The sequence below is a fragment of the Mobula birostris genome, chromosome 12 (genome assembly GCF_030028105.1).
Source record: "Mobula birostris isolate sMobBir1 chromosome 12, sMobBir1.hap1, whole genome shotgun sequence".
In the NCBI taxonomy this organism is placed as follows: Eukaryota; Metazoa; Chordata; class Chondrichthyes; order Myliobatiformes; family Myliobatidae; genus Mobula; species Mobula birostris.
Window position 1 is genome coordinate 104,421,213 of NC_092381.1, and position 288,358 is coordinate 104,709,570.

The 288,358-nt window shown below is 45.0% G+C and overlaps 1 protein-coding gene and 1 long non-coding RNA gene across 2 annotated transcripts; one reads left to right on the top strand and one right to left on the bottom strand.

The window, feature by feature from the left end:
• The first annotated feature begins 21,012 nt into the window (after positions 1-21,012).
• On the top strand, positions 21,013-140,443 carry LOC140206402 (leucine-rich repeat and fibronectin type III domain-containing protein 1-like protein). The gene is made up of 2 exons (XM_072274768.1): positions 21,013-22,403; positions 139,801-140,443. The coding sequence occupies exons 1-2, from the start codon at positions 21,016-21,018 to the stop codon at positions 140,441-140,443; spliced, it is 2,031 nt and encodes a 676-aa protein (XP_072130869.1). The 5' UTR covers positions 21,013-21,015.
• On the bottom strand, positions 35,842-147,165 carry LOC140206403 (uncharacterized). The gene is made up of 3 exons (XR_011888136.1): positions 147,095-147,165; positions 144,071-144,199; positions 35,842-35,913 (listed from the first exon to the last, which is right to left on the bottom strand). It is a non-coding gene; the product is annotated as an uncharacterized lncRNA (long non-coding RNA).
• Between the last annotated feature and the right edge of the window lie 141,193 nt (positions 147,166-288,358).

The following is a 288,358-nucleotide window of genomic DNA, read 5'->3' on the forward strand; positions in this document are numbered from 1 at the left end:
TGCCACTTTCTTGTCTATTCTCCTAATCTGGCTAAGCCCCTTTGCAGCCTACCCATTTCCTCAACAATACCTTTCCCTCTGTCAGTCTTCATATCATTTGAAAACTTGGCAACAAAGCCATCAATTCCAGCATTAAAATCATTTATATGCAGCATAAAAAGAAGCAGTCCCAACACCAAACCTTGTGGAAAACCACTAGTCACAGGCAACCAACCAGAAAAGGATCCTTTCATTCCCACTCACTGCCTCCTACCAATCAGCCAAAGTTCTAACCATGTCAGTAACTTTCCTATAATACTATGGGCTCCTACCTTAGTAAGCAGCCTCAAAGACCTTTTGAAAATCCAAATATACAATATCCACTGCATCCCTTTTTTTCATCCTACTTGTAATCTCCTAAAAGAATACCAGCAGGTTAGTCAGGCAAAATTTCCTTTAATAAAACCATGCTGACTTTGTCCTATCTTGTCCTGTGTCACCAAGTACTCCATAATCTCATCCTTAACAATTGACTCCATCGTCTTCCCAACCACTGAAGTCAGGCTAACTGGCCTATACTTTTCTTTCTGCTGCCTTCCTCCTTTCTTAAAGAGTGGAGTGACATTTGCACCATGCCAGAGTCCAATGATTTTTCAAAGATCGTTACTAGTGCTTCCACAATCTTTACTGCTCCCTCTTTCTGAACCCTAGGCTGCAGTTCATCTGGTCCAGGCCTTATGTACCCTTAGGTCTTCCAACTTTCTGGGCAAATTCTCCTTCCTTATTGTAACTGCACCCACTTCTCTTCCCTCACACCAGTCAACATCTGGCACACTGCTAGTTTCTTCCACAGTGAAGACTGAAGCAAAATATTCATTTAGATCATCTGCCATCTTCTTGTTGGCCATTATTATTTCTACCACCTCATTTTCTGCAGATCGATAATAACTCTCATCTCTCTTATTTTTTACATACTTGAGAAAGCTTTTACCATCCACTTTGATATTGTTTGCTAGCTTGCTTTCATATTTCATCTCTTCCCTTCTATTGATTTGTTGGTTGCTCACTGTCAGTTTTTAAAAGCTTCAATTCTTCTATTTTCCTGTTAATTTTTGCTTTGTTGTATGCCATCTCTTTTGATTTTCCATCAGCTTTGACTTCCCTTGTCAGCCACAGTTGTATTATTTTGCTATTTCAGTATTTCTTAATTTTTGGAATACATCTGTTCTGCATCTTCCTCATTTTTCCTAGGAATTCACAACATTGTTGCTCTGTTGTCATCCCTGTCAGCATCTCTTTCCAATTTACTTTGCCCAAATCCTCTCTCATACCACTGCAATTTCCTTTACTCTACTGAAATACTGGTACATCTGACTTTACTTTCTCCTAATTTCAAGTTGAACTCAATCATATTGTGATCACTGTCTCATTAAGGTTCTTTTACCTTAAGCTCCCTAATCGTCTCCAATGCATTACATAACACCCAATCCGGTTTGTGTGATCCCCTAGTTGGCTCAACAACAAACTGCTCTAAAAGGCCATCTCATAGCCATTCAACAAATTTACTCTCTTGAGAACCATTACCAACTGATTTTCCCAATGCAGGTCAGCGTGTTAAAGTCTCCTCTGACTATGATAAGATTGCCCTTTTGACACACCTTTCCTATTTCCCATGTAATCTGTGGTCCACATCCCAGCTACTATTGGCAGGCATGTATTTAACTGCCATCAGGGTCCTTTTACCTTAGCAGTTTCTTAACTCAACCATAAGAGCTCAGCATCTTCCAACCGCATATCACATCTTTCTCTGATTTGATGCAATTCTTTACCAGCAGAGCCACACCACCCTCTCTGCCTACCTTTCTATCCTTCCAATACAACGTATAACCTTGGATATTCAGTTCCCAACTATAACCACAGCATCATACCTGACAATCTGTAATAGTGCAACAAGATCATCCACCTCATTTCTTGTACACTCGTGCATATAGATATTACACTTCGAGTACTGCATTTGCTACTCGTTTTGATTCTGCATCCCCAGTGCACTGATACTCACCCTGCTGGTTGCAATTTTGACCTGACATCTGTCTTCAGTTCCTGACAATCTGACTGCATGCTATTTGCTTTTTTACCATCCTGAGTCTCTTCTCTCTGGTTCCAACCCCCTGACCAATTAGTTTAAGCCCTCCCCAAGAGCTCTAACAATCCTGCCCGTGAGAATATTGGTGTCTCTCCTTGGGATCTCTCCTCCTCCGGAAGAGATCCCAATGAACCAAGAATCTGAAGCCCTGCCCCCTGCACCAGCTTCTCAACCATGCATTAATCTGCCAAATCATCTTGTTTCTACCCTCACTGGCGTGCGGCACAGGTAGCAATCCAGAAGTTATAACACCTCACACTTGTCTGCATTAAATTCCACCTGACTTCTCATCTTTTTCCCCAGTCCTGTTGAAGGGTCTCGGCCCTAAACGTCGACTGTACTGTTTTCCATCGATGCTACCTGGCCTGCTGCATTCCTTCAGAATTTTGTGTGTTGGTTGGATTTTCAGAATCTGCAGATTTTCTCCTGTTTTTTTAAATTACATCTACCATTTTCCAGCCCATTTTCCCAGATGGTCCAGATGACTTTGCAAGCTTTGATAGCATTCCTCGCTGTCCACTACATACCCAGTCTTAGCATCATCTCCAAATCTGCCGATCCAATTTACTACATCATCATCAAAATCATTGACATAGATGCCAAACAATAGTAGACCTAGCACCGATCCCTGCAGTACACCACCGGTCACAGGCCTCTAGTCAGAGAGGCAACCATCTACTCCCACTCTCTGATAAGTCTCAGAGCTGTATACTGCATACATTTTGATAATAAATGCATCTTGAACCTTGAACATTCCTGTTCCCGTGAAGCCAATGTCTAATCCAAAGTACTTCTTCGTCCTGAATGCTAAGAGATGGAACCTTCTGGACCAGCTTCCCATGTGAGATTTTGTCTAAAGCCTCACTAAAGTCCATGTAGACAATGTTCACTATCTTTATCAATTTTCCTGGTCACCTCTTCAGATCCTTGGCCCAAAGTTGAGAAGAGAATGTAGGATGGTGAGGAAACCCTTGGGAGAGCTACAGCGTAAACACCTCACAAATTATCCAGCTGCCTCTCTGTGTAGCACCTGCCTGATTGTGAAGAGGCCAAAGTCCCACAACAGCCTCACCTTCTTCTCCGACTGTTCTTTGGAACTGAAGACAACCAGTTTCTGCACCAGTTCCATATGTTTGGATGTGGCTGATGAGACCAATGTGTGGACCACAGATTGTGGAGCACAGAACAGGACAGGAGGTGTTTGATTGAGAATGCAAGCAGAGAGTGTGAGCTGATGTGTTCACCATTTACCCCAGGGGTCCGTGAGCTCCTAACACTTGGAACATCCTAAATGCTCCTCCTCCTTAGTCGAGATGTTGGATTCCTTCACTGAAGCTTTGAACACAGTCATGACAGAACCCACAAAGGTAGAGTGGAGGAAGCAATCACGATCCCTTGGGACTGCCTGAAGAAGAGAGAAATCCACAGTACATCTCATCGTCCTGCACTTCAGCCAGTGGGTCAGTGGAGCTGGGAATTAATTCTATTTCTGACTCCTCCTGTAGACTTCAAACAAAAAAATGTGCAGAGCAGTGATGAAGAAAGAAATAGAGAGAGAGAAAGAGAAATAGCAAGAGGGGGAGAGAGGGGAGAGAGAGAGGGAGGAAGAGAAAGGAAGAGGGAGAGAAAGAGGGAGCAAGGGGAGAGAGTGAGGGGGGTGAGAGACGGGGAAGGGAAGGAGGGAGGAAGTCAGGGTGAACTCTGTTCATCAGCAGAAGAGGTAGGGAGAGAGAGAAAGTCATGCAACCAGGTACCCAGCTCCGGAACATTCCTGACATTCACCTATTTCACTCACACTTGCCAATTCACGGATGTAGCTTCGTTATCAGATTAATGAGAAATAAAATTGATTGTATTTTTGAGGGAAAACCATAAAGCAGCAAGAAGTTATGAATTAATTATCTACCTCAAACTGAAATGTGACAGAGGTCTGTTTTGCTGATTGTAATTAGATAGAGCAGCTTATCCCTGTTGCTAGGAAACCAGGATGTCAAGACGTGTCTTTGCCCAGCAAGATCTAATGAGGCATCTACGCCACTTGGCAAACACTTAAATATGTTTACTGGCATCTACACCTCAGCTTGATGATGATCTCCTCTCTCGCTCCACAAGATGTTCCTTCAGTGAATTTGACACGTGAGGCTGAAGATTTAACAGGCATCAAGCAGTCAAAGCACTTAGAGTTCCCAAGCCACACCACTACCACAGCCCACGCGAAGGCACAGCAGACTACTATTAATGTGTTCATTAAGATCACATTGAAAAAAATACAACAGCACAGCGTTCATTATCAATTCTACTAGAAACGTAGTACTTAAAATGCACTGTTTCCCCATTAGAGAAAGCATCAGAGAACCTAAGATTAGAGAATATTATCGTTCTTGGGTGCTTGATCTGGGATGCAAGGGTCTGATTGATTATAAATTGGTGGAAGTAGAGACAAATTTAGAGAGAGTGTGTGATCAAGAGTCAATTGAGTGGAAAACCAATCATTATCTCTCCGTTTGTGCTCTTTCAGTAATTTATATGTTCAGATTCAGATTAATTTATTTATCACGTACACAGAGAAATATGTTGTTTATTTATTTATTTATTGTGATACAGTGTGGAACAGTCCATTCCGACCCTTTGAGCCACGCTGTCCAGCAATCTCCTGATTTAACCTTAGACTAATCACTGGACAACTGACAATGAATGATTAACCTAACACCCAGCACATCTTTGGACTGTGGGAGGAAACCAGAGCACCTGGAGGAAACCTATGTGGTCACGGGGAGAGCGTACAAACTCCTTACAGGCAGCAGTGTGCATTGAACCAGGGTCACCTGCACTGTAAAGTGTTGTGCTGCCCCAGTTACTTACATTAGCAACCAACACATTCTAAGTACGTGCTGGCGAGAGCCTGCATGTCAGAATTAGGTTTAATATCACCAGCATATAGAAACATAGAAAACAGGTGCAGGAGTAGGCCATTCAGCCCTTCGAGCCTGCACCGCCATTTATTATGATCATGGCTGATCATCCAACTCAGAACCCCGCCCCAGCCTTCCCTCCATACCCCCGATCCCCGTAGCCACAAGGGCCATATCTAACTCCCTCTAAAATATAGCCAATGAACTGGCCTCAACTGCTTCCTGTGGCAGAGAATTCCACAGATTCACCACTCTCTGTGTGAAGAAGTTTCTCCTAATCTCGGTCCTAAAAGGCTTCCCCTTTATCCTCAAACTGTGACCCCTTGTTCTGGACTTCCCCAACATCGGGAACAATCTTCCTGCATCTAGCCTGTCCAATTCCTTTAGGATTTTATACGTTTCAATCAGATCCCCCCTCAATCTTTTAAATTCCAATGAGTACAAGCCCAGTTCATCCAGTCTTTCTTCATATGAAAGTCCTGCCATCCCAGGAATCAATCTGGTGAACCTTCTTTGTACTCCCTCTATGGCAAGGATGTCTTTCCTCAGATTAGGGGACCAAAACTGCACACAATACTCCAGGTGTGGTCTCACCAAGACCTTGTACAACTGCAGTAGTACCTCCCTGCTCCTGTACTCGAATCCTCTCGCTATAAATGCCAGCATACCATTCGCCTTTTTCACCGCCTGCTGTACCTGCATGCCCACTTTCAATGACTGGTGTATAATGACACCCAGGTCTCGTTGCACCTCCCCTTTTCCTAATCGGCCACCATTCAGATAATAATCTGTTTTCCTATCTTTGCCACCAAAGTGGATAACTTCACATTTATCCACATTAAATTGCATCTGCCATGAATTTGCCCACTCACCCAACCTATCCAAGTCACTCTGCATCCTCTTAGCATCCTTCTCACAGCTAACACTGCCACCCAGCTTCATGTCATCCGCAAACTTGGAGATGCTGCATTTAATTCCCTCATCCAAGTCATTAATATATATTGTAAACAACTGGGGTCCCAGCACTGAGCCTTGCGGTACCCAACTAGTCACCGCCTGCCATTCTGAAAAGGTCCCGTTTATTCCCACTCTTTGCTTCCTGTCTGCTAACCAATTCTCCATCCACATCAATATCCTACCCCCAATACTGTGTGCTTTAAGTTTGCACACTAATCTCCTGTGTGGGACCTTGTCAAAAGCCTTTTGAAAATCCAAATATACCACATCCACTGGTTCTCCCCTATCCACTCTAATAGTTACATCCTCAAAAAATTCTATGAGATTCGTCAGACATGATTTTCCTTTCACAAATCCATGCTGACTTTGTCCAATGATTTCACCATTTTCCAAATGTGCTGTTATCACATCTTTGATAACTGACTCCAGCAGTTTCCCCACCACCGACATTAGGCTAACCGGTCTATAATTCCCTGGTTTCTCTCTCTCTCCTTTTTTAAAAAGTGGGGTTACATTAGCCACCCTCCAATCCTCAGGAACTAGTCCAGAATCTAATGAGTTTTGAAAAATTATCATGAACTTTGTTGTCTTTGTGGTCGCAGTACGATACAATACATAATAATAGGGGGAAAAACATAAATTACAGTAAGAAAAAAACATATATAATAGTTAAATTAAGTAAGTAATACAAAAACAGAAATAAAGAAAATTGTGAAGTGAAGTTCATGCATTCAATGTCCATTCTGAAATCAGATGGCAGAGGGGAAGAAGCTGTTCTTGAATCGCTGAGTGTGTGACTTCTGGCTTCTGTATTTACTTCCTGATGGAAGCAATAAGAACAAGGTATGATCTTGGTGATAGGGGTCCTTAATGATGGATGCCACCTTTTCGAGGCATCAATGCTTGAAGATGTTCTAGATACTATAGAGGTAGTGCCTATGATGCAGCTGAATGAACTTACAACCTCTGCAGCTTATTTTGATCCTACGCAGTAGCCACCCCACCCCCTACCGGTTAGAATGCTCTCCACAGTACATCTACAGAACTTTGCAAGCGTCTTTGGTGACATACCAAATCTCCTCAAATTCCTAATGAAATATAGCTGCTGTCGTGCCTTCTTTGTAGTTGCGTCGATATGTTGGGTCCAGAAGAGATTCTTGGAGATATTGACACCCTGTATCTTGAAATTGCTCACCGTTTCCACTTCTGATCCCGCTATTATGACTGATGTGTGTTCCCTGGTCTTACACTTTCTGAAGTCCGCAATCAGTTCTTTGGTCTTATTGATACTGAGTGCAAGATTGGTGCTGCGACACCACCCAACCGGCTGCATGTGTCCCCACTCCACACATTCTGGTGACAACAGGGCATGCCCACCATGTTCAGCAAAGCAAACCTTTTACCTCTGTTACGTACCCCGTAACTGGGTTGCCAAACCAGCAGAAATGGACCACTTAGTTGGAGTCTGGATTACTGGAACTAAGAAAGTTTTATTAAAGAAATAAGTAACACAGTACTCTAATAGTAAGGATATAAATGCAACAGGTTAGCAATGAATAAACACACATGTACACAGAACTAGGATAATAGGCTAGGATAATAGGATAATAGGATAACAATCAAGCTCTATCGCAGTCTAGGGGTAAATGATCAGTTTCAAGTGACGTAAAGTTCAGTTCAATTGAGTTCAGTTCAGTTCGCAGTAATCGCTGTTGTGCCGTTGGGGCGGGGAGAAGAGAGAGAGCGAAAGCGAATGAATATTCAAAACGGATTCCAAACAGACCTTCCATATTCCTCGCAGTTAGCTTTCGGGCGAGCCCTTTGTAATGTCTTCTGAGGTCACCGACTGTGACCCCTCCATCCCAGATACGATCGTTCTTCTGTGGTGAACCCGGCACCCAGGCAAGGGCGGACACACACACCAGGTTCCCGCCGACCCGTACCTTTCTACCCTGTGCGTCTATGGCTGGTCCTGCGAGCAGACCTCCAAAATTCCCACCAACTTATGGGGGCACACCGCTTCCAGGGTCTCGTTACCTCGTGGAGTCGTGTGTCTGTTGCCTTAGCGAACCTGTCCCTTTTTATCCCCCTGCTGGGGTATTGCCTGTCCATCAAACTTCAAACAGTTCAGGGCTCAAAGCCACCGGTCTCTGACAATACTCGGATCTGTGTCTCCTTCTCGTTAATCCCTCTCGTTTCTGATTAACATTTCTGAATGTTCCCCCATTGTCCTCTTATCGGCATCAATCTTCTGATAATTTGGTCTGTCGTCACACCTCCCTCCCACCCATCCAGCCACCACTCTCTCTCTCTCTCTCTCTCACACACACACACACACACACACACAAACACACACACACACACACACACACACACACACACACACACACACATTCACACAGTCCTCCAATCCAATGCAAGCCGAGCGGTCTGCCTCTATTGGACTCAGAGAATTTTTCCTTCACTATTTCTGCATTCTTAGATCTTCAAAGTTCAAACTTCAATGTAAATTTATTATCAACGTACATTCTATGAGGCCTCCATCAGTCAGGATCAACCATAGATGTTGCGTCCTAACTGTCTAGATGCGCAAGCCAGGGCAGTACAATATGGAGAGCAAGCTGTTGCCCATGTACCAAGCTCCCTCTCTCCATGCATCTGATAAACCCAAAGGAATGGCAGAGACCAATACAGTTTGGTACCAGCAGTGTTGCAGGAGTTGCCACTCAGCATTGAACTCAACGTAGGACTGCCTTAGGGACTCCAGCTCTGGAATTTTCCCTTAGGATTTACTTTAGAAGCCTTCCCCATGAGTGAGTACAGCCACAAGGCAGCGAAGGTTTGAGATCAGAGTTTTCCTTCGCCTAGATGAACTGCCAACCACACCTGACAAGATCCATTTGCCCAAAACAACTGGTTTTAAGGTGCCAGTAACTCTCCTGTCAGTAGAAATTGTTTTGTTGGGCTTTGTAGCTAAACCACACATGAAAGCCAGGGACTGGACTTGATTTCCAAAGGCTATTTGAGTTGAATACCATTGGGAGCATTTAATAGGTAGTGGGAGCTTGTCCCCATTACCTCTCTTGGCTATAACAACCTTATGGAACCGAAGTACATTATCTAACTAAATACTACCTTGAGATTCATGTTCTTGTACACATTTACAAGAAAAAAGTACAGTAGAGTTCTATAAAAATCTATACATGGATAGACAAATATGTACCAGACCAAGGTGCAAAAGATGAATTGTGCAAATAAAATGCAATAATATTGAGAACAGGAGTTGTAGAGTCCTTGAAAGTGAGTCTGTACGTCATAGAGTTGTGATGTCATGATGTACACCAGGAACATCAGAACCCAAATGCAGAGGAAAGACAGACACTGATGTACAGACAGTGATGAGAGCTTATTCCAAAAGACAATCAGTGTCCCGGCCAAGTAATGCTGCAAGAAGCGAGATTCTCAAAGCTATTACCCTGCCATTAGCACTAATCAGGTATCCACTTAAATAATACGAGTAACATGGAATCTCCCAGCCTATCAAAATAAAATTAACAAGCTTAAACCGAAGGCATCAGGAGATCGCATTATGAAGAGTGAGTCGCTCGAGAAAACACAAGGAACTCTAAACAATTAAAAACTATCATTAAACAACAATTAACCAATTAATGTGCTCTAAAAACTTTGGAGGCTAACGGTTTCCATGTCTGCAGAACTCATCACACGTGGCGAGTGCAGTTATCGCTGCCAGTTCAGGAGCCTGATGGTTGTAGGGTGATAACTGTTCCAGAACCGGGTGGAGTGAGTGGGATTCTGCATCTCTTGTCAGATGGTAGCAGTGAGAAGAAAGCATGGGCTGGAAGATGGGGATCCTTGATAATGGATGCTGTTTTCTTACGACAGTATTCCATGAAAATGTACTCAATAATGGGGAGGACTTTTCCTGTGATGGACTGTTCTACCACATTTTGTGGCTTTTTCCATTTCTTGACATTGGTGTCCATACCAGGCAGTGATGCAACCAGTTAGGATACTCTCCACTGTGCACCTATAGTAGCTCATCAAAGGTTTTGGTAATTTATGCAAACCTATATTGAATCTTCACAACCTTCTAAGAAAGTAAGGTGCTGCTGTACCTTCTTTGTGAAGGCACTTATGTGCTGGTCCCAGAACAGACCATCTGATATGGTAATACCTAGGAATGTAAAGCTACTGATCTTCTCCACCAATGCTCCTTTTATGAGAACTGGCTCATGAACCTCCAGCTTCTTCATCCTGTAGTTAATAATCAGCTCTTTGGGTTTGCTGACATGCTCAGTCTTTCTCCTATATGCTGATTCATCACTACCTGTCACACTGGGGGGGGGGGGGGGCGGGGGCATAGGGAGCAAGGGACGACCCAAATGCAAGACACATCTTGTGAGGTTAATTAAATTTAGTTTATTGTTCGAAACCAGGAGAGCAAGGCAGGATCAGGAATAGCGAACTGGACAAGGACTGAGGACTACGACTAGGCTGGGACTAAGGGTCTGGGCTAGGACTCAGAATCGGATCCCAAAACTAGAGGCGACATGAAGAGGCTAGGGTATGGACTCCGAGCCAGAGACTGGGCAAGGACCCAGTACCTGGGTCTTCCCCGGGCTCGGACCCCAGAACCAGGCATGGACATGACATGGGCTAGGGAGAGGAGGAACGTGGAAAAACAGAGCCTTGGTCTCGGGAGAGCAGGTACATGGAACCATGGACATATACACAGAACACAGAGTTGGGACCCCTCCTTGGGTACAGGACATAGGGCCGGGACTCACACACAGAACAGAGAGCCGGGACCCCTCCTTGGGTACAGAACTTAGGGCTGGGACTCATGACCCCCTGTGAGGCAATGGCAAGACAGCCAGACTTACCCAACGGAGGCGAGGACAAGACAAGACATGACATGACCCCCCACGAGGCAACGGCAAGACGGCCAGACTTACCCCACGGAGTCGAGGACAGGACAAGACCAACACGAATGAACACCAGACAGTACCTATCTAGCTCCGGTGATAGAACTAGACCGAAGTGCAGGTGAGGGCAGCAGACGAGGGCTAGAGGTGAGAGGGGCAGAGAAGGGATTCAGACAGGGGGGTCGGACAGGAATCACAGACCACCAGGGCCAGGACTTGACTCGGAACTTGGATGCTGCCAGGGCCAGGACTCGACTCGGTGCTTGGATGCCCCCGGAGCCAGGACTTGACTTGGAGCCTCTGGGTAGTGGTGAGCTCTCGACTTAGCCCAGGCACAGTAGACAGCGGTTCTTGATTCCCTTTGGCGGGTTAACTGACCGACCCACCTCGTTGAGGAAACTTTGCAGGCTTGCTTTGGTGAGGTAACTAGACAGGGTTGCTCCGGTGAGGAATGGTGAATTACTGGCACTTGCTTCGGGCGGAGACTAGGCTTGCTCCAGCCAGATGACATTGGCATGCCGTACCTTGATGACTTTGCAAACGCTCTCGCGCCAAACAGCTGAAAGCCGGAGACTATAAACTACCGGTTCAGCTGAGAGTAAATTGCCTCTGATCACTAAGGCCGAAGGACACGGGAAAACAGGGAACCAAAGGGAAACAGGGAGTCAACGGTCTGGATCGTAACATAAACAAAGTAAATTTAAAGAGACCCCGATCCGGACCATGACACTACCTTTGATTTGGCCGACAGTGGTGTCATCAGCAAGCTTAAATATGGCATTGGAGCTATGCTTAGCCTCACAGTATAAAGCGAATAGAGCAGGGAGCTAAGCACACGCTCTTGAGGTGCTCCTGAGATGATGGAGATTGTGGAGGAGATGTTGTTGCCAGTCCAAACTGACTGGGGTGTGCAAGTGAGGAAATTGAGGATCCATTTGCACAAGGAACTATTGAGGTCCAGGTCTTGGAACTTACTGTCGCGTTTTGAGGGGATGATAACGTTGAATGCTGAACTGTAGTCAATAGAGAGCTTCCTGATGTATGCATCTTTGCTCTCCAGGTGTTCCAGAGTTGAGTGAAGAGTCAATGGAATGGCGTCTGCTGTAGACATGTTGTGCCGTTAGGGAAATTGGAGCGGTTTCAAGTCACTCCTCAGGCAGGCATAGACTCTTGGTTAGTCAGGACTTGAAGGGATACAGGGACAAGGCAGGAGATTGGGGCCGAGAGGGCAAATGGAACAATCATGATGAAATGGCGGAGCAGACTTGACAGGGCAAATGGCCTAATTCATCTCCTATATCTTATGGTCTTATGGAGTTGATATGCTTCATGACCAATCTCTCAAATAGTGGATGTAATTGCTGCTGACACTGAGGCAGGTTACCAAGTTCTTCTTGGGCACTGGTATAATTGAAGCCTGGTTGAAGCAGATGAGCACCTCAAACTGTCGAAGTTCAGTATGGGTCATCAATACTTGACCAGGTACACTGTCTGGGTCAGATGCAATTCATGGATTTACCATCCTGAAGGATGCTCTCACAACGGTCCCATAGTCTGAGATCATGGGGTCTATGAGGGCTCGTAAAGCTGCCTGCACGCTTGATGCAAGATAAAAGACATTGAGCTTGCCTGGGAATGAAACATGTTGCCTTTTATGTTGTTTGGAAAAGAACTTGGCCAAGTTAGCCCCCTTGGTTCTGTGGACCACATCTGCTCCTGATTGTGGTCCAGAGTGCAGATTATATAGGTCTGTCTGAAGCCTTTGTCTGTCAATAAGGATAAGATTGACTTTGGATGGAATCCATTGCTTTTTCAAATAGTCTGCCAAGACTCAACTCAGGGTAATGAATCCTAGTCTGAGGGAGGCATGAAAGAGGAAGGCTTTTAATCAAAAATGTTGAGGGAAACAATTGCAGTGTTGTGATAAAAGAGCTGGGCCAAAAATGGTGCATGATATGGAAATTTCATGGTGATTTTCATGATCAGTAGACCAAAATCCATAAGGTACATTCAAAAGTATTCGGGAAGCCAAATGTTTGTTGCCCTGTGTATTGAGTGAGATGTTGTTGTTATGACACCACTCAGCCAAATTTCCAACACACAAAGTTAACAAAACTTAAAAGACAATTGAATAATAGTTGGACATAAGGGGCAAATAGGACTCGCACCACATGGTCATCATGGATAAGTTTGGTTGTCTCCACGGCTTCACATTTTCCCAACATTTGTCCTGTACATTCACAAGAGAGGAAAGTAAGATTGAAAAGTGTGAGTCACTGGAGTGCAGTCAATGTTTCTGAATCTGGGAAGCCCCCACGTGATGCATCTTAGTTTAGCTTAGTGATCTTAGCAGCAGTCCATTGAGGCAGAAAACGGATTGGACGTTTTCTCAGGCTTAATGTGATTATAACTCCCTTCAGCTCTAAATACTTAAATGGATCAAGTGTATGATGTGCCAGCATCTTCCTACCATTGTGCTCCATAAATGTGTAATAAACAGTAAAATTACTAGAGCTGAACTCTTCAATAGATTAGATGCATCTCATGACAGCAAAAGCACAAAGCTTGCTGATAGGTTCTATCGGCCTTGCTAATTTCACAGATATCAACACTGCAAATTTAAATGGTGCTAACAGACTCTGCTTTGTTAATGAGAAGCAGCATGCTGTTCCGTTAATGGGAAGTTAGAAAGCCCATCCATCAGCTTATGGTTTCAAATTTCAGTTATTATCACTCGATTGTGGATTTGCCTTTGGGGCATGACATCTGTTGGAAAGGGGTTGCGGGCCCTCATCACCTCCTGTCCCAATTTTGACGCCTGGAACCTTGGTACGGCTCTGCTCATTCAGAGTGTTTCTCTTCTCAGCGTCTCAGGAAGTTTGCTCCGGGGGCCGATTCTTCTTCTCTTCATTGCACTCCAAGCACTGTGCTTGAAAATGTTTGTTGGAGAAACTGAATTTTCCAAATTCAAAGTTCAAAGTAAATTTATTATTACATACTGACAGGAAAGGCGTAAATAGGTTGAAAGAGTACAACAGCAAATTTACAAGGCTGTTGCTGGGTCTGAAGGACATGAGTTATAAGGGAAGATTGAATAGGACATTATTCCTGGGAATGTAGAAGATTGAAAGGAGATGTGGTAGAGGTATACAAAACTATGAGGGGTACGGATAGGTGAATGCAAGCAGGCTTTTTTCCACTGAGGTTAAGGGGGCAACAGCCAGAGGTCATGGTTAAAGGTGAAAAGTGAAACACTTAAGGTGAACGTGAGGGGAAACTTCTTCATTCCGAGAGTTGTGAGAGTGTGGAGTGAGCTGCTACGCAAGTGGTGCATGTGCGCTCAATCTCAATGTTTAAGAGAAGTTTGGTTAGGTGCATGGTTGGTAGGGATATGGAGGGATAGGATCCCAGTGCAGGAGCAGGCTGTTTAAATGGTTTGTCATGGAGTAGTTGTGCTGATGGGCCTGTTTCTGTGCTGTACTTTTCTGTGAATCTATGACTCTATGACTCTATGATCATCATCCCTGAGGCTTGACATGGTCATTCTGCAGGAAACTTTGAAGCAGGTAGTCATGGAAGTCCTGACAGTGGCTTAGGAAGACCAGATTGAGGAGACATTTGAGCGTAAGAAAGCCAAGTACCGAGAGTAGGTGGAGCAGTGTCAGGGAAAGGGGTGGAAGGCACAATGCGAATCTATAGAGGTGGGGTGTGGAGGTTTTGGTGGCCGCTTGCACTGCAGAGCCTTCTCTCTCCAAGTCATTATGGGGGCTGCAAAGAGAAAGGCCGTCAAGATTGTCACAGAGTCTGCTGAGCACGCATCCAGGTAGCTGCGGATCAAGAGGTGCGACTTGTGGACCAATGCTGCTGGCCCCTGTTCAGCACTGGCAGGCCTGGACAAGTGTGCCTGATATTGAAGGACCTGAAATGGGTGCAAAGTTGGGATGGGGTATATCAGAGTGGGGGAGGTTGGGGTCTTACAGTAGTGATGTTCATCAGGATGAGCTGTTCTTGTTCTTTGTGTCGTCATTACCATCATTTACCTGTAACAGATCCACGTACTTCTATGTCCTTTCAGTGTTTAAATGCCTCTTCAATGTCGTGCTTGACTCCACACCCTTGACAGTGATTTCCAAAGTTCAAAGTTCCAAGTAAATTTATTATCAAAGCACATATACGTCACCATATACAACCCTGGTATTCATTTTCTTGCAGGTACTCAACAAATCTATTGAATGTGAACCATAACAGAATCACTGAAAGACCACCCAACTACAGCATTCAACTAGAGTGCAGAAGACAAAAAACTGTGCAAATATAAAAGGAATAATTAATAACAATAAATAAATAATCAATAAATATCAAGAACATGAGATGCAGAGTCCTTGAAAGTGAGCCCATGAGTTGTATGAACAGATTAATGATGGGGCAAGTGAAGTTGAGTGAAGTTATCCCCTTTGGTTCAAGAACCTGATGGTTGAGGGGTAGTAACTGTTCCTGAACCTAGAGGCGTGAGCCCTAAGGCTCCTGTACCTTCTGGCTGATGGCAACAGAGAGAAGAGAGCATGGCCTGGGTGGTGAGATCCCAGCTATCAGCCAGTTTCTGTGTGTAAATCCCTCAGATCCTTCCTAAATCTCCTTCTTTTCACCTTATGCCAATGTACTCTTTATCTTGACACCCTTTTCCTGGAAAGAGAATCTAATTATCTATCCCATTCACCTCTTACCTACTTCTAACCTATCGCCCCTTGGTCTCCTTCACTCCAAGGGAAACAAAGCCCCACCTGCCCAGTCTCTCTCCGTTATGGAAGTCCTTTGGCCCTGGACACATCCTGTACTCTCTCCAGTGCAATCACATCCTTCCCATGGTGTGGTGACCAGAAATGCACTCAATCCTCCAGGCACAGCAGGTGACTATGGTTCATTGCGTAGACGGCACACAATGCACACATGAACTCTTGACTTGGCCTTTGTGAATTGAGGACTGTTAGCAAGTGAGGCAAGTGTTGCAGGGTACCCAGTTCCTGAACTCTTCTGTGGCACAGGATTTATGTGGCTGCCAGCCTTGTGGTTCGTGGTTGTTGCCTTTTTAGAGGTTTCTGTTGAGTCAGCACATCACCAACATCTTTGACAAACTACAGATGCACAGTGGAGAGTATGCTGACTGGCTGCATCATGGCCTGGTATGGAAATACCAATGCCCAGGAGTGGAAAGGCTGCAGGAAGTGATAGATATCTCCATTTCATCACAGGAAAAGCCCTCCACACCACTGAGAAGATCTACATCAAACGCTGCCACAAGAAAGTAGATACATTATCAAAGACCCCCACCATCCAGGCCATGCTCTCTTCTCACTACTACCAACAGTCAGGAGGCACAGAAGCCTTAGGTCCCACACCACCAAGTTTATGAACAGATATTACCCTTCAGCCATCAGACTCCTGAACCTGTGTGGATAACTTCACTCACCACAATGAGCCTCAGGTCCCACACCACCAGGTCCAGGAACAGTTATTACCCCACAACCATCAGGCTCTTGAACCAGTGTGGATAACCTCACTCACCACAATGAGCCTCGGGTCCCACACCACCAGGTCCAGGAACAGTTATTACCCCACAACCATCAGGCTCTTGAACCAGTGTGGATAACTTCACTCACCACAATGAGCCTCAGGTCCCACACCACCAGGTTCAGGAACAGTTATTACCCCACAACCATCAGGCTCCTGAACCAGTGTGGATAACTTCACTCACCACAATGAGCCTCAGGTCCCACACCACCAGGTTCAGGAACAGTTATCACCCCACGACCATCAGGCTCCTGAACCAGTGTGGATAACTTCACTCACCACAATGAGCCTCAGGTCCCACACCACCAGGTTCAGGAACAGTTATTACCCCACAACCATCAGGCTCCTGAACCAGTGTTGATAACTTCACTCACCACAATGAGCCTCAGGTCCCACACCACCAGGTTCAGGAACAGTTATTACCCCACAACCATCAGGCTCCTGAACCAGTGTGGATAACTTCACTCACCACAATGAGCCTCAGGTCCCACACCACCAGGTTCAGGAACAGTTATCACCCCACAACCATCAGGCTCCTGAACCAGTGTGGATAACTTCACTCACCACAATGAGCCTCAGGTCCCACACCACCAGGTTCAGGAACAGTTATTACCCCACAACCATCAGGCTCCTGAACCAGTGTGGATAACTTCACTCACCACAATGAGCCTCAGGTCCCACACCATCAGGTTCAGGAACAGTTATTACCCCACAACCATCAGGTTCCTGAACCAGTGTGGATAACTTCTATCATAATAACTCTGAACTGATTCTATGACCTACAGACTGACTTTCAAGGACTTTACAACTTATGCTCTCAATATTTCTTCTCTTTATTTGCACGACTTGTCCTTCTTTTGCACATTGATTTTTTGTCAGTCTTTGTTTATATATAGATTTTCAGAAATGTTATATTATTTCTTTATTGTCATTTATTTATTTAATAAATCTCAGGGTAGTATATGTTCTCATATACTTACTTTCTTTCATTATGTGCTGAATAATAGGATGAGGGCAATGAAGGTCTTTGACCATGATTGTTCTTGGCGAATTTTTTACAGAAGTGGTTTGCCATTGCCTTCTTCTGGGCAGTGTCTTTACAAGATGGGTGATCCCAGCTATTATCAATACTCTTCAGGGATTGTCTGCCTGGTGTCAGTGGTCACATAACCAGGGCTTGTGATATGCACCGGCTGCTCATACGACCATCCACCACCTGCTCCCATGACTTCACTTGATCCTGATCAGTTTGTGGGGGGGGGGGGGGGGATAAGCAGGTGCTACACCTCGCCCAGGGGTGACCTGCAGCCTAGTGGAGGGAAGGAGTGCCTTATATCTCCTTTGGTAGAGACATATCTCCACCCTATCACCCAATGTTTTCATAATAAATTTTAATTTGTCATTAACTCTGTGATGCCAAAGATAGTGCTGTTGAGTGTACAAGCTAAGCAGTTATATACTAAGTGGGTAGATCCTTTGAATATTCTCCCTGTTTCCTGGATTAAGATCTTGTGATTTGGCATCTTGGAATGGCATCATGATATGGCATCCTGGTATAAAGTCATGTTCGATCACTCACAACACACAAAGAGATCATGTTTCAAATCATGAAGGGTCTCAAGCATCTTCTCTGGAGGGAAAGGGGTGGACATCTCACATTGAATAGGTGTGAGAGTGTGGAGGGAAGATAGCTGGAATGCAGTAGAATGAGGGAAGGATGAAACAGATGGTGGCATGTGATTCAAGAGATGGCAGACACTGGGGTCTAGAGCGGCAAACAGTCTGCTGGAAGAACTCATTGGGTGGAGCAGTGTCTGAGGAGCGGAGAAAGACCTGTCAATGTTTCAGGGTGAAACCCTACATCTGGACTGAAATAATGGAGAGGGAAGAAGGCCAGTATAAAGATGGGAAAGATGAGAGAAGCACCAGGAGGTTGATAGACTGAAAAGGGGTCTGAAAGGACAGACTGGAACCAGGGAAAGGAGCGGGGTTGGAGCATGGAGATAGTGGAGATAGGAACCAGTTAAGGGAGGGATAATGGTCAGGAAAGGTGAACCAGTTGAATATGTAGAAGAGTGATGAGCAGATGGAACCAGGTGAGGGAGATAATGAGTTTGAACAACGAGTTTGCCCTTAAACGTTGACTGTATATTCACCTTCATAGATGCTGCCTGACCTGCTGAGTTCTTCCAGCATTTTGTATTTGTTGCTTTGGATTTCCAGTATCTGCAGAATCTCCTGCGTTTATGTTTTGTGTGTGTTGTCAAGAGTTTTGACATTTGCAGAATCTCTCATGTTTAACATCACAATTAATGTGTGATGTATCTGATATTCCCCTTTGCTCTTGCCCAATTGACTCCTCTTAAAAAAACATTTGTGGGATCTTGTGTTAAGCACTGATGACTTAAAGACCAGTAGGAATTAATCTTGAGATGTGAGCTATTACAGGGGTCACTGTGTTTGCTACTGAGTCCATGGAGTCCATGGAGTCGTGCAGTATCTCGGAAGGAAACAGAAAGCAGGATGACTGTAAATTAAACACAAGTGAATAACTATTTCAAACTAGTTTTTAATTAGTCAAACACTGTGATTCCTGTTTGTGAAGCCCATTTTCCAGTGACTCCACTGAGGGTTGAGATATGTGAGAATTCAAGCACTGGTACTGCGCAGCATCCCACACACAGAACGGGCAGCTGCTCGAAGTATGACAATGTCATAGAACCATAAGGCACAGGAGCAGAATTAGGCTATTCGATCCATTAAGTCTGCTCCACTGCTCCATTATGGCTAATTTATTGTCCTTTTTACATCCATTCTGCTGCCTTTCCTCTGGAACTTTTGATGCCTTACTAATCAAGAACCTAGCAACCTCCTCCTTAAGCATTCCCATTGACCTGGCCCCACAGCGATCTGTAGCAAGGTATTACATAGATTCATCAGCCTCTGGCAAGAGAAATTCCTCCCGATTTCTGTTCTAAAGGGATGTCTTTCGATTCTGAAGCTATGCCCTCTGGTCCGAGACTAGCCCACTATAGGAAACATGGAAACATCCTCTCCACAGCCACTTTATCTGAGATTTTCAATATTTAATAGGTTTCCGTGAGATCCCCCAATTTCTTTTAATCACAGGCTAAAAGCCATCAAATGGTGTGTATTTAATATTTCAGTTGTATTTGAGTAATCTTGTGTGTGTATATATATATATATTTAATCAACCTATATATAGGGATTGCCTTCATCATCACGGTACCATGTGACATGCAACAATGCTCATACATTAACTCTTTCATTCCTGCGATCATTCTTATGAACATTCTCTGGACCCTCTTCAATGCCAAGTACATATTTTCTTAGATAAGGGCCCCACAACTGCTCACTATACTCCAAGCTGGGTCTGACTAATGCCTTATAAATCTTCAGCATTACATCCTTGCTTTTATATTCAAATGAACAATATGTCCAAGGAGCTATGCCCAGCATCTGCCGGAAGAATGCAGATAAACTGGAAATTGTGGGACTTGAGGATAAGTACAGGAATCTGAGATGCAGAAGGACGTGGGAGACTTTGTGCGGAACACCCCGAAGGTTAACTTGCAGGTTGAGTCAGTGGTGAGGAAGGCAAATGCAATATTAACAATGTTAGCATTCATTTCAAGAGGTCTAGGATACAAGATTAAGGATGTGATGCTGAGGCTTTATAAGGCACTGTTGAGGCCTCACCTTGAGTACTGTGAACAGTTTTGGGCCCCTCACCTTAGAGAAGATGTGTTGGCATTGGAGAGGGTCCGGAGGAGGTTCACAGGGATGCCAGGAATTAAAGGGTTATCATTCGAGGAATGTTTGATAGCTCTGGGTCTGTACTCGCTGGAATTCAAAAGGATGAGGAGCGACCTTATTGAAACCTTTCAAATGTTGACAGGCCTAGACAGAGTAGATGTGGAAAGAATGCTTCCCATGGTGGGAGAGTTTAGGACAAAAGGATACAGCCTCAGGATAAAGGGTCGCCCTTTCAAAACAGAAATACAGAGAAATTTCTTTAGCCAGAGGGTGGTGAATTTGTGGAATTCGTTACCACATGCAGCTGTGGAGCCCAGGTCATTGGGTGTATTTAAGGCAGAGATTGATAGGTGCTCGACTGGACATGGCATCAAAGGTTACAGGGAGAAGGCAGGGAACTGGGGTTGAGGAGGAGATTAAAAAAAAGGGATCAGCCATGATTGAATGGCGGAACAGACTCGATGTGCCAGTTCGCCTAATTCTGCTCTTATGTCTTATGATCTTATGGTCTTATGGGTCATTGGAGCTGTAAAGAGTTATGATACTGCACTGCCTTTAACTTTCTGCAAGTATTTTGATTTGTTTAAACCATAACGTATACTGTATGTAGGAGAAGAAATAGATCATTCAGCCCATTGAGTGTTTTGATCATGGCTGCTTCTCCCTGTAAGCTTTGATGTCCTTACTAATCAAGTTTCTAATTCTCTCTCTGTCCAGCTTGCTGGTCTGACTGATGATGGAGCGGTTCCTCTTCTCCCTGCTGGTGCTCAGCCTGGCCGTGAAGGCCCAACTTTGCCCGAAGCGCTGCATCTGCCAGAACCTCTCGCCTTCCCTCGCCATCCTCTGTGCCAAAACCGGGCTGCTCTTCGTACCTCCGTTAATCGACCGGAGGACGGTGGAGCTGCGGCTGACTGATAACTTCATCACCACGGTGAGGAAGAAAGACTTTGCCAACATGACCAGCCTGGTGCACCTGACCTTGTCCAGGAATACCATCAGCCAGATCATGCCTCACACATTCGCAGACCTAAGAGTTCTCCGTGCCCTGCATCTGGACAGCAACAGGCTGACCACGGTCAGACCTGAGCACTTCAACGGACTAGTAAACCTCCGACATCTCATCCTCAGCAACAATCAATTGCATTATATTTCTGCCAACTCCTTTGATGACTTTGTTACGTCTCTTGAAGATCTGGATCTCTCCTACAACAACTTGCAGAATTTGCCCTGGGAAACTATTGGGAAAATGACAAATGTCAACACTCTCAGCTTGGACCATAACCTGATTGACTTTGTCCCAGAGGGAACGTTTTCCAATCTCCATAAGCTGGCCCGACTGGACATGACGTCCAATAAACTTCACAAGTTGCCCCCCGATCCCTTGTTTCTCCGGGTCCAAATGTTTGCGAAGACAAAGGGATCTCCACTCTCATCTCTTGTCCTCAGCTTTGGTGGGAACCCACTCCACTGTAACTGTGAACTGCTCTGGCTGAGGCGCCTTACCCGAGAGGACGATCTGGAGACTTGCGCCTCGCCACAGCATTTAATGGGCAAATACTTCTGGTTTATTCCTGAGGAGGAATTCACCTGCGATCCCCCGCTGATCACCCGACATAGCTCCAAGATCTTTGTCATGGAGGGCCAGAGAGCCATCCTGAAATGCAAGGCGATTGGGGACCCTGATCCGTCCATTCACTGGACCTCCCCAGAAGGACGTCTCATCTCCAATTCAAGTCGAGCCACCACCTATGAGAATGGTACGCTGGAGATCCTGATCACCACCCCTAAGGACACCGGGACGTTCACTTGCTTTGCTTCTAATGCTGCTGGAGATGCTATGGTCGAGGTGGAGCTGATTGTGAACCCTCTCCCCCATTTTGCTAATAGCACCAATAACATCAAAGAACCAGATCCTGGTTTGTCGGACATCACCACCTCGTCCAAGTCTGGTTCTCCTCCTGCTGGAAATGAGACAAAGACTCCACAGGACAAGAAGGTCACAGCAACTGACCTCACCTCCTCTTCAGTCCAAATCCGTTGGCCCTCTCAACGTCACGTGCCTGGCATCCGTATGTACCAGGTCCAATACAACAGCTCTTCTGATGATGTCCTCGTATACAGGTAACGCAAAACCCACCGCTGTTCTTTTGCCCAGAGAGGAATCACATTTGAACATTTAAAGTAATACAAGAGAAATGGTGTAAGGGGTTGTGATCTTGAAATGTAACGTATAAACCTGTGTAAAGCATTTGGAGCATGTGAACTCTCCTCTAACCGTGGGAACGCGAACTGGCCACTTATGTTTAAATCAGCTAGATTTAATTAATATGATTTTTATAACTTATAACTCCTCTTACATTCCCACCATACAGCCAATGAGAGGCATTTCACACATTTAATACCAATGACGGGACTTCAAGTTTCCAGATTCAGAATTGTTTTATGTCAATTCCTGAACGCAAATGTAAAAGAGAACGAGGTAATTGTTACTCTGGATCCGATGCAGCACAAACAAAAAAACATAATAACAGATAAAAGACATTAAAAATACACACGAAGTATAAATACATAAGATAACCGATGTACAGAAATGGGATTGTATGTCGATAAAGTGACACTCAGTTCAGGAATGTCTGTACATAAGGTGGCTTTGACAGGAAATGATAAAGCAGCGGAGGGGTGAGTTAGTTATCCTTACTGCTTCGGGAAAGTAACTGTTTTGGAGTCTGGTGGTCCTGGTGTGGATGCTACAAAAACTCCTACCGGATGGGAGCAACACATTAAAAATGCTGGAGGAACTGAACAGTCCCGGCAGCATCTATGGAAAAGAGTACAGTCGACGTTTCGGGCTGAGACCCTTCATCAGGACTGGAGAAAAAAATATGAGGTGTAGAGTTAAAAGGTGGGGAGAGGGGAGTGAAGTTATCATTATGAGGAAGAAGATTCTTGGGAAACTGAAGGGTCTGAAGGTAGATAAGTCACCTGGATTAGATGGTGTACACCATGGGGTTCTGAAAGAGGTGACTGAAGAGATTGCGAAGGCGTTAGTAATGAGCTTTCTAGATTCCCTCCCCCCACTTTTCAACTCTACCTCTGACCTGCTGAGTTCCTTCCAGCATTTTGTGTGTGTTGTTCGGATTTCCAGCGTCGGCAGATTTTCTCGTGTTTGTGTTTGGTCCTCCCTGATAGGAGTGGGACAACCAGTTCATGAGCAGGGTGGGCCTCGTTCTACTTATGTCCTTGATGATAGTAGGCTAGTGTCAGTGAGGCGTTGGGCAGTTTTGACCACCCATTGTAGAGCCTTCCTGTCTGGTGCAGTGGAGTTTCCATACCAAGCGGTGATGCAGGTTGTCAAGATGCTCTCTATCGAACATCTGCAGAATGCCGTGATTATTGATGTGCATCGCCCTGCTCTTTTCAGCCTCCTCAGAAAGTAGAGGCATTGATGGTGAAATCATGTAGACTTTTTCCCAGAGAGAAGGTATTAAAAACAAGATGATATAGGTTTAAGATCAGAGGCAAGAGATTTTAAAGGGACATTTGAGGCCGTTTCTTCACATAAAGATTGGTGCATATTTGGAATGAGCTACCTGGAGACAGGAACATTAGCAACATTTACCAGATAAGTATATGGAGACAGGGTCAGAGATTAATGAGCTTTCCTGATTGTGTAGGGTGTGTTCTGGAACAATGAATAGTTGCGTGAGGTGTCCACTTGCAGGAGTCTGAAACTACTCGCAGTTCAGGATGAGACTGGCAACTGAGATGCAAGCTGTTATCAGTAGACGGGCTTTACTTGGCGCAGTCCGATGGAAAGCTACCTTTCAGTATTTCAAGTCATGGAGCTTAAGTTGAATCAAAGTTCAAAGTACATGTATTATCAAAGTATCCATATTATATACAATCTTGAGATTTGTCTCCTCACAGGCAGTCACAAAACAAAGAAACGTAATATAACCCTGCTGCATGGAGGCATCGAGGCATTGGAGTTGGTGTGCGAGGGGGGCATGTGACGTGGCTGCTGATGATTGTCTTGGATGTTTCTCTTGCAATTGCCAGACCCTGTTGGATATTGATAATGTAAGATGCTGCAGACCTGACTCCCTTGATTGGTGTGGTGACAGACAACCAGGCAGCTGCGTGGCATCAGTTGTAGCAAAGACCAGGTCTCAAGCCGCATGGTAGGCTGCTACTGCAACCAAGGCGAAGCAATGCCAGGGGCAGTGTGGCATGCTTCTGCGCACGACCGAGAACGGTACCATCAATATAAAGCCAAAGAGAGGGCACATAATAGAACAACATTTAGTGGGAAGTTAGAGTATTGGGAAGTTTTTAAATACCAAAGGAAGACAACTGAAAAAGTTATTAAGAAAGTAAAGAGAGAATGCAAAAGAAAGCTAGCCAATAATGTTAAAGAGGATAACAAAAGTCTCTTCAGATACATAATGGGAAAAACAGAGACGAGAGTGGATATTGGACTGCTGGAAAAGGATGCTGTAGAGGTAGAAATGTGGGACAAGGAAATGGTGGATGAACTGAATAAGTATTTTGCATCAGCCTTCACTGTGGAAGTCACTGTGGAAGTATGGTGGAAGTTCCAGATGCCAGGGGGCATGATGTCTGTGAAGTTGGCATTACTAGGGAGAAGGTTCTTGGCAAACTGGAAGGTCTGAAGGTAGGTAAGTCACCTGCACCTGATGGTGTACACCATGGGGTTCTTAAAGAGGTGTTTGAAGATATTATGGAGGCATTAATAATAATCTTTCAAGAACCACTAGATTCAGGAATGGTTCTGGAAGACTGGAAAATTGCAAATGTCACTCCACTCTTTAAGAAGGGAGAAAGGTAAGAGAAAGGAAATTGTAAGTGAATTTGTCTGACCTCTGTGGTTGAGAAGATGTTGGAGTCAGTTGTTTCAGGGGATTTGGAAGTGCATGATAAAATAGGCTGTAGTCAGCATGATTTTCTCAAGGGAAAATCTTACCTGACAAATCTGTTTGAATTCTTTGAAGAAATAGCAAGCAAGATAGACAAAACAGAATCAGTTGGTGTTGTATACTTGGATTTTCAGAAGGCCTTTGACAAGGTGCTACTCACGAGGCTACGTGTTACAGGAATGATTCTAACATGTATAAAATAGTGGCTGATTGGTAGGAGGCAAAGAGTAAAATAAAGGGAGCCTTTTCTAGTTAGCTACTAGAGACTAGTGGTGCTCCACAGGGTCTGTGTTGGGACTGATTCTTTTTGCATTATATGACGATGATTTGGATGACAGAATTGATGGCTTTGTTGCAAAGTTTGCAGACAATATGAAGATATGTGGAGGGTCAGGTAGTTTTGAGGAAATAGAGAGACTACAGAAGAAACAGATTAGGAAAATGAGCAAAGAGTGGCAGATGGAATACAGTGTCGGGAAGTGTATGGTGATGCACTTTTCTAGAAGAAGTGGAAGGGTTGACTATTCTCTAAGTGGAGAGGAAATACAAAAATCGGAGGCACAAAGGGATTTGGAGTCCTTCTGCAGGATTCCCTAAAGGTTACTTTGCGATTGAGTCTGTGGTGAAAAAGGCAAATGCCAAGTTAGCATTCATTTCAAGAGGACTAGAATATAACAGCAAGGATGTAATGTTGAGACTTTATGAAGCACTGGTGAGGCCTCATTTGGAGTATTATGAGCAGCTTTGGGTCCCTTGTCTTGGAAAAAATGTACTGAAACTGGAGCTTGTTCTAAAGAAATTCACAAAAATGATTTCAAGATTGTATGGCTTGTCATATGAGGAGCGTTTTATAGCTCAGGGCATATGCACTGGAGTTTCAAAGAATGAGGGGTGACCTAATTGAAACCTATCAAATGGTGAAAGGCCTTGATAAAGTGGATGTGGAGAGGATGTTTTCTATGGTGGGAGTGTCTAAGACCTGAGGGTACAGCCTCAGGATATATGGGTATCCTTTAAGGACAGCGATGAGGGGGAATTTCTTTAGCCAGAGAGTGGTGAATCTGTGAAATTTGTTGCCACAGGCAGCTGTGGAGGCCAAGTCTTTGAGGAAGAGGTTGATAGATTCTTGATTGGATGTGGGGAGAAGGCAGGAGATTTGGACAGAGAGGGAAATGGATCAGCCATGGTGAAATGGCAGAACAGACTCGGTGAGCCAATTGACCTAATTCTACTCCTATATCTTATGGTCTTTTGGACTAATTTGTGGGACATGTTGCTGAGGGACGTGGGCTATGTGTGTATACTGTATATGTTTTGTGTGACTATGTTTTTTGCTCACTGTTTTGAATGTGCTGTATGTGTTTTACACTTTGGCTCCAGAGGAACACTGTTTCATTAAGCTGTATGATAATTAACTTGAATTTGAATTTCAATTTGATTTGAATTTTTTTTTAAAAAGACCATCAAACACCCAATATGCAGAGAAAAAAAACAAATTGTGCAAACAACAAAAGCAAGCAAACAACCAAAGTTCCCGGAAGTGAGTTCCGTGGCATCCAGCAGTTTGTCTAAGGCTCGACTGACACAGGAACAGAGAAGGTTCTGCAGTCACTTGCAGTACAATGCAAAGTTACAGGGAGTCTGGGGGCAGTGGGTTTGGTTCAATGCCTGCCCTTGGGCAAGTGACTAAGGGGGATTAGTGAACAGAGGCTTGAGTTCTTCCCCCTGAGGGGTGAAGAAAGAAGAAGGTAAAGAAGCACCCCCATCACACCCGAGCATCTTCCCAGGTGGGGTTAATTGGTTATTTTATTCAGTGATACAGTGAGGAATAGGCCCATCAAACACCTCACCATCCAGCAACCACCTCCCACCACCTCCAATTTCACCCTAGCCTAACTACAGGACAATTTACAAACCAATTAACCTCTTTGGACTGTGGGAGGAAACCCATGCAATCACGGGGAGAAGGTACAAACTGCTTGCAGGCTGCGGCAGGAATTGAACCTGGGTCCCTGATACTGTAAAGCGTTGTGCTAACTGCTACACTACCGTGCCATTCCACAGTCGGTGGGATCCAGCAGCAGGTCATCCAGAGCACAGCATTGTCCCGGGGACCAAGGGTGGGAAATGTGAGGCCAACCAAACGAAGAAGCAGGCAAAGAGTTGCCAGCAGAAATGGTAGGTAGGGGCTTGGAAAAATAATAGCAAGGAGTATTTTAAGAGACTACTAGACAAGTATATGGAGTAATTTAAGGTGGGGGGGTTTATGTGGGAGGCAGGGTTTGAGGGTCGGCACAACAATATGGGCCGAAGGGCCTGTACTGTGCTGTACTATTCTATGTTCTATGTTCAATGAGTAGATGGACCTTGGGGCCTGTTTCTGTACTGTAGTGCTCTATGACTCTCAACCTGATCTGGTCAACAGCAACAAACCATCTCTGCCCTGTAGGACACTCTACATCACTAATGGGCTGAAGCTTCCCCATGCAGTTCACTATTTTGACTCGTGTATTTAGTTCGTAAATAAAAGCATTCTACACTGGCTGCAAAGCCTGCCCTACCATCAGACTGATCCCGAGGGGATTTGATATTGGGAGAGGCAGAAAACCCTTGTGAGATGTTTGGGTCACATTCTGTGTGCTAACACCCAGATCAACAGGCTGCCTCACTCCCTTCCCAGCACTGGAGGTGGGCAAATCACAACTGTCTCATCAATTTCCACAATGCCAACGAGCTCTGAGATCAGAGAACATTCATAAATGGATGTTCGAAGTTCAAAGTACATTTATTATCCAACTATTTATACATTATGCAACCTTCAGATTTGTCTCCTTGCAGACAGCCACAAAACAAAGAAACCCAAGAGAACCCATTAAAAAAAGACTAACAAACTCCAAGTGTGCAGAGAACAAAAATAAAATTGTGCAAACAATAAAAGTAAGCAAATAGCATTTAGAATGAAATTGAGTCCTCAGACACGAAAACTAGAGCAGCTAGAGCAGGCCCACAGCCTCAGCCTCAGTCTATCACATAATGGAGTAAACATCATGGAGCCCGCAGACAGGAAGCCTTGAGAAGGCCCAGAACCTCAGCCTCAGTTCATCACATAATGGAGTAAACATCGTGGAGCCCGCAGGCACGAAGACTGGAGAAGGCCCAGAACCTCAACCTCAGTTTATCACATAGCGGAGTAAACATCGTGGAGCCTGCAGACACGAAGCCTGGAGAAGGTCCAGAGCCTCAAGCTCAGTTTATCACATAGCGGAGGAAACATCCTGGAGCCTATAGACATGAAGCTGGAGCAGGACCACAGCCTCAGCCTCAGCTCAACACATAGCGGAGTATACATCACTAGCAGTGAGCAGAACCAGCCCGACTTTTGCCTCTTTTCCAGATACCTTCAATCCATCTGTCCTGGACTTTAAATTTTCTAAACATTAGGTCATTCCTCACGTGGGGACTAAGGCCCTGTCACATCGATACATGCTGAGCCTGCACCTTGCCATTACATTTCAGCCTGTACCCGACTTTTCCTAACTGGATGTAAAGTGTAAACAGGCTCCTCGGCCCACTGAGTCCGTGCCAACCATCGAGCACCCCTTAACATCAATCCCAATTTACTTTTCTCACATTCCCATTCACCCCACCCCACCTCCAGGTTCCACCCCTGACCCATACACTGAGGGCAATTTACAATGGTCAATCAACCTACCAACCTGCACATCCTTGAAATGCAGGAGGAAACAGGAGCAGCTGGGAAATCCACGTGATCACAGGAATGAAGTGTAAACCCCACACAGACAGCGTCTGACATCACTGAGTAAACCTGGGTCACTGGCACTGCTGTGAAAGTGGCTACACAGATCAATAAGGTGGTTAAGGAGGCTTGTGGAATGCTTGCTTTTACTAGTCAAGGCACTGAGTTCAAATGTCAAGAGGTTATGTTGCAACTGTATAAAACTCCAGTTAGGCCACATTTGGAGTATTACGTATACTTCTGGTTGCCCCACTATAGGAAGGGTGCAGAAGAGGTTCACCAGGATGCTGCCTGGTTTAGAGGGCATGTGCTATCATGAGAGGCTGTATAAACTTAGGTGTTTTCTCTGGAGCACTGGAGGCAGGGGGGAGATCTGATAGAGGTTTACAAGATTATGAGAGGCAGAGGTAGATTAGACAGGGAGTATCTGTTTCCCAGGGTTGAAATGTCTAATAACAGGGGACATCCTTTGAAGTTGAGAGGGGGTAGGTTCAAGGGGGGTGTGAGGGATAAGTTTATTACTTAGAGAGTGTTGGATGCCTGGAAAGTGCTGCCTGGTGTGGTGGTAGAGGCAAATACATTAAAGGCTTTTAAGAGACATTTGGAAAGCATGTAGATGTGAGGAAGATGGAGGAATATGGACATGGTGTAGGTAGGAGGGATTAGTGTTTGGGTGTTTTTGATTTGCTTTTTAGCTGGTTCAGCACCACTGAGTGGGCTGTTCCTGTGTTCTATGCCCCACGGCTCCACTGATGGAGGAATAGACTGTTGAGGTGTGGACTGTGCCACAATCTGTTGGTTTGATTGCACATCATGGTTAAGACACTAAATTTGCCAGAAGTCCCTGCCGCGAGCTCAGCAGGGCTGCGTACTTGACCAGCTGGTTGACTGTAAACATTGCAATCTTCTGGAACTGAGGGTGAATGATTACCACAGAAAACCTTCAAGGTGTTTCTTAAACACAAGGGTGACCTCATTACATCGAGTCCAACTTCGTGAACTCATCGTAGGGTTTTCATGCCAAGATATGGAAGTAGGTTGCCAGGCCTTTCTTCCGTGCAGATACTGCTGCTGTCCAGGTTGGGACCTGGCTGGGTTTGAACTCAGGACCATCTGCTTTGAAATCCAGTGCTGATGCCACTACACCACCAGCCGACCCATATAAAACCTTGAGAGACACTGAAATCTTGACAGGCATTCAGGGTGAAAGCATCTTGCCTTTTTCCCCAGAGAGAAGGTACTAAAAACAAGATGGCATAGGTTTAAGAACAGAGGTGAGCTTTTTTTCATTCTTTATTATGGGAAACAGTGTGAAACAGTCTCTCTGGCCCTTTGAGCCACGCCACCCAGCAATACCCAAGTTAACCCTAGCCTAATCACGGGACAATTTACAATGATCAGTTAACCTACGAACTGGTACATCTTTAGACGTAAGTGGTAACCAGGGCACCTGGAGAAAACCCACATGCTGACGGGGAGAATGTACAAAGTTCTTACAGACAGCGACGGGAAAAAGGGCATTTGAGGCAGTTTCTTCACACAAAGAATGGTGCGCTTTAGGAACGAGCTGCCTGAAATAACAGTTGAGACGGTCACACTGGCAGTGTTTACCTGATAAGTACTGTACATGGGTACGAGAGGTTTAGAAAGTTATGGGCCAAATGTGAGCAGATGGGATTAACTCACTGGGCAATGCTGTAGCATGGATTAGATGGGCCGAAGGGCCTTTATTCCTGCTGTGAGAACCCATCACTTGATGAAAAAGATGTGATAAGTACATTTCTATTCCAGTCCTCAGTGAACTAAGCATAGACTATTTTCTATATGGGGAGAGAATTCAAAAATCTAAGCTGTAAAGGGAATTGGGAGTCCTTGTGCAGGATTCTCTAAAAGTTAATTTGCAGGTTGAGTTGGTGGTGAGGAAGGCAAATACAATGTTATCATAAGTTTCAAGAGGACTAGAATATGATAGTAATGATGTTATGTTGAGTTTTGTAAGCACTGGTGAGGCCTCAATTGGAATACTGGGATCAGTTTTGGGCCCCTTATCTAAGAAAGGATATGCTGACATTAGAGGAGGTTCAACCGAGGTTCACTAAAAGCATTCCAGGAATGAAAGACTTATCATATCAGGAGCATTTGATGGCTCTAGGCCTGTACTTGCTGGACATTAGAAAAATGAGAGGTGGGGGATCTCATTGAAACTTATTAACTATTGAAAGGCATTGATAGAGTGGTGAGGAGAGGATGTTTTCTATGGTTGGGAGTCTAGGACCAGAGAGCACACCTTAGAATACGGGACATCCATTTAAAATAGAGATGAGGAGGAACTTCTTTAGCCAGAGGATGGTGAATCTGTAGAATTCATTGCAACAGGCACTGTAGAGGCCAAGTCATTGTGTATATTTGCGAAGAAAAAGAATTTCAGGATTTATATTGTATATGTTTTTCTGACATTAAATGTACCTATTGAACCTATTTAATGTGGAGGTTGATAGGTTCTTGATTAGTCAAGGCATGAAAGGCTACAGGGAAAAGGCAAGAAATGGGGTTGAGAGAGAAATGGATCAGCCATGTTCAATTGGCAGAGCAGACTTGATGGACAGAATGGCCTAATTCTGCTCCTCCATCTTATGGTCTCGAGGCCTATAGTCTAAAAGGCAATCCAGAAAGGCAGACATAGTTGTCAGAGATCGATTGATACTTTGGTTGGCCTAGTGGGAGGGAGAAGTGACTGGGAAAGGAGGAGGATAGACATTCCTTACTGTATTCCGTACCGGTACAATATTTCCAGAGGGAGAGTTTGGAGACATTGTGCAATTCTGATAAGCGGGTGTGAGGCACAAAACAACAATGGCACAGCTCAGGTCTTCCTCTTCTGTAAAGATGCATCCGGGTTGGGCAAAGATGTTCTATTAATTAGCTTCCAGAACTGAGGGATTATGTGAGAAACAAATAAACTGGCTGTGGATTACCTTCTCCGTGAGTGAGAAGGTTGAGTTTGGAAAGTAAATGCTGCAGAGTGTAGAACTGAATCAAAATCCGAACTTCCTGGAGATGGTCAGCAAGTCAAATAACATCTCCCCATCCCTACTATTATCCATGCAGGAGGATACTACCACACTCGCTTCTCACTACTACCATTGGGCAGGAGTGCAGGAGCCTTAGTTTCCACACCACCATCTTCAGGAAGACTGATTACCCTCAGTCAACAGGCTCCCGAGCCAACAGGGATAACTTCTCTCACAACTACTCTGAACTGATTCCCCAACTTTTGGACTCACTTTTAAAGATTCAAAGTACATTTTTTTTGTAATTTATGTTTTATTGAATTTCATCATCAAACAAACATTTCCATAAGATGTATTTCAGATACTGTACATATATATCATATAATCATATTTGTCACAAATCTCCACATAATATTTATCTGAGGTATACACTTATAGAAAGGAGAGGAAAGAAAGAACAATCAAAAGAAGAAAACTATGTACAGAGTAGGGAGTGATTTTTTTACAACATGTTCATTGACTTGTGAGAATAAAATCAGGCCTATGAGGTGTTATGTAGTTATATCATTTTTTCCAGTATGAATAAAATTGTTCCAACTTATGATTAACAGGTGCTGTTATCTTCTCCATTTTGTAAATGTCCATTGTAATTACCATCCATACATTTAAAGTTGGGCTCTCCTGAGATAACCATTTCCTGGTAAGTGTCTTTTTACTAGCCACCAGCAGTACATTAATTAAATATTTAACTCTTTTCAACCATTCTTGAGGTATATACCCAAAATCTATGGTCTTACTCTCTAAGGGTATTTCACATTTAAAGATGTCTTGTAGGGCATTATGTATCCCACTCCAATAGTCTTTGATAACGGGGCATTCCCAGAAAATATGATAATGGTTTGCATTTTGATTTCCACAATTTCTCCAGCAAGCAGGGGAGTTACTATTATAATGGGATTTCTGAGAGGGTGTAATAAAATATCTTATCAAGTTTTTCCACCCGAACTCCCTCCATTTCTGTGAACTGGTACACTTCCATTGATACCTCCATATTTTTGTCCAGTCTTCCTCAGATATAATTATCCCTCCTTCCTTCTCCCATTTTGTTTTAATGTATGAAGCCAAATGTGTTTTAAGGTTTGCCGAACCCTTATAAACGCTTGAAATTATTCTACTACCATTGTCTGAATTATATGCTTCTCTAAATAGCTCTAGCAGACATGTACTTGCCTTGGTTACATTTTTAACCATCCTATTAACATACTGCTGCATCTGTAAATACCGGTAAAAGTCTTGTTTTTCTAATAAGTGTTTCTCTTTGAGCATTTCAAAACTGAACAGCATTCCTTCTTTCATTATATTGCAAATAGCTGTTATTCCTTTAGCTGCCCAGTCCTTAAATCTAGCATCCAGTTTATTCGGCATAAAATCCGAGTCATATGCACACCATTTAAGAATTGCAATGTCTCTCTCTAGTTTATATCCTTTTATAATAGTTTTCCATATTTTAAGAGTCCATTTCACCCATAAATAAATATTATTTATGTAATTTTGTGGGTTGTTATCAGCCAAAATTGCCTGTATGGGGATTGGAAGTATCCTCTCCTCAATGTTTTTCCATTAAGCGCCATATGATGGGTTGCACATTTATTATCGAAGTATATATTCAGTCTACAACCCTGAGATTCGTCTTCTCCACATAACCATGAAACAAAGAAGCACCATGGAACCTGTTCAAAGAAAAATGTCGAAGCCCCAGTGCACAAAACAATCACCCAAACAGCAAAACATGAGCGAAAAACACAAAATATAAGACATCAAACCATAAAGTAATTGAAACAGTCCAGGAACATTCAGGTCAGGCTGGTGTTGTGCTGTTTGTTGACCACAAGCCACAGAGCCAGTCTGCCCCGATCAAAATCACACAAAATAGCAACAAAAAAAAGGAGCAACTGGAAGTCAGAAACACATCACAACATGAACCAGAGTCCAATCCTCAAACCTCATTGATTTAACCTTGCCCAAGACCCAAGACTCCAGCACCATCGAGCGAGAAGGAGACAGAGTGAGAGACCAGTTAAACGCAGGCACCTTCCTCCGGCAGCGGTGATTGAGAGTGAGAGAGAGAGAACATCAAACACAGTCAGTTGGAGCTGAACACCCACTCTTCAACTCTTGTTCTCAGTTTTATTTATTTATTTATTTGCATAATTTCTTTTTCTTTTCAAATCTTTTTATTATTATTATCCAAAGTTAACTCCAGTACATCGAGGTAGGCAACACTTACAATGTCTCAAGAAAAAAAAACATTATTTCAACGATTGAAAAAATTTTGGTGAAAAAAAACCCTACTAAGCAAGAAAAAGTGAGAAAAAAAACCCATTAGGTGTTCAACCCCAGAGCCATGCGTCACACAAAAAGCTTCTAAAGATAAACAGCAAACCGCCAGCAAGAAAAAAAATACCAAAAGTTTACAATTAGATCATGAAGGAAATCTATCAATTAACTCAAATGATAGTAATGAGCAAATGAACCCCATCTTTTCTCAAAATCAAACATATGTTCAAAAGTTCGACTCCTAATTTTCTCCAAACTAAGACATAGCATCACTTGAGAGAACCATTGTGACAAAATGGGAGCCGATGTATCATTCCACATCAACAAAATGACCCTCCTAGCTATCAAAATAACAAATGCAATAACATGTTGGTCAGACAAAGAGATACCACGGAGATTTTGAGGAATTATTTCAAAAAACACAGTTAATTTGTTAGGTTGTAAATTAATTTTAAGTGCTTTAGAAATTGTAGAAAAAACTGACTTCCAGAACTGTTCCAGTAGAGAACAAGACCAAAACATGTGTGTCAGTGTAGCTGTCTCAGTTTTACATCTATTGCAATAACTATCAACATTAGGAAACATTTTAGACAATCTCTCCTTCATCAAATAGTAACGATGTACAATTTTAAATTGAATCAGTGAATGACTAGCACAGTTCGAAGAAGAGTTAACCAACTTCAGAATCCGCGTCTAGTCTTCCGTCATAAAAGTCAAATTAAGTTCCTTTTCCCAATCTTGTTTAATCTTAAATAAAGGATGCTTATTCCATTGTAATAGTAAATTATAAATTCTTTCAATGGAACCCTTCATCAAAGGGTTCATACTCGTAATAGTATCTAACAGGTCGGCATCCAATATGTAAGGAAAATTACTTAAATATTTTTGTAAGAAATGTCTAACTTGAAGGTATTGTAAAAAGTGTGAGTATGAAAGAGAATATTTATCAACTAATTGTTCAAAAGACATCAGTCTATCTTCTTTAAATAAATCCAGAAAAGAATTAATATCTTTATTTTTCCAAAGTAAAAAAATTGGATCACTCAAAGAAGGCTTAAAAAAGTAATTTCGATAGATTAAACTACAAAGTTTAAATTTTTTAAGATTAAAAAAATTACGGAACTGGAGCCAAGTTTGTAAAGAATGCTTAATCACAGGGTATAAATTTAAATTAGCAAGTTTAGCTAATTGCATAGGTAAAGCAGCTCCCAATAACAAGGTTAAATAAAACTGTTTCTCAGCTTTCGATTCCAAATCTACCCAAATTGGCCGATCATTCTTATCAACCCAGTGTAACCAAAAGGACATATATCGCACATTAACATCCCAGTAATACATTCTTAAATTAGGCAAAGTGAGACCTCCATCCTTTTTCAACTTTTGTAAGTGGCATTTACTCATTCTTGTTTTTTTATTATTCAAATAAAAGATAAAATAATAGAATCAATCCGATCAAAAAACTTCTTAGTCAGAAAAACGGGGATATTCTGAAATAATATAGTATAATTTCTTTTTATTGCACATTGATTATTTGTCAGAATTTGTTTACGTATAGTTTCTCCCATATTTCTTGATTTTCTTGTAAATGCCTGCAAGAAAATAAATAAATTTTATGGTAGTAGAAGCTGATAATAAATTTACTTTGAACTTTGAACTTTCATCTGTGGAATACAAACAGAATTAATACTTCAAAACATTAACCTTTTATCATCCTGAGAGATAAGCAAGATCTCGAAGTGGTTTGGTAGGGTAGATAGAGGAAACAAGGAGTATCTTTCTCTCAGGGTAGAAATGTCTAATGCCAGGAGGCATGCATTAAAGGTGAGAGTGGATAAGTTCAAAAGGGAATGTGAGGGGTAGGTTTTTCACTCAGAGAGTGGTGGATGCCTGGAGTGTGTGGCTGGTATGGTGGCAGAGGCAAATACACTAGAGGCTTTTATGAGACATTTAGATAGGCACATGGATGTGAGGAAGATGGAGGGACATGGAAATTGTGTAGGTAGGAGGGATTAGCTTTTCACTTACTTTTTAGCTGCTTGACACAACATTGTGTGCCAAAAGTCCTGTTCCTGTGTTGTACTCTTCTATGTTAACATTGAACATGGAACATAGAACATAGAACTGTACAGCACAGGACTAAGCCTTCAGCGCAAAATGTTATTCTGAATTAATTAGACACATAATTTAATGGTTAACTAACCCACCCCCTTCTGTCCACACAATGTCCATATCGCTTCATTCTTTGTAAATTGATGTGACAATCTAAAAGCTTCCGGAATGCCTTCAACACCCGTGTCTCCTCCAGTACCCTTATAACATTTTCCAGAGAGCCACCACAATATGTGAGGAAAAAAAGCTTGCCTCACACCTCTTTGAACTTGTCCCCTTGCACCTTAAACGCCTGCTCTCTAGTATTAGAAGATATTATCTCTGAAGTCAAAGCTAGGAATATAAATATCCAACAATGAATCCAGAGTTCAAAATAAATTTTATTATCAAAGTACATATACATCACCATATCACCATACTCAACCAATCTATAGAATAGTAATTATAACAGGATCAATGAAAGATCAACCAGAGTGCAGAAAGCAAACTGTGCAAATGTATAAATAAATATTGAAAAGATGAGATGAAGAGTCCTTGAAAAAGAGTCCATTGGTTGTGGGAACATCTCAATGATGGGGCAAGTGAAGTTGAGTGTAGTTATCTCCTTTTGTTCAAAAGCCTGATGGCTGAGGGTAGTAACTGTTCTTGATCCTGGTGGTGTGAGTCCTGAGGCTCCTGTACTTTCTTCCTGATGGCAGCAGTGAAAAGGCAGAATGTCCCTGACGATGGATGCTGCTTTCCTACAACTGTAATTCATGTAGATGTGCTCTGGGGGGTTTAAACTAGATTTGCAGGGGGAGGGGAAACAGAGTGTCAGAGCAAATAGTGAAGTGGAGGAGGATAAAGGTCATGCGAGAACTGCAAGTATAGTGCATGGAGTAAAACCAGATCTAACATATAAAGAGGCTTTGAGGAAAGAGAAACAGAATAAAGGGTGTAAAGGTAGTAAGGTAGAAGGGCTAAAGTGTGTGTTCTTCAATGCAAGAAACATCAGGAACAAAGGTGATGAACTGAGAGCTTGGATACATACATGGAATTATGATGTCGTGGCCATTACAGAGACTTGGCTGGCACCAGGGCAGGAATGGATTTTCAATATTACTGGATTTCAGTGCTTTAGAAGGGATAGAGAGGGGGGGAAAGAGGAGGAGGGGTGGCATTACTGGTCAGGGATACTGTTACAGCTACAGAAAGGGTGGGTAATGTAGCAGGATCCTCTTTGGAGTCAGTATAAGTTGAAGTCAGGAACAGAAAGGGAGCAGTTACTCTATTTGGAGTATTCTATAGGCCCCCTGGTAGCAGCAGAGATAACGAGGAGCAGATTGGGAGGCAGATTTTGGAAAGGTGCAAAAATAACAGGGTTGTTATCATGGGTGACTTTAACTTCCCTAATATTGATTGGCACCTGATTAGTTCCAATGGTTTAGACAGGGCAGAGATTGTTAAATGTGTCCAGGACAGATTCCTGTCACAGTATGTTGACAGGCCGACTGGGGAAGTGCCATACTAGATCTAGTATTAGGTGATGAACCAGGTCAGATCACAGATCTCTCAGTGGGTGAGCATCTGGGGGACAGTGACCACCACTCCCTGGCCTTTCACATTATCATGGAAAAGGATAGAATCTGAGAGGACAGGAAACATTTTAATTGGGGAAGGGCAAATTATGAGGCTATAAGGCTAGAACTTGTGGGTGTGAATTGGGATGATGGTTTTGCAGGGAAATATACTATGGACATGTGGTCGATGCTTAGGGATCTCTTGCAGGATGTTAGGGATAAATTTGTCCCAGTGGGGAAGATAAAGAATGGTAGGGTGAAGAAACCATGGGTGACAAGTGAGGTGGAGAATCTAGTCAGGTGGAAGAAGGCAGCATACATGAGGTTTAGGAAGAAAGGATCAGATGGGTCTATTGAGGAATACAGGGTAGCAAGAAAGGAGCTTAAAAAGGGGCTGAGAAGAGCAAGAAGGAGGCATGAGAAGGCCTTGGCGAGTAGGGTAAAGGAAAACCCCAAGGCATTCTTCAATTATGTGAAGAACAAAAGGATGACAGGAGTAAAGTTAGGACTGATAACAGATAAAGGTGGGAAGATGTGCCTGGAGGCTGTGGAAGTAAGCAAGGTCCTCAATGAATACTTCTTTTCGGTATTCACCAATGAGAGGGAACTTGATGGCAGTGAGGACAATATGAGTGAGGTTGATGTTCTGGAGCATGTTGATATGAAGGGAAAAGAGGTGTTGGAGTTGTTAAAATACATTAGGACAGTTAAGTCCCCGGGGCCTGATGGAATATTCCCCAGGCTGCTCCACAAGGCGAGGGAAGAGATTGCTGAGCCTCTGGCTAGGATCTTTACGTCCTCGTTGTCCACAGGAATGGTACTGGAGGATTGGAGGGAGGCGAATGTTGTCCCCTTGTTCAAAAAAGGTAGTAGGGATAGTCCGGGTAGATGGAGTTCAACCCAGAGAAGTGTGAGGTGGTACACTTTGGAAGGACAAACTCCAAGGAAGCATACAAAGTAAATGGCAGGATACTTGGAAGTGTGGAGGAGCAGAGGGATCTGGGGGTACATGTCCACAGATCCCTGAAAGTTGCCTCACAGGTAGATAAGGTAGTTAAGAAAGCTTATGGGGTGTTAGCCTTCATAAGTCGAGGGATAGAGTTTAAGAGTCGCGAGGTAATGTGCAGCTCTATAAAACTCTGGTGAGGCCACACTTGGAGTACTGTGTCCAGTTCTGGTCGTCTCACTATAGGAAGGATGTGGAAGCATTGGAAAAGATACAGAGGAGATTTACCAGGATGCTGCCTGGTTTAGAGAGTATGCATTATGATCAGAGATTAAGGGAGCTAGGGCTTTACTCTCTGGAGAGAAGGAGGATGAGAGGAGACATGATAGAGGTGTACAAGATAATAAGAGGAATAGATAGAGTGGATAGCCAGCGCCTCTTCCCCAGGGCACCACTGCTCAATACAAGAGGACATGGCTTTAAGGTAAGGGGTGGGAAGTTCAATGGGGTTATTAGAGGAAGGTTTTTTACTCAGAGAGTGGTTGGTGCGTGGAATGTACTGCCTGTGTCAGTGGTGGAGGCAGATACACTAGTGAAGTTTAAGAGACTACTAGACAGGTATATGGAGGAATTTAAGGTGGGGGTTATATGGGAGGCAGGATTTAAGGGTCAGCACAACATTGTGGGCTGAAGGGCCTGTACTGTGCTGTACTGTTCTATGTTCTATGTTCTATAATGGTTGGGAGGGTTTTACTCCTGATATACTAGGATGAATCCATTTCTTTTTGTAGGATTTTCCATTCAAAAGCATTGCTGTTTCTATGCCAGGCTATGAAATAGCCAGTCAAGATACTCTCCACTACACATCTATAAAGTCTGTCAAAGTTTTAGATGTCATGCCAAGTCTCTGCAACCTCCTATGGAATTAGAGGCACTGCCATACTTTCTTTGCAATTGCACTTTTGCCCCGACAGGTCCTCTGAAATAGTAACTTCCAGGGATTTTAAGTTGCTAACCCTCTCTACCTCTGGTCCTCTGATGAAGACTTGCTCATGGATCTCTGGTTTCCCTCTCCATGAAGTCCATTCAGGACTCAGCAGAACCCTCTTTCCTTGGAATCTGGAACTTGGAGCCGTAGATCACTCTGCAGGGAAACAGGCCGTGCACCACTGAAGCAACCATCCACAGTAATCCCATCTTTAGCACTTGGCCCATAGCCTTCTACGTCAAGCAATTGAAGCACTCTTCTAGACAATTAAACACTGTCAGAGACTCTGCTTCCACTGCTCTTGCAGGCAGAGTGTTGCTGATGCTCACCTCCTTATGAGCGAGAAAGGTCATTCTTAGATCCCTCTAAACGGTGATCAGAACTTGATGCAATATTCAGATGTCATTACATAGCAACACAGATAAAATGCTGGAGGAAAACTTAACAGGTCCAAGCAGCATCTATTGAAAAGAGTGAAGAGCTGACCTTTGAACCGAGACCTTCTTCAGGATTGGAAAGGAAGGGGAGAAGCCAGAGTAAGAAGGTGGGGGGAGGGGGGAGAAGTACAAGGTGGCAGATGATAGGTGAAATGGCAGAGGGGAAGGGGTGAAGTAAGGAGCAGGGAAGTTGATAGTTGAAAGAGCTAAAGGGCTGGAGAATGAGGAATCTGAAAGGAGAGGACAGAAGACCATGGACAAATGGGAAGAGGGAGGAGCACCAGAGGGAGGTGATGGTCAGGTAAGGAAATAAAGTGAGAGAGAGAAACAGGAATGGGGAATGGTGAAGGACAGGGGGAGGGCAATTACCAGAAGTTTGAGAAATCGATGTTCATGCCATCAGGTTGGAGGCTACCCAGATGGAATATAAGATGTTGCTCCTCCAACCTGAGTGTGGTCTCATCGCAGTAGTAGAAGAGGCCATGGACTGACATGTCCGAATGGGAATGGGGAGTAGAATGGAAATGGGTGGCCACCGGGGGATCCCACTTTTTCAGGCGGATGGAGAGTAGGTCCTCATCAAATCAGACTCCCAATCTATGTCGTGACTCACCAATATACAGGAAGCCACACTGGGACACCGGATAAAGAAACTGAGCCCAGCATAACCTCCCTGCTGCTGTATCCTGTGACCTAACGATTGAAGCCTAGTGGTTCATATCTCTTCTTAACCACATTATCTCCTTGTGCTGCCTTCAAGGACCCACTGGCCCTCAATACTCCCAGGACCCTACCACTCAGGGTCTGTGTCTGGACCCCACCAATGTCCCCAAAGTGCATCACCTCATGCCTCTCAGCCCACTTCACCCAAACATGGATATCACCCCCAACCCAGGACCACCCTCCACATGCCAGTAACTCCACCAGTCTTCGTGTCATCAGGAACTTGCTCTATCATGACATCTTCAAGGAGCGATGCCTCAAAAAGGCGGCATCCATCCTTAAGGACCCTCATCACTCAGGACATGCCCTGTTCTCATAGTTCTCATAGTTCTCATAGCTACATCAGGAAGGAGGTACAGGAGCCTGAAGGCACATACTCAGTGATTCAGGAAAAGCTTCTTCCCCTCTGCCATCTGATTTCTGAATGAACATTGAACCCATGAACACTACCTCACTCCTTTTTTAAATTTCTATTTTTGTACTACTTATTTAATTTAACTATTTAATATGCTTACTGTAATTCACAGCTTTTCCCCTATTATTATGAATTGTATTGTGCTGCCGCAAAGGCAACAAATTTCACAACATACGCAAGTGATATTGAACCTGATTCTGATCCTGATTCCTACATTCCAGACTAAATCATTCACAAAAAAAAAAATCATTGATCAGATGGAATCTGCCCATAGAAAATGGTTGGAGCATAGAAAAGAGTAGATACAGTTATAGAAAAGAAACGGGCCATTTGGCCCATCTAGTCCATGCCAAATCTTTTAAACTGTCTGAATCAGGACCATAGCCCTCCATATCCAGGTGCCTATCCAAACTTCTCTTAAATGTTGAAATCGAGTTCACGTACACCACTTGCACTGGCAGCTCATTGCACACTCTCACCATCTTCTGAGTGAAGAAGTTTCCCCTCATCTTCCCCTTAAACTTTAAACATTTCACCCTTAACCCATGACCAGCAGTTGTAGTCCCACCCAACCCCAGAGGAAAAAGCCTGCTTACATTGACCTTATCTATCTTGCACTCTATTGTTTATCTGCACTGTACTCTTTCAGTATCTTTTACACTTTATCCTGCATTGTTATTGTTTTACCTTATTCTAGCTCAATGCACTGTGTAATGGTTTGAACTGTATAAACAGTTTGCAGGACAAGCTTTTCACTGCAGCTTGGGACATGTAACAACAATGAACCAACACCAATAGCAAGTAGGATGAATAGATCAAACAGGTTGGATAAACACATGAGGAAGATGGAATTTGAAGAATGTGGGGATCAGGAGAGATGGAGGAGATTAATGTTGGGCAGGAACACCGTACTGAGCAGAAGGGCTGAATGATCTATTTCTGTACTCCGAAGACCTCCTAAATCTTTGAGTTCTAAAATCAGAAAGTTATTGTTTCAGCTTTATAAAATATTATTTTGGCTTCATCTGGTGTATTGTATACTGTTCTGGCCGCCTCACTATAGGAAGGATGTTGAGGCTTTGGAGAGAGCGCAGAAGAAGTTTACCAGGATGCTGCCTGGATTAGAGGGCATGTGCTATAATGGGAGGGTGGACACAAGATAAAACTCTCGCTGGCCACATCTGAAATATTCCAGACATATTGCACTCCATTACAGGAAGGATGTCGAGGCTTTGGAGAGGGTGCAGAAGAGTTTTACCAAGATTTTGCTTGGATTTGAAGGCATGAGAGGCTGGACAAGCTTGGTTGTTCTCTCTGGGTGGCAGGGGCTGACAAGAAATCTGATAGAAGTTTCTAAGATTATGAGAGGCAAAGATAGAGAAGACAGATAATATTGTTTCCCCAGGGTAAAAATGTCTAACACCCAAGGGCGTGCATTTATGATGAGAGGGGATAATTTCAAAAGAGATGTGAGGGGTGAGTATTTCACACAGAGAGTGGTGTGTGCCTGGGATGCGCTGCCTGCAGTAGTGGTAGAGGCGGATGCAACAGAGCAGGGGTTCCCAACCCTTTTAATGCCATTGACCAAGAGGTCCATGGACCCCAGATTGCGAACCCCTGCATTAGAGACGCTTCAGCAACATTTTGATAGGCACATGAGTGTGGGGGAAATGGAAGGACATGGAGATTGTGCAGACAAACAGATTTGTCTAGTCAGGCATTTAACTACTAAATTAATTGGTTCGGCACAACCTTGTAGGCTGAGAGACCTGTCCAATGCAGTACCGGGTAACAAGGGGTTCGGCCAAGCATTACAGCAGCAAAGGGGCAGGGTAATGCTGTGTGCGAGTAACTGCACAGAGTGCTCCAGTCGTTTGGATCCCAGCAGCATCGCCCTACGACAAGCGGCGATGTCTACTTACTCACACAGGCAAAACTGAGGTCCAGTGCCACAGTGATTAGATTAGATTCAACTTTATTGTCATTGTGCCGAGTACAGATACAAAGCCAATGAAATGCATTTAGCATCTGACCAAAAATGCAAAGAATAGTGTTATTTACAAAATCACTACGAATAAAAAGTAAGTGCTACAGCACACAAATATAAAAGTACTGAGAGTACAATATGGATGCAATACTGCTTAGCGCTGTGATGTGAGGTTCAGCAGTGTCACAGCCTCAGGGAAGAAGCTCTTCCTGTGCCTGCTGGTGTGGGAGCGGAGGCTCCTGTAGCGCCTACCGGATGGGAGGAGAGTAAAAAGTCCATGGTTAGGGTGAGATGCATCCTTGATAATGCTTTTTGCCCTGCCCAGGCAGCGTTTATGGTAGATGTTCTCAATGGTGGGCAATTGGGTGCTGATAATCCGCTGGGCAGTTTTCACCACATGCTGGAGTGCTTTGCGGTCCGATACGGGACAATTGCCATACCACACTGAGATGCAGTTGGTGAGTATGCTCTCAATGGTACAGCGGTAAAAGTCCGACAGTATCCTGGGACAGAGGTGAGCTTTCTTCGTGCTCTACAGGAAATAAAGGCGCAGTTGTGCCTTTTGATCAGGATGGAGCAGTTCAGGGACCAGGTGAGATCCTCAGAAAAGTGGACACCAAGAAATTTGAAGCTTGATACACACTCCACTACAGCTCCGTTGATGTAGATGGGGATGTGAGTGTGGCTCCTAGCATGCCTGAAGTCCACAATGATCTCACTGGTCTTCTGGGTGTTAAGGGTCAGGTTGTTGTCGGCACACCATGCGGCCAGGTGCTGGACCTTGTCCCTGTAGGCCGTCTCATCATCCCCTCTGATCAGGCCAACCAGCATAGTGTCGTCTGCAAGCTTGATTATGGAGTTAGAACCATGTACAGGAACGCAGTCATAGCTGAAAAGGGAGTACAGAAGAGGACTCAGCACACAGCCTTGAGGCACGCCGGTGTTCAGGGTGAGAGTGGAGGAGGAGAGGTTGTCTATCTTAACTGATTGGGTCTGTTAGTCAGAAAGTCCAATGTCCAATTGCAGAGGGATGAGCTGATATCAAGCTGGCGAAGTTTGGCGATCAGCTTTGAGGGGATCACCATATTGAATGCCAAACTAAAGTCAATGAACAGCATTCTGACGTAAGAGTTGGGGCTGTCCAGGTGGGTCAGGGCAGAGTGAAGTGCTGTGGAGATGGCATCCTCTGTTGTCCTGTTGGTGCGATAAGTAAATTGATGGCGGTCCAGGGTAGTGAGCAGACAGGATTTCAGATGTGATAGAACCAGTCTCTCAAAGCACTTTGCAATGATGGGGGTGAGTGCAACTGGATGGAAGTCATTCAGGCCTGTGGCAGTGGAATGCTTCGGCACTGGCGATCTTGAAGCTTGTGGGGACAACTGCCTGGGCCAGGGACAGATTAAAAATGTCTGTGAAGACCCCGGCCAACTGCCCTGCACAGACTCTGAGCATACGGCCAGGTATTCCATCCAGACCAGCTGCCTTCCGTACATTCACCCTGCTCAGGATGGTGCAAACATTGGAGGTGGAAAGTGAGAGAGGCAGTTCACCAGGTGGGAGATCCGCTCTGAGGGTGACCTCCTTGTCCTCTTGGTCAAAGCAAGTGTAGAAGTAATTGAGCTCATCAGGGAGGGAAGCAGAGTTGGAAGGGGGCACAGTACTACGTGGTTTGAAGTCTCTAATGACTGGTATGCCTTGCCACATGCGGCGGGGGTCCAAGGAGTTGAAATGCTCCTTGATTCTCTGTATATGTGTTTAGCCTGAGAGATTCTCCTCCTCCAGTTGGCCCTGGCTGAGCTGTGAGCCTCCCGGTCTTCAGATGTGAAGGCTGAATCTCTGGCAGTGAGGGGAAGTAGCGGGGTCCGGCGCACTCACTCTGCCTAAAGAACACAAGCCATACCCCCACAGAAATGGAGCCGCGGTGAGCGATCCCCAACATGAAGGAAGCAAACTTCCAGAAGAGCGATAATTGTGGCACACATATTAGAGTTAATTGTGGTTTGTACAGCTATGTTAATCACAGTTCATAAATTAGTATTAATTGTAGTTTGTATGAATCAGTATTAATTATAGTTTGTATATCTCTGCTAATTACAGTTCATTCATCAGTGGTAATTGGTCACTGAATTTGACCGCAATGCAATTTCACTTCAGGGAAACCCTGAGTGTATCTTTGTATTTGGTTCAGAGCACCGCCTCCTGACCCTTACTGCCTTTCATCTCCATAACACACCACCTTGGACCTCACTGACCCACAGTGACATAACCCACATTTAGACCATAAGACATTAAGATACTGGAGCACAATTAGGCCATTTGGCCCATCGAGTCTGCTCCACCATGTCATCATGGCTGATCCATTTCCCTTTCACTCCCAATCTCCTGCCTCTCCCTGTATCCCTTCATGACCTGACTAATCAAGAATCTGTCAACCTCTGCCTTAAATATACCCAATGACTTGGCCTCCACAGCCACCTGTGGCGATGAATTCCACAGATTCACGACCTTGTGATTGAAGAAATTCCTCCTCATCTCAGTTCTAAATGGGTATCCCTTTATTTTAGGCCGTGCCCTCTGGTGTTAGACACTCCCACCATTGGGAACATTCTCTCCACATCCACGCTATTGAGACCTTTCAAACGTTCAACAGGTTTCAATGAGATTCCCCTCTCATTCTCCTCATATGACAAGCCTTTCAATCCTGGAATCATTTTCGTGGACCTCCTTTGAACCCTCTCCTTCCTTCCCTAACCCTGACCCCTGAATGGGAGGTTGTGCCATCTGGGCTGAGATGGAATTGTGAGCTGGTCCTTCTCTCCCCTGAAGTCTCGAGCTGGCCCTGCAGTCACCCTTCAGACACCCACATCAGACCAGGGGGCCCAGAGAGCCCTAACGGCAGTGTCTCTGGGATCACGGCAGAGCTCTCTCTAAGTTTCTTACTCCTTTCCGTCTTCACTTGATATGTCTCCACCCCGCAGTGAAATTTCAGTGGGGGTAGATTGTAAGAATCCTTTCCCATGGTGGGTGTGCCTAAAACACCAGGGCAAAGGCTTGACGTGAGAGGGAACAGGTTAAGAGGAGGGAATATTTTCCTCCAGATGGTTACTGGGACCGGAATTCATTGATTAAAGAGGTAGTGGAGGAGTAAGATACTCTCATAATATTTAAGATGCATCTAGACCGGCACTTGAATCACCAAAGCATAGAAACTACAGAGAGAAAGCAGCTAGGTAGCACTAGTGCCTAGTGTCATATTGTTGGATGGCAGGGGTAGAGTTAAATTTCGACCAAAGGAGGTGCAAGGCACTCCTTCTCACTAGCCTGCAGGTCACCCTTGGGCAAGGTGTAGCACCCGTTTTTCTCCACAAAACCATGACAGCAGGTGGTGGATGGCCGTATAAGCAGCCAGTGCATATCACATGTCCTGGTTATGTGACCACTGTCACCAGGCATCCAACCTCTGAAGAGTATTGATAATCGCTGGGGTCACCTGTCTTGTAAAGACACTGCCCAGAAGAAGGCAATGGAAAACCACCTCTGTAGAAAAATTTGCCAAGAGCAATCAAGGTCATAGAAAGGCCATGATCGCCCACGTCACACAACACAGCACAGAATGATGATATGTTTATATTATACCATAGGTGACCTGGATGTAAAGGGTTGCAGGGCCTGTTCCTGTAACTCTTTGATTCAATAATTATTGTTCATGATTCTAAGTATTCTTCTATTGTGTAATTTACTACTTAGACCATAAAACCATAAGACCTAGACTATTTGACCCATCACGTCTGCTCCGCCATTTCATCATGGCTGATCCAATTTTTCCTCTCAGCCCCAATCTCCTGCCTTCTCCCCATATCCCTTCATTCCGTGACCAATCAAGAGTCTATTAACCACTGCCTTAAATATACATAAAGACTTGGCCTCCACAGCCGTATGTGGCAAGAAATTCCACAGATTTACCACCCTCTAGCTAAAGAAATTCTTCATCACCTCCATTCTAAATGGACACTCCTCTCTTCTGAGGCTGTGTCCTTTGGTCCTAGACTCCTCCGCCATAGAAAACATCTTCTGCACATCCACTGTATTCAACATTCAATAGGTTTTAATGAGATTCTTCTGAATGCTAGTGAGTACAGGCCAGGATTCCTGGAATCGTTCTCGTAAACCTCCACTGACCCCTCTCCAATGTTAGAACATCCTTTCTAATATGAGGGATTCAAATGGCTCCCAATACTCCAAGTGAGGCCTTACCAATGACTGATAGAGTCTCAGCATCACATCCAGGCTACAGTTCTGCAGCAGAACACTGACAACATTTTATTTGCATTTAATCTCTTTAGAATGAATCTTGCTTCCACTTCTGGGATAATGTTTTTTATCTGAGATTAGAATCAGGTTTAATATCATCGGCATATGTTGTAAAATTTGTTAACTTAACAACAGCTGTACAATGCAATACATGATAAATATAGAAAAAAACTGAAATTACAGTAAACACTGTATATGTATATATATATAGTAATGCTCTGGGGTGGGGTGGGGTGAGGGGGGGAATGTGGGCCCCACCCCAGCATTCCTAGTGGCCCAGCGCTACTTATCGTTCTTGTTTTAAAATGCATTCGTGGGATTATGGTGTGATGTTCAAGTTCATTTAGTGCCACATTTTCACTTGGGTTATACAGTTATTTGCTTGTGTGTTTGTGGGTCACCCTGACTGTAACCAGAGTGTGTGATAATCACCTTCCCCGTCTGTCTGTGACTGAGTGAGTTCTCTCCCCAGGTCATAACGCCTGGTGTTTTTGTATTTATTGCAATAAAAACGGGTGTCAGGAGTGAGATTAGAAATTGATGGTGAGATTGGAGAGCTACAATGTTGGATGGACCTGGGGAATGAGTAGAGAGACCAAGCAGGAATCCTCCAACGCATTGCCAGGTTGGGCTCCCAAAGATAGGGCGCTGAGACGGAGGGAGAACCTGGGAACCGAGCGTGGTACCTTCCTACAGAACCCCGATAGGGGTGAGTATACCCAACCCAGGGGACACAGCAGAGCGCATCACCCCCCTCCCTCGTAACCCAAGATGCCACAGCCGTGAGAGAATGGGCAACATGGCAGACACGACTCCATTGGAGCAAAAGAAGGGCCAACAGTCCTTAGTAACTCACACCACAAGCTCCCCCCGAAGCTTCACAGTTACAATGGTGCCAGCTGCCTGGACCCCTACTTGGCACATCAAACTTGCCACATGGCACAATGGGAGATGATGGTGCACCTTGCCCTGGTGCTGGAGGGCGATGCCCTCCGGGCTTTCCTCTACCTAATGCCAGCTGAGCAGCGTGACTACAGGGCCCTCGTTGTTGGAGCGGTGTTTCAGGCAGAGGCTATCAGAGGAAGCAATGAGGGAAGAACAGAGCTGTAGACACGCCAAGTGGGAGAAAGCCTGGGGGCGTTTGCAGCAGATCTCCACCATTGTGCTCGGCATGGCTACCCCAATTCCCTCCCATGGCCTAGGAAGAGCTTGCTTTCCACGCCTTTGTAAAGACGCTGACACCGGCGCGCCTTTGCACACGTTCGCCTGACATCACCATCATCACTGGCAGAGGCAGACAGGGCAGAAGCAATTTTACCTCCCCCAAAGTATTCCAGCGTCACCCCATGGGCCATGAGCCTGGGCTTATGTCACCGAGGGAGAGGAGCCCATAAGATATGTCTGACCAACGTGGTGCTGGCCTCTTTGCATGCCACGGGGCGACCTTCACTTCTGATATGGCAAGACAGGTCTTTTGGCCTGGGACTGTCCCACACCAGCATCAGGCCACAGCCCAGCACAGCCATTGGGAAACGTAGAACGGGTAATGCCGCCCTAGACCTCCAGCAGAATCCCTCCGTTGTCGCCGCCCCAGGTGCGCCATTTGTCTGCAGAGCATGGACTGAGGGGAGGAGGGCATCAGATGCTGTGTGTTGGTAGACACAAGGCCAACCACGGTGGTCCAGCTGGCTACGGTCTGTGATGACTACGTGGTGATGAATGAGAAGAGGAGGCTGTGTGTCACTGTGGGGAAAACACAGCAGAACATGAGGAGACATTTGGGTATCCTCCATCATGGTTCTGGGCCTGCTATCCCGCTGGGGGGCCGTGTGGATGTGCCGGGGGCAACACTCTACCTTGGCACTGAAGCCTTGGCTCTCCTGTAGGGCAGCTCCTGAAAATGGATCCAGCAGGCAGAGCAACGACCACGGCCGGTCTCACAGTGGCCCGCGGCAGTGCAGTACAGCCCGCAGTGGCCCAACGCAACACAGCAGAACCAGAGACAAGCGATGGTGGTGGCATTTCGGTTGACAACTGGCGGTGAAGTAGTCCTCCACACCATTGCCAATGAGCAGGTGAGCGATTCCATGCTGGCCTGGGTGAGGGGATAGCTGAGCATGGAACAGCGGCTGGAGTGGGCAGAGGTCTCCAACCTGTATCTGGAGACCAAAGCCCATGCTCTCAGTGGGGCCCACTGGAGATGTGCAATGAGTTGCTGTTCCAGCAGTGCCCATTTTCCAATGGTGACAGACATCTCCTGCAGATGGTGATCCCCTGAGAGCTCCACGCCACGGCGCTGCAGTCGGTGCATGGGCTGGTGGGGGCCGGCTGTTTCGGTGTCTCGAGGACTAGCGAGGACTCTTAATTCACAAACGCTTCTATTGGCCTGGGTACAGGCAGGATGTGCACTGCCGTGACGCTCCCACGTCCCAAAACCGACTGGCCGCCAGTCAAGGACGCCAATCCAGCAGTACCTCGTGGGGGCCCCAGTATTGGTCTACTGCCCCACCCAGAAGATGGTTCTATCCCCCAAGTTTGGAAGCCATTGGAAGGGGCCGGGAGAGGTGCTCGACCAAATCTCTGATGTGGTATATCAGGTACGACTACCTGAGCGACGGAAAGCAGTCATGCTGCACGAGGACTGGCTGGCACTGTGTTGGCCCTCAGTCACCACCGGCCCAGCGAGGCTGTAGGAAGGAAGTGACACTTTGGGTGCCATACCTCTTAACTCACCAAGCAGTGCCTCCCATGGGGTGGCTACAGCACCCCAAGGCAGTGGAGGTGACCACTACCAGGACGTTTGGATTTTGTTGTGGACTCTGGGCTTCCAGGGGGTGGCTGAAACCTCAGGTAGGGGCAGTGTAGTGTTCTGGGGGTGGGGAGGGGGCATGGTCGACAGCCTACCCCAGCATTCCTTGTGGCCAGCACTACTTATTGTTCTTGTTTTAGAATGCTTCCATTGGATTATGTTGACATGTTCAAGTTCATTTATTGCTACATTTTAGCTTGGGTTATACAGTTATTCACATGCGTGTTTGTGGGTCACCCTGATCGTAACCAGGCTGTGTAATAATCACCTCTCCTGTGTGCATGTCACTGCTGGGTCCTGTCCTCGGGTCATAGTGCCTGGTCTGCTTTTGTGCTTGTTGCAATAAACCTGACTGTTGAATTAAACAAGCTTATCTCATCTGTCATCATGGAACAAATACTCGCCACAATATATTAAGTGGTGAAATTAAATAAGTAGGTCAAAAATAAAAATAAAGTGCAGTGAGGTAGTGATCATGGGTTCAATGTCCATTCAGAAATCCAATGGCAGAGGATAAGAAGCTGTTCCTGAATCGTTGAGGGTCCTGTACCTCCTTCCCGATGGTAACAATGAGAAGAGGGCATGTCTAGGGTGATGGGGATCCGTAATGACGGTTGCCGCCTTTCTGAGGCATTGCTCCTTGAAGATGCCCTGGATACTACGAAGGCCAGTGTCAATGACGGAACTAAGTTTACAATTCTCTGCAGCTTACTTCAATCTTGTGCAGTAGTCCCTCCATACCAGACTGTGATGCAGGCAGTCAGAATGTTCTCCATGGCACATCAATAGAAATTTGTGAGTGGCTTTGGTGACATACCAAATCTCCTCAAACTCCTAATGAAATTCAGCTGCTGTCTTGCTGAGTGCTGATTTGGCTGCTGCACACAGAGGAACTAATTCCTTCCAGACCATTATGTTGCTGGGCGTAGAAAACATTTCACAGGAGATTCACTAAAGACACAGTGAGGCTGAACCAATACGGAAGTGGCTGGGAGGTTGGTCAGCCTGGCAGGTTTAGGGGAGAGGGAGCTGAAAGCATTTCAGGAGGAAATCCTAATGCTTAGGGCTCAAGCATCTGAAATCACAGCCACCAGTGGTGTTGCGAAGTAATCAAAAGATGGTAAGGAGGCAAAAATAAAGGAATGTAGAATTTGAAATTTGATGAGTGTGTGGAACAAGCTGCCAGAGAAAATAGTGGATGTGGCTCAATTACAACATTTATGAGAAGTCTGGATAAGTACATGATTGGGAAGGATATGGAGGGCTGTGGTCCAGGCATGGGTTGACGAAACAAGGCAGGACTAGCTGGACTGAAGGGTGTATTTCTGTGCTGTAACGCTCTATGTCTCTCTGTTGTGATTGTGGTAGACTACAGACCATTGAGTTCAAAGTTCAAAGCACATTTATTATCAAAGTATATATACACTATAGAACCCTGAGATTCGTCTCCTTACAGATAGCCATGAAACAGAAATGCAAATTAATCCATAAAAAAAGGAGAACTGCCAGACACCCGATGTGCAGAAAGAGAGAAAAGAACAAATCATGCAAACAATAAAAGAATGCAAATAGCATTCAGAACAAAAGTGAGTCAGTAAACACAGAGCAGGCCACAACCTCAGCCTCAGCTCAGCGCAGAGCTCAGTAAACGTCACGGAGCCCGGAACAGCCGAAAAGGGCCCACAGCCTCAGCTCAGCGCAGAGCCGAGTAAACATCACAGAGTCCTCTGACGTGGATCCCTGAGCAACTGGAGCAGGCCTCAGAGTCAGCTCAGAGCAGAGCCGAGTAAACATCGCGGAGTCCTCAGACGTGGATCCCTGAGCAACTGGAGCAGGCCTCAGAGTCAGTTCAGAGCAGAGCCGAGTAAACATCGCGGAGTCCTCAGACGTGGATCCCAGAGCAACTGGAGCAGGCCTCAGAGTCGGTTCAGAGCAGAGTGGAGAAAATGTCATGGTGCAGCAAGCTGAACCAGCCTGACACCTTGCCATTTTAATCCGCCTGGCCCAGTATTTAAATCGTCAAAACATCGGGTCATTCTTCGGAATGGGACCTGAGTCCGGTCTCATTGATACTACCTGGGCCTGGGCCCCATCAACCTTTCCAAATCGGCCTGGCGCTTAGATTGATCGACCAAATGAGGATGTGCATTCAGATAAGGTGATTGAAAGGTAGCAGGCAGGTGACGAAAGAGGCTGCACGAGAAACGATGGTGGGTCTTAGGGAAACTGAAGGGCAGCAGAGCCGGAGGAGGGGAGTTTTCTGGAGAATTCTCCTCTCAAAATACACAACCTTAAAAACTTTGTCCAGCACAAAATGCTCATGTATAAGATATTAGGTTTTCCACGAACTTACTTCCATCTCAGTTTTCTTCAATAAGTGACAGAATTGAACCTATTATAAATAATGTTTCATGAAATATACAAGGCCCTTCATAAATCATTCAGCATTTCAATAAATATATTCTTTTGTCCTTTCATTCTTGGTCCGACAGAAGTTGGTTGCTTGAAAGGTCGGCTTTTGCTCTGTGCAACCAGCTGGACGGTGAGGAGCGGACAGCCCCACTGAAGATGGGGTGTTGCCCTACCCCCACCACGAACGGCTGGGATCTTGGCACCAGCTCTGATGCAAACTCTTCACTGCGGACTGTGTGAAAATAATCAAACCGATTCATTCCCCTGGTTGACCCACGGAGTCTGCTCCACTATTCCATCATGGCTAATTTATTATCCCTCTCCTGCCTCCTCCCTATAACATTGAACCTCTTACTAATCAAGAACCTATCAACCTCCGCTGTGTATTCCACACATTCACCACCCTCTGGCTAAAAACATTTCTCCTCATCTCTGCTCTAAAGGGGCATCCTTCTGTTCTAAGGCTGTACCCTCTGGCCGTAGACTCCCCCAGTTTAGGAAACAGTCTGTCCACGTCCAGGCCCTTCCATATTCAAAAGATTTCATTGAGATATGCTTCATTCTTCTAAACTCCAGCAAGTACAATCCCAGAGCCAGGAAACACTCCTCAGATGTTAACCATTTCATTTCTGTAATATGTTGACCATAGGGCCATAATACTATAAGACATGAGAGCAGAATTAGGCCATTCTGTCCATCAAGTCTGCTCCACAATTCCATCATGATTGATTTATTATCCCTCTTAACCTCATTCTCCTACCTTCGCTCTGTAATCTTTGACACCCTGACTAATCAAGAACCTATCAACCTCCACTTTAAATATATTCAATGACTTGGCCTCCACAGCCACCTGGGGCAGTGAATTCCACATATTCACTACTATTGGGCTAAAACAAAAATCCCTTTTCACTTATGGACTACTTCATCCAAGAGCATGTCGAAGTCCAAAGTAAATTTATTATCAAAGTACACATATGTCACCATATACAATCCTGAGATTCATTTTCTTGTGGGCATACTCTATAAGTCCACAGGACAATAACCATAAGAGAATGAATGAAAAACTGTCCAACTCCCAGGTGCCAGGGTCTGGGATGTTTCTGATATCCTGAAGTGGAAAGGAGAACAGCCAGAGGTCGTGGTATATATTGGTACCAACGACATAGGTAGGAAAAGGGAGGAGGTCCTGAAAACAGACTACAGGGAGTTAGGAAGGAACTTGAGAAGCAGGACCTCAAAGGTAGTAATCTCAGTGTTACTGTCTGTGCCTCATCACAGTGAATAGAGTGAGGTGGAGGATAAATGTGTGACTAAGGGATTGGAGCAGGGGACAGGGATTCAGGTTTCTGGATCATTGGGATTACTTTTGGAGCAGGTGGGACCTGTACAAAAAGAATAGGTTGCATCTTGAATGAATCCCAAGGGGACCAATATCCCGGTGGGGAGGTTTGCAAAGTCTATTGGGGAGAGTTTAAATTAGAATTTCTGGGGGGTGGGAACCAAACTGAAGTGACAGAGGAATGTGGTTGGCTCACAAATAGATAAAGCTCGGAGACAGTGTGAGAGGGAGTATAGGCAGGGAGTGAGAGGAGACATGCTCAGACCGATGGTTTGAGATGTGTCTATCTTACGCAAGGTGTATTATGAACAAAGAGGATGAGCTTAGACTGTGGATCAGTACTTGGAGCTACAATGTTGTGCCCATTACAGAGACTTGGATGGCGCAGGGGCAGGAATGGCTACTTCAAGTGCCAGGCTTTAGAGGTTTCAGAAAGGACAAGGATGGAGGCAAAATGTGGGGGCATGGAACTATTGTCAGAGATCGTGTCACGGCTGCAGAAGAGGAGGAAGTTATGGAGGGGTTGTCTATGGAGTCTCTGTGCGTTAAGTTAGGAAGAGGAAGGGGTCAATAACTCTTCTGGGTGTTTTTTATAGACCACCCAATAGTAACAGGGACATCAAGGAGCAGATATGGAGACAGATTCTGGAAAAGAGTAATAATAATAGGGTTGTTGTGGAAGGAGATTTTAATTTCCCAAATATTGATTGGCATCTCCCAAGACTGAGGGGTTTAGATGGGGTGGAGTTTGTTAGGTGTGTTCAGGAAAGTTTCTTGGCATAATATGCAGATAACCCTACAAGACGAGAGCTGTGCTTGATCTGGTATTTGGAAATGAACCTGGTCAGGTGTCAGGCCTCTCAGTGGGAGAGCATTTTGGAGATAGTGATCACAATTCTATCTCCTTTACCATAGCATTGGACAGGGTTAGGAACAGAGAAGTTAGGGAAACTTTTAATTGGAGTAAGGGGAAATATGAGACTATCAGGCAGGAATTTGGAAGCATAAATTGGAAATAGGTGTTCTCAGGGAAACGTAGAGAAGAAATGTGGCAAATGTTCAGGGGATATTTGTGTGGGGTTCTGCATGAACCCCACACAATGAGACAGGGAAAGTATGGTAGAGTACAGGAACCATGGTCTACAAAGGCTGTTGTAAATCTAGTTAAGAAGAAAAGAAAAGCTTACGAAAGGTTCAAAAAACTAGGTAATGATAGAGATCCAGAAGGCTAGCAGGAAGAAGCTTAAGATTGAAATTAGGAGAGCCATGAGAAGGCCATGAGAAGGCTTTGGTGGACAGGATTAAGGAAAACCCCAAGGCATTTCACAAGTATGTGAAGAGCAAGAGGATAAGATATGAGAGAATAGGACAATGGAAAAGTGTGTGTGGAACCAGAGGAGATAGCAGAGGTTCTTAATGAATACATTGCTTCAGTATTCACTATGGAAAAGGATCTTGGCGATTGTAGGGATGACTTACAGCAGACTGAAAAGTTTGAGCATGTAGATATTAAGGAAGAGGATGTGCTGGAGACTTTGGAAAGCATCAAATTGGATAAGTCACTAGGACCGGATGGGATTTACCCCAGGCTACTATAGGAAGTGAGGGAGGAGATTGTTGAGCCTCTGGCAATGATCTTTGCATCATCAATGAGGACAGGAAAGGTTCCGGAGGATTGGAGGGTTGCGGATGTTGTTCCCTTATTCAAGAAAGGGAGTGGAGATAGCCCAGGAAATTACAGACCAATGGGTCTTACTTCGGTGGTTGGAAAGTTGATGGAGAAGATCCTGAGAGGCAGGATTTATGAACATTTGGAGAGGCATAATATGATTAGGAGTAGTCAGCATGGCTTTGTCAAAGGCAGGCCGTGCCTTACGAGCCTGATTGAATTTTTTGAGGATGTGACTAAACACATCGATGAAGTTAGAGCTGTAGATGTTTAACCTACCTAACACTCACTTCTTTAGATATCTTCAAATCAGATATTTCATTAACCCTTTAATATCAAACTTTCCTGAGATGCCTGAGAAAAATGTTCTGGATCTGTTTCTTTGTATCAATCCATTGGGTAAAGGTTTAATATCTGCTATTTGGGATAAGTTAGTGATTTTGAGGCGTGTCCCCTTCGATAAAGTTAGAACAGCCTGGGAACAGGATCTAAATATCTCCTTATCTGATCCGGTTTGGGATTCAATTCTAAAATCAGTTAACTCAACCTCATTATGTGCTCGACACTGCCTTTTGCAGTTTAAGGTTGTACACAGGGCTCATATGTCTAAATCTAAATGATCACGGTTTTGCCCTGATATTAGTCCCGTTTGTGATTAGTGTAAAGGGGGTGAGGCTTCTCTTATCCATATGTACTGGGCCTGTCCTAGTCTAGAGAAATTCTGGGGAGAAGTTTTTTCAACCCTAACTCATATTCTTAATTGCCATTTAGAACCTAACCCTCTGATTGCTCTTTTTGGCACCTTGGGTGAAGTAGACATGCACTTGAGTCCGACTAACATCGAACATTATCTTTTGCCTCTCTCTTGGCTAGACAATTAGTTCTTCTTAGGTGGAAAGATGCTGCCCCACCTACTCATGCTCAATGGCTTAGTGATATTATGGCCTGCTTAGACCTTGAAAAGATTCATTATTCACTTCTTAATTCGGACATAAAGTTTCATAAGATGTGGGGACGTTTTCTTGAATATTTTCATAGCTCCCCTTTAGGTTAAGTTTATTCTTTTTTTTAGTATGCTACAATCCCTTACTTTCAGTTTTTTTTTCCTGTAAGTTTTACAGTTTGTTGTTGTGAATTACATTATAGTTTTGGTAGTCGGCATTATATTTTCTTTTTTTATATATATACTTACAGCTGTTTGAGGTTGAATGCTATGATTAGTTTTTTTTTTCTTTTATATACTGAATTGGTTTGCCTGGGGTTTTTTTGCCAGTGGGAGGCTGGGGTGGATACTAACCTTACATGATTTTATTTTGGGTGCTTTTTTTCATTGTTATGAACTATATATTGGACTTGTTTGTTTTGCACTGTATAAATCTCCATTTTGTTGATGGATTTTTTCTGTAATTCTATTGTAGAAATGCATTAAAAATTAATTAAAAAGAGAGCTGTAGATGTAGTGTATATGGATTTCAGTAAGGCATTTGATAGGGTACCCCATGCAAGGCTTATTGAGAAAGTAAGGAGGCATGGGATCCAAGGGGACATTGCTTTGTGGATCCAGAACTGGCTTGCCCACAGAAGGCAAAGAGTGGTTGTAGACAGGTCATGTTCTGCATGGAGGTCAGTGAACAGTGGTGTGCCTCAGGGATCAGTTATGGGACCCCTTCTCTTTGTGATTTTTATAAATGACCTGGATGAGGAAGTGATGGGATGGGTTAGTAAATTTGCTGATGACACAAAGATTGGGGGTGTTGTGGATAGTGTGGAGGGCTGTCAGAGGTTACAGCGGGACATTGATAGGATGCAAAACTGGGCTGAGAAGTGGCAGATGGAGTTCAACCCAGATAAGCGTGAGGTGGTTCATTTTGGTAGGTCAAGTATAATGGCAGAATATAGCATTACTGGTGAGACTCTTGGCAGTGTGAAGGATTAGAGGATCTTAGGGTCTGAATCCATAGGATACTCAAAGCTGCTGCATGGGTTGACTCTGTGGCTAAGAAGGCGTACAGTGCATTGGGCTTCATTAATTGTGAAGAAATGTTGCAGCTATGTAGGACCCTGGTCAGACCCCACTTGGAGTACTGTGCTCAATTCTGGTTGCCTCACTACAATAAGGATGTGGAAACTATAGAAACAGTGCAGAGGAGAATTTCAAGGATGTTGCCTGGATTGGGGAGCATGCCTTATGAGAATAGGCTGAGTGAACTCGGCCTTTTCTCCTTGGAGCGATGGAGGATGAGAGGTGACCTGATAGAGGTGTATAAGATGATGAGAGGCATTGATTGTGTGGATAGTCAGAGGCTTTTTCCCAGGGCTGAAATGGCTAGCACGTGAGAGCATAGTTTTAAGGTGTTTGGAAGTAGGTACAGAGGAGATGTCAGGGGTAAGTTTTTTTACGCAGAGTGGTGAGTGCGTGGAATGGGCTGCTGGTGACGGTGGTGGAGGCAGAAACAATAGGGTCTTTTAAGAGACTCCTGGATAGGTACATGAAGCTTAGAAAAATAGAGGGCAATGGGTAACCCTAGGTAATTTCTAAGGTAAGGTCATGTTCGGCACAGCTTTGTGGGCCAAAGGGCCTGTTTTGTGCTGTAGATTCCTTTATATTTCTATGTTTCCATGTTTTTCTAACTTGAATGTTCAACCAGAGGTCAGAAGACAACAAACTGTGCAAATCCAAAAAGAAAGAAATAATAATCATAAATAAATAAGCAATAGACTTCAAAACCATGGGTTGTGGAAACATTTCAATGATGAGCAAGTGAAGTTATCCCCTTTGGTTCAAGAGCCTGATGATTGAGGATAATAACTGTTTATCTCAAAGATAATCTGTCTGAAGTTTGGCTGTGGAGCGGGTGAGGATATGTTTCACTGGTGTTTCATTTCTATTTAGTGCCCACTGAATGAGCTCACAAAAGAAGACTGGAGTGATATAAACATAAAAGCTTTTCTTATTTTCATTTCAAATTTCAAAAGAGACAGAATTGACCCTATTATAAATAATGTTTTATCGAGCATATGAGGCCCTTTATAAATTATTATAACCATTAGACCAAGGGCAAGAGTTATACGTGGATATGGTTATAGTTACAGAACTGTTACAAAGGAGCAGGTTCACAGAACTGCCACAGTGAGACAGAGGATACTGATAATGAATAAGCACATGAATCATTTAGTTACAAACAGTAAAAGATTTGACCAAGCATCTAAGTCCTTGCAAGTTACGCAAACTACAAAACTAAATATTCAACAGACAGATACTCAGTTAGTGCAAGCAGGCTTTCTATACTTTCCCAATGGTTCTTCTACAATGGCCATTACCTCGGTGTGAAAATGAGTGTCTGGGGACAAAAGGAAAAGGGACTGAGCCTCTTGCATAAGCTATTCTTGTACTTTGGAATCAAACACTGGCGACATACCACGCACGGTAACCAACCGGAAAGAACTGCTGCATCCTTCAAATGGGCCAACCGATGACCAGCACAACGGAAGTTGTTGTTGACTGACAAGTAAACTAACTCCCCACATTGGCCTTGGCCCAATATAAACCATAAGACATAGGAGCAGAATTAGGCCATTCAGTCCATCAAGTCTGTTCCCACTGACTTAGAGCCAATTGGGATGCAAACCCATAAATCATGATCATTCAATAGTGGGATGTTGCAAAAACCCATTGTATCACAGATCCTTCAGTGATGAAACCTTACCTGTATGGATTGAAACATTGAGCCTGTAGGCAGTGTACAATGCAATTAAAAGAAGGCTCCTGCACTCCAACAATCACTCTCTCTCTTGATAGTGAGTGAGAGTCAGTTGGTCCTCGAGTCGGGGGGAAATCGGACATGTGACAAGGCAGATTGTAACATCGAAGCAGCGAGCTGTTGGTCTCCTCTTTCGCTGTGGCAGGAGTGATCTCTCTCTCTCTCTCTCTCTCTCTCTTTCTCTCTCTCTCTCTCTCGAGAGAGAGAGAGAGAGAGACTGTCTGAGATGTCAAAGAGTTGGGATGGACAGTAGTTTTGATGGACTCTGGATCATGTTCTCTTTAGAGGCTTTGATGCTGGCATGGAGGGTGGTGGGGGTGGGGTTGATGCTTTTGCTGAGTAAGTGGGATGATTGATAAGTTTGTGGCCTAAGATAGAAGGAGTCCATTTTAGAAAACCTAGCACATTTATTTTTCAATATAGTCCCCTCCATACACTTACACACTTAGTCCAGCGGTCGTGGAGCATACGGATCCCTTCTTTGTAGAAGTCGGCGTCTTGGACCTCCAGAAAGTGGTCCGCAGCAGGGTGATTGATAAGTTTGTGGCCTAAGGTTGAAGGAGATGAGTTATTAACTTCAAACTTTCTGCATTATCACTCGAAGAATTGAACTGCACGTGCATGTAATGAGAGCTATGTAACTCATATATAACTGTATACCTTCGGCCACAAACTTATCAATCACCCCTCATTAGTGGGGGAGGGGGGAAGGTTGATGCTTTTGCTGCATGGAAGGGGAAGCGGGCTTTGGGGTTCTAATGTTTTCTGTCCATCATTCTTTGTTTTTTTTTCTGTTTTGTAAGGATTTCAGGTTGTATACTGTATACATTCTCTGATATTAAATGGAACCATTGAACTAACAAATGACTGCTCTGACTCCAAACCCATCACTGGGCAGCCAGGGCTGGGCACTTGACATCGGCACCCTCAGCAACACCTCCATGTGGTGAATCAGAAAGGTCAGCATGTCAGGAACCCATCCCAGATAGTCCAGAGCCGATGCCAGCAACATGACAACCAGTGGTACAATTGGGCTGAGGTCAGTGGGCAGAGACCAGAGCTGAGAAGAGGCTCAACTGTTTAATGTCTGAGGACCAGTGGGCAGCAGCTGCTTTGATGCATCGGAATGGATTGGGGAGAAGGTCCAAGGGGCAGAAGCAGAAATGCATTAAAAAGGAAGGAGGCCTGGGTGGGACCAGGAAGAAGGCATTCCAAAAATGTGTGTCTGTATTGATTTATATTTATTGAGATACAGCACTGAATAGACCATTCCAGCCCTTTGAGCCCAACTGCCCAGCATTCCCCTGATTTAATCCTAGCTTAATCAAGGGGCAATTTACAATGATCAGTTAACCTACCAACTGGTATGTCTTTGGACTGTGGGAGGAAACTGGAGCACCCGGAGGGAACCCACGCGGTCACGGGGAGAACGTACAAACTCCTTGCAGGCAGCGGCAGGAATTGAACCCGGGTTGCTGGTACTGTAAAGCGTTGTGCTAACCACTACGCTACTGTGCTGCCCTGTGATTTGGGACAGATTGCCTTTGAGATTAGTGACTGCCATATTAGGAGCCTGTAGAGCACAATTTCCCCAAACTTTTTTATGTTATAGACCCCTACCACTAACCGAGGGGTCTATGGACCCCAAGTTGGGAACCCCCGCTGTAATTAGTAATGGGAAGAAACCACAACAGATGGAGGAAGACCCTAGATTCCAGAGCATGAACAACGAGACAATTTATTTCCAGACACGCATGTTACGATGCACATCTTTGCAAACAAGGTTACTGCCAGAGTCTGATGGATTTCTCAAAATAATGGGACAGTCTGGACTTCAGATGGACGTCCTACGGTTTCCTACAGGCAATGGTTTTGGCAGCAGCCCTGAAGCAGGTTTCAGCAATGGAAATGGTAATTGGAGGAGAGTACATTGTGGTTATTTTACTGGACAAATGATCCACAAATCCCACCGCACTCGCTGAAAAATACAAATTCATTTCATATGACTCTATTTGAATTAAAAAGCTGGTCTCAGTAATGGTAACTGTGAACCTCTCAGATCACCATAAAAGGCCATCTGCTTCGCTGATGTTGTCTGTGAAAGGAAGTTTGCTCCCCTCGCTGGTCCTGCCCAGAGCAGTGTGCTTGGCCTGGACCAGACCAGACCTCGGCAGCTGATATCAAACCAGGTCCAGGTTAGGTGATATCGAGCCCAGATGTATCAAAACATAGGTCACAGGTTGAAAGTCAGAAGAAGGAATTTTAAAGGACATTTCAGAAGAAAGTATTGTTTTACATAGAGGATGGTTGATATCCAGAGCTCCCTGCAAGAGCAGGTAATGGAATCAGATGAGGAAGGATTTCTTTAGCCAGAAGAGGGTGAATCTGTGGATTTCATTGCCTCAGACAGCTGTGGAGGCCAAGTCATTGGGTACATTTAAAGCAGAGGTTGATTAGTTCTTGAGTGTCAGAGGTTACGGGGTAAAGGCAGGAGAATAGAATTGAAAGGTATAATAAATCAGCCAAGATGAAATGGTAGAGCAGACTTGAGGGGCCAAATGGGTAATTGTTGCTCCTATGTCTTAAGATCCTGTGGACTTATGGTCTCCTCCTGAGACCCTCACTTAAAACATAGAACAGCAATTGCTTCATTTAAAAAGGGGGTTTCTGCAGATGTACTGCAGAGAGCATTCTGACTGGCTGTATCACTATCACTATGGGGTGGGGGTGGGGGGCTACTACACTGGATCAAATTAGCCTTCAGAAAGTTGTGAACTTAGTCAGCTCCATCATGGGCGCTAGCCTCCGTAGCATCCAGGATACCTTCAAGGAGGATGCCTCAGAAGGGTAGTGTCCATTATTAAGGACCCCCACCACCCAAATCATGCCCTCTTCTTATTGCTACCATCAGGGAGGAGGTACAGAAGCCTGAAGGCACACACTCAAAGATTCAGGAATAGCTTCTTCCCCTCTGCCATCAGATTTCTGAATGGACATTGGACCAATGAAAACTACTTTTTTTACACTACTTATTTAATTTAACTATGTATATATATATCTTCTGCAATTCACAGTTATTTTTATCATCATGCATCACATTGTACTGCTGCCACAAAAAACAGTAAATTTTACAACATATGGCAATGAACTTAAACTGATTCTGATAGGTTCTTGATTAGTCAGGGAGAAGGCAGGAGATTGGAGCTGAAAGGGATAATAAATCAGCCATGATGAAATGCAGAACAGGCTCAATGGGCTGAATGGCCTAATTCAGCTCCTATGTCTTATGGTCTCACGGTCAAATAATCACTAGCTTTAGATATATGAAAGGCAAGGCATAGAAGGAGAAGACAAACAGGATTAATGTGGATGGGCATTGACGTGCTGGGCTAAAGGGCCTATTTCTCTGCCCTCAGACTCAACAACTCTAGCACTTTGCAAGTCCCTCCTTGGCAATAGCTGTCAGTGTGCTCGACTCCTCCCTGCAGCTCCCTACGTTTACCCTGTCCCCTTGGTGGGACACAGCTACCCAACATGGACTTGTGCAAGGAGTCCAGACCTCATGAAGTCTTTTGGCAGCAGTTCTAACCAGAAACTTACCTTGGATTCCTTCCACCGATCTGATCATCCCCTGGTACGCTCCCTTTTGATGCCACGATTTTGTGTATTCTAAACACTGTGTGCGATGTTTAACATCCACACAGCCTCTGTGGGTGTGGACTATCACCCCTGCAGGGTGAGAATAGATTCGTCGGTGTGTGAAACATTAATGCTGCCTCTGAGCACCATCCCCGGGAACTCAGCAACCACCCACTGAGAAGATGGCTTTAAATTAAGGATACTTCTTTCTTTTCACAGGCTGCAAAATATCATCAAAGGGTCCTGATGCTAAGATCTAATGGCATGAATTCTGTCACCGCTATCAGTGTCCAAAGACCTCTGTTTGAGGATCTGTCTACCATGTAATTGTTAGACAACAATGAATCATGTCACAGAGGGTACAGAAGGTCTGCTTGCATATTGAGCCAACTGGATATGGAGGCTCTGCCCAACAGTAATCAAAGGCAACATAGAATATAGAACAGTATAACACAGCAACAGCCCGGTCAGCACACAACGTTATGCCGAACCAGCTAAAAAGCAAATTAAGAGCACCCAGACACAAATCCTTCCTACCTACACCATGTCTCTAATTTCTTTACATCCATGTGCCCATCCAAATGTCTCTAAAATATCTCTAATGTATTTGCCTCTACCACCATAGCAGATAGTGCATTCCCAGCATCCACCGAGAAAACAACCTAAGCTGTGATAGCCCATGCCCTCTAAATCAGGCAGCATCCTGGTAAACTTCTTCTGCACCCACAGCAAAGTCTCAACGTTCTTCCAGTAGTGGGGCAACCAGAACTGTATGAAGGCAGGAGGAGAAGGTGGCAACACAACGCAGCGCGCGCAGCTCTCCGGTGAAATGATATTGTGTCTGTAAGTAGGATGCCATGCACAATTCTGATTTGTTGGAGACAGACGTGAGAAGGCACAGAGGAACATCTGGAGAAATTTCTGAAATGCCTGGCTTGCTGCCGCTGCGACTGTGCGATCGAGAATCTCCGGAGGGAAGGCCCCAAAATCCCCGGCTTTGCCTGCTGCTGGTGACCGAGGCTGAGGTCAAAGCGTTCGGATAGAGATGGTGCTCGGTACTTCGTGTCGGAGGGCTGATCAGAGCTCGAAGTTTTCGGACGACTCAGAGTCGGACTGTAGTCGGGCATGGCAGGGAGAGTTTTCTTCCTTCTCCAGTCTGCGTGAGATGTGGGATTTTTGAGAGACCTTGAACTTTTTTACTGTGCAGTGGCCTGTTTTTCATCAAGTTATGGTATTGTTGCACTGTTGTAACTATATGTTATAATTATGTGATTTTTGTTAGTTTTTCAGTCTTGGTCTGTCCTGTGTTTCTGTGATATCACACCGGAGGAATATTGTATCATTTCCTAATGCATGCATTACTAAATGACAATAAAAGAGGACTGCGTGTCCTCATAATCTAATCTAATCTACTCCAGATGTGGGCTAACCAGAGTTCTATAAAGTTACAACTTGACTTTTGAACTCAATGCCTCGGCTAATAAAAGCAAACATTCCACAAGCCTTCTTAACCACCGAGGAGCAGTCCGGGAGTTACATTGCAATGACCTGCTCCGAACTGGCACATCACAGGGGACCGAGAAAAGTAACCAGTTCATCGTAGCTTGGATATCGGTAAACGTTCATCAGACCTCAACATGCAACTTTGACAAAACCCTTCTCAGATGTTTCTTGCCTTACTGAAGCTTCTGATTCCAGTTTAAGATGATGCTGGTGAAGCTCAGTGACTACATGCCAGCAGTGAACAAGACAAAGTAAACTCTTTCTGGCAAACGACCAACGGGATCAATAGCCTGTAACTTCCGTTCGGAATTGGGATTTTGAACTGTTTGCATGGCCTGGCATTTTTTGTGGTGTGAACTGAAGTCCCAAAAGCAGATGTCTGGGGCTGAGAGCGAAATGGATCAGCCATTATGGTGGAGCGATGGGCCAAATGGCCTAATTCTGCTCCTGTATCTTACGGTCTACTCTTAGGGTCTTACAATTAAACAGATCATAAGGGGACTCCTACTCTTCATGATTTTCATAAATGACCTGGATGAGGAAGTGGAAGGATGAGTTAGTAAACTTGCCAATGACACAAAGGTTGGGGGTGTTGTGGATAGTGTGGAGGGCTGTCAGAGGTTACAGCGGGACATCGATAGGATGCAAAAACTGGGCTGAGAAGTGGTAGATGGAGTTCAACCCAGATAAGTGTGAGGTGGTTCATTTCGGTAGGTCAAATATGATGACAGAATATAGTATTAATGGTAAGACTCTTGGCAGTGTGGAGGATCACAGGGATCTTGAGGTCCGCATTCATAGGACACTCAAAGCTGCTGTGCAGTTTGACTCTGTGGTTAAGAAGGCATACGGTGCATTGCCCTTCATTAATCGTGGGATTGAGTTTAGGAGCCGAGAGGTAATGTTGCAGCTATATTGGACCCTGGTCAGACCCCACTTGGAGTACTGTGCTCAGTTCTGGTCGCCTCACTACAGGAAGGATGTGGAAGCCATAGAAATGGTGCAGAGGAGATTTACAAGGATGTTGCCTGGATTGGGGAGAATGCCTGATGAAAATAGGTTGAGTGAATTTGGCCTTTTCTCCTTGGAGCGTTGGAAGATGAGAGGTGACCTGACAGAGGTGTATAAGATAATGAGAGGCACTGATCATGTGGATAGTCAGAGGCTTTTTCCCAGGGCTGAAGTGACTAGCACGAGAGGGCACAATTTTAAGGTGCTTGGAAGTATGTACAGAGGAGATGTCAGGGATAAGTTTTCTACGTAGAGAGTGGCGAATGTGTGGAATGGGTTGCTGGCGACAGTGGTGGAGGTGGATACGATAGGATCTTTTAAGAGACTCCTGGATAGGTACCTGGAGTTTAGAAAAATAGAGGGCTATGGGTAACCCTAGGTAATTTCTAAGGTAAGGACATGTTCGGCACAGCTTTGTGGGCCAAAGGGCCTGTATTGTGTTGTAGGTTTTCTGTGTTTCTATGTTTCTAGATTATAGGACCCAGCAGGTGAGCACTAAGCACAAAACTGAAGCACACATTCACCTTCAGCCATGTGCCTGATCCATCTGCAGTCCCAAACAAATCTCAAGCTATTTTTCAGTAAATTATTCGAGCTGATATTAGGAGCTCCGGCCATGGCAAAGATTGGGCCCCAGCTGAAGATCTATGTCAGAACAAGCCATGCCTCGAGCCGAGCAGTTCCCGTTCAGTCTTATCCACCAGTACGGTGCAAGTCTTGCTGGATGTGGCCCAGGAGAGGCAGCCTGCTTACCCTGGCACTCATCCACCGCACTAAACTGTGCTGTAATTTTTATGTTCTAAGTTTAAACATCCACTCTATTCACCGCCAGCACTCTGTAACTGCATGCAGTGTCTAATGCCTACTGGCTTCCATCATTCTCCTCATCCCATTGACCCTCCCAAACCTGTGACCTCCGGAAGGACATAGACTTCAGGATCTTGCATATACCACCTGCTCTCAGTCGTCCTTCTCACTGTCCTGACTCAGAATTATACTATTATACTTCCCCAGCAGCCATTCAATAAAATCAATACCCAGTGCCACCAGCTGTGCGCAGGGTTGATGAAAAATCACAATATCGGCGATGAGGGTGGCGGGTGGAGATATGTCTCTAACAAAGGAGATGGAAGGCACTCCTTCCTCTGGGCAAGGTGTAGCACCTTCTTATTCGCCTCCCCCCACCCCTCAGGTCAGGGTCACGTGAAGCCATGGGAGCAGGTGGTGGATGATCATATTAGATTATAAGGACACGCAGTTCTCTTTTATTGTCATTTAGTAATGCATGCATTAAGAAATGATACAATGTTTCTCCAGAATATCACAGAAACACGTGACAAACTGACTGAAAAACTGATGAAAACCACATAATTATAACATATAGTTACAACAGTGCAAAGCAATACCGTAATTTGATAAGAACAGACCATGGCACGGTAAAAAATCTCAAAGTCTCTCGAAAGTCCCATCAGCTCACGCAGACGGTGAACCTCCATCGCCGCAAACTTGCCGATGCAGCATCTTGGAAGCATCCGACCACAGTCCGATTCCAAGTCCGTCCGAAAACTCCGAGCCTCTGACCAGCTCTCCGACACTGAGCACCGAGCGCTTCAACCCCGGCCCCAGCAACAGGCAACAGGCAAAGCCGAGGATTCGGGGCCTTCCCCTCCGGAGATTCTCGATCGCACAGTAGCAGCGGCAGCGAAGCAGGCATTTCAGAAGTTTCTCCAGGTGTTCCTCTGTGCTTCACACGGCTGTCTCCATCAAATCAGGATTGTGCACAACCCCTAGTTAACATATACGGTATCATTCGGAACCGCCGTTCGCGCTGCGTCGTGCTGCCATCTTCTCCTCCTATATGAGCAGCTGGTGCATATCACAGGTCCTAATGATGCCAGGCAGACAAAATCTGAGGAGTATTGATAATGGCTGAGGTCATTCATCTTGTAAAGAAGAAGGCAATTGAAAACCCCTTTTGTAGAAAGGTTTGCCAAGAACAATCACTGTCATGAGACCATGACCACCTACGTCATATGACAATGCTGATCTGTGATCGAGAAGTGAATATCTGAGCAGGAAGCAAGGACTGCTGGGAAATCCACAGTGGAAGAAGTTCATGAAAGGTCGGACTTGTAATTAGAGAGTGGACCTGAAAGTACTAAACATTGCACTGGGAACACGAGGAATTCTGCAGGTGCTGGAAATTCAAGCAACCTACATCAAAGTTGCTGGTGAACGCAGCAGGTCAGGTAGCATCTCTAGGAAGAGGTACAGTCGACATTTCAGGTCCCGACATGAAACACCGACTGTACCTCTTCCTAGAGATGCTGCCTGAGCTGCTGCGTTCACCAGCAACTTTTATGAACATTGTACTGGGGCTGAGATTCACTCTGGGAACTCAAGCTGTGAAGGACATCTCCAGATTTATTCTCTAGATCAGGGATTCCCAACCTGGGGTTCACGGACCCCTCAGCGAATGGTAGTGGTCTGTGGCATTAAAAAAGTTTGGGGACTTTTGCTCCAGACAATTTGGGGATGATACCCTGAAGTGTAATCAGAGGAGAACAAAAAACACTAGATGATAAAAAAGAGAGGGATCAAAAGTGGAAAGAATGAGCAATTTCTAGTTTCTGGGTGTCAATATCTCTGAGGACCTAACGTAGACCCAACATATCAATGCAGCTTTAAAGAAGGCTCGGCAGCATCTGTATTTCATTATGAGTTTGAGGAGATTTCATATGTCACCTAAAACAGATGTACAATGGAAAGCATTCTAACTAGCAGCATCACTGTCTGGTATGGGAAAGGTGTCCTATTGCACAGGATCAAAGTAAGCTGCAGATAGTTGTAAAATTACTCAGCTCCATCATGGACACTAGCCTCCACAGTATCTAGGGCATCTTTGAGGAGTGATGCCTCAAGAAGGCGGCATCCATTAAGGACCTTTGTCACCCAGGACATGTCCACTTTTCATTGCTACCATCAGGGAGGAGGTACAGGAGCTTGAAGGCACACACTCAACGATTCAGGAACAGCTTCTTCCCCTCTGCCATCAGATTTCTGAATGGACAATGAGCCCATGAACAGTACCTCACCACTTTTTAATTTCTATTTTTGTACTATTTATTTATTTGAACGTTATATATTTATTTATTTATTATATTGTTATATTATCATATATAACAATATATATCATTGTACTGCTGCCACAAAGACAACCGACTTCACGATATTAAACCTGACAAAAATGGGTATGTTTCACTCTGGACCTCAAGTCATGAAGGACATCGCCTGCATACTTATCTTCTCATTTGAAGGTCTTACCCCTTTTATGCCATAGACCCCTTTGGCAGTACGGTGAAACTATGGACCCCTTCTCAGAGTAATGTATTTAAATATATAAAATAAAGTATATATGATTACAGAAGAAATTGATTATATTGAAATACAGTCATCAAAATATTTAAAAAGCATATTTGTGATATTGTAATATATGTGCTTATTTATTAATGTATTAAATAACAAGGCTATACATTTAAAGTATAGGCAAGTTAAAATATAAAATTAATTTTTAAGGCATATCAATATCAAGGTCGTTATACCTTAGTGTGAATAAGAACATTAAACTGTGGGGTGATGTTTGACAAAGCAATGTGCATGTCATATTAGACATCTGATTGCCGGGCTGCCCAGTAGATCAGGGGTCCCCAACCTTTTTCGTACTGCGGACCGGCCGACCGGGGGGGCGGGGGGGTGGGGTAGGGTTGCCAACGTACAAGAGTAGCAGTCAAATACGCAAACAACAGGAATTCTGCAGATGCTGGAAATTCAAGCAACACACATAAAAGTTGCTGGTGAACGCAGTAGGCCAGGCAGCATCTCTAGGAAGAGGTACAGTCGACGTTTCAGGCCGAGACCCTTCGTCAGGACTAACTGAAGGAAGAGTGAGTAAGGGATTTGAAAGTGGGAGGGGGAGGGGGAGATCTAAAATGATAGGAGAAGACAGGAGGGGGAGGGATGGAGCCAAGAGCTGGGCAGGTGATAGGCAAAAGGGATACAAGATGATCATGGGACAGGAGGTCCGGGAAGAAAGACAAGGGGGGGGAGGGGGACGCAGAGGATGGGGAAGGGGTATATTCAGAGGGACAGAGGGAGAAAAAGGAGAGTGAGAGAAAGAATGTGCGTATAAAAATAAATAACGGAAGGGGGACAAGGGGAAGGTGGGGCATTAGCGGAAGTTAGAGAAGTCGATTTTCATGCCATCAGGTTGGAGGCTACCCAGACGGAATATAAGGTGTTGTTCCTCCAACCTGAGTGTGGCTTCATCTTTACAGTAGAGGAGGCCGTGGATAGACATGTCAGAATGGGAATGGGATGTGGAATTAAAATGTGTGGCCACTGGGAGATCCTGCTTTCTTTGGCGGACAGAGCGTAGGTGATCAGTAAAGCGGTCTCCCAGTCTGCGTCGGGTCTCGCCAATATATAAAAGGCCACATTGGGAGCACCGGACGCAGTATATCACCCCAGTCGACTCACAGGTGAAGTGTTGCCTCACCTGGAAGGACTGTTTGGGGCCCTGAATGGTGGTGAGGGAGGAAGTGTAAGGGCATGTGTAGCACTTGTTCCGCTCACACGGATAAGTGCCAGGAGGGAGATCAGTGGGGAGGGATGGCGGGGATGAATGGACAAGGGAGTCGCGTAGGGAGCGATCCCTGCGGAATGCAGAGAGAGGGGGGGAGGGAAAGATGTGCTTAGTGGTGGGATCCCGTTGGAGGTGGCGGAAGTTACGGAGAATAATATGTTGGACCCGGAGGCTGGTGGGGTGGTAGGTGAGGACCAGGGGAACCCTATTCCTAGTGGGGTGGCGGGAGAATGGAGTGAGAGCAGATGTACGTGAAATGGGGGAGATGCGTTTAAGAGCAGAGTTGACAGTGGAGGAAGGGAAGCCCCTTTCTTTAAAAAAGGAAGACATCTCCCTCGTTCTAGAATGAAAAGCCTCATCCTGAGAGCAGATGCGGCGGAGACGGAGGAATTGCGAGAAGGGGATGGTGTTCTTGCAAGAGACAGGGTGAGGAGAGGAATAGTCCAGATGTGTGTCACAGCTACTTTTATGTGTGTTGCTGGCAGTCAAATACGTTAGGTTTACCCCAAAGACTACAATGACCATGAAGCCTTGCGCGGACACCAGTGCGCATGCGTAACTTGCGCATGCGTAACTTGCGCATGCGTTTGCGTGCCGATTTCTTAGAAATTGTTTTTGCCGATTCAGTTGGCGGCGGTGGCGTGTGTTAAACTCGGCCGGAAAAAAGATGATAAGTGGACCTCCAGTAGAAGTGGTAGAGGCAGATTCGGTATAATCATTTAAAGAAAAATTGGATGGGTATATGGACAGGAAAAGAATGGAGGGTTATGGGCTGAGTGCAACTCGGTGAGACTAGGTGAGACTAGCGTTCGGCACGGAGTAGAAGAGCCGAGATCGCCTGTTTCCATGCCGTAATTGTTACATGGTTATATAAGTCACTTATAATAGCATCATAACATTTTAAGTAACGTTTGGATATCAAACACACAGCGCATATTTTCCTCGTATGAACATATAAAATCATTGCAACGCACCAATATCGCTAAATCAGTGGGAGCCCTGGGCTTGTTTTCCTGCAACGAGACGGTCCAATCGAGGGGTGTCGGGAGACAGCGATACTCGAAGGGGGTTCCTCTTGTCCAGTCTATTCCGCAATTTAGTTTTCGTTGCATTCATTGTAGAGATATGTTGGAAATGGAAGCAACGTTTTCAGTGCTTTCCTGACTATCTCAGGATATTTAGCCTTGACTTTGATCCGGAATGCCGGCAGAGATGTGATGTCAAACATATTTTTCAGCCCGCCGTCATTGGCAAGCTCGAGGAGTTGATCTCCTTCCCGCGCTGACATGGATGACGCGCGGGTAATGACCTCGCGTGTGTTCAAGCTCAACAGTAGGTGTGACAGGGAATGAGGAAAGGTGCAACTGACTCCTATCGCCAAATCATATCGTTTCCTCGTGGCCCGGTAGCGTATGCCTTGCGGCCTGGTGGTTGGGGACCGCTGCAGTGGATGGCCAGCTCTATTGTATTGGCATCATCAGTGAGGAAGAAGCTAGAATAAGAATTTAACCTAACCCTTTCTGGCTTTCTCATTCCCCCTTCCCCCTCACCTCGTCTCACTGATCACCTGCCATTCTGCCCCCTTCCTTCCTAGTCCTGATGAAGAGTCTTGGCCCAAAATATTGACTGTTTATTCTCCTCCATAGACGTTGCCTGACCCCCCGGCATTTTGGTGTACGTTGCTTACATGTGGTACCTAGCTGTTCTACATGTCTGTTATTATGAGAGAGTCACACAGAGAGACACAAAACTATCATAACGTGCTGTCTCTGGTGAATAAAATCCATGATCTCAAAGCTAGGGTGTTGATTCAGAGGGATATTAGGACAGGGGTGTGTCCTTTGTTTCACGGAATCCTGGTTAACCCCTTCCGTCGCAGCGATGCAGATCGATGGGTGTACTGTACACTGTCGGGATAGATCTATAGGGTGTCTTAAAAGCAGAGGTGAAGGAGTATGCCTCATGATTAACACCTCTTGGTGCACAAATATATTAGTGCTATTCCATTTCTGCTCATCTGATCTGGAATATCTAGCAGTTAAGTGCCGTCCTTTTTACCTAATACAGGAGATTTCTGGACACCTCAGGCCAAAGTCAATCAGGCTTTAGATGATCTGAGCAATGGATCAACATGCATGAAACAGCCCACCCTAACGCCTTCACCATCGTTTTGGGAGATTTTAACCAGGCCAGTCTGAAAAAAATCACAAACGATTACCATCAACAGATCACTTGCAATACTAGAGGAAACAACACACTGGGTCATTGCTACACCACCATCAAGAATGCCTAACATGCAAATCCACGCCCTCACTTCAGGAAGTCTGATCACCTGGCTGTACTTCTACTCCCTGAGTATAGGCAGAGACTGAAGACTGCAGCACCAGTAGTGAGGACCAAGAAGGTATGGACGAGGGAAGCACAGGAGCACCTACAGGACTGCTTTAGAACATAGAACATAGAATAGTACAGCACAGTACAGGCCCTTCGGCCCACAATGTTCTGCCGACCCTCAAACCCTGTCTCCCATATAAGCCCCCACCTTAGATTCCTCCATATACCTGTCTAGTAGTCTCTTAAACTTCACTAGTGTATGTGCCTCCACCACTGACTCAGGCAGTGCATTCCATGCACCAACTACTCTCTGAGTAAAAAACCTTCCTTTAATATACCCCTTGAACTTCCCACCCCTTACCTTAAAGCCATGTCCTCCTGTATTGAGCAATGGTGCCCTGGGGAAAGAGGCACAGGCTATCCACTCTATCTATTCCTCTTATTATCTTGTACACCTCTATCATGTCTCCTCTCATCCTCCTTCTCTCCAAAGAATAAAGCCCTAGCTCCCTTAATCTCTGATCATAATGCATACTTTCTAAACCAGGCAGCATCCTGGTAAATCTCCTCTGTACCCTTTCCAATGCTTCCACATCCTTCCTATAGTGAGGTGACCAGAACTGGACACAATACTCCAAGTGTGGCCTAACCAGAGTTTTATAGAGCTGTATCATTACATCGCGACTCTTAAGCTCTATCCCTCAACTTATGAAAGCTAACACCCCATAAGCTTTCTTAACTACCCTATCCACCTGTGAGGCAACTTTCAGGGATCTGTGGACATGTACCCCGAGATCCCGCTGCTCCTCCACACTACCAAGTATCCTGCCATTTACTTTGTACTCTGCCTTGGAGTTTGTCCTTCCAAAGTGTACCACCTCACACTTCTCCGGGTTGAACTCCATCTGCCACTTCTCAGCCCACTCCTGCATCCTATCAATGTCTCTCTGCAATCTTTGACAATCCTCTACACTATCTAAAACACCACCAACCTTGGTGTCGTCTGCAAACTTGCCAACCCACCCTTCTACCCCCACATCCAGGTCATTAATAAAAATCACGAAAAGTAGAGGTCCCAGAACAGATCCTTGTGGGACACCACTAGTCACAATCCTCCAATCTGAATGTACTCCCTCCACCACGATCCTCTGACTTCTGCAGGCAAGCCAATTCTGAATCCACCTGGCCAAACTTCCCTGGATCCCATGCCTTCTAACTTTCTGAATAAGCCTACCGTGTGGAACCTTGTCAAATGCCTTACTAAAATCCATATAGATCACATCCACTGCACTACCCTTGTCTATATGCCTGGTCACCACCTCAAAGAACTCTATCAGGCTTGTTAGACATGATCTGCCCTTCACAAAGCCATGCTGACTGTCCCTGATCAGACCATGATTCGCTAAATGCCTATAGATCCTATCTCTAAGAATCTTTTCCAACAGCTTTCCCACCACAGACGTAAGGCTCACTGGTCTATAATTACCCGGACTATCCCTACTACCTTTTTTGAACAAGGGAACAACATTCGCCTCCCTCCAATCCTCCGGTACCATTCCCGTGGATAACGAGGACATAAAGATCCTAGCCAGAGGCTCAGCAATCTCTTCTCTCACCTCATGGAGCAGCCTAGGGAATATTCCGTCAGGCCCCGGGGACTTATCTGTCCTAATGTATTTTAACAACTCCAACACCTCCTCTCCCTTAATATCAGCATGCTCCAGAACATCAACCTCACTCATATTGTCCTCACCATCATCAAGTTCCCTCTCATTGGTGAATACCGAAGAGAAGTATTCATTGAGGACCTCACTCACTTCCACAGCCTCCAGGCACATCTTCCCAACTTTATCTCTAATTGGTCCTACCTTCACTCCTGTCATCCTTTTGTTCTTCACGTAATTGAAGAATGCCTTGGGGCTTTCCTTTACCCTACTCTCCAAGGCCTTCTCATGCCCCCTTCTTGCTCTTCTCAGCCCCTTCTTAAGCTCCTTTCTTGCTTCCCTATATTCCTCAATAGACCCATCTGATCCTTGCTTCCTAAACCTCATGCATGCTGCCTTCTTCTTCCTGACTAGATTTTCCACCTCATTTGTCACCCATGGTTCCTTCACCCTACTATTCTTTATCTTCCTCACTGGGACAAATTTATCCCTTACATCCCGCAAGAGATCTCTAAACATCGACCACATGTCCATAGTACATTTCCCTGCAAAAACATCATCCCAATTCACACTCGCAAGTTCTAGCCTTATAGCCTCATAATTTGCCTTTCCCCAATTAAAAATTTTCCTGTCCTCTTTGATTCTATCCTTTTCCATGATAATTATAAAGGCCAGGGAGCGGTGGTCCCTGTCCCCCAGATGCTCACCCACTGAGAGATCTGTGACCTGACCCAGTTCATTACCTAGTACTAGATCTAGTATGGCATTCCCCCTGGTCGGCCTGTCCACATACTGTGACAGGAATCCATCCTGGACACACTTAACAAAATCTGCCCCATCTAAACCCTTGGAACTAATCAGGTGCCAATCAATATTAGGGAAGTTAAAGTCTGCCATGATAACAACCCTGTTATTTTTGCACCTTTCCAAAATCTGCCTCCCAATCTGCTCCTCTGTATCTCTGCTGCTACCAGGGGGCCTATAGCATACCCCCAGTAGAGTAACTGCTCCCTTCCTGTTCCTGACTTCCACCCATATTGACTCAAAAGAGGATCCTGCTACATTACCCACCCTTTCTGTAGCTGTAATAGTATCCTTGACCTGTAATGCCACCCCTCCTCCCCTTTTTCTGCCCTCTCTATCCCTTTTAAAGCACTGAAATCCAGGAATATTGAGAATCCATTCCTGCCCTGGTGCCAGCCAAGTCCCTGTAACGGCCACTACATCATAATTCCATGTATGTATCCAAGCTCTCAGTTCATCACCTTTGTTCCTGATGCTTCTTGCATTGAGGTACACACACTTTAGCCCTTCTACCTTACTGTCTTTACACCATTTATTCTGCTTCTCTTTCCTCAAAGCCTCTCTGTATGTTAGATCTGGCTTTACTCCATGCACTTCTTTCACTGCTCTGTCGCTGTGGGTCCCATTCCCCTCGCAAATTAGTTTAAATCAGTGAATCAGTGAACTTAACTGTATTTAGGGATTCATCTTTGAACCTGGGTGAGTATGCTGCAGTTGTTGTCAACTTCATTAAAACCTGTGTGGATGAGTGTGTATCTACAAAGACTTACTGTACATTCCCAAACCAAAAGCCATGGATGAACCAGGAGGTACATCGTCTACTGAAGGCTAGATCTGTGGCATTCAAGTCTGGTGACCCAGGCCTGTACCAGAAAACCAGGTATGATTTGTGGAGGGCTATTTCAAGGGTGAAGAGACAACTTTGAATGAGGTTGAAGGCGACATCTGATGCATGGCAACTCTGGCAGGGTTTGCAAGACACTACTTCCGACAAAGTGAAACCCAGTAACATGAATGGCAGTGATGCTTCACCACCAGATGAACTCAACACTTTGAAAGGAAGAATACAACTACAGCTATGAAGATCCCTGCTGCACCTGATGACCCTGTGATCTCTGTCTCAGAGGCCGATGTTAAGCTGTCTTTAAAGAGTATACCCTTGCAAGGTGGAAGGTCCCAATGGAGTACCTGGTAAGGCTCTGAAAATCTGTGCCAACAAACTGGCAGGAGTATTCAAGGACATTTTCAACCTCTTACTGCTTCAGGTAGAAGTTCCCACTTGCTTCAAAAAGGCAACAATTATACCAGTGCCTAAGAAGAATAATGTGAGCTGCATTAAAGACTGTCACCAGGTAGCACTCTCTTCTACAGTGATGAAATGCTTTGAGAGGTTGGTCATGACTAGGCTGAACTCCTGCCTCAGCAAGGACCTGGACCTATTGCAATTTGCCTATTGCCACAATAGGTCAATGGCAGATGCAATCTCAATGGCTCTTCACATGGCTTTCGACCACCTGGACAACACAAACACCTACGTCAGGATACTGTTCATTGACTGTAGCTCAGCATTCCCACAATCCTAATTGAGAAGTTACAGAACCTGGGCCTCTGTACCTCCCTCTGCAATTGGATCCTCAACTTCCTAATTGGAAGACCACAATCTGTGCAGATTGGTTCTAAAATCTCCTCCCTGCTGACGATCAACACTGGTGCTCATCAGGGGCATGTCTTTAGCCCACTGCTCTACTCTCTTTATACCCATGACTATGTGGCTAGGCATAGCTCAAATACCATCTATAAATTCGCTCATGATACAACCATTGTTGGTAGAATCTCAATTGGTGACAAGAGGGCGTACAGGAGTGAGATATGCCAACTAGTGGAAAAGTGCTGCCGTAACAACCTGGCACTAAACATCAGTAAGACAAAAGAGCTAATTGTGGACTTCAGGAAGGGTAAGATGAAGGAACACATACCAATCCTCATAGAAGGATCAGAAGTGCAGAGAGTGAGCAGATTCAAGTTCCTGGGTGTCAAGATCTCTGAGGATCTAACCTGGTCCCAACATATCGATGCAGTTATAAAGAAGGCAACACAGTGGCTATACTTCATGAGGAGTTTGAAGAGATTTGGTCTGTCAACAAAAACACTCAAAAACTTCTGTAGATGTACCATTCTAAAGATGGAGAGCATTCTGACAGGCTGCATCACTGTCTGGTATGGGGGGCTACTGCACAGGACTGAAAGAAGCCACAGAGGGTTGTAAATTTAGTCAGCTCCATCTTGGGTACTAGCCTACAAAGAACACAGGATATCTTCAAGGAGCGGTGTCTCAGAAAGGCAGCGTCGATTATTAAGGACCTCCAGCACCCAGGGCATGCCCTTTTCTCACTGTTACTATCAGGTAGGAGGTACAGAAGCCTGAAGGCGCACACTCAGTGATTCAGGAGCAGCTTCTTCCCCTCTGCCATCCGATTCCTAAATGGACATTGAATCCTTGAACACTGCCTCACTTTCTTAATATTCATTATTTCTGTTTTTGCATGATTTTTAATCTATTCAATTTACGTATACTGTAATTTATTTATTTATTATTATTATTATTTTATTTTTTTTCTTCTATACATTATTATGTATTGCATTGAACCGCTGCTGCTAAGTTAACACATTTCATGACGCATACTGGTCATAATAAAGCTGATCCTGATTCTCATTCTAAATAACTTAATTTGATAAATAATACCAACACTTGCAGAATGAAATAGAGAAAGAGGTATGCTTTCAGAATACTGGCAGATGACTGAAACCTATTGAATGTTGAAAGGCCTCAATAGAGTGGAGACGATGTTTCCTATAGTGAGGGTATCCAGGACCAAAGGGCACAGCTTCAGAATAGAAGAGATGAGGAGGAATTTCTTTAGCCAGAGTGTGGTGAACCTGTGGAATTCATTGCCCAAAGCAGCTGAGGAGGCCAATCATTAGGTATATTTAAGGCAGAGGTAAATAGATTCTTGATTAATCAGGACATGAAGGGATACAGGGAAAAGGCAGGAGAACAGGGCTGAGAGGGAAAATGGATTAGCCATGATGAAATGACGGAGCAGGCTTGATGGGCCAAACGGCGTAATTCTGCTCCTCTATCTAAATGGTCTAAATGCTTGATAGAACTATAATCTGAAAATTTCTGTTGGTGTAACAGACTCGATGGGCCAAATGGCTTTATGCATGATTAAATTTTGTACCGGGAGAGAAGATGCTAATTAGGAGGAGGAGGAGGGCCTCAAGTAAATTCCCACCGCCTCCTGGAAGCATCAGTTTACCTGGTGTGGAGCTGACGCCTCCCTGAACCACTAGGAGCTGCACTCAATGCCTCTTCATTTGGCTCAGGTACATATTAGTAGAGCTCTGCGTAATCTGTTTTCATCAAGTGCATCAGTAGGATTATCTTTTTCTCTAGAAAAGTAACTGTGAGAACAAGGAGTCAATAAGTGCTGAAGTTTTCGGAGATGCCTCCGTAGCTTGTGTCACAAGAATTTAGTTTAATGAATTTTGCCTGGGGCAGCTGAATCCCATCGCATGCATCATTAGCATGCGAGATTAAGCCAGGTTCTGGACACCCCCAAGCGCAAACACAACAACAAACAAACACTCCTAAACATCATGTATATGCTCTGAACTCAAGAATGAATGCATGTAATTCAGCAACTGAACCCCTAGTGACTGCTCAAGACAGCGGTGGTGGGAGGGGAGAGGTTATGGTTGGGTGTGGTACTTACAACTTCCCTCAGACCCACTCAGTGATTCTCCCCTATCCCCACTGCGTCTTTATCTGGAGGCATTAAACCACAGGTGCTGGCATTTTGGAGGAACAGTTGAAGGAGCTGAAGGAACTCAATGAGTCAGGAGTAAAATGGATATGATGGGACTTTTTGCTGTGTCTTGGGACTGATGCAAGGTCTCAGCCTGAAACATTGACTATCTATTCCTCTCTATAGATGCTGCCTGACCTGCTGAGATCCTCTTGTGTTTTGTGTGTTTTTTTTTTGTATTCCCAGCATCTGCAGACTTTTCTGTGTTTATATTCTGTATAAAATTCTACTCTGCACAAGGATTATGAAAGTTCATTATATGAGACTTAGACAGGGTAGACTGACAGAATGTAGAAATGTCATGAATTGGAGCTCATGCATTTAAGAGGAGAGTGGGGAGTGAATTTCAAGGAGATGTTGTGGGGCAAGTTCTTTTACACAGTGAATGGTGGGTGCCTAGAAAACGACTAGTGAAAGAACAGAGGTGTTTAGAAGCTGTCAGATACGTACATGTAAAGAAGGGATATGGATCATCAGGCAGAAGAGAATTAACTTTAATTGGCATTGTGCTCTGTCTAGGAATTGTGGGCTGAAGAACCTGCTCACCTGCTCTTCCATTCTATGTCTGTATGAATCAAATCAGTAGGACATGATCATCAAACTTAATTAACCAAAATCTTAATATTGGAATTAGTGTACATAATGATAGAATTAAATCAGCATGGTATTTTGGGAACATAATCTAAAATGTAAACAACACACATCAAAGTTGCTGGTGAACACAGCAGGCCAGCCAGCATCTCTAGGAAGAGGTACAGTCGACGTTTCGGGCCGAGACCCTTCGTCAGGACTAACTGAAAGAAGAGCTAGTAAGAGATTTGAAAGTGGGTGGGGGGGGATCCAAAATGATAGGAGAAGACAGGAGGGGGAGGAATGGAGCCAAGAGCTGGACAGGTGATTGGCAAAGGGGATATGAGAGGATCATGGGACAGGAGGCCCAGGGAGAAGGAAAAGGGGGAGGGGGGAGAAAAAACCCAGAGGATGGGCAAGGGGTATAGTCAGAGGGACAGAGGGAGAAAAAGGAAAGAGAAAGAATGTGTGTATATAAATAAATAATGGATGGGGTACGAGGGGGAGGTGGGGCTTTAGCGGAAATTAGAGAAGTCAATGTTCATGCCATCAGGTTGGAGGTTACCCAGACGGAATATAAGGTGTTGTTCCTCCAACCTGAGTGTGGCTTCATCTTTACAGTAGAGGAGGCCGTGGATAGACATGTCAGAATGGGAATGGGATGTGGAATTAAAATGTGTGGCCACTGGGAGATCCTGCTTTCTCTGGCGGACAGAGCGTAGGTGTTCAGCAAAACGATCTCCCAGTCTGTGTCGGGTCTCGCCAACATATAGAAGGCCATATCGGGAACACCGGACGCAGTATATCACCCCAGCTGACTCACAGGTGAAGTGTCGCCTCACCTGGAAGGACTGTCTGGGGCCCTGAATGGTGGTAAGGGAGGAAGTGTAAGGGCTTGTGCAGCACTTGTTCCGCTTACAAGGATAAGTGCCAGGAGGGAGATCAGTGGGGAGGGATGGGGGGGACGAATGGACAAGGGTGTCGCGTAGGGAGCGATCTCTGCGGAATGCAGAGAGAGGGGCGGAGGGAAAGATGTACTTAGTGGTGGGATCCCGTTGGAGGTGGCGGAAGTTACGGAGAATGATATGTTGGATCTGGAGGCTGGTGGGGTGGTAGGTGAGGACCAGGGTAACTCTATTCCTAGTGGGGTGATGGGAGGATGGAGTGAGAGCAGATGTGCGTGAAATGGGGGAGATGCATTTGAGAGCAGAGCTAATGGTGGAGGAAGGGAAACCCCTTTCTTTAAAAAAAGAGGACATCTCCCTCGTCCTGGAATGAAAAGCCTCATCCTGAGAGCAGATGTGGCAGAGACGGAGGAATTGTGAGAAGGGGATGGCATTTTTGCAAGAGACAGGGTGAGAAGAGGAGTAGTCCAGATAGCTGTGAGAGTCAGTGGGCTTATAGTAGACGTCAGGAGATAAGCTGTCTCTAGAGATAGAGACAGAAAATCTAGAAAGGGGAGGGAGGTGTCAGAAATGGACCAGGTAAACTTGAGGGCAGGGTGAAAGTTGGAGGCAAAGTTAATGAAATCAACGAGCTCAGCATGCGTGCAGGAAGCAGCGCCAATGCAGTCGTCGATGTAGTGAAGGAAAAGTGGGGGACAGATACCAGTGTAGGCTTGGAGCATAGATTGTTCCACAAACCCAACAAAAAGGCAGGCATAGCTAGGACCCATACGGGTGCCCATAGCTACACTTTTAGTTTGGAGGAGGTGGGAGGAGCCAAAGGAGAAATTATTAAGAGTAAGGACTAATTCCACTAGACGGAGCAGAGTGGTGGTAGAGGGGAACTGATTAGGTCTGGAATCCAAAAAGAAACGGAAAGTTTTGAGACCTTGCTGATAGAGGATGGAAGTATATAGGGACTGGACATCCATGGTTCAAATAAAGCGTTGGGGGCCAGGAAACTTAAAATCCTCGAAAAGTTTAAGAGTGTGAGAAGTGTCACGAACATAGGTAGGAAGGGATTGAACAAGGGGGGATAAAACCGTGTTGAGGTATGCAGAAACAAGTTCGGTAGGGCAGGAACAAGCTGAGACAATAGGTCTGCCAGGACAGGCAGGTTTGTGGACCATATATCCAATCTAAAATGTAAAACTGCTCCAGTTCATGGATAACCCCAGACCTCTGGTGACTGTTGTCAGTCCTGTCAGATAGCCAGAGGAACCATGTGTAAAATGTGTGACTCCATGTAAAAGCCCCAAGTATTCCTAATCCTCTATCACTCTGTCTCTGCTCACCCTGTGCTCCTCTCTCTCACTCTCTCCCTGTCTTTAGCAATCTGTTCATGTTTCTCTTCTCTGTGCTCTCTCTCATCTTTCTCACACTGCTTTACCCTCTCTCTCCCACTCTCTCCAATTCTCCTCTCTTTCGCTCCCTTTCTCCTTCCTCTCTTCATCTCCCTCTCTCCCTTTCTCTCTCTTTCCCTCCCACACCCCCTTTCATTCTCTCCCTTCCCCTTCACCCCTTCACACCCTCTCCCCACTCCCCCTCACACATTCCCCCTCCTCTCACCATCCACCTCCACCTCTCCCTCTCCCTGTGTGTTTCTCCTTCTCCTTTTCATCTGACCCCAGCAGTGTAATTCCACATTGTTATTGATCAGTTAGTTCCCCCTACAGGTGTTGTATTGCACCTGCAATCATTTCCCCAACACCTTCATGTCAGTGTCTGCAGTAGTCCCCATTTTTCAATACGCAGGTAGATTGCAAAAATCAGGTTGGTGCTGGATCCCAAGAGGAAGAATTTTTAGAGCAGCTCATAGTTGAGCCCACAAGGGGATCAGCTATTCTAGATAGGGTGTTGTGTAATGAACTGGAATTAATTAGAGAGCTAGAGTAAAAGGAACCCTTAGGCGATGTGATCGTAATACTTTAACCCTGCAATTTGAGAAGGAGAAGCTAAAGTCAGATGTATCAGTTTTACAGTGGAGTAAAGGGAATTACAGAGGCATGAGAGAGGAGCTGGCCAATATTGATTGGAAAAGAACACTGGTAGGGATGATGGCAGAGTGGCAATGGCTGGAATTTCTGGAAGCAGTTTGGAAGGTGCACAAAAACATCCTAAAAAGGAAGAAGCATTCTAAAGGCAAGATGACACAACAGTGTCTAACAAGAGAAATCAACGTCAACATAAAAGACAAAGAGAGGGCATATAGTAGAGTAAAAATTAGTGGGAAGTTAAAGGATTGGGAAGCTTATAAATACCAACAGAAGTCAACTGAAAAAGTCATTGAGAAGGAAAAAATGGAATACGAAATAAGCTAGCCAATAATATTAGAGAGGATACCAAGATTCTTCAGAAACATACAGTGTAAAAGAGAGGCAAGCGTGGATCTCAGACTACTGGAAAATGAGGTAGTAATGAACTAAATAAGTATGTTGCATCAGTTTTCACTGTGGAAAACACTAGCAGCATGATGGAAGTTCAAGAGTGTCAGGGGACAGAGGTGTGTGAAGTTGCCATTACTAGGGAGGAGGTCCTTGGGAAACAGAAAGGTCTGAAGGTAGATAAGTCATCTGGACCAGATGATATCCACCCCAGGGTTCTAAAAGAGTTGGCTGAAGAGATTATGGAGGAATTAGTAATTATCTTTTAAGAATCAATTGATTCTAGCATGGTTCTGGAGGAATGACAAATTGCAAATGTCACTCAACTCTTTAAGAAGAGAGAGAGGCAGAACACAGTAAATTATAGGCCATTTAGTCTGACCTCAGTGGTTGGGAAGATGTTGGAGTTGAATGTTAATCCTCTGGATGTGAATTGAATGTGCCTTAGAGGCACTTGACAAAATAGGCCATAGTTAGCGTAGTTTCCTGAAGGGAAAATCTTCCCTGTAGATATGTTGGAATTCTTTGAAGAAATAACCAACACAATAGACAAAGGAGAATTGGTTGATGTTGTGTACTTGGAATTTCAGAAGGCCTTTGACAAGGTGCTACATATGAGGCTAGATAAGAAGTTATGTTACAGGAAAGACTCTAGCATGGGTAAAGCATTGGCAGATTGGCAGGAGGCTATATATATATATAGGCATCCGTTAGTCTCCTGAGACCATGGATTTGTGGCTTGGAAGGTCTCCAGAGCATGGGCCTGGGCAAGGTTGAATGGAAGACCAGAAGTTGCCCATGCTGCAAGTCTCCCCTCTCCATGCCACCAATGTTGTCCAAGGGAAGGGCACTAGGACCCATACAGCTTGGCACCAGTGTTGTTGCAGAGCAATGTGTGGTTAAGTGCCTTGCTCAAGGACACAACACGCTGCCTCAGCTGAGGCTCGAACTAGTGATCTTCAGATCACTAGACCAACGCCTTAAACATTTGGCCATGTGCCAACACAGCAGGAGGCAAAGACTGGGATTAAAGGGTCTGTTGGCTGGTGGTGACTACTGGTGTTCTACAAGGGTCTCTGTTGGAACTGATTCTTTTTACGTTATATATCAATGACTAGGATGATAAATTGATGTCTTTGTGGCCAAGTTTGTGGATGATACGAAGATAGGTGGAGGGACCAGTAGTTTTAAGGAAATGGAGATTTTACAGAAGGACCTAGACAGATTAGGACAATGGACAAAGAAGGGGCAGATGGAATAGTGTCGGGAAGTGTGTGGTCATGCACTTTGGCAGAAGAAATAAAAGGGTAGTCTATTTTCTTAATGAAGAAAAATTTCAAAAATCTGAGATGCAAAGGGACTTGGGAGTTCTCATACAGTATTCCCTAAAGGTTAATTAGCAGGTTGAGTCAGTGGTGAGGAAGGCAGTTGCGATGTTAGCATTCATTTAAAAGGACGAGAATATAAAAGCAAGGATGTAACGCTGAGGCTCTATCAGGCACTGGTGCGACCGCACTTGAAGTATTGTGAGCAGTTTTGGGTCCTTTATCAAAGAAAGGATGTGCTGACAATGGAGAGGGTTCAAAGGAGGTTCACAAAAATGATTGCAGGATTGAAAGGCTTGTCATATGAAGAGTGTTTGTTGGCTCTGGGCCTCTACTCCCTGGAATTCAGAAGAAAGGGGGGGTTCTCATTGAAACACATTGAACATTGAAAGGCCTAAGTAGTGTGGATATGAAAAGGATATTTCCTCTGGTAGGGGAGTCTAAGATTAGAGAACACAACCTCAAAATAAAGGGACCTCCATTTATAACGGAAATGAGGAGGAATTTCTTTAGCCAGACGTTGGTGAATCTGTGGAATTCATTGCCACAGGTGGTATGGAGGCCAAGTCATTGGGTATATTTAAGGTGGAGGGTGATAGATTCTTGATTAGTCAGGGCATGAAGGGATATGGGGAGAAGGCAGGAATTTAGGGCTGAGAAGGAAAATGGATCAGTTGTGATGAAATGGTGGAGCAGACGTGATGGGCCAAATGTCCTATTTCTGTTCCTATACCTTACGGCCTTTAGGTCTTATGCTGACAGAATCACCTACACCCTGCCTCTGCAGAACACAGCCTGACAATGGTTTACCCAGTGTCTCAACCTCTGAGGGTTTCTCTGCTCTGAAGATTATGACAATGGTGTGCAAGCATTGAACAAAATGCATGAGCAGCATTAAACTATATTTAGATACACTGTGCAGTTCATTTATGTTAGATCAATAACACTTCAGAGAAGTGTGCAGACTTGGAATGAGGCAACATCTGCAGCTCAATAAAAGCTCTAACAAGATTGTGTTCCTTTTTATTTATAAATGACATTGAGTCATGACACCTGACAGGGCCTATAAAAATTAAACTATTTTATGAAAAAATCCATGCCTGCTAATTCTCTCTCTGAGCTTGGTAATTACTTCACCAGTACAGAACTGTCATCTTTCAGAACCATTCTTCCCTGAGCTGGAAGCCCACGTCAGGCCAACCTTTGATAGCTGCTCAGCTCTGAGTGCTGCCAGTCACAGAACTCCTTTAACAAGTTGCAGGATGGGGGTTAAAGGCAAAGATGCAGCTAAATTCATGCTGGGATCAGAGAGGGAGGTGGGAGGGAAACAGTGGGATTAACTTTTGTTGGGTTGAATAGTCTCTGCCCCCACTCTCATCTTCATCCAATATCCAACACTAATTACATCCTGGCTTTTAAGTAAGTTTGTGAATGATACCAAGATTGGTGGAGTTATGGATAGTTTAGAAGGCTGGCAAAGAATACAGTGCGATATAGATCTGTTGCAGATATGGGCAGAGCAATGGCAGATGGAGTTTAACCCAGGTTAATATGAGGTGTTGCACCTCGATAGGGCAAATGGAAGGAAACATTGCTAAGGGCAAAATCCTTAACAATGTTGCTGAGCAGACAGATCTTGGGATCCAAATATATAGCTCCTTGAATATGGCTACAAAGGTCGATAAGGTGGTGAAGAAGGCTTATAGAATGCCTGCTTTTGTTAGTCAAGGCATTGGGTTCAAAAGTCAAGAGGACACATTGCAACTTTGCCAAACTCTGGTTTATGAGAACAATTCTGGGAATGGAAGGGGTATTTGGTGGCTCTGGGCCTCTACTCACTGGAATTTAGAAGAATGAAGAGAGGATCTCATTGAAACTATTGAATATTGAAAGGCCTCAATAGAATGGATGTGGAGAGGATGTTTCCTATGGTGGAGGAGTTCAAGTCCAGAGGACACAAACTCAGAATAAAGGGGCATCCTTTTAGGACCGAGATGAGGAGGAATTTCTTTAGCCAGAGTGGCGAATCTGTGGAACTTGTTGCAACAGGGCAGCTGTGGAGGCCAAGTCATTGTGTATATTTAAGGTAGAGGTTGATAGATTCTTGATTAGTCAGGGCATGAACGGATATGGGGAGAAGGCAGGAGATTGGGGCTGAGAGGGAAATGGATCAACCATGATAAAATGGTGGAGCAGACTCAATGTGTCAAATGATCTGATTCTGCTCCTATATCTCATGGTCTTATGTCCTTCCCCCAAGTTTACATTTAGAGATACAGCACAGTAACAGGTCTTTTGGCCCAACAGATCCAGTACCTTATTATTCTGCAACTCATTTTGATCCCGTGCATTAGTCCCTCCCCACATACCAGACAGTGACGCAGCCAGTTAGAATGCTCTCCACAGTTCATCAGCAGAAATTTGCAAGTGTCTTTGGTGATATATATGTTGGGTCCAGGTTAGGTACTCAGAGATATTGACACCACGGAGCTTTAAATTGCACACTCTTTCCAGTTCTGATCCTTCCATGAGGACTGATGTGAGTTCCCTTTCCTTACCCTTTCTAAAGTCCACAATCAGTTCTTTGGTCATACTGATGTTCCAAAGAATGAGAAGCGATCTTACAGAATCATAGTAAATCATGAAAGTGATGGACAAGATAGAGGCAGGAAAGTTGTTTCCACTAGTAAGTAAGGCTAGACCTAAGAGTTATAGTTTCAAGATTCAGGGGAGCAGATTTAGAGCGGACATGAGAAGTAACTGCTTTTCCCAGAAAGTAGTGAATCTGTAGAATTCTCTGCCCCGGGAAGCAGTGGAGACTTCCTGGCATAGAGGAGCAAGATATATCAGCAAGTTGAGAGGCGACACAGCAGAAACTTGCTCTCAACATCAGTAAGACCAAAGAATTGATTGCAGCCTTCAGGAAAGGCAAGATGAGGGAACACACAATATTCATCATAGAGAGTATCAGAAGTGGAAAGAGTGAGCAATTTCAATTTCCTGGATGTCAACATTTCTGAGAATCTATCGTGGACCCAACATGTCGATACAGCTACAAAGAAGGCACAACGCGTTTATATTTCATTCGGAGTTTGAGTTGCCACCAAAGACCCTCACACATCTCTACAGATGTACCATGGAAAAGGGCTTTGACCAGTGACCAATCTGGACATCTGAAGTTTTGAGAGGTGGGAATTTCACTCAGCTCCACTGCTCGAATTGAAAAGCCAGCGGAGGGTCGCTACAGAGGAAAAGAGCTCTGACCAGTGACCACTTGGCACTTGTGAATGATTAGCAAGAGCAAATTAAAGCAAGCGCAGCATCCATCAGATCTTGAGGCTTCAGCGAAGAGATGCTTCAGTCAGAGAAAGCAAAAGAAAGTTCAAGGTTAGCAATTTCCTGCTTCCCTTCTTTATATCTGCTCAGTTCGGATAGTAGAAATGCCAATCAGGATAGCCGAATGCTCCTGTTGCAGGATGTGGGAAGGCAGGGAGACCTCCAGTGTCCCTGCTGACTACAACAGTGAGAAATGCATCCAGCTGCAGCTTTGAACAATCTGTGTTAAGGAACTGGAGCAGGAACTGGATGAACTCCAGATCACTGGAAAGGCTGAAGGGTTGAAAGATAGGACACACAGAGAGGTAGTTACACCCAAGGTGCAGGACATGGGAGACTGGGTGGCAGTCAGGAGGGGGAAAGAGGTTAAGCAGCCAGTGCAGGAGCTGGAGCAGGAGGGAGGCCATAAGATTTTTGGATCACTGAGCTCTCTTCCAGGGAAGGTGGGACTTGTACAGAATGGATGGTTTGATCTGAACTGGAAGGGAACTAATATCTGATTGGGAAAGTTTATTAATACTGCATGGTGGGGTTTAAACTAGAGTTGCAAGGGGATGGGAACCAAAGTGTACTGAGCTGTATATATTTCAACGTAAGAAATATCAGAGGAAAGGTCGATAATAGTGTTGAAGATGAGGTAGCTGGTTTAAAAACAGAGGCAATGTGTGGTGAGGAGAGGCTGTTGATAGAGCAAAATTGCAACATAAAAGATGAACAAAATTGAAAAGGGTGAATACAGGACTGAAGGTGTTATATTTGAATGTGCACAGTATACAGAATAAGGTCGGTGAACTTGTAGCATAGTTACGGATTGGCAGGTATGATATTGTAGGCATCACTGACTCATAGCAGAAAGAAGATTATATCTGGGAGCTTAATGTCCAAGAATAGGCATTGCATCAAAAGGACAGGCAGAAAGGCAGAGAGAGCGATGTTGCTCTGTTGGTAAAAAATGAAATCAAATCATTAGAAAGAGATCTCACGATCGGAAGGTACATTGTCATTGTGGATAGAGCTAAGGAACTGTAAGGGTAAAAAGACCCTGATGGGAGTTGTATGCAAACCCCCAAACAGTAATATGGATGTGGTCTACAAATTACAACAGAAGATAGAAAATGCATGCCAAAACAGCAATGTTGCAATAGTGATGGTGATTTCAATATGCAGGTAGATTGAGACAATCAGGTTGGTGCTGGATGGCAGGAGGGGAATTTCTAGAGTGCTGAATAGATGGCTTTTTAGAGCAGCTGGTGGTTGATTCTGGTGGGACATCAGCTATTCTTGATTGGGTGTTGTGCAATGAACCAGAATTGATTAGAGAGTTCAAGATGAAAGAATCCTTAGGGACAAGTGATCATAATGTGATCAAATACACCCTGAAATTTGAGAAGGAGAAGCTAAAGTCAGATGTATCAGTATTACAGTGGAGTAAAGGGAATTGCAGAAACATAAAAGAGGAGCTGGCCGGAATTGATTGGAAAAGAATACTGGCAGAGATGATGGCAGAGCTGGAATTACTGGGAGCAATTCAGAAGACACAGAATGTATACATACCAAAGAAGAAGTATTCTAAAGGCAAGATGACATAACCGTGGATAACAAGAGAAGTCAAAGCCAACATAAAAGCCAAAGAGAGGGCATATAATAGAGCAAACATTTGTGGAAAGTTAGAGGATTGGGAAGCTTTTAAAAACCAACAGAAGGCAACTAAAAAGTCATTGAGAAGGTAAAGTAGAATATGAAAGTAAGCTAGCCGATAATATTAACTAGGATACCAAAAGTTTCGTCAGATACATAGAGTCTAAAAGAGAGTCACAAGTGGATATCGGGCCACTGAACACAATAATTATTTTGACACTAGCATTATGGTGGAAGTTCCAGATGTCAGGTGTCATGAAGTGTTGAGGGTTACCATGACTAGAGAGAAGGCTCTTGGGAAACTGAAAGTCTGGAGTAGATAAGTCACCTGACCAGATGGTGTACACCCCAGGGTTCTGAAAGAGGTGATGCAGGCATTAGTAATGAACTTTCAAGAATCACCTCAATTCTGGAATTGTTCCAGAAGACTGGATAGTTGCAAATGTCACTGCACTCTTCAAGAAGGGAGAGAGGCAGAAAAAGGAAATTATAGGCCAGTTAGTCTGACTTCAATGGTTGGGAAGATTTGGTTTCTTCAAGGGAAAACCTTGCCTAACAAATAAGTTGGAATTCTTTGAAGAAATAACAAGCAGGATAGACAAAGGAGAATCAGTTGATGCTGTGAACTTGGATTTTCAGAAGGCCTTTGACAAGGTGCCACTCATGAGGCTGCTTAACAAGCTAGTTATTATACAGTATTACTGGAAAGATTCTAGCATGGATAAAGTAGTGGCTGATTGGCAGGAGGCAAAGAGTGGGAATAAATGGAATAAAGGAACACAATTCTTTTTGCGTTCTATGTCAAGACTTGGATGATGGAATTGATGGCTTTGTTGCAGATTTTGCATATGATATGAAGATAGGTAGAGAGACAGGTGCTTCTGATGAAGTAGAGAGGCTACAGAAGGTCTTAGACAGATTAGGAGAATGGACAAATTAATGGCAGACAGAATACAATGTCAGGAAGTGTATGGTAATGCACTTTGGTCGAAGAAGGGGAAGAGTTGACTATTTTCCAAATGGACAGAAAATACAAAAATCTGTGGTGCAAAGGGACTTGGGTGTCCTTGTGCAAGATTCTCTAAAGCTTATTTTTTAGGTGGTGGCCATGGTGAGGAAGGCAAATGTGATATTAACATTCTTATCAAGAGGACTAGGATATAATGTTGAGAATTTATAAAGCATTGGTGAGACCTCCACTTGGAGCAGATTTGGGCCCCTTATCTTAGAAAGAATGTGTTGAAACTGGAGAGGGTTCAAAGGAGCTTCACAAAGATGGTTCCAGATTTGAATGGCTTGTCATACAAGGAGTATTTGATGGCTCTGGGCCTGTATTCACTTGAATTCAGAAGAATGAGGGGTGACATCGAATGGTGAAAGGCCTGATGGAGTAGATGTGGAGAGGGTGTTTCCCATGATGGGAGAGTCTAAGACCAGAGAACTGTTACAAAAATCACCCCTTGTAATAATGGTCAGTGAGGTACAGAGAATCTGTATTTACCAACAAGTAACTTTTATTATTTTAACTAAAAAGCACATGGGTTCACATTCTATTTACCTGGGTGCACCCTACTAGAACCCCTGACCCTCCATGAACAGTCAATGAAGAGAAAAGTTATTACCTGCGAAAGTAGTCTACGCTGGCCAAGCGTTCCTCGTGGTCCCAATTTCTACATGTCCGTGGGGTCCTCTTATCAGTGATGGTTGGTCTCTGGCTGCTGGAGAGTTATTGCCCCTGAATATTTGGAGCTCCTGAGTCTTATACTGTTCCTCATCAATTCAACCATTGGATCTCCATCCCATTGGCTCAAGGTCACCTTCTTACTGGTCATTGAACAGAGCTACAACCAACACTGTTTCATGGCTCTGCCCACCCCAGCCTTGTGTATTTGTGTCTTTACACTCTGACTGGGTCCAAACCAATTAAATGAGGCAACCCAAACAGAGTCTAACGAGATTACAGATTGATTCTTTGGTAGGTCTGGCATTTTATATAACAAGTAGCTACTCCTCTGAGAATGGTCTCCACAACTGTGTCCACATTCAATTGCTCTGGTTATATTGTCCTAGAGTCAAGAATCAGTTCAGAGTCCACCCACTTTACGTAACAAAATAGCTACTTGTTTGAGAAGGGTCTCAGATTCAGCAGATCATTACCTGAAGCTTCCTGTGTCCACATTCAGTTGGTTTGATTGGATTATCCAAGAGCAAGAATCAGTTCAGAGTCCACAAAATGGGGGAAACAAAGACAACTGGCTTGTCTGCTCACCCTGTCCTTGATCAGACTGTAGTTGCTTCTGGCCAACAGGACACTTCCTCACAATAGAGGGGTGTCCTTTGAGAACAGAAATGAGGAGCAATTTCTTCAGCCAGAGAGTGGTGTATCTGTGGAATTCTTTGCCACAGGTAGGTATGGAGACCAAGTCTTTATGTATATTTAAGTCAGAGGTAGATAGGTTCATGATTTGTCGGGGCATAAAAGGATACAGGGAGAAGGCAGGAGAATGGGACTGAGAGAAAAATTGGAACAGCCATAATGAAATGGCAGATTAGACTCAATGAGCCAAATGGCCTAATTCTGCTCCTATATCTGATGGAGAGCATTCTAACTGCCTGCATCACCATCTGGTGTGGGGCAGCTACTGCAAAAGACTGAAATTAGTTGCAATGGTTTGTACACTTAGTCAGCTCCATCATGGGCACTAACCTCCATAGTATTCAGGACACCTTCAAGGAGTGATTCCTCAGAAAGGTGGCATCCATCATTAAGGACCCCCACCACCCAGCACATGCACTTTTCTCATTGCGACCATCAGGAAGGAGGCGGCTGAGGGGGGAAGAGGGGATAAATTGAGACTCTCAAAGATGATTGGTAAGATCTGATAAAAGGGAAGGTGGATGAGCAGGGAAGAGGGGTTGGTGAATGACAGGTGAGACCAAGTGAGGAGGGAGGTGGGTGGGTGGGGAGGGGAGGGGGGAATGAAGTAAGAAGCTGGGAGGCCATTGGTAAGGACTATACCATGGAAGAAAAGGGAAGGAGGAGAGGAACCACAGAGAGGTGATAGACAGAGGAGGAGACTGGCTAAGAGGGGAGCCAGAACGGGGAATGGAAAAAAGAAAGAAGGGAGAGGGGAAGAGAAATTACCAGAACTGGGTGAAATTGATGTTCATGCCATTGGAGGCTACCCAGACTGAAGAAGAGGTGTTGCTTCTCCAACCTGAGAGTAGCTTCACCGTGACAGGAGAGTGAACAGAGAGATGTTTTTCAGGACATGAGTGGGAGTGGAGGCAGAGGAGCTGAAGATGGTGAAGTAGCTGAGGAGATCGTGAGTTTGTGACTGATACTTCAGAATATAATTGACACCGGCAGTGAGACACATACAGCGAATGGAATAAAGATAAAAAATACAAATTAACGAAATGGCAAGTGAACAATCTGCTGAAGGGAATTCACGGAACAAACAGGATGAGGCCGATCAATTACCTTAACTTCAAACATATCGTAAACCAGACATTTTCACATGAAGTACGAGAAGGGATTCATCGGACTGTGAGTTGCCTGTGTTTTGGCAGGCAAGGGCTGCCTTCACTTTGTGAGGGGCGTTTCCAATCACAGAACGGCACAGTTCTGAAAATGAATTCTACCCACTGCTGTTCAGGAGCATTTTATTGTCTGAGCTCGCAGAATAGCCATGGATGAAGACAGTCATTTGGCTTATCTTGGCTCATTCATGTAACAAGCAACAATCGGTCCTCCTGCAGCTTACAGCTGCTTGCAGAGTCATCCAAATACTGTTCATAATGCACCAACACATTACCACACATCTGGTCTCTACTCCACTGGAACATGGACTGGAGTCATTGCAGCAGTTACCACTGAACACAGGAGCCGTTACTGACTCACTCTGTAGGGTCTAGGACATCCTCAAGGAGCGATGCCTCAAAAAGGTGGTGCCCAGCATTAAGGACCCCCATCACCCAGGACATGCCCTCTTCTCACTGTTGCCATCAGGAAGGAGGTACAGGAGCCTAAAGGCATATAAGCAGCGATTCAGGAACAGCTTCTTCCTCTCTGCCATCTGATTTCTGAACGGTCATTGAACCCATGAACACTACCTCACTACTTCTTTTCTAAATTTGCATTACTTATTAATAGTGTATGTCTTTACTCTCATTCAGTATTTTTCTTTCTATTATTATGTATTGCATTGTACTACTGCCACAAAGATAACAAATTTCATGACATATTCTGGTGATGTTAAACCTAATTCTGATTTTGAGTGCATGGTGAACCAATGAAACACTGAAATACATTTGGAAAGGCAAGGATTATTTAAGGATAGTTAGCATTGTTATGCTGCACGCTCGCAGGAATGGATCCAAGTACAAAGAAGGCAGACTCTGTCACTGTGGGCGCTGGCAATGACTCAACCCAGGTGCTGCGGATGGTGGAGTCCATCACAGTAAGCATTGGCAATGACTTGACCCAGGAGCGGAAGAAGAGCGAACTGCCCTTAAGAGTGCCTGAAACAAGAGGCTAGACGCAGGTATACCAACAGAGCACTGAGAGCCACCACAAGACAAATTATTCTCTACAAGGACTCCAACCGAGTCCAAAACAAGATTTCTCTTTAATGTGTCAGTTCCAATTAACTTGGCAAGATTAAACCAAAAGCACCTGGTCTTAACAATCAATAAATGCAGGTGCTCGAGAAACCCTGTAGCCTCAAGCTCTAAAGCCCGCAGGGCTCATGGGAAGCATAGTTTTTGGGCATGTGAAATCACATCCTGATGAAAGGCCTTGGACTGAAATATCAACTCTTTATTCCTTTCCATAGACCTGCTGAGTTCCTCCAGCATTTTGTGTGTGTTACTGTGGATTTTCAGTATCTACAGAATCTCTTGTACTCATGAATTTGATTGCGTTTTTTGAAGAGGTGACCAAGATGATTGACAAGGGCAGGGTGATAACCACTGATCTGTTTAGACTTTAGCAGAGTCTTTGATGATGCTTTGCAAGGTAGGCCAGTCCAGGAGGCTGGAACACATGGGACCGTGGGTGTGTCAGCCAACGGAATACAGCATTGGCTTAATGGTAAGAGAGTTAGAGGTTCATAGTAGAGGGTTGATTTTCAGATTGGAAGACTGTGTCTAATGGTGTGCTGTGTCCCTTCTATGCAATAATGATCTGTAGGAGAATATGGATGATTGCTGGCACACTGGACAGTGAAAAAACAAGTCTAAGGTTAGGTCACCTTGGAAAGTTAGCAAGGTAGGGTAGGTAGATTTAACTTGGACAGATTTGGTGACATTGGTGAGGCCTAATTTGGAGTATTGTGTGCAGTTTTAGTCACCTACCTACAGAAAGAATGCAAATAAGATTGAAAGAATAGAGAGAAAATGTATAAGGATGTCGCTGGGACTGGAGGACCTGAGTTATAAGAAAATATTGAATAGATATACAAAATTATGAGGGGTATAGATAAGGTAAATGCAAGCAGACTTTGTCCACTGAGGTTGGATGGGACCAAAACCAAAGGTCAAGGGTTAAGGGTGAAAGATGAAAAATTTAAAAGAAGCATAAGAGGGAACTTCTTCGCTCGGAGGGTTGTGAGAGTTTGGAACCAGCTCCCAGCACAAGTGGTGTACGTGAGCCTGATTTCAATGTCTAAGAGAAGGTTAGATAGGTACTAAATGGTAGGTATACGGAGGGCTATGGTCCTGGTATGAGTGGATGGGAGTAGGCAGTTTACATGGCCGAAGGGGCATGTTTCCGTGCTGTGTTTTTCTATGACTTTGTGACTCTAGGAAAGCTCTGGACATTTGGGTTCTATGACTCACTGGCCCTGCTCAGACATCTTAACCAAACACCACCACGTAGACAAGCTTTGGACATTCAAGGGCTGCCTTTCACAAACCATTTATTGTCTCTCCTTCAAAACAAAGTATAAAGCAATAACCTTAAAGAAAATTCAGCCATTGGAATTCCCAACTCACTGGCACTGAATTCCAGGGCACCCTCAACAGGAAAGACCACAGTTGTTCAAGAAAGCAGCTCAGCACCAACTTCCAAGCAGTTACAGAGACATGCTCTCATATCTAGTCATAGTCATACTTTATTGATCCCAAGGGAAACTGGGTTTCATTACAGTTGCACCAACCAAGAATAGAGTATAAATATAGCAATATAAAACCATAAATAATTAAATAATAAGATGTAAATTATGCCAGGAAATAAGTCCAGGACCAGCCTATTGGCTCAGGGTGTCTGACCCTCCAAGGGCAGGAATGACTTCCTATGATGCTCTGTGTTGCATCTCAGTGGAATGAGTCTCTGGCTGAATGTTCTCTTGTGCCCAACCAGTACATTATGTAGTGGATGGGAGACATTGTCCAAGATGGCATGTAACTTGGACAGCATCCTCTTTTCAGACACCAATTAGAGAGTCCAGTTTCATCCCCACCACATCACTGGCCTTAGGAATGAGTTTGTTGATTGTGTTGGTGTCTGACCATCATGCCCATTACACTGGTCCACTTGCCTGCATTAATCTCCTTCTATGTGCTACTTGTTTACGTACCTGTCCAGATTCACCTTAGTTCCGGTTCCTATTCCTCTGATAGCTCATTCCAGATATCATCTCCTCTTCGTGTATCCTTCTGATCTCTTCTCACCTTAAACCAGTACTCTCTAATCTTGGACAATCCTACCATGGGCACAAGAACTGTCTCCCTAACCCTTTCTGTTCATCTCATGACGTTATTCCTCTCAATCCTATCACCTCTGCGCTGTTTTTCTTCCAGGGAACACAGACCCATCCTAAATAATGTCTCTTCATAAGATATAGGAGCAGCTTTGGCCCATCGATTCTGCTCTGCTATTTCTTCATGGATGATCTATTGATCTATTTTCCCCCTCAGCCCCAGCCTCCTGCTTTTTCTCCTTATCCCTTCGTGCCTTGACTAATCAAGAATCTATCAACCTCTGCCTTAAAAATACCCAGTGACTTGGCCTCCACAGCTCCCTGTGGCAATGAATTCCACAGATTCACTACTCTCTGGAAAAAGAAATTCCATTTGAAATGGATGTCTCTCTATTCTGAGGCTGTGCCCTCTGGTCTTAGACTCCCACCAGAGGAAATATCCACTCCACATCCACCCTATCTGAGCCTTTCAATATTTGATAGGTTTCAGTGAGGTCACCCTCATTCTTCTGAATTCCAGTGAGTACAGGCCCAGAGCCATCAAACTTCCATCATATGAGAAGCCTTTCAATCCGTGCATCATTTTTGTGAACATCCTCTGAACCCTCTCCAATATCAACAAATCCTTTCCTAAATAAAAGGCCCAAAACTGTTCACAATACTCCAAGTGAGGCTTCACCAGTGCTTCATAAAGGCTCAATATTACATCCTTGCATCAAAACCTTCAAAGCAAAACTACATTATTGTCAATCTTTCCTGCATCTTTTCAAGCTGAATCTATACCCTTCCTGTAATGCCATGACTGGAACTCCACACAATATTCCATGTGCAACCAAAACAACAGTTTGTACCATTGTAACAATTATTCAAATGAACCCAAACAGGTTCTCACCACCATAAGACCATAAGACAAAGGAGCAAAAGTCGGCCATTCAGCCCATCGAGTCTGCTCTGCTATTTTATCATGAGCTGATCCATTCTCCCATTTAGTCCCACTCCCCCACCTTCTCACCATAACCTTTGATGCCCTGGCTACGCAGATACCTATCAATCTTTGCTTTAAATACACCCAATGACTTGGCCTCCACTGCTGCCCGTGGCAACAAATTCCATAGATTCACCACCCTCTGACTAAAAAAATTTCTTCGCATTTCTGTTCTGAATGAGTGCCCTTCAATCCTTAAGTCATGCCCTCTCGTACTAGACTCCTCCATCATGGGAAACAACTTTGCCACATCTACTCTGTCCATGCCTTTCAACATTCGAAATGTTTCTATAAGGTCTCCCCTCATTCTTCTAAACTCCAAGGAATACAGTCCAAAAGCAGACAAGTGTTCCTCATATGTTAACCCTCTCATTCCCGGAATCATTCTAGTGAATCTTCTCTGTATCCTCTCCAACGTCAGCACATCCTTTCTTAAATAAGGAGACCAAAACTGCCCACAGTACTCCAAGTGAGGTCTCACCAGTGCCTTATAGAGCCTCAACATCACATCTCTGCTCCTATACTCTATTCCTCTAGAAATGAATGCCAACATTGCATTCACCTTCTTCACTACCAACTCAACCTGGAGGTTAACCTTAAGGGTATCCTGTACGAGGACTCCCAAGTCCCGTTGCATCTCAGAACTTTGAATTCTTTCCCCCTTTAAATAATAGTCTGCCCGTTTATTACCTCTGCCAAAGTGCATAACCATACACTTTCCAACATTGTATTTCATTTGCCACTTCTTTGTCCATTCTTCCAATCTATCCAAGTCTCTCTGCAGACTCTCCGTTTCCTCAGCACTACCGGCCCCTCCACCTATCTTCGTATCGTCAGCAAACTTAGCCACAAAGCCACCTATTCCATAATCCAAATCGTTGATGCACAATGTAAAACGAAGCGGCCCCAACACGGACCCCTGTGGAACACCACTGGTAACCGGCAGCCAACCAGAATAGGATCCCTTTATTCCCACTCTCTGTTTCCTGCCAATCAGCCAACGCTCTATCCACATATGTAACTTTCCTGTAATTCCATGGGCTCTTATCTTGTTAAATAGCCTCATGTGTGGCACCTTGTCAAAGGCCTTCTGAAAATCCAAATATACAACATCCACTGCATCTCCCTTGTCTAGTCTACCGGTAATTTCCTCAAAAAATTGTAATAGGGTTGTCAGGCAGGATTTTCCTTTAAGGAATCCATGCTGAGTTCTGCCTATCTTGTCATATGCCTCCAGGTACTCTGTAACCTCATCCTTGACAATCGACTCCAACAACTTCCCAACCACCGATGTCAAGCTAACAGGTCTATAATTTCCTTTTTGCTTCCTTGCCCCCTTCTTAAATAGCGGAGAGACATTTGCAATCTTCCAGTCCTCCGGAACCATGCCAGAATCTATCGACTTTTGAAAGATCATCACTAATACATTCGCAATCTCCACAGCTACTTCCTTCAGAACACGCGGGTGCATTCCATCTGGTCCGGGAAATTTATCTACCTTTGTACTACCCTATTTACATACATGGCTACTTGCAGGGAACTATGTACTTGTTCTCTCTGTTCAACAAAACTCTACAGGGACCTGCAATTCATTATGTATGTCTAGCCCTGGTTAACTTCCTAAAGTTAACTTCCTAAACTTCCTAATCACCAAGCTTAGAGTTATGGAATCATAAAAGAGTATAGAACAGAAAAAGCCATTCAGCCCATCTAGTCTATGCCAAACCATTTTTACTGCCTACTGCCATCGACCTGCACCGGGACCATAGCCCTCCATACCCCTCACATTCATATACCTATTCAAACTTCTCCTAAGCTTTAATATCATTCACACTTGTACTGGCAGCTTGTTCCACTCTCTCATAACCATCAGAGTGAAGAAGTTTCCCCTCATGTTCCCCTTAAGCTTTTCACCTTTCACCCTTAACCTATGACCACTGGTTATAGTTCCACCCAACCTTGGTGGAAGAAAGCCTGCTTGCATTTACCCTATCTATACCCTTCATAATTTTGTATACCTCTCTAAAATCTCCTCTCAATCTTCTACATTCCAAGGAATAAAGTCTTAACCTATTCAATCTTCCCTTATAACTTAGGGTTTCCAGACCGGGCAATATCCATGCATATTTTCTCTGTACTCTTTCCAACTTATTTAAAACTTTTCTGTAGGTAGGTGACCAAAATTGCACACAATACTGCAAATCAGCCCTCACTAAGGTCCAATACAACTTCAACATGACATCCCATCACCTGTACTTAATACTTCGATTTATGAAGGTCAATGTACCAAAAGCTTTCTTTGCAATCCTACCTACTTGTGATGTCACTTTCAATAAGCTTTGGATCTGTATTCCCAGATCCCTTTGTTCTACCACACTCCATGCCCTACCACTCAATGTGTAAGACCTACCCTGGTTGGTCCTACCAAAGCGCAGATCTCGCATTTTTCCAGTTAGTCCAGATCTCGCTGCTAGCCATGATGGCGTTTGGTTAAAATGTCTGAGCAAGGCCAATGAGTCACAGAATCTAATTGCCATAAATACAATAGCTGTGGGAAATCTGCATCAAAAACAGAAACACACCAGTCCTCATCGAATACATCTCTCAAAAGTGGAGTGAGTGAGCAATTTCACAGGAGTTAATATTTTTGAGGACCGAACCTGGTCCCAACATATTGATGCATCTTTAAAGAAGGCAAAATAACAAGTATATTTCATTAGGGGTTTGAGGAGATCTGAGTTGTACCTAAAACACTACAGATAGACTGTGGAAAACATTCTGACTGGCTGCATCACCATATGGTATGGTGGGGGGAGGGATGGTCTACTGCTCAGGATCAAAACAAGCTGCAGACAGTTGTTAAAGAGCTAGCTCCATCATGGGTACTAGCCTCCATAGTCTCCAAGACATTGTCAAGGAGTGGTGCCTCAAGAAGCTGGCACCGTCATTAAGGACCCCTCCCCCCACTTCCAGCACCCAGGACATGCCTCTTCTCACTGTTACCATCAGGAAAGAGATACAGAAGCCTGAAGGCACGCACTCAACGATTCACGAACAGCTTCTTCCCCTCTGCCATCTGATTTCTGAATGGACATTGAACCCATGAACACCACCTCACTACTTCTTATTTCTGTTTTTACACTACTCATGTAACTGAACTATTTAATATACACATATATACTTACTGTAATTTCCAGTTTTTCTCTCATTATTATGTATTGCTTTGTACTGCTGCCATAAAGTTAGCAAATTTCATGACATATGCCGGTGATATTAAACCTGATTCTGATTCAAATTGTTCAGTATTCGTAGTAGCATTTGTAGCAGATGGATGTGTGAGCTCATAGATCCTTCATTCTTCATCAGAACTGGGCACATGAGAAAATAAGTTGATGCAATTTGCAGAAAAGTGGGTGGAGAGGACGAAGGAAATATCTCTGACAGGATGAGACCAAAGTGACAATGGAGATAATGGGGCAAGGGTTTATGGGGGATTTAGAGAGAGGAGGGAGCCTCTTCTTTACAAAGATTTTCTTTACAAGAAGAATTTTCAAGTATTTTGCTGGCTCTTGAGGACCTGAGATAGGTAAAGACTTTATTCCCTTGAGTGTAGGAGGATCAGGTACCCTTCAGCTGGTGGAAACAGGCAAGGCTTGGGTTGGGTAGATAGGAGATCACAATCTCATCTCAAAGTCCCAAGAATCTGACTGTTCCAAACAGTTGATCAGGGCAGGGATTGGGTGTGTGGGAGGAAATGGCATTTTCTACAGGAACTGGGTGTGTGAAGTAAACTCACGGTGTTACAGGAGAAAGAACACTCTGATGTCAAACCTCCACTGCATTGCAAATATACCTGCTCATGGAGAAGGTCTCAGGGTTAAGCCCAAGGGAAAAATTCGGAGCTGGACTCTCCCTTGGATTCATTGGCTGCATAGAGATGGGGAGCCTGCTGCAATGTCAATGCAAACAATGCAACTGAGGTTGGGTGATACTACAACTAGAGATCCTCGGTTAAAGGTAAAAGGTAAAATATTTAAGGGGAACCTGCTGAGGAACTTCTTCACAGAGGGTGGTGAGTTTGTGGAACGAGCTGCTGGTGGAAGTGGTAGATGTAGGTTCAATTGCAGCATTCAGAAGTTTGGGTAGTTACCTGGATATGGAGGGCTATGGTCCAGGTATGGGACTCGGCAGAATAACAACTTGACAGGGACTAGATGGTGTGATGGGTCTGTTTCTGTGCTTGTAGTGCTCTATGACTCCAAGAGTCAAAGTTATGAGATGAGTGTAGTTAACGAGTGATAATACAGTCCAAGGAACCTCACAAGCTGCCAGAATGATCTTGCTGGTCAGGCTGATGAGAAGGAGAAACTAATAATACCGCTGGCTGTTGTGTCTGGACTTGGAGACATCTAGAAAAGTGACCGCAGTAATGAACTGAACTCCAATGTTGCCTGAACTGAACTCTTATGTTGGACCATAAGTCATAGGAGCCATTCGGCCCAGCGAGTCTGCATCCCCATTTCAGCATGGCTGAACTATTTCGCCCTCAACCCCATTGTCCAGCCTTCTCCCCATAATCTTTCACACTCTGACTGATCAAGAACCTATCAACCTCCGCCTTAAATGTACCCAATGGTGGCCTCCACAGCTGCCTGTTGCAACAAATTCTACAGATTCACCACCGTCTGGCCAAAAAGATTCCCCCTCATTTCCGTTCTAAATGTACGTCCATCTAGTCTGAGGCTGTGTGCTCTAGTCCTAGACTCCCCCACCATAAGGAACATCCACCCTATCACAGTCTTTCAGCATTAGATAGGTTTCAATGAGATCCCTCGCTCATTCTTCTAAATTCCAGTGAGTACAAGCCCAGAGACTTCAGTTGCTGCTCATATGTTTGTGAAGCACAGACAATATTTCACCTTGTGGGACTTAGTACTTCCTTCCACACTGACCCACACTTCCTCAGATATGATGCTGTTGCCCGGATTTGGAGAGTCCAGATTCATCGGCCTCTTGCAGGCAGGTCAGAAAAATGACACCTTCTGTGTGTGTGTGTGTGTGTGTGTGTGTGTGTGTGTGTGTGTGTGTGTGTGTGTGTGTGTGTGTCTGTTCATTGTCTAGGCTTGTTTAGTCCAGAAGAAGCAGGACAAAGTCAAACCTATACAGCAAGGAGGTGAATCACGTAAACCTCAGCAAGGCGGTGCTAATGCTGCAGACGCTGCAGTCACTCCAGTCAGGACGCATGATAGATTAGATCCTTGGGTCAAAGTCAGCAGTTCCAAAGCTAAGAAATGTGAACTCACCCATCAGGATTAATGACACAGGGCCATGTACCCAGCACAGATCTGCTCTGTCAGTAGAGAAAATCAGACTCTGCATCATGTTTAAGATCACTGGCATATGTCATTGAGTTCATCATACGCAGGGCTCTTGGTATAATCAAGGATCCCACCCACCCATCCAGCATCCTCTTCGACTTTCTACCATCAGGCAGGAGACTCTGATGCATAAAGAAAAGAACGGTCAGGATGGGAAACAGCTTCTTCCCTCAGGCCATGAGGGTTCTGAACTCCCTGCTGCATCACATTCAAAGTGTCCCTGGATAATCTGTTCTGTACCTTACAATTCTTAATTTCTTCACTTTCTATATTTATGCATAATTCATCTGTTGATTTCATACCTACTTTCATAAGTTAGTGTGTCTTCTGTGTACTACTGTGCTTTAACACCCTGTTCCAGAGAAACGGTGTCTCGTTTAACGGTATAAATGACAGTAAACTTGACTTGACTTATGCATCAGTACTCCACTGCAATACATAATAATATAAATACTGTAAATGAAAGTAAGAGACTTTTTTAAATTAAATTAAGTAAGTAGTATTTAATTTAAAAAGAGGAAAAGAAGTAGTGAGGAAGTGTTCAAGGGTTCAATGTCCATTCAGAAATCAGGAGACTGAGGGAAAGAAGCTGTTCCTGCATCCATGAGTGTGTGCCTTCAAAATGACATCAAAGAGAGTCTGGGGTAATCAAACAGACTAGAGTGGAAGATGTCCAATCTTGTTGAGTAAAACAGCTCGCAAGACAGCTGTTGTCTGAAATCAGTGCAGTTGTAAGAACTGGAGCTGAAAATTCACAATGTGTCAGAGACTTAGAGAAAATGAAATTTGTCGTTGTAGGGTTGGCATATTGACTTTCCAGGAATCGATACCATGTGAAAAGTCGGCAAACAGATAAATAAGTGTGAATGGCGTGTCCTGGGAAAGATAGACCTGCAAGTTTTGCAAATGCGCTGTTTAGCAGTCAGGCCAGGTGAAACAGAGAGTCAATACTACAGTCTCTCCATCGGGAGTTAATTATCAGAGCTGCAGAACCTGCTACTCCATGGGACATTGTGACATCGATATTGAAAACTTCAATAAGAAAAACCTTACCAGAAATCAATGCCATTCAATAGAGTACATAGAACATAGAGCAGTAAAGCACAGGAACAGGCCCTTCAGCCTGCAATGTTGTGCCAAACCAATAAAATAGTATTCAAATAGCAAACGAATCCCTCTAGCCACACAATGTCCATGGAAGTGTATGTCAGGAGGTGTATGGTCATGTACTTTGATAGAAGAAATAAAAGACTATTTTTGAAATGAAGAGAAAATTCAAAAAATTAAAGGGACTTGGGAGTTCTCAAGCAGCATTTCCTAAAGGTTAATTTGCAGGTTGAGTTGGTGGTGAGGAAGGCAAATGCATTGTTAGCACTCATTTCAAGAGAACTAGAATATAAATGCAAGAATGTAACATTGAGACTTTATAAGGCATTGGTGAGGCCTCACTTGGAGTATTGTGAGTAGTTTTGGGCCGTTTATCTCAGAAAGGATGTATAGATATTGGAGAGGGTTCAAAAGAGGTTCAGGAAAATGATTCTGTGATTGAAAGGTTTGTCCTTTGAGGAGTGTTTGATGGCTCTGGGTCTGTACTCACAGAAAATTCAGAAGAATGAAACCTAGGTTCATTGAAACCCATTGATATTGAAAGGCCTCATAGAGTGAATGTTTCCTATGGTGGGGCAGTCTAAGACCAGAGGACACAGCTTCAGAATAGAGGGACATCCATTTAGAATGGAGATGAGGAGGAATTTCATTAGCCAGAGGGGAATCTGTGGAATTCATTGCCATAGGCAGCTGCAGAGGCCAAGTTATTGGGTATATTTAAGGCAGAGGTTGATAGATTTTTGATTAGTCAGGGCATGAAGGGATACAGGGAGAAGGCAGGAGATTGGGGCTGAGAGGGAAATGGATCAGCCATGATGTAATGGTGGAGCAGACTCAATGGGTTAAATGGCCGAATTCTGTTCCTATATCCTATGGTCTTATGGTCCATATCCTTCCATTTTTTTTCACATTCATGTGTCTATCAAAGAGCCTGTTTGAACCCTCTATCATATTTGTCTCTACCACCACCCCAGGCAGCTCATTCCAGGCATCCACCATCCTCTAAATAAAGAACTTGTCCCCCACATCCCCTATGAAATTACCCTCTCTCACACCCCCTCTGCCATTGGACATTTCAACACTGGGGGAAGAAAAAGTTGCTGTGTGTCCACTCTATCTATGCCTCTCACAATCTTATAAACCTCTAGCAGGACTCCCATCAGCCTCCGAAGTTGGTCCAACCTCTCATTATAGCACATGCCCTCTAATCCAGGAAGGTTCCTGGTAAAACTCTTCTGCACCGCCTCCAAAACCTCTCATCATTCTTTCAATTTTGTGACCAGATTTGATTGCAGCACTCCAGATACAGGCTAACCAGGCTTGTAAATCTACAACATACCTTCCCTGCTCCTGAACTCAGTTCCTCAACTAATAAAGACCAAGACGCCAAAATGGTTCAATGGTTCCATTTAAAATCAGAGGATGCATACAGTATAGAACTTAAAATTCTTACTCTTCACAGACATCCACAAAACAGAAGGAAAAAATCTCAAAGAATAAATGACAGAAGAAAAAGTAAGAACCCCAGAATCTCCTGCCCCTCTACCACACACAAACCGCATTAACCCTCCTCCTACCCTCCCCCAACTTAATCTAACATAAAGCATCAGCACTCCCACAACCTACCATGCAAACCACAGCAAAGTCCCCAAAGAGAGACCATGGTCTACAGTCCATCAAAAGCTAGCTGCTCACTCCAACATTTTGACATCACCCAGGTTCTCTCTCTCACTAACAAAGGGGAGAGACAGATATCGCTCCTTCGACAGTGAGAGGGGAGACAACAGTCACTGGTTTGATGTTACAGTCAATATGAAGCATTGCTGTTTATTTTGCATTCCCCCGACTCGAGAATCGGCAGCAAACTCTCACTAACCATTGAGAGAGAGAGTGATCGATCACCAAATGCAGAGTCCTCCAACAGTCACTTTTGCTGTCTTCGATGTTCCGGCTTGTGTTACACTTCCATTTGTGATGCTGGAGGGAATTCATGTCCACAGGGGCCACGCAAGGCTGCAAACCCAAAGGAGTCCGACTTCAGACTGAAACTGGACATATTGAAACGCGGCCTATCAGCGGGCTCCAAGAATGGGAACGTGCCGCCATGCAGAACCGCAGTTTGAGTGCCGCTGTAGATCAAAGATCCTGAAAGGACCCCAGCCACTCTGAAAAGGAAAATTGAGACACAGAAGAGGAAGAATTTAACTGTTTCGCTGATGAGCTGGGAGGAGTTGCCTTCTGGTGCCCAAAGACCCATATTACAAACTTATCAACACGTGTAAATTAACTTCGCATAATAATTCGTTAATATGGAACCAAGTAGATGGATGATATTGTTTCACCCCACCCCAGGAGCACAGCCGTAACTTGAGGTTGCGATTACCCTGGAACACAGTGATTCGATGAAACAGAGGGTTGGCTTGGAGCTGGACCTTTTGCGATAGAGAATTTTATTTATTTATTTATTGAGATACAGCACAGAATACGCCCTTCAAGCCGTGCTGCCCAAAAATCCCCTGATTTAATGCTAGCCTAACATGGGACAATTTATGATGAACAAATAACCTACCAACCGGTAGGTCTTTGGACTGTGGGAGGAAACTGGAGCACCTGGAGGAAATACAGGTGGTCATGGGGAGAACATACAAACTCCTTACAGGCAGTGCCGTGAATTGAATCCAATCTGCTGGTACTGTAAAGCATTGTGCTAACCACTACACTACTGCGCTGCCCCCTTTGGGCTGTAGAAAGACTGATCAAATAAAGTGCAGCCAGAGGATTAACCACCTGGGAACTGAGTGAACAGTAACAGGGGTTTCTTCTTAACCAATCTGACTCAGTAATTGTGATCTTAACAATTTATCTTCGAAGGTTTTCAATTTTTGCAGTTGTTAATAATTGAAAGAAGGAGAACAGAGAAAAAATAATTTGCAGTGCAGGAAAGGTTAATTATTGCATAATGAGTAGATTAAACTTCTTGAAGTGACTTAATCTCTTATCACCTGCTCAGTGTGGTTTCACAAACCTGGTCATGCACTTACATTTGAATGTTGGGATTTAATTATAGGTGCTCCCTGCCTGAACTCATTCTATCAAGCTTGTCCAGTCAGTGAGTACAGAATCCTCACTGTTACTTTCTTGACTTCAGGAAGGAGGACAATGCACATACTCCCATCTACATCAACGGCTTGGAGGCTGGGACCTTCAGGGTTCTGGGAGTGAATATCACCAATAACCTTTCCTGGTCTAACCACATTGATGTCACTCCCAAGAAAGCTCACCAATGCTTCTATTTCCTTTGGAGGCTAAAGAAATTTGACATGTCTCTGTCAATTCCTACCAATTTTTAATGATGCACAATAGAAAGCTTTCTGTCTGGATGCAAAATAGCTTTCTACTGTATCTGCTCTGCCTGTGATTGCAAGAATCTGTAGAGAGTTGTTGACACAGTTCAGGACACCACCCTGCCCTCCATGGACTTTGACTCAACAGTACTGTGCAAAAGTCTTACGCACATATATACAACAGTACTGTGCAAAAGTCTTACACACATATATACTGCATACATACACAAATACAGTAACTATAGAAACCATACAGTACTGTGCCTAAGAATTTTGCACAGTACTGTGTTTGCTAATGTGGAGTGGAGAGCGAGTTTGTAAACATGGCAGGAGAAAATAATGGCTAGGAATGGTGTGGGTGGTGTGTCTAGGAAATGGCAACAAAAAAATAAACAAGCAAAATACACAGAATATATACACAAAATTGAAAGAGTCCAGACATATTCAGTTCAGCTCAGTGGTTGTTATCTGCAGGTCACTCTGATTCAAAATTGCCCAAAATAGTGACAACAAAAGGAGCGACCAGAAACCAGAAACACATCATAACGTGAACTTTACTTTACTTCACTTTATTGTCGCCAAACAATTGATACTCGTGTGTACAATCATCACAGTGATATCTGAACTACAGAGTCTAATCCAAAAAGTGCATCAGTTAAACCTTGTCCACAATCCAGAATGCAGGCACCATCATCCAACAGCACCGAGTGAAAGAAAGAGACCATTTGAATGCAGGAACCTTACTCCGGGAGTAGCGAGCGAGAGGGAGAGAGACCATCAGTCGCAGACATTTTCCTTCCGCAGCAGCGAGAGCGAGGCTGGAGGACGCATGAACACCCACTCACCTTCCGCACACACATGTATCTTTCAACTCGATGTATCTGGGTACATGTGACAATAACGCACCAGTACCAATACCAACACTTGCATCTGTGAGTCTTGCACTCAGTGTCAGTAAGAGTTAGGAAACTGCAAGGGTAACAGGACCCTGATGGCAGTTATATACAGACCTCCCAACAGTGGTTGGAAGGTGGACTACAGGTTACAACAGGAAATAGAAAAGGCAAGTCAAAAGGGTAACTTTATGGTTGTGATGGGAGAGTTTAACATGCAAGTCAATGGGGAAAATCAGGTTGGTAATGGATCTCAAGAGGGTGAGTTTGTTGAATGCCTAAGAGATAGCTTTTTAGAGCAATTTGTCGTTGAGCCTACTAGGGGATCAGATATACTCAACTGAGTGTTATATAATGAACTGGAGGCAATTAGGGAGCTTAAGGTAGAATAACACTTAGGAACCAGTGATCACAATATGATTGTGTTCAACTTGAAATTTGATAAGGAGAAAATAAGGTCTGATGTAACAGTATTTCAGTGGAGTAAGCGAAATTACAGTGGTATGAGAGAGGAGTGGGCCAAAGTAAATTGGAAGGAGCTGCTGGCGGGGATGTCAGCAGAGCCGCAATGGCGTGCACTTCTGGGAAAAATGAGAAAGGTGCAGGACGTGTATTCCAAAAATGAAGAAATATTCAAATGGAAAAATAGTGCAGCTGTGGGTGACAAGGGAAGTCAAAGCTATTGTAAAAACAAAAAAAAAGGGCATACAACAAAGCAAAAATTAGTGGGAAGATAGAAGATTGGGAAGTTTTTAAAAAACTGCAGAGAGCAACTAAAAAGTCATTAGAAAGGAACAGCTAAAATATGACAGCAAGCTAGCAAATAATATCAAAATGGACAGTAAATGTTTTTTTCAAGTATGTTAAAAATAAAAGAGGAATGGGAGTGGATAAAGGACTGCTAGAAAATGAGGCAGGTGAAATAATAACAGGGGACAAGGAGATGGCTGCTGAACTAAATGAGAAGTTTGCATCAATCTTCACTGTGGAAGACACAAGCAGTATGCCTGATGTTGTAGTGTGCAAAGGAAGAGAAGTGGGTACAGTTACTATTACAAGAGAGACGGTGCTCAAAAAGCGGAAAGACCTATAGGTAGATAAGTCACCTGGACCAGATGAACTGCATCCTAGGGTTCTGAAAGAGATTATGGTGACATTAGATATGATCTTTCAAAAATCATTGGACTCTGGCATGGTCCCAGAGGACTGGAAAATTGCAAACGTTACTCCACTCATTAAGAAAGGAGGAAGGAACCAGAAGGGAAATTATGGACCAGTTAGCCTGACCTCAGTGGTTGGGAAGATGTTAGAGTCAATTGTTAAGGATGAGGTAATGGAGTAGTTGGTGACACAGGAAAAGATAGTACAAAGTCAGGGAAAATCCTGCATGATAAACCTGTTGGAATTCTTTGAGGAGATTACAAGTAGGATAGATAAAGGGGATGCAGTGGATGTTGTATATTTGGACTTTCAGAAGGCCTTTGACAAGGTGCCACACATGAGGCTGCTTACCAAGTTAAGAACACATGGATTTGCAGAAAAGTTACTAAAATGGTTAGAGCATTGGCTGATTTGTAGAGGCAGCAAGTGGGGATAAAAGGATCCTTTTCAGGTTGGCTGCCAGTAACTAGTGGTGTTTTGCAGGGGTCAGTGCTGGGACCACTTCGTTTCATGTTGTATATAAATAATTTAGATGATGGAATAGATGTCTTTGTTGCCAGGTTTGCAGATGATACAAAGATTGGTGAAGGGGCAGGTATTAGATGTCTTTGTTGCCAGGTTTGCAGATGATACAAAGATTGGTGAAGGGGTCAGGAAACAGGTAGTATGCAGAAGGACTTAGACAAATTCAGAGAATGGGCAAGAATGTGACAAATGAAATACAATGTTGGAAAATTCATGGTCATACACTTTTGTAGTAGAAATAAACGTGTGGACTATTTTCTAAATGGGGAGAGAATCCAGGAATCTGAGATGCAGAGGGACTTGGGAGTCCTTGTGCAGAACACCCTGAAGGTTGAGTCGCTGGTGAGGAAGGCAAATGCCATATTAGTATTCATTTCAAGAGGTCTAGAATACAAGAGCAGGGATGTGATGCTGAGGCTTTATAAGGCACTGGTGAGGCCTCACCTTGAGTACTGTGAACAGTTTTGGGCCCCTCATCTTAGAAAAGATATGCTGGCATTGGAGAGGAGGTTCACAAGGATGATTTCAGGAATGGAAGAGTTATCATACGAGGAAGGTTTGATGACTCTGGGTCTGTACTCACTGGAATTCAGAAGGATGAGGGGGGGATGGGGGGATCTCACTGAAGCCTTTTGAATGTTGAAAGGCCTAGACAGGGTAGATGTAGAAAGGATGTTTCCCATGGTGAAAGAGTCTATGACAAGAGGGCACAGCCTCAGGGTAGAGGGGCGCCCTTTCAAAACAGAGATGCAAAGGCATTTCTTTAGCCAAAGGGTGGTGAATTTGTGAAATTTGTTGCCACATGCAGCTGTGGAGGCCAGGTCATTGGATGGACATGGCATCAAAAGTTACGGGGAGAAGGCTGGGAACTGGGGTTGAGCAGGAGACAGGAAAAAAGGATCAGCCATGATTGAATGACGGAGCAGATGAGAAAAGCTTAATTGTCTCAACTGACAACTTTATTGTGGCAAAAACAGACCGGGTGTTATGACCCAGGGTGTGCAGTCACGTACACACAGGAGAGGTGATTATTACACAGTCTGGTTCCAGTCAGGGTGACCCACAAACACACGAGTGAGTAACTGTACAACCCAAGCTAAAATGTAACAGTAAATGAGCTTGAACATCTCACCATAAATCCCAGGAACTCATTTTAAAACAAGAACAATAAGCAGTGCTGTCTACAAGGAATGCTGGGGCAGGCTGTTGACCACACTTCTGGAGCACCACACTGCCCCCACCTGATGGGTTAGCCATCCCCGGCAACCCCAGAGTCCAGATTAAGGTCCGAGAATCGATGTTGCCACCTGGGGCATGGGGAGGCAGGGTGGTGGTGTTGTCTGGAGCCTCCCCTCCTCACCACAGGGAGGCACTGTTTGGAGAGGCAAGAGGTAGGGAACTCGGAGAGTGGCTTCCTTCCTTCAGCCTCACTGGGTCACTGGTGGCTAAGGGTTGATATGGCGTAAGCCAGTCCTGGTGCAGGCAACCGCACTTGGCATACCACACCGGAGATGTGCTCGAGCGCTCTCCTGGCCCCTTCCAGTGTCCTCCCAACTTGGAGGACAGCCCCTGCTTCCGGGAGGGGCAGTAGATCCATACTTAGATACCCCCAGTAAGGGCCTGTCCCCAGCCGCGGGGATCATAAGTCCAATTTTGGCTTTGGTTTTACCAAACAGCAACGTGAACAACCTGCATGCACCCCCTGAGGTGCTGCAGGTACTCCAACCCAGCTTCCCCAGAAACCTCTAGTTCAGGAGGGGCGGGGGGAGACACCAGATCCACTGGCGTGTGCAACTCCCCCCAAAACATCACAGCCAGTGTAAATCTGGTCCTCTCCTGAACTGCTGTCCGCTATGCCCACAGTACTGGGGGTAGGTGGCGGTCCCAATCATGCTGGTTCTGGATAATTCAGAAAGGCATTGCTAGGGTGTGGTTAAAGCACTCCACCAGGCCACACTTTGTGGGTGAAGGGGCTGGTCCATGTTTTGGTGATTCCCAGCTGCCAGCAGACCTCACCAAGGTCTGCGCTTCAAAGCTGCACCCCTGGTCACTGTGGAGTTCCACAGGGATGCCGATACGGCAGAAGAACTCCTCCGCGAGCCTGTCGGCGGTGGTAGTGCCGCTCTGGTCCAGGGCTAAAAGAAGACATGAGGTTGCCTTGGCGGTCAAAGTGAAGGATAATCCAAAGAGCTTTTACAGGTATATTAAGAGCAGAAGGATTGTAAGGGATAAAATTGGTCCTCTTGAAGATCAGAGTGGTCGGCTATGTATGGAACCAAAGGAAATGGGGGAGATCTTAAATAGGTTTTTTGCATCTGTATTTACTAAGAAAACTGGCATGAAGTCTATGGAATTAAGGGAAACAGGTAGTGAGATCATGGAAACTGTACAGATTGAAAAGGAGGAGGTGCTTGCTGTCATGAGGAAAATTAAAATGGAATAGTCCCTCGGACCTTGAAGGAGACTAGTGTTGAAATTGCAGGGGCCCTGGCAGAAATATTTAAAATGTCGCTGTCTACAGGTGAGGTGCCGGAGGATTGGAGAGTGGCTCATGTTGTTCCGTTGTTTAAAAAAGGATCGAAAAGTAATCTGGGAAATTATAGGCCGGTAGTAGGTAAGTTATTGGAGGGAGTACTAAGAGACAGAACCTACAAGCATTTAGATAGACAGGGACTTATTAGGGAGAGTCAACATGGCTTTGTGCGTGGTAGGTTATGTTTGACCAATCTATTGGAGTTTTTCGAGGAGGTTACCAGGAAAGTGGATGAAGGGAAGCCAGTGGATATTGTCTACATGGACTTCAGTAAGGCCTTTGACAAGGTCCCGCATGGGAGGTTAGTTAGGAAAATTCAGTCGCTAGGTATACATGGAGAGGTGGTAAATTGGATTAGACATTGGCTCGATGGAAGAAGCCAGAGAGTGCTGGTAGAGAATTGCTTCTCTGAGTGGAGGCCTGTGATTAGTGGTGTGCCACAGGGATCAGTGCTGGGTCCATTGTTATTTGTCATCTATATCAATGATCTGGATGATAATGTAGTAAATTGGATCAGCAAATTTGCTGATAATGCAAAGATTGGAGGTGTAGTAGACAGTGAGGAAGGTTTTCAGAGCCTGCAGAGGGACTTGGACCAGCTGGAAAAATGGGCTGAAAAATGGCAGATGGAGCTTAATACTGACAAATGTGAGGTATTGCACGTTGGAAGGACAAACCAACGTAGAACATATAGGGTAAGGCACTGAGGAGTGCAGTGGAACAGAGGGATCTGGGAATACAGATACAAAATTCCCTAAAAGTGGCGTCACAGGTAGATAGGGTCGTAAAGAGAGCTTTTGGTACATTGGCCTTTATTACTCAGAGTATTGAGTATAAGAGCTGGAATGTTATGATGAGGTTGTATAAGGCACTGGTGAGGCCGAATCTGGAGTATTGTGTTCAGTTTTGGTCACCAAGTTACAGGAAGGATATAAATAAGATTGAAAGAGTGCAGAGAAGGTTTACAAGGATGTTGCCGGGACTTGAGAAACTCAGTTACAGAGAAAGGTTGAATAGGTTAGGACTTTATTCCCTGGAGCGTAGAAGAATGAGGGGAGATTTGATAGAGGTATATAAAATTATGATGGGTATAGATAGAGTGAATGCAAGCAGGCTTTTCCCACTGAGGCAAGGAGAGAAAAAAACCAGAGGACATGGGTTAAGGGTGAGGGGGGAAAAGTTTAAAGGGAACATTAGGGGGGGGCTTCTTCACACAGAGAGTGGTGGGAGTATGGAATGAGCTGCCAGACGAGGTGGTAAATGCGGGTTCTTTTTTAACATTTAAGAATAAATTGGTCAGATACATGGATGGGAGGTGTATGGAGGGATATGGTCCGTGTGCAGGTCAGTGGGACTAGGCAGAAAATGGTTTGGCACAGCCAAGAAGGGCCAAAGGGCCTGTTTCTGTGCTGTAGTTTTTCTATGGTTTCTCTGGCCACTTCGTGAAGTTATTGATGACCACGAGAATGTAGCGGTTCCCGGTGTCACTGCGGGGGAAGGAACCCAGGATGTCCCTCCCAACACACTCCACTGGAGCCTCCACCTGGTACTGCTACACTGGCATCCTAGTCTGTGGCCCAGCCCCTTCTGGGACGTTCAAGCGACACAATGGGGCGCGAACAGCTCAGCATCTTGCCTGTACCCAGGCCAGTAGAAGCGTTCATACTGCTTTCCCAACGTCTTTGAAACCCTGAAATGGCAGTCCCCGCCAGACTGTGCACCAACCCCCGGGGGAACACCAACTGCAGGAGATGTCTGTCGCCATCAGAAAACTGCCACCAACAAAGAGCGACCTATCGCACAACTCCAGTGGTCTCTGGATCCAGGGTGGAGATCTCCCCCCACAACAGCCGCCGTCCCACGTTCAGCCTCACTGAGGCCAGCATGGGGCCCGGGTGAGTGTAGCTCGGAGCGGTCAAAAGCGGCAGCGCGGGTGTCAGTCCAGGTGAAGGGCCTCCCCCTTCTTGGTGAGCTGATGCAGGGAACTGGAGACAGTGGCAAAGTCCTTAATAAACCGACCAAAGTATGCTGCCAACCCCAGGAAGCTGCGAAGCCCAGAGATGTCGCGGGGGGGTGAGCCATTCCCTGACCGCTGACACCTTCTCAGGGTCCATCGCCACTCCTTACGCAATCACCGCGTACCCCAGGGGTTTGCCTGAGAAATGATGGCAAAGACCTCTTGTGAGCTCCACAAAGCATCATCAAATATGCCAGCGTGCTCAAGGAGCTCGATCAAATACATAACACAGCAGCTCAGTGGAATGTGAACCAGCACCCTCTCCATCAGTCTTTCGCATGTGGCCGGGGTATTACACAGGCCAAGCGGCATTCCCTGAAAGTGCCACACCCCATGATGAAGACAGTCTTGGTTTGGGCCTCTGGGGCCAGTTTGAACAGCCAGTTGCCACCGCGGAGATCAAGAGAGCTGAACCAAACTGAACTCACGATACAGTTCCCGGCATCAATTCGGGGACGCGGGTAGGAGTCCCTCTGGGTCACGGCATTGAGATGGCGGTAGCCTACGCGGAACCAGCATGATCCACCTTTCTTCCTGGTCAGCACTGTAGGGGCTGCCCATGGGTCATCAGAGGGCTCGATGATGCCAGCCATTGCCATCTCTTTGATCCACTGCCTGGCAGCCTTGCGTTTGGCAAGGGCCAGTGGACAAGTGGACAGGCTGGGTGTCCCTGGTGTTAATGTGGTTTTGGGCCAGCACCGTGTGTCCGCAGTCCTCATCCCTGGCTACGAGGATGTCGAGGTGCTGATCCAGGAGATCTTTCAGCCACCTCCACTGGCCCTGATCCAGGCCCTCGCTGCCCCGTTGACACAGCACTCGCACTGCCTGGACGGTCTCGTTGGAGGGTGCCACAGTAGTGCTGCCAATGTCGTCTGTGCCGATGCAGTTGCCGATGACGGGGGCACAGTGAGCTGCCCTGGGGAGGCCGTGGTGGTCGTTGCTGCGCCCGCTTGGTTTGTTTCCTGCGCTTCCTGGAGCTGCCCTGCCGGAGAGCCACGGCCTCAGCACTGAGGTAGAGTGCTGCCCCCGGTGCATCCCCAGGCCAGTGACGCATGAGTCCCGTGAGTCAGTGACCAACACCTCATGCTCTGCTGTACTTTTCCCCACTGCGATGTGCGGCTACCTTTTCCCTCTCACGGCCGCACAGTCGCCGGTGACCGTAGCTAGCCGGACCACCGTCGTTGTCCACTCAGGCGGGGATGGCTACACTGTGTTGGGGGGGACACCCAGATGGATGGTGGTGATAGTTTGACCCCATGTCCAGCAACTCACGGCATCTGATGCCCTCCACACACAGTACACATATAAGCCTTGTTCTTCACCAAACAATTCACCCAGAGAGGCAACCAATGGAAGGATTCTGCTGGTGGTCTCGGGCAATGCTGAAATGCCTTGGGAGCTAAAATTGTTCCTGCCCTCTCCACCTCGGCCAGCGACAATGGTGATGTCAGGCGAACATGCTGCCAAGGGCGCTCCGGTGTCAGTGCCTTTATGAAGGCATGGAGGGCAAGCTCTTCCTAGGCCTTGGGAGGGAATTTGGGGGTAGCCATGCTGAGCACAGTGGTGGAGATCTGCTGCAGACTCCCACAGGCTTTCTCCCACATGGCGTGTCTGCAGTTCAGTTGTTCCCTCATTGCTTCCTCCGAAGGTCTCTTCCTGAAACGTTGCTCCAGCACCACAACGAGAGCCCTGTAGTCACGCTGCTCTACTGGTGTTGGGTTGAGGAGAGCCTGGAGGGAAACGCCCTCCAGCGCCAGGGCAGGGTGTACCGTCATCTCAGTGGGTCTCCACCCATTGTGCCGTGTGGCAAGTTTGACTTGCGCTAGGTAAGGCTCCAGGCGGCTGGCACCATTGTATCTGGGGAGCTTCTGGGTGGACCTTGTGACATTAATTGCTGGGGCCTGTTGGTCCTCCTCTTTCTCTGGCGGCATTGGCGGTTCCTGCTGTGCGTCCCATTGGCGGTTCCTGCTGTGCGTCCCATTGGTGGTTCCTGCTGCAGCACCTTGGGTTCCCTGGTGTGGGTGTTCAGTTCCCAGGTCCTCCCTCCAGGTCGGCGTCCCGTCTTTGGGAGCCTGGCCTGGGGTGCAGGGGAGGCATACTGCTCTGTCCCTCAGCTTATTCTCCAGGTCTTAAGGCACTGCATCCGACATCATAGCTCTTCAATTTCACCATCGCTTTCGTATCCCACTCCTGACACCATGATGACAGAAAAGAAAAGCTTGTTTATCTCAACTGACATCTTTATTACCACAAGCACAGAAACAGACTGGGTGCTATGACTCGGGAAAGAGAACCCACACAGTCACATACAGTTGGGAGAGGTGATTATTACACACTCCGGTTACAGTCAAGGGGACCCATAAACACACGAGTGAATAACTGTACGAGGGGTGATTGATAAGCTTGTGGCCTAAGGTAGAAAGAGTCAGTTTTAGAAAACCTAACACATTTTCTGTTTACATAGTCCCCTCCTACATTTACACACTTAGTCCAGCGGTCATGGAGCATACGGATCCCTTCTTTGTAGAAGTTGGCGTCTTGGACCTCCAGAAAGTGGTCCACAGCAGGGGTGATTGATAGGTTCGTGACCTAAGGTAGAAGGAGATGAGTTATTAACTACAAACTTTCTGCATAAACACTCAAAGAGTTGAACTGCATGTGCATGTAACGAGAGCTGTATAACTCATCTCCTTCTACCTTAGGCCACGAACTTATCAATCACCCCTGCTGTGGACCACTTTCTGGAGGTCCAAGACGCCGACTTCTACAAAGAAGGGATCCGTATGCTCCACGACCGCTGGACTAAGTGTGTAAATGTAGGAAAAATTAGTGTGCTAGGTTTTCTAAAATTGACTCCTTCTACCTTAAGCCACGAACTTATCAATCACCCCTTGTATAACCCAAGCTAAAATGTAACAACAAATGAACTTGAACATCCCACCATAATCCCATGAACACATTTTAAAACAAGAACAATAAACAGTGCTGGCCACTCGGAATGTTGGGACAGGCTGTCGTTTACATCTCTGCAGCGCCACAATATCGACGCAGTTACAAAGAAGGCACAACAGCGGTTATATTCCATTGGGAGTTTGAGGATATTTGATATGTCACCAAAGACACTCAAAACTTTCTACAAATATACCACATCACTGTCCGGTTTGGAGATGGGGCCTCTACACAGGATTGAAATATGCTGCAGAGTGTTGTAAACGCAGTCATGGGAACTAGCCTCCGCAGCATCCAGGACATCTTCAAGCAGCGATACCTCAGAAAGGCAGCATCCATCATTAAGGACCTTCATCACCCAGGTCACAGAAAACATAGAAAACACAGAAAATAGGTGCAGGAGTAGGCCATTCGGCCCTTCGAGCCTGCATCGCCATTAATTATGATCATGGCTGATCATCCAACTCAGAACCCTGCACCAGCCTTTCCTCCATACCTCCTGACCCCCGTAGCCACAAGGGCCATATCTAACTCCCTCTTAAATATAGCCAATGAACTGGCCTCAACTGTTTCCTGTGGCAAAGAATTCCACAAATTCACTACTCTCTCTGTGAAGAAGTTTTTCCTAATCTCGGTCCTAAAAGGCTTCCCCTTTATCCTCAAACTCTGACCCCTCATTCTGAACTTCCCCAACATCGGGAACAATCTTCCTGCATCTAGTCTGTCCAAACCCTTTAGGATTTTATACGTTTCAATCAGATCCCCCTTCAATCTTCTAAATTTCAATGAGTACAAGCCAGTTCATCCAGTCTTTCTTCGTATGAAAGTCCTGCCATCCCAGGAATCAATCTGGTGAACCTTCTCTGTACTCCCTCTATGGCAAGGATGTCTTTCCTTAGATTAGGGGAACAAAACTGCACACAATACTCCAGGTGTGGTCTCACCAAGGCCTTGTACAACTGCAGTAGTACCTCCTTGCTCCTGTACTCGAATCCTCTCGCTATAAATGCCAGCATACCATTCGCCTTTTTCACCGCCTGCTGTACCTGCATGCCCACTTTCAATGACTGGTGTATAATGACACCCAGGTCTCGTTGCACCTCCCCTTTTCCTAATCGGCCACCATTCAGATAATAATCTGTTTTCCTATTTTTGCCACCAAAGTGGATAACTTCACATTTATCCACATTAAATTGCATCTGCCATGAATTTGCCCACTCACCTAACCCATCCAAGTCACCCTGCATCCTCTTAGCATCCTCCTCATAGCTAACACTGCCGCCCAGCTTCGTGTCATCCGCAAACTTGGAGATGCTGCATTTAATTCCCTCATCCAAGTCATTAATATATATTGTAAACAACTGGGGTCCCAGCACTGAGCCTTGCGGTACCCTACTAGTCACCGCCTGCCATTCTGAAAAGGTCCCGTTTATTCCCACTCCTTGCTTCCTGTCTGCTAACCAATTCTCCACCCACACCAATACCTTACCCCCAATACCGTGTGCTTTAAGTTTGCACACTAATCTCCTGTGTGGGACCTTGTCAAAAGCCTTTTGAAAATCCAAATATACCACATCCACTGGTTCTCCCCTATCCACTCTACTAGTTACATCCTCAAAAAATTCTATGAGATTCGTCAGACATGATTTTCCTTTCACAAATCCATGCTGACTTTGTCCGATCATTTCACCGCTTTCCAAATGTGCTGTTATCACATCTTTGATAACTGACTCCAGCAGTTTCCCCACCACCGATGTTAGGCTAACCGGTCTATAATTCCCCGGTTTCTCTCTCCCTCCTTTTTTAAAAAGTGGGGTTACATTAGCCACCCTCCAATCCTCCACCTTCCACTACTTCTTGGGCTACTTCCTTAAGCACTCTGGGATGCAGACCATCTGGCCCTGGGGATTTATCTGCCTTTAATCCCTTCAATTTACCTAACACCACTTCCCTACTAACATGTATTTCGCTCAGTTCCTCCATCTCACTGGACCCTCTGTCCCCTACTATTTCTGGAAGATTATTTATGTCCTCCTTAGTGAAGACAGAACCAAAGTAATTATTTATTTGGTCTGCCATGTCCTTGTTCCCCATAATCAATTCACCTGTTTCTGTCTGTAGGGGACCTACATTTGTCTTTACCAGTCTTTTCTTTTTTACATATCTATAAAAGCTTTTACAGTCAGTTTTTATGTTCCCTGCCAGTTTTCTCTCATAATCTTTTTTCCCCTTCCTAATTAAGCCCTTTGACCTCCTCTGCTGAACTCTGAATTTCTCCCAGTCCTCAGGTGAGCCACTTTTTCTGGCTAATTTGTATGCTTCTTCTTTGGAATTGATACTATCCCGAATTTCTCTTGTCAGCCACGGGTGCACTACCTTCCTTGATTTATTCTTTTGCCAAACTGGGATGAACAATTGTTGTAGTTCATCCATGCAATCTTTAAATGCTTGCCATTGCATATCCACCGTCAATCCTTTAAGTGTCATTTGCCAGTCTATCTTAGCTAATTCACGTCTCATACCTTCAAAGTTACCCCTCTTTAAGTTCAGAACCTTTGTTTCTGAATTAACTATGTCATTCTCCATCTTAATGAAGAATTCCACTAGATTATGGTCACTCTTACCCAAGGGGCCTCTCACGACAAGATTGCTAATTAACCCTTCCTCATTGCTCAAAACCCAGTCTAGAATAGCCTGCTCTCTAGTTGGTTCCTTGACACGTTGGTTCAAAAAACCATCCCGCATACATTCCAAGAAATCCTCTTCCTCAGCACCTTTACCAATTTGGTTCACCCAATCTACATGTAGATTGAAGTCACCCATTATAACTGCTGTTCCTTTATTGCACACATTTCTAATTTCCTGTTTAATACCATCCCCGACCTCACTACTACTGTTAGGTGGCCTGTACACAACTCCCACCAGCGTCTTCTGCCCCTTAGTGTTACGCAGCTCTACCCATATCGATTCCACATCTTCCCAGCTTATGTCCTTCCTTTCTATTGCGTTAATCCCCTCTTTAACCAGCAACGCCACCCCACCTCCTTTTCTTTCATGTCTATCTCTCCTGAATATTGAATATCCCTGAACTTTGAGCTCCCATCCTTGGTCACCGTGGAGCCATGTCTCTGTGATCCCAACTATATCATAATCATTAATAACAATCTGCACTTTCAATTCATCCACCTTATTACAAATGCTCCTTGCATTGACACACAAAGCCTTCAGGCGCTCTTTTACAACTCTCTTAGCCCTTATACAATTATGTTGAACAGAGGCCCTTTTTAATGCTTGCCCTGGATTTGTCGGCCTGCCACTTTTACTTTTCTCCTTAGTACTTTTTGCTTCTACCCTCACTTTACACTCCTCTGTCTCTCTGCTCTGGTTCCCATCCCCTTGTTGTGAACTAACCTCCTCTCGCCTAGCCTCTTTAATTTGATTCCCACCCCCCAACCATTCTAGTTGAAAGTCACCTCAGTAGCCCTTGCTAATCTCCCTGCCAGGATATTGGTTCCCCTAGGATTCAAGTGCAACCCGTCCTTTTTGTACGGGTCACGCCTGCGCCAAAAGAGGTCCCAATGATCCAAAAACTTGAATCCCTGCCCCCTGCTCCAATCCCTCAGCCACGCATTTATCCCCCAACTCACCACATTCCTACTCTCACTGTCGCGTGGCACAGGCAGTAATCCCGAGATTACTACCTTTGTGGTCCTTTTTCTCAACTCCCTTCCTAGCTCCCTATATTCTCCTTTCAGGACCTCTTTCCTTTTCTTACCTATGTCATTGGTACCTGTATGTACCACGACCTCTGGCTCCTCATCCTCCCACTTCAAGATATCTTGGACACGATCAGAAATATCCCGGACCCTGGCACCAGGGAGGCAAACTACCATCCGGGTCTCTGGACTGCGTCCACAGAATCGCATATCTGACCCCCTTACTATTGAGTCCCCTATCACAACTGCCCTCCTCTTCCTTTCCCTACCCTTCTGAGCTACAGGGCCGGACTCAGTGCACGGCCACTGTCGCTTCCCCCGGGTAAGCTGTCCCCCTCAACAGTACTCAAACAGGAGTACCTATTGTTATGCCTTGTTTTCATTGCTACCATCAAGGAGGAGGTACAGAAGCCTGAAGACACACACTCAATGTTTCAGGAACAGCCTCTACCGTCTGCCATACGATTTCTGAATGGACAATGAACCCACGAACACTAACCTCACTGCTCTTTTTTTTTGCACTTCTTATTTGATTTAACTTTATATAATTACTGTAGCTCAGGGATTTTATTATATATATATAAAACCATTACAGCACGGAAACAGGCCATCTCGGCCCTTCTAGTCCGTGCCGAACTCTTACTCTCACCTAGTCCAAGCGTGTGTAAGTCGGACCGTGAGACAGCGAGGGTATTTAAAAGAGAGCAGTTTATATTATGTACTGCAATATAGTGCTGCCACATAACAACAAATTTCACAACATATGCCAGTGATATTAAACTGATTCTGAACAGAAGATGCCTCTTTTGCACTTGGACCAGCCAGTGCCATCCCCCTGAGGCCACTCTCCTGCCTTTCCTGCTGCTCCCTTCAGCCTCTGGTTAAGCTTGCTAGTTGAGGCGAGCAATTAGACAGCAATCTGATACTACACTTAAACTCGCTGAAAAAAACATGTAAAATCTCATAATCAACAAAGGTGACCTGCACTGCTTCAATCAATCTGAGTCGTGTTTGCAGGCTGGCAAGTCGTCAATTTTCCTCAATTCCCACAAGTCAATTTACCCATACAATTCTGTAACACGCTACATCATGAGATACCTGTCATTGTTTCTGAGTCAGCAGGGCTCTCTGTTGGTTATGGTCTACCATGCATGATGAGTCCGAGCTGTCATACGCAAGCCAAGGCAGTACGATACCGAGAGCAAGCTGTTGCCCACGAGGCAGGCTCCCACTTCTCACACAGCTGATGAATCCAAGGGAGTTGCAGAGGCTGATACTGTTTGGTGTCAGCAGCATTGTAGGAACTGCCAGTCAGCGCTGAACACAAAGTAACACCGCTTTAGGGACTCCAGCTCCAGATTTTTCCCTCAGGGTTTACTCCAAAAGCCTTCCCCATGAGTGGGTATAGCCACAAGGTAGCAGAGGCTTGAGATCAGAGATTTCCTTCTCCTGTAACACTCTGAGTATATTTCACATGATCTATAGATTTTAGTTCCTGTTGAAAATGCCATTTCCTCTCCTCCAAAACAATCGCTGTCCCGGGACAACTGTTTGAAACAAAGTCAGATTTTGTAACTTCCAGATGAGATTGGGATCTCCTATCCACCCCATCCCCAAGCCCCACCCACCTCGATTGATGAAGGCAAATACACCATATGCCTTCTTAACCACAGAGTCAACCTGCACAGCAGCTCTGAGTGTCCTATGGACTCGGACCCCAAGATCCCTCTGATCGTCCACACTGCCAAGAGTCTTACCATCAATACTATATTCTGCCATCATATTTGACCTACCAAAATGAACCACCTCACACTTACCTGGGTTGAACTCCATCTGCCACTTCTCAGCCCAGTTTTGCATCCTATTAACATCCCGCTGTAACCTCTGACAGCCCTCCACACTATCCACAACACCTCTGACCTTTGTGTCATCAGCAAACTTACTAACCCATCCCTCCACTTCCTCATCCAGGTCATTTATAAAAATCACAAAGAGAAGGGGTCCCGGAACAGATCCCCGAGGCACACCACTGATCACCAAGCTCCATGCAGAATATGACCCGTCTACCATGATTCCCCTCTCCCTGCTCCCTTCCCACTCTCAGACCACAATGGAGTCCCATATCGGAATCAGGTTTATTATCACTCACATATGTCATGAAATGTGTGTGGCAGCAGTACAGTGTAATCCATAAAATTAATACAGTAATGTGCAAAAATCTCTGCAAAACTATTGCTCTCTAGCTCTCTATATATGTGTGTGTGTGTGTGTGTGTGTGCCTAAGACTTTTGCACTCTACTGTATTTCTTGCTGCCTCAGTATAGTGGACAGTTGTACGGGGTCTTTCTTTTTTGTATGTTAAATTTAAAATGGCTTCTTTGTTATGTTCAATGCTGAGAAAGTCTCTAGCTCGACATTTGCTGGGGTTAATACAGACAGCAGGGTGCTATTAGCCAATGGGTGTTCATGTTATCATTTCTTCGGGTGATAATGCTGACTCATATGACTGGGAACGGGGTTTTTGGCGGGAGTCGGAGGAGAGACGGGGCAGACGGAGGAGAGACGGGGCGGACGGGGGAGAGACGGGGGGTCGGAGGAGAGACGGGGAGGACGGTGGAGAGATGAGGAGTCGGAGGAGAGACGGGTTTTTGACGAGGAGTCGCAGGAGAGACGGGGAGGACGGAGGAGAGACGGGGGGTCGGAGGAGAGACGGGAAGTCGGAGGAGAGACGGGGAGGACGGAGGAGAGACGAGGAGCCGCAGGAGAGACGGGGAGTCGGTGGAGAGACGGGGAGTCGGTGGAGAGACAGGGAGTTGGAGGAGAGACGGGGAGGACGGTGGAGGGGGTTTTTGGTGGGGAGTCGGAGGAGAGACGGGGAGGACGGAGGAGAGACGGGGAGTCGGAGGAGAGACGGGGAGGACGGAGGAAAGACGGGAGGTCAGAGGAGAGACGGGGAGGACGGTGGAGAGATGAGGAGTCAGAGGAGAGACGGGTTTTTGACGAGGAGTCGCAGGAGAGATGGGGAGGACAGAGGAGAGACGGGGGGTCGGAGGAGAGATGGGGAGGACGGAGGAGAGACGAGGAGTTGGAGGAGAGACGAGGAGTCGGTGGAGAGACAGGGAGTCAGAGGAGAGACGGGGAGGACGGTGGAGAGATGGGGAGTCGGAGGGGAGATGGGGAGGACGGTGGACGGTGGAGAGACGGGGAGTCGGAGGAGAGATGGGGAGGACGGCGGACGTGCGGAGAGGCTCCGGTCGATCACTCCGGGTGGTCCCAAGCCGTGAGTCGACGGGATCCGGGTGGTCGTCAGGAATCGATTGAGCTCCAACGGTTGCGCGCGAAGATCTTGGACTTTGATAAGTCTTGGCGCCTTTTTTTCATTACTTCCTTTTCTGTATCGAATTTATATTAATGTCATAGAATTAGTAATATCTGTAAAGTATACTTGGTAAAACGTACAGGGTGTCCTGGCTGATGATTGATGTTTGAGATTGATGCAGGCGGCAACCGACTCCGTGGGAAGCGTTGAGGCAGGTGCTGGGTGGGATTTCCCCTAGACATATATGAGCCAATATAACTGAGCGTTACACAGTATAATAAAAGATCTCACCCCTCTGGACGTTCTTTCTTCTCCCTTCTCCCACTGGGCAGAAGATAAAAAAGCCTGAAAGCATGTCCCACCAGGCTCATGGACAACTTCTACCCCAGTGCTATCAGACTTTGAATAGACCTCTTGTCTGATAATATGGAGACTTGGTCTCACAATAAGTTACTTCAGGAAGTTTTAATCTTCTCATTATGTAATAACCAGAATCAGAAACAGCTTTCATATCACTGGTGTATGTTGAGAAATGTGTTGTTTTTGCTCAAAGGCAGCTTCTACCCAACTGCTATCAGACTTTGAATGGACCTCTTGTATGATAAAATGGAGGCTTATCATGAAAGTTGTTTTTTTCTGTGTAGCGAATTACACAAAATTACTACAGTACTGTGCAAACCTCTGAGGCACCCTAGCTATATATATGTGCACAGTATTATATGCCATCATGAGCTCTGTGGGCCTCAGTGGCTTGCCACAGAGCGTTGGGGTTCAAGGTTTCTCCAGCACCTGTATTTACTAATCGTTAGAGCCGTGACCTCAGGTACTTTCGGTTAATCTTGTCAAGTTAATTGTGAATGATATGGGTTTCCCATATTCTAACTATATATGTGTGCCAAAAACCTTTGCACAGTACTGTATATAAATAGATTCAAAATCAGTTTCTTCCCCCAAGCTGTCAGGGTGATCGACATTTCCACCCATTAACCCAGCTAATCCGGAACTACGTACACATCAGCTTGTATTGCCCTATATACAATCAGTCTATGTATGTATATAATTGCTGCTGTACATTGTATTTTGGAGGATTGCTTTTATACTTACTATTTGTGTTTCTATTGCGTTCTTTATGCTGCATTGCATCTGGAGTAACAATAATTTTGTTCTCCTTTACACACATGTAGTGAACAAACTTGAATCTTGAAAATTCTAGTACACAATTTATGAGGGGTATAGTTAGGGTAAGTGCAAGCAGGCTTTTTCCACTGAGGCTAGGTTGAACTATAGCTGGAGGTCATGATTTAAGGGTGAAAGGTGAAAGGTGCAAAGTTTAAGGAGAACTGAAAGAGAAAATTCTTCGCTCAGAGGGTGGTGAGAGTATGGAATGAGCTGCCGGTGCAAGTGATGGATCCGATTTGGATTTCAACATTTAAGAGAAGTTTGGATATGTACATGATTGGGAGGGGTATGGAGGGTTATGGTCGCAGTGCATGTTGATGAGAGTAGGCATAATAACTGTACAGCACAGACTAGATGGGCTGAAAGGTCTGTTTCTGTGTTTGTCATGTTGCATGACTCCAGTCAATATTTTCATTTTGGGAGATTGATCATTTTGGGTGGCAGGGTGGAGATATGTTTCGACCAAAGAAAGTGTAAGGCATTCTTTCACTCATGGCACATAATGAGCGAATGAATATGAAAAAAAAATCTCCTTGTGCAAGTTTGCAGATACTGTTTGTTGGTATCATCAGCCACGTTTTTGCTGAGCCAAAGGTTTGTTTGAGCTGTCACTGGTGTGGGTGTGAGACATTTTTGGTACAGTAAGTATGTAGGTACCTACAAGGAGATGAGTAAGAAGCAGTGAGGTAAACATAAAACATAGAGCAGTACAGTACAGGAACATGACATTCGCCCCATAATGTTGTGCTGAGCCAGCTAAAAAGTAAATTTAAAAACTGCAAAAACTAATCTATCCTACCGACTCAATATCCATATCTCTTCATCTTCCTCATACTCATGTGCCTATCCAAACTCCTCTTACAAGGCTCTAATGTATTTGCCTTTGCCACCATGCCAGGCAGTGTATTCCAGGCATCCACCATGCTCTGAGTGAAAAACTTACCCCTCACATCCCCCTTGAACCTACCCTCTCTCACCTTCAATGCATGCCCTCTGGTATTAGACACCTCAACCCTATACCTCTCAGAATCTTAGCCTCAGGGAAAACAGCCCAAGTTTATCCAGCCTCTCATGATGCACATTCCTTTAAACCAGGCAGCATCCTGGTCAACCTCTCCTGCACCCTCTCTAATGCCTCAACATCCTCCTATAGTGGGGCAACCAGAATTGTATGCAATACTCCAGATGTGGCCGAACCAGAGTTCTATACAGTTGGAACATAACCTCTTGACTTTTGAACTCAGTGCCTGGACTGATAAAAGCAAGCATTCTATAAAACTTCTTAACCACCCTATTGATCTGTGTAGCCTTCAACTTTTGTAAGCTTCAACATGAAGCTGCCTTCAGGGAGTCTGCAGCAGCTTGAAAAGATGACTTGCTGGAATGCTGACTGGGGAACTCAGCATGAACTAGAAATTCTAGAATTGCCTGGTGATGACCACATTCAGATATTGTCAAAGTCTACGTCCAGCTCCGTCACAGGGTCTTACACTCAGTGGCCACGTTATTCAGTGCACTTGTACCCCTGCTCGCTAATGCAGGTATCTAATCAGTCAATCGTGTCGCAGCAACCTAATGCATAAAAGTATAGAGATATGGTCACGAGGTTCAGTTGCTGTTCAGCTCAAACAGCAGAATGGGGAAGAAATATGATCCAAGTGACTTTGACCGTGGATTGATTGTTGGTGTCGTACGGGGTGGATTGAATACCTTAGAAACTGCTGATCTCCATGAGACCATCAGAAATAGAGCAGAATTAAGCCATTTGGCCTGTTGAGTTTGCTCCACCATTTCATCATGGCTCATCCACTTTTTTCCTCTCAGTCCCACTCTCCTGCCTTCTCCCTGTATCCTTTCATGCCCTGAGTAATCAAGAATCTAACAACATCTCCTGGGATTTCATGCTCAAGGGGCTCCCAACCTTTTCTATGCCACAGACCCCTACTATTAACTGAGGGGTCTGTGGACCCCAAGTTGGGAAGCTCCACTCTAGCGTTTACAGAGAATGGTGCGGAAAACATCCAGTGGGTGACAGTTTTGCGGGCGAAAACACCTTATTAGTGAGAGACGTCAGAGGAGAATGGTGAGACTAGTTCAAGCTGACAGGAAGGTGACAGTAACTCAAATAACCCCACGTGTTACAACAGTGGTCTGCAGAAAAGTATCTCTGACTGCACCATGTGTCGAACCTTGAAGAGGATGGGCTGCAGCAGCAGAAGACCATGAACATACACTCAGTCGCCACTTGATAGGGTACAGGAGGTAACTAATAAAATGGCCACTGAGCGTAACTAGAATCCCTTGGAAATTCTTCTCAGCACACCTCTCCCTCCTGACCATTCACACCAACATTATTCAGCAGCAGCTGATAATGAGCACCCATCTGCAGTGGTACTTGTCTACCTGACCCTCAGCTGCCAAGTAGAAAGCAGCTTTCCAGTGCTTTCCTGGGACTAAGGTTGGTTTGCCTGTACGGTTGGTACAGGGAAGAGAGAGGTTTACAGCTGGCTGCAATCTTGCCTGTGGCTGACACTGGCATTGGGAAAGGTTATATTAACACCGGAATGAACACGGAATTGTCTAAAATGCAAGCAATATTCATAAAATTGTGTGGCTACACATTAGACTAGCTGTGGAAAAGCAAAATCTGTGTTCATGTTCAATATAAAGCTTAATGAGAAGGGGAAAAGGAGCCTTTACACTTTCAACAACTAGATAATTACATGTTTCATGATAATCACTGGTATTTATAGTGATCTGTTTGGAATCATGCAGAACCTCATCATGATTGCATTCAGGCTCATTTTAATCAATATTTTCTTTTCTCTAACAATGATTAATATTGTCATTTCTTATTCAATGATATGCAAAAAAAACAAGTATTGTATTTTATGCAATACCATGTCAAACTTCTCAATCCACATTCTATCACATCTGGGCATCAGATATAACAAGATGCCCTACAACAACAATGTTTGGGATACCTGAGGAGGCTTGGCCAAAACACTTCCTGAAATCCGTGTTGCTCTGTGAAATATGTGGGATTCAATCTGATTCCATCACCTCCTCTGGCAGATATCAACCTCTCCCTGTAAGTACCCTCTAAGACTCTTCCCCTCACCTTGAGTCTCTGCTCTCTTGTTTGTGATACCTCTACCATGGACAATATTCTGATGATCAATGCTTCCTTTGCCTACATCACAATCTGTTCTGCCTCTTTCACTCCAGGGAAAACAAGTCCATCTCTCTGTAAAGTCCTCTGATCAAAGTAGCATCCTTGTGAATCTCCTCTGCACCCTTTCTGCCTCCTTCCTGTAGTGCAGCAACGGGTTGCATCTTAACAGACGGGGGATCAGCATTCTGGCAGGCAGGTTTGCATTGCTACACGAGTGTGTTTAAACTAAGTAGTGGAGGAAGGGGACGAACTGGAAATATAAGGATGGAGTTATAGGGAAACAGAGAATAAGAAAAGTTAAGAAAGACAACAGAATTAATGGGGCAGAAAGCTCAGGAAGGGATCAGAGAGTATGCCCAAGTGCAATAGGAATCGACGTGAAAGGTGAAGGGAGTAAAAGTATTACGTTAAATGGATTAAAAGTATTATATATGAATGCACAGAGTATAAGAAATAAAGTGGATGAGCTTGAGACTCAGTTGGAAATTGACAAGTATGATGTTGTGGGAATAACAGAGACATGGCTGCAAGAGGACCAGGGCTGGGAAATGAATATTCAGTGATATACATCCTATCGAAAGGACAGACTGGTTGGCAGAGGGGCTGGGGTGGCTCTGTTGGTGAGGAATGAAATTCAGTCACTTGCCAAGGGGGACATAGAATCAGGAGAAGTACAGTCAGTATGGATAAAACTGAGAAAATGTCAGGGCAAAAAGACCCTAATGGGAGTTATCTACAGGCCCCCAAACAGTAGCCTGGATATAGGGTGCAACTTAAATCAAGAATTAAAATTGACATGTCGCAAAGGTAATACTATGGTTGTTATGGGGGATTTCAACATGCAGGTAGACTGGGAAAATCAGGCTGGTACTGGACCCCAAGAAAGGGAGTTTGTGGAATGCCTCAGAGATGGATTCTTAGAGCAGCTTGTATTAGAGCCTACCAGGGAGAAGGCAATTCTGGATTTAGTGTTGTGTAATGAGCCAGATTTGATAATGGAACTCAAGATAAAGAAGCTATTAGGAGGTAGTGACAATAATAGGATAAGTTTTAATCTACAATTTGAGAGGGAGAAGGGAAAATCGGAAGTGTCAGTATTACAGTTGAACAAAAGGGACTATGGGCCCATAAGGGAGGAGCTGGCCAAAGTTGACTGGAAAGATACCCTAGCAGGGATGACAGTGGAACAACAATGGCAGGTATTTCTGGGAATAATATAGAAGGTGCAGGATCAGTTCATTCCAAAGAGGAAGAAAGATTCTAAGGGTAGTAAGGGGCAACTGTGGATGACAAGGGAAGTCAAGGACAGTATAAAAATAATAGAGAGGGAGCATAACATAGCAAGGATGAGCAGGAAGCCAGAGGATTGGGAGACTTTTAAGGAGCAACAGGAGATAACTAAAAGGCAATACGGGGGGAAAAGATAAGGTACGAAGGTAAGCTAGCCAAGAATATGAAAGAGGATAGTAAGAACTTCTTTAGGTATGTGAAGAGGAAAAAATTAGTTAAGACCAAAGTTGTGCTCTTGAAGACAGAAACAGGTGAAATTAGTATGGGGAACAAGGAAATGGCAGACAAGCTGAACAGATACTTTGGATCTGTCTTCACTAGGGAAGACACAAACAATCTCCCAGATGTGATAGTGGTAACGGAGGAACTGAAGGAAATTACATTAGGCAGAAAATGGTGTTGGGTAAACTGATGGGACTGAAGGCTGATAAGTCCCCAGGGCCTGATGGTCTGCATCCCAGGGTACTTAAGGAGGTGGCTCTAGAAATTGTGGATGCATTGGTAATCATTTTCCAATGTTCTATAGATTCAGGATCAGTTCCTGTGGATTGGAGGGTGGCTAATGTTACCCCACTTTTTAAGAAAGGAAGGAGAGAGAAGACAGGCAATTATAGACCTGTTAGTCTGACATCAGTGGTGAGGAAGATGCTGGAGTCAATTATAAAAGATGAAATAGTGGCATATTTGGATAGCAGTGGCAGGATAGGTCCAAGTCAGCATGGATTTACGAAGGGGAAAACATGCTTGACTAATCTTCTGGAATTTTTTGAGGATGTAACTATGAAAATGGACAAGGGAGAGCCAGTGGATGTAGTGTACCTGGACTTTTAGAAAGCCTTTGATAAAGTCCCACATAGGAGGTTAGTGGGCAAAATTAGAGCACATGGTTTTGGGGGTAGGGTACTGACATGGATAGAAAATTGGTTGGCAGACAGGAAGCAAAGAATAGGGATTAATGTGTCCTTTTCAGAATGGCAGGCAGTGACTAGTGGGGCATCGCAAGGCTCGGTGCTGGGACCACAGCTATTTACAATATACATTAATGATTTAGATGAAGGGATTAAAAGTAATATTAGCAAATTTGCAGATGACACAAAGCTGGGTGACAGTGTGAAATGTGAGAAGGATGTTATGAGAATGCAGGGTGAATTGGACAGGTTGGGTGAGTGGGCAGATGCATGGCAGATGCAGTTTAATGTGGATAAATGTGACTTTATCAACTTTGGTGGCAAGAACAGGAAGGCAAATTGCTATCTGAATGGTGTCAAGTTAGGAAAAGGGGAAGTACAACAAGATCAGGGTGTCCTTGTTCATCAGTCACTGAAAGTAAGCATACAGGTACAGCAGGCAATGAAGAAAGCTAATGGCACGTTGGCCTTCATAACAAGGTGAGTTGAGTATAGGAGCAAAGAGGACCTTCTGCAGTTGTACAAGGCCCTAGTGAGACCCAACCTGGAGTATTGTGTGCAGTTTTAGTCTCCAAATTTGAGGAAGGACATTCTTGCTATAGAGGGAGCGCAACGTATGTTCACTGGGTTAATTCCAGAGATGACGGGAATCAAATTAAACAGGCAAGGCGTGAGGAGGTTAGTTCACAACAGGGGGATGGGAACCAGTGCAGAGAGACAGGGGGGTGTAAAGTGAGGGTAGAAGCAAAAAGTACTAAGGAGAAGAGTAAAAGTGGCAGGCTGACAAATCCAGAGCAAGCATTAAAAAGGGCCACTTTTCAACATAATTGTATAAGGGCTAAGAGAGTTGTAAAAGATCGCCTGAAGGCTTTGTGTGTCAATGCAAGGAGCATTCGTAATAAGGTGGATGAATTGAAAGTGCAGATTGTTATTAATGATTATGATATAGTTGGGATCACAGAGACATGGCTCCAGGGTGACCAAGGATGGGAGCTCAACGTTCAGGGATATTCAATATTCAGGAGGGATAGACATGAAGGAAGAGGAGGTGGGGTGGCGTTGCTGGTTAAAGAAGAGATTAACGCAATAGAAAGGAAGGACATAAGCTGGGAAGATGTGGAATCGATATGGGTAGAGCTGCGTAACACTAAGGGGCAGAAGACGCTGGTGGGAGTTGTGTACAGGCCACCTAACAGTAGTAGTGAGGTCGGAGATGGTATTAAACAGGAAATTAGAAATGTGTGCAATAAAGGAACAGCAGTTATAATGGGTGACTTCAATCTACATGTAGATTGGGTGAACCAAATTGGTAAAGGTGCTGAGGAAGAGGATTTCTTGGAATGTATGCAGGATGGTTTTTTGAACCAACATGTCGAAGAACCAACTAGAGAGCAGGCTATTCTGGACTGGGTTTTGAGCAATGAGGAAGGGTTAATTAGCAATCTTGTCGTGAGAGGCCCCTTGGGTAAGAGTGACCATAATATGGTGGAATTCTTCATTAAGATGGAGAGTGACATAGTTAATTCAGAAACAAAGGTTCTGAACTTAAAGAGGGGTAACTTTGAAGGTATGAGACGTGAATTAGCTAAGATAGACTGGCAAATGACACTTAAAGGATTGACGGTGGATATGCAATGGCAAGCATTTAAAGGTTGCATGGATGAACTACAACAATTGTTCATCCCAGTTTGGCAAAAGAATAAATCAAGGAAGGTAGTGCACCCGTGGCTGACAAGAGAAATTAGGGATAGTATCAATTTCAAAGAAGAAGCATACAAATTAGCCAGAGAAAGTGGCTCACCTGAGGACTGGGAGAAATTCAGAGTTCAACAGAGGAGGACAAAGGGCTTAATTAGGAAGGGGAAAAAAGATTATGAGAGAAAACTGGCAGGGAACATAAAAACTGACTGTAAAAGCTCTTATAGATATGTAAAAAAGAAAAGACTGGTAAAGACAAATGTAGGTCCCCTGCAGACAGAAACAGGTGAATTGATTATGGGGAACAAGGACATGGCAGACCAATTGAATAATTACTTTGGTTCTGTCTTCACTAAGGAGGACATAAATAATCTTCCAGAAATAATAGGGGACAGAGGGTCCAGTGAGATGGAGGAACTGAGCGAAATACTTGTTAGTAGGGAAGTGGTGTTAGGTAAATTGAAGGGATTGAAAGCAGATAAATCCCCAGGGCCAGGTGGTCTGCATCCTAGAGTGCTTAAGGAAGTAGCCCAAGAAATAATGGATGCATTAGTGATAATTTTTCAAAACTCGTTAGATTCTGGACTAGTTCCTGAGGATTGGAGGGTGGCTAATGTAACCCCACTTTTTAAAAAAGGAGGGAGAGAGAAACTGGGGAATTATAGACCGGTTAGCCTAATGTCGATGGTGGGGAAACTGCTGGAGTCAGTTATCAAAGATGTGATAACAGCACATTTGGAAAGCGGTGAAATCATCGAACAAAGTCAGCATGGATTTGTGAAAGGAAAATCATGTCCGACGAATCTCATAGAATTTTTTGAGAATGTAACTATTAGAGTGGATAGGGGAGAACCAGAGGATGTGGTATATTTGGATTTTCAAAAGGCTTTTGACAAGGTCCCACACAGGAGATTAGTGTGTAAACTTAAAGCACACAGTATTGGGGATAAGTTATTGATGTGGATAGAGAATTGGTTAGCAGACAGGAAGCAAAGAGTGGGAATAAACGGGACCTTTTCAGAATGGCAGGCGGTGACTAGTGGGGTACCGCAAGGCTCAGTGCTGGGACCCCAGTTGTTTACAATATATATTAATGACTTGGATGAGGGAATTAAATGCAGCATCTCCAAGTTTGCGGATGACACGAAGCTGGGTGGCCGTGTTAGCTGTGAGGAGGATGCTAAGAGGATGCAGGGTGACTTGGATAGATTGGGTGAGTGGGCAAATTCATGGTAGATGCAATTTAATGTGGATAAATGTGAAGTTATCCACTTTGGTGGCAAAAATAGGAAAACAGATTATTATCTGAATGGTGGCCGATTAGGAAAAGGGGAGGTGCAATGAGACCTGGGTGTCATTATACACCAGTCATTGAAAGTGGGCATGCAGGTACAGCAGGCGGTGAAAAAGGCGAATGGTATGCTGGCATTTATAGCGAGAGGATTCGAGTACAGGAGCAGGGAGGTACTACTGCAGTTGTACAAGGCCTTGGTGAGACCACACCTGGAGTATTGTGTGCAGTTTTGGTCTCCTAATCTGAGGAAAGACATCCTTGCCATAGAGGGAGTACAAAGAAGGTTCACCAGATTGATTCCTGGGATGGCAGGACTTTCATATGAAGAAAGACTGGATGAACTGGGCTTGTACTCATTGGAATTTAGAAGATTGAGGGGGTATCTGATTGAAACGTATAAAATCCTAAAGGGATTGGACAGGCTAGATGCAGAAAGATTGTTCCCGATGTTGGGGAAGTCCAGAACGAGGGGTCACAGTTTGAGGATAAAAGGGAAGCCTTTTAGGACCGAGATTAGGAAAAACTTCTTCACACAGAGAGTGGTGAATCTGTGGAATTCTCTGCCACAGGAAACAGTTGAGGCCAGTCCATTGGCTATATTTAAGAGGGAGTTAGATATGGCCCTTGTGGCTACGGGGATCAGGGGGTATGGAGGGAAGGCTGGGGCGGGGTTCTGAGTTGGATGATCAGCCATGATCATAATAAATGGCGGTGCAGGCTCGAAGGGCCGAATGGCCTACTCCTGCACCTATTTTCTATGTTTCTATGAATGTCATATGTTGAAAGATTGGAGTGACTGGGCTTGTATACACTGGAATTTAGAAGGATAAGAGGGATCCGATTGAAACATATAAGATTATTCAGGGATTGGACATGCTAGAGGCAGGAAACATGTTCTGGATGTTGGGGGAGTCCAGAACCAGAGGCCACAGTTTAAGAATAAGGGGTAGACCATTTATAACGGAGTTGAGAAAAAACTTTTTCACACAGAGAATTGTGGATCTGTGGAATGCTCTGCCTTAGAAGGCAGTGGAGGCCAATTCTCTGGATTCTTTGAAGAAAGAGTTAGATAGAGCTCTTAAAGATAGTGGAGTGAAGGGATATGGGGAGAAGGCAGGAACAGGGTACTGATTGTGGATGATCAGCCATGATCACAGTGAATGGTGGTGCTGGCTCGAAAGGCCGAATGGCCTACTCCTGCACCTATTGTCTATTGACCCTCACCAATTTTGATAGATGCACCATAGAAAGCAACCTATTCTATCCAGATTGGGATGGCAACTACACTGCTCAAGAAATTTCAGAGTGTTTGTGGAACACCTCAGCACATTACAAAAGTTAACCCCTCTATGGACTCTGTCTACACTTTTCACTGCTTCAGGAAATCAGCCAGCATAATCAAAGACCCCCTCCCACCCTCACATTCTCTTTTCTCAACCCTCCATCAGGCAGAAGATACACAAGCCTGAAAGCACGTAGCACCAGGCTCAAGGGCAGCTTCTCTCCCACTTTGGTAAAACTGTTAAATGGACCTCTTGTATGGCAATTAAACTTTTGACTTTATAATATAGCACATCGTAGCCCACAGTAGCACTGGAGGCGGTGGGGGTGGCACAGCGCTCTATGGTAGAGCAGACCTGAGTTCAATTCCCGCCACTGCCTGTAAGGAGTTTGTACGTTCTCCCCGTGACCGCATGGGTTCCCTCCTGGTGCTCCAGTTTCCTCCCACAGGCCAAAGACGTACTGGTTGGTAGCTTAATTGATCATAGTGCGTTGTTGTGTGATTAGGGTCAGGTTAAATTGGGGGATTGCTGGGCCCTGAGGCTTGAGGAAACAGGCGAATTAGTCTTTTTAAATTGTCTGCTGATTAGGCTAGGATTAAATTGGGTGGGGGGGGGATAGCTGGGTGGCACAGAATGGCCTATTCTGCTCTGTACCTTAATAAATAAAAATAAATAAATGCACTTTTTCTACACCTCCTCTAAAACTATACCAATATATTTTGTTTTGTCGTTTCTCTTGTCAAGTCAAGTTCATTGTCATTTAACTATATACATGTACACTGCCAAACAAAGCAATGTCTCTTTAGATCAGGGTGTAGTACACATAACAGATATATTACACACACTAACTTTGGAAAGTAAGAAATCTACAAATAAATTACACGTAGATAAATATAGTAATGTGTGTAAATTAAATATTGCAAGGTACATTACAAGTTATCTGGTGGCACTTCGAATGAGTACAACATCAATGCACTGATATCACGTAATTTCCTCACATCTCACCTCTCATCTGTAGTCCATATCCTTCCCCTCACCTTCTTATTCAGGCATCTTCACCCTTCCTTTCCAATTCTGATGAAGGGTCTCAGCCTGAAAAGTCAACTGTTTATTCCTCTCCATAGATGCTGCCTGACCTGCTGAGTTCCTCCTGCATTTTTGTATGCTATTGTCGATGAAGTGATTTTTATGGATGGTATGCAAAACTGTGCCAAGTGGAATCATCGTCATCATCATCATCATCATCATCATCAGGTGCCATGCCCAGTTTGAGCTTTGACTGCCATGGCCCACACACTCCTGTTTCAGGTCAAGTGGATCAATTAATTGGTATTCATTTCCAGTTCTCTGGCTGCTGTCTCCACCATCATTTGTCTTAGTCATAGTCATAGTCATACTTTATTGATCCCGGAGGAAATTGGTTTTTGTTACAGTTGCACCATAAATAATAAATAGTAATAAAACCATAAATAGTTAAACAGTAATATGTAAATTATGCCAGGAAATAAGTCCAGGACCAGCCTTTTGGCTCCGGGTGTCTGAACCTCCAAGGGAGGAGTTGTAAAGTTTGATGGCCACAGGCAGGAATGACTTCCTATGACGCTCTGTGTTGCATCTCGGTGGAATGAGTCTCTGGCTGAATGTACTCCTGTGTCCACCCAGTACATTATGTAGTGGACGGGAGACATTGACCAAGATGGCATGCAACTTGGACAGCATCCTCTTTTCAGACACCACCATCAGAGAGTCCACTTCCATCCCCACAACATCACTGGCCTTACGAATGATCTTTGCCTTCCTCTTGCTTTCTTCCCTTCAACTTCTTCCATAATTATCATCCATTCTAACTCCTATTTCCTAATCACATGTCCAATGAAGTTACGTTGCCTTTTCATGATCTCATACATTATTTCTCTTTTTGTATAAACCAGTTTCCATTTTCCAATGGAGACTGGATGACATTTTGACCCATTTGAATGAGCAACACCTTTAAATTCCAGCCAGGAGATTGGGGCTTCCATCACTTGTGAACAGGGTCCAGGGTTCAGGGTTCTCTCAGGTGGGGTCACATAGAACGTAGAATGTAGAAGACTACAGCACAGGAACAGGCCATTCAGCCCACAATGGGCCAGGCAGGATCTATGGAAAAGAATACAGTTGACATTTTGTGCCGACACCCTTCTTCAGGACTGGAGACAAAAAGATGAGGAGTTTGAGTTAGTAGGTGGGGGGAGGGGAGGAAGAAACTCAAGCTGATAGGTGAAACCAGTGGGGAGGGGTGAAGTAAAGAGCTGGGAAGTCGATTGGTGAAAGAAATACAGGGTTGGAGAAGGAGGTATCCGATAGGAGAGGGCAGAAGGCTATAGAAGAAAGAAAAGGGGGAGGAGCACCAGAGTGAGGTGATGCACAGGGAAGGAGATAAGGTGAGAGAGGGAAAAGTGGATGGGGAATGGAGAAGGAGTGGGCATGACCGGAAGTTCAAGAAATCAATGTTCATGCCATCATGTTGGAGGCTACCCAGACAGAATATAAGGTGTTGCTCCTCCAGCCTGAGTGTGGCCTCATCGCAGCGGTAGAGGAGGCCATGGACTGACGTGTCAGAATAGGAATGGGAAGTGGAATTGAAATGGGGAGCCACTGGGAAATGCCGCTTTTTCTGGTGGATGGAGTTTTGGTGCTTGGCGAGGCGATCTTCCAATCTACGTCGGGTGTCACTGATATACAGAAAGTCACACCAGAAGCACTGGATACAGTAGATGACTCCAACAGACTCACAGGTGAAGTTTTGTCTCACCTGGAAGGACTGTTTGGGGCTCTGAATGGTAGTGAAGGAGGAGGTGTAGGGGCAGGTGTAGCACTTGTTTTTAATGTGTTGCTTGGATTTCCAGCATCTGCAGATGCTCTCTTGTTTGTGATTCAACCCACAATGCCATGCCAACCCAACTAAAAAGCAAATCAATAACGCCCAAACATTAATCCTTCCTATCTACGCCATGTCCATATCCCTCCATCTTCCATACATCCATGTGCCTATCCAGCTGCCTCCACCACCATACCAGGCAGTGCATTCCAGGCATCTACCACCCTCTGAGTAAAAAAACTTACCCCGCACATCCGCCTTGAACATACCCCTTCTCATCTTCAATGCATGCCATTAGATATTTCAACCCTAGGAAACAGATACTCTCTGTCCACTCTGTCTGTGTCTTTCATAGTCTTGTAGAGCTCTGTCAGATCTCCCTTCGGCCTCCAGTACTTCAGAGAAAACAGCCCAAGTTTATCCAGGCTCTCGTGATAGCACATGCTGTGACTGAGATGGCTAACAGAGATCTGTTGGAATGATTTGGAGAAGGTTCTCTTTCTATTTTCATCATTGTTGCTTTTGACAGATCATATCGACAGCCTTTCTCTCTGAGACCTACTGCTGAGGAAGTGCATATTATCAGCCTTTGTCTGCCAGTTGAATTCACATCACAGGGTTGAATTTAAATGCACCCGTATACTGACTTCATTGTTCCGTTGCATTTAAAGTGCACCCGTAGCCAATTTCTTCCCTGTACACACAGTGTTGAATGGAACATACCAACTGGATGAGGGATCAGGGATCAGAACGAGGTTTAATACCACTGGCATATGTTGTGAAATTTGTTGTTTTGTGGCAGCCGTACAATGTGATACATCACAATAGACAGAAAAAAATGTTAATTAGAGTAAACATATATAGTTAAATAAGTAGTGCAAAAATAGAAATAAAGACGTCGTGGTTAGTGTTCATGGGTTCATTGTCCATTCAGAAATCAGAGATCAGAGGGGAAGAAGCTGTTCCTGAATTGTTGAGTGTGTGTCTTTCGGCTTCTCTGCCTCCTCCCTGATGGAAGCAATGAGAACAAAGCATGACCTGGGTGATGGGGATCCTTAACGATTGACACTGCCTTTCTGAGGCATCGCTTCTTGAAGACATCCTGGATACTATGGAGGATAGTGCCCATGATGAGCTCGACTCAGTTTATAACTCTCTGCAGCTTATCTTGAGTCTGCGCCGAGGTTCCTCCCCGCATACCAGTGATGCAGCCAGTTAGATTGCTTTCCGTGGTACACCTGCAGACATTTGCAAAAAAAAAGCAAGGTAGTTCTCATTCGTTCAATGTTTCTTCAGAAATCTAATGGCAAAGGAGAAGCTGTTCATGAATCATTGTGTGTCTTCAGGCTTCTGTACCTCCTCCTTCATAGTAGCAATGAGAAGAGGATATGTCCTGGGCAATGGGGGTCCTTTAACGATGAATGCCATCTTTTTGATGTGTCGCCTTTTGAAGGTGTCCTCAACGTTGGACAGGCTAGTGCCCGTGATGGAACTGGCTGAGGTTCTGATGATGCAGCCAGTTAGAATGCTCTCCATGGTAAATATGTAGAAATTTGCAAGTGTCTCCTTAATCTAATGAAATATAACCATTGTTGTGTCTTCTATGTAATTTCATCAATATATTGGGCCCAATGTAGATTCTCAGAGATGTTGACACTCAAGAATTTAAAAGTGCTCACCCTTTCCACTGCTGATCCCTTGAGTAGGACTCGAGGTGTGTTTTCCCTCAATCTTTATCAGATTCTAAGGGACCCATAGCACCCGAGCAATGGCTCTTTGGGAAATGGTTTGCATGCCCCAGCAACATGTTCACAGGAGCTGTGACTTGGCTGCCAGGATCCTGAGCTCTTGAATCCCTTCCCCACCTCACCATCCTCTCCCCCTCCAAACGCTCCTTCCTTATAACCCACCTCCAGTGTCTGGAATCTGAGCAGAAACCTCCTGCTGTTGTTGTTGTTGTTGTTGCTATTGTCACTTGTGGGTGGGGGACATCACATGTTGTTTATCTAATGCATGGAATTGTCTTGCAGAATGATTCCATCTTCGAGCAAGACCTTCCTGGTGAAAGACCTGGTTGCCGGGCGAGACTATGACCTGTGCGTGCTGGCTGTCTATGACGACAGGCAGACATCCCTGACAGCTACCCGAGCAGTGGGCTGCGTGCAGTTCACCACCGAGAAGGAATATACCCAGTGCCACTCCACACACACCCAGTTTCTTGGCGGCACCATGATCATTATCATCGGCGGTATCATCGTGGCTGCTGTCCTTGTCTTCATCATCATCCTCATGATACGGTACAAAGTGTACAACAACACGGCAGAACACAAGGCCAAGGTCAGTAACGTCTACTCACAGACCAATGGAAGTCAGAATGGAGCCATGCCAGCATCCACTTCAAAGTTGACCGAAAGTCTGGAGGAACATGTCCAGGAAACGTTGACAGATCCCACCAAAGAAACTTTGGCTGTAGCTTTAACTTCGGGCTATGAGAACGTTTCCGTCACTCAAGGCCCATCTTTTCCCACAGGAGACACAAGCCCTCACAAAGGAAGGAGAACTTGGTCGTGCACAGACCTGCAGAAGGAAGGCCCCCTCTCCCTGAAGGAGGTTCCAGGTGAAGGTCAAGGTAGCACCACTTTGAAACAGCTGCAGTGCAAAGATCACAAGTAACAGATGGAATCTAGCACACTTGCCCATTGCTGGAACTGGTGGATGTCCCCTGGTGGCCTTCATATTCAGTCTGGGCTCTCCAAGTGCAGCTCCCAAGAACAGATTGGGGAGTGGGCTGGAAGTTGAGATCCACAAGAAATTCCTGTTTTTCTCTTCCATTTTTGTACATAATATATTTTTGATACCTTGAAGCATGGCATTTGAAGAGTGTCTGATGTGTTCTAGATAAGCGTGTGTCTGTGGGTGTCTGTATCTACAAGATATGTACAGAAATAATAGGGTGGAAGACGTGTGAGCAACATCGTTTGTCTTGATCAACTGCAAAGGCTGTAATTCTGAACTACAGCCAATAATTGCCGGAACATTCTGCTGCATCTCCTCCTAATCACCATGGATCCTGAATGAATTTCAATTCTTTCATTATGCTTCCTATTGTCTCATTTTAATATCACCATGGCCATTTCACTAACCTCCTGTTTCTCATTTGGAGTCAGTACAGATGCAATTTGCTGCATCGATTTTGTATGGCTTTGGGTAAATTTGATTTTTCTCTTTGCAATTGTGAGTGTTTCAGAGTGTGTCTGTGAACTGCTGAGTGTGTGTAACTATCCAACTGTGTCTGTCTATGAGCCTTGGTGTCTCCCCCTCTGTGATCTGATGTGGTCACATCTGTGTGAAAGGGAGAGACTGTGTGTGTGTGTGTGTGTGTGTATATGTGTGAGAGTGTGAGTGTACATGTATGCGTGTGTGTGACAGGTGTGTGTATGTGTGAGTGTGTATAGATGTGCGAAGGTATGGGTGTGTATGTGTGTGAGAGTGTGTGTGTGCATGTATGCATATGTGTGATAGGTGTGTGGGTGTGTGACTGTCAGCATGAGTGTATGCAAGTATGTGTGTGTGAGTGTGTCTGTATGTATGAGTGTGAGTGGGTGCATGCATGTGTGTTTGTGAGAGTGTGTGTGCTTATCTGCATGAGTGTGAGTGAGTGTGAGTGTGTGTGTGAGAGAGAGAGTGAGAGAGTGTGTGCAATTTGATGCCAGTGTGCTTTCCCCATACATCCTCCTTTGTCACGTTACACTCTGTGTGCCTTCTGTGTACCTGTCACCAGACCTACACCAACCTGACTCCCTGGCAATTCCACCCCTCCTGTCGTCTCCAGCCCCGGCACCGCCTCCTTTCTTGTCGTCTGCAGCCCAGCACCACCCACCCCAACCCGTCCCATTGTCTCCATCCCTGCTAAAACAGTCAGCATTTGGCACTTTGTTCTGATTGGTTTCTGCTGCTGTAAGGGTGTCAGAGACCCTCTACTGAGGGCAAACTCTGTCAATGCAAGGGGTCTCTGTGTTCCCCATCTGATCAAGGTCTTTGATGTCCAGTTTAATTCAAGCACCAACAACAATTCAAAATCGCCATGTTTGTTGAACTTAAACTGAAAAGGGTTGCTTTGAGTAAAACACAGATGCCTGATGCTGTGGAAATGGAACCCAATGGACTACGGTAAAGCTGACAGCCAAGTTAGGTGGTCTGGGTGAGGAACTGCATTCTGGGTAATAAATGCCAGATTTGCCACTGACACCCACATCCTGAAAGATCAATGAATCAAATAAATCCAGGCCAGCAAGGAATTTGAGACCAGAGGCTCCAAACGTGTAGTTGCTGGACCGTGTGTATAAGATGCCAGCTCATACAATATATAAGTTAATGAATCACCCAATGTTCTTACACTGAGTTATAAAGCAAAAATTTTATTACAGAAATAATTTATCATGGTAATAAACTATAAACTTTTATAATGAAAACAAAATTGGCCTGCAAACTTAAATCTTGCCATGTCCTTTTCTGCTGTTTCCCAAAACTTCCTTCTAACTTTCCATTGCTGTCCATCCTTCACTCCAGTATTCTTTTAGGATCCCACCATTGGGCCATACTGCTCCAAAGTCTTTCTGTGTGGTCATTGTGAGGTGTTGGTTAGTGTTTCCCCCAGTTGTTTGGCTGACAGGGTGGGGTGTTGGGGATTCCCCCAGATGTATGGCTCATGAGATGGGGTTTTAGGGTTTCCCCAGCTGTTCAACCGATGGGTGAGGTCCTGGGGTTTCCGCCAGCTGTTCAGCTGACAGGATGAGATGTTGGAGTTACCCCTGGCTGATTAGCTGATGGGATGGGGTGTTAGGGTTTTATCCAGCTATTCGAAGAGAAGATGGATGTTCCAGTTTTCCTGACTGGTCAGAGAAGGGTGTGTTAACATTTTCCCAGATCTTTGTCTGGATGGCGGGGTGCAAGTTTTGTCTAGCTGTTCAGAAATGGGGTGTAGGTTTTGACCCACCTGTTTATCTGACAGGGTGGGTGGTTGTCAGAGAAGGAGAGTTAGGATTACCCCCAGCTGTTCAGAGAGAGGGTGTTATATTTTACCCCAGCTGTTCAGAGAAGGGTGTTATATTTTACCCCAGCTGTTCAGAGAGGGGGCGTTATATTTTACCTCAGCTGTTCAGAGAGGAGGTGTTATATTTTACCCCCAGCTGTTGAGAGAGGGGGTGTTATATTTTACCCCAGCTGTTCAGAGAGGGGATGTTATATTTTACCCCCAGCTGTTCAGAGAGGGGATGTTATATGTTACCCCAGCTGTTCAGAGAGGGGATCTTACCCCAGCTGTTCAGAGACGTGGTGTCATACTTATCCCCAGCTGTTCGGAGTGGTGTGTTAGGTTTTGCCCCAACTGTTCAGAAGGGGATGTTATACTTTTCCCCAGCTGTTGGTAGGGGTGTGTTATGTTTTGCCCAGCTATTCAGAGGGGGGTGTTATACTTTTCCCCAGCTGTTTGGAGGGGTGTGTTAGGTTTTTCCCCAGCTGTTCAGAGGGGGTGTTATACTTTTCCCCAGCTGTTGGGACGGCTGTATTAGGTTTTTCCCAGCAGTTTGGAGGGTGGTGATATATATTTTGCCCAGCTGATGTGTTTCCTTAAATTGCACTGTTCCATTATCTGGCCCATTTCATTTTAGAACAGGTTAAATGTTTGTAATTCTTTTGGGAGATTTAAACTCAAAGAAAACTACATTTCAGTGTCTGAAATAAATCACAGGCTTTACGAAGCTCTCGAGATAGTGAGCCCTGTGAATCAGTCATGACTGTCAGAGCCCATGGCATCAGACTGAAATGATGTACTTCATAGATAACAGGGCTAGCGATAGGCTTCTCCACTCTACGCACATTCACCATAGGCCTACTTCACACAGCATACTTCCACCTGCGGCCAAATAACTCTTCAGCTGTTCAGAAGGTCATTCAGCCCGTCACACTGATACTTGCTCTATGTAATTCCCCTGCTCTCTCCCCACACTCCCATACATGCCTCCCCTTCCAAAGTATAGCCACTTTGCTATGTTAAATCAGTTTCCACTTCCCACCCTAGCAATGGGTCCTGGGACTTGCTGTGTGAAAACAATCTCCTTGCCTTCACTCTGGGTCCTCTGGGCCATATGCTGCCCAACCCTCCTGTCCCTGGAATCAGTCTCTTCTCCTGGCTTTGGATATTTCTAATTTCTCCCCTTTCTCCTCAGTGAGTGTGTCTGACTCTGCAGAAGTGGGGTACCTCAGGCTTTGGTCTTTTTAAATATGCTTCTTCGCACTTACCTCATCCTGTCGCGTGGGGTCCCATGCTGAACGCACTCCACATTTCTGGTCCAACTGGCCAGTTACATAGCCTCACGTTTACAGACCCTGGTATGCAGAAGAATTCCTGGATCACAATATCAGTGTGCACTACAGGGAAGAATTTCAGAATCAGAATCAGGTTCACTATCTCCGACATATGTCGAAACTTGTTTATTCTGAACCGTGTTCAATCTGAGCAGGGGCTCCCAACCTGGTTAATGGTCAGAGTCCATGGCATAAAACAAGTTGGGAGCCCCTGATTTAGAGGTTCCTGGTGTGTCTAATCAGTTTTGGGTTCTATGTATGTGACACCGAGATAAATCAGACGTTTACACTGAAATCAAAAGATAGTGGAGAATGCTTCACTTTTATCAAATCAAGCTGCCTGCAGATGGGCCGCAGTTTAGGAATCCTTGGAAAAGCAGAGGGGCTGTGGAGTTCAGTGTATGGAAACGCATAAAGGCCCATTCCTATAACAACCCTACAGGTCCCCTGGCTGCTGCTACACCGTAACCCCACTCACGAGACCCTGACCCTGACACTGGCCCCAGCCCAGACCCTGACCCTAACCCTGACACAGATCCTTACCCGAACCCTGCACTGACGCAAGCCCAGACCCTGACCCTCATTCTGTGTCAAACCTTGACTTTGCCACTGACCCCAACTCTGACCATTATTTCTCCTGCAGCCTGAAGAAATTCATAGATTCACAGAGCACTACAGCACAGAAGTAGGCCCTTCAGCCCATCTTGTCCATACTGAACCTCTATTCTGTCCAGTCCAGGGTTTCCTGACCCGGGGTCCACGGACTCTTCCATTAATGGTAGAAAAGTTTGGGAACCCCTAGCCTAGTCCTATCACCCTGCACCTGGACTATAGCCCTCCATACTCCTCCATCCATGTAAAACATAGAACATAGTACAGCACAGGAACAGGCACCTCGGCCTGATTAAATTAGTAATCAAATGGCCAACTAAACTAATCCCTTCTGCCTACACAATGTCCCTATCCTTCCATTTTCCTCACATTCACGTGCCTATCTAAATGTCTGTTAAAAGTCTCTAATGTTTCTGCCTCTACCACCACCCCAGGCATCATATTCCAGGCATCCACCACTCTTGGTGTAAAAAAGTTGTCCCTCAATTCTCCTTTGAAATTATTTCTTCTTGCTTTAAATATGAGCCCTCGGGAATTAGACGTTTCAACTCTGGGAAAAGGATACTATCTCTCTACTCTAAGCCTCACATAATCTTATAAACCTCCATCAGATCTCCTCTTGGCCCCTACCGCTCCAGGAAAAGTAACCCAAGTTTGTCCAAGCTCATTATAGCACACACCCTCTAATTCAGGCAACGTCCTGGTAAAACTCTTCTGCATCCTCTCCAAAGACTCAAAATCCTTCCTATGGTGGGGTGACCAGAACTGTATGCAAAAAAACAACTGTGTCCCAAGCAGAGTTTTATACAGCTGCAACATTACCTCTTGAATTTTGAATTCAGTGACTCAATTAATAAAGAGAAGCATGCCATATGGCTTCTTAACCACCCTATTAACCTGTGTAGCCTCGTTTGAGGAGCTATGAAATTGGACCCCAAGATGTCTCTGCTCATCAACACTGTTAAGGGTCTTGCCCTTACCCGTGTACTGTCTCTTCATAATTGACCAATCAAGGTGCAACACTTCAAGTCTGACTGGGTTCAACTCTATCTGCCATCTCTCTGCCCATATCTGCAACTGATCCATATCCTGCTGTATTCTTTGCAAATCTTCTAAGCTATCCACAACACCACCAGTCTTTGTATCATTTGCAAACTTACTAACCCACCCATCTACATTTTCATCCAGGTCATCTATATACACCATAAATAGCAGATCCCTGCAGAGCACCATTAATCACAGACCTCCAGCTCAAATAAGTCCCTTTGATCACTACCTTCTGTCTTCTATAGGAAAGCCAGTTCTAAATCGAAACAGCCCAAAAACAGGCCATTCAACCAATCTAGTCTGTGCCGAACCACTTAATTTGCCTATTTAGCATCTTTTAACATCTTCTGAGTGTCCGGCCCACTTCCTCCCTCCCACTGCCAGCAGCAAATAGGGGACTTTTATTAAATTATTAGGTACAGAGAAAAGACCAGCATCTGCTACCTGTGATTGGAACCCAGAACATTCTTGAGTCACATCTGAAGCCCTCTCAATGTCAATCACACTACAGCTCTGGAGTTACATCGAGCCCAAACAGGTGAGGATGAGAGATGGGTTAATGCCGTGCACACTGTCTATCACATCCCTAGCATATCGGTGGTAAATCTCCTCCTCCCCTTCCTGAAGTATATCAGTGAACCAGTGAAATAGATGGTGTTTGACAGTAACCTTAGTGGTCAGGATATCAACTGGATTTAAGCTTCACAGTTCCCAGGCTGGGATCTGAACCTGAATCTTTGGCCTCTGGGTTACAAGTATGGCAATTTTCCCAATATACATCTGCCTCTCACTTTGTCCTCAATGGCCTGTTCCAGCACACATGGCTCATTGGGACTTCCCCTTGATATGGTTGCATAGTTCAAAATTAGAAGGCAGAGGATTGCTGGGAAAGGTTTTAAATGGAGTTGAGGGGCAAATTATTCATGCAGAGGGTGCTGGGTATATGGCACGTATTGCCAGAGGAGGTATTAGATTCAAACATTCAAAGCATATTTATTATCAAAGTATGTAGGCATTATACAACCCTGAGATTCATCTTCCCCATGGATAGCCACCAAACAAAGAAACACCATGGAACCCGTTCAAAGCAGAACAGCAACCACCCACCCCATGCACAAAAGAAACACATTGCACAAACAGGAACAAAAAAAAAGTGAAGAACACAGAATTTAAAATACAAAGTCGAAAAGAGTCCTGGGTATTCAGTTCTGCTCAGTGTTCGTTATCTGCAGGCTGCCCTGATTCAAAGTCGCCCAAAATAGCAAAAAAAAAAGGAGAGACTAAAAACCAGCAACACACCGTAATGTGAACTACAGAGTCCAATTCACAAACCACAGAGCCAGGACTTCGGCACTCAGACGACGGCTTCTGCCACAATGGCTGCAGCACTTGCCCCTGCCTTCCTTTAGTTTGCTCTTGCTGATCAATCCCAAACACCAATTAATCATTAGTCAAAGCTCTCTTTCACTGTAGCAACCCTCTGCTGGCTTTTCTACTTGAGCAGTGGACCTGAGTGAATTCCCCTCCTCTCAAAACTTCCGATGTCCGGTTTGGTTGCTGATCAAAGCTCTTTTTTGCTATTGCATTGAGGAAGGGAAAGAGAGAGAGAGAGAAGAAAGAGCATTCAAATGCCTTTAGGAAAAGCAGCAAGAGGGAGAAAGAGACAGTTACACTCAAACACCTTCCCCTGGCAGCAGCGAGCGAGAGGCTCGTAGACGATGTTGAACATCTGCTCGCCTTCTCACTCCTCAATGATCTCAATCTTCCCTGACACTTCAGTCGGTGATATCGGTGAGAAATGGAGTTGATTATGGGCTCAAGCCCCGCCTCCAGACTGCATGCTTCACCCAAAGCCTCGTGGAACGTTCTCAGAGACAGCCAAGTGGCAGATTGCTCAACCGGCCTGAAAACTCACCGCCAGAATCCAACAGTAACAGATCCACTTTTGAAAGATAGAAAACAAAAGGTTGAGCATGGTGTGGCTAGTATCCAATGCAAGAACTATCGTAGTGGCTGATAGTACTGAAGACGGAGTAGCTGGTTTAAAAAAAGAGGCAATCTGTAGTGAGGGCAACAGAAGGAATTGCAGCGTAAAAGGCGGACAACATCGAAAAGGGTGAATACAGGACTGATAGTGCTATACGGCATAAGGTAGACGAACTTGTGGCACAGTTGCAGATTGGCATGTATGTTTTATTCATCACTGAATGATGGCTGAAAGAAAATTATAGGTGGGAGATTAATGTCCAAGGATACACATTGTGTCGAAAGCTCAGGCAGGAAGGCAGAGTAGGCAGCACTGCTCTGTTGGCAAAAAATGAAATCAGATCATTAGAAACGTGTGACATAGGGTCAGAAGGTGTTGAATCATTCTGGATAGAGTTAAACATAGAATATAGAACATAGAACATAGAATAGTACAGCACAGTACAGGCCCTTTGGCCCACAATGTTGTGCCGACCCTCAAACCCTGCCTCCCATATAACCCCCCATCTTAAATTCCTCCATATAACTGTCTAGTAGTCTCTTAAACTTCACTAGTGTATCTGCCTCCACCACTGACTCAGGCAGTGCATTCCACACACCAACCACTCTCTGAGTAAAAAACCTTCCTCTAATATCCCCCTTGAACTTCCCACCCTTACCTTAAAGCCATGTCCTCTTGTATTGAGCAGTGGTGCCCTGGGGAAGAGGCACTGGCTATCCATTCTATCTATTCCTCTTATTATCTTGTATATCTCTATCATGTCTCCTCTCATCCTCCTTCTCTCCAAAGAGTAAAGCCCTAGCTCCCTTAATCTCTGATCATAATGCATACTCTCTAAACCAGGCAGCATCCTGGTAAATCTCCTCTGTACCCTTTCCAATGCTTCCACATCCTTCTTATAGTGAGGTGACCAGAACTGGACACAATACTCCAAGTGTGGCCTAACCAGAGTTTTATAGAGCTGCATCATTACCTCGCGACTCTTAAACTCTATCCCTTGACCTTATGAAAGCTAACACCCCATAAGCTTTCTTAACTGCCCTATCCACCTGTGAGGCAACTTTCAGGGATCTGTGGACATGTACCCCGAGATCCCTCTGCTCCTCCACACTACCAAGTATCCTGCCATTTATTTGTACTCTGCCTTGGAGTTTGTCCTTCCAAAGTGTACCACCTCACACTTCCCCGGGTTGAACTCCATCTGCCACTTCTCAGCCCACTTCTGCATCCTATCAGTGTCTCTCTGCAATCTTTGACAATCCTTTACACTATCTACAACACCACCAACCTTTGTGTCGTCTGCAAACTTGCCAACCCACCCTTCTACCCCCACATCCAGGTCGTTAATAAAAATCACGAAAAATAGAGGTCCCAGAACAGATCCTTGTGGGACACACTAGTCACAATCCTCCAATCTGAATGTACTCCCTCCACCACCACCCTCTACTTTCTGCAGGCAAGCCAATTCTGAATCCACCTGGCCAAACTTCCCTGGATCCCATGCCTTCTGACTTTCTGAATAAGCCTACCATGTGGAACCTTGTCAAATGCCTTACTAAAATCCATATAGATCACATCCACTGCACTACCCTCATCTATATGCCTGGTCACCTCCTCAAAGAACTCTATCAGGCTTGTTAGACATGATCTGCCCTTCACAAAGCCATGCTGACTGTCCCTGATCAGACCATGATTCTCTAAATGCCCAGAGATTCTATCTCTAAGAATCTTTTCCAACAGCTTTCCCACCACAGATGTAAGACTCACTGGTCTATGATTACCCGGACTATCCCTACTACCTTTTTTGAACAAGGGGACAACATTTGTCTCCCTCCAATCCTCCAGTACCATTCCCGTGGACAATAAGGACATAAAGATCCTAGCCAGAGGCTCAGCAATCTCTTCCCTCACCTCGTGCAGCAGCTTGGGGAATATTCCGTCAGGCCCAGGGGACTTATCCGTCCTAATGTATTTTAACAACTCCCAACACCTCCTCTCCCTTAATATGAACCTGCTCCACAACATCAACCTCACTCATATTGTCCTCACCATCATCATGTTCCCTCTCATTGGTGAATACTGAAGAGAAGTATTCATTGAGGACCTCGCTCACTTCCACAGCCTCCAGGCACATCTTCCCACCTTTATCTCTAATCGGTCCTACCTTCACTCCTGTCATCCTCTTTTTCTTCATATAATTGAAGAATGCTTTGGGGTTTTCCTTTACCCTACTCGCCAAAGCCTTCTCATGCCCCCTTATTGCTCTTCTCAGCCCCTTCTTAAGCTCCTTTCTTGCTTTCCTATATTCCTCAATAGACCCATCTGATCCCTGCTTCCTAAACCTCATGTATGCTGCCTTCTTCCACCTGACTAGATTTTCCACCTCACTTGTCACCCAAGTTTCCTTCACCCTACTATTCTTTATCTTCCTCACTGGGATAAATTTATCCCTTACATCCCGCAAGAGATCTCTAAACATCGACCACATGTCCATAATACATTTTCCTGCAAAAACATCACAGGCCTCCGTGGAGGCTAAGTCTTTATGTGTATTTAAGGCAGAGGTTGATAGATTGTTGATTGTTCAGTGCATGAAGGGATATAGGGAGAAGGCAAGAGATTGTGGCTAAGAGGAAATTTGTATCAGCCACCATGAAATGTTGGTGCAGACATGCTGGGCCAAATGGCCTAATTTTGCTCCTATATCTTATGGTCTCTTGATAAAAGAAATGAAAGAAGTTCTGTGGACTGTCTGGAGGATGCCATCCTTGGTCGTGTTGTTCGCTGACTATATCTTCTTTACATTTACAATATTCTATTTATTTAGAGACACAACTCAGTAACAGGGCATTCCATTCCACTGAGTCCACAAGGCTCAATTATATGCAAGTGAGCAATTACCTGACTAACCTGTACATCTCCATTCTAATTGCTAAAATGCCATTCCACCCAGACCTTCCGCAGACAGTATCAGTAGAGTGTGCCATTACATCCCACCCTCCCTGTCTCATTTTACCACCCAGCCACCCTCTGAAGCCTCTCCTTGTCCTCACTCAGCTACATTCCTGGGTTTCATAGAAGTAGTGTGTTATGCACTATCAGTGTTTCTGAAAGGAGCTGAGATCCCAATCCCAAAGCATAAGGCTTCCCTGTTCCACACCACCCCACACCCCGGTGTTATACTTCCATTTCCATAAGACCATAAGACCATAGGAGCAGAATTAGGCTATTCGGCCTTTTTTAGTCTGCTCCACCATTCCATCATGGCTGATTACTCACTACCCCCACTCTCCTGCCTTCTCCTCATAACCTTTAACACCCTGACTAATCAAGAATCACTTTAAATACGCCATTGACATGGCTTCCACAGCAATGAACTGCACAGATTCACTACCTCTGGCTAAAGGAGTTCCTTCTCATCTCCATTCTAAATGGATGGCCCTCTATTCTGAGGCTGTGTCCTTTGGTCCTAGACTCTTCCAGCATAGGAAACATTCTTCCCGTATCGATTCTATCTAGCCCTTTCAACGTTTGATTAATTTTAATGAGATTCCCCCTCATTCTTCTAAATTCCGGCCAGTAAAGGCTTAGACACATCAAACGTTCTTCATACATTAACCTTTTCATTCCCAGAATTATCTTCCTGAATCTGCTCTGAAGCCTCTCCAATGCCATCACGGCTTTCGTTAGATGAGGGGCACAAACTGTTCACAATATTCCAAGTGCAGTCTGACCAATACCTTCTAAAGCCACAGCTTTACATACTTGCTTTTATATTCTAGTCCTCTTGAAATGAATGCTAGCATTGCATTTGCCTTCTTTACCACCGACTCAACCTGCAAGTTAGCATTTAGGAATCTTGCACAAGAATTCCCAAGTCCCTGTGCACCTCAGATTTTTGTATTTTTCCTTGTTTAGAAAATCGTCTCTACCTATATTCCTTCTATCAAAGTGTATGAGCATACGCTTCCTGACACTGTTTTCCATCTACCATATCTTTGCCCATTCTCCCAATCTGTTTTAGTACTTCTAAAAACTTCCTCAACACTACCTACCCCTCCCTACTTCGTATCATCCAGAAAAATTTTTCTGCTGTTGGTATCCGAGGGGTGGGTGTTGGGTGGTGCAGTCAGGTCTGATCTGATGGAATGGCCGAGCAATTTCAAGGCACCCAGGATGCCTCGACTTCTCCTTGTGTCACCTCATGCCATGAGTTAAAGATTGAAGATTTGCTTTACTTATGCCACATACATTGAAACATTGTAGGGAGGGACTACAACTAGAGGTCATGGGTTAAGGGTGAAAGGTGAACAGCTTAAGGGGAATATGAGGGGAAATTTCTTCTCTCAGAGGATCATGAGAGTGTTGAATGAGCTGCCAACACAAATGGTGCATGCGTGTTTGATTTCAACATTTAAGAGAAGTTTGGATAGGTACATGGATAGCAGGGCTATGGTCCTGGTGCAGGTGAATGGAACTAGGCAGCTTAAATGGCTCAACATGGACTAGGTGACTGAAGGGCCTGTTTCTATGCTGTACTCTTCTATGACTCTATATGTGCCATTTGTATGAATGGCCAACACACTCTGAGGATGTGCTGGGGGGAGTCCTCTGCTGACTACTCATCATGTCTTCTCCGAACAGCCATGAAATGTCAGAGAGGGGAGGGGGTGGTGACTGCGTAGCGCAGGTGAGGCGCGATGCAAACAACAAAAAAAGTTCAGTCCAAAGTCAATTTATTATCAAAGTACATATACAGACCTGCGATTCATTTTCCTGCGGGCATACACAATAAATCTATAGAATAGTAACTATAACGGGATCAATGAAAGATCAACCACAGTGCAGAAGATAACAAATTGTGCAAATGCAAATATAAATAAATAGCAATAAATAATGAGAACATGAGATAATGAGATAAAGGGTCCTTAAAGTGAGATCATTAGTTGTGGAAAACATTTCAATGATGGGGCAAGTGAGTGTAGTTATCCCCTTTGTTCAAGAGCCCGATGATTGAGGGGTAGTAAATGTTCTTGAACCTGGTGATTGCTTTAACCTGGACCCTGCGTTTTGGAACTCCACATCTGGATCTTCATGTCTCAGATGATACTCCACACTGAGCTCACTGACCTTATGTCCAAGGAGAGTGTCAGGAACCCTGGAAAAGAATGGGCAGGACACTGCCGCCCTGCTGACTGCTGGCCAAGGTCAGTGGTTGGTGTCCTCTGTACACACGGGCATGGGAGGACGGGAGCTGAACACAACAGTGAGGGCAGCTGCTAGCACACTGATTTACTCAATCATAGCCACCAGAGCAAGGGCATTAAGAAGAGTCAGGAGCACAGGTGAGAATTCGGAGAAGGAGAAAGAATCCATTATTTTTGTAAACCCTGTGGAACTGACCTAATTCTTGCTTTGATAAGAGCTCCAAGTGTTGTTAAATATAGAATTAAGTTAGAACATGCTGGAGTTGCCTTTTGAGTTGTTTGAACCGCAACAGAGTTTTGAGTTGGAACAACTGCATTCTGAAGTGTTGGTGTCAACTCAGTTCATGTGTGATTGAAGCTAAGCAGATGGCTGTAGAAATTAGGGAAACAGTTGTGGAGGACATCAGCTCTTCTGCTGCAGAGTAATTAGAAGCTGCTGCCAGAGATGTGACTTCACCGAGGGCTGGTGTACTTAGGCAGTTCTGCTGAGGAAGAAGTTCTGTGTTTAGAAGTATCAGCAGTTGCCAAGTTCAAAAGAAGGTCCAATCAGAGGGATTTGTGGTCTACCTTTAAGCAAATGCAATTTTAGCATTCATTTCAAGAGGGCTGGAATATAAAAGCAAGGATGAAATGTTGAGGCTTTATAAGGCACTGGTGAGGCCTCACTTGGAGAATTGTGAGCAGTTTTGGGCCACTTGTCTTAGAAGGAATGTACTGACTTTGTGGAGGGTTCAAATGATGTTCGTGAATCTGGGATTGAAAAGGCTGTCATATGAGGAGCATTTGGTGACTTTGGGCCTGTACTCACTGAAGTTCAGAAGAATGAGGGGGAATCTCATTGAAACCTATAGAATTTTGGAAGGCTTAGATCAAGTGGATATGGAGAGGATGTTTCCTATGAAGTTGGAACCTAAGACCATGGACACAGCCTGAGAATAGAGGGGCATCCTTTTAGAACAGAGATGAGGAGGAATTTCTTCAGCCAGTGAGTGGAGAATCTGTGGAATTCATCGCCACAGGCATCTGTGGAGGCCAAATCATTGGATAAATTTAAGGCAGAGGTTGATAGATTCTTGATTAGTCAGGGCATGAAGGGATACGAGAAGAAGGCAGGGGACTGGGGCTGAGAGGAAAATGATCAAGTGGTGGACCAGACTCAATGGACCATGTGGCCAATTCTGCTCCAATATCTTATGGTCTTGTACTAGAGTGTGGAGACATGGACAGAAAGAATCACCACATCTCCAGAAATCAGCCCTCTCAGATCACCACAGCAACTTCACTCTGGCAACACAAATGCACCATTTATGGGGAACATGATGGGGTTGTGCAAGTGGATGCGGCAGTCGCAAGTTCACTTGTAACACTTACTTTCAGATAGGTGCGTGGATGAGAGGGGCTTGGAGGGGTATGTGTGGGTACAGTTTGAAGGGACCATAAGACATACTGTAGGTGCAGAATTAAGCCATTCAGCCCATCAAGTCTGCTCCAGCATTCCATCATGGCTGATCCATTTCCCTCTCAACCCCATTCTCTTGCCTTCTCCCTGTAACCTTTGACCTTCTGACTAATCAAGAACCTGTCAACCTCTGCTTTGAATATACCTAATGACTTGGCGTCCACAGCCCACGTGTGGTAATGAATTCCACAGATTCACTACCCTCTGGCTCTAGAAATTCCTTTTCATCTCTGTTGTAAATGGCAGTGCCCTCTCATCCTAGACACCCCCGCCACCCTCGGCATATCCACTCTATCTAAGCCTTTTGATATTCAATAGGTTTCAATGAGAACCCCCCCCCCCAACCTCATTTTTCTAAACTCCAGTGAGTACAAGCCCAGAGCCATCAAACACTCCTCATATATTAACCTTTTCATTCCTGGAATCATTTTCATGAACCTCCTCTGGACCATCTCCAATGTTAGCACATCCATTCTCAGATAAGGAGCCCAAAACTACTCACTATACTCCAAGTAAGTGCGATCTGACCAGTGCCTCATAAAGCCTCAGCATTACATACTTATTATTATATTCTAGTCCACTTGAAATGAATGCTAACATTACATTTGCCTTCCTTACCACCGACTCAACCTGAAAGTTAACCTTCTGGGAATCCTGCACAAGAACTCAAATCCCTTTGCACCTTAGATTTTTGAATTTCTTCCCCATTTAGAAAATAGTTTCAGCCTACATTTCTTCTACCAAAGTGCATGACCATACACTTCCCGACACTGTATTCCATCTGCCACTTCTTTTCCCATTCTCCCAATCTGTCCAAGTCCTTCTGAAGATTCCCTGCTTCCTCATTAGTGCCTACCCCTCCACCTACCTACAAACTTGGCCGCAGGGTCATCAATTCCTTCATCCAAATCATTGACCTATATTGTGAAAAGAAGCCATTCCATACCATCTCCTGCGGATCACCACTAGTCACTGACAGACAACCAGAAAAGGGAGGGGAGGGAACGTCGACTCAGACCATGAGAGGCCTGTGTCGGGCATTTTCATACCTTACAAGGCTCAGATTGGAAGTCTGTATGAGGCGCCACTCCTTGCACAGACTAGAGCAATGTGTGATTAAGTGCCTTGCTCAAGGGCACAAACACCTACTACAGCTAAGGCTCGAACTAGATTATGAAGACACGCAGTCCTCTTTTATTGTCATTTAGTAATGCATGCATTAAGAAATGATACAATATTTCCTCCGGTGTGATATCACAAAACACAGGGCAGACCAAGACTGAAAAAACTGACAAAACTACATGATTATAACATATAGTTACAACAGTGCAACAATACCATAACTTGATGAAGAAGTCCATGAGCACAGTAAAAGTTCAAAGTCTCTCAAATGTCCCACATCTCACGCAGACAGGAGAAGGAAAAACTCTCCCTGCCATGCCCGACCACAGTCCGACTCTGAGTCATCCAAAAACTTCTAGCTCTGATCAGCTCTCCGACATCCAGTTCCGAGCGCCATCTCTATCCGAATGAATCAACCTCAACCTCGGTCGCCAACAGCAGGCAAAGCTGGGGATTTTGAGGCTTACCCTCTGAAAGATTCCCGACCACACAGTAATGACAGCAGCGAATGAGCATTTCAGAAACCTTGACCTTGAGATAACTAGACGAACGCCGTAACCACTTGACCACGTGCCCAACAAAAAGAAAAGACCCACCTTTATTCCTACACTTTGCTTTCTGACAGTCACCTAAATCCTTGCTAGTATCATTCCTGTAGTAGCATGGGATTTGGCAGAGGATCAGGTTAACATGGCTAGATGGGATGAAGCACCTGTTTCATTGCTGTTATCTTCCATGACTCTGACTCAATCAATGGAGTTAAATTTTCTGTAAGAGTTGGATGTAGTCTACCCGCAACAGAGGAGGGGTCATTGGGTCAGCATCATCATTATGTGCCCTGTCATATGACATCATCACTCGCATGACATGGTTGATCATGGTCTTGACCGTGATTGTTCTTGGCAAATTTTTCTACAGAAGTGGTTTGCCATTGCCTTCTTCTGGGCAGTGTCTTTACAAGATTCGTGACCACAGCCATTATCAATACTCTTCAAAGGTTGTCAGTGGTCCCACATAACCAGGACTTGTGATCTGCACCAGCTGCTCATATGACCATCCACCACCTGCTCCCACGGCTTCACGTGCCCCTGATCTGGGGGGCGACAGGGGTGGGGGTTAAGGTTGCTAAATAGGTGCTATACCTTACCCCAGGTAAGGTATACCTCTCTTACCTCTCCTTTGGCAGAGATATATCTCTGCCCTGCCGCCTTGGTCATTGGGTATCTACTTCATCAAGTGGCCATGGAACAGAAAGGGATCACTCTGTCCCACGGCCTTTCAATTAGATGATGGTGGTTCTTGGTGGCTCCCCACTTTGCCAGAGTTGAAAGTGATGACTCATTAAGCAAGAGGTTCTTGCGCACCATGAGGGACTTTCCAGGTGAGCAGTGTGTGGTGAAAAATACAGTTTCAGTGGAAGAACCCACTGCCAGACCGTGTAACAAGCACATGCAGTGGACGAGCATTGCAGAACTAGTAGGTGATGGGTGACAAAGAGACAAAGTGGGATGGTGGAAGAAATCACAGTGACCCCGAGGCAAAACGGGAGGAGGCCGAGAACGAGAGAGGTCAGAGTTATGACCTGCTTGGAGCACAGTGGTGGCGTTTCATAGGGAGACGTGCTGATAGCCACCCTAAAACTCCCAGTGGGTTCCTAGCACCGGAATCCCTGTTCTACACTCAAGTGCCATTTCCGATTCTCTGCAAGCAGATGTCCAAAACAGCAGCTTGTTTCTGCCTGGAAGATACTGTCTGCATGCCTCACATATATGAAAGTGAGACTGTGTGTGTCCAACTACCTCTCTGTGCTGTGCATCGGATGCATGGGTCCCTCAGAATGGACTGGACTGCCTCATGAATGACCATGGTAAGTTTCTTTGCGAGGAGAACTTTGAACTACACACGGGATCACAGACCCAATTGTCATCCCTGAAGGCAGCCTTTCTCATCTGTCACTGTACCAAGGTAGGAGCAGGACCCCACTTTACCCCAGCACAGCCTTGTGCTTCCCTCAGCTCTGGAACTACTGTGTAGTTGGACATTTCATTAAAACCCATCTCACTGTTTGGGTTTTCATTGATCAAAGAAGTAGTTGGGAGGGGTCCATCCCATTCCCAGATCCCAGCCAGTAGTGTCGCTGAGGTGCAAGGTTATCCCAGGCTCAAATAATTCACATAAAACATTTTCCACTCAAAAATTTAAAGATTCAAAGTACATTTATTATTGCAGTACGTATGCAGTATACAACCCTGAGATTTGTCTTCCCCACAGACGGCCACGAAACAAAGAAAACGATTCAAACAAAGACAGCAATGCCTCCCTACGAGAAAAAAAATGCAAACAGCAACAAAAAAAGAGCTATAAAACAGAACATAAAATACAAAATCAAAAGAATCTAGACATAATTCAGGCCAGCTCAGTGTTCGATATCTGCGGGCTACCCTGATTCAAAGTCGCCCAAAATAACAACAGAAAAAGGAGCAACCAGAAACCAGAAACACATCATAACTTCAAGGGAAAGAGAGGCTATTCCAGCACAGGGACATTCCTTCTAGAACAGCGAGCAGGATGGAGGGGAAGAGGGAGACAGTCACACACAGACACCTTCCCCCCTGCAGGAGTGAGAGGGAGAGGGAGAGAGACAGACACATGCAGACACCTTCCCCTGGCAGCAGTGAGTGAGAGGCTGATACTCGCTCACTTTCTCCATTTGCCTCTATGTTTTCAATCTTTCTTGATACTTTCATTGGCAAGATTGGCAAGAAATGGAGTCAATCATGAGCTGGCATCCCATCTCCAAGCTTCTTGACCTCAAGGCTGCTTGCTTCCCGGAACCCCCTTGGCGACAGCAAAGTGCCAGTTTCCTTAATTGGCTCAAAAACACACATTCAAACTGAAGATCACAGGCTCCAACAGTAGCAGAACCACGTTTGAAAGAAAAGGAGGACATAGAAGTAGTTTTGTGGGCCATCTGGAATATGCTGCTCTTGGTAGCGTTAGTCTCTGGCACTCTCTTCTTCTGACGATTTCCTCTTCTCCGTACTGTAATTAGCTTTTCAATTCCTGATGACTTCTAGCGAAGAACCACATCTTCCTAGTTGCATCGTATCCCTGGAGTTGTCTCTGAATTGAGGAGGAGGTGCTTGGAGCATTGATAATGGCTGAAGTATGAACGCACAGAAGGGACCACCATGAAAAGACATAACAAACATGAATTCATATAAACAAAAAGCAATTGTAGAACTTTAAAAGAATTTTCATTCATATGGGCATTTAGACTCATAATCTGATCGAGCGAGGTCTTAAGACAAGTGAGATGTTTGTGGTGCTTAGAGGCAGAGAGATAGACCGGGAAATCACAGAGTTTCAAAGGTTCAAGGTACATTTATTATCAAAGTATGTATACATTATATGACCTTGAATTCATCTCTTTACAGGCAGCCACAAAACAAAGAAACCCAAAAGAAATATAGAAAGACTCCCAATGTGCAGAGAAAGAAAAAAACAAATTGGGCAAACAATAAAAGTAAGCAAATAACATTTAGAGCAAAAGTGAGCCCAGAGCAGCTGGCGGCCACACCTTCAGCCTCAGCCTCAGTTCAGCACAGAGCCAAGTAAACGTTGTGGAGCAGCGACCAGAACTGACACGATCCTCACCTCTGGTCCCGTCACCCTGCCTTTCAAATCCAAGTGGCCCAGTTTAAATCATCTAAACATCGGGTCGTTCCTTGCTCTAGGACTCGGCCATGTCACATCAATGGACACAACTGCCACGTTCTGGCCTGGACCCAACCTTTCCAAATCGGCCCGGCGTTTAGGTCAATCGAACGTTTCTCTCAGTTCAGGTGGATGGGCCCTGAATCTGCCTCTCCTCTGCTCCAACTTTGCTCCGCTCTGCTCATCTTGACTTCACCTCCAACATGTCTTGATTTCACCTCGACTTTGCCTCGCTCTCGCACACTCCGGCCTGCGACTCTTTCTCACCTTCACTCATCTCCACTGCTTGTGGTGATTGTTTACCATAATTTTTTTTAAATAGAAAAAGTCTTACTAATAAAGTATTTATTTGTATTCCTTGTTTTGTATTTTCACTGCCCATTACACCACTGGCATTTGGTGCAGCACTTAAAGTCCTCCATCTCGGTTAGTGTTCATGGCTTCCTTCATCATGTCAGTTGCTTCCCCCCGGTTTCCATTACTGGCAGGCATGCAAGTCCCGGGTGGAGACTCAGGAATACCATCACACTCAGATGTAGAAGGATCTTTCATTGCTGTTTCCATAACAATTTTGATGGTGGCTGGGATAAGGAGGAGAGGGGTCAGAGGGATCGGGAAACAAGGACAAATGATGTCACTCAGTAAGAGGTGACTGTGGCTTGCTGTGTGTAATGTCACAGAGTGTACGAAGACCTTGTTAATAACAGAGGGGGGATAGGCTGGATGGGACAAGGGCAATTCTGTCAGCTGTGCAGAAGTAGTCTGAGTAGGGAAAAATCCATGCTGAAAAATGCCAGGAAAATTAGAGGGTAGCATTGGATCTTGTTCTGAGAAGGTCCAATGAGGTAATCACTTGCGAATCTGCTGACCCGTGTATTGTGTCCAGTGCTCCCAATGTGGCCTCCTCTACGTTGGTGAGATGCATCATAAATTGGGGGATCGCTTCATCAAACACCTCCACATCATCCACAAGCAGAACTCCCTGGAGACCAAACACTTTAATTCCAGTACCCTTTCCTGTTCAGACGTATTTATCCATGGCCTCCTCTTGTGTCACAATGAAGCCAACCTCAGGTAATCTGAGTAGTCTCCAACCTGATGGTATAAATATCGACTCCTCCTTCCAGTAAACTAACTTCTTCCCCTCTCCCCCTTCCTCTATTCCCACTCTGACCTTTTACCTCTTCTCGCCTGCCCATTGCTTTCCCCTGAGTCCCCTCCGCTTTCCCTTTCTCCTATGGTCCACTCTCCGCTCCGATCAGATTCCTTCCTCTCTAGCCCTTGACCTTTCCCATCAGCTTGGCTTCACCTATCACCTTCCAGCTGGCTTCCTTCCCCTCCCACCACCCCTTTATTCTGGTGTCTTTCCCCTTCCTTTTCAGTCCTGAAGAAAGGTCTCAGCCCAAAATGTCGACTTTTTACTCATTTCTATAGATGCTGCCTGTCCTGCGGAGTTCCTCCAACATTTTGTGTGTGATGCTCTGGATTTCCATCATCTCCAGAATCTCATGTGTCTGCTATCAGTGAGAAAGTGGTCAGGGTTTCGAATTTGACAATATGTTGAAGCAGGACAAGAGATTTCCCCTGCTGGTGTTCCTTGGGGCCATTTATTCCAATAATGGCATCCAAGGTCACCAGTCTAACATCAGAATTTTAAGTGTGTGACCTCCTTGATATCGAGCAAATTGAGTATAAACAGTTTCCCAGACAGAAAAAAAGACTTAGATTTCCATCCATGTCTGGCACCAGAGGTTAACACATTGTCTTGACTCCAGTGTTTAACTGAATTTGATCAGTCTGGACCAAACGTCATCCTTTCTCTAATCTCAAATTCACAATTCCACAACACAAGTGATCAGGAATTTTAGCCTAGTTGCTGTCTTGACAGATCACTCATAACTGGCATCATGATCTCCTTTTCTGTGAATGTTTTGCCCTTATCAAATAATGACCTTTTGTAAAATTCACTTACAGGTTCTGGTTTATTTCAGTTCTCTGTTTCTCTCAGTATCTCACACTATTGGTACTTGTTTTCTCTCCCTCTTCCCTCTTTCTCTCCCGCTCCTTTATCTCTCTCTCCCCCTCTTCCGCCTCTCTCTCCCTCTCCCTCCCCTTCCTCTCTCTGTCTCTGTCTCTCTGTCTCTCTCTCTCTCTCCTGCTCTCTCTCTGTTCACCTCCTATCTCTCTCTCTGTCTTTGTCTATCGCTGTCCCACTCTTTCTCTTTGTCTCTCTCTCTTTCACCCTCCACCTCTCTTTGTTTCTTGATCTCTGTCTCTCTCTCTCTGTGCCTCCTTCTCTCTTTCTCTGACTCTTTCTCTCTCCCTCCCTCCCTCTGTCTTTTCTCTCTCTCCCTCTCTTTCTCTGCCTCCCTTCCCTCTCAGTCTCTGTCTCTGTTTCCCCCCTCTCCCTCTCCCCTTTTCTCTCTCCTTCCCTCTCTCTACCCCTCACTCACTCTCCTTCCCTTTCTTTCTCTTACTCTGCCTCTCTCTCTGTTTCTCTGTCTCTGTCTCTTCATGCTCCCTCTCTTTCCCTCCCTTCCCTTCTCTCTCTGTCTTTGTGTCTTTGTTTCTATCTCTCTCTTTCCCTCTCTTCCCCCTCTTACTCTCTCTCTCTCTGTCTCTCTCACACACAATCTCCTCTCAATCTGTCCCTCTCTCCTCCCAACCTCTCTGAATTTGACAGTAAATTGTGGGAATTTGGCAATTAGCACAAACTTTTTCCCAAGACAATGGCTCTCATCTTCTGCAAAGGCAGGGACTGATAAAGACGCAACAGGCAAGGAAACATCGGAATTAAAGGAGGCCATTCTGCCCTTTGTTCCTGCACTCACAAGAGCAGGACTGATAAATCACTGCAGATTCTGCGGATGCAGGTAATCCAAAGTAACACACACAAAATGCTGGGGAGCTCAGGAGATCAGGCTGCATCCATGGAAATGAGTAAACAGTCGATGTTTCTCGTAAGTGGAGTAAACATTGGCTGTTTATTCCTCTCCATAGATACTGCTGAGCTTTACCACAATTTTGCATGAATGACAGATCAGTCACCTGACCTTATACCTGACAACCCTCTGCTTAAGAAATGGTTCCAAGCTCCAATTCTCAAATGAAATGGGTGCATTTTGTACTGTATCCATGTTTTCCAACTTCACTTTCAAAGGCTGTAGTTTTTGTATACTGCTCCTGGTCTCAGTCTTCGTAAGCAGTGTTCCTCTCTCTGTATGCTCTAATGGTGCACTCCAATCTACTGGCAAGGTGTCCCAACCTCCTGCCTTCTCACCATACCTCTTCATGCCCTGACTAATTAAGAACTTCTGCCTTAAGTATACTCAAAGCCTACAGCCACCCATGACAATGAATTCCACAGATTCCCACCCTCTGACTAAAGAAATTCCAGATTCCTACCCTCTGACTCAAGAAATTTCACAGATTCCCACCCTGTAATGAAAGAAATTCCAGATCACCCTTTGACTAAAGATTCCAGATTCCCACAATCTGCCTAAAGAAAGCTTTTCAATCGCGAAAGATGAGGCATTGCTAGAGAGAGTGCAGAGGAGGTTCACTAAAATGTGGTGCATCTGGAATATTTGGTGTACTGGGAGAGTTTGGAGAAGCTGGGATTGTCTCCTTTGGAGTGAGGGGTGATTCGATAGAGGGGTGTACAATTATATGAGGCATGGATATAAGGCTATGTGTTTAAGGTGGAAGGAAGGAGTATTTTTTTGGAGAAGTGATCAGAGGGGGTAAGCTGTGAGAGGAGATGCAATTGCGCAGAAAGCAAGGCAATGCCTTTACTCAGGAGTTTGTAGAGATTCGGCAAGATATCTGAAACTTTGACAAACATAGGTGTGTAGTGCACAGTGTATTGACTGGCTACATCACGGCCCAGTATGGAAGCACCTATGCCTTTGAATGGAAAATCCTACAAATGGCAGTGGATTCGGCCCAGTCCATCATGGGTGAAGCCCTCCCAACCAATGAGCACGTCTACAGGAAGTGCTATCATAGGAAAGCACCATCCCGAGGTCTCCTCCACCCAGGCCATGCTCTCTTCTGGTTGCTGCCATCAGGTAGAAGGTACAAGAGCCTCAGGACCCACACCATCAGGTTCAGGAACAGTTACTATCCCTCAACCATCAGGCTCTGGAATAGAATGTTCCCACAACCAGTGATCTCACTTTAAGGACTCTTTATCTCATTATCTCATGTTCTCATTATTTATGGCTATTTATTTATATTTACATTTGCACAGTTTGTTGTCTTCTGCACTCTGGCTGATCTTTCATTGATCCTGTTATAGTTACTATTCTATAGATTTGCTGAGTATGCCCACAAGATAATGAACCTCAGGGTTGTATATGAGTAATAAAATTGACTTTGAACTTTGTCAGTACTTTGATGTCTGGAGCTCACCTGCCAGAGGAGATACTGAAATTAGACACCACTACTGTAAAAGTCACTCAGATAGACATTGGAATGATCAAAGCATAGAAGGATATGGCTCAAATGATTCCACTTAATATCAGACAATGTGTATAGTATATAACCTGAAATTCTTACTCTTCATAGACATCCACGAAACAGAAAAAACCCAAAGAATGAATGACAGAAACATCAGAACACCAAAGACCCCCGCGCACAAGCAGCAGCAAAAGCTTTGACCCTCACTTGCACCAGCATTAGCACCAAACCACCACCACCATGCAAGCGATGGCAAAAGCCCCCCCAAACAGACCTTGATCTGGAGTCCATCAAAAACAACTGTCCATAATCCAGCACTATGTTATCTCAGCCCGGCTCGCTCTCACTAGCGAGGGAGAGAGAGGTCGCATTCCTGCAACAATGAGGGCGAGAGACCAGCAGCTCACTGGCCCGAGGTTATAATCCTCTGTGTCACTTCTCCGAGTCCCTCAACTTGACGACTGGCAGGATCTCACTCTCCATCAAAGGAGAAAGAGAGATCGCTCAAGTACAGGGGTGTCGTGGGGCACCGCCTGCTGTCTCGATGGCTCAATCCCCCACGACACTTCAGTTGGTGACATCAGTGAGGAACCAGGTCTTCCATGGGGCCATACCCCAAAGGTGCACATCTTGCAGGTCCCTCCTGGAGACATCGAAACACCAGGCCACATGGCCGAAGTGAAAACCCACAGTTTGCGGAGAACTGTGGTTTGAGCTGTAGCTGTAGATCACGGGCTCTGACAGGACCCCAGCCACCTTGACCCTTGAGAAGAAAAGAGAGACATGAGAAAGGAAGGATAAGTTGCTTCATGGATGAACTGGAAGAAGTCACCAGGTCTACAGAAACCTCTGGCACCATCTTCCCTAGCTCCTCCCACCTCCCACCTAACGCAGAAAAGTGGGACTAGCGTCAATGGACAAAAAAATGATCAGCACAGACATAGTGGGCTGACTGGTCACTCGATGACCTGATCAAAGCTTCACCTTCCAAAGGGGCTGGGTGTCCTCTGAGAATCTGAATGCAGCTGTCCCAGTCCCACCGGTCACGATTGCCCACTCAGTTCAAAGTACATACATGTCGCCGTATACTACCTTGATATTCAGTTTCTTGCAGGCAGTCACAGGAAAATAAAGAAGTAAAATGGAATTTGTGACACACTAACAAACAACCAATGAGCAAAAGAACACAGATCAAAATTCAAAGTTCAAATAAAAGCAAATAACAAAAAATGAGTAAATCAATAATACTGAGAACATGAGTTGTAGCATTCTTGAAAGTGAGTCCATAGGTTGTGGAATCTATTCATTATTGAGGTGAGTGAGGTTATCCATGCTGGTCCAGGAGCCCAGGGGTTGAGGGGTAATAACTGTTGCTGAAGCTGGTTGTTCAGGACTCTCAACTCTGACCTTGCCATGACTACCCTGGGTGTGGGTTTCCCTTCACATTTTCACATCGACATGAAATGCTGTTGTAGGAAAGCAGCATCCATCATCTGAGACCCCCACCACCCAGGTCATGCTCTCTTCTCGCTGATGCCATCAGGAAGAAGGTACAAGAGCCTCAGGACTCGCACCACCAGGTTCAAGAACAGTTTTAACCTCTCAACCATCAGGCTCTTTAATCAAAGGGGATAAAGGATCTGGTGCTGTCCCAGCATATAGGACAAATAAACTCTTCTCGGGCTTCCAGCCAGATACAGGTATTGATTTCAGCTGACATCTTGATGACAAACTCTGCCAACTTCATCAGAGATGGAGGGGATAACTTCACTCACTTTCACTTGTCCCATCATTGAAATGTTTCCACAACCTAGGGCCTCACTTTCAAGGACTTTTCATCTCATGCTTTCAATATTTATTGCTTATTTATTTATTATTATTATTTCTTTCTTTTTGTATTTGCACAGTTTTTGTCTTCTGCACTCTGATTTAACTCCCAAACTGGGCGGTCTTTCATTGATTCTGCTACGGTTATTCCAAAGATTTATTGAGTTTGCCCACAATAAATGAATTTCAGGGTTGTATATGATGAAATTTATGTATTTTGATAATAAATTTACTTTGAACTTTTGAAAGGTTTACCCCTCCGGCCCACCTACCTCCATCCTTACTCACCAGCCCCCAAGGCCGCTATGATAGAACTTTCTCCCAGTCGAACCTCAGCGCGATTGTTCATGTCTTTACTTAAATAAGATGTTTGAAAAACAAACATCATCTACTAAACTGTTCCTGCTTTATAACATCACAATTTCAGTCAGACTCAGAGAGACTTGAGCTGCTCAGAAGTCAGTTCACCGTGAGGACAACATGGATGATAAGATTTACTGTGGGCTTCCATGTGCAACACTGCTTTTGAAAATTGTTTAAGAATGTTTGAAGATCAGGACATCAAATATGGCATAAAGCTCGGTGTCTCAATGATGCCAGGCCTCCTGTCAGCCTTTGAGACATGGTCCACCTACAGCAGAGTGACTGTCCCTGGCACCACCCTCAGTCCACCTCTCTGAGCTCTGGTCACTGGAAGGCCAGAGGAAACGATTTGATGACATGCTCAAAGCTTCCCTGGAACAAGGCAAGATTCCAGCTCACTCCTGGGAACCTCTGTTCCACAGTCACTCAACGGTGAGAAGAGCTTTCAGGAAGCTGCTGTGAACTAAGAGGAGTGGAAGGGTGAGAGATGTGCTTCAACTTCCAAACTGCACCCGGCGCACCCACTCCTCCCCCGACACCTGGCACCGTCAGGCCTCTCCTGCCTGATTGTGCAGAGTCTGCGGGGTCCTGTCTCCGACCCACTGGGACACAAGATACCCACCTTCCAAAGGGCAGCCTGAGATGTTGTCGTCTCACGCCATGGGCTGGTGACCTCCTTCTGCAGGGCTTTGGGGAAACACAAGGTGGATGGGACTGTTACCACATTGTATAGTGTGCCCACATCCTTCCCCAAGCACAGTCCCCTCCCTGCCGACACTCATGGATGGCAGCCTGCTGCTGATCAGGTGTCGGGCTAGTTGAGGCTCATGGGGTGGGGCCGTGGGCAGGTGGAAGGGAGGTGGATGAGTAGGAGCGTGGAGGTGGGTGGGAGAAGGAAGGAAGTAGTTGGGGTGGGGAGAAGGAAAGGGGAGAGGGGTGAGTAGAAGAGAGGGGAAAAGGGATGGGGAGAGGGAAGGGGGAGAGAGATGGGGAGAGGGAAGGGGGAGAGGGATGGGGAGAAGGAAAGGGGAGAGGGTGAGCAGAAGGGAGGCGAGAAAGGAGTGGGGAGAGTCAAGGGAGACGGATGGGGAGAGTGAAGAGGTGAGGAGTAGGGAGAGGGAAGGGGGAGAGAGATGGGGAGTGAGAAGGGGGAGACAGATCAGGAGAGGGGTGAGGAAAGAGGGAAGGCCAGAGGTATAGGAAGGGAAAGAGGTCGAGTGGTGGCGAGCTGACAGCTTGGTCTGAGCTTCCAACCCTTCCAACTGTGTCCGAGGTATGCAACTCAGCGGTACAGGCAGGTGCCGACCTACAAGCAAGTGCCCATCCATCTCACTCCTAATCCTCTCTTCTACCCTTACTCTCACCACCAACCCCCACCTCTCCCTCACCTGTCTCCGTTCACTCCTGCCCTCACCTGTCCCTCAACATTTCTCTATCTAAAACATCTGAAAACTTCTGCAGATCTATCGTGGACAGTATTCTGCCTAGTTTCATCACTGTCTGGTGTGGATTGGAGTTGGGGGTGGGGGGGCTACTCCGCAGGATTGAAGCAAACTGCAGAGAGTTGTAAACTTAGTCAGCTCCACCATAGGTACTATCTTCCATAGTATCCAGGACATCTTCAAGGAGCAATGCCTCAAAAAGGTGGCATCGATCATTAAGGACTCCCATCACCCAGGACATGTCCTCTCCTCCTTGCTACCATCAGGAAGGAGATACAGGAGCCTGAATGGGGTCCTGAATGACTAAGGATCCTATAATTTACTCCTACTAACAGGGATGAGTAACTAATTCTGGGTGAATGATAACAGAAAAATCTCAGTGAAGAATAAAATTTGTCTCAGCACCATGGCTTGAATTAACATCTAGCCAACAGCTCATAATTAACATTCATAAGATACTACCTTGTCCTTGGCATCTGCATCAGCACATCATTTTATGGTCATTTTAATAAATAAGTTTCAGTTAAATCTAAGAAATTGCTCTTGAGGTAATCTAGCCTTCGATTTTGCCATTAATACATTCATTAATAGACACTCACTCTAACTTGACGTCAGTAATGACATCCTGTCCAACAAGCCAGAGAGCAATCCTTACTGCATTCATCTGTCCAGAGCCACTCACCATTTAGCCCAGAGACAGTGAGGATCTCCTCATAACTGTGGCCACTTGTCTCTTTGCCAAGGCCCTGTAGTTGACATGGCCTAGTACTCCCAGTTGCTACAGGTGGCTGTGGAGGCTAAGGTACTGCCCTTTATGCCACTGCTGTTTAGGGCAGCAATGAAGATCCTCCATCTCTGCCTGAACACAGATATAAGAGGTGATGCAGTGGGGCGTTTGGGAGCGGACCCAAGTGCAGGACACAGGCATGGAGAGTGGGTTAGGATTCTTACGCAGACTTTAACATTGACTTGGACTCGGAGCTTGGACTTGGATTTGACTTGGACACCGAGCCTGGACTTGGACACCAAGTGACAAAACCAAACAACGACAGACAATTCAGAGCTGCGGCAATTGGCCTGCAGTACTCAGCCGGACACAAGAAGACAAAAACAAACAACGACAGTCCATTCATATCTTGACTCTGGGTAGCACGTGAAGCAGCAAATGGCCGGCAAAACTCAGCTGGATGACAGGCTCTCGACTCGACCCAGGAACTGCGGAGGACAGGCTCTCAACTCGTCCCAGGAGCTGCGGGCGACAGGCTCTCGACTCAACCCAGGAACAGTGAATGACAGGCTCTCGACTCGACTCGACTCATTCTCGGCGGCCCGGAATGGGCATAGCTGCACTACTGAGGTGACGAACCAGCAGCGAGTAGATGTAAGCTGGAGTTTTTATGCTGCCAGTTCGAATGAGGGTCAGGCACCCTAATCAAGGAGCCCAGTGGAACATGGGGAAAAGGAAATTAACTGAAATGAGGAGTCAACAGACTGGACCGTGACAGAAGGTCACATCATTGTTGTTTCAATAACAATTTTTTTCAACCAGTCTGGTTTGTTAGCCTTGAGCTAAACCTACCAAACCTGAAAGACCGATGGGGCACTCTTAACCTGTTTGGCATGGGTGACCCAACCAAGAGCTGAAGCACAAGGCCCTGATTCCAGCCAACATAGCTCTCTGGGTCATTGAGGCACGCAAGCCTCCAAACTCTACCACAAGGTTGCGGTCCTCTCGGAGGCGTGGAGGGCAAGTCATTGAGGACAAGGCAGAGGGTGATAGGTGCCTGATTAGTCAAGGCATGAAGGGATATGGGGAAAAGGCAGGAGATTGGGACAGAGAGGGATAATGGATCAACCATGATGAAATGGCGGAGCAGACTCAATGGGCAAATGGCCTAATTCTGCTCCTATATCTTATGGTCTTACAGTCTCCAGGTCCTTGATAAGTCGTCATTCTCAGAGAGGAAGTAGGTGGAATGGTACTCAGATCTGTCCTTCTGATCCCCAGAATAAGAATGTCTTCACTAAGTGGGAATTCCCCTGTGTTGATGCCAGGTTACATCCTGTGTCCCAAGTTTCTTTTCCCACTCAAGAGTTCAACGTTTCTCAACAATTCCCTTCATCATTCAACTTCATCCCTGTTGTCTTGACATGCTCATCAAGCCTCCCAATCAAACAAAAGAATTGACAACGCCCTTCCTAATTTTAGAAATCAGTCACAGGTGGGAAGACACTCGGAGGAAACTGCAAATGTTGGAAATCTGGAATAGTACAAACAACTCCCACCCTCATCGTTTCCCCTTCTCACCTGGAATCACCTATCACCATATATTAAATAGTTAAATTAAATAAATAATGCAAAAGCAAAAATTAAGTAAGTATTGTGGTAGTGTTTATGGGTTCAATATCTATTCAGAAATCAGATGACAGAGGTGAAGAAGTTGTTCCTGAATCGCTGAGTGTGTCTTCAGGGTCCTGTACCTCCTTCCTGATGGTAGCAATGAGAAGAGGGCCTGTCTTGTGTGATAGGAGTTCTTAACGATGAATGTTGCCTTTCTGAGGCGTTGCTCCTTGAAGATGTCCTGGATGCTACGGAGGCAGGTCCTCATAATGGAACTGGCTAACTTTTCAACTCTCCACAACTTATTTCAATCCTGTGCAGTAGCACTCCCTCCCTCCTGCGCCAAAGCCAGATGGTAACTCAACCAGTGGAATGTTCTCCACTCACAACACATTGGAGGAACTCAGCAGGTCGGGCAGCATCCGTGGAAACAATCAGTCAACATTTCGGGCCGGAACCCTTCGTTAGGACTGAAGAGGGAAGAGGCAGAGGCCCTATAAAGAAGGTGGGGGAGGGTGGGAAGGAGAAGGCTGGTAGGTTCCAGGTGAAAAACCAGTAAGGGGAAAGATAAAGGGGTGAGGGAGGGGAGGCAGGGAGGTGACAGGCAGGAAAGGTGAAGAAGGAATAGGGGAAAACACAATGGATAGTAGAAGGAGGTGGAACCATGAGGGAGGTGATAGGCAGCTGGGGGAGGGGCAGAGTGACATAGGGATAGGAGAAGGGAGGGGGAGGGAATTACCGGAAGTTGGAGAATTCTATGTTCGTACCAAGGGGCTGGAGACTACTTAGATGATATATGAGGTGTTGCTCCTCCAACCTGAGCTTAGCCTCATCATGGTAGTAGAGGAGGCCATGTACGGACATATCCGAATTGGTATGGGAAGCAGAGTTGAAGTGGGTGGCAATCGAGAGATCCTGTCTGTTGTGGCAGGAGGTGCTCGACGAAGTGGTCCCCCAATCTGCGTCGGGTTCACCGATGTAGGGGAGGCTGCACCGGGAGCACAGGATGCAATAGATGACCCCAACAGACTCACAAGTGAAGTGTTGCCTCACCTGGAAGGACTGTTTGGGGCCCTGAATGGTAACAAGAGAGGAGGTGTAGGGACAGGTGTAGTACTTACATTTACGGGGATAAGTGCCAGGTGGGAGATCCGTGGGGGGGGGCGTGTGGATCAGGGAGTCGCAGAGGGACTGATCCCTGCGAAAAGCAGAGAGGGGTGGAGAGGGAAAGATGTGCTTAGAGGTGGGGTCCTGTTGAAGGTGGCGGAAGTTGCGGAGGATAATGTGCTGGATCCGGAGGCTGGTGGGGTGGTAGGTGAGGACAAGGGGAACTCTGTACCTGTTGTGGTGGCAGGAGGATGGAGTGAGGGCCGAAGTGTGGGAAATGGAGGAGATGCGGGTGAGGGCATCATTGATGATGGCAGAAGGGAAACCACGATCCTTAAAGGAAGCGGACATTTGAGATGTCCTGGAACGGAAAGCCTCAACCTGGGAGCAGATGTGGCAGGGACGGAGGAACTGGGAATAGGGAATGGCATTTTTGCATGTGGCAGGGTGGGAAGAGGTATAGTCCAGGTAGTTATGAGAGTCAGAATATTCCCCACGGTACATCTATAGAAATTTGCCCTCCTTCTACCACCACTGCCACCCAACTCTTTTTATTCTGGCTTCTGTTCCCTTCCTTTCCAGTCCCGATAAAGGGTCTTGACCTGTAACATTGACTGTTCATTTCCCTCTGTAGATCATAATCATGAGGAAGTCTGCAGATGCTGGAAATCCAGAGCAACACATACAAAATGCTATACAAACCCAGCAGATCAGGCAGCATCTATGGAAATGAATAAACAGTTGACAATTTAGATTGAGAGCCTTCTTCAGGACTGAGAAGGAAGGGAGAATGTGGGGGGAGGGGAAGGAGGCTAACCAATTTCCATTCTTGTTCCAACATGTCAGTCCACGTCCTCCTCTTGTGCTGCAATGAGGCTACCCTCAGGTTGGAGGAGAAACACCTTATATTCCATCTAGGTAGCCTCCAACCTGATGGCATGAATATCGATATCTCCTTTTGATAAAAATATTTCTCCTTCCTCCTCTTCCTCTGTTCCTCACTCTGACCTTTAACTTCTTCACACCTGCATATTACTTCCCCCGTGTACTCTCCTCCTGTCATGAAATTTGCTGTTTTGCAGCAGCAGTACATTGCAACACATAATCATTAAAACTATAAGTTATGATAAGAACTATATATATGTATAAATAATTAGTGCAACAAGAGGAAAGTAGTGCCGTAGTGTTCATGGGTTCAATTTCCATTTAGATGTCTGATTCAAAGAGGAAAAAGTTGTTCCTGAATCTTTGAGTGTGTGTCTTCAGGCTTCTGTACCTCCTTCCTGTTGGCAGCAATGAGAACAAGGCCTGACCTGGGTGATGGGAGTCTGTAATGATGAATGCCGCCATTTTGAGACCTCGATGATGGGGAGGCTAGTAGCCATGATGGAACAGACTGAGTTTACAATTTTCTGCAGCTTTTTCTGATCCACTGCAGTGAACCCCACCCCCACGCCCCCCAATATCATACCAGATGGAGATGCTGCCAGTTAGAATGCTCACCATGGTACATTTGTAGAAATTTACTAGGGTCTTTGGTGACATACAAAATCTCCTCAAACTCCTGGTGAAATAAAGTTTCTGTTGTGTCTTCTTTCTAACTGTATTAATAGGTTGAGCCCAGGATAGATTCTTGGAGATGTTGACACTCAGGAACTTGAAACTGCTCACACTGCTGATCCCTCAGTGAGGACTGGTGTGTGTTCCCTCATTTTCCCCTTCCTGATGTCCACATTCAATTCCTTTGTCTTACATATGTTGACTGTCAGGTTGTTGTTGCAACACTACTCAACCAGCTGATCTATATTGTTCCTGTATGCCTCCACATCACCATCTGAAATTCTGTCAACAATAGTTGTGTCATCAGCAAGTTTATAGATATCATACATAGCTATGAGTGTAGAGAGAATAAAGCAGTGGGATAAGCACACATCCCTGAGGTACATTCCAGTGTTGATTGTCAGCAAGGAAGAAATGTTACTTCCAATCTGTACAGACCGTGATCTTCTGATGGTGAAGTCAAGGGTCCAATTGCAGTGAGAGGTACAGAGGCCCAGGTTTTGGAGCTTGTTGATTAGAACTGATATGATTCTGTTATACGACGAGCTGTAGTCAATAAACAGCAGCCTGATATATGGTAGGTATTACTATTGTCCAGGTGATTCAAGACCAAGTGGAGAGCCAGTAAGATTGCATTCACTGTAGACCTATTTTGCGATAGGCAAATTGTGGCAGGACCAGGTCCTTGCTTAGGCAGGAGTTAATTCTGGCCATGACTGGCCTCCTAAAGCATTTCATTACAGTGGATGTGAGTTTCAATGGATGATAGTTGCTGAGGCAGCTCATTGTTCTCTTTTTGGGCACTACTATGATTGCAGCCCATGAAAATACCAAGGGCCAGGCCACTGGAGAGCTGTCCCCGGATATTTTAATGGCCAGACTCCTAAAACATCTTCAGATCACCCTGCTGATGGCTCTCCAAGTCTGAAAATTATTCTTCATGTGATCAACAAGACCACACTTGGAGTACTGTGTTCCATTCTGGCTACATCATTATAGGAAGAATGCAGAAGTTTTCGAGAGAATGCAGAGGAGATTTATCAGGATGCTGCCTGGATTAGAGAGAATTTTTATGAGGATAGATTGAGCAAGTGTCATGGTCTGGTCCATGAAGTCAGCATTCCAGTTCATGGTCTGGTCCATTGACCCTTGCTCCAGGTTTTCCTGTCTACCCTGTTTCTGTTCCTGTTGAGCGCTAATTGAGGCAGCTGATGCTCATTGGGGCTGGCTGCATAAATACCTCCAGAGACCGAGGTGTGGCTGCTGGATTGTTGTTGTCCTTACTCCTTGTATCCCTTCCCCTGCCTTCTGTTTCCACGCCTGAAGCCTTGCCCTGTCTAGCCGATAACTCTCGCCTCGCCTGAAGTTCTTATCTCGCCTTGCATTGCCAGAAGCCCTGCCTTGTCTTGCCAGTAACCCTCGCCTCGCCTCGCCTGAAGTCTTGTCTTAGAGCCACCCTGTATCTAGGTCCCCTCCTGTCCCTTGCCTCCGTCGGGTAAGTCAGGCCGTCTTGTTGTTACGCTGCAGTTGGTTTCCTCCATCCCTGCCCTTGCCTCCGTCGGGTAAGCCAGGCCAGATTGCTGTTACCCTGCAGTGGGTTCTGTCCCTTCCTGTCCCTTGCCTCTGTCAGGTGGAGATGCGCACCCTGCTCAGGTGATCCGTGCCCTGCCCAGGAGTACCGCGCCCTGGCCAGGAGGAGCTTCAAGACCTCAAGCCTCTAGCCAAGCCTCACCTCAAGTCTCTAGCCTCGCCTCGCCTCAAGTCTCTAGCCTCACCTCACCTCAGGTCTCTATCCGAGCCGAGCCCCAAGCCTCAAGCCTCTAGTCTCAAGACTCTGGTCTCCAGCCTCACTTTAAGTCTCTGGCCTCCAGCCTCACCTCAAGTCTCTGGCCTCAGATCTCTGGTCTCAAGCCTTGCCTCAAGTCTGAAGACTCCAGCCTTGTCCTGCCTGCCAGCCAAGTCATGTTCCTGTCTAGTTCTGGGGTCTGAGCCAGAGACAAGACCCAGGTTCTGGATCCTTGTCCAGTCTCTGGCTCGGAGCCCAAGCCCTGGCTCCTAGCTCTGTTGTCCAGTCCTGTTCTGGGTTCCCGGTTTTCGTGTCCATGTCCTAGCCCTCACCCTGTATCCTAGTCCTGTCCGTAGTACTTCAGTGTTTGTGTCTTGCACTTGGGTCCGTTCCCAGCCACCACCTTATGACAGCAAGTTAGGGTTTTTCTCTGTGGAGCGAAGAAGGATGAGAGGTGACTTGATCGGGGTGTATAAGATGATAAGAGGCATAGAGTGAATGAAACCCCAGAGCCATTTTCCCAGGGTGGAAATGGTTTAAACGAGGGCTATAATTTTAATGTGATTGGAGGAAAGTTTGGGAGGAAGTCACAGGTCGATCTATAACACAGAGAATGGTGGGTGCTTGGAAACCGCTGCTCAGGCTGGTGGTTAAGGCAGATACTTTAGGTACATTTAAGAAACTCTTAGATAGGCACATGGATGATAGAAAAATGAAGGGCAATTTGGGAAGAAAGGTTAAATTGATCTTAAGAGTAAAAGGTTGGCATAACAGTGTGGGCTGAACAGCTTGTGTTGTGTTAAAATGTTCTGTGTTTTATACTCTATCCAATGAAGGACGTAAACGCAGACTGCTCCTCAGCCCAAGTCGTAAACAGGAACTGAGAACCACGTATTGTACTTCCTCACTCTTATGCAGTTCCTGAAAGGGTAACCTTCTCATGCAATGATGCATTTCTATTACACCTTTCACATGCCAAGCTCTTTCTCAGCTATCAAAGTACATGGTTTTCATTGTAATGTAGGGAACACAAGTGCTAAACTGTAGTAATAGTATTAGTATTAGTAGATTAGTAGAGTGCGATCACTTGACTCAAGTATAATGTTCTCCGGCTTGTCTACCGGTGAATCTGGGATATTAGGGTGGAATCTTTTAATGGAGGAACCTGTGCATGATTTTGTTTAACGTAGGGAGGCAGACACCATAAAACATTTGACAGATCGGGGTCAGGCATGGGATGCAAGCTCTGAACCACTGCAGCCTTCCTCCACCTTCACTGCCCCAATGATGTGTCATCATCTTCCGGCAGCTCCTCCACTGAGCTCTCGGTTGGATCTCTCTTCGTCTGGAACCTCCTCTTGACCTTGCCGCCATGGGTGACCCTAGCAGGAGCTAAGCTGCAGACAGCAGCACTCTTGGGATCTCGGGAACTCGCTAACCTCTCCACCAGGACAAGGTGACGATCCTTAGAGAAGACTATACTGTTTGCAGCAAGGACTCACTAACAGCATTTAAATTCTGGGTGAGGTCTGTTCTGAATAAAACTGGGGGATGCCAGAAAATAATATTCACAGCCCACAGCATTGGTTACTGCAAACAGCATTCACAGGATTAGCAAACAAGATTACCCTTGCAACAATTTACAGCAGTGAATACTGATGAGGCAGATATGACCCGGCAATTACATTGCAATTATTAACCACACTGAAAGAGCAGACATCCACAACGAACATCATTTTTATAAACTATTTCTATTTTTCAGAAGATCATAAATGTCAGCTATTTGGCCAGTTATACTAATCAGGATTAAGGCAGAGAGCATGACGGAGTGAACATGCATCAGGATTAAACTGAGTCTGTAGAATTCGTGCACTTTCAGTCTGTCACACAGGAAGTACAGCACTGTGCAAGTGTCTGAGGCACACTTCGATAGCTAGGCAGCCTAAGACTTTTGTACAGATTGTAGTAATTTTATGTATTGTACTCTACTGCTGCAAAAAGAAACAAATTTCATGACATACAATATGTGAGTGATGATAAGCCTCAGTCTTTATTTTGGGCTGAGAGTGGTAAAGGGGCAGGGAGGGGGGCCTCATGGTTGGGAAAAGGGGAAAGGAGAGGGAGGGGAGTGCGAGGCATCAGAGGGACATTCTGTAATGATCGATAAACGAATTTATTTATTGATAGGGATACAGAGAGGAATAGGCTCTTCCAGCTCTTCAAGACGTGCTGCCCAGCAATCCCATGATTTAATCCTAGCCTAATCATGGGATAATTGCTCCCTGTCTGAGTTTGACCCTATTTCAAACTGTCTCAATCTAGATCTGTCTCCATCTGGCTTTTTCCTGTCTGGACCTCTCCCAGTCCAGGTTTGTTCCTTTCTGGACTTGTCCCAGTGCAAGCCTACCCAGTCCAGATCTGTCCTTATGTGGGCTTGTTCTTGTCTGAATCTACCCCTCTCTGGACCAGTCCCATTCTGGGTTTGTTCTGGTCTCGATCTGTTCCTGTCTGGACATGTCCCAGTCCAGACTTCAAAGTTCAAACTAAGTGTATTATCAAAGTGAATACTGGTCACCATATACAACCCTGAGATTCATTTTCTTGTGGGCATTCACAGTATAACCAAAATCACAATAGAATCAATGAACAACCACACCCAACAGGATGGATGGACAACCAGTGAGCAAAAGACAGAAAACTCTGCAAGTACAAAAATAAATAAATAATAATAATAAATAAATAAGCAATAAATATTGAGAACATGAATAAATATCGAGGCAAATTGAGACATTGAGGTAAATGAGCGAGAGTCTTGGTGCGACTGCTTGCCTTTTGATCGCTGCCAGGGAAGGAGTCTGTGAGTGACCTATGGCTGTGCGCCTCGCTGTGGCAGGAGGGTAGTCCTCTCTACTTCCTGTGGTGTCCCTCTCTTTCAATGAACGTCGTGATATTGCAAAATGGTTTTGTGGTTCTGCATTTAGGATTAGACTATTGTGTTTATGGACTGTGGACTTTTTCAGACATGGTTTTGTGCAGGAGAGGGTTGGTGTTCCTGTTCTGTTTTTTACATGGGGGGGGGGTTTGAGGGGGTTGGTGATCAGGATGCTGTTCGTTTTTTACAGGGAGAGGGTTGATGTTTCTCTCTGAACAACTTTCTTGTTTTCGTGTCTGTCTGGAGAAGACAAATTTCAATTTGTGTATGGATACATGCTTTGATAATGAATGAACCTTTGGACATGAGATACGAAGTCCTTCAATGTGTGTCCATGGGTTTTTTGGCTTGTTCCAGTCTGTATCTGCTCCTGTGTGGACCTGCCCCACTCCAGTCCTGTCCCAGCCTGAATGTGTCCCAGTCTGGACCTGTGATAAGTGTTCAGACAACAGGCAGAGAAAGATTTCATCCAAAACACACCAAATCCTGCAGATGCTGGAATTCCAGATCAACACACACAATGCGCTGGAGGAACTCAGCAGGTCAGGCAGCATCTATGAAGGGTATAAACAGTTGATGTTTCAGGCCTGAGCTGGGATTAAAATCAGTGATAAAAGATGTAAAGAGGCAGTGTGACCCCCCCCCCCACTTCCTCAGCCAGTTTGTGACCCAACCCAGTGTGAAATATTACCGTTGATTATCAGTGCAGCTCCAATTTAAATCACTGTCATTATACTTGTTTACCATCTTATCAATCGCCAGCCATATATTTGACCTGGAACAGAGTCTTCCCACCAATATTCTATTTGCTTCCTCTCCCTTCCAGAATCTTTCAAGTCTGGTTTTACAACTGGATCAGACAAACCGATGGATCATCAATTTTTGAGTTCCCGCCTCTCTGAACACTCACTTTCTTCATCCCACCTCAGAAAGATGTGCACCTCACACAGGTCCCAGTCCTCCACACACACCTGCCATGGCAGACTGGACTAGTGCTTTAAAGCATTGCAATGTTTGCCTGTGTCTTGGGTGCCACTGTATGTAGCGTTTAGTGCCATGCTATTACGGCCTGGGGCATCGGAGTTTGGAACTCAATTCCCACGTCCTCCATAACGAGTTTGTATCTCCTCCCTGTCATCACGTGGGTTTCCTTCCACAGTCCAATGATGTACAGGTTTGTACATTAATTGATCATTGTGAAAGCTCTTAACAACTAGCTGCTTTCTGGTAAACAATCACTGCAATCAATGGGTTGTAACTTCCCTATCTGAGCTGAGGTTTTGAAACTCCTGGACAATCTGGCATCTTTGTGGTGTCAACTGAAGTCTCGAGGGTGCAGGGCCCAAGAGCAGGAATTGAGCCAATGTTTGGCCATTTCTGGAGCGGTCTTGGAGGCTGTTTCAAGGAGCAGAACCAAGGTGAGGCAGAGTCGAGGCAGCATGACAAGGGGCCCAGATATGAGAGCAAGGAACAACCCAAGGTTTGGTTGATTTAAGAGTCGGGCCTACTTCAAAAGTTCAGGTACAGGCCAAGTTGAGGAAGCGGGGGCCAGGCCTGAGAGCGTGTCAAAGTGGCAGGGCCGGGTCTGAGAGTGAGGAATGAATTAAGGTTTGGACAATTTAATGCCGGGTCAGGTTCAAAATGTCAGAGTGTCAGGGCCAGAGGCGAGGGACAAATCAGTTCAGCTCACGGCTCGGTGAAGATCACTCATCTCTGCGCTGAACTGAGGCTGTTGCCTGCAACTAATGGGTTCCTGAATTGGCTGCAGTCATGTCTGGCTTCATGGCTATGGACTCACTTTTGTGAACCTCAGAATAATGCTTTATTTTTCTTGATTGAACCATTTGCTTTCGTTCTGCACATTGGGTGTTTGACAGTCTTCTTTTATTTAATGGGTTCTATTGGGTTGCTTTGTTTCTGGCTGTCTCAAGGTTATATATAGTAATACTCAAAGTTCAAAAAGTTCAAAGTACATTTTATTATCAAAATATGCATACTTTACACAACCGAGAGGGGAGATTTTTAAGGGTTTACAAAATTATGAGGGGTATAGATAGGGTAAACGTAAGCAGGCTTTTTCCAGTGAGGATAGGTGGAGGTCATGGTTTAAGGGTGAGGGTTTAAGGGTCATGGTTTAAGGATAGGTTGAGGACAAGTAGAGGTCATGGTTTAAGGGTGAAAGGTGGAAAGGTTAAGGGGAACATGAGGGGAAACCTCTGCACTCAGAAGGTGGTGAGAGTGCGGAATGAGCTACTAGCACAAATGGTGGATGTGAGTTCGATTTCAACGTTTAAGGGGAGTTTGGATAGGTGCATGGATTGTAGGGATATGGTCCTGATGCAGGAGGATGGGAGTAGGCAGTCTAAATGGTTTAGCATGGACTAGATGTGCCAAAAGGCTTGTTTCTGTGCTGTACTTTTCTAGAATTCTATGACTCTGTGATCAAGGATCACAAACTTTTCTTTGGATTTGGAGGCTTGAGTGCCTCAAAGACTGGAGAGTTATGTTGGCTGGAGTCAGGGTCTTGTGCTTAGGTTCTTGATAAGGTCATTTATGTCAAACAGGCCAAAGGTAGAGGCCGGGATAAGAATGGTCCATCGATCCTACAGGTTCGGGGGTTCAGCTCAGGTTAACAACCCTGAATGGTCAAAAAAAATAGTTACTGAAACAGCAATGAAGAATCCTTCTTTATCTGTGTGGAATGGTATGGACAGACAGAGATGTAAGACTTTCTTTGCACCCTAAATCCCAGTGCTGTAACAGGCAGTAAGTAAGAAATGACTTTATGAAAAACACAAGCATAAGACCATAAGGTCATATAAAATACAAGGGCGGAATTAGGCCATGTGGCCCAATGAGTCTGCTCCACCATTTCATCAAGGCTGATCCATTTTCCCTCCACATGTTTCAATACGTATCCATTTATCTATTCTACATCCGCACTTGACAGGCATTCAACCATGATTTATCAGAGAAATCCTAGACATTTGATAGCTTTGTAATAACAGGTTAAAAGCTCTTTGAAACATGAATCGTTTCAGACTCTCGCAGAACTCTCTTCAAGCCAGGTTGATGTGAATGAATCTTCTGCCTGTTATACTGAGGAACTGAAAGATAATATTGTCGGAGCACGGACAGCAACTCTCACAGACTCCAGAGGGCCATCAGCAATAAACTGGTGATTTCCCTCAGCGCGGTGAATACAGAAATCCAAGCTATGCGGCTTTGACGTGCTGGGATAGAGAGCTCTGCTGAGTTTAGACAGATGCCTGAGCAGAGGTGTGCGGGAGTTGTCTTTAGCTGTCACTACCCCACAAGTGTTTCATGAGACAATGTAGAAGGGAGCTTTACACTCTTCTAACCTCTGCAGTCCCTGCCCTGGGATCAGTTAGTGTGACAATTTAGCAAAGGCTTCGTTATAAAATCATAAGAGCACAAAGTATAGGAGCAAAATTAGGCCATTTGGCCCATTGAGTCTGTTCCACCATTTCATCATGGCTGATCCATTTTCCCTCTCAGCCCCAATCTCCCACCTTCTTCCTGTAACCCTTCATGCCCTGACTAATGAAGAATCTATCAGTCTCTGCTTTGAATATCCCCAGTGACCTAGCTTCCACAGCTGGATGTGGCAATGAATTCCACAGATTCACCACTCACTGGCTAAAGAAATTCCTCTTCATCTCCATTCTAAACGAATGCCCCTCTATTCTAAGGCTGTGCCTTCTGGACTTAGACTCTCCCACCATAGGAAACATCCTCTCCACATTGACTCTATCAAGGCCTTTCAATACGCAATAGGTTTCAATGAGGCTACCCCTCATTCTTCTGAATACAGCCCCAGAACCATCAAACGCTCTTCATATGACAAGCTATTCTATCGTGGAATCATTTTCATGAACCTCCCTTGAATCCTCTACAGCTTCAGCACATCCTTTCTAAGGGGCCCAAAACTGCTCACAATACTCCAAGAGAGGCCTCACCAGTGCCTTATAAAATCTCAACATTACATCCTTACTTTTGTATTCTAGTCCTCTTGAAATTAATGCTAACATTGCATTTCCCTTCCTCATCATCCACTCAGCCTGCAAATTAAGCCTTAGGGAACCCTACACAAGGACTCCCAAGTCCCTTTGCATCTCAGTTTTTTGTATTTTTTCTCCACTTAGAAAATAGCCAAACCTTGCAATTTCTTCTACCCAAGTGCCTGACCATACACTTCCTGATACTGTTTCCATCTGGCATTTCTTTGCCCATTCTCCTAATCTGTCTAAGTCCTTCTGTAGCCTCTGTACTTCCTAAAATCTACTTGCCCCTCCACTTATCTTTGTAACATCCACAAACTTGGCCACAAAGCCATCAATTCCATCATTCATAACATATAACATAAAAAGAAGTGGTCCCAACACAAGACCCTGTAGGAACACCACCAGCCATCGGCAGCCAACCAGAAGATTATAATGATTCTAATTTCTAACCTGTGATGAACCTGTCAAGAAGTTATAGAGTCATAGAGCACTACAGTCCATCTAGTCTCTGTCGAACTATTCTGCCGAGTCCCAATTGACCTCTGGAAATTGCGGATGCATTGGTGATCATTTTCCAATGTTCCTTAGATTCAGGATCAGTTCCTGAGGATTGGCGAATGGCTAATATTATCCCACTTTTTAAGAAAGGAGGGAGGGAGAAAACAGAGAACTATCGCCCTGTTAGCCTAACATCAGTAGTGAAGAAGATGCTAGAGTCCATTATAAAAGATGAAATAGCGGCATATCTTGATAGCAGTGATAGGATTGGGCCGAGCCAGCATGGATTTACCAAGGGCAAATCATGCTTGACTAATCTGTTGGAGTTTTTCAAGGATGTAACCAGGAAGATAGACGTAGGAGATCCAGTGGATGTGGTGTACCTTGACTTTCAGAAGACATTCGATAAGGTACCACATAGGAGATTGGTGGGTAAAATCAGAGCTCATGGCATTGGGGGGAGGATATTGACATGGATAGAAAACTGGTTGGCAGATAGAAAGCAAAGGGTAGCAGAGAATGGGTGTTTCTCAGAATGGCAGGTGGTGACTAGTGGGGTGCCACAGGGCTCGGTATTGGGACCACAGCTATTTACAATTTACGTCAATGATTTAGAGGAAGGCATTGTGAATAACATCAGCAAGTTTGCTGATGATACTAAGCTGGGTGGCAGTGTGACATGTGATGAGGATCTTAGGAGAATTCAAGGTGACTTGGATAGGCTGGATGAGTGGGCAGAAACTTGGCAGACGGCATTTAATGTGATTAAGTGTGAGGTTATTCACTTTGGGAGCAAGAACAGGAAGGCAGATTATTATCTGAACAGTGTGGAGTTAGGTAGGGGAGAAATACAAAGAGATCTAGGAGTACTTGTTCATCAGTCTCTGAAGGTGAATGAGCAAGTGCAGCAGGCAGCGAAGAAGGCTAATGGAATGTTTGCCTTTATTACAAAGGGAACTGAGTACAAGAGCAAGGAAATCCTTTTGCATTTGTACAGGGCCCTGGTGAGACCACACCTGGAGTATTGTGTGCAGTTTTGGTCTCCAGGGTTAAGGAATGACACCCTGGCTATGGAGGAGGTGCAGCGTAGGTTCACTAGGTTAATTCCTGGGATGTCTGAACTGTCTTATGCAGAGAGGTTAAAGAAACTGGGCTTGTACACACTGGAATTAAGGAGATTGAGGGGGGATCTGATTGAGACATATAAGATTATTAAGGGATTGGACAAGATAGAGGCAGGAAATATGTTCCAGATGCTGGGAGAGACCAGTACCAGAGGGCATGGTTTAAGAATAAGGGGTAGGTCATTTAGGACAGAGTTGAGGAGGAACTTCTTCTCCCAGAGAGTTGTGCAGGTGTGGAATGCACTGCCTCAGAAGGCAGTGGAGGCCAATTCTCTGGATGCTTTCAAGAAGGAGCTAGATAGGTATGTTGTGGATAGGGGAATCAAGGGTTATGGGGACAAGGCAGGAACCGGGTATTGATAGTAGATGATCAGCCATGATCTCAGAATGGCGGTGCAGGCTCGAAGGGCCGAATGGTCTACTTCTGCACCTATTGTCTATTGTCTATTGTCTATTATACATGGACCATAGCCCTCCAGACCACTCCCATCCATGTACACTAGAACATAAGAAATAGGAGCAGGAGTAGGCCATACGGCCCATCGAGCCTGCCCCGCCATTCAATAAGATCATGGCTGATCTGTCTGTAAACTCAGCTCCATCTACCTGCCTTTTCCCCATAACCCTTAATTTCCCTACTATGTAAAAATCTATCTAACTGTATCTTAAATATATTTAGTGAAGAAGCCTCAACTGCTTCCCTGGGCAGAGAGTTCCACAGATTCACCACTCTCTGGGAAAGTCAGTTTCTCCTCATCTCGGTCCTAAATCTACTCCCCCGAATCTTGAGGCAATGTTCCCTCATTCTAGTCTCACCTACCAATGGAAACAACTTTCCTACTTCTATGTTATCTATCCCTTTCAAAATTTTGTATGTTTCTGCACCTATCCAAACTTCTCTTGTCACAGTGTGCCCTGGCAATGAAGGAAAGGCAGACTCCCATGATGAGACGAGAAAACAATGTTTATACAGCAGAATACCAACAGGACATCGATGGCTCAACCGAGCGACACTGTGAGATGCAACTTTCTCCTAGACTGGAACCTCACAATGAGCACTAAGGAACGTGCGTTTAAATCGACAGGTGACTCGGAATCCCCGAGCCTGTCAAAATAAATTGAATAAAGTTAAACAACTAATTATAGTAATTAAACAGCAAGTAACCTGTTAAGGTGCTCCAGAAACCTCAGAGCCAAATGCTCCCTGGCTCCCCTCACTGGCCCAGAGAGCTCACTGCACATTCCCACATCCGCCATTTCTGCTGACAGCTCATTCCACGCTCTCACCACGCACTGAGTGAAGGAGTTCCCCTTAAGCATTGCACCTTCCCCCTTTAACCCATGACATCTAGTTCTAGTCTCACCTAACCTCAGTGGAAAAAGTCTGCTTGCATTTACTCTGTCTGTACCCCCTCATAATTTGGTTACCTCTATCAAATCTCCCTTCATTCTTCTAAACTCCAGGGAATAATGTCCTAACCTATTCAAACTTTTCCACTAACTCAGGTGCTGAAATCCTGCTAACAGCCTTGAAAATGTTCCCTGTACTCTTTCAGTCTTAGACCATAAGTCTGTAAGATGTAGAAGAAGAATTAGGCTATTCAGCCCATCAAGACTGCTTTGCTATTTCATCATGGCTGATCCATTTTCCTCTCATCTTATTGATAGCTTTCCTACAGGTGGGTTACACAAAACTGCACAACAAGTGTCCTGAAAGTCTTTGGTGGGATGTTATAGAAAACATTTAATTTGGGAACTGGGAATGGGTGATAGGACAGAGTAACTTGACACAAGAGCTGCTGCAGATGCTGGAAATCGAGAGCAATACACACAACGTGCTGGAAGAGCTCAGCAGGTCAGGCAGTATCTATGGATAGGAATAAACAGTCAACATTTTGGACTGAGACCCTTCATCAGGACAGAGTAACTTGACTCTGTATTCACACTACAATGTTATTACTTTGAGTGTGGGAGACAGAAGTAGACAATAGAGGGACCTTTACCCTGTACAGAACCAGATTCTCAAAGGTTCAAAGGTTCATTTATTATCAAAGTATATACAATCTGCAACTCTGAGACTTGTCTTCTGCAGATAGCCATGGAACCAAGAAAAACCATGAAGTAAGTTCAGACAGAAACAGCAAACCCATCCTCCGCACAGGAAAAAAGAATGGTAACATGAGCATCATCCCCACACCAAAAACTAACAAAAAACACAAGAACGTGGCCCTATATCCCCCTCCCCGCACAAAAAACAAGAAAGAACGGGTGAAAACACAGAATATAAAAGCTATAGGGCTGAAAAGATCTCCATGCTGACCTCTCCTTTCTTCTTGGAATACAATAGATTAGTTTGGAGATGACTAGACTGCAAGAATAAAGGAGCAGTAAATATCTTTGTGATGTTCCACTAATCCAAAGTTTAACCTTTGAAGCCTTTATCAAACACAGTCTGGATTTTATTGGCTGTGTGTGGCTGACGGTGCAAAAGGAGATGCTATACGAGCATCATTTTTGGCTTCACTGTTGTGAAACAAGCTGAGTGAAAATCGCAGTTAGGCGCTCGTGGGTTTGAATGAGCACCCGGGTTGAAAGTGCACACTTTGCGTGAATAGATCATAACTCATTTTCAGCAGATGGATTCAGATGCTCTAGGGTGCTGAGCCCCAACCAAAGAGTCTCACTGTTTCTCTGTCAGAAGACGCCGTTATTTATGTGTCAGCTAACAAAACTGACGAGCAACTTGAAGGCAAATTGACGCTGGTCTCTGCCCGGTCGAAATCCCAGAAGAGTGACGGAAATTCTTTACTGTGTGTGGGAGAGCGGAGCATTGGCAGAAACATGTAACACACCACAGGTGTGGATGGAGGCTTGTCTGAAGCTGCTCGGTGATTTCTGGCTGAGCTGAGAATCAGTTCTGTATCACAAAGGGGAACACCTGGGAGGCTGCCAAAGGCTTGGAAGTATTTACTGAAGAACAAAGGGGTTGATGTCTACTGCACATGAGGTGTAACATTTAATTGGATATGAGAAAACAAGAGAGATCTCACCCTTGTGACTGTGAGGATTTCTTGTAACCAGAGAAAGGACAATTGCTTTGTCCCAGACATGCACCTTACTACAAACACTCCCACACAGTCTTGCTTCCTGTTTTCCACACGGGCAATCAAATTCACATTATCATTCATTCAGTTTCAAATTCAGATTCAAATTCAGATTCATTCAAATTCAGATTAAAATTCAGATTCATTCAGATTCAGATTAAAATTCAGATTTATATTCAGATTTCAGATTGAGATTTAGATTCAGATTCAAAGTACAAAGTGCATTTATTAGCAAAGTGCATGTACGCATACTTTATACAACCCTAAGATTCATCTCCTAACAGGCAGCCACAAAATGAAGAAATCCAATAGAACTCACATAAAAAAAGACAGTCAAACACCCAATGTGCAGAAAGAGGGAAAAAACAAATCATGCAAACAATAAAAGGAAACAAATAGCATTCAGAACGAAAGTGAGTCCATAGACACCAAAGCAAGCCACAGCCTTAGACTCAGTTCAGTGCAGAGCCCTGTAAATGTCGCAGAGGCCTCAGATGTGGAGCCCCGAGCAGCTGAAGCAGGCCACAGAGTCAGCCTCAGTTCAGACAGAGCCGAGTAAACATCGTGTTGCAGCGAGCAGAACTGGCCTGACCCACCATGCCTTTTCAATCCATCTGGCCCAGTATTTATATTGTCCAAACATCAAGTCATTCCTTGCATTAGGACTCGGGTCCTGTTGCATTTAAATGCTCTGAGCCTGGACTTCGCCACCATGTTTCAGCCTGTATCGGACCTTTCCAAATTGGCGTGCTGCTTAGGTCAATCAGACCTCACTCTCGGTTTAGGTAGGCGGGCTTTTATTCTGCCTCTCCAACACTCTGCCTTTGCTTTGCTCTACTTATCCTGACTTCGCCTTGAACACGCCTCAAACTCACCTTGACTTCAACTTCTACCTCGATTCAGCCTTGCTTTTGCTCACCTCTCCGTTTTTTGCGGTGATCGTTATTCATACCTCTTAAAGTGTTTAGTTATAAGTAGTCGCTGGGTTTTACCTGTGTCATCTTAAGCCTGATTCAGATTCCAATTCACTTGTTTATCAAGTGTGCACAGTAAGCGGCATCATTTGTGTTAATAACCAGCACTACCTGAGGATGTGCTGGAGGAAGTATCACCACATATTCTTAGCTTGCCCTCAACGCTCAGCAAAAACAACAGAGCAACAGCAAAGCAAGCCGCTTTCCTCCCTCCCACCCACACACACACTGTCTCCAACCCCAGGACAGGCCGCTTCCGGACCCCAGCCTCCATGGATTCGTAAATCTAACTCCTCAGTGGTCTCACAGACTCCTGGATCTAGGGCCTCAGACATTCTACAGGTGCTGAGTCGTTTGTGTAGGTTGTTGTTGGATTCTTGAGAGTTCCTAGAAGGAAACAACCTGTATTGATGTAATTCCTCTTGTGACAGCAAAATACATTTGGGTGCTTCACATTCAGCATCAAGAGACCAAAACCTCAGCCAGTGTGGCAAATGTTAAGGAATGACATAAAGGCAGAGAGGGCCTGGTGGTGATTAACTCAGTAACTTTGGGGAAGGAATTCAGAGCAACGTGCCAGATGGCATCGTTGGTGTGGTTCTGCGTATTCTAGCCCAGAGGGACAAGATTATGGATCTTATTTACCAAAATCCCAAACACTGCAAACAATCTGTAATGAGCTGTTCAGGCCCGTATGGGGCACCAGAGAGCAGGCATCACTGTCTGGCAAAGGGGAGAGTGGGGAGAGGTGGGGGCTACTGCACAGTATTGAAGTAAGTTGTAGAGATTGGTAAACTTAGTCAGCTCCATCATGGGCACTAGCTTCCATAGTATGCAGGATATCTTCAAAGTGCAATGTATCAAAAAGGCAGCATCCATCATTAAGGACCCCCATCACCCAGGTCATGCCCTCTTCTCATTGCTACCTTCAGGAAGGAGGTACAGGAGCCTAAAGGCACACACTCAACCACTCAACAGCTTCTTCCCCTCTGCTATCAGACTTCTGAATGAACATTGAACCCATGAACACTACCTCACTACTTTATTATTTCTATTTTATTTAATTTAACTATTATATCTATATAGACTTACTGTAATTCACATTTTCTCTACTATTATATATCACATTGTACCGCTGCCGCAAAGACAACAAATCTCACAACATATGCCGATGATATTAAACCTGATTCTGATTCTGATTCACTGTGCTCCAAGGTTTTTTGGAGCACATGAATTGGTTAATTGTTGTTTGATAACAGCCTTTAGAGTTTAGAGCTCCTTGTGTTTTTCTCCAGCGACTCACTCGTTGTAATGCGGTCTTGGTGCCTCCTGTTTAAGCTTGTTAAAGTTTATTTTGACGAGCTCAGGGATTCTCTGCTACTTGTATTATTTAACAGAAACCAGATTAATGTGAAGCGCAGGGTCCTAGTTTTGAGGAAGTTACTTCTCACAGTGTTGCAAGGCCAAGCCACTGATGTTCTTTTGGGAATTATTGTGAATAAACTCTGGTCACCGTCTTTACATCAGGGTACGTCTTTCCTCCGTACTTGGGTCCCGATATTGCCAGCGCACATCGTGACACGTTCACTCAGGACAAGGAAAGGCTCATCTGATGTGCAGGATGCCCCAAAGAGCAACTCCCTTCCTCAGCTTGATATCTTCTGTGGACAACAGGAAGTCGAAGGTTATCGGCAGAATGGGCTTGTGGGGGATAATAAATCAATCATGATAGAATGGTGGACCAGACTTGATGGGCCAAATGGCCTAATTCTGCTGCTATGTCTGTTGCCTTATGGTCTTATGGAAGTGCATTTGGCAGACAGTTACCAGTGTCTCTGGAGGTAGAACTCCTGGTGAGTTTAGGCAATTCACCCATCATTGCTACTTTATAAAATTCTGGTTAGGCTACATCGGACTATTGTCTCCCCACTATAGGAGGGATGTTGAGTCTTTGGAGAGGCGAGAAGAGGTTTACCAGGATGCTGCCTGATTTAGAGGACAGGTGATAAACAGGAGGCTGGATAAACTTGGGTTGTTTTCTCTGGAGTGGTGGAGGCTGAGAGGAGATCTGATAGAGGTTTACAAGTTTATGAGAGGCGTAGATAGAGTAGACAGAGAGTATCATCTTCCCAGGATTGAAATGTCTAATACCAGAGGGCATGCATTGAAGGGGAGAGGGGGCTGTAGGTTCAAGGGGTATGTGAGGGGTAAGTTTTTTACTCAGAATGGTGGATGCCTGGAATGTGCTGCCTGGTATGGTGCTGGAGGCAAATACATGAGACATTTTTAAGAGAAGTTTAGACAGACACATGAATATAACAAAGATGGAGGGACATGAATATTGCGTAGAAAAGAGGGATTTGTTTGGGAGATTTTTGATTTAATTTTTAGCAGGTTTGGCACAACGTTGAGAGCCAAACAGCCTGTTCCTGTAATGTACTGTTCCATGTTCTATTGTTCATCATGAAATTGATGTACTTGGGATAGGTCTCTGAGCCATTGAGGATACACTTAAAATTGCTGTTAATTCAGTGGCGCCATGCCTGCAGTGTCCACATTTCCTTCTGTCACAGTCGGGAAAATGTTTATAAAGAACAAACAATGGATAAAAAAGACAAGATGCAAAGAAAAGACTGATGCTTAAAGGAAAGTTGCAGTGTTGTAGTGAGTAGTAATCATAGACGTCATTTTGAGATGCAGTTATGAAGTCCACACTGTTACGTACCCCGTAACTGGGTTGCCAAACCAGCAGAAATGGATCACTCAGTTGGAGTCTGGATTACTGGAACTAAGAAAGTTTTATTAAAGAAATAAGCAACACAGTACTCTAATCAAAAGGATAATAAATGCAACAGTTCAACAATGATAAACACACATGTGCACAGAATTAGGATAACAGGATCAATCAAGCTGTATCGTCGTCTAGGGGTAAATGACCAGTTTCAAAGTGACTCACAGTTCAGCTCAATTGAGTTCAGTTCAGTTCACAGTAATCACTGCCGTGGCTGTGGACGGGGTGGGGGGGGGGGGGGAAGGAGAGAGAGAGCAAAAGCGAATGAATATTCAAACGGCTTCCACACAGACCTTCGATATTCTTCGCAGTCAGCTTCCGGGCGAGCCTTTTGTAATGTCTTCTGAGGTCACCGACTGTGACCCCCTCCGTTTTCAGATACGATCGCTCCTCTGCAGTGAACCTGGCACCCTGGCAAGGGCGGACACACACCAGGTTCCCGCCGATCGTACCCTTCCACCCTGTGTGTCTATGGCTTGGTCCCGCGACCAGCCCTCCAAAACTCCCACCAACATGTGGGAGGCGCACCGCTTCCAGGGTCTCGTTACCTCGTGGTGCCGTGTGTGTGTTGCCTTAGCGAACCTATCCCTTTTTATCCCCCTGCTGGGGTATCGCCTGTCCATCACTTCAAACAGTTCAGGGTTCAAAGAGGAACCGATCTTGACAGCTCTCAGACCGTGTCTCCTTCCGTTAAACTCTCTCGTCCCTTCATTAACATCTCCAAATGCTGCTCCATTGTTTTCCTTATCTCTCTTTCTCCTGAAGACAGGTGGCAGACCAACTGCTGATCCCACTGGTGCCAGCACAGGATAGTTAACATCTTAGTCTATGTGTACTTTCGTCACAACGCAAACACCAGAACAGAGGCACACAAGTGGCATGCCTCCCAGAGGTGAGATTCTGGCCGGTTCTGCACAATGTTTACTCTGCTATGCGCTGAACTGAGGCTGAGGCTGTGGGCCTGCTCTAGCTGCTCTAGTTTTAGTGTCTGAGGACTCACTTTCATTCTAAGTGCAAGTTGCTTACTTTTATTGCTTGCATGATTTCTTTCTTTCTCTCACTGTCTGTACTGTCTTTTTTTATTGTGGGTTCTTTTGGGTTTCTTTGTTTTGTGGCTGCCTACACGGAGACGGATCTCAAAGTTGTATAATGTATGCATACTTTGATAATAAATGCAAGACCATAAGATAAAGAAGCAGAATTAGGCCATTCGGCCCTTCAAGTCTGCTCTGCCATTTCATCATGGCTGACTCATTTTTTCTCTCAGCCCAGTCCCGTGCCTTCTCCCCATATCCTTTCATGGCCTGACAAATGAAGTACCTATCAACCTCTGCCTTAAATATACCGCATAATTTGGCCTCTTCATCTCCGTTCTAAAAGAACACCCTCTTCTCTGAGGCTGTGTCCTCTGGTCCCAGACTACTCTATTGTAAGAAACTTTCATGTACTTTGAACTTTGGTGGAAAGATTTGGTGAAGGGAGCGTTTACTAGGATACGGAAACCACCTTCTCAAGCACGGAAGTAGATTAGTCTTTCACCCAAAGCTAGTGTCTTCAACTACACTGGCTTGCCTGCACTGGTAGTCAGAGCCCAGAGTGTCACTTACAATAGAATCAATCAGGATCTTGTGGAGTGTAGAAGTCTCACTGGAAGGACCAAATAGAGACAGCAAAGGAAGGCCGGAAGTAGAACAACACAAGAAGATTCACAACATGGGCTATCTCGCATTGTTCTTGTGATGCTACCGACCAAACCAATACTTTCCAAATGATTACTTGTCCTGTAAACACTAGGGGTTCTAAAAATGCCATCAATCCAGAACAATACACATAAAACACTGGCAGATCTCAGCAGCTCAGGCAGCATCTATAGAGAGAAATAAACAGGCAATGTTTTGGATTGAGACTATACAACAGGATCCTTCACTAGTCTCACGTTGAGCTTGGTTTACTCAACTATATGTGGTTAATTAATCAATTAACTAATTAACATACTAATTAATTAAGTAACTTGTTAATGAATCAGTTAATTAATGAATTAATTAATCAAACATTAGGCCTCAAGTTATGGGGTCGTCTGTATACAACTACCTGGAAAGAGGTGTTGGAGCCACTGCGCTCCACCACGGGTGGTGTCTGTGTTGTCCTAACCTCCATGCCCCCCATCCCCAGTGCTCACAGGGCAGAAGACCAGCTCTCTTGTGTTCATCTGCAGGTTTCAGCGGCATTGGATGGCTTGAGTTTGGGCTTTTTATTCAGTGGCTGTATCTTTCTACAGGTGCCTTGTGCTGTGTGTGACCCTTGGTGTTGTGTTTTGCACCTTGGCCCGAGAGGAACAATGTCTCGCTTAAATGTATTCATGGGTATTCACGTATGGTTGAATGACAATTAAACTTAAATTGAATTGAATTACCCTGTTTTGAGGACAGAATCCTAACACCAGACTTGTCTCATCTCCTCACAGATATCACTGAGGATATAACTCAGTGCTCGCCACTGAGTATGTGCAATAACGTTATAGAAACATAGAAACATAGAAAATAGGTGCAGGAGTAGGCCATTCGGCCCTTCAAGCCTGCACCGCCATTTATTATGATCATGGCTGATCATCCAACTCAGAACCCCGCCCCAGCCTTCCCTCCATACCCCCTGACCCCCGTAGCCACAAGGGCCATATCTAACTCCCTCTTAAATATAGCCAATGAACTGGCCTCAACTGTTTCCTGTGGCAGAGAATTCCACAGATTCACCACTCTCTGTGTGAAGAAGGTTTTCCTAATCTCGGTCCTAAAAGGCTTCCCGTCTATCCTCAAACTGTGGCCCCTCGTTCTGGTTATTTATTGGTCCTCTGCACCAGGTTGTCTCTGCCTCATCTGACCCTGGATAGGACAATGATGTAATATTAGTGGATCAATGTCAATTGAAGAGCAAGCATCCCACGCCACAGATCCTTCATTTCATAATCCCAGGAATGAAATGATTAACGAATCAGGAGTGTTTGATAGCTCTGGGTCTGTACATACTGGAGTTTAGAAGGGATCTCACTGAAACCTATCAAATATTGAAAGGCCTAGATAGAATAGATGTGAAGAGGATGTTTCCTGTAATGGGTAATCTTAGAACCAGAGAGCACAGCTTCAGAATAGAGAGGCATCCTTTTAGAAGAGAGATGAAGAGGAATTCTTGAGCCAGATGGTGGTGAATCTGTGGAATTCATTGCAACAGATGGATGTGGAGGCCAAGTCATGAGGTATATTTAAAGCAGAGATTGATAGGTCCTTGATTAGTAAGTTTCTATGGGGAGAAGGCAGGAGAATGGGGTTGAGAGAGATAATAAATTAGCCACGATGAAATCATAGATAGACGAATGGTCTATTTCTGCTCCTAGGTATTAAAGTCTTATTTCCGTTCTTCCACTTTTTTTTAAAGAACTGTAGATGTTTTGTCTTTGAAATAAAGGCATTTTACAATGTAATTTTTTTTAAGTGCGTCCTTTTAGTAGCACCATTTTCTGGTGCTTTTATTTTCATTGCATGATCTGCTGATATAATTATTTTTATCAAAGCTTCTTTGAAATCTGTTGACCCTCTCTACTGTCAGAACGTCCTTTCTTAGGTAAGAGGCTCAAATACTCCAAGTGAGGCCTCACCAGTGCTTTATAAAGTTTCAACATTATATCCTTGCTTTTATATTCTAGTCCTCTCAAAATAACTGCAACCATTACATTTGCCTTCCTCACCACCAATTCAACCTGCTAATTAACCTTCAGGGAATCCTGCACAAGGACTCCAAAGTCCCTTTGCATCTCCAATTTTTGAATTTTCTCTCCATTTAGAAAACAGTCATCACTTTTATTTCTTCTGCCTGGTTTCTACCATGCTATCATTACCATAATACTTGGGGCATGCAGTATGTTCTCCACCACCGATTTCTGCCTCTGTTGTCTTTGTCAGCTTCATCCAAACTGACTCCCCCTTCTGGAGACACAAGGGAGTCTGTGCCCTTTGGAACCTGAAACAAGACCCAGTCCGTGGGAGGAACTCAGCAGGTCGAGCAGGGTCAGTGGTGGCAAGGAATTGTTAATGGTTCTGATCGAAACACTACACACAGGACTGATTCCATTTCCTGATTTTATGAGGCAAGACACCTTTACAATCCTCATTCCATTCTTCTCCCTTTCGCCTCTAGTCCAAAGTCTAAATATTTAATTCCTAACCTTGTTCACTTCTGCAACACTTTCTGTAAGAGCGACCGGATCATATCACATTTTAAAAATATTTATGCCTTTAGCTCATCCACCTTGGTAGAAATTCCACTTGCACTCATTCTGTTAGCATGTCTCAGACTGGAGTAGGGAAAGAGGGAAGATCTTAAGGAACAAGGATATTACGTCATTGTCCCATCCAGGGTCAGTGAATGATAAGGCACAGACAACCAAGAGCAGAGGACCAATAAATGAGTCTTTTCTCAGAAACATTACTGCATGTACTCAGTGGCGAGTACTGAGTAATATCCTCCGACGTGTGGGAAGATGAGACAAATCTGATGTTAGAGTTCTGTCCTTAATTCAATTCAATTCAATTCCAGTTTAATTGTCATTCAACCATGCATGAACACCCATGAATACAGCCAAATGAGACAGTGTTATTCCAGGATCAAAGTGCAAAATACAATACCAACAGTCACACACAGCACAAAGCACACATACAAGAGAGAAAGATACAGCCACTGAATAAAAGAGTGCAAACTCAAGCCATCCAATGCTGCTGAGATCTGCGATGAACACAAGAAAGCTTGTCTTCTGCCCTATGAACACTAGGGTGGGGGGGGGGGAAGGTCAACACAGACACCACCCGCGGTGGAGCGCAGTGGCTCTGATACCTCTTCCCAGGTAGTTGCAAATAAATGACACCACGACTTGAGGCCTAATCCTTGATTAATTACTTAATTAATTAATCAATTAATTAACTAACTAGTTGACTACTTCAGCACATATATTGTTGAGTGTTTCATCTCAGTAAACCAAGTTCAACTTCGGACCAGTGAAAGGCTCCGATGTAGGGTCAGTCCAAAACATCGCCTCTTTATTCCTCTTTCTGGATGTCGCCTGACCTCCTGAGTTCCACCAGCATTTTATGTGTGTTGTTCTTGATTAACAGCATGTTTAGAACTCCTCATGTTTACAGGACGAGTAATCATTTGGGAAGTATTGGTTTGGTCAGAGATCATCACAAGAACTATGCGAGATAGCCCATGTTGTGTGTCTTCCTGTGTTGTTCTACTTCTGGCCTTCCTTTGCTGTCTCTGTTTGGTCCTTCCAGTGAGACTTCTACACTCCCCAAGACCCTGATTGATTCTATTGTAAGTGACACTCTGAGCTCTGACCACCAGTACAGGCAAGCCAGTGTAGTTGAAGACACCAGCTTTGGGTGAAAGACTAATCTACTTCCTTGTTCGAGAAGATGGCTTCCATATCCTGGTAAACTCTCCCTTCACCAAATCTTTCCACCAAAGTTCAAAGAACATGAAGGTTTCCTATGGTGGGATAGTCCAGGACCAAAGGACACATCCTCAGAGTAGAGGGGCATCCTTTCAGAATGGAGATGAGGAGGAATTTCTTTAGCCAGAGACTGGTGAATCTGTGGAATTCATTGCCACAGGTGGCTGTGGAGGCCAAGTCATTGGGTACATTTAAGGCAGAAATAGATAGGTTCTTGATTAGCCAGGGCATGCAGGAAGGGAGAAGGCTGTGAGAATGGGCCCGAGAGGTAAATCGATCAGCCATAATGATATGTTGGAGCACTCAAAGGGCCAAATGGCCTAATTCTCCTCCTATATCTTATGGTTTTATAGTCTTATAATACGTAAGGTTGGATAGGTTAGGACTTTATACTGTGGAATGTTGAAGATTCAGGGTAAATTTGATAGACGTACATATTTGAGGTGTATAATCAGATAAATATAAGCAGACTTTTTTGTACTGAGGTTGGATGGGACTAGAACAAGAGGATATGGGTTAAGAGTGAAAGGTGAAAAGTTTAAGGAAGCATGAGGAGAAACTTCTTCACTCAGCGGGTTGTGAGAGTATGGTTCAAGCTGCCAGGGCAAGTGGTGGACGCAAGCTTGATTTCAACATTTAAGAGGAGTTTTGGTAGGTACACGCATGGGATGGGGGATGGAGGGCTGAGGTTCACGTTGTAACATGAACAAAGTCACCAGAGAGACACTGAAGCTAGTGGATACAGTAGTGTTTTATTCAACAAAATTAGACACTTGCAGAGGAAGAGGCCTGTACAACCCTATATTACATGACATTTTATATCCTAAAGGTCAAAAGTAACAGGACAATTCTACTGTTACAACATATCTACAATGTTTCCTTTGAATTACATGTAACTTTCACACCTCCCTCTTTGCACCTACACTTCAGACACCCAAAATGAATGTTAATCAGCATTGTCTGGTTTTCAATTAACTGGTGTCCACAGCTCCAGGAACCTATTACCCAGGGTTGCATTTTAAATTTAATCCGCAATCCACGTTCAGGTCTAAAGATTGGTTGCTGAAGTGAAAATTTACTCCAGATCCTAACTCCTGAATGCAACCTAACAGTCCTGGTGCTGGTCAATGGGAGCAGGCAGTGTAAGTGGTTCAGCACAGACTAGATGGGCTGAAAGTCCTCTTTCTGTGCTGTACTGTCCTTTTACCCTATGACTCTGTAATAATAAAAGCTGTAAATTACAGTAAGTATATATATACTTCTTACTGTAATTTATCTATATATTTAAAAAGTTAACTTAAGTAAGTAGTACAAAAAACAAAAATAAAGTAGAGAGGTAGTGTTCAATATCCATTCAGAAATCGGATGGCAGAGGGGGAGAAGCTGTTCCTGAATCATCGACTGCATTGTTTTTGTTCTGTTGTTTTGCGTCAACTGAACAACTGAAATGCATGAGTGAAACCAGGGTCATAATTATGAAAAAGCTAAGTTTTACGGCATGAGTTGGTTGTGGAGATTTGGAAATTACATTACATGGTATGACAGGAAGCCGATACTGGCAACTTGTTGAAGAATTAATGAGGTATTCCCGAAGATACTGATCCCTTCAGGGCGAAGTATAGCAGCAGGGGAAGTGGTCTAGCTGTGGTCGTCAAGGGAAGTTACTGATAGTGCGAGATCAAAGCAAAAGTCTTGTAACCTTGCCAGAAATGCACAAAGCCAGAGGATTGGAACAGCTCAGAACTCATCAAAGGAGGAACAAGACATTGAGATGGAAATGGCAATGGCTTCACAAGAAAGGAGTAGGATAAATATATAAAAAAACAACTGCAGAAGCTTCCAAAGATCCAGAATGGAAACTAACTATATAAAAGCACTATACTGAGGGATGAAGAAATGATGAACAAACAAATAATGTGTGTCCATCCCCGCAGCAGACAACATAAAAACAACAGTAAAGAGCAAAGAACTGTAGGTTTAAAAGCAATGGGAAGCAGAAGGTAATTAGCATAAGTGAAGTATTGGAACTGGATAAAACGGTTTGACTATGAGTATGTTCCTCTTTCTCTGTCATTCTGATATGGGGAGGGGCAGTTGGGGAGGATCAAAATAAACTGCAGAGCTGTAAACATGTCAGTTCCATCATGGGCACTTGCTTCCAGGATATCTTCAAGGAGTGATGCCTCAAAAAGGTGGCATCCATTATTAAGAACCCCCATCACCCAGGATCCAGATTCTCACTGTTACCATCAAGAAGGAGGTACAGGAGCTTGAAGACACATACTCAATGATTCAGGAACAGCTTCTTTCCTTCTGTATCTGATTTCTGAATGGATATTGAACCCATGAACACTACCTCATGTTACATACCTCATGGATTTCTTGTGAGTGTCTTATGTGGATGATATAATGATCTTGCGGACGTCACATGATGTAATTTTCCTGCGAATGTGAGGTCATGTGATGAACTGTTCTCACCAGGTATATAAGGGTAGACTCCTGGTGACACAGTTAGTTTTCAGTCAGATTGTCAGTCAGATACACAAAATAATCTGCAGATGCTGGGGTCAAAGCAACACTCACAACACGCTGGAGGAACTCAGCAGGTCGGGCAGCATCCGTGGAAAAGATCGGTCGATGTTTTGGGCCGGAACCCTTCGTCAGGACTGAAGAGGGAGGGGGCAGAGTCCCTATAAAGAAGGTTGGGGAAGGGTGGGAAGGAGAAGGCTGGTAGGTTCCAGGTGAAAAACCAGTAAGGGGAAAGATAAAGGGGTGGGGAGGGGAGGCAGGGAGGTGACAGGCAGGAAAGGTGAAGAAGAAATAGGGGAAAGCACAATGGGTAGTAGAAGGAGACGGAACCATGAGGGAGGTGATAGGCAGCTGGGGGAGGGGCAGAGTGACATAGGGATAGGAGAAGGGAGGGGGAGGGAATTACCGGAAGTTGGAGAATTCTATGTTCATACCAAGGGGCTGGAGACTACCTAGACGGTATATGAGGTATTGCTCCTCCAACCTGAGTTTAGCCTCATCATGGCAGTAGAGGAGGCCATGTATGGACATATCTGAATGGGAGTGGGAAGCAGAGTTGAAGTGGGTGACTACCGGGAGATCCTGTCTGTTGTGGCGGATGCAGCGGAGGTGCTCGACGAAGCGGTCCCCCAATCTGCGTCGGGTTCACCGATGTAGAGGAGGCCGCACCGGGAGCACCGGATGCAATAGATGACCCCAACAGACTCACAAGTGAAGTGTTGCCTCACCTGGAAGGACTGTTTGGGGCCCTGAATGGTGGCAAGACAGGAGGTGTAGGGACAGGTGTAGCACTTACACTTACACTTACAGGGATAAGTGCCAGGTAGGAGGTCCATGGGGAGGGACGTGTGGATCAGGGAGTCACTGAGGGACCGATCCCTGTGGAAAGCAGAGAGGGGTGGAGAGGGAAAGATGTGCTTAGTGGTGGGGTCCTGTTGAAGGTGGCAGAAGTTGCGAAGGATAATGTGCTGGATCCGAAGGCTGGTGGGGTGGTAGGTAAGGACAAGGGGAACTCTGTCCCTGTTGTGGTGGTGGGAGGATGGGGTGAGGGCCGAAGTGCGGGAAATGGAGGAGATGCGGGTGAGGGCATCATTGATGACGGCAGAAGGGAAACCACAATCCTTAAAGAAAGAGGACACTTGAGATTTCCTGGAACAGAAAACCTCATCCTCGGAGCAGATGTGGCGGAGACGGGAGAACTGGGAATAGGGAATGGCATTTTTGCATGTGGCAGGGTGGGAAGAGGTATAGTTGAGGTAGTTCGTCAGTCAGATACTCCGCTACGCTGTGTATTAGTCTCATGACAGAGTATAGTTTTAAAACGGAGTTTTACTTTCCATTGTAAGGTACAGAAGTGTTGGGCTGGTAGCTTCACCAATCGCTGCCAGATTTGTTGATGTATCTTTTCAGTAATATTGGAGAGTGAAGACGGGAACCTGAAGGAGTCATTCGGCGATTTTGGAGCAGATCAACCATTACTGATTCATTCAAGTAAGAGTGATCTGCATGAGGTAACCTCTGCTAAAAGCAGCAGAAAAGGTTGTGCAGTATCTAGTCTATTCTGCAGAGAAAAAGATCAGTGCCTTTAAACCGTTTTATTTCTGTTGTCGTGAATCCTGCAGACAAGGCAGATTCCGGCTGGGATAGGCAGTGACGCCGTGTCTTCGAGGAATTCTTTACTTCAGGAAAGTCTCTCCAAATTGACTGTATAAATCTCTTGGACTTCCAAATTTACCATTCTAAGAACTGTGTTTGAATTTACCATTCTAAGAACTGTGTTTGCATTTACCGCTTTAAGAACTAGTACTGAGTTTGGCGGTTTGTTAAATGGCCGCATAGCAGTTTACTTCCGGTTAAGGTTTTCGTTTGTTTATTTTTACTAATATTGAGCAGAGTTTAATAAATGTTTGCTTGTTTTTATAAAACGTGACTCAATTCTATATTCATTGTTGCCTGACACGTGACACTCATTACCTTTTTTAGTTCTTGCATTTACTTATTTAATTAAACATATTAATATATACACTTTCTGTAATTCACATTTTCCCTATATTATCATGTATTACACCAGTGGTCCCCAACCACCGGGCCGTGGACCGGTACTGGGCCACAAAGCATGTGCTACTGGGCTGTGAGGAAATGATATGATTTGGCGATATGAAATGATATGAGTCAGCTGCACCTTTCCTCATTCCCTGTCACGCCCACTGTTGGAACTTGAACGCATGCGAAGTCATTATCCACACGAGGTCATTACCCACGCGTCATCCATGTCAGGGTGGGAAGAAGATCAATTCCTTGAGCTTGCAAATGATGGCGGGCTGAAAAGTATGTTTGACATAACATCTCTGCTGACATTCCGGATCAAAGCCAAGGCTGAATATCCTGAGACAGCCATGAAAGCACTGAAAACATTGCTCCCATTTCCAACATCATACCTCTGTGAAGCGGGCATTTCTGCAACGAATGCAAGGAAAACTAAATTGCGGAATAGGCTGGACACAAGGAACCCACTTCGAGTTTCGCTGTCTCCCATCACCCCTTGATGGGACTGTCTTGTTGCAGGGAATCAAGACCAGAGCTCCCACTGATTCAGCTATATTGATGCGTTGCAATGATTTTAGATGTTCATACGAGGAAAATATGCGCTGTGTGTTTAATATTAAATTCATTAGATAAACCCTTTTAGAAACGAAATTGAGTGTATTAGCCACTTATAAGTGACTTAGTTGACTTATCACCTATATTCCAGTCATGATTAACACCCCCACCCCCCACCGGTCGGCCGGTCTGCTAGAATATTGTCAATATTAAACCAGTCCGCGGTGCAGAAAAGGTTGGGGACCCCTGTATTACACCACACCGCTGCCACAAAGTTAACAAGTTTCACGACATGTGCTAGTGATATTAAACCTGATTCTGATTCGGATGCCCTCACTTCTCCCCACACACTCCCCATCCCACACCTTCCCATGGACGGAAGACAGACATTAGGAATATGAGTGACATTTTCAGGTGGGGAGACTGCGACTTGAGGGCTGCCAAAGGTATAAAGTCCATGGACGTTTAATATTATAGATCCAGATCAGGTGTTGTATGTTCAAATTTGTTGATGGTCAAAGGAAGATGGCAGTTTGGAGAGAGGAGAGAGGCTTCAAGGTGAAATGAACTGGTTAGGTGACTGGGCAAGGAAGAGGGACATAAATATAGTTGAATGTGAAGGAATCCAACTTGGTAGAGAAGAAATCAAAAAGAGGAGTTTTTTTTTTCAATGATGAGAGTCTGAGGTGAGCTGGTCCTCAGAAAGATCAATTTTCTTTATTTTTTACCCTAACCAAACAAAATTTAACCAGTACGTCTTTGGACTGTGGGAGGAAATTGGAGAACCTGGGGAAACCCATGCATTCTACAGGAAGGGCTTACAGAATTTAACTGCGATGTCCTGAGCCGTAATAGTATCGTACTACACAAAATAATCTGCAGATGCTGTTGTCAAAGGAACACTCACAATGCGCTGGAGAAATTCAGCAGGTCAGTCAGCATCAGTTGAAAAGATTAGTCGACGTTTCGGGCCGAAACCGTTCGTCAGGACTGAAGGAAGAACTATGGGGAGGGTTTGAAGAATGCTGGTAGTGAAACCTGACGCAGATTGGGGGACCGTTTCGTCGAGCACCTCCACTCCGTCTGCCACAACAGACAGGATCTCCTGGTAGCCACCCACTTTAACTCTGCTTCCCATTCCCATTCAGATATGTCCATACATGGCCTCCTCTACTGCCATGATGAGGCTAAACTCAGGTTGGAGGAGCAGCACCTCATATACCGTCTAGGTAGTCTCCAGCCCCTTGGTATGAACATAGAATTCTCCAACTTCCGGTAATTCCCTCACCCTCCCTTCCTCTATCCCTATTTCACATCACCTCCCTCATAGTTCCGCCTCCTTCTACTATTGTTCTCCTGCCAATCACCTCCCTGCTTCCCCTCCCCACCCCTTTGTCTTTCAAATTACTGTTTTTTTCAACTACCAGCATTCTTCAAACCCTCCCCAAAGTTCTTCCTTGTCCTGACGAAGGGTTTCGGCCCAAAACGTCAACTAATTTTTTCAACTGATGCTGACTGACCTGCTGAGTTCCTTCAGCACATTGTGAGTGTTCCATAGTATCGTACTAACTCACTACACCACCAACCATGGCTGACGAGCCCCATCTGCCCAAGGCGACTAGTTTTACGGTGCCAGTAACCAGCCTCTGCCCCTTCTTCAGTCAGTAGAAATGATTCTGCCGGGCTTAGTTGCTAAACCACACATGAAGGCCAGGAGCTGGGCTTGGTTGTCAGAGGCTATTTAAGGTGCACAACACTGGGAGCATTTAATAGGTGGTGGGAGCTTGTCCCCATTACCACCCCTGGCTGTAACAACGTTGGAGAACCAAGAACATAGGATTAATGCAGGGAAAGGGAAATGGTGCTACAATATCATTAAGTGGTGAGGCAGGAACAAGGCACCCAATGACCTGGCTCTGTTTCTATTTCGTATGGGATTAAAGATCAGATCAGCTATTCACCCAGGCAGCCTCAATAAAGGGGTTCATTTTGGAAGGGTTATGTTGTAGTTCATGCGAGGAGACTGAGGGCTCATCATCTTCTCTATTAACACTGAGCATTGCCTGTGTGAATCGTGGATTTCAGAGCTTCCCATTGAAAGTGTTTACAGACACAGACACTGCCTTTATCTGAAGGTTGTGTAACATCAGCCCACGCTCAGTCTCTAAAAGGATGCTTAGACAATTAGGTCACAGAATCCAAGGAGCATACACTGAGTCACAAACTGCCTGGGGCCAGCTCCCATTATTCAGGACTCAGCTCAGCTCCAGCTATAAACCGCTGATAGAAGATAGAAGAATAAAAGTCCCTGCAAAATCACGTTTTGGACAGTGAGGCAGATTGCAGCAGCTCCAGACTCTGAGGAGGAAATCTGCAGACGAGCTGAAGGGACTGAGGAGTGGTCAGCAAAGATTGACAGTAGTGATCCAATAACCGTTGCTCCGGGGGCACAGGGATCACCGCTGCCAAGTGAAGATTCTCTCCACAACTTGAAAATAAGTGGCATCATCTATTGTAACTTTGATGCCACATTTCACTGATTTGTCCCCTTTAATGAGAAAATCTGACACTCAGAATCAGGTTTAATATCACTGGCATATGTCATACAGTTACAGAAAATTACAGCACAGAAACAGGCCCTTTGGCACATCTATTATGGCCAATCTATAATGGCCAAGTTATTAAACTGACTACTCTAATCGGCCTGCACCAGGACCCTAACCCTCCACACCCCTACAATTCATGTACAGTACCTATCCTAACTTCTCTTAAACATTGAAATCAAGCTCACATGCACCACTTGTGCTGGCAGATCATTCCATACACTCACCACCCTCTGAGTGACGTTTCCCTTAAACCTTGCACCTTTCTCCCTTAACCATGACCCCTGGTTGTAGTCCCACCCAACCTCAGTGGAAAAAGCCTGATTGCATTTACGCTATCTATATGCAGCTGGTTTGTGTTGCTTCACTTGGAGAGCTGCTGGGTCCCAAAGCTCTCGAAGATATTATTGAAACTCTGAGATTTATGAATTGGACGTAATTGGATCGTATCGGCCTCTTTCAAATTTTTTTTCATGTTCGTGCCCATTCTTTCTTCTTGCCTGACAAATCTTTGGAATAACAGGCAGGATAGATGAAGGAGAATTGGTGGATGTTGGATTTTCAGGCCTTTGACAAGATGTCGCACATGAGGCTGCTTAACAAGATAAGAGCCCATGGTATTACAGGAAAGATACTAGTATGGATAAAGCATTGGCTGATTGGCAGGAGGCAAAGAGTGGGAATAAAGGAAGCCTCTTCTGTTTGGCCGCTGGTGACTCTTAGTGATCTGCAGGGGTCTGTTTTGGGACCAATACTTTTTACATTAAGCCATATGTTTTCAACTTAGATGACAAAATTAATGACTTGTGGCCAAGTTTGCTGATGATACGAAGATAGGTGGAGGGGCAGGCAGTGCTGAGGAAGCAGAGAGGCTGCAGAAGGACTTCGACAGATTAGGAGATTGGGCAAAGAGGTGGCAGATGAAATACTTGGTCGTGCACTTTGGTAAAAGGAACAAAAGACTATTTTCCAACTGGGCAAAACATTCAAAAATCTGAGGCGCAAAGGGGTGTGGGAGTCCTCGTGCATGATTCCCTAAAGGTTAACTTGCAGGTTGAGTTTAAGGTGCTTGGAAGTAGGTACAGAGGAGATGTCAGGGATAAGTTTTTTATGCAGAGAGTGGTGAGTGTGTGGAATGGGCTGCCGGCAACAGTGGTGGAGGCGGATACGACAGGGTCTTTTAAGAGACTCCTGGACAGGTACAAGGAGGTCAGAAAAATAGAGAGCTATGGGTAACCCTAGGTAATTTCTAAGGTAAGGACATGTTCAGCACAGCTTTGTGGGCCGAAGGGCCTGTATTGTGCTGTGTTTCTATGTTTCTATGAATCGGGGTGAGGAAGACAAATACAATGTTAGTACTCATTTTGAGAGGTGTTGAATATAAAAGCAAGGATGTATTACTGAGACTTTATTCTGAGCAGTTTTGGGCCTTTTTCTAAGAAAGGAGGTGCTGACATTGTACAGAATTCAAAGGAGGTACACAAGAACAATTCTGGGAATGAAAGGGTTATTGTATGTGGGGTGTTTGCCAGTTCTGAGCCTGTACTCGCTGGAATTTAGAAGAATGAGGGGTATCTCACTGAGACCTATCAAATATTGAAAGGCCTTGATAAAGTAGATGAGGAGAGGATATTTCCTATGGAAGGGGAGTCTTGGACCAGAGGACCAGAGTCTCAGGATAGAAGGATGTCCATTTAGAACGGAGATGAGAAAGAATTTCTTTAGCCAAAAGATGGTGGGTCTGTGGAATTTGGTGCCATGGGTGGCTGTGGAGGCCAGGCCATTGGGTGAATTTAAGACGGATTAATCAGGGTGTGAAAGGTTACAGGGAGAAGGTAGGAGAGTGGGGTTGAGAGGGAAAAAGGCTCAGCCGTGATGAAATATTGGAGCAGACTTGATGGGCCGAATGGCCCGATTCCGCTTCTATAACTTACGGTCTGATGAACGTGTGAGTACATTAGCCAGGAAATATAAGCATCAATCTATAGGCTCTGAGTACAGTACTCAAGATATCTTGGTTCAGCCATCAATATCCAAGATTCAAGATGCAAGATTGTTTGATGTTATTTCCAGTACACAAGTCCTCTTTAGTTTACTGTGTATCTTTATGTTGTGCCAAATTTACAGATCCAATACTGCACAAAAAACACAATAACAAAAAAACAATAAGTACAGTACACAAGGTGGCTTACATGCATTACCAGTATGTCCATGAAGTGATGCTGTACATAATGTGACTGACAGGAAGTGAGGAATTATCAGTGTTTGGGGGGTGTGATGAGAGAGGTAAGGCGGGAGGTACAGTTCTCAGCGGGATTCATGCGCTCTGGGTATAGTTATCAGGAGATGCAAAGGTCTAGGCTTTGGTCCTCAGGAGATCCATACGTACTGGTTACAGTACTCAGAAAGGAATCCATTGGAACAGGGTTCAGTGATTAGGAGATCTACAGGTTGGAGTGCAGTAATTATGAGATCTATAGGTTTATACTACAGTGATCAGGAGATCTACAGGTTGGAGTGCAGTAATTATGAGATCCATAGGTTTATGCTACAGTGATCAGGAGATCCACAGGTTGAGATATAGTAACCAGTAGATCCAAAGGTTTGGGCTGCAGTCATCAGCGCTGCAGTAATCAGAAGTTCGATAGATTTGGGTAAAGTCTTCAGGAGATCCATAGCTACTGAGTACAATACTCAGGGCATCAGTAGGCTGAGAATACATTAAAAAGAAGGAGGTGCACTGGACAACATACAGAAGATATGTACAGTACATAGGATAAGGTGCATGATGCATGAGGGCCATAGGATCAGTGGCTCAGCATACCCAGTATTCTAAATTCCAGGGGAATGTATTGTCCATGAGTACATTACTCAGAAGATCTGTAATCTAATAATGCATTAAATATATAGTCTCAGGATGTATCACATAGAGCTGGAGTTAGCCTATGGAATCTACAGGTTGAGATGAAAGCTCACCTATTCAGACCATCACAATGCCACCGTGGACATCAAAATGCTATTTGCACATTGTGAGAAGGGAAACCATCAGGGTGTGTAAGGCAGCCTCACACAATAGGTGTGTTTGTGGTCAGATGGTATGCAGTGAAGTTAAACAGTAGTCCCAAGAACCTCCTTTTTGTTTCCCATTATGGTCCTTCTGCCCTTCCCTTCTGTCCATTTATCTCCTCGTGCTGGGTCCTGACAGATGAGGGCTCAATTTCAACATTTTGGAGAAGTTTGGATAGTCTCATGGATTGCAGGGGTGTGGAGAGCTATAATCTAGGTGCCGATTGATAGATCCAGGCAGATTAATGGTTTGCATGGACCAGATGGGTCAAAGTCTGTCACAGTACCTTAGTGTTCTACAACTTTATGACTAAGAATGTCATCCTTGTCTCCACACCACTCCATGGGCTCCTCTCACAAGCCCAGCTATAGGGTGGGATAGAACATCTTGAGCCTGCGTCCCCTGGCCAGCTGTCGGGATTCCCCAATCCTTTTCCACCAACAGGACGACCAGCTCTGATATTCTCTTCTTCTTGCTTTTCATGGCCCTCAACTCCAGTGCAGCCAGAACACCACCATCTTCCCATGTCATTCTTGCTCTTCACTCCATCCTGCTGGCCAACTTTCCCCCAAAATCTCAACTAAAGGACCCTCAAACCCTTTTGACTTCTTCCCATGACACCTCAGCACTGTCCATTGGTCCATTGGTCACTAAAGACCCCCTCCAACCAGGGGTTCCCAACCTAGGGTCCACAGACCCCTTGTTAATGGTATTGATCCGTGGCATAAGAAGGGTTGGGAATCATCCTCTGAAGAGAGAATTGGGGAGTTCCCAGTTGCCCAGACAAGGAAAGGTTGGGTTTAGAGCTCAATCCACAAGATTGGACGACATTGAATCAGGAGTTTTGACCCTCTTCAATTCCTTCCTGTTGAAATTACTATATAAACCCTGAGCCCATCATCTCAAACTTACAGTGTGTGCTTAGTTTCAAACATTCGAATGATTGATTTGTCCTTCTTCAAGTGTTATGTCCATTAAGATGAGTGATGTCTGCAGCCACGATTGCCAATTGTATTATAGAGCTGTGGATGAGATGGATTTGAGACAACACATAGCCATTCCCCACTAGGCCTCCTGTTATTGGAGAGGAGAACAGAATCCGTCACTTACAACTAATAACACCAGACAACAAATGTTTTCAGAAGCGTTGCTTCCTCTAATTTTTTCTATCTGTTTATGATAGACTGCTTGAAGCTGAACACAAATATAATTTCAGACTATTTATATCACATAGGAATTTGGAGAAACAAGAAATTAACTTTTATTGAATATAATGCATTTAATTGCATAATGGTGCCGATGCTTTAAAATAGTTTAATTAAGCTAAAAACGTTTTGTTGATGATTTTCATTTGCACTCAGTGTCTGAGGCTTCTCGCTTAAGTGTCCAACAATAATCAGCCAGCATTGATGGATTCCAGTTGCCCTGATACAGTTTCTCCATGACTGCAATGTCCGGGTGAAACCGTTCACCACGCTCATCACTGACAGCACCAAGATTTGCAGGGAAGAAATCTAAATGGGAATCCAGAAAATGAATCTTTAGTGACATGTTGCACTTCATGGTTTTGTACATAGAAACATAGAAACATAGAAAATAGGTGCAGGAGTAGGCCATTCGGCCCTTCGAGCCTGCACCGCCATTTATTATGATCATGGCTGATCATCCAACTCAGAACACCGCCCCAGCCTTCCCTCCATACCCCCTGACCCCCGTAGCCACAAGGGTCATATCTAACTCCCTCTTAAATATAGCCAATGTACTGGCCTCAACTGTTTCCTGTGGCAGAGAATTCCACAGATTCACCACTCTCTGTGTGAAGAAGTTTTTCCTAATCTCGGTCCTAAAAGGCTTCCCCTCTATCCTCAAACTGTGGCCCCTCGTTCTGGACTTCCCCAACATCGGGAACAATCTTCCTGCATCTAGCCTGCCCAATCCCTTTAGGATCTTATACGTTTCAATCAGTTCCCCCCTCAATCTTCTGAATTCCAACGAGTACAAGCCCAGTTCATCCAGTCTTTCTTCATATGAAAGTCCTGCTATCCCAGGAATCAATCTGGTGAACCTTCTTTGTATTCCCTCTATGGCAAGGATGTCTTTCCTCAGATTAGGGGACCAAAACTGCACACAATACTCCAGGTGTGGTCTGACCAAGGCCTTGTACAACTGCAGTAGTACCTCCCTGCTCCTGTACTCGAATCCTCTTGCTATAAATGCCAGCATACCATTCGCCTTTTTCACCGCCTGCTGTACCTGCATGCCCACTTTCAATGACTGGTGTATAATGACACCCAGGTCTCGTTGCACCTCCCCTTTTCCTAATCGGCCACCATTCAGATAATAATCTGTTTGCCTATTTTTGCCACCAAAGTGGATAACTTCACATTTATCCACATTAAATTGCATCTGCCATGAATTTGCCCACTCACCCATCCTATCCAAGTCACCCTGCATCCTCTTAGCATCCTCCTCACAGCTAACACGGCCACCCAGCTTCATGTCATCCGCAAACTTGGAGATGCTGCATTTAATTCCCTCATACAAGTCATTAATATATATTGTAAACAACTGAGGTCCCAGCACTGAGCCTTGTGGTACCCCACTAGTCACTGCCTGCCATTCTGAAAAGGTCCCGTTTATTCCCACTCTTTGCTTCCTGTCTGCTAACCAACTCTCCACCCACACCAATACCTTACCCGCAATACTGTGTACTTTAAGTTTGCACACTAATCTCCTGTGTGGGACCTTGTCAAAAACCTTCTGAAAATCCAAATATACCACATCCACTGGTTCTCCCCTATCCACTCTACTAGTTACATCCTCAAAAAATTCTATGAGATTCGTCAGACATGATTTTCCTTTCACAAATCCATGCTGACTTTGTCCGATGATTTCACCGCTTTCCAAATGTGCTGTTATCACATCCTTGATAACTGATTCCAGCAGTTTCCCCACCACCGACGTTAGGCTAACAGGTCTATAGTTGCCCGGTTTCTCTCTCCCTCCTTTTTTAAAAAGTGGAGTTACATTAGCCACCCTCCAATCCTCAGGAACTAGTCCAGAATCTAACGAGTTTTGAAAAATTATCACTAATGCATCCACTACTTCTTGGGCTACTTCCTTAAGCACCCTGGGATGCAGACCATCTGGCCCTGGGGATTTATCTGCCTTCAATCCCTTCAATTTATCTAACACCACTTCCCTACTAACATGTATTTCGCTCAGTTCCTCCATCTCACTGGACCCTCTGTCCCCTACTATTTCTGGAAGATTATTTATGTCCTCCTTAGTGAAGACAGAACCAAAGTAATTATTCAATTGGTCTGCCATGACCTTGCGCCCCATAATCAGTTCACCTGTTTCTGTCTGCAGGGGACCTACATTTGTCTTTACCAGTCTTTTCCTTTTCACATATCTATAAAAGCTTTTACAGTCCGTTTTTATGTTTCCTGCCAGTTTTCTCTCATAATCTTTTTTCCCTTTCCTAATTAAGCCCTTTGTCCTCCTCTGCTGAACTCTGAATTTCTCCCAGTCCTCAGGTGATCCACTTTCTCTGGCTAATTTGTATGCTTCTTCTTTGGAATTGATACTATCTCTAATTTCTCTTATCAGCCACGGGTGCACTACCTTCCTTGATTTATTCTTTTGCCAAACTGGGATGAACAATTGTTGTAGTTCATCCATGCAACCTTTAAATGCTTGCCATTGCATATCCACCGTCAATCCTTCAAGTGTCATTTGCCAGTCTATCTTAGCTAATTCACGTCTCATACCTTCAAAGTTACCCTTCTTTAAGTTCAGAACCTTTGTTTCCGAATTAACTATGTCACTCTCCATCTTAATGAAGAATTCCACCATATTATGGTCACTCTTATCCAAGGGGCCTCTCACGACAAGATCGCTAATTAACCCTTCCTCATTGCTCAAAACCCAGTCCAGGATAGCCTGCTCTCTAGTTGGTTCCTCGACATGTTGGTTCAAAAAACCATCCCGCATACATTCCAAGAAATCCTCTTCCTCAGCACCTTTACCAATTTGGTTCACCCAATCTACATGTAGATTGAAGTCACCCATTATAACTGCTGTTCCTTTATTGCACACATTTCTAATTTCCTGTTTAACACCATCTCCGACCTCACTACTACTGTTAGGTGGCCTGTACACAACTCCCACCAGCGTCTTCTGCCCCTTAGTGTTACGCAGCTCTACCCATATCGATTCCACAACTTCCCGGCTTATGTCCTTCCTTTCTATTGTGTTAATCTCTTCTTTAACCAGCAACGCCACCCCACCTCCCCTTCCTTCATGTCTATCCCTCCTGAATATTGAATATCCCTGAACGTTGAGCTCCCATCCCTGGTCACCCTGGAGCCATGTCTCTGTGATCCCAACTATATCATAATCATTAATAACAATCTGCACTTTCAATTCATCCACCTTATTACGAATGCTCCTTGCATTGACACACAAAGCCTTCAGGCGCTCTTTTACAACTCTCTTAGCCCTTATACAATTATGCTGAAAAGTGGCCCTTTTTAATGCTTGCCCTGGATTTGTCGGCCTGCCACTTTTACTTTTCTCCATAGTACTTTTTGTTTCTACCCTCACTTTACACCCCTCTGTCTCTCTGCACTGGTTCCCATCCCCCTATAGTGAACTAACCTCCTCACGCCTAGCCTCTTTAATTTGATTCCCACCCCCCAACCATTCTAGTTTAAAGTCACCTCAGTCGCCCCCGCTAATCTCCCTGCCAGGATATTGGTCCCCGTAGGATTCAGGTGCAACCCGTCCTTTTTGTACAGGTCACGCCTGCACCAAAAGAGGTCCCAATGATCCAAAAACTTGAATCCCTGCCCCCTGCTCCAATCCCTCAGCCACGCATTTATCCTCCACCTCATCGCATTGCTACTCTCACTGTCGCGTGGCACAGGCTGGTACGTTATCAACCAGCTGCACATAATTTGGTGCTCTATAATTGCCAAAAAAATGTTCAACACCACCCTTGAATGCCTTCCATGCGATTTTCTCTGGTCCCACTAGAGGTTATTTGATTTACCAGTCGCTGATGACCTATTTGATCTATGGACCAACAAAAATGCCTTCCTTAATCTTCGCATCAGTAATCCTGACTTGAATTATGAATTGAAATAACAAATAAAGGTGATTTCAAAAAAATTGGTGTGTGACCGGGAAACGTCATGGTGATTTTCAGGATCAGCAACCCAGAGTGCATAAAGTACACTCAAAAGTATTCGGGAAGCAAAATCTTGGTTATCGGATGTTAGCAGTGAGCTGTAAGTCAAGTTCAGCGGTATGAGGAGCCCAGCACAGTCTGGTATGAGCAGCTCGTGTGACACCAATGTGATTGAAAGTTTAATTTTCATCAACAATGAAACACTAAACTAAACAAAGAAAGTACCATTAATCTCTGGATTCAGCAGCAAGGCAACTCCATCAACACTGTGTCCCTTCTTAATCAAGGAGATCTCTCACTGAGGGGTTTGTCTCAGCAGGAACAAAGCAAGCAACATGATTGGAGAGCAGTTATGGTACATCACCATTTGAGGGATACCTAGAGGTGTAGAATGACCAGGAACTGCTCAACATTTCACCTGGGAACACTACTGATTCCAGGGAGTAAGGATGATACTGTGGCGACCCATTTTCTAGCACACACGAATCGGCTCATGAAACAGCGCGCGCAGGCAGAGGGCCTGCCCCAAAAAGGGCGCCAGGCCATCTTCACCAGCAGGGGGAAAATCCCGTGTACAGAAAGGGTCTGGGAATATGCATTCCCCACAGTAGTCCCACCCAGGGAGGGCCGGAACGGGAAGGCTTTAAAGCAGGCCGCGAAGTTTGAATAAATCTCTTTCATCGCAACTCCAACTCACCGACTACATGTGGTTATTCTAGCGCTGTGTGTAGCACACCGCTACAATTGGTGACCCCGACGGCCCAAACGATATTTGGACCAGAGATGACCAACACCGCATCTGTTCATACAGTTTTGTTAAAACTGCCAAGGTTTTGGCCGCTGCAACCCCATCTGTGGTTCAAACAAGCAGAAGCTCAATTCCACATTCGGCAGATAACCTCGGAGTCCACTCACTACTACTACGTGCTGAGCTCTCTCGACCAGGAGACAGCTGCACAAGTTGAGGAGTTTATACAGTCGCCCCCGGAGGACGGCAAATACACAGCATTCAAAGCCCTGCTCATAAGGACTTTCGGACTCTCACGGCGCGGACGAGCACGCCGCTTAATGCACCTGGATGGTTTGGGAGACAGGCCACCGTCGGCATTAATGAACGAGATGCTGACCCTGGCTGAAGGACACAAACCCTGCCTCATGTTTGAGCAGGCGTTCCTAGAACAACTGCCCGAGGTCATATGCCTGCTGCTGTCCGACGCAGATTTCAGCGACCCCTGGGAGGTGGCGGCCCAGGCAGATGCGCTGTGGAATGCCAGGAAAGAGAGAGGGGCGCCCGTCGCACAGATCACCAAGCCGCGTGCCCAACGACAGACCAGACCAGGCCCGGCAGCAGAGCCTACAAAACCTGGCGATGGGAGTGAGGAGCCCAACGAACAATGGTGCTTCTACCACCAGCGGTGGGGCACAGAGGCCCGCCGCTGTAGACCACCCTGCAAATTCCCGGGAAACGCCAGGGCCAACCGCCGCTGATGGCTACAGCGGCTGGTCATCAGGACAGCCTCCCGTATGTCTGGGACAAGCAGTCGGGACACCGCTTTTTGGTCGACACCAGAGCGGAGATCAGCGTCTTACCTCCAATGAGTTATGATACCCGCAACAGAGAACCCGGACCCACCCTGAGGGCCGCAAATGGCAGCACAATACGAACCTACGGCACCCACACGGTGCGGCTACAGTTCAGCTCCAGCTGGTTCATGTGGGACTTCACACTGGCCGCCGTGGCCCACCCACTCCTGGGGGTGGATTTTCTACGAGCATACAGCCTACTGGTCGACCTGCAAGGGAAGCAGCTAGTCCACTCCAAGACTTTTCAAACGTTCTCCCTGGGTGAAGCAAAGTCGCGAGCCCCACATCTGGACTCCATCACGCTGTCCGACGACGAATTCACCAGGGTCCTGGCAGATTTCCCATCAGTATTGACACTGCAGTTCACGGCAGCCATGCCCAGACACGGAGTACAGCACCACATCCCGACCCAGGGACCACCCCTCCACGCCCGTGTTCGAAGGCTTCCCCCGGACAAGCTCCGACTGGCGAAGGAGGAGTTCAAGAAGATGAGGGAATTGGGAATCATACAACGGTCTGACAGCCCCTGGGCCTCTCCCCTGCACATGGTGCTCAAGGCAACGGGGGGCTGGAGACCATGCGGTGACTACCGCAGACTGAACGAGGCTACAACACCAGACCGCTACCCTGTGCCGCACATTCAAGACTTCGCAGCAAACCTACATGGCGCAAGGATCTTTTCCAAGGTAGACCTCGTCCGGGGATACTATCAAATCCCGGTACATCCGGACGACATCCCCAAAACAGCACTCACCACCCCGTTCGGACTTTTCGAATTCCTCCGAATGCCGTTTGGTCTAAAGAATGCCGCACAGACGTTCCAGCGGCTAATGGACGCGGTGGGATGCGATCTGGACTTTGCATTCATCTATTTGGACGACATCTTCATACCCAGCAGTAGTCGGCAGGAGCATCTGTCCCACCTCCACCAGCTCTACTCCCGCCTGAGCGAATGCGGCCTTATAATCAACCCGGCCAAATGCCATTTCGGACTCGATACCATCGACTTCCTGGGCCACAGGATTACTAAAGACGGGGCAACCCCGCTGCCCGCCAAGGTAGACGCGGTCCGCCACTTCCCCCGACCCAACATAATCAAAGGCCTGCAGGAATTTGTGGGTATGGTGAATTTCTACCACCGTTTCCTCCCCTCAGCAGCCCGAACCATGCGCCCCCTCTTCACTCTAATGACGGGTAAGGGCAAGGACATTACCTGGGACGAAGAGGCCGCAGCCGCTTTCGTTAAAACCAAAGAAGCCTTGGTAAACGGCGCGATGCTACTGCACCCCAGAACGGACGTTCCTACTGCCCTCACGGTGGATACATCCAACACAGCGGTCGGTGGAGTGCTGGAACAACTCATCGAGGGTCGCTGGCAACCCCTGGCGTTCCTCAGCAAACACCTACGACCACCTGAACTCAAATACAGTGCTTTCGACCGGGAGCTATTGGCACTATACCCAGCAATCCGACATTTTAGGTACTCCTTAGAAGGTAGGCCCTTTACCGCGTTCATAGACCACAAACCGCTTACCTTTGCGTTCACTAAGGTGTCCGACCCCTGGTCGTCCCGCCAGCAGCGACATCTGTCCTACATCTCCGAGTACACGACTGACATCCAGCATGTCTCGGGAAAGGACAACGTCGTGGCGGACGCACTATCCAGACCTACCGTACAGGCCCTGTCCCAGGGGGTGGACTATGCAGCGCTGGCAGAGGCACAGCAGGCAGACGATGAGATCCCTAGTTACAGAACTGCAGTCTCTGGTTTGCAGCTCCAAGACCTCCCCGTAGGCCCAGGTGAGAGGACCCTACTATGTGACGGCCAACCCCGCCCCGTCGTCCCGGCAGCTAGGCGCCGACGGGTTTTCGAATCCATTCACAACTTAGCGCGCCCTCCATCAGGACAACCGTCCGGCTGGTCTCCAACAGGTTCGTGTGGCATGGGCTGCGTAAACAGGTCAGTGAATGGGCCAAAACGTGCGCTCAGTGCCAACCAGCCAAGGTGCAGTGGCACACCAAAGCCCCACTGCAGCAGTTCGAACCCACCCGCCGGAGGTTCGACCACATTCATGTGGATATCATGGGGCCCCTGCCAGTGTCACGAGGAGCGCGGTACCTCCTAACTATGATAGACCGGTTCACAAGATGGCCAGAGGCAGTCTTGCTCACCGACACCACCTCCGAATCCTGCGCCCGAGCACTGATCGCAACCTGGGTAGCCCGCTTCGGGGCACCGGCCCACGTTACCTCCGACAGGGGCACCTAGTTCACCTCCAGCCTGTGGTCAGCTATGGCCAGCCTTTTAGGATCACAGCTACACCACACAACTGCCTACCACCCACAGTCGAACGGACTAGTGGAGCGCTTCCACTGTCACCTGAAGTCGGCTCTCATGGCCCGCCTGGAAGGGCCTAAATGGGTGGACAAACTTCCCTGGGTCCTGCTCGGAATCCACACGGCGCCCAAGAAGGATCTGCACACCTCGTCGGCCGAGTCGGTGTACGGCACACCCCTGGTCGTCCCAGGAGAGTTCATACCAGCCCCAAGGGGGCAAGAGGAAGAACCCGCAGCAGTCCTGGAGAGACTACGGGAGAGGCTCGGTAACCTGGCCCCCATACCCACTTCACAGCACGGACAGAGCCCGACCTGTGTACCCAAAGACCTGCAGAATTGTAAGTTTCTTTTTGTACGACGGGGCGGACACCGGGCACCGCTACAGCAGCCCTACGAGGGGCCGTTTAAGGTGATCAGGAACAACGGGTCCACGTTCATGCTGGACATTGGGGGGAGAGAGGAGGTTTTCACGGTGGACCGACTCAAACCGGCCCATGTGGACTTGGCACAGCCGGTCCAGGCTCAGGCACCGCGGCGCAGGGGCAGACCTCCCAAACAGAGACTGATCCAGACTGTGGACATTGGGGGAGGTATCGTCAGTTCTGGGGGGTGGGGGTTATGTGGTGACCCACTTTCTGGCACACATGAACCGGCTCACGAAACAGCGCGCGCAGGCAGAGGGCTGGCCCCAAAAAGGGCGCCAGGCCATCTTCACCAGCAGGGGGAGAATCCCGTGCACTGAAAGGGTCTGGGAATAGGCATTCCCCACAGCAATCCCGCCCAGGGAGGGCGGGAACGGGAAGGCTTTGAAGCAGGCCGCAAAGTTTGAATAAGTCTCTTTCATCGCAACTCCAACTCACCGACTAGCACTGTGTGTAGCACACCGCTACAATACTTCCAAAATCCAGCCCGATCTTTTATTGTAAATTTCCAAATGCCTCCAGCAACTGGCATCAGAGTTTTACCTGTTCCGCCAACCAGAATGAGGAATTTAGCCAGGGCAGAGGTCTCTGCTGTCAGTAACACAGGGTACCATGAAGGTCCTGAGGCCAAGTGACACTAAGTCGTGCCGTAGGGATGGAGGTGCTTACTCCAAACATACATGGCTGCGTTGGGAAGTGTTGTAATGTGAACAAAGCACTGGAGAGACGTAGAGAGTAGATATGAAGTGGTCTTTTATTCAGCAATATGAGACACAGCAGGCATCATATTGAGACCCTTTTGGAGGAAGAGGTCTGCATGACCCAATGTTACATGAGATTTTACATGCTAAAGATCAAGGGACAATTCTATATTTACAATGCTTCTTTTGAATTACATATAACTTTTACACCTCCTTCTTTGCACCCACACTCCAGGCACCCAAGATTAATTTTAATCCACATTGTCTGACTTTTCAATTAATAGCTCTAGAAACCTATTGTCCAGAGTTGCATTTTAAATTTAATCTACAGTCCATGTTCAGATCTAAAGATGAGTGGCTGAAGTTAGTTGCTGAAACTAATATTTTGATTTGTGTTCTAACCCCCAAAACGGGAAGGACAGTGCACGTGGACCAGGTCTTCTTCTGTCCACAGGACTTCTCACCATAGAGTTATGATTTGATTATCTGAATTGGGAGAGACTCGCGTTCTACCACAACTTCAGTGACTAAGGAGGAGAACTCTTGGCCTCTTGGAGAACAAATTCTAAAATCTGAGGCGTAAAGGGCTGGGTAATCCTTGTGCAGGATTCTCTATAGGTTAATTCCAGGAAGGTAAATGCAATGTTAGCATTCATTTCAAGAGGACTAGAAAATATAAGCAAGGATATAATGTTGAGGCTTTATAAAGCACCAGTGAGGCCTCACTTGGAGTATTGTGAGCAGCTTTGGACCCCTTATCGATGAAAGGACATGCTGACTCTGGAGGGGGTGCAAAAGAGGTTCATGAAAATGATTCCAGATTAAACGGCTTGTCATTTGAAGAGCGCTTGATGTCTTTGGGCTGGTATTCACTGGAATTCAGGAGAATGAGTGGTGACCTCATTGAAACCTATTGAATGTTGAAAGGCCTGATGGAGTGGATGTGGAGAGGATGTTTCCTACTGTGGGGGAGTCTAAGACCAGAGGGCACAGACTCAGAATAGAGGGACGTCCTTTTAGAATAGAGAAGAGGAGGGATTTTTTAGTGAGAGAGTGATGAATCTGTGGAATTCTGTGAAGGCCAAGTCTTTACACATATTTAAAGCAGAGGTTGATAAATTCTCGATTGGTTTGGGCATGAAGGGCTACGGGGAGAAAGCAGTAGAATGGGGCAAGAGGGAAAATAGATCAGCCATGGTGAATTGGCGGAGAGGACTCAGTGGGCCAGAAGGCCTAATTCTGCTCTTACATCTTATGGCCTTATGGCTTATCAGCTACATACTAAGTGATTTAGACTTCTGAGGTGGGGGTAAACAACTCAACTCAGAACCTGTAGGGGGGAAGGGTTAGATTGATTTTAGAGCAGATTAAAAGGTTGGCACAATATTGTACCAATTAAAAGGTTGGCTGGTGGGCTGCATTAACCTGCAGTCAAGCACCACACTGAACTATAGGGTGGGAGTGGTGATAATGATATTCCAAATGGCCTAAACTGGGGCTGAGGGGGAAAACAGGACCCTGTCGGAGAGCTTGGGCTGAATCAGGATGTTTGTAATACCTCCCAACGCTAACCAAACCACCAGTGAGCCTCAAGCTAGCAGCCATACCTGAAGGGTGAATACAGCTGAGATATGAGGTCCGCTGGAGTCAGCGACCTATGAGACAACAGAAAATAGATGGGTCAAAGACACTGGTTGTTCTACAACAACCCAATTACACCTCCTGCAGTCAGTAGATCAGCACGCCATTGTTTGATATTGAAAAGTCAACTCAAGTCAGGAGAGCTGGTTAAGAAATCCAATATTTCTTTCCAGCAGTCTTTGTAAAATAATTTATTATTTCATCCACATTTGATAACATTCTTTGTGCCTTGGATCAAACACTGGATTTGTGTTTCTGATCGAGGACAGAATATTCTTTTGGTGGGTTGATGTACTCTGCTTGTCTGAACTGCATCAGAAACTCCATTGATTTGTGCAGTCACGTTGATAATTTATATTGATTGAATAATATCCAACTGCTGTAACATTACAACTGCTCACTTTGCAATCCTCGATGTTTACCCTGTGTAAACAGTCAGTCGAGGAAGTTAAGCTCACTACTACGGTTCCTTTACTTCTCAATTAACTCAGCCAGGCTTCCCCTTCAGTAACTAATGAGCTGCTGGTGGCTGGAGAAAATGCCAAGCCCTTCAATTATTGTGAGCTTCCATCTCCTGTCTCTCACACTCTCTCACACTCTGTCCAAGTGAGAATCCATGGTGGTTGAACATAGGAACATTAAGAAATAAAAGCCAAGACCCACAGAATTATTCTATACTCAGAGAAAAGTACAGCACAGAAAAGGGCCCTTCAGCCCATCTAGTCCATACCAAACCATTTAAGCTGCCTACTCCCATTGACCTGTACCCCGGCCCATAGCCCTCCACAATCCTCCCGTTCAAGTACCTAGCCAAACTTCCCTTAAAGGTTCCACACTCTCACCATCCACTGAGTGACGAAGTTTCCTCTCATGTTCCCCTTAAACTTTTCACCTTTCACCCTTAACCCATGACCTCTAGTTGTAGTCCCACCCAACCTCAGTGGAAAAAGCCTGCTTGCATTTACCCTATCCATACCCATCAAAATTTTGTATACCTCAATCAAATGTACGGGGTCTTTCTTTTGTTACATTTAAAATGGCGACTTTGTTATGTTAATCTGGGGAATGTGGCTTTGTTGTGCTTTAACGCTGAAGAGAGTTTGCGCTAGCAGTTTGTTTTACTTTAAAATGAGATAACAGGGTTCTATTAGCCAATGGGTGGTTATGTATCGTTTTGTTCTTGGATACCATGCTGTATGATATGACTGTGGACTGAGTTTTGGCGGGGAGTCGGAGGACAGACGAGGAGGACGGCGGACGTGTGGAGAGGCTCCGGTCGATCACTAAGGGTGGTCCCGAGCCGTGAGTCGACGGAATTCGGGTGGTCGTCTGACGTCAAATTGAGCTCCAACGGTAGCACGCGAAGAACTTGGACTTTGATAAGTGTTGGCGCCTTTTTTTTCATTACTTTCCTCTCTGTATCAAATGTATATTAATGTCATAGAATTAGTAATACCTATAAAGTGTATTTGTTAAAATTTACTGGGTGTGCTGGCTGATGATTGATGTTGTGATTGATTCGGGCGGCCACCGACCCTGTGGGGAGTGTTGAGGCAGGTGCTGGACGGGATTTCCCCTAGACATTCACGAGCCAATATAACGGAACGTTACACAAAACTCCCCTCAATCGTATACATTCCAAGGAATTCAATCTTTCCTTGTAACACAGATCCTCCAGTCCTGGAAAAATCCTTGTAAATTTTCTCTGTACTCTTTCAACCTTATTTACATCTTTCCTGTAGGTAGGTGACTAAAACTGCACACCATACTCCAAATAAAGCCTCACCAATTAAGCTTCAGCATAACATCTCAAATCCAGCTGACTTTTTTACTTTTGTACCCCTATTTTGCACTGACCCCCTTTCTCTTGATTCGCTTCATGTCTAAAAACCTTTTGAAGTTTGCTTTGAATGTACTCAGTGAGTAAGCCTGCACAGCCCAATGATTAATAATTTTGAAATTGTGACCCCTTAGTTCCAGACACCTCTTGTTAGAGAAAGCATCTCCCATCCCGATGAGCCCCATGAGGAGTCTGTGTGTTTCACAGAGACCCTTCCGCGGGAAGGGCGGTTTCAGATGGCACTGCTGAAGATCAGTAACTACTTGCTGGTGGCCAACGAAATAAAGAAAGCAACTAAGTACTTTGGTAATCTCACTTTTTCTGGCAAACAATCACCTCAAGTGATAGCTTGTAACTTTCCTTTGGACTTGGAGGCAATTCAATGTGACAGAACGGAGACGAAGCGAGACAGCAAAAATGCAGCAGTGAGCCTGTTGCTGAGAACAAACCCTGAAGTTTGATTGACATCAGTCCTGGCTTGAATTGGAGGTTAGGAAACTAAGCCAAATCAAGGCGGCGGTGTCTATGCCCCAAAGCATATCAAAGCGACTGCACCCAATGTTTGGACGATGATTTAAGTGCTGGGATAGATTGAAAAGTCACGGTGTTGGGGACCAAGGCGAGGGATGGGTCAGTTCAGCTCGTTGCTTCACGACGTTTACTCAGCTCTGCACTGAACTGAGGCTGTAGAATCGTGTCTGCAGATGGACTCTCTTTCATGGACTTTCCCTGCATGCTTTTATTGTTTGCAAGTTTGCTTGTTTTCTTTCTGCACACTGGGGTGTTTGACAGTCTTTTTAAAATGAGTTTTCTTTGTTTTGTGGCTGCCTGTAAGGAGACAAATCTCAAGGTTGTATGAAGTATACATACTGTGATAATAAATGTACTCTGAACTTTGATCTTTTAAATGAAAACTGAAACAAAAACTGCAGGTGCTGGAAATGTAAAATAAAACAGAAAATTTGAAGCAATGCATATATGTGAGTTTTGAGTTTACCCCTGGGAACAGAAGATGAGTTAGCTTGCGGACCTGGATCATTATTATAGTTTTTGAAACAGATCGCAAAATCGGCCCTTCCGGCCCTTCAAGCCACCCGCACAGCAATTCCTGATTTAATCCTAGCCTAATCACAGGACAATTTACAATGACAAATTAACTTATCAACCGGTACATCTTTGGACTGTGAGAGGAAACAAGAGCACCCAGAGGAAACCCAAGCGGTTCAAACTTTTCACAAGCAGCAGTGGGAGAGGGGCGAAGGACCTATGAAGAAGGACATCGGTGTTATTCTGAACTCTTCAGAACGAGTACTGCCCCATCAGAGTGGTTGCACTGAGGGACAGTGTTCGTGCAGGTCCACAGCAGTCTTTGTATCACACAGCACCTACATGGACCGCAGGCCAATTCAGGCAGGTGGAATCTTCTAAACTGGCGGCTGCTGTGTAGTGAAGAAAAGTAAAGCATCTCCATTATAGCTCCAATACCAATTTATGTGGAGGTAGTCACACCTCCCCACGCCCTCACCCACTGCCTCCTCCCCACACCTTCACCCACCACTCACCTCCATCTCGGGGCCCTGGGAGCAGCTTGAAGGACAATCATGCAGTGCTGAATCCTAAAACAACTGGGTGCAGTCTCTCTCTCTCTCCTGCTCTCTCTCTCTCTCTCTCTCTCTCTCTCTCTCTCTCTCTCTCCTGTTTGTGCCCAAGTCGTAGGGGGCTTGGAGAAGCGGCTCAGAAGATCACAACGTCAGAACAACGAGCTGCCGGTCTACTGCTCTGGTTGTTGCTGAAGAGGTGATCTCTCTCTCTCCCTTGCTGGTGAGAGATACCGAAGTGTTGGGATGGACTAAAGTTTTTGATAAGCTCTCGATCAAGTTCTTTTTGAGGACTTTGCTATTGCTTGGGTGGTGGGGTGAGGGGGGTTGGCAGTGCTTTTGCTGGTGCCTGGGGGGGTGGGTCAATCCTTTCACAGTTGTTTGTGCATGGGAGGGGGCTTCAGGGGTCCCGATGTTTCTGTCATTCATTCTTTGGTGTTTTTTTTTCTGATTCGTGGATGTCTGTGAAGAGTAAGAATTCCAGGTCGTATACTGTATACATTCTATGTTATTAAATTGAACCATTGAAGTACTGAACCACTGAACCCCCTCTAGTAAATGTTTCCCAGCTGAATCAGTCCAATGTCAGTGGCCAAGCCTGAGCCACTGGTGGCCTTGCCTTACCTTGAATAATGCATGTCTCAAAGAGCCCAGCGCTGCATAAACTAGCAAACTCCATCGAGCAAAGGAAACACCAACCTCATTGTTGATGGAAACGATTACTTATTCATTGCTTTCCCTCTATTGAACATGACAATAAATTTGCTTTGGAGATATACAGTAATGGAGCTAAGTTATCCATCTGCTGGCTCTGAACTTTGCCTGACATACCAGTAATTCTCTGTTCCTACTCCAGCAGCAAATTATGACCCTTATCGTGCCCCTGCCGTCCAATGTCCACCTCAAGGAGGCTGCTTCGGGCGATACAGAACACTCTCTGGGACATTATGCTGAAGATGTATAAGACATTGGTGAGGCCGTATCTGGAGTATTGTGTGCAGTTTTGGTCACCTACCTCCAGAAAAGATGTAAATACAGCTGAAAGATTACAGAGAAAATTTACAAGGATGTTACTGGGTCTGGAGGACCTGAGTTTTAAGGAAAAATTGAACTGGTTAAGACTTTATTCCTTGGAATGTAGAAGTTTGAGTGGAGATTTGATAGAGGAGTACATAATTATAAGATGTATAGATAAGGTAAAGATATGCAGGCTTATTCCGCTGAAGTTGGGTGGGGCCTCAACTAGAGGTCATGGTTAAGGGTGAAAGGTGAAAGATTTAAGGGGAACATGAGTGGAAACTCAGAGTGTGGTGCGAGTGTGGAAAGAGCTGCCAACGCAAGTTTTCAACATGTAAGAGAAGTTTGGGTAGGTACCTGGATGGTAGTGGTATAGAGGGCTATGGTCCCAGTGCAGGTCGATAGGAGTTGGCAGTTTCAATATCTTGGCATGTACTAGGTATACTTTTCAATGATTCGAAGACTCACTTGCAGAGTGACGATCCAGAGATCCCTGCACACCACCAACTAGACACCAAGGACAACAGATCTCTGCAAAGATAGATGGATGGGGGAAATGAAGACACAAGTGAAGGGGGTGAATTAGATATTGAGTCATTCTCTGAAGGGGCTCCACATCCAGTGTCATAGGGAGATACAGCATGGAAAAGTGCTTTTCCACCCATTGAGTTGGTACAGCCCAACTCCCACCTCACAACATTCCCATCAACTTTTCAAAGATTCACTGTTTCTGAGCACTTATTACCAAGGTATACAACTCTGAAATTCTTCTTCTCCAGGTAGCCATGAAACCAAGAAAGGAAAGAAAGGCAGCATGGTCGTCAACCCCCAAATCATACCCTCCCCTCATCTACACATAAGCAGCAATTTACCACAGCCAATTCACCAACCAGACACTTTTGGGATATGGGGGGCACCTGGAGGGATTCCACCTGGTCATCAAGAGAGCTGCAAACTCCACACAGACAATTCCTGAGGTAAGATCTAACCTGAGTTACAGTGGCCATGTAGGGACACCCCTGCCCACTGTGCCAGTGTGCCAGAGCTTTACTGCCTGTTGTAATATGCATCTGCATCATGGGAATGTTCTTCATACTCTGGGAATCTCAGCTTCATTGTAAGCAACCCACACAAGGTGCTGGAGGAACTCAGCAGGTCAGGCAGCATCTATGGAAATGTCGACGTTTCAGGCTGAGACCTTTCATCAGGACTGGAAAAGAAGGGGAAGATGGTAGAATCAAAAGGTAGGGGAAGGGGAAGGGGGATAGCTGGAAGTGGGTGAAAAAACGTCAAGGCCTGGAGAAGAAGGAATCTGATAAGATTGAACCATAGGAGAAAGGGAAGGAAGAGGGGACCAGGGTGGAGGTGATAGGCAGATGAGATGAGGTAGGAGGTCAGGATGGGGAATAGAAGGGAGGGAGGGGGAGGGAATAATTTTTACTGGAAGGAGAAATCAAATTCATACCATCAGGTTGGAGGTTACCCTAACAGTCTATGAGGCATGCCTCCAGGAGGATCACAATCTTGCCATGGCTCGGAGGTTTGTGTGCCTCAGTGACCCAGAGAACTATGCTGGCTGGAGTCAGGGCTCTATGCTTTGGCTCTTGGTAGGGTCACTCATGTGAAAAAGGTCAAAGGGTAGAGGACAAACTAAGAGTGGTCTAGCAGTCTTCCAGGTTTGGAGGTTCAGCTCAGTTTTGTCTGACTGGTAAGGCAAAATTGTTTAGGAAGCAGCAATGAAGAATCCCTCTACAGTTGAGTGTGATGGTATTCCTAAGTCTCCACCTGGGACTTGCTTGACTGACAGTAGTGAAAAGGGAGCAGAAGCTACTGACATGATGAAGGAAGCCCCGAACATGCCAGAGATGGAGGACCTTCATTGTTGCCCTAAATACCAGTGGTGTAACGGGCAATAAGTCCTCCACCCTGAGGTTGGCCTCAACTTGGCACAAGAAGAGGCCATGGACCAACATGTCAGAATGGGAATGGGAATCAGAATTAAAATGTTTGGCCATTTGGAAGTTCTGCTTTTGGTGGATGGAGAGGATGTGCTCTACAAAGTTATCCCCTGAATTACAACAGGCCTCACTAACTTAGAGGAGGCCGCATCAGAAGCACCAGACACAATAAATGACCCCAGCAGATTCGGAGGTGAAGTGCTGCCTCACCTGGAAGGGCTGTTTGGGACCCTGAATGGGGGTGAGTGGGCAGGTGTAGCACTTTGGCTGCTTGCAGGAATAAGTGTCCGGAAGGAGATTAGTGGGGAGCAATGAGTGGACAAGGGAATCACGGAGGCTGCGATCCATGCGGAAAGCCGGGAAGAGGGTGGGGGTGGAGAGAGGAAGGTAAAGATATGATTGGTTGTAGGATCCTGTTGAAGATGGTGGCACTTGTGGAGAATGATGTGTTGCATGCAGAGACTTATGGGTGGTAAATAAGGTCACAAGGGACTCAGTTACTGGTAAGGCAGTGGGAAGATGGAGTGAGTGCAGACGTTTAGGGAATGGAGGAGATGCTGGTGAGGGCAACATCAGGGGTAAAGGGAGAGAAGAAGGAAAACATCTCTGTTGTCCTGGAAAGGAAAATTGCAGAAGTACTGGAGGTGAAGGAATGGAGAAAAGGGAATAAATTTTTATTGCAGGAGATAGGGTCTCGTCAAGACAGCCATGGAAATCAGTAGGTTTATAAAAGACATTAAAAGAAAGTTTGTCTCAGAGATGGAGAGAGAGGGATTGAGAAAGGAGAGGGAGGTGGCAGAAATAGACCAAGTGAATTTAAGGGCAGGGTGGCAGTTGATGAAATTGACTAGCTCAGCCTGGGTGCATGAAACAGCACTAACGCAGTCATCAGTGTAGCAGAGAAAGAGTTGGGGAGCATTACCAGGGAAGGCTTGGAACATGGACTGTTAAAGTGCCAGGCATAGCTGGGGCCCATGAGGATTTACATAGCTACCCCTCAAGTCTTACATTATAAGTATCCTTCCCCCCCGACCCGGGATGCTTATCTACATCCAAAGTCAACATCCACCCCAACACACATTGTACACAGTGACAGGGAGGAACAAATTTCCAGAAATATTCGGCTTGGGTAATTGACACTAGAATCTCCATGACTGGTGTACTTTGAAATAATCACCAGAGGTATTCCTAGATTGGGTTCATCCTCAGAATTCAAAGTGAGGAAAAGCATTCAGAACCCAGGGTTATAGACAGATATTAATATTGGACTTGGCATCTTAACGCTTGCTAGAGAAACAAATCAAACAGCGTTAGATATTGTGAAATTCAGATGTTCAAGTAATTTCAAATAAACTGCAAGTAAACACGCAACTGGTCATGGACAGCAAGAGAATGTCCCAAACACAGAACCTTTCAGTGTCTGCATCGGTTCACATACACTGAGATAGGATTTCTTGTCAAGAATTCATGTATCTCATTAGTAAGGGAAACATTACCTTTTCCTACTCGTTGACATTTATTGATTCCACAATATGTTTGAACTTGCAAGGAGTTAGAGAATTATTTTCCTGTGAAGGGAACGAAGAGAAAGCTCACCTTCAATGTCCTTGTCAAGCCATTTATTACTGTTCCTGTCACTCGATTTCTCTGCATCTCTCTCTCTATCTCCCTTTCATTCTCTTTCTGATTCTCTATCCCCTAATATCCCTCTCTTACTCTCTCCTTCCTCTATCTCTCTCACTCTATCTCCCTTTCTCTCTCCTTCTCTCTACCTCTCTCCTTGTTACCTCTCTCCTTGTTGCCCCTCTCTCTCTCCCCCTCTGTCTCTCTCTCACTCTCTCTCCACATACTCTCTCCCTCTCTCTTATTCCCATCTCTCTCTCTCTCTGTCTCACACACACCATTGCAAGTTGACATTTTATGGCTTACAAATGCCTTCCTGATCTCATTGGGAAATGTAAATGCTGTCAGGTAGTAATGATTTTGAGTTTGAGTTTCTATTGTGTAATGGCCCCCATCCTTGTCCTGTTCTTTCACAAGGTGAGCTCACACCGCTGTCTGCTCCTTGTACGTACCTAACATTCAGAGGAGGCTCCAAATCCAACCTGCCTGAGGTCACTCCACCCCGACCCACAGGAACAGTGCAAATCACAGGTGAAAAGTCAGTGTTTTCCTCAGAGTGCAATGGTGCCCGTCCCCCACTGTCTGTCAACTCTTGTTCAGCATTCGCCTCCCGTTGCTGTCATTGTTAAGAGCGCTGCTCTCACCTGCGTTGTCCCTGATTTACTATTGACTACAAAAAAGCCAACATCCATTATCAAGGACCCCCGCCAGCCAGGGCATGACCTCTTCTCATTACTGTCATACATTCAGGGAGGAGGTACAGGAGCCTGAAGGCACACACTCAACGTTTTAGGAACAGCTTCTTCCCTTCCACCATCAGATTTCTGAATGGACATCGCTATTTTGCTCTGTTTTTGCACTACTTATTTAAAAGATTAGGGAACACTACAACATAGTACAGGCCCTTCAGCTCATGATGTTGTGTCGACCTTAATCTACTCCAGGATCAATCTAACACTTCTCGCCTACATAGCCCTCCATTTTTCTATCATCCACATATCCTTCTGGGCAGTACCTTTACAGTTCGGGTGACTCCAGCCATTATCAGTAAACTTCAGAGATTATTTGCCTGCCGTCCGTGGTGGCATAACCAGGACCTGTGATATGCACTGGCTGCTCACATGACCGTCCACCACCTGATCCCATGGCTTCACGTAACCCTGCTACACCTTTCCCAAATGTAACCTGCAGGCTAGCGGAGGAGAGGAGTGCCTTACACCTCCTTTGGTAGAGACATGCCTCCATCCTCCTCTCAAAATTACACTCTTATTTACTAATCATTTCTGCTCTGGGGAAAAAAAAGTCCATAAGACTGTTAGAGAGTACTTTATACTTTATACTTTATTGTCACTAAACAATTGATACTAGAACATACAATCATCACAGCGATATTTGATTCTGTGCTTCCTGCTCCCTGGAGTACAAATCGATAGTAAATATTAAAAAAATTTAAATTATACATCATAAATAGAAAATAGAAAATGGAAAGTAAGGTAGTGCAAAAAAAAAGCCGAGAGGCAGGTCCGGACATTTGGAGAGTATGGCCCAGATCTGGGTCAGGATCTGTTCAACAGTCTTATCACAGATGGAAAGTAGCTGTTCCCAAGTCTGGCCTTACGAGTCTTCAAGCTCCTGAGCCTTCTCCCGGAGGGAAGAGGGACAAGAAGTGCATTGGCTGGGTGGGCCGTGTCCTTGATTATCCTGGCAGCACTGCTCCGACAGCGTGCGGTATAAAGTGAGTCCAAAGATGGAAGATTGGTTTGTGTGATGTGCTACGCCGTGCTCACGATCTTCTGCAGCTTCTTCCAGTCTTGGACAGGACAACTTCCATACCAGGTTGTGATGCACCCTAGAAGAATGCTTTCTCCAGTATTCCGGAGTTACAGAATATAACAAATATTAATTTCAACAGCAAAGCAATCTTCAGGTCTGAATGGGGATTGAAGAATTTATAATGAAGCTCAGAACAATGGTTTTCCTGGAGCTACAGTCTAAGATTGATTGCAAACCAAGAAACACCCCATTGACCTGAGATGCTTGCATATTCATGAATACCGCTCAAAGACAATGGTGATTAACATTCATTACATTAGGATGAACTTTATTGATTACAGCTTGGCATTTAACACGTCATTCCCTCAAAACTAATCAGTAAACTCCAAGACCTGAGCCTCAATACCCTCTTTTGCAATTGGATCCTGTATTTCCTCACTTGTAGACCCCAGTAAATTCAGATAGGCAAAAACATCTCCTTCACCATCTCCATCAGCACAGGAGCATGACAGGGAGGTGTACTCAGCCCCTGCTCTACTTGCTTTACACCTATGACTGTTGGCTAAGTACAGCTCCAACACCATTTACAAGCTTGCTGATAACACCACTGTTGTGACTTGTATCAAAGGTGGTGATGAATTAGCATACAGAAGGGAGATGAAAAATTTGGTTGAGTGGTGTAATAACAACAACCTTTTACTCAATGTCAATAAGACCAAGGACCTGACAGACTTCAGGAGAGGGAAACCAGAGGTCCATGAGCCAGTAATCATTGGGGGATCAGAAGTGGAGAGGTGTCACTATCTCAGAGGACCTGTCCTGGACCCATCATATAAATATTATTGTAATACTACAGTGCCCAATGCCTTTGAGCAGAAAATCGTACTAAAGGTACTGGATTCAGCCCAGTACATCACAGGTAAAGCCCGCCCCCCCACCCCCCGCAACCATGGAGCACATCTACATGAAACGTTGCCGTAGAAAAGCAGCATCCATCATCAAAGATCCTCACCACCCAGGCCATGCTCTTTTCCCACTGCTGCCATCGGGTAGAAGGTACAGGTACCTCAGGACTCACATCACCAGGTTCAAGAACAGTTACTACCCCTCAACCATCAGGTTTTCGAACAAAAACTAGCAACTGGATTCCGGCAAACTAGGAACAGAGGAGCTGAAGGCAGTGTGGACAGGGCCAATGAACTTAACCTGTTCTTTAACAGATTTGACATTGTGGCCCCTGCCCATCCCCCACATGAGCCATCTGTTGTCGGCCCCCAACCAACACATATTCCACTCTCCCCCCCTACCCCTCCTCACAGTCCCCCACCCTGCTCTCATGACTATACCCCTTCCCCACACGAAACCACCACGGTGGGCTTCACAGCTGAACAGGTGAGAAGACAGCTGAAACGTCTCAACCCAAGCAAGGCTGCAGGACCAGATGGTGTCAGTACCAGGGTGCTCAAAGCCTGTGCCCCTCAGCTATGTGGAGTACTTCGCCATGTATTCAACATGAGCCTGAGGCTCCGGAGGGTTCCTGTACTGTGGAAGACGTCCTGCCTCGTCCCTGTGCCGAAGACGCCGCGCCCCAGCAGCCTCAATGACTACAGACCGGTGGCATTGACCTCCCACATCACGAAGACTCTGGAGAGACTTGTTCCGGAGCTGCTCCAGCCTATGGTCAGGCCACACTTAGATCCCCTCCAGTTCGCCTACCAGCCCCGACTAGGAGTTGAGGATGCCATCGTCTACCTGCTGAACTGTGTCTACGCCCACCTGGACAAGCCAGCGAGCACTGTGAGGGTCATGTTTTTTGACTTCTCCAATGCGTTCAACACCATCCGCCCTGCTCTGCTGGAGGAGAAGCTGACAGCGATGCAGGTGGATGCTTCCCTGGTATCATGGATTCTTGATTACCTGACTGGCAGACCACAGTACGTGTGCTTGCAACACTGTGTGTCCAACAGAGTGATCAGCAGCACTGGGGCTCCACAGGGGACTGTCTTGTCTCCCTTTCTATTCACTATTTACACCTCGGACTTCAACTACTGCACAGAGTCTTGTCATCTTCAGAAGTTTTCGGATGACTCTACCATAGTCGGATGCATCAGCAAGGGAGATGAGGCTGAGTACAGGGCTATGGTAGGAAACTTTGTCACATGGTGTAAGCAGAATTATCTGCAGCTTAATGTGAAAAAGACTAAGGAGCTGATGGTAGACCTGAGGAGAGCTAAGGTACCGGTGACCCCTGTTTCCATTCAGGGGGTCAGTGTGGACATGGTGGAGGATTACAAATACCTGGGGATATGAATTGACAATAAACTGGGCTGGTCAAAGAACACTGAGGCTGTCTACAAGAAGGGTCAGAGCTGTCTCTATTTCCTGAGGAGACTGAGATCCTTTAACATCTGTCGGACGATGCTGAGGATGTTCTACGAGTCTGTGGTGGCCAGTGCCAACATGTTTGCTGTTGTGTGCTGGGGCAGCAGGCTGAGGGTAGCAGACACCAACAGAATCAACAAACTCATTCGTAAGGCCAGTGATGTTGTGGGGATGGAACTGGACTCTCTCACGGTGGTGTCTGAAAAGAGGATGCTGTCCAAGTTGCATGCCATCTTGGACAATGTCTCCCATCCACTACATAATGAACTGGTTGGGCACAGGAGTACATTCAGCCGGAGACTCATTCCACCGAGATGCAACACAAAGCGTCATAGGAAGTCATTCCTGCCTGTGGCCATCAAATTTTACAAGTTCTCCCTTGAAGGATCAGACACCCTGAGCCAATAGGCTGGTCCTGGACTTATTTCATAATTTACATATTACTATTTAACTATTTATGGTTCTATTACTATTTATTATTTATGGTGCAACTGTAATGAAAACCAATTTCCCCCGGGATCAATAAAGTATGACTATGACTATAAAAGGGAATAGCAACACTCATTTAAAGACTCTGTTATAGTGTTACTTTATGCTTGTTATTTATTGCTATTTATTAATATCTGATTTTGCAGTTTGTTTATAGTTTACAGTTACTCTTCTATAGATTTGCTAAGTATATCCACGGAAAAAGAATCTCATGGTTGCATGTGGTGACATGTATGTACTCTGATAATAACATTTCCTTTGAACTGTGAACTCACTCCCCATTCAGGCTGGGATGACCACCTTCAGGCACTGAAATTTCTTCTCTTTCTCTGTCTGCCATCCCAACAAGGTTGTGGAACCTGATGTCTCTGCTGTAACTTGGACCGCTTCCCATCTATTTTCCCCAACATCTTTCTATTCTGATCTCTACAAACTAAACATCTACCTTCAAGAACCAGCCTTCATTACAGAGTACGGTTACCATTAAGCTTCAGCCGCTGTTCACAGCTTGCTGTCATGCCCTCTTGGTGTCTTCTGCATATTCCATATCTCCAGAATACGCCCTAACAAGATCATAACGGATAATAGAAGAATCAGCCCATTCGGCCCATAGACTATGCTCTGACATTCCAACATGGCTGATTTTTTTTTATCCCTCTTAACCCCATTCCATTCTCTTTTTCTCTGTAACACTCTTACTAATCGAGATCCTATCAAGCTGCGTTTTCAGATTCAGAATCAGGGTCAGGTTTAATATCACCAGCATATGTAGTAAAATTTGTTAACTTAAATATGACTTGGCCTGAATGACCCTTTGTGGCAGTGAGTTCCACAGATTCAAAACCCTCTAGCTGAAGACATTTCTCCTCCTCTCTATTCAAAAGGGATATCCCTGTATTCTGAGGCTGTGCTCTCTGGTTCTAGACTGCCCCAGTATTGGAATATCCTCTTCACATCCACTCTATCTCGTCCTTTCAATATTTATTGAGATACAGTGTGGAATAAGCCTTTCCAGTCACAGGACATTTTACAATGACCAACTAAACTACCAACTGGTACGTCTTTGGACTGTGGGAGGAAACTGGAGCACCCAGAGGAAACCTACACGGTCACGGGAAGAACGTACAAACCCCTTACAGGCAACGGCGGGAATTGAACCCTCGCTGACACTGTAAAGTGTTGTTCTAACCAATACATTACCAAGTCAAAGTCTTTCGGTAGCCACTCAATCTGTCTCTTGTAATCTTGTACACTTCTATCAGAGTGATGAGTGAGAGACCTGAACCCTGTGGTATCAGAGGCATGTACCTATTAGCAAATATCCAGATAAGCACACTGGACAGCAAAGATTATAATTCCTGAAGACTTTTGGGTGTATCTCATGGATTTTGGGTTGATGATTATGAAAATCAGCATGAAATTTCCCTATCGTGCATCATTTCTTTGTTCTATCAATTCACAATTCAAGTCAATTAAAATGCTGCCCATAATATAAGATGAAAAATTTTCTAACTTGTCCAGTATGCTTGGGCATGCTTAGGGAGCACAGATGCTGCATGAGAGGATAGCTTTTAGAAAGGCTATAGATTTCCATGAACAAATTTGATCTTTGAGACAGATGTTTCCCAGAATAACTGATGCCAAGATTAAGGAAGGCATTTTTGTTGGTCCACAAATCAAGCAGGAAACCAATGACAGACAATTCTAACAACTTCTAGTGGGGCTGGAGAAAATTACATGGAAGGCATTCAAGGATGGCGTCGAAAATTTTCTTGGCACCTACAACTACAGAGCATCAAACTACATGCAGCTGGTTAACAACATGCTTCAAGCATACAAAACCATGAAGTGCAACATGTCACTAAAGATTCATTTTCTACATTCCCATTTAGACTTCTTCCCTGTAAATTTTGGTAAGGTCAGTGACGAGCATGGTGAAAGGTTTCACTGGGACATTGCGGTCATGGAGAAACGATATCAGGGCAACTGGAATCCATCACTGCTGGCTGATTATTGTTGGATACTAAAGTCAGAAGCTTCAGATACTGAATACAAGTGAAAATTGTCAACAAGACATTTTTATTTTAGTTGAACTATTGCAAGGCGTCAGAACTGTTATGCAATTTTATTCAATGAAAGTTATACATGATATTCAATAAAAGTTAATTCTTGGTTCTCCAAATTCCTATGTGATACAAATAGTCTGAAATTATATTTGTATTCAGCTTCAAGGGGTCTATCACAAACAAAAAAAATTCTGAGGAAACAACTCCTTTGAAAAATGTTTGTCCAGTGACATTGATTTTTCTGGTGGTGCTGCAACCGAACAATAATATCATTGGCAGCACACAGAAAAAGCTGGATGAACTCAGTAGGTCAGGCAGCATTTATGGAATTGAATGAATAGCTGATGTTTCAGGCTGAGACGCTCCTTCAGGACTGGAAAAGAAGGGGGTAGATGTCAGAATAAAAAGGTGGGGGGGGGGAGGCAAGGAGGATAAGCTAGAAGGTGATAGGTGAAGCCAGGTGGGTTGTAAAGGTAAAGGGCTGGAGAAGAATGAACCTGATAGGAGAGGAGAGGGGACCATCAGAGAATGGGAAGGTGAAGAGGATGTAGGGGGAAGAGATAGGCAGGTGAGAAGAGATAAGAGGCCAGAGTGGGGAATAGAAGAAGTTGACTGGTGGAGGGATTTTTTTTTTACCAGAAGGAGTAATCAATATTTATGCCATCAGGTTGGAGGTAACACAGACGGAATATAAGGTGTTTCTCCTCCACCTTGAGGGTGGCCTCATCTTGATACAAGAGGACTGATGTTGTTATTTAGATTATGAGAACACTCAGTCCTCTTTTATTGTCACTTAGAAATGCATACATGCATTAAGAAATGATACAATGTTTCTCCGGAGTGATATCACAGAAAACAAGACAGACCAAAGACTAACACTGACAAAACCACATAATTATAACATATAGTTACAGCAGTGCAAAGCAATGCCATAATTTGATGAAGAACAGTCCATAGGCATAGTAAAAAAATAGTCACAAAGTCCCGAGTCGATCGAGTCCCCGATAGCGGTGGCAAAAGGGAGAAACTCCCTGCCATAAACCTCCAGGCACCGTCAACTTGCCGATGCCTTGGAAGCAGCTGACAACAGCCGACCCTGAGTCCATCCGTCCGAAAACTCCGTGCTTCCGAGCAACCTCTCCAATACAGCCTCCTGAGCGCCATCCTCTGCCGAGCGCCTTCGACCTCGATGTTGGAACAGGAATGGAAACCATAATTAAAATGTTTGGCCACTGGGACTTCCAAGGAGGAGCAAGTGATTTACCCACAGTGGCCTCTTACGGTTCAGTTGTTATTCAGACCAAATATCAGACTGGAGAAGAGATGTGATTTAAGAGACTTTGACTGTTGAATGATTAGATAGGGTGGTTTGAGTATCTCAGAAACTGCTGATTTCCTGGGATTTTCATGCACAACAGTCTCTACAGCATATAGAGAATGGTGTGAAAACAAAAACATGCAGTGAGCGGCAGTTCTGCGGGCAAAAACACCTTGTTAATGAGAGAGGTCAGAGGAGAATGGCCAAACAGCTTCAAATCAGAAGAAAGCGACGGTAACTCAAGTAACCATGTGCTACTACTGTTGCATACTTCTAGGAGATCTTATGAATTTCTTGTGAGAATGATGTAATGGTCTTTTGGAGGTCACCTGATGTAATTTTCCCTCCAATGTGAGGTCACGGGATGACATGTTCAACATGGGTATAAAAAGGAAGACCTCTGATGACGCAGTTTAGTTTTCCAGCTAGAACGTTAGTCAATGTCTCCGTTCCGGTTGCGTACTTGTTTTATGACGCAGTTTCATTTTTAAAACGGAGTTTTATGTTCTATTGTAAGGTACAATAGTGCTGGATTGGCAGTTTATTCTTCCTGCCAGATTTGTTGATGTACCTTTTTCAGTAGTATGGGAGAGTGAAGACTTTATCGAAGTACAGGATATGAAAGATTAAGAGAAGTCGGGAATGTTTGGCAGTTTAATAAAGGATCGAACTTATTGAGTCTTCATTGAAGAAGTAGCGACCTGCATCAAAGATAACTCCTGCTGAAAGAGCAAGGTAGTTCATGTAAGGTGCTCTCTAGAAATTAAGGTCAGTTGCTTTAAGCTGTTTATTTCCTTCATCATGAATCCATTGGACAGAACCAGCAGAAAAGTCGCATCTGTGAAGAAATCCTTCTCCAGAGAAGTCTCTCCTGATTGAATGTATAAATCTGTTGGACTTTCGAATTTACCATTTTAAGAACAGTATTTTGACTTTACTGCTTTAAGGACTGCTTTCGCATTTATCGCTTTAAGAATCAGTACAGAGTGACGATTTGCTGAACAGCCGCATAGCGGTTAATTTCCAGTTAAGGTTTTCGTTTCTGTTTTATTGTTTATCCGTGTTTAATAAATGTTTGGTTGTTTTCATATAACCTGACTCGACTGATATTCATTGTTGCCTGTTACGTAACACTACAACCACATTTCAAAGTAGTTGTTGTGATGCATCTAGTGTGGTAGTGTAGTGAGTAGTGCTTGTCGTGTTTACTTTCAGTTTTCACTGCTGGCTAGCAGTCTTGTGAAAAGGGGAGCTGAATGTGTAAGTCTCTCCCTGTGAGTACAAAGCCTCTCCAACAGCAAGCCTTATGGTGTGCCTCCTCACTGGCGACACACAGAAACTGAACTCCTTTCAGACTCAGGCTGAACTACAGCGGACGGAGAGGAGGTCTGGGTCCTGCACACGTACCACGCAGGCCAGCCAGTGTGTGGACACACCATGGTGCTCATGAACCAGATCCCCAGTTATGGGTAAATAGCCCTAATGCCTTGTGGTCACCCTCAAGAGAGATGAAGGGGCGATCACAACTCCATCTCCTTTACCATAGCATTGGAGAGGGATAGGAACAGACAAGTTAGGAAAGCGTTTAATGTGAGTAAGGGGAAATGTGAGGCTATCAGGCAGGAATTTAGAAGCATAAATTGGAAACAGATGCTCTCAGGGAAATGTACGGAAGAAATGCGGCAAATATTCAGGGGATATTTGTGTGGGGTTCTGCATAGGTACATTCCAATGAGACAGGGAAAGGATGGTCAGGTACAGGAACCGTGGTGTACAAAGGCTGTTGTAAATCTAGTCAAGAAGAAAAGAAGAGCTTATGAAAGGTTCAAAAAGCTAGGTAATAATGGAGAGCTAGACAAGGCTAACAAGAAGGAGCTCAAGAAAAAAATTAGGAGAGCCAGAAGGGGCCATGAGAAGGCCTTGGTGGACAGGATTAAGGAAAATCCCAAGGCATCCTACAAGTATGTGAAGAGCAAGAGGATAAGACGTGAGAGAATAGGACAGTGGAAAAGTGTGCATGGAACCGGAGGAGATAGCATAGATACTTAATGAATACATTGCTTCAGTATTCACTACAGAAAAGGATCTTGGTAATTGTAGGGATGACTTACAGTGGACTGAAAAGCTTGAGTATGTAGATATTAAAAAAGAGGATGTGTAGGAGCTTTTGGAAAGCACTAAGTTGGATAAGTCACCAGGACTGGATGAGACATACCCCCAGGCTACTGTGGGAGGTGAAGGAGAGATTGCTGAGCCTCTGGCGATGATCTTTGCATCATCAATGGGGACAGGAGAGGTTCCATAGGATTGGAGGATTGCGAAAGTTGCTCCATTATTCAAGAAAGGGAGTAGAGATGGCCTAGGAAATTACCAATGACCAGTGATTGGTAAGTTGATGGAGAAGATCCTGAGAGGCGGGATTTATTAACATTTATAATTAGGAACAGTCAGCATGGTTTTGTCAAAGGCAGGTCATGCCTTACAAGCCTGATTGAATTTTTTGTGGATGTGACTAAACAGATTGATGTTGGTAGAGCAGTAGATATAATGTATCTGGATTTCAGCAAGGCATTTGACAAGGTATCCCACGCAAGGCTTATTGAGAAAGTAAGGAGGCATGGGATCCAAGGGGAAATTGTTTTGTGGATCCAGAACTGGTTAGCCCACAGAAGGCAAAGTGTGGTTGTAGACGGGTCATATTCTGTATGGAGGTCGGTAACCAGTGGTATGCTTCAGAAATCTGTTCTGGGACCCCTACTCTTTGGATGAGGAAGTGGTGGGATGGGTTAGTAAATATGCTGATGACACAAAGGTTGGGGGTGTTGTGGATAGTGTGGAGGGCTGTCAGAGGTTACAACGGGACATCGATAGGATGCAAAACTGGGCTGAGAAGTGGCAGATGGAGTTCAACCCAGATAAGTGTGAGGTGGTTCATTTTGGTAGGTCAAATATGATGACAGAATATAGTATTAATGGTAAGACTTTTGGCAGTGTGGAGAATCAGAGGGATTTTGGGGGTCTGAGTCCATAGAACACTCAAGGCTGCTGCGCAGGTTGACTCTGTGGTTAAGACAGCATACGGTGCATTGGCCTGCATCAATCGTGGGATTGAGTTTAAGAGCCGAGAGGTAACGTTGCAGCTATATAGGACCCTGGTCAGACCCCACTTGGAGTACTGTGCTCAGTTCCGGTCGCCTCACTATAGGAAGCGTGTGGAAACCATAGAAAGGGTGCAGGGGGGATTTAGAAGGATGTTGCCTGGATTGGGGAGCATGCCTTATGAGAATAGGTTAAGTGAACTCGGCCTTTTTTCTTTGGAGTGACGGAGGATGAGAGGTGACCTGTTAAAGGCATTAATCATGTGGCTAGTCAGAGGCTTTTTCCCAGGGCTGAAACAGCCAGCATGAAAGGGCACGGTTTTATGGTGCTTGGAAGTAGGTACAGAGAAGATGTCAGGGGTAACTATTTTATGCAGAGAGTGGTGAGTACATGGAATGGGCTGCCGGCGACCATGTGGAGGCGAATATGATAGGGTCTTTTAAGAGACTCCTAGATAGGTACATGGAATTTAGAAAAATAGAGGGCTATGGGTAACCCTAGGTAATTTCTCAGGTAAGGACATGTTCCACACAGCTTTGTGGGCCGAAGGGCCTGTATCGTGCTGTAGGTTTTCTATGTTTCTAACCCAGACAGCAAATCCGGAGTGGAGCCCCTAAGGTGGCTGGACATCATTGAACATCCTTCTGGCAGCTCCTGCAGCCAAGCAGGTGCCAACCATAAGCTTCATAAGCTTTCCTTCGGACCACACCGGTGAGGCCGAGAGGGGGGTCTTGACAGCTGGGCATCTCAGGATCTCCATACCTTCCGGCCAGGCTTGTGATGGTGATCATCATCCATTGTCTTTTGAGACAGATGGATGCCAACAACCACTGCAGTGGTACGCTGAAGAGCATTTCTGAATGCACAAAACACCAAACCTGGAAGTTGATGGGCTACAGGAGCAGAGGACCATGAACATACACTTGGTGGCCACGTTACTAGATACAGGAGGTAACTGTTAGAGTGGCCACTGAGTGTATGTGTGTAAATCCAGATTCTCTATCATGGAGAGGGACCTGCAGTCTGGTCAGGGGCAATCATCTCCATGGATGAACTTTCAGCAATAATAACCCCTCCTTCCTCCCACACAGGAGTTCCCTTACAAAGATGAATGATATTACAAGCCGGCTAATTGCATCTTTTATTAACTACATTTTTCATCGAAGCCTGATTGAGGTACAATATCTCAGGGCCTGACTTCATCTGGACTAGTCCTAGCTTCCTGTAGCAGAATTTAATGCTGGCATCTCCCACTGTTCAAAAGTTCGAAGTTCAAAGTAATTTTATTCTCAAAGTACATATATGTCAATGCATACTACCATGAGGTTTATTTTCTTGCAGGCATTCACAGTAAATACAAAGAAGCAAATAGTAATAATAATAACCTTCAAAACAATGCTGATCTGAGATTAACTGCTCCTTCATCACTAAAGCTAAAGCAATTATTCCAAATAGTAGAACTATTTTTGAAAGATATAAACATGGACTTTGGACTAGATAAGTGCAGAATATTAAACATAAAGAAAGATACAATAGAGCTAGTAGAATATAAAACAGAACAGCAGGGTACAATGCAACCGATGGATAAATATGAAAGATATAAATATCTGGGACATCAACAAAGAAAAAAGATCTTAGTGTGATAAAGGGAAAACTTTCGACACAATTTACTTCAAGGCTTACGAGAATCTGCCAAACAGCTCAGTAGTGAAGATATAACAAAGGCAAACGAACACTTTCACTGTACCCATATTAACGTATTCTTTTGGCATAATATCTTGGTCCGAAACCGATCTGGAAAATTTACAAAAGAAAATAAGAAATGAAATGACAAATTTCAGAAAACACTCTGAACACTGGAACATGCTTAGATTAACGCTACTTAGGACAGAAGGAGGAAAAGGAATAAAAGACATTAAAAATTTACACAGTCAGATAAAACTTCTAAGGACATGGTTTCATAAACAAAAACAGGATTCATCAAAATGTTTCCTAATGTTGATAGTCATTGTGATAGATGTGAAACTGAGATAGCTACATTGACACATATGTTTTGGTCTTGTTCTATATTAGAACAGTTCTGGAAGTCGGTTTTCTCAACAATTTCTAAAGTACTTAAGATTAATTTACAACCTAATAAATTAACTGTGCTTTTTGGAATAGTTCCTCAAAATATTCATGTTATTTCTGTGTCTGACCAACATGTTATTGCATTTGTTACATTGATAGCTAGGAGGGCCATTTTGTTGAAGTGGAAGGATACACCGGCTCCCACTTTGTCACAATGGTTCGCTCAAGTGATGCTATGTCTTAGTTTGGAGAAAATTAGAAGTCGAACCTTTGAACCTTTATTTGATTTTGAGAAAAGATGGGGCTCATTTGCTCGTTATTATCATTTGAGTTAATTGATATAATTTTTCCATGATCTAACTGTAATCTCTTTTAGTATATTTTCTTTTCTTGCTGGCGGTTTGATGTTTATTTTTAGAAGCTTTTTGTATGACGCATGGCTCCGGGGTTGTATACCGAATGGGTTCTCTTTTTTTTTTTCACTTTCCTGCTTAGTAGGTTTTTTTTGTTATCACAAAATTTTGTTTTCAATCTTTAAGATGTAGGGTTTTTTTTGAGGCATTGTAAGTGTTGTTACTTCGATGTATTCGTGTTATTTTTCCTATCTATGTATACAATAAAAAGATTTGAAAGGAAAAGAAAAACAGGATTCATCACTCCACGCGAGCATATGCAGTTCTGATAAATATGAACAAGGTATACATTGTCCCAGTAATAATATTGACAACTGAGATCATCCCAAAGTCACCACACAATAGCATAAACAATTATGCCTACACAGCAATATGTATGTAAGTCTCCAGAAAGCCACACCACTAGAATAGACCAAAATTTCTGAGATAACAGATAATAATAATAGCTATTGAGTGGGTACCACAGAGAGCCAAAGTGAGAGGTTAAAAGTATCAGTGAACAATCCAGCTAATTAATCAGTACAGTTCTTTAGTATTTGGCCAGGTACTCTGTTTGTGCCAGATGTTTGCCATGAGTTCACCTTCCTGAAGGATGCTCTCACATTGACCACAGAGACTGAAATCGAAGGGTCGTTGGGAGCTGTGGGACTTTGTGAAGGTGCTTCCATGCATTGATGGTCAAAGTGAGCATAAAAGACGTTGAGCTCACCTGGGAGCGACACCTTGTTGTCACCTACAGTATAGTGCTTGGTTTCTCTTTGTAGACAGTGATAGCATTCAAGCTTTGTCACAGCTATTAAGCATCCTTCAGTGATTCAGCTTTGGTCTGGAATTGCCACTTCGCACGCGAGATGACTTGCTGATGGTCATACCTGGAGTTATTGTATTTAGCTTGGTCTCCAGGCCTGAACTGGTCTGGCCCTCAGAAGAGGGATCACTTGGTTCCTCGAGGGCTTCTGGTTGGGAGGACTCTGAATGATTTTGTGGGGACACACTCATCTATGACTGTTTTTACAAAATCTGTGACAACCATGGTGTATTCATTCAGATCCTCTGATGAGTACTTGAATGTTGCCAGCAGAGCAGCTGGAAGAAATCCTGCAACCATCTCTTTGTGTCCTTATCTCTGCAGCATTGCATGCAGTTTGCAGAAGGACAGCCAGCTGGTCACATTTTCTGAAATATGGTCTAAGCATGGAACAGTCATTCCTGATCCTAGTATAGAAGTAGTCAAGTGTGTTGGGACCCTGTATGCTGCAGGTTAAATGCTGATGATAATTGGGCCAAGATTTCTTCCAAAAAGCCTGACTCAAGTCCTGGACAATGATTTGAAAGGTGTTGGAGCAGATGTTTCTTGTCTGCTGACTGTCAAGATCACTCTGTGGTATCTTGGGACTATCCCAGCCTAAGAGAAAGTTTTCATGGAATCATTGTAACTGAAACTTCTTTTCCAGTCAGTCACCGCAGACTGGTGGGTTGGTCCATAGTTCTCACCATGATGTGTGTGTGTGTGTGTGTGTGTGTGTGCGCGTGTCTGTGTATGTGTGTGTGTGTGTGTGTGTGTGTGTGTGTGTGTGTGTGTGTGTGTGCGCGTGTCTGTGTGTGAGCATGTGACTGTGCGTGTCTGTGTGTGAGCATGTGACTGTGCGTTTCTGTGTGTGAGCGTGTGACTGTGCACACGTATGTGTGCGTGTGTGCGCGCATGCGCGCATGTGCATGGGTGTGCGTGTGCATGTGTTTGTGCATATGGCTGTGTGTGTGTGCGCGTGCATGTGTTTGTGCATATGGCTCTGTGTGTGCGCGCGCATGTGTTTGTGCATATGGTTCTGTGTGTGCGCGCACATGTGTGTACACATGACACTCCAATTACTCAGCTGCTTCAAAGTTCAAATTTATTATCGAAGTATGTATACCATTTACAACCTTGATATTCATTTTCTCGCAGTCAGCCAGGAAACGCAGAATGAATAGGATCCCTGAGAAAACACACACACAAGACCTCCGCATATCCAATGTACCTAATAGAATAAATCACGCAAACGGTAGAAAACGTAAAAAGAAACATGGAACTTGAGCTTCAGAGTCCCTGAACGTGAGTCCACAGCTACGGGGACCGTTCACTACTGATGCAAGTGAAACCCATTAAGGAGCACAGTGACTGCAGGGCAACAGCTGCTCCTGAACCTGGCAGCGGGGACCCTCGACTCCCGCACCCCCCACCCGACGGTAGTAGTGAGAAGAGAGGCAGACCGGCCAAACGCAGGCAGATGCTGCTGAACTCTGGTGTGCTTTCTGCTCTCAACCGCAATGATTTTAATCTTGCTCAATTCTTTAATCAGCACAGAGCGATGGACCTGCCATGCGTTCGTCTTCCGCTGTCAGGCCTTCGTAGCGTTCACTCCCAGCAAAGACTGTACCGGCCGTACCTGCACTCTCGAGAGTCTAGTTCACCGAATCCACTGGGAGATCGCAGAGCCACCAGTTTGTTCAAACAGTTCTGAAGTACATTTTTAAATAAATTACAGGCTGTAGACTGCCGAGTTCATTGTTCAGAAGAAACATATCTACTCAAAGTTCAAAGGAAATTTTATTATCAGATTACATATCCAGTATATCACCATATACATCCATGAGATTCATTTTCCTGTGGGCATGCTATTGAATAGCAACTGTAACAGGATCAATGAAAGATCAACCAGAGTGCAGAAGACAACAAACTGTGCAGCTGCAAATATAAATAAATAGCAATCAATAAACAAGAACCTGAGACAATGAGAGATCATTGGACCATATCAGTGATGCGGCAAATGAGTGTAGTTATGCCTTTTGTTCAAGAGCCTAATGGTTGAGGGGTATTGACTGATCTTGAACCTGGTAGTGTGAATCCTGAGGCTCTTGTACCTTCTACCTGATGGCAACAGTGAGAAGAGAACATGGCCTGGGTGGTGAGGATCTCTGATGATGGATGCTGTTTTCCTATGACTGTGTTTCACATAGATATGCTCAGTGGTTCGGAGGGCTTTACCCATGAGGTACCAGGCCATATCCATTGCTTTTTGTAGGATTTTCCATTCAAAGGCTTTGCTGTTTCCATACCCGACCGTGATGCAACCAGTCAATATATTCCCCACTACACAACTATAGAAGCTTGTCAAAGTTTTATATGTCACGCCAAATGCTGTGGGGTGGGGTACAGGCACACAGTCAAAACAAAGCCAGGCACCTTGAAGCTGGATGACTGGCCAATCCAGGACTCACCTCCTACCAGTTGAGGACAAATGCACGAAGAGCTGATTGGTATCTGGGACAACCTTCTGAATAAAAACCTGCTCCTCATCCCGATCTCCAAATGGGTCTAGAAAAGGGTAAAATCAAGAGGAAGTGGAGTGGACCAGAAGTGAAGTGGGAGTGAGGGTGGATGGAGTGGAGGAAGAGGTGGAACGGCGATGGACGGTGGACAGACAAGTGAGAGGGTAGGGATGGAATGCACTATTCATAATCAGGGATCCAGTCCTGCCGAGCATCCTCCATGGCTATCCAAGTCTTCCAGGGAGAGTATTTTGAAGGAAGCAAGTGGAGTAGATCCTGGCTGGGTGGAGATCATTCCCCGGTACCTGGTCACAGTCCACGTTCGGACATGATCGTTATCAGCACACACTGTATGAAAGACACAATTGGGAGCTGATTCTACTTATTTGCTTGGTGAATTCCCCCTCTCTCCAATTCTGTAAGTCTTCAGTTCCTGTATTTAGACTGTAAGATACAGGAGCAGGATTAGGCCATTTGGCCCATCGAGACTACTCTGCCATGTCATCATGTCTGATCCATTCTCCCTCTCAGCTCCAATCTTCTTGCCTTCTACCCGTACCCTTTCATGCCCTGACTAATCAAGAATCTATCAACCTCTGCCTTAAATGTACTAATGACTTGGCCAACACAGCTGCCTGTGGCAACAAATTCCACAGATCCACCACTCTCTGGCGAAAGAAATTCCTCCTCATCTCCATTCTAAATGGACATCCCTCTATTCTGAAGCTGTGTCCACTGACCTCAGACTCCCCCACTATTGGAAACATGCTCTCCACATCCCCTCTATCGAGACCTTCAACCATTGATAGATTTCAATGAGATGCCCCCTCATTCTTCTGAATTCCAGCAAGTACAGGCCTAGAGCCATCAAATGCTCCTCAAATGACAAGCCTTTCAATCCCAGAATCATTTTCATGAACCTCCTTTGAACCCTCTCTGATGTCAGCACACCCTCTCTTAGATATGGAGCCCAAAACTGCTCACATTATTCCAAACGAGGCCTCACCAGTGCTTTATAAAGTCTCAAATTTACATCTTTGTAACATATACATATTTTGATAATAAATTTATTTTGAACTTTGAAAATTGATTTCTTCATCCAACAGGAAAAGCAATAACTACTAATCCTGGGTCATTTCACATATCCCCCACAGACCTGGCTAGGTGCTTTCTTGCTCGAGGCACCCTTGTGTATCAGGCCGAGTTTGATGAGCTTTTAGGCTGACATGCTTCCCCAAACATCAGTGCATCTTGGAACAATGCATTGGTCCGAGACTCCCCCACCATCAGAAACATCCTCTCCACACACACACTCTGTCAAGGCCTTTCAACTAGGCAAGAACCACATGCAGATGGTCAAAGATGACCACTGAATGTTAAATCAATCAGTTCTCTTCCACCCCAGCCAGGCACTAGGCTCCTGAGGGCTAATCCCTTCTCTGGCAGCAGAGAAGCAGATGAGGGACTGTGGACCTTGAGAGGCCAGGTAACTGCTCCAGTTTAGGATTAAAGTCCAACCAGCTACTTGGACCTTGGGATCTCCTCACTCTCGTTCTTCAGCCCTCACCCGACGGAAACTGCAAGGATGTGTTTCCAAAAACAAACGAGAATAACCAAATGGTACACAAAAACAGTAGGCCACTTGTGCCACCATTCTCTTCATGTGCCAGTTCACCATAACCCTCCATTCCTTCATCCTCCACATATTTGTCCATCTTCACCAGTGATCTGGCCTCCACCGGACTCAGGGGCAGAGAATTCCAAAGATCCACCACTTTGAGAAATCTTTGCACACCTCAGTTTTGAATTATTGGCTCTTTATTTTGTCTTCATGGAGAGATGCCTCAAAAAGACGGCGTCCATCATTAAGGATCCTCATCACCCAGGTTATACCTTGTACTTTGTACCTTGTACCTTCAGGCTCCTGTACCAGAGAGGAGGTAAGAGAGCCTGAAGGCACACACTCAACGATTCAGGAACAGCTACTTTCCTTCTGCTATCGGATTTCTGAATGGACATTGAACCCATGAACATTACCTCACTACTTCATTTTCTTTCTAATTGCGCACTACTTACTTAACTAAACTAAATAAATATATTTAACTAAATGCAACTACCCTGCAAAGGCCCTTAAGATCTTAGATTGAGTCAGTGGTGAGGAAGGTGAATGCAATGTTAGCATTCATTTGCTGAGTGCCCAAAATATAAAAGCAAGGATGTAATGTTGAGGCTTTATAAAGCATTGGTGAGGCCTCACTTGGTCGCCATTGGTCGTCCAGGCTATGTTGCCTAAAGGTGGGCACCAATGTCCCAATGTATGATGTGAGGGTGTTAAATCATGAAAGTGTCATAGACCTTAGAATATGGAAGAGCACAGCACAGGAAGAGGTTCTTCAGCCCATTAAGTCCATAAAGTTATGTCAGAATCCAGTCATCAGTAATCAGCCTAAAACTGGGAGACTGAAACGAAGTGAATATTTGAGGATGGTTTTTACCAGCCACCATCAGTGGAGGTGGTAGACACATGATGAGTCTCAGTCCGAGTGCAATCTCCTTCTTTCTCAGCTGCTGCTACTGCTGGCAACTTTCACTTTCTTTCAGTTTGTAGACCAGACAACCAGAAGGTGTAGGAGAAGAATTTGTCCATTTGGCCTGTTGTGTCTGTTCCACCATTCCACCCTGTCCGATTTTTTTTCAACACCATTCTCCTGCCTTCTCCCTAAAACCCCTAACAAACAAGAAATTATCAATTTCTGCCTTAAATATACCCAGTGACTTGCCCTCCACACCCGCCTGTGGCAACGAATTCCACAGATTCACCACTCTCTGGCTAAAGAAATTCCTCATCATCTCTGCTCTAAAGAGTCATCCATTTCTCCTGAGGCAGTGCCCTCAGATCACAGACTCTCCCACCGATGGAAGTGTCCTCTCCACGCCAGCTCAAGTTCAAGCTGAAGTTAACTGTCATTCAATGTATACAGCTAAATGAAACAGTGTTCCTCTGCAATCAAGGTGCAAAACACTGTATATATTTTTCACTCAATTTTTGCAATTCCTACAATTTTTTCTGTTTTTGTTTGCATGTTAGGTGGTTGATTTTTTTTTTCTTTGAAGAGGTTCCATGGTGTTTAGTGGCTGTCTGTGGAAAGACGAATCTCAGGGTTGTATACTGCATGCACACTTCGATAATAAATGCACCTGGAACTTTGATACAGTCACACTCAGCACAAATAGCTACCTACAACTGAGCACACACGGATGAGTGAGTCTGTGGGTTGGGGAGTGGAGGGGAGGGAAGGAGGACACTCAGACACGTGTGCTGGGTGGCACCACCATGTCAAGAAGTCGAACAGCCTGAGGGAAGAAGCTGTTACCCAACCTGATAGTTCTGGTTCTTATGCCAAGGCACGGCAGGTAACAATACTGGAGGCAGCATGTATGCAGTGCTTCCGATATATACCCTGAATGGCAGGGGGGGATAAATCTCAAAGAGGTCCCCCCTCACCCTTCTGAACTCCATTCAGAACAGGCCCAGAGACAGCAAATGCTCCCCATTTATGAATACTTCCATCCCTGGCATCATTATCAAAGTCCAAAGTTCATTTATTATCGAAGTATGTATACATTACTCAACCTTGAGATTCATCTCCTTACAGGCAGACGCGAGACAGAAAAAACACAAAAGAATCCATTAAAAAAGAAGTCTGTCAAATATGCAATGTGCAGAGAAAAAGAACAAATCATACAAACAATGAGCACAGCAATTAGCATTCTGTACTGAAGTCTACAGAAAGTATGTCCTTAGACACCTAGTTCAGCTCACAGCCAAGCAGTGAGCTGACTGACCCATCCCTCATCTTAAGCCCCAGTACCCTGATCTTTCCAGTCTGGCCTGGTGCCCAAACCACCATCCAAGCGTCGTGTTTCGTTGCTTCAGAACAATCTGGGGCCTAGACTCTGCTGCTTCAACTTAGTCCATACCCGACCTTTCAGATTCAGCCCAGCACTTAAATCATCATCCAAATGTCGGATTCAGTTGGGGACAGGTACTTCACATAACAGGACAAGGCATGAAAATGCAGCTTTAAGCAAACACTTTGCTTTAAGAAGTAACTCTTGATATTTTGAAAAATAGGAAACCATTTCAGTTTGATTAATATGTGGCTGGAGGTGAGCATAGCCACAGAGAAGCAGTGTGTGTTCTACCCTGATGTGAACTGCAGACCTCCGCAAAAGTTTGGACCTGTGCCCCTGAGGCCCAGGACTCATCGCTGCGATAAATCACAAAGATTTATGTTTGAAAACTTTTCAAAACTGCCTCATGATCCGCTACCTAAACTATGCAGGGTCACAATGATGCTCTTCAGGGGAGAGATGGTTGGCTAAATCTCTCTGTGGTGATTACTTTGAGCAGAAGGGACAGTCTGGCGTCCTGTCCAATGTTTCTAAACCAGTGCAAAAGCCCGGGAGATTGTAGAGAGGGTGCAGAGGAAATATACCGGAATGCTGCCTGGATCTGAAAGTATGTCTTATGAGAAGAAGTTCAGCCCGCTAGGGATTTTCTCTTTGGACCAAAAGAGAGTGAGAGGATACGATAGATATACAAGATGATAAGAGGAGTAGATTGAGTGGACAGCCAGAGATTTTTTCCCCAAGGCCAATATGGGGGGCAAAATTTTAAGGTGATCGGAGGAATGTATAAGAGATATATCAGAGGTAGTTGTTTTTTTTTAAACAGAGAGTGGTGACTGAGTGGAATGTATTGCCAGGGGTGGTGGGAGAGGCATTAGGGAAATTTAACAGACTCTTCCATACGCACGTGGATGACAAAAAAATTGAGGCTTATGCAGGAGGAAAGGGTTAGACTGATTGTTGAGTAGATTAAAAGGTCAGCACAACATTTGAAGCACATTTATTATCAAAGGTGCATGCAGTATGAGAAAGGAAAGGTACGTCACATCCAGAGTTTGTCCGGTTAGTGGACAATTTCACTCCACGCCTCTCTGACGTAGGGGTGAACCGCATACGAGGCAAGTTACAGTAGTGGTTTGCCATTGCCTTCTGCCGGGTGAGTTTCCAAAGAGATCACCAGCTCGTAACCCCGCACGGATGGAAAGCGAGAAGGGGAACCCGATGGATTCGAGCTCGGGACCGTCGTCTCGAAGTCCGGCGCTGATGCCACTACGCCACCGGCCGGGTCATATGCAGTAAACAACCCTGAAATTCGTCTTCTCCACAGACAGCCACAAAACAAAGAAGAACCATGGAGTTCAAAGAAAAATATCAATCTTCAAACCCCTCCCCCACAGCCAAAAAAATGTGCAAACAACAAAAAAAAGAGTAAAAACAGAAAATACAAAACACAAAATCAAAAGGCATATTTCAGTTCAATTCAGCTCAGTATTTATCATCTGCAGGCCGCCCCGATTCAAAAGTCACCCAAAAAGGAGTGACCACAGCTAGAACACATTATAAACCTGGAGTAGAGTCCAAATCTACAATGCGTGTGGATTAAACCCTGGGAGACAAAGGTGCCGGACTCGGTTGTACTGTTCCAAGTTCTATGTTCTATAAATTCTGCAGGCTCAGTCAGTGGTGAGAGTAGAACACAGTGAAGACGTTTCTCGCAGGTCAGTGGTGTTGCTTAAAAAGGAGAGATTCACAGGCGTTCAATGCCAGCAGCAGGGAGAAATAAATAATGGTGTTGGCACGTGGCCAAGTGGTTAAGGTGTCAGTCTAGTGACCTGAAGGTCGCTAGTTTGAGCCTCAGCCGAGGGAATGTGCTGTGTCCTTGAGCAAAGCACTTAACCACACATTGCTCTGCAACGACACTCATGCCAAGCTGTATGGGTCCTAATGCCCTTCCCTTGGACAACATCGGTGTCGTGGAGGGGGGAGACTTGCAGCATGGGCAACTGCTGGTCTTCCATACAACCTTGCCCAGCCTGCACCCTGGAAACCTTCCAAGGCACAAATCCATGGTCTCATGAGACTAACAGATGCCTATGATGACAGAAGGACAAGAGAAGCACCATCATTGGGAGTGAGCCAGTAGTGAGAGTGGGTGTGTCAGGCTTCAGCTCGGAAGAGGCATTGGCTCTGGGTAAGTTTTTCTTTTTTCTCACAGTGTCAGAGGTACTTAGTGTAGTTTAAATGGTCATCATGCCAGGTGTTGGCATCCTGGAAGACCCAAAGTCTCCCAGAGAACTACATCTACGTGAAGTGCATCGTGCAGTTACTTGAAGACTATGTTAGGGATGTGGTGCAGCAGCTGGATGACCTTCAGCTTGTACAGGAGAGTAAGGAGATCATTGATTGGAGTTACAGGGAAGTAATCACCCCTAAGTTGCAGGAGGTGAATAGCTGGGTGACTGTCAGGAAAAGGAGTGGGGCAGTGAATAGGCAGCTAGCACAGAGCATTGCTGTGGCCTTTTCCCTCAATAGTAAGTATACCGTTTTGGATACTGTTGTGGGGGATGACCCCCATGGACCTCCATGGAATGCCATGGAGACTGGGTTACTGGCACTGAGGATAGATTTGTGGTGCAGAAGGGAAAGAGGGAGAAGAGGGGAGCGGTAGTGATAGGGGACACAATAGTCAGGGGAACAGACAGAAGATCCTGTGGACATGAACGGGACAGCTGAATGGTATGTTGCCTCCCAGATGTCGGGGTCAGGGACGTCTCAGATCATGTCCACAGCATTTTGGAGGGGAAGGAAGTGCAGCTGGATGTCTTGGCACATCCAATGTCATTTTTTGAATGACATAGAAAAAACAAAGAGGCCCTGAGAGAGAATTTAGAGAACTAGACAAAAAGCTGAGAAACAGGACCTCCAGGGCAGTAATTTCCAGATTGCTGTGTGTGCCATGTGCCAGTGAGGATAGAGACAGAATGATTTGGCAGATAAATCCATGGCTGAGAAGTTAGTGCAGGGGGCAGGGCTTCAGGTTCTTGGATCATTGGGATCTCCTCTGGGGGAGGTATGACCTGTTCAAAAGTGACAGGTTGCACCTGAACCGAGGGGAACCAATATTCTCACAGGTAAGTTTCTTAGAGTTGTTGGGGAGGATTTAAACTAACCTGGCAGGAGAGTGAAAACTGAAGTAAAGGGACTCAGGATAGGATGGATGGTAAAAAAAAGCAAATATAGCATGTAGTCAAACTTTCAGGAAGGACAGGCAGATGATAGGACAAAATTGTAGCCAGCAGGGTGAGTTTCAGTGCATTAGGGATGCAGAATCAAAAAGGGTAGCAAATACAGTACTCAAAGTGTTATATCTCAATGCACAGAGTATAAGAAATAGGGTGGATGATCTTGTTGCACTGGATTAGATTATGAAGACACACAGTCCTCTTTTATTGTCATTTAGTAATGCATGCATTAAGAAATGATACAATATTTCCTCCAGTGTGATATCACAAAACATAGGACAGACCAAGACTGAAAAAACTAACAAAACCACATAATTATAACATATAATTACAACAGTGCAACAATACCATAACTTGATGAAGAACAGTCCATGAGCACAGTAAAAAGTTCAAAGGCTCTCAAATGTCCCACATCTCACGCAGACAGGAGAAGGAAGAAAACTCTCCTTGCCATGCAGACCACAGTCCGACTCTGAGTCGTCCAAAAACTTCGAGCCTCCGACCAGCCCCCCGACATCCAGTTCCGAGCGCCATCTCTATCTGAACGATTCGACCTCAATCTCGGTACCAGCAGCAGTCAAAGCCAGGGATTTTAAGGCCTTTCCTCTGGAAGATTCTCGATTGCGCAGCGAACAACAACAGCGAACTAGCGTTTCAGAAATTTCTCCAGATGTTCCTCTGTGCTTTCATGTCTATCTCCATCAAATCAGGGTTAGGGTTAGGGTTAGGGTGAGGGTTAGGGTTAGGGTTAGGGACCCTATTTAACAGATGCGATATCATTTTCACCGGAAGGCTGTGCGTGCGGTGCGCTGCTCTCTCTCCTCCTGCCTGACTGTTACAGATTGTCAGGCATGATGTTGTGCCCATCACTGAATCATGGCTAAAGGATAGCTATAGTTGGAAGATGAATGCCCAAGGTTACATGTTATATGGGAGGGATAGGAAGGTAGGCAGAGGAGGTGGCGTGGCTCTGCTGGTAAAGAATGGAATCAAATCAGTAGAAAGATGTGACATAGGATTGGAAGATGTTGAATCCTTTTGGATTGAATTAAGAAACTGCAATTGTGAAAGGACCCTGATGGCAGTTATATATAGGCCTCCAAACAGTAGCTGACATGTGGACTACAAATTACAATGGGAAATAGAAAAGGCGTTATGTCATGATAGTCATGGGAGATTTTAACATGCAGGTAGATTGGGAAAATTAAGTTGGCAATGGATCTCAAGAGAGTGAGTTTGTTGAATGCCTCCAAGATGTCTTTTTAGAGCAGTTTTTTAATTGAGCCTACTAGGGAATCAGCTATACTGGATTGGATGTTACATAATGAACTAGAGGTGATTAGTGAGTTTAAGATAAAAGAACCCTGAGGAGACAGTGATCACAATATGATTGAGTTCAACTTGAAATTTGATAGCGAGAAAGTAAAGTCTAATGTAGGGGTATTTCAGTGGAGTAAAGGAAATTACAGTGGTATGAAAGAGAAGTTTGCCAAAGTAACTTGGAAGGACCTGCTGGGGGGGATGACAACAGAGCAGCAATGGTGTGAGTTTCAAGGAAAAATGAGGAAGGTGCAGGGTTGATATATTCCAAAAACAAAGAAACGCTCAAATGGCAAAATAGTACAATTGTGTCTGACAAGGGAAGTCAAAGCTAATGTAAAAGCAAAAGGGAGGGCATACAATAAAGCAAAAATTAGCTGGAAGATAGAAGATTGGGAAGCTTATAAAGACATTAGGAAGGAAAAGATGAAATATGAAAGAAAGCTGGCAAACAATGTCAAGGTAGATTTAAAATGTTTTTTCAAGTATGTAAAAAATAAAAGAGAGATGAGAGTGGAACATTAGAGAACGAGGCCAGAGAAATAAGAAGATGGCAGGTGAATTAAGTGAGTAATTTGCATCAGTCTTCACGGTGGAAGGCACTAGCACTATGCCAGATGATGAAGGGTGCAAGGGATTGAATTGAATCGACCTTATTTCTGACGTCTTTCACATACATGAGGAGTAAAAATCAAAACGTTACGTCTCCAACTAAATATTCAATGTGCAATCATAGTAATTTATAATAAATAGAACAGTCAATGTAACATAGAAATACACTCAAATCAGTGTGAATTAATCAGTATGATGGACAGGTAGAAGAAGCTGTCCCAGGGCCTGTTGGTCCTGGCTTTCATGCTGCAGTACCGTTTCCCGGATTGTAGCGGCTGGAACAGTTTGTGGTTGGGGTGACTTGGGTCCCCAATGATCCTTTGGGTCCTTTTGTTCACACCTGTCTTTGTAAATGTCCTGAATCATAGGAAGTTCACAACTACAGATGTGCTGGGGTGTCTGCACCACTCTCTGCAGAATCCTGCGATTAAGGGAGGTACAATTCCCATACCAGGCATTGATGCAGCCAGTCATGATGCTCTCAACTGTGCCCCTGTAGAAAGTTCTTAGGATTTGGAAGCCCATTCTAAACTTCCTCAACAGTCTGAGGTGAAAGAGGTGCTGTTGTGCCTTTTTCACCACACAGCTGGTGTGTACAGACCACGTGAGGTCCTCAGTGATGTGGATGCCAAGGAACTTAAAGCTGCTTACTCTCTCAGCCCCAGGTCCATTGATGTCAATAGGGGTTAGCCCGTCTCCATTCCTCCTGTAATCCACAACCAGCTGATTTGTTTTTGAGACACTGAGGAAGAGGTTGTTTTCTTGATACAAATGTGTCAGTGAGATGAGCCACCGTGTTATTGTTTGAGATAAGGGCAATCAGTGTAGTGTCGTCAGCAAATTTAATTAGCAGATTGGAGCTGTGGATGGCAACACAGTCATGGGTATACAGAGAGTAAAGGAGGGGACTTAGTACACAGCCCTGAGGGGCTCATGTGTTGAGAGCTAGAGGGGTGGAGATGACGGGGTCCACTCTTATCACCTGCCAGCGATCTGACAGGAAGTTCAGGATCCAGCTGCATGAGGCAGGGTGAAGGCCGGGGTCTCTGAGCTTGCTGTCGAGCCTGGATGCAATTATGGTGTTGAATGCTGAACTGTAGTCCAAGAACAGCACTCTCACGTAAGCATCCTTCTTCTCCAGATGTGTAAGGGTGGTAAGGAGAGCAGTGGCTATTGCATCGTCTGTCAATCAATTTTATCTGTAGACAAACTGTAGGGGGTCCAGTGTGGGTGGTAGCAAACTTCAGATGTAGTCCTTGACTCATAGCATTTGCTTATTATTGAAGTGAGTGCAACAGGACACCAGTCGTTCAGGCACATTACCTTGGCCATTTTTTGTACAGGAACAATAGTGGATGTTTTGAAGCAGGAGAGCACTCTACACTGGGAGAGGGAGAGATTAAAAATGCCTGTAAACACACCTGCCAGTTGTGCTGGCAACATCCTGAGTACTCACCCTGGGATGCCGTCCGGTCCTGCAGCCTTGTGACTGTCCACTCACTGGAAACATCTGCGTACCTCAGCCTCAGATGACCAGGTTGCAAGTTGTAATGGTGGCTTTCCTCGGAGGCTCAGAGTTAGCGACATTGAACTGATTTTAAAAGCGATTGAGCTCATCTGGGACAGAGGCTACAGCGTTGGCGACACCACTATGATTTGCTTTGAAGTTTGCGATGGTATGCAACCCTAGCCACAAGTCACATGTGAATCTTGTCTCAATCTTGTCCCTATATTGTTATTTTGCAGCCTTTATAGCTTTGCGCAGATTGTAGCTGCTTTTCTTGAGCTCCTGCTGATTGCCAGCGATGTAAGCTCTAAGTGTGTGCCGCTTGCTCAGAACTATTGATCCAGGGTTTATGGATCGGGAAGACACTGACCGACTTCTGGGGGACAACATTGTCGATGCAGTCCTGCAGCATGGAGACCGATCGGTAGGACCAATTGTGGACGGTTTAACTATGGCCACCTCTATGTTGGCAAAAGCAGGATCAAAGAGTGATCTGATTTTCCAAAAGCTGGGCAAAAGAGCGTTTTGTAAGCGTTGCGGAAGGGAGTGTAGCAGTGGTCAAGTGTGTTATCTCCATGAGTGCTCACCTGGATGTGCTGACAAAACTTCGGAGGGATTTTCGTCAGTGATGTTCAGTTAAAGTCACTGGCGATGACGAAGGCAGCCTCTGGGTGTGCAGTCCCCAGCGTGTTGATGGTCTCATACAGTTCCTTGAGAGCCAGGTCAGTATCAGCCTATGGTGGAATGTTCACCGCTGTGATGATAACAGCCATGAACTCCCTATTCAGCCAGTCGGGTCTGCACAGCAGCACCAGGTACAGGTTTCCCCCACCATCCGAAGGTAGAGCGTTCCTATGAAATGGTTCGTAAGCCGGAATGTCGTAAAGCGAAGAAGCAATTACCATTTATTTATATTGGAAAATTTTGTGAGAATTCGCAGACCCAAAAATAACCAAATCATGCCAAATAACACATAAAACCTAAAATAACAGTAACATATGGTAAAAGCAGGAATGATATGATAAATACACAGCCTATATAAAGTAGAAATATCTTCCCACAATCATTGCCTGAACTGTTCTCCGTAGCGAAAATCTCACGCAAGCGCTTTCGGCAAAAACACGGCGCAAGCGCTCTCCAGTAACCTTTAAGCTATGAAGCTGCCAAATCATACCAAATAACACGTAAAAATACACAGCCGATATAAAGTAGAAATAATGTATGTACAGTGTAGTATCACTTATGGGAATTGGGAAGGCAGCGCAGAGCACACTGATGATGGTGGGTGTGTTAGGCTGAGTCGCCGGAGTTTGGGTGGTGCAGTGGCCCCCACCCTCCAGGCAGCGAACTGATACCGATCCTCAAAGCATGCAGGGGTATAGCGGTAGCCAGGAGGCACAGCACATCTTTAAGAAAAAAGCTGAAATAAACATGCTAATTAATTAGGTGTCACCTAGCACGTAAATGTCGGCCCAGATCAGAGCCGATTGCGTCGCCTCTGATCTGGGCTGACAATCACGTGCCGGGCGGCACCTAATTAATTAGCATGTTTATTTCGGCTTTTTCTTAAAGATGTGCTGTGTGCCTCCCGGCTGCCGCTGCATTCGCCGTGAATCGGTATCTGTCCGTGGCCCGGGGGTTGGGACACTGGGATGTCGTCTGTTTCCATCAGGGCAGGCAGGTCATCTTTTTCTATCTCTGCCTGCCTCGATGTCGAAGGTCGAGGTTCATCATCTGCTGTGGAAGGCTTGCTTGACTGCTTAGCCTCGCCCATTTTTAGATCATACAGTTCTTTGTAAGCACTCAAACCATTTTGCAAATATTTCCTAAACCAATGTACCCTTTCAAAATTATAGTCGTACTTTATCATTACTCATTCGGTTTCAATTGTTATCCTTTCCTTTTCCAATTGCATCAGCTCTTCATCTACCAGTTCTTGGTCATGGGATGCCAAAACCTCTTCAACATCATCTTCGGCAGCTTCCACAAGCCAAACTCACTTTGTCCTTACTTCGTTCACCACGATCAAAACGCTTAGTTATGTGTAGTTTTACACTAAGTGTAACATCCTCATGAGCTCTTTTAGGCTTTTCCGATACCTTAGAACTCATCTTGCAAACGGCTGCTCACAGACACGTGTTTAAGCAATGCCGGTGAGAATGCGGTTCCAAATCCGGAGGAGAGCGGCTGCTCGGGGCGCGCGCTGATTTTTTTTTAATCGCGCGCTGCTTTTTTCGCGCGCTGCCTTTTTTCATAACAGTGAAAACACCTTCGTTAGCGAAAACAGGGAACTAATGTAGGTCTTTCATAACAGTGAGGTTTTGTAAAGCGAATGTTCAAAAAGTGGGGGACACCTGTATTCCAGTTCTAGGGAACAAAAGGATTTGAGTGCATGCACGTTCAGGGGGTCGCACCAAGCATTGTTGACCATGAAGCGTACCCCTCCTCCTTTACTCTTCACAGTGAGGTTTTACAAGCTGTCTGCCTGGAACAGGGAGATCCCAGAGGGCTCGATAGTGTGGTCCAGTATCCCCTCCATCAGCCGGGTCTCCACAAAGCACAAAATGTTACATTCCTTTGTTTCCCGCCGGTAGGAGATTCTGACTCTCGGTTCACACAGCTTGCTGTCCAGGGACTGAACGTTAGCCAGGATTACGCTGGGAGCGGTGGCCGATTAGCACGCCGTCTCAGACTCACCAGGATTCTGGCCCTTTTCCCTCACCTCTGACACTTCTACTGTTAAATAAACAGTGAAAAAATAGAAATAAAAAATAGTGGGCTTGTGTTCATGGGTTCATTGTCCGTTCAGAAATGGGATGTCAGAGGGGAAGAAGCTGTTCCTGAATCATTGAATGTGTGTCTTCAGGCTTCTGTACCTTCTCCCTGATGCTAGCAATGAAAACAGGGCATGTCCTGGGTGGTGGGGGTCCTTAATGATGGAGACTTCGTTCCTTGAAGATGTCCTGGATACTACGGAGGACTCCAGTGAGCAGCTCTCAGTGGCCTATGCCCTGGTAGGGTGATTAGCTTAAAAAGAAATCAAAGCAGTTTTGTGAGCAATTTGGGGCCCTTTATCTAAGAAAGGAAATGCAGACACTGGAGAAGGTTCAGAGGAGGTACACAAGAATGATTCTGGGAAAGCATTATCATGTGAAGGCCCTGGTCCCATACTCACTGTAATTCAGAGGGGAATCTTATTGAAACCTATCCAATATCAAAAGGCCTCGATAGAGTGGATGTGAAGAGGTTGTTTCCTATAGTGGGTGAGTTCAGGACACAGCCACAGCATAGAGGGACACCCACTTAGAATGGAGATGAAGAGGAACTAATTTAGCCAGAGGATGCTAAGTCTGTGGAATTCATTACCACAGGTGTCTGTGGAGGCAAGGTCACTGGGTGCATTTAAGGGAGAAATTGATATGTTGATTAATCAGGATGTGAAAGGTTACAGGGAGATGTTAAGGAAAAAGGGTGGGAGGGAAATGGATCAGCCATGATGAAATAGCAGAGCAGACTCAATGAGCGAAGAGCCTAATTCTGCTCCTCTGTCTTATCTTAAGAAGACAGAGTACTATGCATACGTCAGATTCTGAGGTGATGTTGAGGTCACCCTCTACATCACTGGTTGGTCAGCCTGATGTGACCCATTGAACAAATGGTGATGACCCAACTCATGAGACGAGAATGTTTCAACGATCTCAGGGCCAAGGTGTGAAATTCACTCTGCCAAATTAACCCCATTTATAACAGCTTGGCTTTGTGAACAATGTCAAAACACCAGGAATTGATTCTCTCCTTCCCGCTGTTATTCTTCCACACAGATATGAGGGAAATGTTTCTCTGTGAATCCTGAACTCATCCAGCAGCGAGATCTTGCTGATTTCAGATTGAACAGGTCCTCCTTGTCCCGCTTTTGGAAAATCAGATCACTCTTCCATCCTCCTTTTGCCGACGTACAGGCGGAAGCTGAAACAAGAGGCAGCCATAGTTAGAACCGTCCACTGTTGGTCCGACCAGTCGGCCTCCATGCTGCAGGACTGCTTCGATGACGTCGACAGGAATGTCTTTCAAGATGAGGATGTCTCCGAGTTCACGGATGGAGTCACAAGCTTCATCTGGAAGTGCATCGACGATGTTGTCCCCCAGAAATCGGTCAGGGTTTTCCCGAACCAGAAACCCTGAGTCAATAGTTCCGTGCAAGTAGCACTTACAGCACGACATTGAGCTTACATCGCTGGCGATCAGCTAGAGCTCAAGAAAAGTAGCTACGATCTGCGCAAAGCTATCAAGGCTGTGAAGCAACAATACAGTGTGAGGAGAATACACATAAATTAAGATGTTTGCTGGCCTGGGTTATCATCAGTGGCATCAGCAGTTGGTCTGCCACCTGTCCTCAGGGGAAGGAGAGATAAGGAACAATGAAGCAGCATCTGGAGATGTGTAATGAAGGGACGGGAGAGAGAGCTGTCTAGAGCGGCTCCCCCTTTGAACCCTGAACTGTTTGAAGTGATGGACAGGCGATACCCCAACAGGGGGATAAAAAGGGACAGGTTCGCTAAGGTTACACACGACACCTGAGTAACGAGACCCTGGAAGCGGTGCGCCTCTCACGAGTCGGTGGGAAGTACCGGACCTTAAACGCACAGGGTGGAAAGGTACGATCAGCGGGAACCCGGTGTGTGTCCACCCTCGCTTGGGTGCCGGGTTCACTGCAGAGGATCGACCGCATCTGGAGGAGGGGTCACAGTCGGTGACCTCAGGTGACATCACAAAGGACCCGCTCGAAAGCTGCTTGTGAGCAATATCGCCGGTCTGTAAGTGGAAGCCGTTTCTGAATGATCAGTCGTTCTCATTCTCTCTCTCCCTCCCCGCCCCCACGTTGTCCATCGCCATGGCCACGATTACTGCGAACTGAACTAAATTGGACTGAACTTTGTGTCACTTTGAAATTGGTCATTTACCCCTAGAGAACGATAGAGCTTGATTGATGCTGTTATCTTAATTCTGTGCACATGTGTGTTTATCATTGCTGAACTGTTGCATTTATTATCCTTTCGATTACTGTGTTGCTTGTTTCTTTAATAAAACTTTCTTAGTTCTAGTAATCCAGACTCCAACTGAGTGATCCATTTCTGCTGGTTTGGCAACCCAGTTACAGGGTACGTAACAACAGGGACAAGATTGAGTCAAGATTCACAACGACTAGCACACATGACTTGTGGCGAGGGCTGCATACCATCACAGACTTCAAAGCCAAACGTTGTGGTGCCACCAACATTGCAGCCTCTCTCCCAGATCGCTTTTATGCTCGGTTCAATGTCGCTAACTCTGAACCACCGCTGCAAGCTGGTCATCTCTGAGACTGAGGTACGCAGGTCTTTCCAACGAGTCACAATTGCAAGGCCGCGGGACCGGACAGCCTCCCAGGGCAAGTACTCAGGATGTGTGCAGCACAACTGGCAGGCGTGTTTACTGACAGTTTTAATCTCTCCCTCTCCCTCCTGCTTCAAATCATCCACTATTATCCCTGTACCAGAAAAGTCCAAGGTAATGTCCCTGAAGGACTGACGCCCTGTCGCACTCACCTGAATAAAAAGTAAATGCTTTGAGAGGCTGGTCAAGGACTACACCTGCAGCTTTCCACCACCCAGACTGGGCCCCCTATAATTTGCCTACTGACACAACTGATTGATAGACGATGCAATAGCCACTATCCTACATACTGTCCTTACACATCTGGACAAGAAGGATGCTTATGTGAGAATGCTGTTCTTGGACTACAGTTCAGCATCCAACATTGTAATTCCACCCGGGCTCAACAAGAAGCTCAGAGACTTTGGCCTTGACCCTGCCTTGTGCAGCTGGATCCTGGGCTTCCTGTCAGATCACTGGCAGGTGATAAGAGTGGGCTCCCTCACCCCCACCCCTCTGGCTCTCAACACTTGAGCCCCTCAGGGCTTTACTCCCTGTATACCCATGACTGTGTCACCAGCCACAGCTCTAAAGTGCTAATTAAATTTGCCAACAATACTACATTGATTGGCCTAATCTCAAACAATAATGAGGTGGCCTACAGGGAAGAAGTCATCTCTCTGACACAGTGGTGTCAAGAAAATAACCTCTCCCAAAACGTCACAAAAACAAAGGAGCTGAATGTGGAGTACAGAAGGACTGGAGACGGGCTAACACCTAATGACATCAGTAGATCTTTGGTTGAGAGGATAAACAGCTTTAAGTTCCTCAGCATCCACATCACCGAGGACCTCACGTGGTCTGTATACACCAGCTGTGTGGTGAAAAAGGCACAACAGCACCTCTTTCACCTCAGACGGTTGAGGAAGTTTGGTACGGGCCCCCAAATCCCAAGAACTTTCTACAGGAGCAGAATTGAGAGCATCCTGCCTGGTATGGGAACTGTACCTCCCTTAATCGCAGGATTCTGCAGAGAGTGGTGCAGACAGACCAGTGCATCTGTAGCTGTGAACTGCCCATGATTCAGGATGTTTACAAAGGCAGGTGCATAAAAGGGCCCGAAGGATCATTGGGGACTTGAGTCACCCAAATCACAATCTATTCCACCTGCTACCTTCTGGGAAATGGTACCACAGCGTAACAGCCAGGACCAACAGGCTCCAAGATAGTTTTTTTTCCAGGCCATCAGACTAAATAACTTACACTGATTTGAGTGTATTTCTATGTTACATTGACTGTTCTACTTAATATAAATTATTAAAAATTACTATGATTGCACATTGCACATTTAGACGAAGACGTAACATAAAGATTTTTACACCTCATGTCTGTGAAGGATGTAAGAAATAAATTCAATTCATTTCTATTCAATTCAATTCAAACCAATCCCAGATCAGCTCAAGGTCTTTACAGAGGCAAATCATCATCTTATCGAACATTCCCAAGGTGGGAACAGTTTAAGCCTGGACCTGAACACTCCCGAACTCTGGCACCTGCCGGAAGATAAAATCCTTTCATTATTAACAATAAGACCGGTTAAGTAGAGCATTGCCCCAACACTGACCAGCTCTGGGACTGTGGTGGGAAAGACACTGGATACAACTGTCATATGGGTGGACCCAAATGCAAGACACAGACGCTGAGGTAGGGACATGACAGGACATAGACTTGGGCTAGGACTTGACGAGAAAAGTGGGACCTGGACAAGGAGCTAGGAACTAGGGGCCTGGGCTTCGACTCCGAGCCAGAGACTGGACAAGGACCTAGAACCTGGGTCTTGACTCGGGCTCCGGATCTTGGCTAGGACATGATGTGGCTACAGGACTGGATATGGCTTGAGTTCTTTGAGACGTAGCTACAGGACTGGATGAGGCTTGCATTCTTCGAGGCTTTCCTGAGCAGGACACGGAGCAGAACTGGATGCAGACGCGAAGCTCAGACTTGGACTTGGGAGACTGGAACACAGAGCCTTGGACTTGGGAGACATGGACACAGAACACAGAGCCAGGACCCCTCCTTGGGAACCGAACGTAGGGCCGGGACTCAAACATTAGAACACAGAGAGACAGTTCCCAACACGAGATAGTGGCAAACGGCCAGACCTACCTAGCGAAGCCGTGGACACAAAGACAGTTTCAAACAACTATAGACAGTTCTTTATCGAGACACATCAGGGCTCTGCTCTTTCTCCAGCAGTAGAACTTGACAATGATACAGGTGAGGGGGAGAGGGGAGAGGGGAGGGGGGAGAAGGGATGGGGGAGAAGGGAGAAAGGGAGTAGAAGGGGGTGGAGAAGGGAAAAGGGAGGGGGAGAAGGGAGAAGGGAGAAGGGAGAAAGGAGAAAGGAGAAGGGAGAAGGGAGGGGGAGAAGGGAGAAGGGAGAAGGGAGAAGGGAGGGGGGAATAAGGGAGAAGGGAGGGGAGAAGAAGGGAGAGGGGGAGAAGGGAGAGGGGGAGAAGGGAGAAGGGAGGGGGAGAAGGGAGGGGGAGAAGGGAGGGGGGAGAAGGGAGGGGGGAGAAGGGAGGGGGGAGAAGGGAGGGGGAAAAAGGAGAAGGGGAGAATGGAGAGGAGGAGAAGGGGAGAAGGGAGAAGGGGAGAAGGGAGAAGGGGAGAAGGGAGGGGGTAGAAGCGAGAAGGGAGAAGGGAGAAGGGAGGGGGAGAAGGTAGAAGGGAGAGGGGGAGAAGGGGAGAAGGGAGAAGGGAGAAGGGAGAAGGGAGAAGGGAGAAGGGAGAAGGGAGGGGGGAGAAGGGAGAAGGGAGAAGGGAGAAGGGAGAAGGGAGAAGGGAGAAGGGAGAAGGGAGAAGGGAGAAGGGAGAAGGGAGAAGGGAGAAGGGAGAAGGGAGAAGGGAGAAGGGATTGGATTCAGACAGGGTGTTTGGACAGGAACAATCCAGCAGCCAAGGACTGGTGTCCAGAGGTATTCATGTGTCTGCCCAAATGAGAATCATGTGCCTCAATCAGAGCACCCAACAGAACAATGGAAAATCAGAAAACCTGGAATAAGGAACAACGGACCAGACCGTGGACCGGAATACGGATCTCATGGACCGGACCATGACAACTCCATCAATATTGTCCTACCAAACTTTTCCAACATGGGATTACAAAAATCAGGTATGGAGAACAACTCCTTCTATACCAGAGGTTCCCAGCCTTTGTTATTGCATGGACCAGTATGATGAAGTAAGGGGTTAATGGACCTCAGTTTGGGAATCTCTCTTGTGAAAAGTTTCAGGGCAAGGACGCTGATACAAAGTAGTGGGAGAGAGATAGCTGCTGAGTTTAGTCTATCTCATACTCAGATAACCCTGTCCCTCCCAGACCATCTGAATGTCTCAGGACAGTGGGCCCCCTGACAACAGGACGGGGCAGTGCCATGTCGACTAGGCGAAGAGATCTCTTCTGATGTGAAGTACAGGAATCAGCAACTTTAGGAGAGAGTCAGAAACTTTAAATTCTTCAACCTTATCATTTCAAAGGATTGGGGAAAAAATTACTATAAGTTAGAGAAATCCTCTCCTCCTTCCCTCTTCTTCAATTCCCCACTCTGTCCTCCCATTTCTTCTCCTCTACTGCCTATTACCCCCCCCCTGCTGTCCCTCCTCCTTTTCTTTCTCCCATGGTCCACTCTCCTCTCCTATCAGATTCCTTCCTCTCCAGCCCTTTACCTCTCCACCTATGTGGCTTCACCTATCACCTTCTAATAGGCCTCCCTCCCCTCCCTTACCTTCATATTCTGACATCCTCTCCCTTCCTGTCCAGTCCCGATGAAAGGTCCTGGCACGACTGTTTATACATTTCCATAGATGAAGTGATCTGATATGCTGAGTTCCTCCAGTGTTTTGTGTGTGTTGCTCTGGATTTCCAACATCTGCAGAAAATCTTGTGTTTTTGTAACAGCATTGTTATGTATGTGCTGGCTACTTTGAAGGCACATTGGCTTTCATTGATCAAAGTACTGAGAACAGGAAATGGGTGGTTATGTTGAAGTTTATAAGACGTTGGTGAGGCCTAGTATTCACCCTGATAGAGTATGCATCCTAATTTAAAGTGTGCAGTTTTGGCCCCCACCCTTCCATTTCCCTTTACCTCCCAACCCCACTGGAGCATTCTGGGAGGTCTGCAATAGATGCTGTTACTGCAATAAATCTTGTTGAGTTACAGGACTTGCAGTGACAGGTGAGTTGGACAAACAGAGGAAGTAATTTATTTATTTTTGAACTGAATTGAATTAATTAACTGCTTTTGTATGATTCTAAATGTTTGAATTTATTTCTACATTGCTAACTTTCATCAGAACATTTTACAGTTAGACATTTGAGATCTTTTTTGTTTGATTTGACAGCTGGTGTACGTCTCACTGGTGTCTCAGCTATTTTCAGCTCCTCATTGGGAGGTGGGAGGGAGGGATGGGAGAGAAACCATGGTAATTGATCACATGCACAGACACAGGATCTCATCACTGAGGATGGGCCAACTCTATGCCACCAGGTGATTCCCACAGATGAAGCTGAACACATGGTGTGACTCCATGCGGACGTTAAGGGTGTAGGCATCTGCCAGGACATCCGGGGCTGACGTTCCTCAAATGTTCCAGTTGAACTCTCTGAGAGGTCAGGGGAAGCTCAGAGTCCCAAAAGGCCTGTGCCCACCCCTCTGGGTCACCTGTAGGTCTGACAGATTCTCCAGTGCGACTTAACACATTCAAGGGATGAGGAGAAACCATGCTGGCATTGGCCAGTGCGAATAACACCCATCTTACATCAGAGTCAGTCATTCCCAGCCCTGGGCATTAGAAGTGTACTTTGCATCCATTTTAAGTCTTTGTGTCTGATAATATTTGAAAAAAATTGATCTTCACCAATGATCAGAGGTCATTGTGCTGCCTGGATCAGAGAGGGTGTGTGATCGGCTGATCAAAGGCTTTGGTGCAGAAACAGTGCAGCAGCGAGTGTTGGACCTGTGCTCCTAGTCCTCAGTGACATTAGCAAAGATAGAAGGGGGCAGGGACAGGGACAGGGACAGAGATAGGGACAGTGACAGGGACAGGGACAGAGACAGAGACAGAGACAGAGACAGAGACAGAGACAGAGACAGAGACAGAGACAGGGACAGGGAGAAGGGACTGGGACAGAGATAGTGACAGAAATGGGAATGGGCAGGGACAGAGACAGAAGCATAGACAGGGAGAAGATATAGGGACAGAGACAGTAACAGAGACAGGAACAGGGACAGGGACAGGGATATGGACAGGGACAGGGACGGAGACAGAGATAGTCTGTCGCAGGGATGGGAACAGGGGCATGGAAAGGAACAGGCAGAGACAGAAACAGAGACAGGAACAAGGACAGGGACAGGGTCAAGGACAGAGACAGTGACAGGGACAAGGACAGGGACAGAGACAGGGACAAGGACAGAGAGAAGGGACGGGGACAGGGACAAGGACAGGGAGAGGGATAGAGGCAGAGACAGACAGAGACATACACTGAGACATGAACAGTGAAAGAGGCAGATTCAGAGACAGAAACACAAGCAGACACAGGGACAGTGCAGAGACACAAACAGAGACAGCAACAGGGAAAGGGACAGAGACAGAGATAGGGACAGGAACAAGGACAGAAACAGAGTCAGGGACAGGGACAGAGACAGGGACAGAAATAGGGACAGGGACAGGGTCAGAGACAGGGACAGGGACAGGGACAGAGACAGAGTCAAGGACAGGGACAGAGACATTGGCAGGAAGAAGAGACAGAGGCAGAGTTAGAGACAGGGACATGGCTGAGGAGAGGCTCAGAGACAGGGTTAGAGACAGTGAGAGTGACAGGGGGAGGGACGGGTATAGGTACAAAGACAAAGGCAGGGTATTGTACAGTTTCAGGGGCAGGGACAGGGACAGGGACAGAGACAGAGACGGGCAGAGATAGGGACAGGGAGAAGGGACTGGGACAGAGATAGAGACAGAAATGGGAATGGGCAGGGACAGAGACAGAAGCATAGACAGGGAGAAGAGATAGGGACAGAGACAGTAACAGAGACAGGAACAGGGACAGGGACAGAGATATGCACAGGGACAGGGATGGAAGGAAACAGAGACAGAGATAGTGACAGGGACTGGGACGGAGACAGAGATAGTCTGTCGCAGGGATAGGAACAGGGGCATGGAAAAGAACAGGCAGAGACAGAAACAGAGACAGGAACGAGGACAGGGACAGGGTCAAGGACAGAGACAGTGACAGGGACAAGGACAGGGACAGAGACAGAGACAGGGACAAGGACAGAGAGAAGGGACGAAGTCAGGGGCAGGAGCAGGGACATGGACAAGGACGGGGACAGGGACAGGGACAAGGACAGGGAGAGGGATAGAGGCAGAGACAGACAGAGACATACACTGGGACATGGACAGTGAAAGAGGCAGATTCAGAGACAGAAACACAAGCAGACACAGGGACAGTGCAGAGACACAAACAGAGACAGCAACAGGGAAAGGGACAGAGACAGAGCTAGGGACAGGGACAAGGACAGAAACAGAGTCAGGGACAGGAACAGAGACAGGGACAGAAATAGGGACAGGGACAGGGTCAGAGACAGGGACAGGGACAGGGACAGAGACAGAGTCAAGGACAGGGACAGAGACATTGGCAGGAAGAAGAGACAGAGGCAGAGTTAGAGACAGGGACATGGCTGGGGAGAGGCTCAGAGACAGGGTTAGAGACTGTGAGAGTGACGGGGGAGGGACGAGTATAGGTACAAAGACAAAGGCAGGGTATTGTACAGTTTCAGGGGCAGGGACAGGGACAGAGAGAGAAACAGAAACATGACTGGGATAGGGACAGCAACAAGAACAGAGATAGGGTCAGGAACATTGAGAGGAACAGGTAGAAGGGACAGGGACAGAGACAGAGACAAAGACAGGGACATGGGCAGAGACAAAGACGGGGACTAGGACAGGGATACGGTTGGGGACTGGCTTAGAGACAGGGACAGAGATAGAGATAGGGATACGGTTGGGGACTGGCTTAGAGACAGGGACATAGATAGAGACAGGGACAGGGACACAAAGAAGGGACAGGCACAGTGACAGAGACAGTGACAGATACAGAGAGAAAGAGAAGCAGGGAGAGACACAACAACAGAGACAGGGATAGAGATGGAGGTAGAGACAAGGAGAGGGACAGGGACATTGAGAGTGACAGGGAGAAGGGACCGGGACAGGGACAGAGACAGAGACAGGGACATGGAGGGGACAGGCTCATTGACAGTGACTGGGTCAGAGGCAGGCACAGAAACAGAAAACAGGGACAGGGAAGACAGGTACAGGTACAGAGACAGAGACAGGGTCAAGGACAGAGTCTTTGACATGGACAGAGACAGGGTCAAGGACAGAGAGAAGGAACGGGGACAGAGACAGAGACAGGGTCAGGGACATGGATGAGGACAGGCTCAGAGACAGAGACGGGGACAGGGAGAGGAACAGGGAGAAAGGGCAGGTCAGAGCCCCTGACAGAGACACGGACAGGGGCAGAGCCAAGTACAGAGATATTGACAGTCACTGACAGGGACAAGGACAGAGACAGAGACGCCGGTTGCTAGGGAACCATATTTAGTGATCTGTTGGGGGAATTTCCCCTGGTAAATAGAGAGCACTTTTCAATTAAACAGACTTAACTACCCTCCTTAACTTATCAACCAGTCTGATGTCAAAATCTCATTACAGCTGGATTGAACCTATTGCCAACTGTTCCTGTCATTTTAATTATTTACAACCAATTAATTAATTTTATCCCCAGCTTCCTGATTAATATGCTAAGTGTAATAGGATTGGAAAACCCTTTGCCATCAGTAATATTGCCAGGTGGAGATTAAATCCTCAAGCTTCCTAAATCTTTACACATCATCGGGTTGGCAGATCAAGGTTAGAATGTTAATGCCATGGGAGCAGCCGTATAGACAACTTGGTTCCCTGCCGATTTCACTGACTGCAGCAACTTGAGGTGGTGAAACATCAGGACAGACGGTGGTGTGTGCTGCTCTCTGAGGAAGGCCCCTGCACTCGTGATCCTCTCTTCCTCTCTTGATGGCGAGTGAGATCTTGCTGGTCCTCGAGACAGGGCTTGGAGAAGCGATGAAGAAGATTGTAACACTGCAACATTAGAGATGCTGTTCTCCCCGCTCATTGTTGCAGGAGCAACCTCTGAGATACCGAAGTGCTGGGTTATGAACTGTTGTTTTGATCAACTCCGGATCGAGGTCTCTTTGGGGTTTTTTGCTGTTGCTTGCATGGTGGGGGGGGGGTTGCTTTTGTTGTTTCAATTGGGGGGAGTCAATGTTCCTGCTACTGCTTGTGCGATGGGGTTGGGGAAGTGATTTGGGGTTCTAATGTTTCTGCCATTCATTCCATGTGGTTTCTTGTTTCATGGATGTCTGTGAAGTGTAAGAATTTCGGGTTGTATACTGTTTACATCCTCTGACACCAAATTGAACCATTTTAAGAATTTGATCAAACATTACAGGTACAAAGGTTTCTACCAGATGTCAGCCTGTCACCTGTAGGATCTGGCCTCTGCTGGCAAAGCAGCATTGATAGTCCATCTATGACTACCCTGGAGAGGATAGGAAAGAGCGGTAATGAGCTCTGTGGGGTGCCTGGAAAGTGTCAGGCTCCAAGGTTTATAGAACATCTGAATTGGTTAATTGTTGTTTAGTAAGAGTCATTTTTGTTTTGAGTTCCTTGTGTTTTTTTTCAAACGGCTCACTCTTCATAAAGCGGTCTCCTTGTGCCCTCTGTTCCAATTCATCTGTTGCCCTGGGTGGTAGAGATTAAGAGGTTATGGGTCACAGTTTAATAGACCACAGAAGCTAAACCTTCTTTAACTCAGCCTATTAATGCTGACCAAGGTACCCCATCTAAGTTAAATACAAGACATTTCATGACATATGCCACTGATGTTAAATCTGATTCTGACTCCGAAGAGATTCTGCAGATACTGGACATACAGAATGACCCTGCTTCCCCCCTCACTGACTCCCTGCAGTTCACGTATCGTCCCAACCGCTCAACAGACGATGCCATCGTCATCACCCTCCACCTGGCCCTAACCCACCTGGACAAAAAAGACACATATGCTTGAATGCTGTTCATAGCCTTCAGTTCAGCATTCAACACAATCATTCCTCAGCACCTGGTTGGAAAGCTGAAACTGCTGGTTCTGAACACCTCCCTCTGCAACTGGATCCTAGACTTCCTGACTGGGAGACCTCAGTCAGTCCAGATTGGAAACAGCATCTCCAACACCATCACACTGAGCACAGGGGCCCCCCAGGGCTGTGTGCTCAGTCCACTGCTGTTCACTCTGCTGACCCACGACTGTGCTGCAACACACAGCTCGAACCACATCATCAAGTTCGCCGATGACACGACCGTGGTGGGTCTCATCAGCAAGAACGACGAGTCAGCACACAGAGAGAAGGTGCAGCGGCTAATGGACTAGTACAAAGCCAACAACCTGTCTCTGAATGTGAATAAAACAAAAGAGGTGGTTGTTGACTTCAGGAGAGCACGGAGCGACCACTCTCCGCTGAACATTGACGGCAAAAAAGAAATTAGCTTGAGTGTTACACACCTAAGCTAATTTCGTTTGCCTGCCCTTAACCCATGTCCCTCTAAACCTTTCCAATCCACAGACATGTCCCCATATATGAATTAACACTTTTCTGTCAATATGTTTTAAATGTAGATAGGGTACTGAGGAGTGCGGCAGAACAAAGGAATCTGGGAATACAGGTCCTCAATTCATTGAAAGTGATGCCACAGGTAGATAGGGTCGTAAAGAAAGCTTTTGGCAGATAAAATCAAAGTATTGAGTACAGGAGATGGGATGTTATGTTGAAGTTGTGTTAGATGTCAGTGAGGCCTAATTTGGAGCACTATGAGTAGTTTTGGTCACCTACCCATAGGAAAGATGTCAATAAGGTTGAAAGAGTACAGAGAAAATTTACAAGGACGTTGCCAGGACTGGAGGACCTGAGTTATAAGGAAAAATAGGACTTTATTCCTTGGAACGTAGAAGGTTGAGAGGAGATTTGATGGAGGTATACACAATTGTGAGAGGTAGAGACAGTACATACAAGCAGGCTTTTCCACTGAGGTTGGGTGGGACTACAATTAGAGTTCATAGGTTGAGGTTGAAAGGCGAAAGCTTTAACAGAAACATGAGGAGAAACATTTTCACTCAGAGTGTGCAACATGCTGCCAGTGCAAGTGGTGCACATGAGCTTGATTTCAATTTTTAAGAGAAGTTTGGGTAGGTACATGCATAGTAGAGATATGAAGACTATGGTACAAGCACAAGTTGATGGGAGTGGGTAGTTTAAATGATTCAGCATGGACTAGATGGGTTGAAGGGCCTGTTTCTGTGCAGTACTTTTCTATGTCTCTATGACTCGATGCAGCTTGGAATTGTAATGTCGCCCTCAGACTGCAGAGCTGGCAGGGAGTTGTACGGTATTTGAAAATAATCGATGGATAGTCGCATTCCGAAACCCAGTATGTGTGAGAAGATTGAAGTATTTGAAATTGTCTGGAGGCCGGTTTAAGCCAAGACCAGACTCTGCAAAGTTTAGAATGAACACCATAAACATAAGGGACGTAAAAGAGTTTTCCACAGAGGAATCTCTTGGCATTAATTTACCACCTTTTATTGCTTTTCAGTCCAAACACTGCAGAGACGGATTTCTTATCCATCATTGTTAGTTATTTGTTTGAACGTTTTTTTTTTGCTGAAGTAAATGTCCTTAATTCAAACCGAGAACAGAATCTGACAGCATGAAGCTCGATCATCGATCAGAGGTGTCGAGGGGGATTCCATGGAGGGGGAGGAAAAATAATTAGAGGAAAGGTTGCATTCTGTATTGGAATAAAGTTAATGAACATGACTACAACAAATTCATTTCTTGAGAGAGCAACCTGAGATCTGAGGGTGCGGGGGGAGAAAACGCTAAGGAGGAAATCAGCAAACAGTTCATGGTTACAGCAACATAACTCTGTCCATCCCTGATGGAAATTGCAAATTTCTACAGATGTACCATGGAGAGCATTCTAACTGACTGCATGCAACACCATCTGGTATGGTGGGGGTGGGGGTGGGGGTGGGGGGGTGGGGAAGACTACAGCACAGGATCGAAATAAGCTGCAGAGAGTTGTAAAATTAGTCAGCTTCATCAACGGCACTAACCTCTGTAGTATGCCTCAAAAAGGTGGAATCCATCATTAAGGACCCCCATTACCAAGGACATGCCCTCTTCTCACTGTTACCATCAGGAAGGAGGTACAGGAGCCTGAAGACACACACTCAATGATTCAGGAACAGCTTCTTCCCCTCTGCCACCTGTTTTCTGAATGGACATTGACCCCATGAACACTACCTCACTACCTTTTTAGAATGTTTAGTTTTGCACTACTTATTTAATTTATATATACTTACTGTAATTCACAGTTTTTTCTCTATTACCATAGAAACCATAGAAACTACAGCACAGGAACAGGCCTTTTGGCCCTTCTTGGCTGTGCCGAACAATTTTCTGCCTGGTCCCACTGACCTGCACACGGACCATATCCCTCCATACACCTCCCATCCATGTATCTGTCCAATTTATTCTTAAATGTTAAAAAAGAACCCACATTTACCACCTCATCTGGCAGCTCATTCCATACTCCCACCACTCTCTGTGTGAAGAAGCCCCCCCAATGTTCCCTTTAAACTTTTCCCCCCTCACCTTAAACCCATGTCCTCTGTTTTTTTTCTCCCCTTGCCTCAGTGGAAAAAGCCTGCTTTCATTCACTCTATCTATACCCATCATAATTTAATATACCTCTATCAAATCTCCCCTCATTCTTCTACGCTCCAGGGAATAAAGTCCTAACCTATTCAACCTTTCTCTGTAACTGAGTTTCTCAAGTCCCGGCAACATCCTTGTAAACCTTCTCTGCACTCTTTCAACCTTAATTATATCTTTCCTGTAATTTGGTGACCAAAACTGAACACAATACTCCAGATTCGGCCTCACCAATGCCTTATACAACCTCATCATAACATTCCAGCTCTTATACTCAATACTTTGAGTAATAAAGGCCAATGTACCAAAAGCTCTCTTTACGACCCTATCTACCTGTGACGCCACTTTTAGGGAATTTTGTATCTGTATTCCCAGATCCCTCTGTTCCACTGCACTTCTCAGTGCCTTACCATTAACCCTGTATGTTCTACGTTGGTTTGTCCTTCCAACGTGCAATACCTCACACTTGTCAGTATTAATCTCCATCTGCCATTTTTCAGCCCATTTTTCCAGCTGGCCCAAGTCCCTCTGCAAGCTCTGAAAACCTTCCTCACTGTCTACTACACCTCCAATCTTTGTATCATCAGCAAACTTGCTGATCCAATTTACCACATTATCATCCAGATCATTGATATAGATGACAAATAACAATGGACCCAGCACTGATCCCTGTGGCACACCACTAGTCACAGGCCTCCACTCAGAGAAGCAATTCTCTACCACCACTCTCTGGCTTCTTCCATCGAGCCAATGTCTAATCCAATTTACCACCTCTCCATGTATACCTAGTGACTGAATTTTCCTAACTAACCTCCCATGCAGGACCTTGTCAAAGGCCTTACTGAAGTCCATGTAGACAATATCCACTGCCTTCCCTTCATCCACTTTCCTGGTAACCTCCTCGAAAAACTCCAATAGATTGGTCAAACATGACCTACCACGCACAAAGCCTTGTTGACTCTCCCTAATAAGTCCCAGTCTATCCAAATGCTTGTAGATTCTGTCTCTTAGTACTCCCTCCAATAACTTACCTACTACCTACGTTAAACTTACTGGCCTATAATTTCCCGGATTACTTTTCGATCCTTTTTTAAACAACGGAACAACATGAGCCACTCTCCAATCCTCCGGCACCTCACCTGTAGACAGCGACATTTTAAATATTTCAGCCAGGGCCCCTGCAATTTCAACACTAGTCTCCTTCAAGGTCCGAGGGAACACCCTGTCAGGTCCCGGGGATTTATTATTATGTACTGCGTTGTACTGCTACTGCCAGTGCAACAAATTTCTCAACATATGCCGACGATATTAAAGCTGATTCTGGCTCTAAAAGTCCTGACCGTTTGCATCACGGCCCAGTCTGGAAATTCCAATGCCCAGGAAAGGAAGAGTCCGCAGAATGTGATGGATTCTGCCTCCCAGTCCATCACAGGCAAAGCCCTCCCCACCACTGAGTGCTTTCGCAGGAAAGCAGCATTCGTCATCAAGGATACCACCCCCCTTCCTGCCCACCACCCCCTTCTCGCTGCTACCATCAGGCGGAAGATACAGAAGCCTAAATTCCAGTTCCGGAACGGTTATTATCCAAAACCATCAGACTCCAGAACCAGAACAGATTTCTTCATTCACCACAACTCTGAACTGATTCTACAACCTCCAGACTCACTTTCGAGCACGCTACAACTCACGTTCTCAGTATTTTGTTAATGGGCACACTAATTGCTTGTCATATATGCTATTGTGTTTCTTTATTTTCCTGCAAATGCCTGCAAGAAAATAAATTTCACTGTCGTATATATGCTGTCATTAGAAAGCAGAATCCATCATCAGAGATCCCCATCACCCAGATCATGCTTTTTTGCTGCTGTCATCAGGTAGAAGGTACAAGAGCCTCAGGACTCACACTACCAAGTTCAAGAACAGTTACTACCCTTCAACCGTCAGGCTCTTGAACAAATGGGGATAACTACTCTCACTTGCCCCGTCATTAAAATTCTCCCACAACCAATAATCTCACTTTAAGGACCCTTTATCTCATTATCTCATGTTCTCGTTATTTATTGCTATTTATTTATATTTGCATTTGCACAGTTTGTTGTCTTCTGCACTCTGGTTGATCTTTCATTGATCCTGTTATAGTTACTATTCTATAGATTTGCTGAGTATGCCCACAGGAAAATGATTCTCTGGATTGTATATGGTGACATATAAGTACTAAATAATATAATTTACTTTGAACTTTGACAATAAATGTGATTTTGACTTTAATAGCATTAGAGGAGGTGATATTTTTTTCTTCCGTTGATTCAATGGCAGCTTCTTGCTGCTATGTTTTAGTTGTCTGGGACAGTTCTGAATGGAGCAGTTCTCTGTGCACCCATGAACCTGCCAGGGCTGTGAGCACCAAGGTTTCTACATTCCTGCTGCATGTAGGAGAAGGTGAAGCCTGGTTAGATATCCAGGGTGGGCAGAGAGAAGCACAGGCTGGTTCTACAGTGGAGCTGTAGAACATGGGCCACATACACCATCAGCAATACAGACTTCACCAATGGGATAAACTGTGCTGTTTATGCTGTCCAAGTTGCATGCCATCTTGGACAGTGTCTCCCATCCACTACATAATGTACTGGGTGGGCACAGGAGTACATTCAGCCAGAGACTCATTCCACCGAGATGCAACACAGAGCGTCATAGGAAGTCATTCCTGCCTGTGGCCATCAAACTTTACAACTCCTCCCTTGGACGGTCAGACACCCTGAGCCAATAGGCTGGTCCTGGACTTATTTCCTGGCATAATTTACATATTACTATTTAACTATTTATGGTTTTATTGCTATGTAATTATTTATGGTGCAACTGTAACGAAAACCAATTTCCCCCGGGATCAATAAAGTATGACTATGGCTATGACTAGCCAGCTGCTTAATGTGATCAATTCCAATCTGTTTCGCAAATGGTTTGATTTCAACATTTAAGAAAAGTTTGCATAAGTACATTGATGGGAAAGGTATGGAAGGCTATGGTCCAGGTGTATGTCAATGGGACAAGGCAGAATAATAGTTTGGCACAGACTAAATGTGCCAATGAGCTCTGAAGAAGGGCCTCGGCCTGAAATGCCAACTGTTTACTCTTTTCAATTGATGTTGCCAGACCTGCTGAGTTCCTCCAGCATTTTGTGTGTTTTGCTTTGGATTTCCAGTATCTGTACACTTTCTCTTGTTTGTAGATAATGGAACCCGACAAGGTTCTTTGAGGTTATAATATCCAGGAGGGGTAGAGGGGATGAGCTCCCAATACCTATTAAATGCTCCCAAAGTCATGCATCTCAATTGGCCTCTGACAACCAAGTCCAGCTCCTGGCCTTCACACTGGCTTAGCTACTAAGCCCAGTGGAACCATTGCTACTGACAAGAGAAGACTAGGTTACTGATGCCTTAAAACCAGTCGCTTCGGGCAAGTAGGGCTCATCAGCCATGGTTGGCAGCTCACCTGGGAGAAGGAAAACTCTGATCTCAAACTTCTGCTGCCTTGTGGCTGTACCCACTCAGGGGGAAGGCTTTGGGACTAAATCCTGCAGGAAGAATATGCTGGAGTCCCTAAAACAGTCCTACATTGAGTTCAACGTTGATGGGGAGCTCCTGTGATACTGCTGGTAATGGTAGTAGCGAGAAGTGAGCATGGTGATAGTTTTAATGGCGTAAACCTTGACCGTGAGTGAGTTAATCCAGCTGTTTAGCAGCCTGTGTTCTCGGTGTGGGCATTCGCACACAGAGCACGTTGAAGGAAGTACATTGGGACAGAACTTCTGCACTGTATTGAGGTAATGTATCACTTCCATCAGAGAGCAGTGTCGACTTCATACATGAATTAACTTTCTTTGTTCTACTTGTGATTAATTGACACAATTCTTTCTGGTGATAAATGGTTTACATTCAAAATCCATAATGACAGTACAGAACTGGCCCAGACTAATAGCTTGGGAAAAAAAGGAATTCAGTTTCTCAGAAACACTGGTGGACAGAAGAAAAAGATGTTTATGAGTGATTCCTCCTCAACCCTGCACAGGGCATTAAATTGACTGAATGCTTAATTAGGTGTGTCAGATGGTAGCAGCCTGGTGCCATAATCAGGACTGAAGCTGGTCTGCATCAAGGAATATTAATCATAGAAACTGCAACGAGCGACTGAGTAATTACAGATGTGCAAGCGTTTGCCTTGCATTAGAATACTTCCATAGAACATTGGCTTTTTTTTTGAAGGGTCTCAAGATTCAAAATTGTTTAATGGTATTTCAAAGTTTGAAATACATTTATTATCAAAGTAAATCATACAACCTTGACATTTGTCTCTTTTTAGGCAGTCACAGAACAAGAAACCCATAAGAACCCATTTAAAAAAGACAAACAGGATCAGAATCAGGTTTACTATCACCGGCATGGGTTGTGAAATTTGATAACTTGGCAGCAGCAGTTCCATGCAATATATAATATAAAAGACAAAAAAATCAAAACAAAATAACACTAATAATAAATAAATAAGTAAATCAATGACAGTATACGCATATTGAATAGATTAAAAATCATGCAAAAACAGAAATGATATATATTTAAAAAGTGAGGTAGTATTCACGGGTTCAATGCCCATTTAGGAATCTGATGGCAGAGGAGAGGAATCTGTTCCTGAATCGCTGAGTGTGTGCCTTCAGGCTTCTTCACCTCCTACCTGATGGTAACAGTGAGAAAAGGACATGCCCTGGGTGCTGGAGATCCTTAATAATGGACGCTGTCTTTCTGAGACAGTGCTCCTTGAAGATGTCCTGGGTACTTTGTAGGTTGGTACCCAAGATGAGCCGACTAAATTTACAACCCTCTGCAGCTTTTTTCAGTCCTGTGCAGTAGCCCCACTGCCTCCATACCAGACAGTGATGCAGCCTGTCAGAATGTTCTCCACGGTACATCTATACAAGTTTTTGAGTGTATTTGTTAACATATCAAATCTCTTCAGACTCCTAATGAAATATAGCTGCTGTCTTGTCTTCTTTATAACTACATTGATATGTTGGGACCAGGTTAGATCCTCAGAGATCTTGACACCCAGGAATTTGAAACTGCTCCCTCTCTCCATTTCTGATCCCTGTATGAGGATTGGTATGAGCTATTTTGTCTTACCTTTCCTTAAGCCCACAATCAGCTCTTTCATCTTACTGACATTGAGTGCCAGGTTGTTGCTGCGGCACCATTTCACTAGTTGGCATACCTCGCTCCTGTATGCCCTCTCGTCACCATCTGCGATTCTAGATGGTATTTGAGCTATGCCTAGCCACACAGTCATGGGTATAGAGCGAGTAGAGCAGTGGGCAAAGCACACATCCCTGAGGTGCACCAGTGTTGATCCTCAGCGAGGAGGAGATATTATCACCAATCCGCACAGATTGTGGTCTTCCGGTTAGGAAGTCGAGGATCCAATTGCAGAGGGAGGTACAGAGGCCCAGATTCTGTAACTTCTCAATCAGGATTGTGGGAATGATGATATTAAATGCTGAGCTATAGTCAATGAACAGCATCCTGACATAGGTGTTTGTGTTGTCCAGGTGGTCTAAAGCCATGCGGGGAGCCATTGAGATTGCATCTGCAATTGACCTATAGTGGCGATAGGCAAATTGCAGTTGGTTCAGGTCCCTGCTGAGGCAGAAGTCCAGTCTAGTCATTACCAACCTCTCAAAGCATTCTATTACTGTCGATGTGAGTGCTACTAGGTGATAGTCATTAAGGCAGCCCACATTTTTCTTCTTAGGCACTGGTATAATTGTTGTCTTTTTGAAGCAAGTGGGAACTTCCACCCATAGTAGAGAAAGGTTGAAGATGCCCTTGAATACTCCCACCAGTTGGTAGGCACAAGTTTTCAGAGCCTTACCAGGTAGTCCATCAGGACCTTCCGCCTTGCGAGGGTTCACTCTCTTTAAAGACAGGCTAATATTGGCCTCTGAGACAGATATCACAGGTTCATCAGGTGCAGCAGGGATCTTCACAGCTGTAGTTGTGTTCTCCCTTTCAAAGCGTGTATAGAAGGCATTGAGTTCATCTGGTAGTGAAGTACCACTGCCACTCATGCTATTGAGTTGTGCTTTGTAGGAATTAATGTCTTTCAAACCCTGCCAAAGATGCCATACATCAGATGTCGCCTCCAACCTCATTCAAAATTGTCTCTTCGCCCTTGAAATAGCCCTCTGCAAATCATACCTGGTTTTGTGGTGCAGGTCTGGGCTGCCAGACTTGAATGCCACAGATCTAGCCTTCAGTAGACGATGTACCTCCTGGTTCATCCATGGCTTTTGATTTGGGAATGTACAGTAAGTCTTTGTAGGCACACACTCATCCACACAGGTTTTAATGAAGTCGACAACAACTGCAGCATACTCATCCAGGTTCGAAGATGAATCCCTGAATACAGTCCAGTCTACTAATTCAAAGCAGTCCTGCAGGCATTCCTGTGCTTCCCTTGTCCATATCTTCTTGGTCCTCACTACTGGTGCTGCAGTCTTCAGTCTCTGCCTATACTTGAGGAGTAGAAGTACAGCCAGGTGATCAGACTTCCCGAAGTGAGGGCGTGGAATAGCATGGTAGGCATTCTTGATGGTGGTGTAGCAATGGTCCAGTGTGTTATTTCCTCTACAATTGCAAGTGATTTGTTGATGGTAATCGCTTTGTGATTTTCTTCATACCGGCCTGGTTAAAATCTCCCAAAACGATGGTGAAGCTGTTAAGGTGCACTGTTTCGTGCATGTTGATCCCATTGCTCAGATCATCTAAAGCCTGATTGATATTGGCCTGAGGTGGAATGTATACTGCCACCAAGATGATCCCGGAGAATTCCCGTGGTAGGTAAAAAGGACGGCTCTTAACTGCTAGATGTTCCAGGTCTGGTGAGCAGAACTGGGACAGCACTGATATATTTGAACCAAGAAGAGTTGATCATGAGGCATACTCCTCCACCTCTGCTTTTGAGAGACTCTATAGCCCTATCCTGATGGTGTATAGTAATCCCGTTGATCTGAATCGCTGCATCCGGTACGGAAAGGGTTAACCAGAATTCCGTGAAACAAAGGACACAAGCAGTCCTAATGTCCCTCTGTTTCAGCACCCTGGCTCTGAGATCATCAATTTTATTCACCAGAGACTGCACGCTTGCCAATGAGATAGTCAGTATTGGGAGTTTAAAACCCCATTACAGCCACACTTTCTCCGTGGAATCCTACGTGAACGCACTTGTCCACAATCAATATCTTTTCCGTCATTTTTAAGCAGCGATAGTTTGTTTAAATGCATTAAGACATCTTTGTTGGCTGTACTACCCTTGGAAGCAGTTGTGCTTTTTAGCTGTATCAGGCTGCAATGAGAATATTTAATCGTATCCACTGAGAGTACTACTGCTACTCGAGTCGCCCCTGGGTACCCCGGAAGTCACACATCCAATGTGACCTCCAACAAACATCCAATATGCAGAGAGGCAGAAAAAACACAAATTGTGCAAACAATACAAGCAAGCAACAGTATTCAGAACAAAAGCCTAGACCAGAAGCCTGGACAGGCCAGAGCAGGCCCACAGCCTCGGCCTCAACGATGTGGGGAGTGGAGTAAATGTCACAAAGCAGTGAGCAGAACCGGCTCAACCCTCGCCACCAGTCCATCAGATATAGGAGTAGAATTAGGCCCTTCAGTCCACCAAGTCTGCTCTGCCATTCCATTCAGGCTGATCCTGGATCTCACTCAAGCCCATGCACCTGCCTTCTCACTATATCCTTTTCTGCCCTGACCGATCAGAAACTGATTAAATTCCGCTTTAAATATACCCACGGACTTGGCCTCCACCACACTCTATGACAGAGCATTCTACAGATTCACAAATCTCTAGCTAAAACAATTCAATAGACAAACATAGACAATAGATGCAGGAGTAGGCCATTCGGTCCTTCGAGCCAGCACTGCCGTTCACTATGATCATGGCTGATCATCCACAATCAGTACCCCGTTCCTGCCTTCTCCCCGTATCCCTTGACTCTGCTATCATTAAGAGCTCTATCTAACTCTTTCTTGAACGCAGCAAGACAATTGGCCTCCACTGCCTTCTGAGGAAGAGCATTTCACAGATCCACAACTCTCTGGGTGAAAAAGTTTTTCCTCAACTCTGTTCTAAATGGCCTACCCCTTATACTCAAATAATGACCTCTGGTTCTGGACTCCCCAACATCGGAAACATGTTTCCTGCCTCTAGCGTGTCCAATCCCTTAATAATCTTAAATGTTTCAATCAGATCCCCTCTCATCCTTCTAAATTCCAGTGTATACAAGCCCAGTCGCTCCAATCTTTCGTTTTCTTTTCTTTTCAAATCTTTTTATTGCATATACAGGAAAAATAACATGAGTACATCGAAGTAACAACACTTACAATCCCTCAAAAAAAACATTATCTTAAAGATTGAAAAAAAATTTTGCGATAACAAAAAAAACCTACTAAGCAGAAAAGTGAGGAAAAAAAGAACCCATTGGGTGTACAACCCCGGAGCCATGCGTCATACAAAAAGCTTCTAAAAATAAACATCAAACCGCCAGCAAGAAAAGAAAATATACTAAAAAGATTTACAATTAGATCGTGGAAAAATGATAATAACGAGCAAATGAGCCCCATCTTTTCTCAAAATCAAATAAAGATTCAAAGGTTCGACTTCTAATTTTCTCCAAACTAAGACATAGCATCACTTGAGAGAACCATTGTGACAAAGTGGGAGCTGATGTATCCTTCCACTTCAACAAAATGGCCCTCCTAGCTATCAATGTAACAAATGCAATAACACGTTGGTCAGACACAGAGATACCAGGAATATTTTGAGGAATTATTCCAAAGAGCACAGTTAATTTATTAGGTTGTAAATTAAGTTTAAGTGCTTTAGAAATTGTTGAGAAAACCAACTTCCAGAACTGTTCCAATATAGAACAAGACCAAAACATATGTGTCAGTGTAGCTATCTCAGTTTTACATCCATCACAATGACTATCAACATTAGGAAAAATTTCAGAAAGTCTCTCCTTTGTCAAGTGATAATGATGTACAATTTTAAATTGAATCAATGAATGCCCAGCACAAATTGAAGAAGAGTTAACCAACTTCAATATCCGCATCCAATCCTCCGTCATAAAAGTCAAATTAAGTTCCTTTTCCCAATCCTGTTTAATCTTAGATAAAGGACGCTTATCTCATTGTAATAATAAATTATAAATTCTTCCAATAGAACCCTTAATCAAAGGATTCATACTCATAATAGTATGCCTCCAATATGTAAGGGAAATTACTTAAATATTTTTGTAAAAAATATCTAACTTGAAGGTATTGCAGAAAGTGTGAGTATGAAAGAGAATATTTATCAATTAATTTTTCAGAAGACATCAATCTATCTTCTTTAAATAAATCCAAAAAAGAATTAATACCTTTATTTTTCCAAAGTAAAAAAAATTGGATCACTCAAAGAAGGCTTAAAAAAGTAATTTCGATAAACTAAACTACATTAAACTAAGATTAAAAAAATTGCGGAACTGGAGCCAAATTTGTAAAGAATACTTAATCACAGGATATAGCTTTAAATTAACAACTTTACCTAATTGTATAGGTAAAGGAGCTCCCAATAACGAGGTTAAATAAAACTGTATTACAACTTTCAGTTCCAGGTCTACCCAAATTGGCCGATCACTCTTATCAACCCAGTATAACCAAAAAGACATATATCGCAGATTAACAGCCCAACAATACATTCTAAAATTAGGCAAAGCAAGACTTCCATCCTTTTTCAATTTTTGTAAATGACATTTACTAATTCTTGGTCTTTTATTATTCAATCCGAAATCAATCCGATCAAAAAACTTCCTAGTCAAAGAAGGAATATTCTGAAATAAATATAAAATTTTTGGTAAAATCATCATTTTAACTATATGAATACAACCAACAAGTGAAAATGTAAGTGGACTCCATCTACTAAATAAATACTTCATAGAGTCTACTAAGGGAACAAAATTAGCTTTATAAAGATCCTTATATTTTTTAGTAATTACAATACCTAAATATCTAAAAGAGTCTGAAACCTTAAAAGGAGTATTATCATATATAGAGACAGAATCATTTAAAGGAAACAATTCACTTTTACTAAAATTTATTTTATATCCTGAAAAACCTCTAAATTCATTAAATAATTTTAGCGAGGCAGGAATGGATTCGTCAGGGTTAGATATATAAACCAATAAATCATTAGCATAAAGAGCCACCTTATGGATGGTGTCATTCACAAAGATCCCATGGATATTTTTAGCCTCACGAAGAGCAATAGCAAGGGGTTCTAATATTAAATTAAACAACAAAGGACTTAAAGGACAACCTTGCCTTGTCCCCCGTGAAAGCTGATAAAAAGGAGACCTACGATTGTTAGTGACAACAGTAGCAATAGGGGCTTTATATATCATTTTAATCCAATTATTAAAATTAACACCAAAGCCAAATTTCTCTAAAACATTGAATAAATATTTCCATTCGACTCGGTCGAATGCTTTTTCAGCATCAAAAGATACAACACATTGTGGAGTTTTAGAAGAGGATGAATATATAATGTTAAATAGTCTCCGGACATTTGAAAAAGAATAGCGACCCTTTATAAAGCCTGTTTGATCTTCAAATAATTTTACCCAAAATATTCTCCAACTGATTGGCCATTATCTTTGACAAAATCTTAGCGTCAACATTCAGTAATGAAATAGGTCTATATGAAGCACAGTCAGTAGGATCTTTATCTTTTTTAAGAATTAAAGAAATAGAAGCCTCATAAAAAGTAGAGGGTAAGTCACCTTTCACAAAAGAATCCTTAAACATTTCCAACATATACGGAGAGAGCAACTTTCCAAATTTTTCATAAAATTCTACAGGAAAGCCATCAAGTCCTGGGGACTTACCAGATTGCATTGAAAAAATAGCTTTATGAATTTCGGCTTCAGTAATTTGAGCATCGAGAGTTTTTTGATCCTCAGCCAAGATTTTAGGAAAAACAATCTTTCGTAAAAAAGCATTCATTTTAGAGGAATCTAATGGACATTGAGATTTATATAGCTTAACATAAAAATCTTGAAAAATCTTATTAATTTCTTCATATTCCTGAGCTAAGGTACCATCTTTCCTACGAATTTTCATAATTTGCCTTTTGGCTGCAACCATTTTTAATTGAGATGCAAACAGTTTATTATTTTTATCTCCAGACATATAAAATTGGCTCTTTAACTTAAGCAAATAACCTTCAATGGGATGAGTTAATAACAGGTTATATTTTGATTGAAGTTCCACCCTTTGTTTAAATAAATCAGTATTGGGGGAAATTGCATAAATACTATCTAAATCTTTAATTTGTTTTGAAATTCTATCTAATTCTGCTTTAGTTTGTTTTTTAAGTTTAGTTGAAGAAGAATAATCTGACCACATAAAAATGCTTTAAATGTATCCCATATAACCAATTTCAACGTATTCCCTATATCATTAAAAAGAAAAAATTATTTTATCTGGGTTTCAATGAAACTGACAAAGTCAGAGTTTTGCAATAATGTCTGAGACATGCGCCTAGGTGGGCGGGCAAGAATGACATCATCAAATTCAAAAGACAAACTCTGAGGCGCATGATCAGATATAGCAATAGCATCATATTCGCAAGTTTTAACACTAGGCAAGAAGCGGGGATCGATTATAATATAATCGATCCTTGAATATTTTTTATAAACATGAGAAGAAAGAATATTCTCTATTATCGGGATGAAGATACCTCCACAAATCAATCAACCCAAAATCAATCAAAAAGGAATTAATAAATGACGCGGATCGATTTGGAAGTCGCTGATTGGTTGAGCTCTTATCAATTATAGGATTTAAACAGCAATTAAAATCCCCACCCATTATGAGCATATATTCATTTAAGTCAGGCAGTAAAGCAAATACCTTTTTAAAAAAAGAAGGATCATTTAAGTTAGGACCATACAAATTAACCAAAACAACTTTTCTGTTACAGATTGTTCCTTTAACAATTAAAAATCTACCATTAGAATCTGATTCAATATCTTCTTGAATAAATATATTAGGTTTAATGAAAATAGACACGCCTTTTGTTTTACTCTGAGAAGTAGAGTGGAATTGCAAACCACTCCACCATCTAAAAAATCTATTTTGATCTCCTGCCCTGATATGTGTCTCTTGAGCAAAAATTATATCAGGTTGGAATCGGTTAATATGACAGTCCTGCCATCCCAGGAATTAACCTCGTGAACCTCCGCTGCACTCCTTCAATAGCAAGAATGTCCTTCCTCAAAGTTGGAGACCAAAACTGTACACAATATTCCAGGTGTGGTCTCACCAGGGCCCTGTACAACTGCAGAAGGACCTCTTTGCTCTGATACTCAAATCCCCTTGTTATGAAGGCCAACATGCCATCTGCTTTCTTCTCTGCCTGCTGTACCTGCATGCTTACGTTCAGTGACTGATGAACAAAGACACCTGGATCTCGTTACACTTCTCCTTTTCCTAACTTGACACCATTCAAATAGTAATCTGCCTTCCTGTTCTTGCCACCAAAGTGGATAACCTCACATTTATCCACATTAAACTGCATCTGCCCACTCACCCAACCTGTCCAAGTCATCCTGCATTATCTCAACATCCTCTGCACATTTCACAATGCCACCCAGCTTTGTGTCATCTGCAAATTTGGTAATGTTACTTTTAATCCCTTCATCTAAATCATTAATGTATATTGTAAATAGCTGTGGACCCAGCACCGAGCCTTGCGGTACCCCACTAGTCACTGCCTGCTATTCTGAAAGGGACCCATTAATCCTTACTCTTTGTTTCCTGTCTGCCAACCCATTTTCTATCCACATCAGTAACCTACCCCCAATGCCATGTGCTCTAATTTTTCCCCCTAACCTCCTATGTGGGACTTATCAAAGACTTTCTGAAAGTCCAGGTACACGACATCCACTGTCTCTCCCTTGTCCATTTTCATAGTTACATCCTCAAAAAATTCCAGAAGAGTAGTCAAGCTTAATTTCCCCTTCGTAAATCCATGCTGACTCGGACCAATTCTGTTATTGCTATCCAAATGTGCCACTATTTCATCCTTTATAATTGACTCCAGCATCTTCCCCACCACTGATGTCAGGCTAACTGGTCTATAATTCCCTGTTTTCTCTCTCCTTCCCTTCTTAAAAAGTGGGATAACATTAGCTACCCTCCAGTCCTCAGGAACCGATCCTGAATCTACAGAACATTGGAAAATGATTACCAATGCATCCACGCTTTCTAGAGCCACCGCCTTAAGTACCCTGGGGTGCAGACCATCAGGCCCTGGGGATTTATCAGCCTTCAGTCCCATCAGTCTATCCAACACCATTTTCTGCCTAATGTGAATCTCCTTCAGTTCCTCCGTTACCCCTGGTCCTCCGGCCACTATTACATCTGGGAGATTATTTGTGTCTTCCCCAGTGAAGACAGATCCAAAGTATCTGTTCAACCCATCTGCCATTTCCTTGTTCCCCATAATAAATTCACCCATTTCTGTCTTCAAGGGCCCAACTTTGGACTGAACTAATTTTTTCCTCTTCACATACATAAAGCAGCTTTTACTATCCTCCTTTATATTCTTGGCTAGCTTGTCTTTGTATCTCATCTTTTCTCCCCGTATTGCCTTTCTAGTTATCCTCTGTTGCTCTTTAAAAGTTTCCCAATCCTCTGGCTCCCGCTCATCTTTGCTATGTTATACTTCTTCTCTTTTATTTTTATACTGTCCATTACTTCCCTTGTTATCCACGGTCGCCCTTTACTCCCCTTTGAATCTTTCTTCCTCTTTGGAATGAACTCATCCTGCACCTTCTGTATTATTCCCAGAAATACCTGCCATTGTTTTTCGACTGTCATCCCTGCTAGGGTATCTCTCCAGTCAATTTTGGCCAGCTCCTCCTTTATGGGCCCATAGTCCCTTTTGTTCAACTGCAATACTGACACTTCCGATTTTCCCTTCTCCCTCTCAAATTGTAGATTAAAACTTATCATATTATGGTCACTACCTCCTAATGGCTCCTTCACCTCGAGGTCCCTGATCAAATCTGGTTCATTGCACAACACTAAATATAGAATTGCGTTCTCTCTGGTAGGCTCCAGTACAAGCTGTTCTAAGAATCCATCTCGGAAGCACTCCACAAATTCCCTTTCTTGGGGTCCAATACCAACCTGATTCCTCCAGTCTACCTGCATGTTGAAATCACCCATAACAACTGTAGCATTACCTTTGCGACATGCCAATTTTAACTCTTGATTCAACTTACACCCTACATCCAGGCTACTGTTTGGGGGCCTGTAGATAACTCCCATTAGGGTCTTTTTGCCCTTACAGTTTCTCAGTTCTATCCATACTGACTCTACATCTTCTGATTCTATGTCGCCCCTCGCAAGGGACTGAATTTCATTCCTCACCAACAAAGATACCCCACACCCTCTGCCCATCTGTCTGAACTTTCGATAGGACGTAACATCTTGAATATTCATTTCCCAGCCTTGGTCCTCATGCAGCCATGTCTCTGTTTTTCCTATAACATAGAAACATAGAAAATAGGTGCAGGAGTAGGCCATTGGGCCCTTCGAGCCTGCACCGCCATTTATTATGATCATGGCTGATCATCCAACTCAGAACCCTGCCCCAGCCTTCCCTCCATAACCCCTGATCCCCGTAGCCACAAGGGCCATATCTAACTCCCTCTTAAATATAGCCAATGAACTGGCCTCAACTGTTTCCTGTGGTGGAGAATTCCACAGATTCACCACTCTCTGTGTGAAGAAGTTTTTCCTAATCTCGGTCCTAAAAGGCTTCCCCTTTATCCTCAAACTGTGACCCCTTGTTCTGGACTTCCCCAACATCGGGAACAATCTTCCTGCATCTAGCCTGTCCAATCCCTTTAGGATTTATACATTTCAATCAGATCCCCCCTCAATCTTCTAAATTCCAACGAGTACAAGCCCAGTTCATCCAGTCTTTCTTCATATGAAAGTCCTGCCATCCCAGGAATCAATCTGGTGAACCTTCTTTGTACTCCCTCTATGGCAAGGATGTCTTTCCTCAGATTAGGGGACCAAAACTGCACACAATACTCCAGGTGTGGTCTCACCAAGGCCTTGTACAAATGCATTAGTACCTCCCTGCTCCTGTACTCGAATCCTCTCGCTATAAATGCCAGCATACCATTTGCCTTTTTCACCGCCTGCTGTACCTGCATGCCCACTTTCAATGACTGGTGTATAATGACACCCAGGTCTCGTTGCACCTCCCCTTTTCCTAATCGGTGACCATTCAGATAATAATCTGTTTTCCTATTTTTGCCACCAAAGTGGATAACTTCACATTTATCCACATTAAGTTGCATCTGCCATGAATATGCCCACTCACCCAACCTATCCAAGTCACTCTGCATCCTCTCAGCATCCTCCTCACAGCTAACACTGCCACCCAGCTTCGTGTCATCCGCAAACTTGGAGATGCTGCATTTAATTCCCTCATCCAAGTCATTAATATATATTGTAAACAACTAGGGTCCCAGCACTGAGCCTTGCGGTACCCCACTAGTCACTGCCTGCCATTCTGAAAAGGTCCCGTTTATTCCCACTCTTTGCTTCCTGTCTGCTAACCAATTCTCCATCCACATCAATACCTTACCCCCAATACCGTGTGCTTTAAGTTTGCACACTAATCTCCTGTGTGGGACCTTGTCAAAAGCCTTTTGAAAATCCAAATTTGCCACATCCACTGGTTCTCCCCTATCCACTCTACTAGTTACATCCTCAAAAAATTCTATGAGATTCGTCAGACATGATTTTCCTTTCACAAATCCATGCTGACTTTGTCCGATGATTTCACTGCTTTCCAAATGTGCTGTTATCACATCTTTGATAATTGACTCCAGCAGTTTCCCCACCACCGACGTTAGGCTAACCTGTCTATAATTCCCTGGTTTCTCTCTCCCCCCTTTTTTAAAAAGTGGAGTTACATTAGCCACCCTCCAATCCTCAGGAACTAGTCCAGAATCTAACGAGTTTTGAAAAATTATCACTAATGCATCCACTATTTCTTGGGCTACTTCCTTAAGCACACTAGGATGCAGACCATCTGGCCCTGGGGATTTATCTGCCTTCAATCCCTTCAATTTACCTAACATCACTTCCCTGCTTACATGTATTTCGCTCAGTTCCTCCATCTCACTGGACCCTCTGTCCCCTACTATTTCTGGAAGATTATTTATGTCCTCCTTAGTGAAGACAGAACCAAAGTAATTATTCAATTGGTCTGCCATGTCCTTGCTCCCCATAATCAATTCACCTGTTTCTGTCTGTAGGGGACCTACATTTGTCTTTACCAGTCTTTTCCTTTTTACATATCTATAAAAGCTTTTACAGTCAGTTTTTATGTTCCCTGCCAGTTTTCTCTCATAATCTTTTTTCCCCTTCCTAATTAAGCCCTTTGACCTCCTCTGCTGAACTCTGAATTTCTCCCAGTCCTCAGGTGAGCCACTTTCTCTGGCTAATTTGTATGCTTCTTCTTTGGAATTGATACTATCCCTAATTTCTCTTGTCAGCCACGGGTGCACTACCTTCCTTGATTTATTCTTTTGCCAAATTGGGATGAACAATTGTTGTAGTTCATCCATGCAACCTTTAAATGCTTGCCATTGCATATCCACCGTCAACCCTTTAAGTGTCATTTGCCAGTCTATCTTAGCTAATTCACGTCTCATACCTTCAAAGTTACCCCTCCTTAAGTTCAGAAACTTTGTTTCTGAATTAACTATGTCACTCTCCATCTTAATGAAGAATTCCACCATATTATGGTCACTCTTACCCAAGGGGCCTCTCACGACAAGATTGCTAATTAACCCTTCCTCATTGCTCAAAACCCAGTCCAGAATAGCCTGCTCTCTAGTTGGTTCCTCGACATGTTGGTTCAAAAAACCATCCCGCATACATTCCAAGAAATCCTGTTCCTCAGCACCTTTACTAATTTGGTTCACCCAATCTACATGTAGATTGAAGTCACTCATTATAACTGCTGTTCCTTTATTGCACACATTTCTAATTTCCTGTTTAATACCATCTCCGACCTCACTATTACTGTTAGGTGGACTGTACACAACTCCCACCAGCGTCTTCTGCCCCTTAGTGTTACGCAGCTCTACCCATATCGATTCCACATCTTCCCGGCTTATGTCCTTCCTTTCTATTGCGTTAACCTCTTCTTTAACCAGCAACGCCACCCCACCTCCCCTTCCTTCATGCCTATCCCTCCTGAATATTGAATATCCCTGAACTTTGAGCTCCTATCCTTGGTCACCCTGGAGCCATGTCTCTGTGATCCCAATTATATCATAATCATTAATAACAATCTGCACTTTCAATTCATCCACCTTATTACGAATGCTCCTTGCATTGACACACAAAGCCTTCAGGCGCTCTTTTACAACTCTCTTAGCCCTTATACAATTATGTTGAAAAGTGGCCCTTTTTAATGTTTGCCCTGGATTTGTCGGCCTGCCACTTTTACTTTTCTCCTTAGTACTTTTTGCTTCTACCCTCACTTTACACCCCCCTGTCTC

Coding starts and splice junctions, on each gene's coding strand:
- LOC140206402 (XM_072274768.1), top strand. CDS start 21,016: ATGATGGAGCGGTTCCTCTTCTCCCTGCTGGTGCTCAGCCTGGCCGTG. Junction 22,404..139,800: donor GATGATGTCCTCGTATACAG/GTAACGCAAAAC, acceptor ATTGTCTTGCAG/AATGATTCCATCTTCGAGCA.